This window comes from Ochotona curzoniae, unplaced genomic scaffold, assembly GCF_017591425.1.
Source record: "Ochotona curzoniae isolate NIBS_2020 unplaced genomic scaffold, NIBS_Ocur_1.0 scaffold_2453, whole genome shotgun sequence".
NCBI classification, from domain to species: domain Eukaryota; kingdom Metazoa; phylum Chordata; class Mammalia; order Lagomorpha; family Ochotonidae; genus Ochotona; species Ochotona curzoniae.
Window position 1 is genome coordinate 31,271,072 of NW_024467094.1, and position 284,472 is coordinate 31,555,543.

The following is a 284,472-nucleotide window of genomic DNA, read 5'->3' on the forward strand; positions in this document are numbered from 1 at the left end:
GATGGGAAATGAACCAGCGTCTATATGGGATGTTGGTGCTTGCAGGTGAAGGATTAGCCAGTTGAACTATCATACCAGTTCCACAATCCACTGTTTTATAGTTCTGGTTGGATGGAGTGACTGCCCCAAGGTCCTAAGGAGAACAAGCAGGACCTGAACCTGCTGCCTCCTCCTTGATAAATGGTCTTCCGATGATGGGGGACGATGGGGGCCCAGTGCACTCCGGTCTGGCAGCCTGGGCAATCCAGCTGACTCTGGCCTTCAACCCATGAACTTGGTTTCTGTAACTCTTGTTTTTGAAAATGGATGCAGTAGTAATACAAGTAACTGTCACTTTGAAAGGAGTGAGTCCTACAAAAGGCCCTCAGTCAATGGGCTGGCCTTTTCCTGGTTCAGGAAGTCTCTGAAGGCAAATTTGCAAAGAACACATGCACACCATCTCCCAGGGAACTGGACAGATCCGGGGAGGGGCTGCCCTGCTGGAGGGGCTGGTGGACACAGGTGCCGCAAGACGGTGGACTGGACTGCTTTCTGTTCCCGACCCTCTAGTTCATCCTGCTGTTTGCCAAATGCCACTTTTTTTCCCTGCTCCCTGGCATCAGTGGGATGCCTTCTAGAGCTGCTCGAGGAGCCAGCCCAGACGCCAGCCCCTTACACTGCCCGGCACTATGGGGCCTCGCGGTACCAATCTGTTGACTCTAAAGAGCTTCTGCATGATCCTGCTGAGAGTCACCCAAGACCCTCAATCTGTACCTGCTCTGAGTGCATGGAGACTTGAGCTCTGCTCTTAGTCACCAACACCTGGGCAGCACTTGACATGCTGCCAGCACTCCATAAAGGTGCACTGAGCTTTAGAACAAAGACTTGCTTATCCGTGGGTCCAAATGTTTTTCTCAAACTTTGTTACATTTGAGAAGTTCCATCTGCAGCGTTGGTGTAAATGTGCTGTGTTGGCAGGAGCATTAGCTGCGTCACCTTTCCTTGGGGAGGTAATTTGGTAAATGTTCCAGAAAAGTCTTAGAATTTTATACACCATGTGACCTAATTTCTTTTTTATCCTAAGGCCCCATGGAATGGTTTGTAACAATTATATTCGCATCAATGCTTAATGGATAGCTGAAATTTGGAGAATATGAATATGGATAAATAGAGATGTATGTGTGTGATAGAATAGCCACTTCAGTGATGTAAGAATATTTGCCAAGGGCTAAGCCACTGTTTGTGATGCTGGCTTCACTTTTCAGAATGCTGGTTCAAAGCTCTGACTGCTCCACTTCCAATCCAGCTTCCTGCTAATGTACCTGGGAAGGATGACCTAGGTCCTTGGGCCGCTGCCACCCAAATACGAGATCAGGATGGAGTTCTAGACTTCTGGCTTCAACTTGGTCCAACCCTAGCTGTTGCTCCCACTTGGAGAGTAAATCACTGGATTTCTCTCTCAAATAAGGAAAAAAAGTTTATTTTGGTGCAACATTTTTGAAATCTATTCAGTCTTTTTTATGCTACTCATTTTCTATGTACATTTGGACAACCCTCTGTAGAACAATAACATGTGCCTAGAAAGTTCCTTGTACTTCCCCACGTCTGCCCCTCCTCCCTTTGTGCCCAGGATGGCTGTGTGCTGTGTGTTTGTGTTCAAGGGTTCTGCTGGCCCAGGCTCGTCCCCCCTGTGCAGTCTGGGAGGGCACCAGGTGAGCTGTTGACACATTCCCAGTGTTCAGTGGAGAAGAGCAAAGGGTTGTGTGTTTTCCACAGCTGCTGAGAAAGATGAGTGAGCCAAGGCAGAATAACAAAAAGCCACTTCAAAAACACCCCGAAAAAGTCACAAAGTAGAGACAATCTAAGACTTGACACACACACACCCCAAAAACCCTGACAAGAGAGCAAAAACAAGTTCACGAGGAAGCTTCTAGCCCTGAAGGTTTCGAGATTGTCGCGGTTGCTGACTTGAGAACGGGCCCGTCCCAACAGTTCTGAGAGAAGCCGGGAGCTGAGGCTGTGGGGGCTCAGAAACCTCACCTGAGTTCTGAGAACCGTGGGGCCTGGGAAGGGGGACAGCCCCTGAGTGCCCTGGGAAGACCCTGGGGACGGTGGAATGGCAAGGTTGGGCTGGCTGGGTGATGGTTCTTGCCACTTGGCCCCCGGACTTTTGTCCACCCAGAGGGACAGGTCTCCATGGACCCCCATCAGGCAATCCAAAGGGGTGATGTCCTCCTGCCTCCAGAGTTCCTCTTTTGAGACCTGAAACTGAGGGCGCAAGCATGAAAAAAAAAACTCCACTAAGCCCCATAGGGATGTGTGTGGGCTGTCCTAACCCCCACCCCCAAGCCGTGTCCCCCTCCACTGCTGTAGGGCAGGTGCGTGCAGTGAAGGCTGTGGAGCAGCATTGTCACTGGCCATGGGGCCTTGAGTAGGTCAGCTGACCCCTCTGGGCTCAGTTGCCTGACCTGGAAAGTGAGTGCAGTGTTGGTCTAAGCTAATAGGCTTACAACCCCAGCGACACCTGGGGATTGCCTGAACTTGCTCCCTGGGGGTTCTGGAACACTGTCCAGGCACGGTGGGGTTTGTAGAGATCTTCTGGAGATTCCATGTGCAGCTGAGGCTGAGAACCAATGGATGGGCTGTCCCCATGTCCTGAAGCTGAGCAATGACAGGGGCACCTGGGATCTTGTGAACATTCAGGTTCGGATTCGGGGTCACGGGGCTGGGGCTGTGAGTCTGTGTTTCACAAGTATGCACTTGAAGTCTCTGGACTGTGCCCTGAGTTGCAGCAAGCCCGCCTCCGAGGGCACTCTCCACTGCAGCCCGCAGGCTCCATTCCCAGCCCTGTCATCTCCAACCACCTTGTCCCTGCGCTGGCAGCTGATAGCTGGGACCCCTTCCCCTCACTGTTGTTGTTAGCTCTAAATGAGACCTCCCTCCTAAGACTTCCTCGAATCTTCCCTCGCCCATTGAGCTCAAGCCAGATGCTGTAGATAGGATTCCATAGCGCTCTTAAATTCATGGGCAGACAGGGAAAGTCAGAGCTGGCCACAGCTGAGGTCAGGGCAGTGGGGGGCGGTTTTCCCATGGGGTATGGGCCTGACTCTGCACCCCCACTAACAGCTGAGCAGCTCATGCCATTTATCTTGTTTTACCCTCCCCCCTCCGCTGCCAAGTGCTGATGACGCCCTTCAGTTTATGCACGGGGGGAAATTGAAACTCAGAGGGAGCAAGGTTCAGTGCTGGGATCCAGGTTTCTGATGCCTCCTAGTCCCAGAGGTGTGGGTGATATTTGAGCTCTGAGGGTCTGACCCTCAGAAGTCAGATTTACAAAGAAAAGGAGAGACAAAGATCTTCTACCAACTAATTTACTCCCCAAGCTCAACTGGAGCTGAGCTGACCTGAAGCCAGGAACTTCTTCTGGGTCTCCCCCACAGGTACAGGGTCCCAATGCTTTGGGACATCCTCTGCTGCTTTTGCAGGCTACAGGATGGAGCTGGATGGGAAGTGGAGCAGGTAGGACACGAACTGGCTCCCTTACTGGAGGCTGATGCTTGCAGGCAGAGGATTAGCCAATTGAGCCATTGTGTCGGTACCTTCTGCATGAGTTTGATGGATTTAACCAAACTTCCACTCACCTCCTCCAAACAGCAGAGGATAGTCACTTAAGTTTTCCAATTCCGGCCCTTGGCCCAGGCCTCAGGACCCTTGCCCAGAGCCTGGGTCTGAGGTCACACTTGTCCCCATCTGTCCTGGTATAATCCTGCTGCCTGCATCTACTTCCATTTGTATCATTTTCTCTTCTCCAGGGAAGCAGGTGTGTGTCCATTTTTTTTTTTTTCACTAGGCTTGTCCCCTTCCTAGAAGCATGACCTTGAACAGTGACTGCATAGATTTGGCTTGAGGTTCCCAAGCTTGGGAAGATTCTGAACATCCCAGAGTCCACTAGGCTCTCGGCTAACAGGGCAGTCGGCTGCCCAACATGTGTTTTTCCCATGTTGAGTCAATACAACTTGTCTCACGTTCTGACACTGGGGTGACATGGCTGAGATAGAAGAACAGGGTGTGAGAAAGGAGGGAGTGAAGACCTCCTTATTTCCCTCCACCCTACAACACTAGAACTTGGTTTCTGGAAGACAAGGACTTCATCTTCCATCTTTGAATGCCAGTGCACAATGCGGTGCGAAGCAGATGCGCCACACTGGGAGTTAGGGGAGTGAGCAACAGCGGCCAGGGTGCAGGGCAGTGTGGGCAGCTTGTCCTGCTTGGGCCTCATGCAGGAGGTTCCCCTGCCCAGCCTGTAGCTTGTGAAGGCCCAGGGGAATGCAGGCACCATTACTAGGAAATCTTTCTCTCTCTCATCCCACCTTCTTGGGATGTGGCACTCAGGAAGGTGGTCCTGGCCCCTTGAGGTGCTGGGGGAGCTGTACAGTGCCAACTTGGTGAGCAGCAGGGGAGGCCCTGGCGTCTTGGGCAGCTGGTGGAGGGTGGGCATGGAAGGAGGAGGCCCCTCTCTCTATTAATTTCCTGAGAAGGGATCCTATTGTAGAGAACATTTATTTTAAGACTTGTTTGTTTGAAAGGTAGAGTGACAGAGGGACAGAGAGAAAAGAGAGAGATTTCATTTGCTGGTTTACTCCCCAAATGGCCACAGAGGTCATAGCTGGACCATGCTGAAGCCAGTCACCTAGAACTCCATATGGGTCTCCCACGTGAACACAGGGGCTCTAGCACTTGGGCTATAATCTGTTGCCTTTGCAGGAGCATTAGCAGGGAGCTGAATTGGAAGCAGAGCAGCCGGGACTTGAACCAGCAATCATATGGGATACAGGTGTCACAGGTATCAGCTTATTAACCGACCTCACCACAAAGCAGTTCCTTAAAGGACATTGCTAAAAACTGTGACTGGAAGTCTAATCTTGAAAGCTGGGATTAAAAAGGTGAAGGGTTCAATTTACACAGAAGAATTTTCTTCACATGTGTTTTTTTTTCCCCGTTAGTTAAAAATTGTATGAAGTGGCGGGGCATGTGAAACTCCTGTCTGTGACACTAACAGGCCGTATCAGAGCGCTAGTCCTGACTGCTTTGTTTCTACTCCAGCTTGCTGTGATGTGTCTGACAAAGCAGCAGAGGATGGCTCAAATGCTCGGGTCCCTGCCACCCATAGTGGAGTCCCAGGTGGAGGTCAGAGGTTGGGAGAGGCCCACACAGCCCCAGCTCTGGATTTGGAGTTAGGAGGCTGCTGTTAGTACCAGCACTGCACATTTGTTATTGCTCCAACTCTTGTGAGCCTCCCGGTAAGGAGGGTTGCTGTGATCTTGCTGGGTCTCTGAGCCCCACCAGGGATGGCAGCACCAGGAACAGGCTGGTCCTTGCCGCCACCTTACCTTGCTTCCATAGTTGAACAGCACTTCTTCATTTCAGTCGGCAGGGTTAGAGGTTCTGATGATAACGCAACCATGGGTGGGACTGTGAGAAAGGCAGGTGGGTGTCGGTAACGGAAGTGGCCCATGGAAGACATTCTCCAACACTGAATCAGTGACCCCCTTTTCAGGTGTGGGAGCCAAGGCCACGGATGGGGTGTAAGTGACCTAAAACCACATGGAAAGTTAGCGGCAGAGCTGGCACCAGGGCTTTCTGCCCTGAGCTCCGGACAAACCAGGTGCTGACGGCAGTGTAATTCATGTACATCTTCCAGGGTCACTGTTATTACCAGCCTGCCTTCCCTAGCTCACCAGGGAGAGAGACCTCCACCGCCTCCTCTCTGAACCCCACCCCCACCCGTCCCACACACCTCCCAGTCCAGGGCCTTGCACAGAGTGTGTCCATGAGTGGCATGGAAAGTGGAACTGGGTGATTAAACCCAATTTACCAGGCACCTGTCCATCAATGGCCCCGAGTGAGGGTGGCCCCACCCCACCCCCTACAGTGCATCTGAAAAGGTTTTGCTCACTTCTCACCTGATGCGGTTGGTCAAGACCAGCACGGTGGCCTCCCAGCTTTGGAGCAATGCCTGTTTGCTGCTCAAACTCTCCTACTGCCTCGTAGCCCTGCTGTGTGCAGGGAGCTGGCAGCATGGCACATAGATTCAAAGGATACAGATCCACGAACCTGACATTTAAGTCCCCACCTCCCTGCTTTTTTCTAGCTGCATGATCTCAGGCAATCCCTCCAAACCTTGATTTCCTTATCTGTAGAATGATTCCAGAAATGATTCTCTCTGCCCGCATCATGGGCTCCTGGTGAGCGGGGAAGGGGGCAAGGCGTGCAGTGGTTAGTGGCGCCTTCTTGCTGTCATGGTTACCAGATGTTTTGTTCGTCACCTTCTCTGAGGCTGGCTAACCCACCTGAGAACCGGAGGAAATCATAGGTAGCCTTGGCGGTGGATTGTTACAGCAACCACAGGAGTCGGCACCTGTAAAAATGCTTAGATCCTTAAGGCTTGGGTGTGAGATGTGAGTGCCCCCACTGTAAGAGGTGGCTCCCTCCTGGAACAGCCACACCCTCCCCTCACACACACACACACACACACACACACGCATGCAAAGACACCTGTATGCTTACACTACACACAGGCTTGTTACTTGCACTCCCTTCCCCATCATGGTCAGTTTCAAGACAAGGCGCAAGCTAACATCTAGCTGGTCTGACCCCTACTGGCTTCCTCAGGAAGTGGCTCTTTGGGTTTCATAGCCTCTCCTATTGGCTTGAAAGGCGCCTGGATCTGGGGAGAGAAATGATGAGAGTGAATCTAAACACCTGGGACAGGGACTGAGGTGGCGAGGAGTCAGGACTGGGGTTGGCAGGCCTGGCTGGACTCTGGGAGGCTGGATACAGTCTCAGTGGGCCTGGGTTGCTTTCACAGAACGCTGCAGACTCCCGAGTGGCCCGGAGGGCAGCAGCCCACTTCTTGAGAGTCCCAGGGAGCTGGATGGGAAGTGGAGCTGCCGGGATTAAAATGGCACCCATATGGGATCCCGGCGCGTTCAAGGCGAGGACTTCAGCTGCTAGGCCACGCCACCGGGCCTTCTTGAGAGTCCCAGAAGCTGGAGGTCCAGGCTCGGGGTGTTGCCCACCTTGGTAGCTGCGGAGGGCTTTCTCCCTGGCTGGTATATGCCATCTTTCTGCAGGGTCCTCACCCGGTCTGTGTCAGCTGGGTCCCAGTCTCCTCTTTTTAAAAGAACACCAGCCACATGGATTAGACTCATGTACAGGAACTTCTTTTGCCTTTGACGCCTTCTCAAAGACCCTGTCTCCAAATACAGTCCTGGGGGCTGGGACTCCAGCACGAGAGCCTAGAGTGGAGGAGGAAGGAGGTCATGGTCAGACTGCTACAGCCTTCCTTACATGTCTTCTTTTCACTTCTCTTCAGTGGTGGAGGCTCCCAGTGCGCAGGGCTGTGGCATGTCACACAGTGCAAGAAAAGGGATAAAGAAGTCCAAACTTTCTTTCCCAAAGCAAATGTATGTTTTAATGATGGTTGATGTGACGTAACACCTGCTGAACTGGCACCTGCTATTTTAACCTAACAGACACCATCATAAACTTTGTCATTCATCTTGCCCAATATTCCTTTGAACCGCTGCAGCGTGGTCCAAGGTAAAGCCTATGGGAGTGTATTTAACCAAGAGCTGTTGGGGTTTGGCTTAGCCAAGCTGGGGTGGCAGAGCAGGGATGGCTTTAGGTAGCAGGGAGTGATGTGTGCTCCAAGGGCACCACTGTCAGTTACACTTCAGCCAACTGGAACCAACCAAGAGACTTCTCAGAATTTGGCAGGTTACACCTGCAAGAATGCATATTATTTTGGGGGGACCGTTGGAGGAGAAGTGGAGAAGGGGGTAGGTGGTAGACACATGGGTGCTGTTGTTTCTGAGAAGTCCTAAAGGGTCCTAAGAATGAGCTCGCAGCATAATTCATGTCGAGCAGAGTCCCCAGGATGGGCAGAGCCCCCAGGCTGGCCAAAAGCCTCGAATCAGACTCTATAGGCAGAGGCTGACCTTGATGTAGGCTACCTACGTTGTTCCCATTGACATGCTGCCTTCTAGTGATCACTGCCTGTCCCAGCCTTCACTCCCTGCTGCCACCTCCACTATTCATTCTTGATGAAGCATTTGATAAAGCAAGGCAGAGACAGGGCCCCGTTGGTGCTAAGGATCTGTTCTGGGTCACACTGGAGACTTCAAATGACACAAAGAGGTCGCTCCAGCTGAGTCAGGAGGGCTTTCCGCAGAGGCAGAGAGGCAGCAGGGAGAGCAGGGAGGGAGCAAAGCCCCTGAGCGGTTCCCAGGAGTTAGGGGCTTCGCTCGCTTGATGGGATTGCTGGGCCTTTCTGAGAGTGTCTAGGAAGCAGCTGGAACTGGGACTGCAAGGATCCCATAGCCTAGGAATCAGACACGTCAGTGGACCATGTGGGTCCAAGACTGTCCGTTCTGGAGGGAGAAAACCTGGGTGACTCACACGTGGGGCTCTTTGAGGGTTCTTTTCTTAGGATTTAGCGACCGTTTTCAAAGCTTTATGTCTCATTAGAGCCTTTCATTGATTGAGTAGGTCAGGGAATAGAATCATGCAATCAAGACCTGCTGGAGAAGGACTAGTGTTGTGGGGCAGCTGGTTAAGCCACTACTTATAATACCACATGGGAACTGGTTCAAGTCCCAGCTGTTCCACGTCCCATCCAGCTTCCTGCTAATGTGTCCAGCTGGAAAAGCAGTGGAAGGTGGCTCAAATGCTTGGGCCCCTGCCACTGTTAATATCGGCTGTAGTGTCAGGAGACAGTGTCATCAGCTGGTGTCATAAGCAAAAGAACAGGCCCGCTGAGAGGAATGAAGATGCAGGAAGCTCGGTTTGACAACACTTTGCCTTGAAATCCTGGGGCTTGCTGGGTTGCCAGACAGTGTTGCAGGAAGGGATTGAACCTCTGTGCTCCGTGCGACTGTGTGTGCAGGAGGGAGATGCTTTTGGAAGCTGGCAGCCTCTCGGCTTGATCGAGGGTAAAGTCCATCCAGAAAGGACGTGACTTGCTTGCCGTGATGGACAGCTCCCTTCAGAGATCATTCATTCATTGTTAAAAACAAAGGCAGAGAAAGGCTTTATCACTTTTGCAACAAGTCACCGCATGATTTCTTTAAATAGATGGGGGGTTTTGTGGGGGTGCATTTCATATCTTTTTTTTTTTTCAAATAAATGAGTCCTCATTGAAGCTTCGTCATGTACCTGTGGGAAAACCACATTCGCTAGGTCTCTGAGCTGTCATACGCCCCCTCGTTCTGCACAAGAGAGTTTGTCAAAGCTGGTCGTCGGCACCCGCCCCCAGGCCCTGGTGAGACAGTCAGCACCCAGGAAAGAGGGGGTGATGCTGCCGCCCAAGGGCATGTCTGCCTCCCAGGGGACAGGTGTCCTGTAGCCTGGAAGCCCCCACTCCAGATGCCTGGGAAAGGCAGGGGTGAGGGCCAGCAGCAGGCTCCTGGCTGCCAGAGCAGCAAGCCATGCACTGAGGACACCGTGACAAAGATGCACAAAGACCCAGCATTGGCAAGGACACATGGAAGCCAGTTCCATTGAAATCACGTTGATGAAAATGGAAGGTCCTGGTCCCTCCCCGCCCCCCTACCACCATGGCAGGTGCTATCAATCAGTGCCGAGTGAGGCTTGAGGACTAAGGAGCAAAAGGTGCCCCTTCCTTCCTTCTGCCCCTGCTGACTTGAAATCTGCCATCTATCTTTTAGCGGCCCACCGTGTGGCACTAGTCTTTTGTCTTTCCTGGAGAAGGCAGCTTTCCTTGGAAAGGAGAGGGGTGTTCCAGCATCCCCAAGTGCTGGAACCAGGAGCCTGGGGTGGATGAGGAGGAGGTGGAAGGAAAAAATATGTGTACATGACAGGAAACACTCAGGGACCTCATTCTCCCTGGGAAGTGTTTTTAGCACTGATGGGTCCCCAGCACCTGGGATGGGGTCCCGCCCACCACTGGAGTTCAGGAAGTACTTGTTGAGCCACTGGTTCAAAAACACTGTGTGGAGTTGATCCTCCTGGGGTGGTGGTGGTGTGACCTGGGAATGGTGGGGGGACAAAAGAAGTGGTGTCAAACAGGACACCTGTCTTCGAATCTGGCCATGTGCTAGCTCTGGAACCCCTTGTCTACCCACCCATTCATTCATGGAATGTTGGCTAGCTCCTAGTCTGTATCCTGTGTGTATCTGTTCTGGGCATGCAAATATCAAAGTCAGGTTTATTCAACACCCATGATGAGCCCTACTCTGGGGAGACCATGAGAAGTTGAGATGGGGCCATATCCTCAGGCAGAAAGCCTGGCTGGGGGTTATGTGTCCTGTCCTGAGGTGGACCTGCTGGTGAAGGCGGCCTGCTGTGGCTGCCTTTTTTGGATGGCAGGATTGGGGTCCTGGGCTGAACTGGGGGTGGAGCGAGTAGCCAGTATGACACAAGGAACTAGGGCCACCTGTTAGCCATATCCCCTCACTCACTGTGGTCCATATGCTATGCACCTGTCCCTCCTTTGTTGCAGGGACTGGCAATGTAGTGAGCGAGCCACACGGATATTTGTTGTTACTAACAACACCAGCAAGCCTGGGGAGCTGTTTCCAGTGCTTGGCAGCCACAACCTTACGGGGGGTTGATTTTGGTTGGAGACCAAGTGCAGCTTTTTTTTTTTTTTAAAGATTTATTTATTTTTATTGGAAAGTTAAATTTACAAAAGAGAATGAGATACGGAGAGAAAGATCTTCCATCTGCTGGATTGCTCCCCAAGTAGCCAAAATGGCTGGGAGCTGAGCTGATCTGAAGCCAGCAGCCAGGAGCTGCTTCTGGGTCTCCCACGAGGGTACAAGATCCGAAGGCTTTGGGCCATCCTTGACTGTTGTCCCAGGCCACAAGCAAGGAGCTGGAAGGGAAGTAGAGCAGCTGGGATATGATCTGACGCCCATATGGAACCCCCATCTCCTGCACATGCAAGATGAGGACTTTAGACATCAGGCTACCACGCTAGGCACCCAGTTGTGACTTTTGAGTTTCCTGTCACTGCTCTGACATCTACTGGCTTCTAGTCTATGCCTTGGTCTGACTTCCTGGGGAGCTTGTGATGGGCAGGGGAGTGAGCTGGGCAAGGATTTGAACTTTCCTGGGTGAAGACCAAAGGGGCTGGGCATGAGAGAGTCAGTGTGATGAGCAAGGTGGCTCTGTTATGGCAGTACTCATTGTTTCACCGGGAGCATCTCTGTCCCTCTGATAGGGCGATGTAGTGGCACCTTGTGCTGGAGGACCAGCCAGATCTCTTCTGACCACACAGTTTGCGCTCATCCAGTGCTGCTGCCTGGCCTTGAGTCAGAACCTGCAGAAACCCCGCTGGTGGCGGCTGCCCTCTGAGGCTGTGGGCATGCATCCAGGAGCTATTGTTTTGGTCCCTTGAGCATCATCTAATCTTTGAGCATCATCTAATCTTTGTAGGATTTTCCCCTTCCCAGGGCTGAGAGAGAGTGAAGAGGAAGTGAAAATAGAAGGGGAGACTTCTTTAATAACCCCACTGGCCCTGCAGCAACAGCCAAAAACCCCCTGGAGCTGCGAGCTGTGTGTTGGGAGACTGGTTTCCAGTCCCAAGCTGCCTCACACGGTTCTCACAGCTCCCTGAGGTGGGAAGCAGAACTCCGATCTGTTTCCCCCAATGCCACCCTTCCATGCACATGGAGCTGTTCTTGGGGCAGAAGCAAGGGCCGGGGACCCTCCATTCTGGGAGTAGGAAGTGATCCTCTAAAAGTCAGTCTGAAGGGCGTTGTGGTTTCTGAGTCTCTTTAGGACAGCCTTGTGAGGTGCCCCTGCAGCTGGCAGAGAAGGGTCTGTGTGGACAGGTCCCCTCTCAAGATGCAGCCCCTAGGCTGTGGAAGGTGGCAGAGGTGGACTTCCCAGACCTGAGTCACTGCTGAGGTCTCCCAGCTGTGGGATTCTCCTGGCTAGTGAGGATCCCCACCCCAAAAGCTGGAGGCTTCTGATTGTGTGAGAGCTGTGGGAGCTTGCATGTCCTGGTGCCCCAAATCCGGGATGTGTGTTTCCAACCTCAAATGTTGCTTCAGTAGAGTCTGTGTATATATACAGCAGGCCAGGTGGTGGGGAGAAGCAGGGACAGCGGGTGGTGTTCCTATGAACCTGAAGTTGGCAAACTCCTAGTGTAGCAGAGAATGGATGCCAATGCAGTGTAGCGCAAGGGCTGGGCCACAGGGAGGGGCTCATGGACTTGGAGCTTGCAGCTGCCCAGGAGCACTCAGAGGATAAGTCCCAGAGCAGGTGTCTCCAGCTGTGTCTCCAGCTGTAGGTATGAGGGTCCCAGGTGTCCAGGGCCCATGAGTTTGGAAATGGGGTGGTCCCAAGTATTCATGTCACCCTTCCTATTGCCCTCTAGGAAAGACTATGGTGTGGCTTGGGTGGCCCAAGGATTGGGGACTGGTACGCGGAAGGGCAGACAGGAGGTTGGCAGTGGAAAGGACACCATGGTGGCCCTCTCCTACTTCCCAAACCAAGGATTTAGGGCTTGGTTGGGGTTGGGAAGTTGGGGCTGGAGAAATTGGGGATCAGGATCACTAGGAGAGAAGGGATGCTCCTCATTTTGCTTGTCAGAGATCCAGGGCCGTAGGCGAGCCAGCAAGGCTGAAAGCCTGTAGGGTAGCGGTACCCAGTGCTCTTGCCGTTCCTCCCAGACAGGGCGGCTGTGCTGTGAATGAGATACACTCTTGGCTAGGAATCAGAACCCACATACTCCTCTGTGTTGGCCTTTCCGGGTTCCGGTTTTTGCTCTGTACTTTCCCCTCCACGATCTCTCTGTCCCCTTCCCATAATGCCCTTCCCTCCGTTTGTCCTCCTTCCTCCTTTTGGGCTGGTTCACACTCACTGGTCTTACCTCCTCCGAGGCTCCCTGCCTCGTGGGACCACTCACAAGACACCTGCCCAGGGACTTAAGCACCCCTGCTTCTTCTGTCTCCCAGAGTCTGACTCCTGGGGATGGGCCTCATGACTCTCTCACCTCTGGGTCTCCCCCACCACCTGCTTCTTCCTGAGGCCTCCAACAAGGCTTGGGTCTACACAGGAGCTGTTCTGGCTCTAGGGCTCCAAGGATGCCACTTATTCTGGGGGAAAGGTTGTATGCAGGGTGGGGGTTGGGAGGGTAGAAACAGTGTATCAACCTCCAACCCCCAAACCCAAAGGTCTGGGAGGGCAGAGTTCCAGGAAGGTCAGAATTGCTGGCTAAGGGCACCATGAGTAGGCTGCTCAGTTTGTTGGACTGGGCAAAAGAAAAGGGCTGAAGAGTTGGAAAATAGGGTCCTGGTCTTAGAGGAAGTGGCCCAGCCTGCAGGCTTTAGATGGAGTCACTTTTTAATTTTTCTTTTTAAATTTGAAAGGCAGATCTACAGAGAGAAGGAGAGACAAAGACTTTCCATCCACTGGTTCACTTCCCAATTGGCCATAATGGCCGGAGCCAAGCTGATCCAAAGCCAGAAGCCTGGAACCTCTTCTGGGTCTCCCATGTGAGTGCAGGGTTCCAATGCTTTGGGCAATCCTTGACTGTTTTCCCAGGCCAGAAGCAGGGAGCTGCCAGAAGTGGAGCAGCTGGGATATGAACCAGCGCTCATATAGGATCTTGGTGGTGCTAGGAGAGGATTTAACCATTAGCCTACTGCGCTGGGCCCATGGGGTGTAGTTACTTTTAGGGTGAGCCAGAAGGGTGCTGTACAGAGAGATTCTGGCCCCTTCTATCTTTATGGGGGTACAGCTGGAGGTAAATGACAAGGAGCCGAGGGGTAAGACAGCCACCTCTGACCTCAGACTGTTCCCCAATGGACGAAGCTTGCTGCCCAGTGGACATAGCAACTACTCAAACTTCCTCCAAGTTCATTGCTACTTCCTTCTGTTCCAAGGCTGGGCTTCCTGGGGGAGCCCTTGGGGCACTAGGACAGGCTCTGGGTAGGAAACTTCATGTGCTGTGATTTCACTGGCATTGCTAGAGTTGCTGGACAGACAGAAAGTATTCCGTTGCTTGAACAACTCTCTGACATTCACTAGAGCATTATGACAGGGGTCTGAGGTGCTGCGGGCTGAGGGGCTGGTGGATTGTTTGTCACCCCCTGACTCCAGAAGCTGGGTCGTCCATAGGTAGAACCCTGCCCTTGCTCAGTCACCTGCTCACAGGTGTGTGCTGTGGAAGCCATCGCTGGGCCCTTGCTGGGCTGGGGACTCAGGCTCCGTCCTCTGCTGTCCATGGCAGCCTGGATTTGCTCTTCTGTGAAGATCATCTCTGGCCAGGCCACCGGCATGCCCCTTGGCCACAGCTGCCCTGGCATCCTTTGGGTTGTGGAGTCACTCCTGGCCTGGCTGTTCTGATGACCCTGTGGGCACCAGCGTGATGGGAAGAAGGACAGAACCAGGCAAGCTTGTGGGCTGCAAGCAGAACTAACTCCTCCAGAGCAAATTTTCTTTCCTTCTCTTGCTGGGAAGGAAAGCCACATTTTGAATGTGGCTAATCCGGGGCTGTTGCGTTTGAAACAGGTCTAAGTTCTGGCAATGTTTTACGATCATGTTTTAGTCTGTATTGTCATTAGCATTCTGCATACCTGACCTTGATAATATTGATGCATGTGTCCTTATTTATTATGATTTGTTGATTTTAAAACCAGCTGTAAAAAAGGCAGAAAGGAAAGAACATAACCCAAATTCTCACCACTTCTCTGGTTGTGTCTCCCTTCCCAGTCCTTGCCTGACGTGTAGTCCACCGCAGAGGGCCATGACCCCAGTGCACACCAGTGGTGTGAAGAAGCCTCACCTGGCAACATCTGCATTGCCCACGTGACCACTTTTTTTTTTTTTTTTACAATTAATATACCAAATACCGGGTGTATCATCATTTAGTTAACCGACTTCCTGTGGCTAGAAATTTGGTTGCTGCTGTTTTCACACATTAAGCCAAGGTGTTCACCTGTCTCCCCAGGTGTGGGGACCCGCAGAGAAGGGGGTCCGGTTTCAGAGTGGAGTTAAAATGACCCTGGCTTGCCTCTGTGTACTTGCTCTTCCCCCTGGCCCTGGGCTCGAACCCTGCAAATGGTTCCTGCTGTACTGAGCCTTTCAGGGGACAGGGGGCCTTGCTAGGGCATGGTCAGTCCCAGGACGCTTAGCAAATGATGCACTGTGGTCCTGTTACACATTTTATCCGCCACTTAGGAACCATGTCACCTGGAACTTGTACGTATGTTTGAAAAGTCTGGAAAAGGGAGAGATGATAAACTGGTTTTAACACCAAACGTTTTCAAATCCATGCAAGTTTTTTTTTTGTTTGTTTGTTTTTTTTTTTTTTTTGTAATATGGGTTTCCCATGAGTTTGTTGGAGAGCTCTACAAGGCATGGATTTCACATTTTTTCCTATCCCTAAATTGACCAAGGTTTTGTAGTGCACGGTCCCACTCTGACCACCCACATCCAGCTCTAGGTCCGTCTCTGTTCACTGATGTGATGGGGACTTGTCCCGGCAGTGTTGCCGCCTGTACCTCTGGTCACTGGGATGCAGAGTTTTGTCCTGGTGTCCCGCACCAGTTCTTAAGTTCCTGTAAAAGGTGCTAGAGGCAAAGTCCAGAAAGACAAGGTCCTGTTGCACTGGTTCTTCCAGGTGGGAGGCCATCTCTCCTTACAGGGTCACTGGCTGCTTTGGAATCTTTTTTTTTTTTTTTTTTAAGATTTATTTTATTTTTATTGGAAAGGCGGATATACAGAGAGGAGAGACAGAGAGGAAGATCTTCCGTCCGATGATTCACTCCCCAAGTGAGCGCAATAGCCAATGCTATGCCGACCCGAAGCCAGGAGCCTCTTCCGGGTCTCCCACGCGGGTGCAGGGTCCCAAAGCCTTGGGCCATCCTCGACTGCTTTCCCGGGCCACAGGCAGGGAGCTGGATGGGAAGCGGGCCGCCAGATTTAGAACCAGCGCCCATATGGGATCCCGGGCATGCAAGGCGAGGACCTTAACCACTGTGCCATTGCGTACCGGGCCGCTTTGGAATTCTTAATCCCATCTAGAGTGGCTTAGGAAACAGGTTAGTTCCCTAACTACCCCAGGGAATGGATGCTTGTTGGGGCAAAGGGAGAGTGACCGAGTCCCATAAGCCTCATGCTCTCTTTGCTTTTTGAACCTGAGAAAGCCAATGTTAGGCTTCATGCATGGTCCAGTTCTTGCTGCCTTGGCCACAGCACATTCAGAGTGCATGGACTGAGAGCAAGTTAGGCCAGAGCAGAAACAATTGGCTTGATATCCCAGGAGGAAATAGATCATTTCCTTCTATCCATGCAGATTCTTGGCAAGATCTCTGTAACAAAAGGAAAGCATGTAATATAAATAGCATACATTGCAGGGGCTGGTGTTATGGCACAGTGAGTTAAGCTACCGCCTGCAGTCCTGGTATCTCATGTGAATGCCGGTTCAAGGCTGGCTACCTCACTTCTCATCCAGCCCCTTGTTAATGTGCCTGGAAAGGCAGCAGAGGATGGCCCGAGTCCTTGTGCCCCTGCATTCACGTGGGAAACAGGCGACATCCAAGCATCTGTTGCTGTTGGTGTGTTCAACAGAAAATGTCACAACTGGATCCTTCTTCACCCATTCTTCCACTTGCTTACGCCATACCTTGGATGAGAATCGCAGCTCCTTATATGCGCTGTTTTGGAGGGGAGGGGTGAAGACACCCACAGTCCTGGCATTACAACCTGAGTGTGGGCCAGGTGGGTGCTTTCACCTGTGCCAGTGTCGGCTTTTTTTTTTTTTTTAAATGCTGCTAAGAGTTTCGACCTTTTAAGAAGCCAAGTGAAGGTTTACAGGGACTGGGCTGTTGATGCGGAGAAAATGGCCCTGACTAGCAGCTGGAGTTTGTATCTCACATATGGGAAGATCTCCTATCCCCGGCCCTGGAGCCCACAAGACACACCAGAGGTTCACTGTGTGACCTTGAGTGCCGTTGTCTCATCTCACTGCACCTCCGAGATGCCCTGTTCGTAGGTATGGTGCCCAGAAGGTGGTGAGATAATGCAGAGCAAGCGTTCAGCCTACAGTCTGGCACTTCCTAGGAATCCAACAACTCTTGGTTCAAGGGTTGAGCAGCTTCCTTTCTCTTAACTCTCAGCTGCCAGCCTATTCTGTGACCCCCGCATGGCTTCAGCAGGTGTTACACAGCAGTGGCTGCAGTCGTGCCATTGCTGGCAGTATTTAAATACAGCCAATGGGGGGTTTGGTGTTTCCAGTCTCGACAGTTCCTCAGTCTTGAACTCTCAGCCTTATTTTTGTTATCAATAACTCCAGCAATAATTTGAGCTCCGTCTCACTGTGTGTTTACATGTAGCGGGTAATGGACATGCTGCTTGCCACACAATCTTGTTTTCATTTTCCACCACCCTAAGACATTGGCATTCATGTTTTTTTCCTTGCTGTTTTGCAGAGGAGAAAGTTCAAGTGGCAAAAGCAGACTCAAACCCGGAACTGTGCTTCAAGCTTTGTTGTTCTTAACCACAGCTCGCTGCTGCCTCTCTCCACGTGGCTGACTTCATCCTGGATGTGTTGTGTTAGCTTTGCGTTTGGGGAGTATAGCCAGACGTAGGCCCCTGGGAATTGGCTTTGGATATCTGGCACCACTGGTGATGCTCAGACTGCTAACGGTGCTGTCACCTGCAGTGTAGGGAAGAGACTCAGGGGACTTGCATTGTAAGCAGTGCCTGAAGCAGTGAGCGGTACCATGTGTTGATGGATGTCACATTCTTGCCAAGTTTTGGTGCAGTCAGGCTCCCGCACACATGCTGAATGTCCCCAAGGCTCTGTGTGCCCCAGAAGCAGCAGTTAAGAACAATTCTGGTCCTGCCTAGGGGACTGCTGCCTTTCAGGGGAGGTCCTTGCCTCTCTTCTTGGGGCCTCTGTGCCCCCCTTCATAAAATGGAGGTATGGAATCTAGGCCCGGGTCTCAAGCTTTGGGGTGCATGGCTCCTAGGCTCTCCCAGGGTTGCCTCTGAGTCAGGCTGGGATGGGGGATTACAGGCAACCTCACTGGAGGAATTTTGATTTCTAGTTGGAGGACTGGCCACCCAGAGCAGCCTAATATAGGGTAGTTTCATGGAGGTCTTTTTTTAAAGCACATTTATTAATTTTTATTTGAAAGGCAGGTTTAGAGAGAGAGATGGAGATCTTCCATCTGCTGGTTTACTCCCAGTGGCTGCAACAGCCAGAACTGAGCTGGTTCAAGGTCAGGCTCAGGTACAGGTCCTAAATGGCTGCAGCAGCCAGGACTGGGGCAGGGCCAAGTCAGGAACCTGGAACTCCCCCTTAGTCTTCCACATGGGCAACAGGAGCAGGAGTGCTTGAGCCGTCATCTGCTGCCCCCCAGGGCATACCTGAGCTGGGAAGTATGTCTGGAAACAGGGCTGGGCCTGGCCTCCTCACCCCCTTCCAGTTGGTCCTCTGCTAAGTGGTCTTTAACTGCATAGCTACCCCCAGTGCCTGCCTGCTTAACCCAGGGATGGCATTTAGAAGGCTGCCCGCTGCTCTCCTCTCAGATTGACAGGAAACCACAACAGTGTAAAATGCAAACAAGAACCCACTGTGAATCAGCCTGGAGTGGTTTTCCAAGCAGCACAACATCATGCATGTTCACAAATTGTTCTTGTTTTCCATCTCTGTCTCTCTCTCTCTCCCTCTCTGTGTTGTGTGTGTGTGTGTGTGTTTTTTTTTTTTTTTTCATTTTGGCGGTGGAGAGAGAGCTGAGAGTTAGAAAAGACTTCACACCACAGCTCCCTCTACCAGAGCCCCACTCGCCAAGCGGGTTCTGTGTCTGGAGTCTTCTGCAACACTGCTCCCTCTGGAAGGAAAAAAGGAACAACTTAAATCTCCCAGTCATTCCGTGCATTGTGCCACATACTAAGGCTCCCCTAAGAAAATTGGTTTGTAGGAGTTGCTGGGACCACCCAGGCCCAGGGTCATAAGATGCAGAGGTTATTGGTAAAGTGCTTTGTTCTACTATTTGCCTCAGGAGCTAGGGAAGAAGGAAAGAGTTTGAAAAACACTTGAACATAGACTGCTCATGAAATGCTGGCTCTGGTTGTCATTCAGGGATCATGGAATTCTCCAATTTCCCTTTATGTTAGAAGCTGCTGTTGACCCAGGGGTAGTTTCTAAGAGCAAGGCTCATGCCACTTCAGGTAGCAGGGAAGTCCAGCTAGACAGCTCTGTTAGGGTCCTGGAAATGTTTTTAGGTGGAACACCAGCCTTTTGAATCATTTTCTTTAAAATGGTGTGTGTTGAAACATAAACATTAACTACCAACCTATGTGTATAAGATTGCTTTTGTCGGCCTGATATGATGGCTCAATTGGTGAATCCTCCCCTGCAAGCGCCGGGATCCCTTATGGGAACGGGTTTGTGTACTGGCTGTTCCACTTTCCATCCAGCTCCCTGCCTATGGCCTGGGAAAGCAGTCGAGGATGGCCCAAAGCCTTGGGACCCTGCATCCATGTGGGAGACCCGGAAGGAGCTCCTGGTTCCTGGCTTGGGATTGGTTCAACTTGGGGAATGAATCAGCAGATAGATGATCTCTGTAACAGCCTTTCAAATAAAAATAATCTTTAAAAAAAAAAGAGAGAGAGAGAGGAGAGAGAGATTGGTTTCATGACAAAACACAGCAACATTTTCACTGGTCCAGGTTCCTTTTCACATAAATTGGTCAAGTGGAAGAAGCCAATTCAAAGAAAGCTATAAAGTAATGCAGTACAGGCGGTACCCAGAAATGGCGCTGCTTCTGCCGGTGCTATGCAAATGACAGAGCTTTGAGAAGCATGGGGTTAGTGAACCGGGCTTGCTTCCTCCCTGTTTGTTACACAGGAACACGTTTCTCTGCACTCACCTGTTGGAGGGGCAGCCTGGAACACAGTTCTACAGCTTCTGTGCTGTCTGCACCTGGAGAACAACCTTTGTAATTGAGATGCTTGCTTCCTGAATGGCAGAGATGCTGCTCCTGGTTAACATGCCCTAGGATTTTACCCCCGTGCAGAAAACTGTGATTCAATGGCCTGAGGCCTCACACAAGTTGCCTGGACAGAGTCCTTTACCCTGAGCTCACCAAGACACAACAGGAAGATGAGAGTGGAAACTGTTGCGCAAGAGGATGGCAGGGGGCACCTGTGTGGAACCCCTTGAGGACCTTTTCTTGGAAGAGGATGACACTCAGTGACTTGATTGCACGGTATATAAACAAGGGGCTGAGATGTGAGCAAGACAGACTTGGGCTTTGCGAGAAGAAATATTTTGGGGCGGGAATGAGCTATCTTAGAGATCACGGAGTCCCTTGGGCTCACTGCAGAGCCACAATGCCCCAGGTCGCCAGGGGACCCAGTGTGGGTGGGTGCTGGAGTCCCTTGGGCTCACTGCAGAGCCACAATGCCCCAGGTCGCCAGGGGACCCAGTGTGGGTGGGTGCTGGCCCCAGGTCGCCAGGGGACCCAGTGTGGGTGGGTGCTGGGGTGGCTGACCCCAGCTCCCTCCCTTCCCTTCAGCATCCATGAGTTCAAGGTAGCTTGTATTGAAGCATTATCTGCACTTGCTGCTTGCAATGGGAAAAACAATTTATCATTCATGAGTTCCCTTTCCCTATACAATTTTTATTCTTGAACACACTTAAACTTTTTTTGGATGCTAAGTGAAAACTCCTGAACATAAGCCAGCCAGTTTAATGCTGTTTGCTGTTACCGCAGCCTAAAAATTAGGCTGTTAAAATATTTGATAGTTTGGCATTTGCATTTTCACCAGGGTTTTGTTGTACTCTGCAATGAAACTATGAGACAAGTGTTAGTCAATCTGGTAAATGGAAAGTTCCATCATTTCTGCTCAGAAAGCTACCATTGAGAGCTTATTCTTTGAGTACAAGAAGTAGAATGATTAGGCTCAATCCGGTGAAATGATTAATTTACAGATAAAAACTTACATTGGCAATTTCATGTTGTACAAGAAGTCTTATCATGACTAATGCATTTAAACGTTCTTTTCTGTTAAAGTCAGTGTCTTTTCTTACCACACTGATTAAAGAAACATTATCACTGCCAATCGTTCCAATTGTTACCTATGTGCTGCCGAAGCATTATCACTCTCAGTCGAATTGTAGTCCCGTGTGAGCCCAGCAGTGAGGCCAAACTCATGCTCTGGTTGGACGCAGCCAGGAGACGCAGTGGGTGGCAGTACTTGGGGGTCCAGGGGAGGTATTTCTGAACTGGGGATTTAACAATGGATAATCCCAGCTTTGTTGTTGGTTCGCACAAGAAGCCAAAGCTTCCCTTTAGCCACAGGCAACAGGAGCTTCTCGATGTCGGAAATCCCCAACGAGGATTTAAACACGCATTTGGTGCTGTCTGGCTGAACTTCAGGGGAAATGATGCTAGCCTGATTTCCTGCTAAAGACAAGTGGTTGACCTGGAGTGATGGCTCAACTGGCTAATCCTCCACCTCCAAGTGCCCAGATCCCCTACGGATACCAGTTTGTGTCCTGACTGCTCCACTTCCCATCCTGTTCCCTGCTTATAGCCTGGGAAAGCAATAGAGGTTGACCCAAAGCTTTGGGACCCTGTACCTGCGTGGGAGACCCAGAAACTCCTGGCTCCTGGCTTTAGGTCAGCTCAGCTGTGGCCTTTGCAACCATTTGGGGAATGAACCAGCAGATGGAAGTTTGTATCTCCTCCCTGTAAAATCTGTCTTAAAACAAAAGAAGTTTTTTTCCACAGGGCACTTGCACGGCCAGGTTAGAAATTCACTTCTATTAGTTTTCCTGATCTTTGCCCAGCCACACATTGCCTTCTGAGGGGTGACAGGAGAGCCTTATGAGAAATGTACCCCTCAGTGATTTTTTAAAAGATTTATTTATTTTTATTGGAAAGGCGGATACATAGAGAGCAAGAGAGACAGAGAGGAAAATCTTTCATTCGATGGTTCACTCCCCAAGTGACCACAATGGCTGGAGCCTAGCCAATCTGAAGCCAGGAGCCAGGAGTTGTTCAAGGAATAACGTTGGAATCTCAACCAGAGATGATAATTAAAATTATATTACAGCATCTTAACTAGAGTGAAAAAAGTATAGTAAATATATTCTCTGCTCCTACATTTTTTGGTATCCTCTATATCCATAGTTTATGTGTTCTTAACTAAACATAGTTTATACAAGCAAAAGATGAGGGGAAATAAAGCCTTACACACACCCAATGGGAGCTGGGTAAGTAAATCGAGGTGGGTGCTGGACTGGGCTCTTGCTGGCCTGAAATTCTGAATTAGTTCATTTTTGAATGTGAGTTTCCCAAGTGAAGTGCAGAGGAACAATGAGGCCATTGCCTGAGCAGAAGTCATCTGCAGTTGGACATCAGCCTCTCTTACCCTCATTCATACACAGCTCGGGCGTGTCAATTCTGGTGGCCTTGTGATGTCCGACTGTCACCCAGAGCAAGCGCAAGATGAGTGTATTATGTGCATGATTGAGCAGACTCTACACTCACAGCCCAAAGAGACTGCACTTTGCACAGCACCAGAGCTTGGTTCAAACTCAGAAAGAAGGCAGTAGCATCCTAAGAAACAAGACTGTACCATGGGACAGTGCAATGACTCAACTGATTAATCCTCTGCCTGTAAGCACTGGCATCCCATTTGGGCACTGGTTCAAGTCCTGGCTGCTCCACTACCCATTCAGCTCCCTGTTAATGGCCTGCAACAGTGTCCAAGGACAGCCCAAACCTTGGGATCCTGCACCTGCATGGGAGACTTGGAAGAAGCTCCTGGCTTGGGACTGGCTCAGCTCTGGTCGTTGAGGCCATTTGGGAGAGTGAACCAGTGGATGGAAGATCTTTGTCTCCTTTCTATAACTCTGCTGTTTTCAATAACAATAAAAAATCTTTAAAAAAAAAAAAAAAACTTTACCATGTTTTCTCTGACATGGTGGCATGCAAGGGAAAGGAAGCTAAGGCCACCAGTGGCTCCTTGTCCTTTCAGCCTTAGCCCACTTCAGAGTCAGTGAAGGGCACAGAGAGTTGGTGGCAAGTGCAGGGACCAAGAAGCAAAAAGAGGATCGCTATGTTCTCTTTATACAACATTTCCACTGTTCTGTGGAGGGAAAGACATGCATCTGCTAGTGAAACTGCTAAGAGCAATCTGTGTAATTTCAGTGATTCAAGACACAAGTTAAACACTATTTAAGTGTATTGTACAATAGAAAAATATATTGGACCCAGAGCGATAGCGTAGTGGCTATCCATGCTTTGAATGCACCGGGATCCCATATGGTGCCAGTTCTAATCCCAGCAGCCCCACTTCCCATCCAGCTCCCTGCTTGTGGCCTGGGAAAGCAGTCGAGGATGGCCCAAAGCCTTGAGACCCTGCACCCACATGGGAGACAAAGAAGAAGCTCCTGGCTTTGGATTGGCTCAGCTCCAGCTGTTGCAGGCACTTGGGGAGTGAATCATCGGACGGAAGATCTTCCTCTTTGTCTCTCCTCCTCTCTATATATCTGACTTTCCAATAAATAAATTAAAATAAATATATTTAAAAAAAACAAACAGAAAGATACAACTGGAAGGAGAGTTGGAGTAACAAGTTCCAATGGCAAAAGGCATGTTTATAAGGAGGACAAGAAAATCATGTTGCCAGGTTTCACTGTCCCAACAATAGCATTTACATTTTTAAACATTTATTTTATGTGAAAGGCAGAGTTACCAAGAGAAGGAGAAAGATAGTCCATCTGCTGCTTCACTCCCCAAACGGCCAATGGCTGCAGTTGGCTGATTCGAAGCCAGGAGCCAGGAACCTTTTCTGGCTCTCCCATGTGAATGCAGGGCCCAAGGACTTGGGCCAGCCCTCGCTGTTTTCACAGGCCCATTACCAGGCCTGGAAGTGAAGCAGCCAGGACCCAAATCAGTGCTTTAAATGGGATGTCAGCAACGCAGGCAGAGACTTAACCTACTAGACTGCAGTCCTGATGCCAAGTATTTACAGTTTAGGATATAGTGATAGCAGCTCATGTTTACTAATGAAAAGCGGTATGCTCAAGCCTTCATCAAAAAGACCTCTTTCTTTCTTCCTTTCCTCCCTTGTGTTTCTTCTTTCTTTCTTTCTTTCTTTCTTTCTTTCTTTCTTTCTTTCTTTCTTTCTTTCTTTCTTTCTTTCTTTCTTTCTTTCTTTTCTTCTTTTTTTAAAGATTTCATGTATTGAACCTGGCGCAGTGGTTCGGGGACGAAATCCTCACCCTGCATGTACTGGGATCCCATATGGGCACCAGTTCATGTCCGGCTGCTCTACTTCCCATCTAGCTTCCTGGCTTATGGTCTGGGAAAGCAGTCGAGGATGGCCCAAAGCCTGGGAGATGCTAATGTTGCAGGTGGCAGTTTATCCTGTTACATCTTCATGCTAGACCCTAAAATAGTGATGTTTTGAAAATGAAATATTGGAACAGGCGTGGCACAATAGGTCAAGCTGCTGTTTCCGATGCTTACATTTTTTGAGTCCCAATCTTTGTCCTGGGTACTCTGTTTCTGATCCAGCTTCCTGCTAATGCTTCTGGGAAGACAGCAGGTTATAGACAAAGTATTTTTAACCACTAGGCTACCGTACACCAGGCAGGTTATAGACAAAGTACTTTTGTTCCTGCCACCCATGTGGGAGACCCAAGTGGGGTTTCTGGATTCTGGCTTTGGTCAAGCCCATCCTCAGTTGTTGTGGCTATTTGAAAACTAAACCAGAAATTGAAGTTCTGTTTGTATAATTCTCTTTCTCTTTCCAAGCCTTTAAAATAAATAAATACATCTTTAAAAGAATTTTAAAATATGAATTTCTCTACAGTGTGTTAGGTACTGTCAAGGTCCTGAAATGTGAGGAATAGTAAGATGGGGCCCCTGGTGCAGTGGCTCAGTGGCTAAATTCTCACGTTGCATGCATCAAAATCCCATGTCCTGGTTGCTCTACTTCCCATCCAGCTCCCTGCTTGTGGCCTGGGAAAGCACTGGAGGATGGCCCAAAGCCTTGGGACTCTGCATTTGCGTGAGAGAAGTTCCTGGCTCCTGTCTTTGGATCAGCTCAGCTTTGGCTGTTATGGCCACCTGGGGAGTGAGTTCGCAGATGGAAGATATTTCTATATCTCCTTTTTTCTAAATCTGCCTTTCCAATAGAAAGAATGCATCTTTTTAAAAAAATAATAAGATGGGGTGTGCATGGGATGGGAACAGCAGAGTGGATCAAGCAGGCTGTTACAGAGGGATCTTGCTGGGTTAAGGGGAACCTGGGGATGAGGAAGAGCATGAGCCAGCTCCAGAATGCCAGAGACAGCTCTCGCTGTCCACAAAGGCCTAGTCCACATAGCTAAGGAGCTGACTGCCCAGAAACCCAATGATCATTTACCGGGTTCCTTTTCTCCCCCATTAAAGTTTAAATCAATTCTTGCTTTACCCAGGCTGCCAAATCCTCAAAGTATTTTAGTAATGGAATGATTATGTTAGGATTCTTTTTCCTCCAAGATTGCTTTCTTCTTTTGTCAACAGTTTTTGGAAATACCTGAGAGGAGAGGTAAACTAGTTGTAAAGAGAATACTGGTGTGGCCAGCATGGACGCCAGTGTAAGCAGCAGGAGCGGCCCCTCGCCACTGCTGAACGTTGTAGTTTCTCCTCTTCTGGCACTTTGGTCATGGACTTCTCAGCCTCCAGAGCCATGAGAAATAAGAGTCAATAGTTCATCAGTTTTGTCTGTGGCATTTTGTTTCAGCAGCACAAGTGGATTAAACCAGGCTTAGCATTTCAGGCATTTACTTGGGACCCTGCACCAGTGTGAGAGAAAAGGAGGAAGCTCCTGGCTCCTGGGTTTGTATTGGCTCTGCTCTGGCTGTTGCAGCTCCTTGGAAAGTGAGTCAGTGGATGGAAGATCTATCTTCTCTCTGTATATACCTGTGTTTCCAACAAAAATAAAGTAAATCTTTTAAAAAGGCTTTCAGGCATTTAAAAAAGTTTTCTATAAGGGACATGTTGCAGATTCTGTGCATGTGAGAAGTAAGCGTGAGTCGCTGTTGAGCCTAGTGGTAACACACCTCACAGTATCGGGTTTTGATTCCTGACTTCAGCTTCAGGCCAGTGCAGTCCCTGGGGAGCAGATGTGATTGCTCAAGTAGTCAGATCCCTGCTCCTGTGCCCCCCCCTTCCCCAGCAGACCTGGGTGGAGTTCCTGATCCCTAGATCCACTCTCAGCCCAGTTCTGTCTCTCAAAGAATATCTTAAAACAGAGACACAATGGACTAGTGCTGAGCTTTTGAAGCTAGTAGCCATGAGCACTAGCACTGTGGCTAGTCAAAGCAGAGATGTGCCATAAGTATGCGGTCAGCACACACCAGGCTCCAGAGGCACAACATGAAAATATTTACAATGCTCCATTAGCATTTTTATTGATTACATGTTGATCACATATTTTGGGTACTTTGAATATACCTTTACAGAAATGTAGAACCACCTTGTCCAAGGTCACTTTCTTCAGGAGATGGCCCATTATATGTAGTGCACACACCATGGTCTCAGGACCTCAGCTCAGGACAACTTCACAGGACCCAGTGGGACATACAGTGCAGGGTTTTTAAATTTTTTTCAGGTTTCTACAGAGCAGCAGCGAAGGGGGCTGCTCCTTGCTATCAAACTACATCAGCATCCAGGCATAGGAGACAGTCATTTGATGACATCCTAGAGATCCCAGTGTGGGGAAGAGTATTCCAAGGGTGTCACTTGCGCGATTTGGATAGTTCTGAGAAGTCATTGGTTTCATTGTTCTAGGGTTGAGAAAATCTTTCCAAGATCTATTGGGTCCACAAACCCAGAAACATGCTGCAAAGCTTGGCCAGGAGAATTTTCCAGGTTGTTCTGCTTTCCATCCTGTGATGAAGCTGTTGATGTCCACTGCTGGTCTGGATGAACTGGCTGTCATGTTCTTTATGTACATCTGGACATGTTGTCCACTGCACAGGCATTAGCAATTGAGAAAGCCCAATCTTGATACACGCACTCCAAGGTTGGACCACACATCCCGTGATTTTCGCTGTGGCTGGGGTCTGAGTGCAGCAGACTAGTACAAGAGTAGCCCAAAGAACCTCACCTGAGGCAACCTTGGATTTGACTCTTGTGCGTACCAGACAGTACAGGGTCAGGTTCAGTTTGTCATCTGCAGCAGCCAATGCACATACTGGTAGATGCAGCTGCCTGGTCAGTTCCCTCCCAGCTCCATCTCTTATGTGAATCAATGGCTGCTGTGACCCAGCCTATCTAGCCCACCACAGAACCATCCCTCACATGCACTAGTAAGGAAGACACCCAATAATCCTCACCAGCCCTGTCCTCAGCCCTGGATTTTGGGTGCCAACCTCTGCTGCAGCCTAGTCTAGCCCAGCCCAGCACCCATCCAGTTCTTCTGCACACCTGTGGGTGCTGGGGCTTACCTCAGCCCAATCCACTCTCAGACCCAACATTCACATATGCTCACAGGTGCCACCTTGTCCTGCCTGACCCCCCCGCAGCTCTAGCTCTTGTGCTCACCAGCAATAGGTAGGACCCAGCAAGGGAGTGCCTACAGTTTCTTTGTCAGGCATTTTCCCAGTCCCATAACTTGTTCTTGCCAGGAGCTCCTGCAGTCCAATCTCACATGGCTAGCACCCAGTCCCGGTACTTGCCAGCTGGTATTATGGCCCAGCACATCTGGCCCATACCCATTCTGTTTCTCATGCCTGACAGTAGGTACAGCAACTTGACCCAGCATGGTCTGCTCCCAGGCTGGCCTGCCTCATTCCCAACTTTAACACTCATAGTGAAAGCAGTAGCCCAGTAAGGGAGTCCCTAAGATTCCCCTAGCAGTCTCATTCCAAGCCCTGTGTCTTGTGTGTACCAGTAGGTGCTGTGGCCCAATCTAAGATGACCCATGCCTAGTCTTGGTATTCAGAAGCAGGTGTTATAGCCTGGCTCTTCCTGGTCTGCCTCCACTCTCAGTTCTTGCTGGCAGGTGCGGCAGCTTAGCTCAGCCTGCCCACCTCCATGTGAATTTGCAGTATTGCAGTCCAACCCAGCCTGCCAAACACCCTGTTCAGACTCTCACTTATGCCAGAGTGTGCTGTGGAATGATCCAGCCTAGCCCGCACCCAGTGTGGCCCACCCCCCAAACCATCTTACACATGTGTCAACAGGTGCTACATCCCAGCCTGGTCTAGATGCTCACAGCCCTGGCTCGTGCTGTGCCTAGCAGGACAGTTCCCCAAGTTCCCCTACCAGGCCCGATTCCAGCAATGGATCTTGTGTGTACCTATGGGTGCTGCTACTCAGACTGACACAGACAGCCCAGAGCTGGCACCCACCAGCAGGTACTACAGCTTAGCCTGACTGGCACAAACCCATTCCAGCTAACACCAATGGGTCCTACAGCCTAGGCCAGCCTGAACCTCTGCCAGGTCCAGTTCTCACATGATGTGGTAGATGCTGTGACCTAGCTTGGCCTGTTTCACACCCATTTGGGCTCTCATGACCACTGGGGGGTGCTAGAAACTAGCCCAGTCTGGCCCACTCCCGACCCAGCCCACATACATGCTGATGGGTGCTGCAGTCTTGCCCAGCATGGTCCTCCTACAGCTTTCACAATCACTTAGTGGGACTGCAGCCTGGAGTTTCTCTACCATGCCTGTTCCCAGCCCTAGATCTTGCACATGCTGGTGAGTGCCATCAATCCAGCCTGACATGGCCCACCTGCAGTCTCAGCTCTTATTGGCAGGTGTTGCATCCTAGCCCAATTGAGCAAGGCCCACACCTTGGCCTGGCACACCCCCAGCCTTGGCTCTTATGCTCCCCAGCAGGAGCTGGGGCTTAGTAGGTCCCAATGCTTTCTGGTCCCAATGCTCTGGGACCAGAAAGCGGAACCTGAAAGGTATCCTGATGGTCCTGGCCACTGCAAACATGTGAACTGCTTTGAGCAGCTGTCAATCTGGCATCCAGCTCTGATGCTCTCTGGCTCATCTCACTCCCTTGGCTTCTAGTATTAGCACGTCCCTCTTGTTTTACTATTGGGCTATGCCTCCTCTGTTACATATAAGTCTACCGGGATCAAGCTGTAGATTAAACTTTCCCATCCAAAGATGTGTACGTGACTTGACTGGCCAGTCTCCTCATCCTTGACCTATGTCCCAAGAGGTACAATGAGGAGCCCTTAGAGGTCTGCCTTTTCTCAGAGGTATCTCCTCTCTATCAGTATTGAATTTCAATGCTCATCATTGCAGACAAGGGATATGAATCCTCCCAAGATCAAAGCCACCACAGAAAAGCAGAATGGAGAGACAGGTGGGGGAGGATAACCATTCCAGTTATTATTGTTGGGTATCACAGCCCAGTCTAGCCTGGTCCACACATAGACACAGCTCATACCTGGCTCAGCAGCAGCAAAAACCTAGCCTAGCCCATCCTACACCCATCCTACACGTGTGGCAGTGGTTGCTCTGCCCCAGCTTGGCCTAGCCTAGTCCCTCACTTGTTATGACCTTTGCCTTTGGATGCTGTAGCATGGCCTGACCCAGCCTACCCCAAGTCCCACCATTCACTGGCAGGTGCTGGAACCTGGCTCTGCTCCATCTGCTCCCAACCCAGGCTCATGCAACCTGTTAGGTGTGACAGCCTAGCTGAGCTTGACCTGTGCTCCAGCCTGGTTTCTGCTCTTGCCAGTAAGGTAAGGTTGGCTTGATCCTGCCCAGTCTGCCCCCCTCCAAAACCAACCCACATATTAGCCAGCAATTGGAGTTTCCCTACTCGGGCTGTCCAACAGCCAGGCCTGGAACTTGTGCTCACCAGCAGGAGCTGTGACCCCAATAGGGGAGTTCCCCAGGTTCTCCCACTTGGCCCACTCCCTGACCCAGATCTCACATGCTCCAGCAAGTGCTAGGCTCTTGCCCGGCATAGCCTGGCACTCCATCTTGGCCTTTGTATGAGTTGAAGGATATTGCAGCCCAGCTCGCCTCACACCCTGTTTTAGGATGCATGTCCTGGTGCTGCTGCCTGGACTTGCCCAGCCTGTTTTCAGCCCGAGCACCTGTTGAGTGTCAGCAGGGTTCATGGTCACTCCAAGCTCAGGCCATCACTACCCCAACTCTTAAGCTAACCATAGGGTTGGGCCCACTTATCCCTTTCAGAATCTATGGGGTTCAGTTCTTTTCTTTTAACTGGTTCTCCTTTAAAGGACCAGGTTTCCTAGGAAAGACAGCAGTAGTTAAGGTGGCGGGGGCACCCAGGGCTGGTCTAGTGTTTGCCCTGAAGAGGGAGGCTAAGAGAAATTGTGCAGCAGTAGGGAGCTCTGGTGGTGGAGCTCACTGCCTTACCACTGTCCTGACGCCAGGGGCGTCCTGCCTGGGGTTGTGACATTAGACAAGCCTTCCTCTTAGGCTATTTTAAGCAATGATAAGCTTTGGAACTCCCCAGTTTAAAATGGCTTCTAGAGAAATTGCATTAACCAGTTTCAATGTCTGCCTCTTTCTTCTGGAGGTCACAGCATTTGGTGTCAGGTGCATCTGGGTACAGATTTCAGCTGCACATGATACAGTCCTCACAGCATCTGGGGGTGGCTACTTGACACAGTGTGTGGAGCTTCAGGAAGTCAGTCCTTATTGCCCAACTGATCACATGCGGAAATGAAGGAACTGTCTATAATGCACTCAGTAATAGTGCTGAGCCATCCCCGAGGGCAGGGCTGGATGCTGGGCCCTGGGGGAAGAATGTGGGAGCGGTGAGGAGTAGAAGATGGGGTCTTACCCTGTCAGCATTCCAGTTGAACTATCAAAACCTAAGAAAGAACTGGGTTTGAGACAGACACTGACTTTGTAGGCAGCACCTCAAAAAGAGATCCTGGGATAGCTAGGATTGTTGGCTCCATCTGCCCCTGTCTGATCCACACACTGCCCTGATCTCATTGTGGGTGGACCATCCTCTGCTGCCCCCTGGCTTTGGGCTTGCCCATGTAGCCAGTGTTGGCTCATGGAATGAAGAAGCAATTAAAGGGGTCCAGAACGGTAGCCTAGTGCCTGAAGTCCTCAGCTTGCAAGCACTGGGATCCCATATGGGTGCCGGTTCATATCCTAAAGGCCCCACTTCCCATCCAGCTCCCTGCTTGTGGCCTGGGAAACATTGAAGGATGGCCCAAGGGCTTGGGACCCTGCACCCATGTGGGAGACCTGGAAGAGGCTCCAGGCTCCTGGCTTCGGGTTGGTGCAGCTCTGGCTGTTATGGCTGCTTGGGGAGTGAATCAACGCACAGAAGATCTTCTTCTCTGTACATCTGACTTTCTAATAAAAACAAATCTTTAAAACAGCAATGAAAGTTGCTGGTTCTGCCTCTAGTCTTAAAGAGGTCTTGTGAGTTTCTGTTCCCGTATGCACTTCCACCTTCTCTGTGGGTAGCAGCTGGCTCTTCAGCCTGGACCCAGAGTGGACACCCTAGGACCAGCCCCTGCCCTGTCCTTCCAAGTGTGCAGACCTGTAGGAAAAGCAGAGCCAATCTTAGTTGCAGAGCCTTCTGGTATGATGATACCATCCACCTGCAGATCTGTGGAAATCCTGATTGTAATCCACTCTATGTGTTAGTATGGTGGATCACATAGCATTCTTGTGGCCACAGCTAACTTTGATGAGGTGATAAGCTCAGGGGGCTCCAATAGAGGCTCAATACAATAGCAGGTTAAGTTAAAAAGCCGTTTATTGGGCTCTTGTGTAATCTTAGGATATCCGGGGTTAGTCTGATGGCTCAGGTGTCACAAGTAACTTTGTTTCAGTGATTTTTATTTGCTCCATTAGTTTAATATTAATTTTATTTTTGACGATTACATAATTGAGAAGGGTGCATGCCCATGTGCACCACTGATTAGGATGGGAAGGGGTCAAGGAATAGTAGGTAGATGAGACCACTGCTTCCAATTTTGTTTTCCTTCTTCCTGTATCGGGGAAGAAAGGAGAAAACGGGGTGGGGAAGCCACACCCAGCATCCTAACCGTATTAGTACCAGGTAAGGGGGGGATAGCCAATGTCATCCCAGGGTCCTGAATGTGGAGCATGCTCCAAGGGCACTGCTCGAGCAGTTTTGATAGTTCTGAAATGCTTGCTGATTTCATTGCTCCAAGGATGAGAAATCCTTTCAAGGTCCACTGGCTGACATACTCCATCTCAATTTTCATTCACCCATATACTTCCTGGCAAACCTTGGCTGGGAGAGTTGTCCAATTTGTTCTGCCCTCCATCCTCTGCTGTGGTACTAGATGTCCTCTGCAGGCCCCAGTGAATTTCCACATCCTCCATGTACATCTGGGCATGCCGTCGCTGCTCCATCTTCAGCAGCTTAAGGTCAATTCTGACACATGCAGCTCATGATCAGACCGTAGATCCTGTGTTTTTTTTCCCCCATGATTGGTGTTCTCAGTCCAGTGGTCCAGTTGGGGGGGTCCCCAGAGAAACCTCACCAGAAGTGACCTCAGACATGACTTATGGGAAGCCAGGGTGGGGTCTGGTTCAGTCCATCACCCACATCAGCCTACACGCACACTGGTGGTTGCAGTTGTTGGGTCAGTTCTGTCCCCCCCAGACCCATCTCTTACACAAACCAATGGATAGTGTGGCCTAGCCCAACCCTACCCACAACACATTAGGCACTCATGCATACCAGTAGCAATAGCAACCCTGTCAGAGCGACTTCCAATTACCCCCACCAGGCCACCCCCCAGCTATGGTTCCTGTGTAGGCAAGATACGCCAACAGATTGGTCCAGTCTGTCCCATATACCATTTGGCTTTTCTACACACCACTGGGTGCTGCAGGCTAGCTCAGCCTAAACAACCCCACTACCCAGCCCACAGTTATGCTGGTGGGTGCTACTGCCTGTCCAACCAGGTCCACCCCCAGCCCTAATTCTTATTCTTACTGGTGGGAGCTGCAGCACATCAGAGAGGTGCCCAGTTTCCCTACTAGGCCCATTCCAAGCCCTGATCTTACACTTTTCAGGTGGTTCTGTAGTCTAGCTGGACGAGACTTGCCCCTAGTTCCAGCACTTGCCAGCTGATACCGTGGTGAAGCCTGACCAGCTTGCACTTACTCTGGCTCATAAATGCACCAGTGGCTATGTTCACTTAGCCCAACCTGGCTCACATGAACGCCAATGGGTGTTGTAACCCTGCCTATCCTGTTCTGCTCCTGCTGGTCCCAGGTCTCATGCTCAGCAGCAGTAACACTGGCCCAGCAGGGGAGGCCCCACTGGCCCCCTGCCAAGTATATCCCCTCAAGTGTTACTTGTGCTGGTAGGTCCTGCAGCCCAGTCTGGCATACCTGGCTTCAGGTTGGCATTTACCAGTGGATGTTGCAGCCTGGTCCAACCTGGACAACACTCAGTTCTGGCCCTAACGTGAACTGGTTGGTGGTGCAGTCCAACCATACTTGTCCTGCACCCTGTCCTGGTTTTCACATCTGCCAGTGGGTGCTATGAATTGGCCCAGCCTGGCCCAACTCCAGACTTGACCCACATGAATGCCAATGGGTACTGTAACATGGCCTGGGATGGGCTGATCTCTGCCTTGGTTCTTATGCTCATCTGCAGGGACTGAATCCTGACAGAATTTCCCTGAGTTTCTCTATCAGGTCAATTCCCAGTGGTAGATCTCACGTACGCTGGTGGGTCCTTGGCCCAATCTGACTGGGCCCACCTCCTATCCTAGTAGGAATAGTGGCCTTGCCCAAACAGCCCACAGTCAATCTGGCTCTTACTGTTGCATGTTACAGCCCAAGCTCATATGGTCCACCCCAAGATCCAATCAATCTGGCACAACCCAGACCCAATCTACACCCATGCTGAGGTATACTATAGTCATGTCCAGGACAGTTCGCCAACCCATCCCAGTTCTCGTGCTTACCATTTGGAACCATAACCTCCAGGGCATCGCCCTTAGCTCCCCAACCAGACCTGATCCCAACCACAGATCTTGTGTGTGCCATTGATTGTTCTAGCACAGCCTAGCATAGCCCACCCAGTCTTGGCTTTTGCCAATTCATGCTGTAGCCTGACCTGTCTCAGTGCACTCGCAGTTCCAACTCTTGCTGGTGAGTGCTTCATCCTAGCCCTGCCCAACCTCTCACCGTCCCTGGCTTTCACACAAACTGATGATGTAATTAGCCTAGACCAGCATAGCCTGCATTCCACCCTAGCTCCTACACATGCCAATGTGCTAGTTTGGCTCGGCCCTGCCCAAAACCAACCCATACATCTGCTGACAAGTGGAGCACCTTGCCAGGCCTGACCAACACCCAGACCTGAATCATATGCTTACTAATGGGAGCTATGGCCCACCAGGAAGTTCTCCAAGTTCCCCCACCGTGTCTTGGCCTCTAGGTGAGTTGGTGGATGTTGTGGCCAGGCCCACCCAGCTTATTCTTGGGTGTTCTTGTGAGTGGTGCAGCCTGGACCAGCCCAGCCTGTTTCAACCCCAGTGCCCATAAGTGTCAGGGGATTCCACGATCATGCGTAGCTCAGGCCATCACCACCTCCCAGCTCTTGAGCAAACCAGCAGATATTACAGCTCCACAGGAGAAAGCCCATGTATCCCCCACAGAATCTGCCCCCAGACCTGGTTCTCTCATGTGTTGGTTAATGTCATGGCCTAGCCTAACATTACCAGCTCCCTGTTTGGACACTCACTGGTAGGTACTATGATCAAGCCCTGCCAGGAAGAACCACAGTGCTAGCTTTAGTGTGAGCTGGTGTTTGCCGGTTAGCAGTGGTCAAGGTTCACTAGCCCAGCTAGGGTCTCCCACATGGGTAGGTGCATTGGTCTGACCCAGAAAGGTCCTCTAGCTTCCCTCCTCCAACTGCTCAGCCTCAGCTCCCTCACTGAGCCAAGTATAGTGGTGGTCTTGGTTGAGGTCCCCCAGAAGTCATTCCTCACTTGCAACATACTTCCTCAGCATTCCTCCCTCCCACACATCCCCATACCCTCTTCCCTGAGCAATCCACAGTCCCTGCGCCAGGAACACATGGGTTCCCCAGCCCAGTCTTCCAATGGGGTGGTGGTGTGCTGGTGTTGAGCTCTGCCGGCCCACCAGGGACCCAGGCTCCAGGCATGCATACCGGCCTGTTTCCTACTCCTCTGCCCACCCAAGATCCAAGCATGTTCACAGTTCCCCTAGCCCAGTCCACCAGCATGCCACCCCAGCATGCTAACCTAGGGCTCTCCCCTCCACATTCTATACCCCGAGCCCCTGCCTGGGATCAAGTACATGCAGAAATCCTCAGGCTCACTCTGTTTTTCTGGACACAAGTCCCAGGTTCCTGCATTCACCTGCTGGCACCACTCCCAGGCTCCCTGAAATCCCACACCCTGAGGCCCCCAGCCTACCAGTGCTGGCAGAAGCCAGGTGCTCTACCACAGGTAACTTCTATCTTACTGCTAAAGCTTCCCTAAGGTGTGGCCATCCACATGAATTTTCTTATCCTTTACATGTTCAGCTCCTCTTTATATCCTACACTCTCGTTAAAATGAACATCCCCCAGGGATGCAGTGGGAGCTGGCATGGGGAGAGTTGATGTCCTTGTGACTTACTGATGTGACACAACTGTCCAGGATGATACCTGGCCATGCTGGTGTTTAGTAAATAGCAGTGGTCCCTGTCTTTCCATCTGTGTGGCTACCAAGGTTACTGACCTGGATGGCAGCCCTTTCTCCCTGCATCCTAGAGGGGAGGAGCAGAATGGTGTAGGAAACTTGGGAGTCTGACAGCCTTGGGTTAAGTCCTCCCTTGTGGATGTGTGGCCTAGGGCGGGTCACCTCTGTTCCTTGGGCTCTGTTTCCTTCTCTAGGAAATGATGTCTAAAGACCAAACAGAAAACTCTAGTCCATGGATTCCTGGGATAGATACAAGACTGAGAAATGCCTGTTCCAGGGCTAGGCCCCAAGTAAACAAATCAGAAATGGTGGTCCCCATAGCCACCCACTGCCACCACTGCTTAGTCTTGTGTTTCACACTCAGGAATGTTAGCTGGCTCACTGAAGTCAGCGGGCGAGAACAATGTGTTTTTCCTTCTTGGCAAGGAACGTTGTGAGGTAACTTGGGCCAGCATGCAGAGAAAGCCAGACCAGAGAACTTTCCCACTGACTTGTAAGGACAAGTGCCCCTTCCGACAGCATGAGACACATTCACATTTGAGGCTGTGGGCTTGGGGAAAAGGCAGGACAGGTCGCCACAGGGCACGAGGCTTCAACATCCAAATATCCAGGCAACCTGAAAGACCTCAGAGGGGCCAGTGTGGCAGGTCCTCTGTGGTAAATGACTGGTTCTTAATAAGCCAGGGGAGAAGGCACTGGAATGCCCGGTGTTTGACATGTTCATGTCCTAGAACCTGACTGTTGGGGGCATGTGGTGGGACCCCTGTTCGTCCTGTGCCCATGGTGCCGCCAAGGGAGGATTTTTCTACCTCGGAGGCTTCTAGATGCAGACCAGCCTTTCTTGCCTGTGGCCTTGTGGTTTGTATAAAACTTAGACTTTCATTTCTTATCCTCTTGGCTGGGATGGCTTATGAATACCACACACACGAATATTAGAAGGGAAGTGCTTTTATAAATGGAGGCAGCCCCAGCAAAAGGGCTTACTCGGTGAGCACCTCCTCAGGGGCTTCGCCTTCTCCTTCGGCAGTCGACTCAGCGGCCGCCATCTCGCCCGGGCCTTCGCTCATGCTGTGGGGAACAGAACAGGCCACTTTTCCTCTCTGCCCGCCCCGTTTGCTCCCGTTAGGTAACGTGGGGAAGGCAGTCTGTCATTTACCTTGCCCCTCTCACGAAGATTGCTTCCTCGTCAGAGGTTTCATTATACAATCTTTGAGCCAGTTCCTTCTGGCTCATTGCCCGGCGGGGTTTGCGCTCACCCCTCAGCCAGCGCAGCCACCTCACCAAGAAGCCCACCTAGGAAAATGCAGGAGGTTTAGCACCCTTAGGAATGGGGAGGGGAATGCATGTTTTGACCCTACTCCCACCATCCCTCCCTCCAGCGACACACTGTGTCCCCCAGTTTACCTGCTTCTTCTCCCGTCTTCCCTTGAGGGAATCTTTGTAAAGGTCCCTGGGGGAAGGGGAAAACAAATGCCCAAGCCAATCAGTGTGCCCGGGACAAAACGTGTCCCTGTCCCACATATACCACAAAGCAAAATCACCACAGACCTGGGATCTGGGCTTCTGGGAGCTCTCCGATCTGCCTGAAGGTGCCCCAGTGGCTAAGGGCCAACTTGAACCACTGCTTTGTGTGAGGTCGTCAGCCCCAACCACTGCCTTCCCCAAGCGCCCTTGTGCAGTGACAGACCGCACAACCACATGGGGCACGTGCACTGTCTCCCTCCTTTAGCATCTGGCACCAGCCCCACCTGGACTGAGTCTCACATGCCTCCTTCACCTGGGGGTGAGGGAGAAGGTGCCTCTATGTGCACAGTCCTTGACCCCTGTAAACTGAATCACATCAGGCAGGGCCTGAGTCTGACAGCAGTTACCTAGCTCATGCAGCCTCACACTGCAGGTGTCACTGATGGGAGAGTGATTAGTGAAATTAGTTAAAGGATGAGGCTCGCACTGACACCAAGATACCCCTTATGAATCCAGCAGAACAGGAGAGTGCATTGTTTTCAGCAACTGTGCCTGTGTGGTACATGTGTGCTGATTTCTGACAGAAAACGTAGCTCACAGCCCCAAACCCTTACAAGCCAGGGAGGAGCCCCAGCTGGGAAGAGACCCTCCTCTGATGTTAACAGTATGACCCTGGGGCCAAGATGCTGCCTCTTTCTCGTTTCCTTGTCATACAATGAAGAGACAGACTTCTCTTTAGTTTGAAGATCTCTTCCAGTTAAAGCTCTTAGAAGCTTGGTTAGAAGAGAGAAGACATGACCAGTGTGATGGCTCATTGGCTAAATCCTCGACTTGCATTTGCGGGGATTCCAGATGGGTACAAGTTTGTGTCCTGGCAGCTCCATTTCCCATCCAGCTCCCTGCCTGTGGCCTGGGAATGCAGTGGAGGATGACCCAAGGTCTTGGGACCCTGTACCTTCACGGGAGACCCATAAGATCCTTCTCTGTTTCTCCTTCTCTTTGTAAATCTGTCTTTCTAATAAAAATAGAGTAAATCTTAAAGAAAAAAAAAAAGAAAAACAGATTAAAAAAAATAAAGACAAGCAGGATGAGAAGAACTTTTCCTGCCTTCTTTAAGGAGACCAGCTCCTCCCACAGTGCAACACAGACTCCCCTAGCCCTTGCTGGAAGCCTTCAGGAAGCCCTCTGGTATGGTCAAAGTACTGTCAGCTGCAGGGATGGCACAGCTGGAGTCCCTCCCCAGCCCCTGCATCCAAGAAGGACTGGGGACAGCAGAGGTGCCATGGTGGTGCTGTCTACCCCAGCTGTGAAGTATGCTTCCTGTCTGTGGAGATCTCACTAAACAATGAGGTGACTGGAATCCATGTGTTCTCTTCTAGTTCTCGAGTTTCATTTCACACATTACTGGGCTGGTACTTACCTTAGACCTTTTCTTATGTCCTCCTCCTCGGCGTTGGCTCTTGCCCTGTGAGAGTAAATCTGTTTTGGAAGAAGACACAGCCATTATTATGCAACACAGTGACCACAATGTCCAGATCATTTGCATGCCTTTCTTTTTGTATGCATCTGGCGCCTAATACATTTTACTGGCTGTTTAGATAACTTTCAGCAGACAATTCTCCATGAAACCTCTTTGAAGAGGAAAAGATGAAGCATCTTTAATTGGATCAGAAAACTAAACCGAGAAGTCAAGGAGACTAGGCTGCTTAGTAGGATTGCTACTATTTACCACTGTTGAGGAGGCCCTAAAATAGGGACTAGTGCAATGGTGTTTAGGTTTAGTTCTACCTGTAGTGCAGTATCCCATTTGTGCAATGGCTCGAGTCCCAGCTGCTGTACTTCTGATTCAGCTGTCAGCCAACAGCCTGAGTAAAGCAGCAGAGGATGATCCAAGTGCTTGGGCTCCTGTGCCTGTGTGGGAGACCCACAGCAACTCCAGGCTCCTGACTTCAGACTAGCTCTGGCTGTTGCAGACATTTAGAGTGAACCGATGGGTGGAACAGCACTGTCTCTCCAATAAGAATAGGTAAATCTTGAGTATCAATTTTTCAAAAAGACAAATACAGTATTGTGTCACAAAGGAAGACAAAACAGATGTCATCTGAATGTGAAATGATGGACAACTCAGAAAACCCAAGAAAATCAACTACCATTTTTGTGGAAAGTAATATGCGAGTCCCGAAAGTTGGCCAGACACCAGGTCAAGAGATCAACATACATGCTGTGGTAGCTTTCCTGTGTGCTGCCAACAACCAATGGGAAAACGCAAGAAGGGTCCCGTTTGTAACCAACAAAAAGGATTAAAGCTTATCCTGGAATAAGCTCAACAAAAGATGTATAAGATTGTGTAATGAAAACACTAAAGCCCTTTTGAAAGCCATGAGACTTGCATTCCTATAATGTTGTGATTATGTCAATTCTCCTCAAATTAATCAATCAATCAAAATAATTCAATTCAGTTTTATACAAATCTGAAGATACATTTTTACAAAACTGACTGGCTGCCATTCAGTGGGGAATGATGGGCAAGAATAGTGCAAGAAACATGAGAGAGCAGGAGCTCGCTCTAACAAATATAAAACTCAGAACTAAGCCATAAAGTGACTGGAGTTTACCTGTGTGATACAGGTATGGGTGGAAGAAAAGACCACAGAGTCGACGGAAAGAGCAGAGTCCAGATCAGGATATTTTAGATTGGTAAGGAATGAGTGAACTGTTCAAAGAAAAATTATTTTAGAAGATTTAGAAACTCATGTAGAGAAAGATAAGATAGATTCCCTACTTCAATCATATTGAAAAATAACTCGAGGGATTACAAAATAGAAATTAGAACAAAATGTTACAAGAGTCCTAGAAGAAAATATGCTACTACTCTATCAGTTTCAAGAACCTAACAAAACTCAGATCCCATCAGCAAAATGTGAGACTGGCAGGTGCAGGGATGTGTGCTAGCAACTCCCTATCCATCCCAGAGTGCGCCCCCTTCTGTTGGGATGTTAGCTTTTATTTTGCTGTTGTTGGTTTAGAAACCTTTTTTTTTTTTTTTAATACAATAAATATATTAATCTCTTTGGTGGCCTTTTTCTTGTTCAAGTGTTTCCAGTATTTCTCAGTGTGTTTGTAAGGAAGGGAAAGAGAACAAAGGGAATGAGGAATGCATTCTTTGCAGTCAAGAGATCTGGGTCTGACGTTGGCTTTGTCATTTGGGCCCATAGCTTGATTGCCATGACCTGTGAAAGGGGAACTGCTGCAAGGGCTAAGTTGAGAACACAGGGGAGACTCTGCCCCAAGCCTGACCTCCCCAAGTGCTGAGTCAGCTAGCAGTGTCACACACAGGCAGACAAATCTTTCAAAGGTTTCTCCTATGCCACTGGGCTTAGAAAGCTCTTTTCCATCCCAAGACTGAAAAATACTGCTTGAAAATTATTCTCAGTATCTTTTTGTCCTTTTTTTTAAAGACATTAACTGAAATACATTTAGGATGAGAAGTATCCATCTATCACTGTCTGCCATTCACCCTAAGTTCTTAGGCAGCTAGGCAGCGTTTTCTCAAACTGATTAGGCTAGAGGCAACACTGCAGAAGTTTTAGGAACACACATGTCTATGTATTACTGAACTCTCAACTCTGTATGCTGCTTCAAATGAATATTATATTGCATTCTTCTTCACCGTAAACTTGACATTGTACCTAACTCTGATCCTTTGAACACTGACTATCTTTCTAATACAGGCAAAACTCTGCATACTCCCTGACCTCACAAACCTTCTCATCTAACTGGGGAGAGGAACTCAGGAAAACATGAATGAATACAAAGAGAAGTAAGCCAGAACTAAACATACACATTAAAATAACGCAGGACTTGATCAAAATTTCAGCCATTTCCCCGAAGGCAAAGACCAGGGGCCACCTGGAGATATCCAGGATACTGTCTCCACCGACCCCTTGGCAGTTGACCCCATGTGGCTCCCAGCTCCAGGGCTCAGAAATCAGACTGTTTTCACAAACAGCAAACTCACTGGAAACAACCTCACCTGATCAGCAGCACAGCCTGAGTGAAAAGACAGAACAGCTGTGACTGCATGACCAGGGAGCTGCCTCTGCAGGGGCAGGCCTCCATGGCACACTCAAGCACCATCAGAAGGCAACTTGGGAAGGACAAAGATGCAAAGGAATCAGCTGAACCCAGCATTTAATGGAAAGGTCTGGAGTGGCCAGATTTGTCCCTCTCCTGCAGAGGCGCAGCCTCACCAGGGGGCTGCCTCCACATCTGCCTGGGGCTGTCCCTCTGCCCTAGTGCAATGTCAGGATGGCCACTAGCATGCTGGTGGGCTCTCATCTTTCTGTGCTCCTGTCACCATCCCCTGCTGTGGCTGGCATGTCTGCCTTTAGAAACAGTGATACACTAGGCGGGTGTTACCGGAGGCCAATAGACCTGGGAAGCTCTTTAGTCCTTATATACCTTTGCTGTACTCCCTCGCGTGTTGACCTTGGCACTTCCCTTTGTGAAAACTGCCACATTTTTAAAGTTCTCAGGGGAGAGGAAATACCTCCCTGGGGTTTCACAGAAACGATGATCCATCTCACAGAAGGTTTAGTCCCAAGAGAGTTGGAGGAGTCAAGGCATGCCATGAAGTGAGGGAATTTTAGGTAGAAAAGGCACAGGTGAAAGTAGGAATGGCCATGGTGTGGCTGGGGTATGGTAAGGGGCCACTCAGGCAGGAACACAGACAGGGCTGACATGACAGGAAGAGTGTCAGTGAAGTAAACTGGGTTGGACTGCTAGGGTAGAGTCAAGACTGTCAGATCTTTCAATGACTTCATATTGAAGCCCTTTCCTGTTGGGAAAAGTAATGCACTTTATGTAACTGAACAATAGGTGAACAGAGTCAGGCTCCAGGAATGGGATAGGATAAATACAGCACACCTCAGGGTTCAGCTTAGGAAGCAGGATTCAGTTACATTCAGGTACATAAACAACCTGTCTTTAGACCTGCCTTATGTATTAGAACAGGTAGAATCTTTAACATGTTTTCTGGTAGTGTCCTGAGGACAGTAACCATTCTGTGAGGTGAGGGTGCTGATACAGCGCTCATCATTTCAACAACGAGAAGAGAGACCAACAGGAGCAGAGAGGGAAGTGGTAAGCACATCAAACAGTTGACATAGCTGTGGGGAAATCTTGTTATCTATGAAGTCTGGTCTTCCACCTCTCACAATAGCCAGTGGCTTGGCTTGCTACCTAGTTTCCAGTTGCACTGAGATTTCCTGGGAGTAGGGTCTATTCAAAATCTCAAGCATATGCTTTTCAGGAGAGTATGTCTTTGTGACCATAGAAGAACGTCAACTGGCAGTATGTGGGCAAGTGGCTTTGATGTTCACTCTGCATTCAAATCTGTTGTAAAAAAAAAAAAAAGGATGTTCTAGAAACCTAAGTGAATCGTTGTCCTTACCCCAACGAGACAGGCTCCCGTTATTAATATTATCACTGCCACAGTGACAGATATTGCCATGATGAGTATTTTGTATCTTGGGACTTCTTTGAGCTAAAAGAAAAAGAGCAATGAAAAGAGATCAAATAAAGAGATAGCATGAACACTTAACTATTCCAGCCCGTATTCTTCCAGGTGAGTGGCTTATAGGATCTTCAAGACCACATAAGATCCAAAGTTACATGATCTAATTATCACACGGGTACTCTACAGTTCATCTAGCTTGCCGGGTCTGCTTCATTCTCTAAAGGAGCAAAGTGGGAAATTGCCACCTTGGCCAAAGTTATGTGCCCAATGCAAGATATGGACTGGGAGTCCCTGTTCTTCCTCCTTGGTGCTTTAATGACACTTCCTGAGCGAAGGGAAAGGGCAGCTCTCCTGTCTCGTGGCCGTCCTCACCTCACTTGGCTCGATCATTCCTGCATCAGTCTGGCCTCCTGGGCTCTCGCTGATGTAGTCCTCTTCTTTCCAGCGGGCTGTGTCCCATTCTGCCTTGGCCTTCACTTGCTGCTGCTCACTGAGGAGCTTCATGAGGAAGCCCGTTCTGGAGATGAGCTTGGCACAGGACAGCTGCACCTGGGGGTCCGCACAGTCCATCTGCAGAGTCCTGATAACTTCTGAGATGAATTTTCTCACGTCATTATTGGGGATGAGGGACCGAAGCTGCTGGTTCAGTTGGTCCCCTGGGGATGGCTGCAAGGGGTAAGTACTGCCTGTAGGCATGGAGGGGATGTCCCTGCCCATGTTAGGGTTCCCCCATTGCATTTTCTCAGTGGGGGCAATCTCAGGGGAACCAGTGGCCAATGGATGCCCCTGGGCTGTGCTGGCAGGGGGAGATTCTTCTGGCACAGTGTTTCCAAAGTTATTTGCTGCAGCAAGGCTGGCTTCAAGAATATCTTCTGCATGTGGTACTGGAAGAGCCATCGCTTTCGGAGAAGGAAATTCCTGAGAACTCGAGTCTCCAGAAGAGGGAGAAGGCTCTTGGGGAGGGGAATCGATGAGACTTTGTAGGGCAAGGAACGCAGGCCTCTTTACAGAGCTCCATGTGTTGATGGGATTTTTCCTTTTCATCTTCAGTCTCCGTTTGGCTTTGGGGGTTTTGAACACGGGAGCAAGATCAATGTTATTGAAATGGCAATCTGTGTTTGGTTCTGCTGTCTCTGCCTTTTTTGTCCTCATTTTTGCCAGTTTTAAAATATTCAATGTTTTTTCCGGTTCAGAGAGAGACTTTGCACGGGCTGCAGCAGATGGCCTGCCCACGATGTACCTCTCCAGGGAAGAGGCGTCCCTGGCATTGTGCTCCTCTGTGAGTGGGGGCTCTGGGTAGAAGGAGTTGGCCACCAGGTGCCAGGGCCTCTGGGCCACATGAAGCTCCTCCTGCTCCCTGGCTCCTGCGCTCCCCAGCCGGCCTTGCACGGTGCCCTCCACAAGGGGGCGCGCGTTCTCTCTCCTCCTGATTGTCTCCTGCTGCATCAGCATGGCAGCTTTTTGTGTTTTTTTAATGTCATCCATTTTTTGTTGAATTTTGTAGTTTATCAAATTTTTCAGAAAGTGGATCTTTCTCATTTTACGTTCAGTAGATTTTAAAGACAAGTCTTTTGCTTTGGTTTTCAACTGATCCACAGATCTATCTTCTTGTGGACTGGAAAAGAACAATTTAATGTAGGGTAGTAACACCGACTCTATGTCTTCTACACTGCTGCCTGAGAAATAAGGCAATACGTAATTTAGTGAACTGATAACATCTTTTTCATTTAAGTCTAGTCGCTCACTTGTAGAGTCTAGAATGCCAAACTTATGTTTCTTTGAACTCTCTGTTTCAATAATTAATTTCGTGCTAGTGTTCCTCTTCCGGGCCTGCAGTATCTTCAGGAATTCCGCTTTGGGATTCCCCGTCGTTGGTTCTGGTACTGTCAGAAAGGAAGAGGATGCTTTCGTTACCAGGAAACTGAGTGTCAGTGTACAGATATACATCCCCAGCAGTTTAGGCTCGGAATCACCAAGATTTGGTTACCACATAGGAAGAAAAATTAACCCAAGCTTAAGTCTATGAAATGGCAGCAACAGAAAGGAAGAAAAAAGTGATTTTTAAAAAGAGTGTAATCAGAAGAGTCCTGAGTATGAAAAAGCAGTCACTGTTTAGGGTTGTTCCTTGTCTCCCCAGTGGCCAACTGCCCAGCACCCAGTAAAAGCCCATGGCCGGGAGACAGTCTCCATGCAGCTGGCCCCTGTGGAAGTGCCTGCCTCACAGACACATCCTGCACCGTCCTGCCTCAGACACCCAGGGGGCACAAGGCTTCCTCTCTCCCCCTCTCCAGCGACCTTGCCTTCTTGCTGCTGTCAACAGGTGACCATGGCCAGACACATTCACATGAGGGGAGTGAAGGCACAGATGCTAAAACAGGGGCCTACTCCTCCTCTGGATGTGTCCTTTTCCACCAAGGCAACAGTTACTTGGTCTCTGCTCAATGTTTCCTAGCCCTTATCACGGAAGGTTCCTCATACAGAAAACCACCGCATCAACCCTTGGTCTTTAAATATGGCCAGGGGTCTGGGATGTAGGTGGAGTGGTCTGTGGGTTGCTAGGTGGTACGTATGCACAGATTGTTCTGTGAGCTCTCTGGGATGGTAGCAGTGTCTGGGTAAATGTTGCTCAATGCCCTAAAATGTAAAAGGGAAAGAGGCTGGAGCCCTGGTGTGGTAGCCTAGTGGCTAAAGTCCTCACCCGGTATGCACCAGGATCCCATATGGGCACCAGCTTGTATCCCAGGTGTTCCACTTCTCATTGAGCTCCCTGATTGTTGCCTGGGAATGTAATCAAGGATAGCCCAAACCCTTGGGACCCTGTACCCAGGTGGGAGACTAGAAACTCATGGCTCCTGGCTTCAGATCAACTCAGTTCTGGCCATGGCTTCCACTTGGGGAGTGATCCAGTGGATAGAAGTTTTTCTCTCTGTCTCCCTTTCTCATTGTAAATTTGAGTTTCCAATAAAAATAAATAAGTCTTTAAAAAAAGGGGGGGGGGAAGAAGCTGCTTTTGCAAATGCCAGTTTTTGCTTTTATTTCTAGTATTTCCAGCTTGACTTGCGGAAGCCTTCAAACTTCCAAGTGCAGGAAGGTCAAGTGTGCTGTTGTGTGGCTGGGCTTCTCTCCCAGGCCCTGCTGTGAGAGTGAGAGGAGGAGGTGAGCGTCATGACAAAGAAGGAACATGAGTGCGTGGAGAGTCAACGGTGGACAGAAGACCGGGTGTCTGGCTTCATCCCTTCATGCCTCCATCTTGTTTCTCCTCTCTGTGAGTCCATTAAATTGTTTGTTCTGCCCCCTCTTGGAGAGAAGGGGTTAATAGGTGGAAAAGTGTGCTCGACAACAAACAGCACTGTTTGGCATTCACTAGTATGCTGAAGTCCTGGATCCTGACAGAGATGTGTATCCAAGCTCTAGGGAGAATAGAGCAGTCTTGTCTGGAATCCCAACATTAGTGGGACTTCAAGTTAGTTGGTGGAGTTTAGTTACTTACTTAGTGGGACTCCAGATATCCGGAAAACCACAGCAAAGTCCCTGGGTGACTGCCCAATGAGAAGCCTGAGCCTCGGAGCAGGTTCAGAGCTGGGCTGTCTACTGGTGGATGGCATTCCACTCCATCAGAGGAGCCAGGCAGCCACGCCTGTCTTGGAACCACCAACTCCCAGGCTCAGAATAAAGCAGTGTCACTTATACTCTTCTCCACAATTGCAAAAACAAGCCAACAACAATGTTCTACACCTGTTCTCTAGGGCAGAGGCACTGGAGGCCTACTGTGTATAAAAGCAGGCTACACACTGTGGTGCAGTGCACAAATGAGTGCTCATGGAAGCAAAGCACCAAGCTGAGAGCACAGTGCACCATGTGGCCCTCAGCGTTAATTCCTTCCCTTCCATTTCTTTCCTGTGATTCTTTATGCACAAGGAACAGTTAGAGCATCAAATTTCCTATCAGTCACTGGGAGCCTGATGTTCATTGAGAGAGTAGTTCAGAAATTGAGAGTTTTACTCTGAAGGAATGAACTAAAATAATTACATAATAGCTTTAAGCGTTTATCCCTAATTTACAAATAAGAAATTAAAATCACCAGGCATTTGAGACTCACCACAAGATTGAGTGTTTGTCAGACACTCACTGCAACAGTGCAGCTTGACTGTCTTGCAGACAGCCTCAATATCCTTTTTAAATTGGCAGAGGCAGCAGGCCATGGAGTTCGGTAAGATCCTGTTAAAAGGAAACACAGAAAATTCAGCTAATAATTAAAGGATTATCTGAGTAGGTCAAGAGGCAGGCCAAGGCTGTGAAAAAGGTAATCTTGAGATGTGGCATCAGGCTATGTGGCTGGGAACCTGATGACCAAGTGCTGCTCTTAAATGTTGCAAATATGGGAAGGATGCAGAGGTGCCCAACAGAAAGGTAAGCAAGGCAGGGGGTGTGGTATGCTCGGGATAAAGGTGACAGGGGCTGGAAGCGAGTGCCACTGGTCAGTACTGTCACTCAGGAGTATCTCCTCCCAGCTCACAAGTCTCACTCTGGGATAATGTCAGACTTGTGAGAAGGAGTCAGAGCCCCCAGCCTTGGGAGTGCCTTTCTCATCTGCTGTTCGAAGGATCTAATATTAGAAATTACTCTAGCTGCAGAAAAGACTGACTCTAGCAATTGCTGAAGAAAGATACAGAGTAAAAGGATCTCTCAGTCAATGTTGGGGTTTACAAAAAGTTTGCCAGGGGTAGGCATTTAGCCCAATGGTGAATATGTTGCTTAGCAACCCACATTCCATGCACCTGGGTTTGAATCCTGTCTCCCCTTCCTCCAGTGAACACCCTGGGAGGTGTCAGGTAAAGCTTAATAAATACTCAGAAGTAGAATAGCTGGAACATATGGTAGGTCTTAAAGTTTTTATGAATACTCTGAAACTAATTTGATTAAAAGCTTTTCTTGAGACATATTTTTAAAAATTATTTGAAAGGTGGAGAGAAAAACAGAAACGTTCCATCAGCTGGTTCACTCCAAATATCTACCACAGTCAGGGCTGGCCAGGCTGACGTTGGGAGCCCAGAACCCAACTTGGGTCTCCCCCCCATAGGAGGCAAGAACCCAATAAATTGGGCCATCAGCTACTGCCTCCCAGGGTGCACATTAGCAGGAAGCCAGAGTTGGAAATGAATCCGGCACTTGAATTCAATCACTTTGATGTGAGTATGAGTGTCCCAGGTGGTGGCTTACTGCTGCTCTTGTAACAGCTTCATTTGGGATAGCCAAAAATGGAAAGAACCCAAGTGTCTGGCCACAGATGAGTGGATAAATGATACTGAGTTCACATAATGAGATGTTGTTCCACTAGAAAAAGAAATGAGCTATTTCAACAGACAACAGTCGTGTCTTAATCGTATTACATAAATAAAGATGATTAGAAAGAGTGCATAGCATATAATTCCATTCATATAAAATTCTAGAAAATGCATATGATAGTAACAGAAAGATGCTGAGACTTACACAGGCACCGGGGAGAGCAAGAGTGATGGAACAGAGGGTTCCAAAGAGATATAAGGACCTGTTGATGTGGTAGACATTTGGAGTTGGGTGATGACTTCATTGTATATACATATGTCTATACCTTATTTATGGTCTCAATTATGCTTTCATCTCTGGCATTATTGTGAAACTGTCTGAAGGAAGAAGGAAGGGAAGGCGGGAAGAAGAGAATAAGGAAGGGAAGAAGACAGGCTACTCCAAATCTATGTGACAGGTATATGGGCAACCATTATATTCTGTCTAGTAAGTTTGAATTTGTAAAAATATTTACTTGAGGGTGCCGCTGAGTGTGTGGAGAGATAGGGACAGAATTAAGCAGAAGAGAGAGCAGGAAGTGCAGAATTGCAGGAAAAGATGTCCGAAGCTCCCTGGAGTCGGCGAAACTGAGGCAACTTTCACACAGGCAAGAGAGAACCGGGAAGAACTCTCAGGATGGCAACCTGCCGCTTGAGCTTGTGGAGACGGATACCAGGATACCATCCGGGACAGGCAAGGACTCAAAACCTGGTGAGTCATGAATCGCTGCAGGGAAGACACCAGCAGGAGCCTTAGCCTGCCCATAAGAGACAGAGGGAGTCAGAAGGACTCTCAGATCAGGACACTGGTGGGATTTAAAAAAATGGCCCAATGAGGAAGCTATAGGCACAGATATGAGCAGCCTCTCCCAGAGGAGGGAACGGCATTGGAGAAAGGATAGTTGGGAAGTGAAGGGTGCAGTTTGGAGATACAGTAGGCAAGACCTGAGACCATCCCCACCCAAGGTTTCTCAGACTTGGGCCACCCAGAGGGATGCCAGAATCCCCCAACACAGAGATGTGGGAGCCCCAGGGTCAGAGGTTTCTCTCAGTGACCCAGCAGCGTAAGAGCAGACTCCAAAAGTGCATGAGGGTAGGTCAGTGCCAATACCCAGCAGACCGCAGGAGAACCCAGCGGTGCAGGTACAAATTCCAGGGCAAACCAAAGCCACATAACCCCGAGCCGGCGCTTGCCCATTGGAGATGAGGCGTGGTGCACCCCAGAGTGCGGAGATCCCAGCCACTGGTTGCACACTGTGTAGCAGAGGCTGGGTCATTTCCACTCTCGGCAACTGCACAGCGGGCAGAGGCTGTGAAGGCGCCGGGCAGCAGGGGCTTGCACACAGAACTGCAATTTGCAGGCTTTCCGTCGCAAAGCTCCACACCCTGCCTGAAACTGGGAAACGCAAATGATGAGGAGAGTGAAAGCACTGGTCGCCCACAAGGTGGCAGCAGCTGACAAACATCCTAGTTACCTGGCTGGCTGAGAGGCCTCACAACCCACAGAGCAGCTGACAGATTCAGTGCTCCCAGAAGCCCCCAAAGCACACCAGAGCTAAAATCGCAAAACGACAAGAAAGCACAAAACAATGGGAAGAAGTACCAGAAAAACTATTCAGATGAAAGAGCCAGTACTCCCCCCAAAAATGACCAAAAAATAACCTGTCTCAGAGTTGCAAGAAAAAGACATTGAGGAACTACCGGAAAAGGAATATTAAAAAATTAACATGAAACTCTTCATAGACAATGAGAAGTATTGGGAAGAGCTCAAAGAGTTCTCACAGAAATTAAACGGGTCCAAAATGAAATTTCAGAACTGAAAAATATGGCAGCAAGCTTGACAACAGATTCAGTGCTGCAGAGGAAAGAATTTCAGAATAGAAGGTAACCAAAATGAGAATACACAACAGAGAAGAAAATGAAACACCTGGGAATAAACTTAACAAAGGATGTGGAAGATCTCCATGAGGAAAACTACAAAACGTTAAGAGAAGAAATAGAAGACTTCAAAAAAGTGGAGATAAATACCATGTTCCTGGATGGGCAAAGTCAACATCATCAAAATGCCCACATTCCCAAAAGCAAAATATGCATTCAATGTGATTCCAATCAAAATACCAATAACATTCTTCACAGAGCTGGAAAAGATGACACAAAGGTTCATTTGGAAACACAAAAAAACACGACTAGCCAGAACCATCCTGAAGAATAAGAGCCTAGCGGGAGGGATCACAATCCCAGATCTTTGGACATATTATAGGGTGGTAGTTATCACAACAGCCTGGTACCGGTACAGAAACAGAGTGGTAGTTCAATGGAGCAGAATAGAAAATCCAGAAGGGAAGCCACACATGCACAACTATCTAATCTTCAGCAAGAAAACAGAAAACAATCTGGGAAAAAGGAAGGTCTCTTCAATAGATGCTGTTGGGATAACTGGTAATAGTCTGCAAGACCCACACCTTTCACCACACACAAAGATCAAACCTAAATGGATAAAATCTAAATCTACACCCAGAAACCATCAAACGTTTGGAAGAAAAAGTTGGAAATACTCTACAAGATATAGGTGTATGTACTGACTTCCTGGAAAAATCATCAAAAGCAAAGGAAGCCAAGACCAAAATAAACGAATGGGACCTTCATTAAGCTAAGAAGCTTCTGCACAGCAAAGGAAACAGAAGGCAAAGTAAAAAGGCAATCAACAGAATGGGAGAAGATCTCTGCACACTACATGGGAGACAAAGGGAGAACTCCAGAACAATAATACAAACCAACCAGTCAAGAAATGGGCAGGGGTAAATGGGCAGACCTTTACAAAGGAACAAATTCAAATGGCTAACAGACACATGAAGAAATGCTCAAGCTCTCTGGCAATAGGGGAAATTCCAATTAAAAACAACACTGAGGTTCCACTTAACACCGGAAAGAATTGCCCACATGCAGAAAACTACCAACACCACCTGCTGGCAAGGTTGCGGAGAAAAAGGAACCCTACTTCCACTGCTGGTGGGAATGCAGGCTGGTGCAGCCACTGTGGAAGTCAGTATGGAGAACACTTAGGCAATTAAAAATCCACCTACCATATGACCCAGCAATACCACTACTACTAGGAATATATCCAAAAGACTTGTTACATGAGAAAGCAACACACACGCCAATGTTCACTGCAGCACAATCTACTATTGCAAGAACATGGAAACAACCTAAATGCCCACCAACAGTGGACTGGATAAAAAAACTGTGGTTCATCTACACTATGCAATACTACTTGGGTGTTAAAAAATGAAATACAATATTTATTGGACAAATGGGCCAAACTAGAGACCATTATGCTAAGGGAAATGAGTTAATCCCAAAAGGTCAGGTATCATATATTTGCTCTAATATAGTATGATGTCAAATCTAGGGATATTATATGTGAATCTTACTCTATGTCACTTCATACTTACCTGTACTTTGAGTAATAAGATCTTCACTCAATCTTAGACAAAAGGTGGAGAAGCGATTGTGTAATAAGATCTTGTGATGTAATCCATTAATCAAACATCCATAAGAGACTGATTATTTATAATTAAAAAAATACAGTGGTAAAAATATTTACTTGACAAGTAGAGTGTTAGAGACAGACACACACATACCACAAGAGAGAGTGGAAGAGAGTTAATCTTCCATCCTCCGATGGGGCTGGGCCAGGCTGAAGCCAGGAGCCAGGAGCTCCATCTGAGTCTCCTACCCCCGGCACTTTGGTCTTCTTCTGTTGCCTTCCCAATCACATTAGTAGAAAACTGGGTTAGAAGCAGAGAAGCCAGGATTTAAACCAGCACTCCTAAGCTGCTGTGCCACAACCCTGGGCCCCATGTAGGTATGAATTTTCTCACAACAAAATCTTGCAGTGAAAGATAGCCAAGCTGATTGTCTTATGAGTTAAGGCTTCCTGCAGACAGTTTCAGGGAGAGAACAGCCATCTCTAACTGCTGTGCCACACTGCCCACTCACTATAAAATAAATTGAAATGGAAACACACAGATTGCAACCAGAAGAGGAGCAATCACAACTCCCATAACCTGCTGGTGACAATGCAAATAGCACTGTCACTTTAGGAAACAGTTGAATGGTTTCTTAAGGAGGAAAAAATGCAGTTAGTAGTTGCTGCAGCGACCCTAGCCTTGTGTTTATCACCTAGGAAGGGAAAACATGTTTACACAAAGGTCTGCCTAGGAGTGCTTTTAGCAGCTTTATTCATTATTGCAAAAATTGAGAAAGTCCAGATATGCAAACTGATGAGTGACTGAAACAAACTGGCCTATTCACACAACTGGGATATTGCTCAGCAACAGCACTGCTGCTGGAGCCAATGGCAGGGCAATAGCGTAATCTCACAAAGATTGTGCTCAGTTAAACAAGCCCAACACCAAAGCCTACTACATACACTGCATGACTTAAAAGACACTGACGAGGGCCTATCACAACGGCTCAATTGCCTAATTCGCCTCCTCCAAGCACCAGTTGCTCTATGGGTGCCATTTCATGTCCTGGCTGCTCCACTTCCCATCCATCTCCCTGTTTACAGCCTGGGAAGACAGCAGAGGATGGCACAAAGTCTTGGGATCCTGCACCCACATGGGAGACTCAGAAGAAGCTCCTGGCTCTTGTCTTCAGATTGGCTCAGTTCTGATCACTGCAGCCACTTCAGGAGTGAACCATTAAATAGATTTTTGTCTCTCCTTCTCTGTATATCTGCTATTAAATAAAAATAAATCTTTCTAACATTAAAAAAAAAAAAAACAGCAATGTTGAAAAGGCAAAAGCAACAGGTGTCTGGGTTGGAAAGGGTTGACTGCAAAGGGTCCAGAGGGCCCATTTTGGCATGTCAGAAGCAATCTAGGAATTTAGTGGTGGTTTTATAATGATACAATGATGAAAGTTATCACACTGCATACTTAAGTTTTATTATGTGCAAATTATTCCTGAATAACTCTGATGCAAGAAAGCAATGAAATCTTCAAAATGACAAAAACATAAGCCTAAGAGAACAACTTACAGTTTTTCCAGTTCGAGAGACTTCATGAGAATGTTCTCAACTGTGCTGATTGACACCAGTGTTCTTCCGAGGTCTCTGAGGGAGAAAGCCCAAACAGTCATGATGTGACCCCCCAAGAAAAAGTTCTGTCCTTAAAAAGATGATTTCAAGGAACAAAATCTAATAAAATTGAAATGAAACAAAAAACTAGGATATTTTAAAAAGTAAAAAGAGTTAAGAGCATGCAGTTGCATTAACTTTTGGCTACTCTATAAAACAAGACAGCTTAAGAGTCTGTCAGGGCAGATCCTTCCAGGAAGTTCTCATGGAAGAAATTTAAGTTACTCTGCACTGTCAAGTCAGTGACCTTGGCACTGAGGGACAGAACCTGTACCGTTTGGTTTGTTGCCATTATCTTCCTTTTCATTTGCCTATTTCACTCCTTGGTTACTTGATATCTTTTCATCTGCTTTGTATATCTACATGTATCTGAATATGCTCAACAACACTGTCTGCTGGGGCTGTTTTACACATTGTACATCTTTTCTTAATCCAGGAGCCCAGTTCAACTTAAAATTGCAACTTTTTAGCCTCAATGCAAAATACTTAAATTTTGATCAAAGTAAAAACAAGGAGTATAAATCACCCCATGATTCATGCGGTTTATTTTTCATACTTACAGATATTTTAATGCTGGCAAATTAAAAAGATAGGGATCTTCGACAGTTGTCAATGGATTCTGATCAAGATTTCTGAAAAATGCAATGGGATAAAAATTATACACCTCTTCTCTATGTATAAACATGTGCAAAAGTTTATATACATATACATATATATGACAGAGAATTTATAAATTAACAAAAATAATTTAATGGGCCTTCCCAGTAGCCCGGTAACTGAAGTCCTTGGCTTGATCATGCTGGGATCCCATACGGACACTGGTTCTAATCCTGGCAGCCCTGCTTCCCATCCGGCTCCATGCTCGTGGCCTGAGAGGGCAGTGAAGGATGGCCCAAGGCTTGGGACCCTGCACCACATGAATGGAGGGAGGGAGGAGGCCATACAGCCAGGATCTGCAACAAGAATTGGTCCATTCACTCCCAGCACATCTTAAACCCCTCCCTCGAATGCAAATGGAACTGTGAAATCATGAACCACAGGACAGGTGGCTATCTTGTCCAAGGTCAGGCTTGGAAGAAAATCTCTATCTCAAATCTCAATTCCCCTGGCCGTGGACCATCACAGAATTGTTAAGCAGGGAGGGAATAAAACTGCAACATTTCATTCAAGTGTGCCCTGGATGTACACAAAATCAGGCTAGAGCAATGCTTTCCTATTACTTTTCAAATCATAGCTTAAAATAAACACCACCTTTGCTACTTCAAAAGTTCCCTTGCCCACAGATGGTTTATAACTTCACTTGTCAAAACACACCATGAGCTGGGTGACTGTGTTGAATTTTCAGTTGTTCTTTCTGCTTTATCATTTAGAAGAAAGTGACCCTGAGAAAGCACCAGCACCTCGGCTCCCCAGACTGAGCAGCAATCCCAGTTAAATTCGGGCTGGAATCTCAAGGAGCACTGGGAATCCGAGCAGCACTGTGGGGACTCTGGCAGCAGTGCTAACTGGAGTAGTACTTGCTAGCTATGCTCTCTTGCCCAAGGCCAAGATCAGCACTAGGAAAAGCAGAGCATGTCAGCTGTCACACAAAGTCCTGAGCCTCAATGCACCTTGGTGTCCTCATTTGAAAAAAAAAAAAAAGAGTGGAACTTAAGCCATACTTTGCAGAATTTGTTCATGACTTACACTCAGCTAAAGATAACTATATAGATTTTACATATACACAGCTCTTTAATATGTGTTTATCTTGTATTTCACTTACATCACATGCAAAAAATGCATTCCATGCCATGCCTGAAATGTGCCAAAACTCACTTCTGTGAGTAAATTGCAACCAAGATTTCTGTGAAAAGACACAAATTAAGAAGAAAGTTACTCTTTTAGAACATTCATCTTTCAGCAGTGATCCTAATTTGTACAGGTGAAACATCGCCTCCACACACTCAAGACTTCCCAGTTGGAAGACTCTGGCTTCTGACTTAACACTTTCACATCTACACAGGCGGTGCATTAGGTACACCAAACCACACACGACAAATACTTGTGCTCAGTGATTTTCATTTCCTCTCTCTGGAACAAGGTTTCACAACTTGAGCACTTTGAGTTTTGAGCTGGGTAATTCTTCTTTGTGGAGGTCTGTCCTGTACATGGCAGTTGTTCTAGAACAATTCATGGCAGGTGATTTCGCAGCACCCTGACATTGGCCCAAAATATCTCTGGAGATTAGAAAGATTTGCTACATAATTCTAGCTAACTTTCTACAAGTAAGAATTATAATGATATTGCGAAATATGATTGACTACCAAGGGGGGTTACAATTAAGACTTACTGTAATTCCAAAGATGACATTATAACTTACATAGATGTCAAAAAGGGGAGTGACTCAAACGTCCTCCGTTCAATAAATTTTAATTTGTTACAGGATAAGTCCCTGGGAAAAGAAAAAAGAAAATGTCTATTAGATCTCTAGTGAGTAGGAATGAACAGAATTTGTATTTCTTAATGTTGAATATGCAGTTTTTGTCTAAACTACACCTTTGGGCATCTGTCTGAACATTCCAGAGCTCCTAATCAAACTTATAACCTCTCCTAACAGTCTCACCTTCTGGGTCTTTATAAATAAAATATACAGCATGGCTATAGCTCTTGATAAGACTCTGAAGGGAAAATTTCCTGGCAGCAAGAGATATGATCAGATGACCTTTAGTAGTCTCATCAAATTCAAGATAATGAGATCAAAGTTTGTACCTCTATCTGTAATTTCTAATATTCAGACGAATATTCTACTTTTATACCTGCCTGGTGTGGTTCTCTTTTTGGAACTAGTTCAGTTCCAGAATAAACCAGAGAACCTTTCAAATCATTTGAAGGGAAGCTACTCCTCAGATGAACTCATCATTTTGAATTAATTCAGAATTATATTATCCTTAGTAGGAATTCTTTTCTGATTTCACGTCATCTTGACATTGCGTAAAAGCAGATTTGTTTCAGCTGCGCAGTGGCAGCAGAACAGAAAACAGCATGAACTGGATTCTTGTTGGAAAACACTCACTTGTGACCATAGTAACATGGATCCCAGCTTGCCTCACTTTTCACCCGCATGGCTGCCAACTGCCCGCTGTGGCTGTCTCCATCTCTAGTCTCTCTTCTGGAACTCTCCAGAAGTGGTTCTCAAACACTGGCTTCACTTAGGCACCGAAGATGCAAATTCTCGGCCCGGATCTAGAACTCAATCAGGAACTCGGCAGGGCTGGGGTGGTAGAGACAGAACCTAGTTCTGCAAGCACCTGGATGACGTTGATGCAGGCTCGGTTTTGCTTCAGACCGCTGCCAGGAACACGTGGCTCTCCTGGCTGGTGACTTTTGCATGACAGTCAAAGCCCTGGAGGCTGTGGCCCCACACTCCTTACGGCTTTCCTCCGTGGACTCCACAGGTACTCATGGCGTTCCTCAGACACTCTCCCGTGTTTTGCCCTTCTCTCACTTTCCTTCTGTGGTCTGAGGGTATCGCCCCACACTGTCCTCCCAATGATGCCCACTGGCTCTACACAGTGTCCTTCCAATGATGCCCTGTTTAACCAATATCACTCTCGCTACAGCCCCCGATCCAACTTGGAGTCTCTTTTCCCTGTTCGGTTCTCCAGAAGCAATTTGCACATCATGTCTGTGCCCTTTTCTTTTTCACATTGTTACCCTTGCCTCTCCCCTTCCTTCAAAGCATAAACACCTTGAAAGCATGGACTTGGCCTTGCTCATGCGCACTGCTTACCATGTTTCCACCTGGCTCATGGAAACAAAGCAAACTCAGATACTTAGGAAATAAAGGAATAGCTAAGGAGTGAGTGAACGGAAGGAGGAACAAGTTACTAGTTTTTTTTTCTTTTAATTTTTTTTTCTAAATCACTAGTGTTTAAGGAATGTGGTTGCATTACTCCACTGACCCTCTGCAGTGAGTTGTCATCGACCTGTTTGTTGGATCATGTTTGATTTCTGTGCGTGTTTCCCCTGCAAGCGATCTTGCAGCTCCTAGGAGCGTAGGAAGCCTGCCTTACACATTTTAGAGCCTCAAACTAGACTACGTGCTTAGCATTCTCTTTCAGTTATGAAAAATGATGGCATTTTAAAAAGGGATGACAGGATAGATGCCGACAGAGAATAACTAGCTTGCAAAGGACTTCCCACTAAAAGCAAGGAAGGGCCTGTTGTACTGGATAGTTATTATCTCTTCTGTTTTTCTCCAGATCAGGTCTATAAGGTTTGGGAGTCCAGAAGAAAAAGATGGAAGCAATTGTCCCCTTCAGGCCTAGAGAGCTTGGTCATTCAAAGGATTATTGTTAGTGTCAGATAAGGCTGTTTCTACCCACTGTCCTTCAGCTGTATAAATTGGAAAGAAGAATCTATTTCCTAAGAGTAGCAATAATCGGCCTAATAAAGATGCATGGCATTCGGAGTCCATTGTGGTATAGTAGGTAAAACAGCCCTGCCATGCCAACATCCCATATGGGCCCTGGTTTGAGTTCACTGCTCCACTTTCCATCTACATTCCTGCTCTATGCCTGGAAAGGCAGTGGAAGATGGCCAAATCCTTGGCATTCCTCCCCCTGACCAACCCCTCCAAATACCCAGCTATTACGCTTGAAGAATTCAAAATGAATAGTATGGATTCAATGCATGAGACCCTATACATACTTACAGAATTGTTATTTTAATACTAGAAGAAACTTTAGAGATTATTGAAACACCTTATTCATTTGATAGAAAACAACTAAAATCTCAGAAATAAATGTGCTTAACTAACTTACAAGTGCTGCAGGAATAGCAAGCCTTCAAATGAATCCTTATGTAATTCAGTCAAAGAATTTCCACTGAGAATCCTGGATCAAAATGAAGAATAACAACAATTTTTATTCAGGAATAACTCTGATGTGGAGGAACCCTCAGTAGGGTGCCACTTAAATGCAAGTTAGATCTTTCTCCCTTTCTCTGTAACTCTAATGAGTTTCAAGTAAAACAATTACATCTTAAAAAAAAAAAAAGCCCACATATCACACTAGTTTTCCTGTGTCTAAATGATGTGCAGAAAAACATAAGAGAAGGTCTGGAGCGATGTATATCACAGTCACAGCAGCTTACTTCAGGGATGGAATGTTACACTACAAGAAGATTTTTAGTGTATCAGTTTTTAGTCTCTTAAGAACGTAATCATGGAGCCCAGCATGAAAGCTCAATGGCTAAATCCTCATCTTGCAAGAGCTGGGATCCAATGTGGGCACCAGTGCACGTCCCGGCTGCTCCACTTTCCATCCAACTCCCTACCTTAGGGCCTGGAAGAGCAGTAGAAGATGGCCTAAAGCCTTAGGACCCTGAACCCATAAGAGAGAGCCAGCAGAGGCTCTTGGCTCCTGGCTTCACCTCGGCTCAGCTCTGCCTGTGGAGGCCACTTGGAAAGTGAGCCAACAGATACAGAATCTTTCTGTCTCTCCTCTTTGTAAGAATAATTTGTCCAACAAAAGCAAAGAAATCTTAAATAAAAAATAATATAATCATGTATTACTTACAAGATGAAAAATAAACTTCAGTGGTCTCATTGCAAATACTGTGTTTTAGAACTGTAATAAGTAGAGGTTGATTTGTTAACATGAAGGGGTAAATACCTTTTCCAAGACATTCTGACCTCTAATACTGGACCAAAGAGTTTAAGATGCAGTTACTTTTTTTTGTATCCATATTTAGAGAGAACATACTCACAAAGTCTCAGCCCAGCGATATGCTTTCCATACATTTTTCTCTATGGAGGCTATAGCGTTCCCTTTAAAATTTCTGTAAAGAAACACAGTTCATATCCTTGAATAGATAGGAACACAATGAACAGAACAAGGAAAACACTCGTAGCAACTTCATGGGGATATTGAATATGGATATTACTACCAGCTTTCTAGTTTCTAGAGCTTCACCTGATGGCAGGCACAATTAAGAAAGAAGAACATGGGGTCCTGGCACAAACGTTGAGGTGTCCCTTCAGAAGCTTAACTTCCTCTTTGTGCAATCTCTTTGATAGATAATGCCAATCAGTTGCATTTGAGGGACATACTGCCTCCAAAATTCCCTGGGTGTCTAAACTGGTCCTTTTGCAAATCAGTAAGAAAATAATTCAGCTGAGAACAATGGATCAATTTATCTTCAGCAGCAAATAAGAATAAAGAAACTCCAACGTACAGTAATTCTAACACTTTGGCCAAGTACCTTCTACTGCAATTATTCTACCTACGTGAATGGACATGGACAATGCAAAATCAGATGGACTAATGTGTTGACACAAATGGGTCACTGGCCATAGCCATGGTGAGGGATGGAAAAATCAAATGACTGAGCCAGGAGCAAAACATCACCTCCCTCAGGGAAAAGTGCAAGGGAGAGAAACTGGGAGGAGGGACACATATCCTCATGGAGATGGGAGTGTCTTATGGATAGTGGAGTAGAGAGGATAGGATGATAAAGGGTGTGGGGGTGTAGATTCTGATATTTTTTTCTCTTTGTTCCATGATCCTTTGGCAAAGTAAGAATGTACCCATGAATCATCCACATTCCAAAGCAATCTTAAATACTGTAAGTTTCAAGTCTGGGTAACTTTGAGTCTTTACCTGTGCTTCTGTCTTCACTCCATCATCAACAGTGCACCTGCATGGCTTATGTACACGGTTGTACCTGCGTGTTCTGCCTGGTGGACATTCCCATTCAACCAGAAGGCTTTGTGTGCATTATGTTCACCAACATAAAGTATTAAAACTGAACACACCTCCCTCAGATTGTCTCTCCTTTCTGATTGCTGTCTGCATCTGTGAGGCCACTCACTCTCACCAGCACCCAGGACAAAGCTTGCAGTCATATTTTTTCTTCTGTGCATACATCCACCCACCAGCCTTTGATCAGTTTCTAGGTCCATCCGGCCTTTTTCATCTCAGGGACTTTCTTTTCATTCCTATCATAGCTGGTGACTTGGTCTCATTCTCATTTTATTCCTTGATTTTACTAGAGGTCTTTTTTTTTAATGTCCCTGAAGTAAGCTTTCCTCTCTAGATGACTCTCCATATAGTGTCTAAAATCATATTTCTGAAACAGGCTTTTGGCCTAGTAACTAAAACACATCTCACGTCAGAGTGCCTGGGCTCCTACCCGGCTCCAGTTACTGACTTCAGCTTTCTGCCCACACACACCCAGAAGGTAGTGGAGCTGGCTCCAATAGCTGCCCTCCTGCCACCCTCATGGCAGACCTGGGTTGGGTTCTTAGCCCACTTTGACCAACCCAGTGCCTGTTGTTCAGGCATTTAGAGAATGAACTAGCAAATGGAAACTCTCTGAATCTGTCTCTCTGCCTTTTGAATAAATGCATAGAAAAAAATTAAGACAATGATCAATTTCTTTTAAAATTTTTAAAAATAATCTTTCTGTTGGGCCCGGCGCCGTGGTGCAGTGGTTAAGGTCCTCGTCTTGCATGCCCGGGATCCCATATGGGCGCCGGTTCTAATCCTGGCAGCCCCGCTTCCCTTCCAGCTCCCTGTTTGTGGCCCGGGAAAGCAGTAGAGGATGGCCCAAAGCTTTGGGACCCTGCACCCGTGTGGGAGACCCAGAAGAGGCTCCTGGCTTCGGATCGGCATAGCATCGGCCATTGCGCTCACTTGGGGAGTGAATCATCAGACGGAAGATCTTCCTCTCTGTCTCTCCTCTCTGTATATCTGCCTTTCCAATAAAAAATAATAATAATAAATCTTTAAAAAAATAATCTTTCTGTTTTGATCACCCCTCTCTTGCTTGAAAACTTTCAGGGTTTTCTGCAGCTCATGGTATAACTCTGAAACCCCTGTAGCTGATATTCAAGGTTGTTCATTTAATATCTTTCATTGCTTTGCAAGTCAGTTCTTGGCAGACAAGCTGTCTACTAAGCCTTGCTGATTCCAATAGTCAAGGGTAACAGGTCAGGCTGTCAGGATGCTGGCATCCCATACATATGTGGGTACCGGTTTGATGACCAGCTTCTCCACTTCCTATCCAGCTCCCCACTAATGTGCCTGGGAATACAGTGGAAAATGGCTCAAGTGCTTGGGCCCCTGAACCCACACAGGAGACCCAGAAGAAGCTCTTGCTCCTTACCTTTGGCCTGGCCCAGCCCCAGCCATTGTGGCAATATGAGGAGTAAAGCAGCAGAAGTAAGATCACTTTTTCTAGATCTCTCTTCTTGCTGTAATTCTGCCTTTCCAGTAAATCTAATAGTTTTTTTTTTTTAAGAGAAGGAGAAGGAAAGGTGACAAGAAAAATGTCACAATAGGAAGTCAGGAAATACAGGTTGAGTCAGGAGGAAGGCCCAGCAAGGTACTGAGCAAAAGGCTACCATGACAGACAAGATCTAGAGAACTCTGAGGAAGGGTAGTTCTTACAAGATGGTGAAGGTGTCATTGTGGGCACTGAAGGATCCTGGCACAGGCACTTGGTGGAGCTTCTGCCACGGGCTGAGATTGGTACATGACAGCATTCCATTTTTGCAGGTACAGAGCTCGCAGATGTCCATGCTGTTGGGGGTGCTTTCTTTTGACTCAATGAAAGTAGTTAGCTGGGTAGCATACTCAGCAGCCTTGACTTCAGGATACAAAGTTGGAAACTGCCCTGGAGGTGGAGCTGTAGTCTTCAGGATTTTAGAAGGGCCAACCTCTGGAGCAGGGACTGGAGCTTTGATAGGCTCCAACTCTGAAGGCAGACCAGTGACTCGGGAATCTGAAGGCTGACCCGTGACTCGGGAATCTGAAGGCTGACCCGTGACTCGGGAATCTGAAGGCTGACCCGTGACTCGGGAATCTGAAGGTTGACCCGTGACTCGGGAATCTGAAGGCTGACCCGTGACTCGGGAATCTGAAGGCTGACCCGTGACTCGGGAATCTGAAGGTTGACCCGTGACTTGGGTTGATGTTGCTACAGTTACTATATCACTAGTTGGCTCTGGTGGCCGAGTTAGAGTAACCGAAATAGTTGTAGGCTTGACCTCTGTAGATAAATTGAGAGGATTGCCTGTGACTTGCTGAGTCTGGCTCTGGTCTGTATATGTAGGTGGCACCTCAGAATGCCTTGGAGGTGCTGCTGATGTAGTCTCCAGGGCTGTAGACTGTTCAGCCAACGTGGTGGGTTCTGGGATTTTGAAAATTTCTGTCTTCACAGCTTCAACTGTGACACTGACTGGCACTATATGCTGAATTGGAGCTACAACCTCCAATGGAGGCTCTGGAGGCTGAGCTGAGGTCTTCTGCAGGGCTGGAGATGATTCAACTTCCGCAATTCTGGATTGAAAAGCCAGCTGAATATCAAACGCCTGAACTGTGACTTCAGTCAGGTTTGGATGCTGCGCCTGAACCAGCTCTGCCTGTGGAAGTGTCACCTCAGGGACACCTGGAGGTGGTGTTTTGGCACTCCTCGGGGCTGTAGAATGTTCGACCTCCACAGCAGGACTCGGGTTTAGATGCTGAGTCAGAATTGCATCTGGACTCGTTCCTGTAGGTTCTTTCAGGGCGGTTTCGTGCTCAGCCTCTGCAGTGGGTTCTGGACCATTGGTAGGTGTAGGTGGTAGGTTCAAGGTCTGATCTGTGACACTGGGTGTCACTGGAGGTTGAGGTGGAGCTTGCGTTGGAACGGCCACCTCTTGCAACACTAGAGGTTGAGCTCCCACCTCTGTAGATGGCTCTGTAAGCTGCACAGGGGTCTCCTGAGTGGTTGGAGCCTGGTCAACCTCTATATTGAGTTCTGGAGTTGGGGTATTTCCCAGGTCCCAGTGTGCAACTGTGACCTTGGGCAGGGCTGCATGGTGAGTCTGGACCTGGTCTGGATGTGAAATCTCAGAGTCCAGAGTTGTTGTGGTCTTCAGGGCTGTAGGATGTTCAGCCTCCACACTGGGTCCTGGAGTTATAGTCAGCTGCAGCTTCAAAGGCTGAAAGGTGACCCTGGGTGGTAATAGATACGGAGCCTGTTCCTGAGCTGGTTTGGGGACTACTGCCTCCTCATCTACAGATTCTTGAAGTGGCTCTGGAGGTTGGGTTAGGGGCTCCGAAGAAATGACACCCTCTGTAGTAGGAGATGGAGTCAGGTAATATACTTGGGGTTGGGTTTTGGAACCCACAGTCATTTCTGGATGTTGAGCGGACACTTTCAGCCGTGGTGGAGATGGAAGGGTGATCGGAAGGGCCTCCAGGGGTTCAGCTGGAGATTCCCATTCTGTAGGGATAGGCTCTATCTCCTTAGGGGAAGCTGCAGTCTCATCCATGGCCTTTGGCTCAGCTAAAGAAGGTAAGGCTGGGTAAGGCTCAACCTCTGAAGGTGAAGTGAAGGTGACCTCAGGATCTCCTGACTCATCAATACTTGTGGAAACTGTTGAGTGGTCACCTCGTTTCAGGAGTGTCAGGTCCAGCTCAGTGTTCCCCGAGGCCTGAGCTGCAACTTCCTGTTGGCTTGAAGTTATAGCCTCGGTCATGGTCTCTACAGGGTTAACCGACACACTCGGCAATGTTGGAGACTGACCTTCAGGAGGAACTGCCGCCTCATGAGACTCTGCGGGTGGAGATTTCACTTCTTCGGTCTCTGACACCGGAGCTGGAGCTTCCTGCTGGGCTGGAGACAGTCTGATTTCCTCAGATGAGGGTTCCTCTTCCTGAGGTATTTCTGGCGAAGATATAGACTCAACCTCTTCAACAGCTTTCTGTTCCTGCTGGCCTGGAGAAGGTTCTGCCTCCAACGAAGGCTCAGCATCCTGAGTTGGCTGTTCCAGCTGGGTGGGAGGAGATGTGACCTCCACAGAAGGACGTGCACTCTGAGCTGGGGTCACCTGGTGGCCTGGAAGAGATTCTGTTCCCACAGATGGGCCTGGAGCAGGAGGAATTGGGGCCACCTGCTGGCCTAGAGGTTCCACCTCCACTGAAGGCTCAGCATACTGAGCAGACTCCTCTTGATTACTCGGGAAAGGCTCTTGGTCTACAGAAGGGCCTGGAGTCTGAGCTGGAGCCTCTTGTGGGATTGAGGGAGGGGATTCCCCTTGCGAGATCCCTGCAGGCTGAACTGGGGCCTGCAGCTGGCCCAGAGTACTTTGAACTTCACCACCTGGCTGTAGCGTAATTGTGAGCATCACATCCGCTGGCCTCCCTGTGATGCTTGGCAAAGTAGATTGCAGCGGTGGACGTGGAACACTGATCTTGTTTTGAACAAGCTGCCGGACAGCTTCTTCAGCAGCAGAGATCTGAATTGGAGACCCCTGCAGCATTGGAGAAGGTGTAGTCTCCTTGAGAGGCTGTGGAACCTGGGCTAAGCCTTCTTTTTGGAGCAACGAAGGCTGGCCCTCCTCAAGAGTCTCGGGGCTTTGAGGTATGTCCTCCGGCTGAAGTTCAGATGGTTCTGCCCCATCAAAGGTCTCCAGGAGCTCACCTGGGTGTTCCTCTAATTCCATCGGGAAGCCACCAGGATAGACGACATTGTCATCTAGAACATTTGTAGACCCCAGGTCATCAAAGCCACTGGGGTCTGTTTCAGTTGTCAGCGCACTGAGCAACTCATCTAGTCTACCCATAGATTGGGTAGACCAGGCCTCAGGAGTCAGCTGGACCAAGTTCTGGTCCCACTCCTGAGGAGGTGGTGCCTGTACTAACTGCAGCAGCAGTATAAGCCAAAGGCTCATTTTGGTAGCGGGCAGGGAGGGGTCAGGGTTTTTTGTAAGAGGTAGATCAAACTACCAAGGGAAAAGCAATCCACCTTATTCAAAGGTGTGAAGCATATGTGAGTCCCTTGGCACCTGTTCCTTAGTAACCTTGCCTTCTGCCCCGCCCTTTATTGATGACATCTTCATTACACAGCCTTTGTTGGTCTCTGCTGCTCTGAACTTGGGCAGCTTTTTCTCACAGTCACTGCTGCCCTTCTCCTGCAGGAAAGACAGCTGTTCCCACCAGATCCCCTCTATCTGCAAGGCAGGCTGAGGATCACAACCCCAGGTGGCCCCAGGACACTAGCAGACCATTGTAGTGGGGGGAAGGGAGGCAGAGCTTCCCAAGGAAGTCACAAGGCCTGGCTTCTTGGAGTATTCAGAATGGCTAGTCGGAATCTGGTAGCCAGAACTCTGCCTCCTCTTGAGTTGAAATCCAAGAGATGCTCTTTCTCTCACCAGAGCCAGCTAGGAAAGGGGCAGAATGCTTCTTATGGCTACTTACTTAAAAGTGTGTCCACTTTCTCTAGAGCCTCAGTATCCTTTCTGTCCATGTTTGATCATTCATTCACTCTATTTGGTAGGAATTACCATGAAATCAGGGACGACTCCAAGATTTTTGTAGGAGGGATTTGGGGTGAATAGGCAATGTAGAAGAGAGAGTATAAATGATTCACCCTTTAAATTGGCTTAGGAGTATTTGCCCCATCCCACCCTGAAAAAGTACCACTTTTCAGAGGCCTAGCTCATGTGACACTCAGAGAAGACACCTGCGGTGTTAAATTGGCAAGTTTAAGAAGTTTCTTAAAATTCTGGTGGATGAGGACCCACTGACTTCTTCCAGACCCTTCCTATATGGCATACACTGTTTATTGTCTGGCACAGCCCCTAGCACAGAACCTCCAGGGTGAGGGCTTCATCTTCCTCCCAATGCCAAGCATGTGGTTTGGCACATACTGATTTCTAAATTGGTTTCTCTTTTGAAATTGAAAATACTACCTAGGGCCCGGCACGGTGGCGCAAGTGGTTAAGGTCCTCGCCTTGAACGCCCGGGATCCCATATGGGCGCTGGTTCTATCCCGGCAGCCCCGCTTCCCTTCCAGCTCCCTGCTTGTGGCCCGGGAAAGCAGTCGAGGACGGCCCAAAGCTTTGGGACCCTGCACCCGCGTAAGAGACCCGGAAGAGGCTCCTGGCTTCGCATAGGCATAGCATCGGCCATTGCGCTCACTTGGGGAGTGAATCATCGGACAGAAGATCTTCCTCTCTGTCTCTCCTCTCTGTATATCCGCCTTTCCAATGAAAAAAATAATAAAAATAAATCTTTAAAAAAAAAAAAAGAAACTACTACTTATTTGGGAGGAAGAGAGAGCTCCCACTCATTGGTTCAGTTTCCACATGCCCACTGTGGCTGACACAAGGCCCCACTAAGCCGGGAGCCACAAAGGCAACCCAGGTCTTCCGTGTAGGTGGTAGAAACCCAACTACCCGAGTTCTCACTTCCACCTCCAAGGGTCTACATTAGCAAGCAGCTAGATTCAGGAGCAGAGCTGGGCATTGAAACCAGGCACTTGAACATGGGAAGTGGGCATCTCAGCCAGCATTTTAACTGCTGGGGTAAATGCCTCACTCCATAGTTTTATTTGTTTCAATTTGTTTTTGTTTTTGTTTTGAGAGAGATAAACACAGAGGGAAACAGATCAAGACCTCCATCTAATTTTTTTGAGTTCTAATTCCCCCACATTGTTAGCAACAATCCCTCCCTTTTTTATTTTTAATTTTTTAATGCATTTCATTTTTTTATCAATTACATTGTATTATGTGACACAGTTTTATAGGTACTGGGACTCCCCCCACCCACCCCTAACCCTCCCGCCATGGTGGATTCCTCCTCCTTGTTGCATAACCACAGTTCAAGTTCAATTGAGATTCCCCCCCTTTTTCAAAATAATAATCTATAGGCCCCGGAGCAATTGTCTAGTAGCTAAAGTTCTTGCCTTGCATATAAAAGCATCTCATTTAGGCACTGCTTTGTATCCTGGCTGCTTCACTACCCATCCAGCTCCCTGCTAGTGGCCTGGGAAAGCAGTTGAGGACGGCCCAAAGCCCTGGGACCCTGGAAGAGGCTCATGGCTCCTGGCTTCAGATTGGCTTAGCTCTAGCCATTGAGGCCGCCTGGGGAGTGATCCAGTAGATGGAAGATCATTCTCTGTGTCTCTCCTTCTCTCTGTAGATCTGGATTTCCAATAAAAATCAATGAAATCTTAAAAACAAAATAAATAGCCTATAAAAATAAAAAAATATGAAAAAAATTAATACCATAGAGGCTATGAAATACTATGTCTTTCTGACTTTGTTCTACATTTTCTCAGTGAGAAATGCCATTTTACTGACATTGAACATCTCATGTGCTTCTTTGGTCCTTTCTGTTCAAATTTTTTGCTCAGTTTTGAGATCATTCTGACCTGCTGAGTGTTGATATGACTAGTTTCAGAAATAAAAATTACTTCCTTGCTTGAAGACAAGGTCCTCCGAGCTTCCTCTCCTGTAACAATCCCAGCTTCCTGTTAATGAACACCCTGGGAGGCCGCAGGTGAGGATCCAGCACTTGGCTTCCTGCCGTCCCTGCAGGAAACCTCCACTGAGTTTTGGACCCCTAGTTTGACTTGGCCCAGACCTGGCTGTTGAGGCGTTTGGTGAATGAATGAACCAATGAGTGGAAGGGTGTTTCCCTCTTGCTCTGTGTATGACTATCTTATCTCTCAAACAAAATACAAGTAAATGAAAATTTTTAAATGAATTTTTTAAAAGATTTATTTATTTTTATTGGAAAGGCAGATGTACAGTTAGGAGGAGAGACAGAGAGGAAGATCTTCCGTCCAATGATTCACTCCCCAAGTGGCCGCAACAGCCAGCGCTGCGCCGATCCAAAGCCAGAAGCCAGGAACTTCTTTCTGGGTCTCCCACACAGGTGCAGAGTCCCAAGGCTCTGGGCCATCCTCAACCGCCTTCCCAGGCCACAAGCAGGTAGCTAGATGGGAAGCGGGGCTGCCAGGATTAGGACCGGTGGCCATATGAGATCCCGGTACATTCAAGGCGAGGACTTTAGCCACTAGGCCACATCGCCGGGCCTGACAATCTTCTTTTAAAAGTCTGATGCTCTTAATAATCTTCGGCTATTGACCATGAGTCAGTAATGAAATGGTAGGTCTCAAGACAACTGTCATCACACTGGCTGCAGCTACTGCACAGTAACACAGAATTAGGATCTTGACTTGGGTCCACCTCCTTCAGACCCAGCATCTGATGAAGCCCAGGTCCTCTACCTACATCACTCGTGGCTAGTGCTCACACACTAAGCCTCTAGACTTGCCCAACATCAGGCATAATGGACCCAGTGTGGCACATATTGCCACCAGTCTCAAGCAGGTGTCACCAAGACATCAAGGTACCCAGTGGTTTGAAAAATATTCTAACACAACAAAGACAAATTGGCACCTCATTCAAGCAAGTCCCTTATAAAAATTAAAATTCCAAGTCACTCATAAATCCTATCACAGTGTTAATTACTTTTTGATCCCCTCATTTTCATTAGTATTATTGTCCATAGTGATGCTGCTGTACAGGTAACATTTTTTCAGTTTGTAAAAACAAGATGAAAACCCTATGAGACAATTAAGTTACCTATTCTTATCCCAAAAAAGCAAAATTTTAAAGCTGGCCCCTGACTTGCCTGAGAGTCAGAGATTCTAAACATCAGTTCTAAGGCAAGCCTAGTTCTGTTGAGCCTAGTTCTTCTCCACGCAACAGTTCTTTCCTCCAAATCATCTTAAGTTGAATTTCTTGCCTACAATCATATTAAAGAATACTTGTTCCTTGGAGGCAGTACTCACAAAGTCATCTACCTCACCACTCCATTTTCTATAGAGTTCAGACTACCTACCTGCTGTAATTCTTATATAAAAGGTCAATTCACATTTTAATACAACTATGAATAAAATTATTTGACCCTTCATTCACTTATCCTATTGTTTATCCTTTATATCCTGTGTTCTGAGTCTTTCTAATTTAGATCCATTCATTTCAACAATTAATGAGGATATCTGAGTGGAAAGAACTATGCAAATAAGTGCAACACAGTCTCTGATTTTTCTGTATCTATTACTGGCAAAGAACTGAACTAGGTAATAAGTTCATAATTGACACAGGGAAAAGTAAAGGTGTCCATACAGATGAACCATGAAAAAGTTAGGGAATCTTCAATATCATTTTAAACCTTACGTGACCATGACAATTCTGACAGGCATTGTAAGGGCTCAATAACTTTGTTAGCACTTGCTCCATGAATATATAAGGGCATTTCAAAATGCCTGTGATAATATCAAGCTAAAAGATATTCATATAGAGATTTTAAAATTTGAAATATATACAGTTTTCATAATACCTCCAAATTATTCCTCAGCAAGTTCACATAACTTATTATGAAAAACTAAGCACAAACTGTAAATTTTTTGAACCAAAATCATTTTATCTTTTAATTATAGTTTTTCCATGCATACTTTGAAGTCATCTTATATTTTGATTTAAATACATGTCCTTTCCTATTTATCTTAGTTAAAAATTATTCCCAGATTTTGGGGGTTCATTTGTAATGCTACTCCTAAGACATTATCTTCCCAAAAGGTTACTTCTTTCCTCACTTCAGATGAAATTCTATAGAGATGTTAGTTACTGATAAAACAAATCTTCAATACAAAAACTGCTCCTAGAAACTTAAACTCTACCTTGAATGTAGGCTGGTGACTAGGAAATGCTATTTAACATCTTGATGCCAATAGATTGCTTTGATAACACTAGCTCTAATTCCTCTACATTTTGTACCCTCCAAGTATTTTTTCTTGGATTCTGAGGATATCTGCTTATCACATTCCTGTTAGATATTAGGGTGTTATTACCTGAACCTATTTGCAACTTCACCTATTACCCATCCATCCCACCCTAAAGACACAGCTACAAGTAATGATAAAGAGCCCAACCGTACCAATCCTGACCTGTGAAGCGTGTACCCCTTCCAAGCCAATCCTCTAAGTCAGAGCTCCCACAAATCTCCTTCTACTTAGTTCCATTTTTGTATCTGTTATTCTGAATATTCTCTAGAATGGCCATTTTCTGACCCATTCCAAATTGAGATAAATTACTCTAAAATTGATAGTAAGATGAAAAACTATCTAAATTGATCAGAAAGGTCAACATGATCAGCCGCTCACCATCTCTAGCTGCATCTACTGCATTCTCCTGGGACTTTTCATCAAATAAAGGAACTCCTTTTGAAGGCAATACACGCTGAAGTTCTTTGGCAGCAGTGGAACCCTCTTGGAAGTCACTCATAGGTTCTCAGACATTTCTAAATACACAAAATGAAGAGGGATTGTTAAGCAACACAATTCACATTTTTCCAAAAACACTAGTTGGTACCTAAAATCTTTATCTGGTAACCAGAGGACAAATTTTATCTAATTGATGTTTTCTCTCTTTATAACAATGGCATCTTGCTTTATACTTAACCATTCTCTTAGTGTCCAACACAAAACCATCTTGAAATACTGTAAACTCTATAAATGCACGTTTGGAAGAATAGCCTGTTGTACTGACCCAGACCCAGACAATGTTTTTTGCCTCATTAAAATAAATAACAAGTCCAGAATATCAAATATATTGTTTAAATCCCAGAATTCCAAGAAAAAAGATAACTTCCCTTTCCCATACTTTTTTTTAATTTATTTACTTTTTATTAATTACATTGCATTATGTGGCACAGTTTTATAGGTACTGGGATTCTCTCCACCTCCCCAAACCCTCCCCCCATGGTGGATTCCTCCACCTTGCTGCATTGCCACAGTTAAGTTCAGTTGAGATTCTTTCATTGTAAGCATATACCAAGCATAGAGTCCAGCATCTTATTGTCCACATAAGTTCAACGGCTTCTTGGGGAGACCATTTCTGGTCTGAAGGTAGAGCCGGCAGAGTATCATCCTGATCAATTAAAAGCCCCAACATAATATCAGCAACAATTTATAACATTTTGGAATTAGTGGACATAGTATTGAGTAACCAATATGTTAAAAAAAAAATGCAAGTTCTTAACCACATCCTGTGACTTCTTCATTAACATTTCGATTTTAGTTTATATACAACCAGGTTCTATACACCTTAAAACGGTTATAGATTACTGTTCAACTGTCTCGTCCCATATATTTATTCCACCATGATTTCAGTTTACAAACTCCAAAAGAAAAGAAAAGAAAAGAAAGAAAATCCAGAGAAATATACTTGGACTTCTTCAGCTTCTTAACATGATATACGCATAATAATTACTTTGTGGTGTTTTGGCAAAAAAACACATAGCCTCAACTTATCCATGAAAAAATATAAGGGAAGACCAGTATAGTGGCACAGTGGGTTGAACCATTGCCCATAATTCAAACATCTCAGATTGGCACCAGCTCAAGTCCCACCTGCTCCACTTCCAATCAAGCTCCCTGCTAACACACCTGGAAACAGCAGTGAAAGGTGGTTCTAGTGTTTGGGCCCCTGCCATTCATGAAGGAGATCCAGGTGGAATTCTAGCTTCCTGGCTTCAGTCTGGCACAACCCTGGCCATTGAAAGCATTTCGGGAATGAACAAGCAGATGGAAGATGTTTCTGTCTCCCTCTCTACCTCTCTCATTCTCTAAATGCCTTTCAAGTAAATAGATACATCTTTATGTTTACATACATGTATATGTGTAAATAGATAATACTTGTACACACATACAGAAAATGAAAAGAGGGATATTACACAAAATAATTTGAGGATGGTGACAAGGCATAAGGAGGTTAAGCCTCCACCCGAGGTGCTAATGTTCCACACAGGTTCCAATTATAGCTACAGGAGTTAGGATCAATAAACTTAGTACTGGGGTGAGGCTTCACACCTCATTTGCATGATCAAGATCCCACAGAATAGATAAACTGAGAGGGAAAAAAAAGTGCTTTACAACAATTTTAAAAACACCAAGAATATAGGAACATGATGACATTAAGAAAGTTTTAGACCTGGCAGCCAGGGTTTGAGGCTCAGGCGTGGCCCTGACATGACTTGTTGCATCATCTCATTCCTCTGACTTAACTTCCCTGATTTCCTCATCTTTTAAATGGACACACCGTTTCCTGTCCACAGGACTCGGGCTGCTGCTCAGGGGCAGAACTAGTTTATTCATCTTGGGAGCTTCAATATTTGGCATCGTGCTGAACACTCAAATTACTCATGAAATGGGAAACAAACACATCAGAAAATGTCTGTCAGTAGTCTGGAAGTAGAGTCTAACAGCTGTTTAATCCTAATTTTAAATATCTCAAATTCATCTAACTGTTTGGAAAAGGCTGAAAAGGGATCACAAAAACTGACTTAAATGGTTCAGAGAAAGATTGCAAGTTTTCTACTCTCATCACCCCTAATAGATACTGTGTATTAGGGGTTGCCATGAGCTGGGAGAGGGAGCTTGAGAGTGACTGTGGTCACCAATCTACTTTGTTTTTATGGATCTGTTCATTCTGGATATCTCACTTGAACAGAAAATACATGTAATTTTTGTTTCTGGTTTCATTCATACCTTGTAATATTCTTAAGGTTCATATACATTTACTAGTACTCCATTCCTTTTTGTTTTTAAGTACTTAAGAGGCAAACAGATGGAGAAAGAGGGAAAGATACACAAGGGTGGAAGGTCTCTCACCTACTGGTTAACTCACCCAAAGGCCTGCAAAAGCCAGCAGTCCAAAGCCAGGAGCCAGGAGCTCACTCTATGTCTCTCATGTGGTAACAGGAACTGAACTACCTGAGTCATTACTGCAGCCTCTCAGGGCCACATCAGCATAAAGCTGGAATCAGGAGCTGGGGTTGGCATTGACCCCACATAATACTCTACTCCAAAGATATATTTATCTATTCATCAGTGAATAGACATTTAGGCTGTTTCCATTTCTTGGTTACAAGAGGGCCTGGCATGATGGCTAAAGCCTTGCCTTGCATGTGACAGGATCCAGGGTACTAGTTCAAGTCTCAGCTGCTCCACTTCCAATCCAGCTCCCTGCTTGTGGCTTGGGAAAGCAGTGGAGGACAGCCCAAGGCCTTTGGATCCCGCACCTGTATAGGCGACCTGGAAGAGGCTCCTGGCTCCACGCTGGCTCAGCACTGGCCACTGTGGTCACTTGGGGATTGAACCATTGGACGGAATATCTTTCTGTCTCTTTTTATCTCTAAATCAAAAGTTTCTGTGCAGGCATGTTTGCAGTTCTCTTGGGTATATACCTAAAAGTGGAATTTCTGGGCCACATAAAAACTCTATTTTAACTGATAAATTGGGAAATTATTTGCCAAAGTGACCACACTGTTTTACATTCTGGCCAGAAATGGCCATATTCTTGATTATAGCCATCCTGACTGGTGATGCTGATTTGCATTCCTGAATGTTTAATGACAACATCCTTGTAGGCCCTTATGGGTCATTTGCATATCTGCTTTGGAAAATACACATTCAAATCTTTTATTGTTTTTACAACTGGATTGTCTGTCTTTTTACTGTGGAGTTGTGGGAGTTCTTTTTTAAAAAAGACTCATAAAAGGCAGAATGACAGAGAGATCTTCCACCTGATACTGCACTGTCCAACCTGAACATCTCTAACAGCTGTGGCTGAGCTTGGCCAAAGCCAGGGGGCTACAACTACATTTAAGCCTCCTCTGTGGAGGGCAGGGACTTCGTATTCGAGACAGTATTTGCTGCTTTCCAGGAGCTTCAGCAGGAAGTTGGCTAGCAAGCAGGTATCCCAAGCAGCAGCTGAACCTATGGTGCCACAATTCCACCCTGAGTTCCTCATGAATTCTGCACACTAGATTCTCAACACATACCTGAATGCAAATCATTCACTCTGTGAGTTATCTTTGCACTTTCTTGATAGCATCTTTGAAGCACAAAATTTCTCATCTTCAACAGGTCCCAATTTTAAATGTTATTTTAGAGGTAGGCAAATGGTACAGCACATTAAATTGCCAAACAGAACACCCACATCCATATCTGAGTGCCAGTTCATGCTCTGGTACCTCCACCACTGATCCAACTTCCTGCTAGTGTATCCTGAGAGGCAATAGATGATGGCTCAAGTCCTTGGGTCCCTCAACTCATCTGGAAGGAGCTCTAGGCTCCTGGCTGTAGTTTGTACCAGCCCTGGCTGTTGAGAGCATTTAAGCAAAGATTCAGCAGATACAAAATATTTCTCTGTTGCCCTGCCTTTTATTAAAAAACAAACATTAAAAGTTTTTTACAAGCCAGAGTTACTAGTATGTTACATATAAAGTATAATGCTTCATTTAGCTCAGGGCCTAAACTAGATGCTGGATGAGGTGATGTAGATATTACATAAATCTTACCCCAAGAAACTCATACCTTTGAGGTCAGTGCTGTGGCACTGTGCATTAAGCCACCACATGTGAAGCCAGCATTCTTTCTGGAGCACAGGTTCAAGTCCCAGCTGCTCCATTTCCAATCCAGCTTACTGTGAATGTTCTTGGAAAAGTGGAAGATAATGACCCAAGACATTGCAAAATGGCCAAAGGATTTGGAAACACCCACATGACAGAATGATGAAGTTCTTAGCGTCTAGCTTCAGCCAGGGCCTGCTGCAACTGCTTCAGCCATCTGGGGGGTGTGTGTGTATAACTGCTCTTCAAATTAAAAAAAAAAAAAAAAAAGCCCTTACCAAAAAATAATTCATCTTCAAAATTGGTTTAAGTAAAAACATGAAAAAATACTAGTTGTAAAAAGAGCAATTTTTTAATCTATATAGATTTATATAATGGTACTTCAAAAGTTTGTGGAAAACATAATGTACCTCTCATAAAATTTGAACTTTTTAGTCTCCTAAACTTACCAAGGCACCTACTGCCCACCAAAATACTCTCATTATATACCACAGAAAATTCTTTATGCAGTATTTCAGGGGTTTCTAGACTAACAGCCTACTGCATGTCCACTAAAGGAGTTCAGAAGTCATCTCAGTTATTAATTAGGCAGGTTCCTTATATCTGCATTGCTCTACAAATGGACTCACTGATTACAGACATAACATAATCCAAAACAATAAAAGCAAATATTTAAAACACATTTTTTAATAAATACCTGGTAGAATAAATGCAGTTTAGCTTCCATCTTTCTGTTTAGAGGCAAATTTGGCCCTTGAGGACTCAAAGGCCTTGATGAATAGCATAAATAAGCAACAGGATGACATAATTTCCTACCACAAAAACAAACAAACAAACAAAAACAAAAACCAAGGGAAAAGCAGGTCATGTTTAGAAGATTTAAGTAATTTCATTTACTTATCTAACATTCTCTCTTTAATGTAACACTCAGGACTATAATACTTAACAAACTTTAGCAATACAACTACTGGGTTTAAGCAAAAACAAACAGTAGATCATAAATCACAGGAAATCATCTAGACCCTTAACTTTACTTTTTATGGTATAAGAAGTAGAAAAAAATGCAATTTCAAATAATATAAAAGGAAAAATTAAACATTTATTCAAATAAACACTAAAAGCAGAGCTGCTGAAACAACAGTAATTCTCATGTGACTGAATGCTCACTGCATGCTGAACGTCACAATACTCTGACATGAGCGATTTGTATTCTTTGTAACGATCCTTTAAGGAATTATCACTATCTCTATTTGTTAGATGAGCAAAATAAAGACTTAAAGAGATCAAGCCTCCCAAGATCGGTACAGACAGCAAATAGCAGTCAGACCTTGAATTCAGGTACCCAAATTCTAAAAGCCCACCATCTTCACATTTACCTACAACACTGCCTCTCAGAAAAACAGAATTGCAAACAAAAGATGTTTTACCTTCATTTTAAACCAAACTTTCACATTCTACAAACAGAATAACCATCACTCTCAGAAATTCCTAAAATTCATTTACATTTTATTGCATTACTAGTTATATATGCCACACTGCATGGCTAGTGATCAGTGTCATAATTATCAATCTTTCATAATGTGAAGTGTAACTAAGTAGTAATATGCTTATTAAGTAGTTTTATTTGAAAATTATTTGTTCTTAGTTATGAAATATGAGTACTTTGAACAGAGGCCCACCACTCTGGAATTCAAAATATCTTAAAAATAAAAAGAATTCACATTAAAAAAGAGTCTCAGGAGACATTAGAAATCTATATATGCCTCTCACACGACCCACTCTGTAGCCTGTCTAAACCTTCTCTAATCAAGTCAATCTTTCTAGCTAAACTACTCAACATCACACTACTGTCTTCACTAGCCTTAGTGTTGTGCTTCAGCTGACATTAATTGTTTGCCTTGTATCTTAAGTTTTACACATATTACTCTTACATATACTACAGCCTAAATTTCTGAGACTGGTAACTTGCCATTCTGAAAATTATTTCTTATATTATCAGGTAAAAATGGTACATACATATGATGGAAGGGAAAAAAGGAAAGGAGAAAAGGAATGTGTATGGGGGGAGAGAAGACGATAAACTACTTATCTAAAGTTCTAAAATCATTAAGATAATTAAGCAGACTAGGCATGACTCGGGATAAATCTTGACAGGAAAACCTAACTTCATAATTTAATGATCTGAATATCAGAAAGTCAGTAGGCCTTAACTTCTTGGATGAATCATACATCGCACAAGCTTCTCCAGAGGAGGAAGCAACGTGAGAAGTCTTTTACCCTTAACTGACGATAGAAGTGTTTTTTTAACTCTTTCAATCAATATGATACATTTGTGAACTTGTATGAATAAACCAAGGGAAATAAAAGGAACTATGAAATTGGGCTGTCCCCTCATCCTCCAACCATAATTTTTTTTTATCTGTGTATTGCACGGTTACTGGGCAGTATAGGATAAAAAAATGCACGGCGGGGAAGAAAAGTCATGCCGTCTTGCAGCTTACATTTTAGTCTGAGACAGACAATAAAATAGAAAAACAAGGGTCAAGAGTCGTGGTACTCAGAGTTCAGGTAACACATCCCACACTGGAGTGTGAGGCACTGAGTTCCACCTTCACTTTCAATCCAGCTTCCTACTCCACACTTGGGAAACAGCAGAGGATGGCTCAGGAACTTGAGTCCCTGCCACCCACGTGGGGTACTTGGATGGACCTCTTGACTGTTGGCTTTGATCTGGCCCAACGCCCACTATGGCAGGCGTTTGCGGAGTGAACCAGCACACAGATGATATCTCTCTCTCCCCTTCTCTGTCACTTTTAAACAAACAAACAAACAAAAAGATTAGAAAGAAAGGGGCTGGCATGTTGGTTTATCAGGCTAATCCTCCACTTGTTAGTGCAGCATCCCATATGTGTACAGGTTCAAGTTCCAGCTGCTCCACTTCTGATCCAGCTCCCTGATAATGTGCCTGGGAAAGCAGTGGAGGATGGCTCTAGTGCTTGGGCCCCTGCATCCACATGGAAAACCAGGAAGAAGCCCCTGAATCCCAGCTTCAGATCAGCCCAGCTCTGGCCACTGTGCTCGTTCTGGGACTGAGCCAGTGTATGGAATACTTCTCCCTCCTTCCATTTCTAGCCTCTCTGTAAAATATGCCTTTGAAACAAAAATATTTTTTAAAAAAAGAAAAAGTTGTATATTATGTGTGACAAGTAGTGAAGTGAAAAAAAAAAAAAACAACAGAAGGGAAATATGAAGTGTGGGCTCAGAAAAGAGATGCTGGGAATAAAAAGTTTGGCCAAGGAAGACATATCTGAGGAGACTTTTGAGGACAGATTTTAAGGAACTGAAATAGGACTGATGAATATCGTCCGGAAAAAGCATTTCAACCAGCAAGAAGAGCAAAACAAAGATACTGAACCACTGTGGTTACTGTGAAGAGGCAAATCAGATGCCAGGTGAAGCAAGTGTTCATAAATGTGTTAAGTCCAGAAGGTAAGTACCAACTCCTGAGGCTCTGCCACAAGGACAGCACTGGATACTTTGTGAGAAGTCCTGTGGGCAGTAAGGAAAGAAGAAAATGTCCTTGGAGTGGATTTAAGAGGAAGGAACTAAAATCGGAAACAGTCTGGGTGGTATTGTGGCATAACAATAAAGCCATGCTTGCAAGGCAGGCATCTCAGAAGGGGCCCTGGCAGGACTGCTGCCCTTCCATTCCAGCTCCCTGCTAATGTGTGTGGGAAACTAGCAGACCATGGTCCAATTCTTGGGTCCCTGGGAGACCCAGAAGATCCTGGCTCCAACGAGTGCCACCATTTAGGGAATGGAAAACCAGCAGATGGATCTCTCTCTCTCTCTCTCTTCACTCTGTACACTCTGCCTTTCAAACAAATTAACTTTTTCTAAAAACCAGAAACAGAGTAGACTTTCAAGGAATTCCGCTCAAAGGAAAACAAAGAAATATGATAGTGATTGGATGGGGCCTTGGAGGGCTATGATGAGAAAAAGTCTTCGTGGAGGGTGATCATGTGTGACATCCCTCGGAAGAGAACTTCTCTCTCTCGGGGTACCCCACTCCCAAGCTACACACTTCTCCCAATAGGGGCCACAGATGCCCATCAACCGCTCTGTTGCCATTCATTAATGTTCATCAAGTACGAACCACTGCCATGTGCACTGCTTAGAAAATAGAGACAACGTCCACCCAAGAAAGAACTCTCGAGGCGAGGAGAAGTCCCACAGGTCCCCCTTGATGAAGCCAACAACTTAATAAGGAACAAAGTAGCTGGACAGGGAAACAGCAGCTGCCCCACAAGAGGGAAATACTCGGAGTGACAGATGCTTTAGTTGAGGGGGCTGCGAAGTCACCTCTGTTCCTTTCTGGAACCTTCCTACACGGACTCTCTTACAGCACGTTCCATTTTCCGCCCCTGGCCCAGACACTCTTCCCTCTCGTTGCTTCAGCAGGTCTCGCCTCCCCAGCGCTGTCCCCTAAAGGTCCCACTTCTTGCCTCCTGAATCCCTTGAGCAGTCTGTGGGTCCTCAGAGTTCACCGGTCCCTGGCGGCCTGCGCCCCTCAGTCCTGAAGGGCTCGCTAGGCCGGGGCTCCGCGCCGCGTGGCCCCGCCCCACGGTCACATGACCTGGCCCGACGCTCCGCCCACTGGCGCGGCGGCCGCCCCGGCCGGCTCTGGGCCGCAGGCAGGGCCCGAACTCAGCGCGGTCTCCATGCCCACTGGGCTGCGCTGCGGCCGCGCATCATGAGGGTCTGTCACCTCACGCGGCCGGCACGGGGTGCCCTAGGCATGGGCTTCTCCACCGCTGCAGCTGCTGGCTTCACTCCTGGGTCCGCTTCAACTTTGTCTTCCGCAGCTCCAAGACTGGCCCACTACTTTTCCAACTGTTCCCTTTGAAAAAGATACTCGGTTTTTGTTTCTTCGGTTATTTTCTCACCTGCACCCTGCAGTTAGATGATCTTGGCAAGAGAACAGAACCCTCGTAATTTTCTCCCGGCCTTCCCCAGATAGCGTGTCCCCCAAACGTTATATAAATCCGATTCCGGTGCGGCTGAGTTCAGAGGCTCTGTAGCTCTGGCAAGTGAAGACGCTTGTCAATGTGTAGATGCTCTGGCAAGTGAAGAATGTTTTGAAAATATTTTCCCCGTGGCCTAGCAGCTAAAGCCCTCGCCTTGCATGCGCGGAACCCGCCCGCTCCGGGTCCCCGCTCCCAGGGCGCAGAGCTGGCAGCAGAGCGTCTCTGGGGCCGGCTGGATCCTCAGTCACCCGGAGGGTGGCGATGCCCGATGCCTGCCAGGGCTGCGCCAGCACCGGCGCCCGCGGCCGCTTTTCCCGCAGCCAGAGGGGAGGGGAGGGCACGCGGCCTCGAGCTTCCTCTCCCGGGATCCTTCTATGGACCCAGCGCGCGAGGGTTGACCTGAGCGAGGAAGGGCGCCTTGGCCGAATCCCCAGGTCTCGCGCCCGGGTTCCGCTCACCTACTTCCGGGAGTTGGCGCAAGGAGAGCCGTTGGCGGCTCGGGTTCCTTGGGCCGTTAGGCGCCGAGGGCGTCAGTTGGGAGCCGAGGAGCACCGCGGCCGAAAGTGCTCCCTGCTATTGTGCCTGCTCCCCTAGGTGAGTCGGCACCGGGAGCAAGGAGCGCAGTGCAGGAGCTGCAGTTTGCCGGGCCTGCAGCCCTCCCCGTGATTCTGCAGCGCTGGTGCTGGAGTGAGTCTGTCGCCCTCGGAGCCCTCACCCGTCCTTGCCCGCGCCTCAGCTCTGCCCCTCAGCTTGCTCCCACCCCACCGCTGCTGGCCTAGACAGCTGCTCCCACTCGTGACCCTCTCTCTGCCTTATCCCATCACCATGCCAGCGGTCATGAGTGAAGACTGCTGCTCTCATGACCCTATCTTAGTCTCCTGGCAACCTTACCCTTGCCACTCATTGCTCTGGCAACCTGAAAGCCTTATGCAGGATGTGCCCAAGATCCCCCATTTCTGGTGTCCCTGTCTCTGGCTTGGCCTTGTTATCCCTGCCCAGCTCCCCACAGTTTGATCCCAAACTCCCTACCTCTCCCCAACTCCTTCATTGTGACCCATTACAATGACCACCCCTTTCTTAGTAACTTAGTAGTCTTACCCCAAGTCTTGGAAAACATCTACCTCCCAGCCCTTACATACTTTATCTGAGCATCACTGTGCTCCATTAGAGTCGGACCCTGTGGACTGGGGCGAGGATCCCTGTGGACGCAGGAGGGGCGAGGACATGGCAGAAGGCACTGCGCGGAGTGCCCTTGAAGTTCTGCCCCTCGCTCCAAGTGTCTCCTGATGGCGCCCACTTGTGCCTGCCCCAGACGTCCTACTGGGAAGTGCCCAGCTGGGCGGCGCACTGGCACCAGGGTCAGGGCCAGGAGCTGGGGCCTCCAGCACGCAGCCAGACAGGGTGGTAGTGCTGCGCTTGTGTCTAGGGTTCATGCGTTTAGTGGTTTGCCCCTTTTTTGTTGGACAGCATGTTGCAGTTTTCATGTTTTGCTTTTTTAACTCATAATTTTGGTTTCCCAGGGGTTGAGATGGAAGAAGAGCTTTTATAAATTTCGTGGCTGCCCACTTTCCTGCCTTCACTTTGCATAGATAAATCCGGTTTGGATTCTTGTATTATTAAAAGGTTGTGGGTCCCTTGGCCCAAGGAGAGAGAAACCCTCTCCCAGAAGTCGTTGTAGGAGTTTTACCAGCCATTGTGTGTGCTCCCAGATTTATTCTTTTTTTAATTTCCTGGTTTGGTTTAGATTTATAATTTAAAGGTAACTGGCAATGCACTTGATAAGGTTGTACACATATCTGGGTGATGGAGCTGGATTCCTTTATGCTGGTGAGTGGTGAGTGCAGGGGGAGGGAGAGTGGTCGAGTGTGTGTGTGTGCGTGTGTGTACCGCACAGTGTGCCCACTTCCCCTTCTGGTTTAGCTGTGGGAAGGTCTGAGTGTGGGGCCATTGGAAAGCAAAAACCAACCACTGTCTTTACTTCTGAGACGGGAATCAGTAACTACCTTTTCTGTCCCACAAGATATGCAAAAACAATGCGATAATATTCATTTTAAAAGTAAAATCGTGAGTTGTGTTGGCATTAAAACTGTATCTAAAAAAAAAAATACCACAGAGAAATTGAAGGGAAAAACTCAGGAAGACATTTTGCTTCAATATATTCCGTGCAATATTTCATTGCATTGACAATGTTTCTGTTGAAGAAACGGTTATACTTGTATTAGTTTTCAGTATTTCTCAAATATTTTTTTTAAGATTTATTTTTATTATTTTTTTATTGGAAAGGCAGATATACAGAGAGGAGAGACAGAGAGGAAGATTTTCCGTCCGATGATTCACTACCCAAGTGACGTCAACGGATGCTATGCCGATCCGAAGCCAGGAGCCTCTTCTGGGTCTCCCACACGGGTGCAGGGTCCCAAAGCTTTGGGCCGTCCTCAACTGCTTTTCCGGGCCACAGGCAGGGAGCTGGAAGGGAAGTGGGGCCGCCGGGATAGAACCGGCGCCCATATGGGATCCTGGGCATGCAAGGCGAGGACCTTAACCACTGTGCCACCGCGCCAGGCCCTCTCAAATATTTTTTAAAAAATATTTGAATAAGGCCCTGAGCACTTCTGGGCCCTAAGTGTTTGCTCAGCTGCCCCCTAACTCTTGCAGCTTGAGTTCCTGGTATGCTCACCCAATCTGATTAAAAGTGAGGCCTCCCGGGTATCCTCTGCCTTCAGTGCCAGCCAAGCACCCCGGGCCACAGTAACCCCCACCTGTGTTTGCCTTCAGTGAGAGAAGGCTCTGGGGGAGGCCTTATCTCAGTGACCTGTGCCCCACCTCAACTTGGACAGGAAGGAGCTAGGATTGCTCTGTTGCTTCTGGGGCTGACCAGGGCACAGAGCAGAGGAGCGCAGTGAGCTGAGCTTTGAGGTGGGATGCAGCAGCGAAAAGCAGAAAAGCCTCCCCAGGCACGGGAGGGGGCTGGTCCCCAGTTGCATTGCTCTCCAGGGCGCTGCCTGTTGAAGCTTACTGCTTTTGTGCGACTTTGAGGTATGTTCAGGTGCCCTCTGAGAAAGTTCTGACTTCATGTGGGTCTGCCTATAGGGTGGAAGTACCAGTGTGAAGCTTGTGGGCCCTGCACTTCATTGGTTTTTGTTATTGATAAACTGACTTTGTGTGTCCAATTCAGGCTCGGACTGTTTGGATTGTTTGAGTCTGGTCACTTACAGAGGCTTCCTCGGTCTGAAAAGCAGACAGTGGCTGCAGGGACCAGCACCCAACTAGAAGTGTACCAACAGGCCTGTGGACTGTGGAGTGTGACGTAGAATCAGTGTGTGACGTCACCACCTCTCTGGTTGCTCTTGGCTTCAAAACCACTGGTAGGTGTTTTCATTTTGCTACAACACTCCTGATGCTTTGCCGGCAACTAAGAGCGATGGCTGCTATACTTCCTTGCTGGTAGACAGGTGTAATAACAGGGACACGTGGTGCTGGGCCCAGAGGACTGTTGGCTCTCACCATCTTGTCCTCCCTTTGCCTCAGCCCTGAGCTGTTGTGTCTCTTGCGCTTCTTGCACACACTCTGCCTCCTGCTGTCCTGTGGGGTCAAGTTGTTGTGATGCCTCTTTTGTTTGCTTGTTTCTAAGATTTATTTTTATTGGAAAGTCTGACCCACAGAGAGAAACAGAAAGATCTTCCATCCAACAGTTCATTCTCCAAGTGGCCACAATGGCCAGAGCTGAGCTGATTTTCTTTTTAAAATCCTGATCTTGCCATTAAGTATTAGTATTATTAGTAATTATTCTTATTTTCTTTTATTTTAGATGATGTTTACATAGTCAGTCAGGGTGGGAAGGATCTAGAGTTAGGGAGAAGTAGGTGTGATCATTGTTTCCAAGCTTTTTATTTCTTCTTCCCATTTCTGGGGAGAGGGGAGAGATAAGGGGATAGGCCATACTCAGCCTCCCTACCACCCCAGCACCCAAGGATGGGGAAGGGCCACCTGATAACCCAAGGTCACAATGTGGTGCACGCTCTGAAGGCTCTGCCCAGGTGGATGCAATAGTTCAGAAATACTGCCAATCTTGCCAATCTATGGATGAGAAAACCCTTCCAATGGCTGACATAATCAACCTTATAGTCTCTTTCTCCCAGATATTTGCTGTCATCATTTGGCTGGGGTAATTGTCCATATGATCTGTTCTCCATTCTCTGCTGTGGTACCAGATGTCCTTTGCAGGCCCTAATGAGCAACCAAGTCCTCCATGTGTACCATGGTCTGCCATCCAACACTGCATCCTCTGTACTGAGGAGGACCAGTTTTCCTAGATGGGCTCATGAACTTGAGTCAGATGACTTGGGTCAAGCCAGAACCCCCAACCACTGGGGCTCATGGATCCAGCGCCCACCACCAAGCGGGCCCAAGGCCACAAGCCATGCAACCCAAGCCCCTTCCCCATCCCAAGCCTCTGCTCCTCTGGAGTTGGAGCAGAGCCCTGAGCCGGCTCAGTCTTCCAGCAAGGGCTGCATGGACTGACTGCTCAAGGGTATAGATTTTTTTGGTTTGCTTCTTTCAAGATTTATTTATGTAAAAAGCTAAGTGATAGAGAGCTTCCATTCACTGGTTTACTCCCCTAGAGGCCACCATGGCTGGGGCTGGTCCAGATAGAAGCCAGGAACCTAGAACTCTCTCCAGATCTCCCAAATGGTGTCATGGACAAATGTTCTGGGCCATTATCCACTACTTTTCCAAGTACATTAACAGAATCTGGATTGGAAATGGAGCAGCTGGGACTTGAACCTGTGTTCCGAAAAGAATGCTGGCTTCACAAGCAGCGGCTTAATGCACTGTGCCACAACACTGACCCCAAAGGTATGAGTCTCTTGGGGTAAGCTTTATATAGCCCCTGCCTTTAACATCTAGTTAATGCCCTGAGCTAAAGGAAGGCTTGTACTTTATATGTAATATACTAATAACTCTGGTATGTAAAATAATTTTTAATATTTGTTCATTGAGAAGCAGAGCAACAGAGACAGATCTTGCATCCGCTGGTTCATTCTGCAAATGCCCTCAACAGCCAGGGCTGGTACAAACTGCAGCCAGGATTTGAGCTGGGCTGGCAAGGCTGCAGTAACTGCTGGCTAATGTTGAGAACAGAAGTGAGCCAAATCAGGCTGAACCAAACACCCACCAATGTGCATAAGATCTGTGACTGAGTGTTGGTCTGACTGGGGAACTAGGGGAACTCCCCTATTAAGATGCAGTCCCGGCTGCTGGGCATGAGGACCATGGTTGGGAGCAGGCCAGGCCAGGCCAGAGTAGGATACAGTGCCTGTCAGTAGACAAGTGGGTCAGGTCTTGGGGTTGGCCACTAGGGAACCAATGGAATAAACCTAAACAGCGACTGCTTTTTCATACTCGGGACTCCTCTGAGGACACTCTTAAAAGATTACTTTTTCCTCTCTTGTGTTGCTGCCATTTCATAAGCTTAAGTCTGGGTTAATTTTTCTTCCTATTTGGTATCCGTATATTGGTGACTCCTAACTTAACTGCTGGCAATACATGATTGTACAAAGACTGTCAGTTTCCTGTTAACAAAAGCATTCTCTTCCTTTCTGACAGTTGAAGAAGCATCTGTGGGGAATCCCAAAGGGACATTGCTGAGATGTTGCAGGCCTGGAAGTGGAACACCAGCACAGAGTTAATTATTGATCCAGAGATGGACACTTCAGAGAGATGCAACCTTGATATTCCAGACTCTACAAATGAGCAAGTAGACTTGAATGAGAAAAGCGATGTTATCAGTGCACTAAGTTAACCACTGCCTTAATTCTCAGGGAGCAATCTAGATGACTCAGTGTTATCATTCATTAAACTGCTCTTTTCAAGTCCACAAGGAGATAGATCCTTGGTTACTTAAAAAGCAATCCAAGGGATTTCTCTATAAAACCTTACAAAAGGAAATGGAGAAAGATCCTCTTTCTGGAAAGTATGTTAAATATAAACATTCAAGAAAAATTGGATGAGCTTAAAAGAAAAATAGAAGCTCCCATGTTGATGCAGAGTCTGTTAGGTCTCAAAGCAAAACGACAAATCTTCCTAAAGAAGCTAGACAGGGCCCAATCGCAGCACATCAGCTGGCGCCTACCCCAAGCACAAGACAAAGATTATAGAGTGAAAAACATCTTCAAGGGGCCAAAGGGCTTAAGGAAAAGGCAGCAGCAGGAGACAATCAGGAGGAGACAGAGTGCACGCCCCCTTGTGGATGGCACCATGCAAGGCAGGCCGGGGAGCGCAGGAGCCAAGGAGCAGGAGGAGCTTCGTGTGGCCCAGAGACCCTGGCACCTGGTGGCCAACTCCTTCTACCTGGAGCCCCCACTCACAGAGGAAGGTGAAGCCAAGCCGCCTCTTCCTTGAAGAAGCACATCACGGATGGGTCACCTACTGCAGCCCTTGCAAAGTACCCTCCCTGAGCTCAAAAACAAATGGTTAAAAGACACCATGCTTACATTAGAAAACCCAAAGGTAGAGTCAAAAAGAGGCAACAGAACCAAGCTCATATTCCAGAGTGAATTCCTGCTTACGTAAAATTGATCCTCATCCTGTCTTCATAACCGTCAAAGTCAAACTGAGATTAACATGCAGGAGAAAAATTCCCTGAGCACAAAAATGTCAGTAAGGGGCCTCAATTCCTTGTACTACAAAGTCTCATTGACTTACCTCCCTAAGCCTCTCTCTCTGCTGCAAAGTTTTCCTCCCAAGGTCTGAGGAAAGTGCTTCTTCAGAAGTGGTTGCTCTTCCAGAACCTGATAAATAAGATGTTTCTAAAACAGCAGTGCTGCAGGAAACAATTTAGGAACCTCTGGTAGACAGCAGGGCTCTGCAAGTGGAAATACTCCTTGGCTAGGTGAGCGGGTGTAGATCAGTGTTATTTGGCTTGTTTTTGCAAGCAACACTGCTTTATTCTGAGCCTGGGAGTTTGTGGTTTCAAAGCCGGGGATGGCTGCCTGGCTCCTCTGATGGAGTAGAAGGCTCTTCCACTCATAGAAAGTCCAGCTCTGAACCTGCTCTGAGACTTGAGCTTCTCCATGGGCAAAACCCAGGGGCTTTGAAGTGGTGTTCTGTGCATGAGGGTTATAACCACGGACATTGCAGCTATGGCTGCTCTCTTCCCTGGAGAGCTTGCATACACATCTGTGTCAGGATCGGGGGTATTAGCACACTGCTCTGTGAGTACATACAGTATTGTTTATTGTCCAGAACAGTTTTCCACCTGTTTTATTACCCCTTCTCCCCAACAGGTGGGAAGAACAAACACTTTTAATGGGCTTTCACAGAGGAGAAACATGACAGGGGTGTGAAAGGGTGAAGCCAGACACCCGGTCTTCCACCCACCGCTGACTCTCCACGCACTCATGTTCCTTCTTTGTCATGACGCTCACCTCCTCCTCTCACTCTCACAGCAGGGCCTGGGAGAGAAGCCCAGCCACACAACAGCACACTTGACCTTCCTGCACTTGGAAGCTTTAGGACTTGCATAAGTCAAGCTGGAAATACTAGAGATGAATGCAAAGATAGTATCTGCAAAGGCAGTTTTTTTTGCTACCACCCCCAGAGAGCTCTCAAAACATTCTGTGTATGCATAACACCTGGCAATCTATGAATCACTCCACCTGCATCCCAGACCCCTGCCCAGATATAAAGAACCAGGGTGGATGTGGTGCAGCAGAGACCAATAAAGGCTGTGTAAATGAAGGTGTCATAAGGACGGGGCAGAGGGAAGGGTACTAAGGAACAGGTGCCAAGGGACTGCCAGAATGCTTTGGCTCTTTGTAAGGGTGCATTTCATGTTTCTCTTTGTGGCTTAACTAATTGGGTCCCAAAAGCAACCCCCCTAAGACCCCCAAATGATAAACCTATATTCCTTGTATGGCAACTCTTACAGTTGGCAGTGCAGGTAACTTTCTCTTAGGAGTAGGCTTAGGACCTCATCTAACTCCTGAGTTTTGGTCTTCCCACTCCCTTAAAATGTCATGTGAGCTGTCCAATGCACTCACAACCCTAGCAGAGCCTGGCATACTCTGGAATATGGGTTAGGTTTTTCTGCCTTTGAAGAAAGGATGCTGGCCCAAGCTCAAGATCTTCTCCTTATGAACCAGTGTCAAGAGCAAATTCTGCTCAAGAGCTTCCCCCACAGCCAGATGAGCTGGATAGGGATGAGAATGTTTTTCTACAATCAATTGGAAAGTAAGCATCTCCAGTGATTTCCAGTATTTGTGCCACCTTTGGAGCCTCAGAGTTCAAGGTCAACCAAATTTGTTTCACCTCCCAACCTGGAGCAGGATTGCACAATATGAAAAACTTGCCCATCTGGCTGTCAGGACTCCAGAACAAGTCCTGAATATTCTAAATGACTGTATTGTCTATCCTGAATCGTTACCTGTGGAATTAGAGGAGCACAACCAGGTGAGCTCCTGGAGACCTTTGATGGGGCAGAACCATCTGCACTGCAGCCAGAGGACATACCTCAAAGCCCCGAGACTCTTGAGGAGGGCCAGCCTTCGTTGCTCCAAAAAGAAGGCCTAGCCCAGGTTCCACAGCCTCTCAAGGAGACTACACCTTCTCCAATGCTGCAGGGATCTCCAGATCTCTGCTGCTGAAGAAGCTGTCCGGCAGCTTGTTCAAAATGAGATCAGTGTTCCACGTCCACTGCTGCCTTCAACCTTGTCCAGTATCACAGGGAGACCTACAGATGTGACGCTTACAATCACGCTACAGCCAGGCAGTGAAGCGCAAAGTACTCTGGGCCAGCTGCAGGCCCCAGTTCAGCCTGCAGGGATTTGGAAGGGGAATCCCCTCCCTCAATCCCACAAGAGGCTCCAGCTCAGACTCCAGGCCCTTCTGTAGACCTAGAGCCTTTCCCGAGTAATCAAGAGGAGTCTGCTCAGTATGCTGAGCCTTCAGTGGAGGTGAAACCTTCTCTAGGCCAGCAGGTGGCCCCAATTCCTCCTGCTCCAGGCCCATCTGTGGGAACAGAATCTTTTCCAGGCCACCAGGTGACCCCAGCAAGAAGAGAGATCTAGAAAAAGTGATCTTACTTCTGCTGCTTTACTCCTCATATTGCCACAATGGCTGGGGCTGGGCCAGGCCAAAGGTAAGGAGCAAGAGCTTCTTCTGGGTCTCCTGTGTGGGTTCAGGGGCCCAAGCACTTGAGCCATTTTCCACTGTATTCCCAGGCACATTAGTGGGGAGCTGGATAGGAAGTGGAGAAGCTGGTCATCAAACTGGTACCCACATATGTATGGGATGCCAGCATCCTGACAGCCTGACCTGTTACCCTTGACTATTGGAATCAGCAAGGCTTAGTAGACAGCTTGTCTGCCAAGAACTGACTTGCAAAGCAATGAAAGATATTAAATGAACAACCTTGAATATCAGCTACAGGGGTTTCAGAGTTATACTATGAGCTGCAGAAAACCCTGAAAGTTTTCAAGCAAGAGAGAGGTGATCAAAACAGAAAGATTATTTTTTTTTAAAGATTTATTATTATTATTTTTTATTGGAAAGGCGGATATACAGAGAGGAGAGACAGAGAGGAAGATCTTCCGTCCGATGATTCACTCCCCAAGTGAGCGCAATGGCCGATGCTATGCCGATCCGAAGCCAGGAGCCTCTTCTGGGTCTCCCACACGGGTGCAGGGTCCCAAAGCTTTGGGCCATCCTCCACTGCATTCCCAGGCCACAGGCAGCGAGCTGGATGGGAAGTGGAGCTGCCAGGATACAAACTTGACCCATCTGGAATCCCCGCAAATGCAAGTCGAGGATTTAGCCAATGAGCCATCACACTGGTCATGTCTTCTCTCTTCTAACCAAGCTTCTAAGAGCTTTAACTGGAAGAGATCTTCTTCAAACTAAAGAGAAGTCTGTCTCTTCATTGTATGACAAGGAAACGAGAAAGAGGCAGCATCTTGGCCCCAGGGTCATACTGTTAACATCAGAGGAGGGTCTCTTCCCAGCTGGGGCTCCTCCCTGGCTTGTAAGGGTTTGGGGCTGTGAGCTACGTTTTCTGTCAGAAATCAGCACACATGTACCACACAGGCACAGTTGCTGAAAACAATGCACTCTCCTGTTCTGCTGGATTCATAAGGGGTATCTTGGTGTCAGTGTGAGCCTCATCCTTTAACTAATTTCACTAATCACTCTCCCATCAGTGACACCTGCAGTGTGAGGCTGCATGAGCTAGGTAACTGCTGTCAGACTCAGGCCCTGCCTGATGTGATTCAGTTTACAGGGGTCAAGGACTGTGCACATAGAGGCACCTTCTCCCTCACCCCCAGGTGAAGGAGGCATGTGAGACTCAGTCCAGGTGGGGCTGGTGCCAGATGCTAAAGGAGGGAGACAGTGCACGTGCCCCATGTGGTTGTGCGGTCTGTCACTGCACAAGGGCGCTTGGGGAAGGCAGTGGTTGGGGCTGACGACCTCACACAAAGCAGTGGTTCAAGTTGGCCCTTAGCCACTGGGGCACCTTCAGGCAGATCGGAGAGCTCCCAGAAGCCCAGATCCCAGGTCTGTGGTGATTTTGCTTTGTGGTATATGTGGGACAGGGACACGTTTTGACCCGGGCACACCAGAGATGTGCGGGCCATGGAGAGTGACACCAGTCTCTGATTGGCTTGGGCATTTGTTTTCCCCCTGGGACCTTTACGAAGATTCCCTCAAGGGAAGACGGGAGAAGAAGCAGGTAAACTGAGGGACACAGTGTGTCGCTGGAGGGAGGGATGGTGGGAGTAGGGTCAAAACATGCATTCCCCTCCCCATTCCTAAGGGTGCTAAACCTCCTGCATTTTCCTAGGTGGGCTTCTTGGTGAGGTGGCTGCGCTGGCTGAGGGGTGAGCGCAAACCCCGCCGGGCAATGAGCCAGAATGAATTTGGTAAAAAATTATTCAATGAAACCTCTGACGAGGAAGCAATCTTCATGAGGGGGCAAGGTAAATGACAGACTGCCTTCCCCACGTTACCTAACGGGAGCAAACGGGGCGGGCAGAGAGGAAAAGTGGCCTGTTCTGTTCCCCACAGCATGAGCGAAGGCCCGGGCGAGATGGCGGCCGCTGAGTCGACTGCCGAAGGAGAAAGCGAAGCCCCTTAGGAGGTGCTCACCGAGTAAGCCCTTTTGCTGGGGCTGCCTCCATTTATAAAAGCACTTCCCTTCTAATATTCGTGTGTGTGGTATTCATAAGCCATCCCAGCCAAGATGATAAGAAATGAAAGTCTAAGTTTTATACAAATCACAAGGCCTCACCAAGAAGCCCACCTAGGAAAATGCAGGAGGTTTAGCACTGTTGGCAACGCCTGCGTCGCCACGTACTTCCAGCCCCGAGTTGAGCGGAGGGACTAGGGTTATGAGACAGACAAGACAGACAAGACACACAACACACTGAGGCTCATTCTTGTGAAGTGAGGCCTTTATTCAAAGTCGAACTCTCTTATATAGTCTGCTTGGCCCCTCCCAGGATCTTCCCAATGGTTAAGCAACACCTAAACTCCCCCAAGGATGTGCAAAAAGGGGAAGCAGGAAGGAGGGAAATTGCAGTCAAGCCACGGGCTAAATGTATCAGGCCATGATTGCCCTTCCTGTTACACCTTTGAGAAACAGCTGAGCTGTGGAGTTAACCCTTTGGAGACCGGGGCCTACATGTCCCCCCTTTTTGTTTTTTAATGGATGCCTGTCTTAGGTTGTGCAGCAGTCAGTTGAAGCCTTACCCGTCATGGGGAGCCCCACCTGGTGCACGTGGGATCCCTGTCTTAGGCTGGTCATCAGCTCTGCCAGATCTTACCCGTCTCTGGCTGCCCATCACATATCATGCTCAACTGGACTTGAACTCTAGGGTTTTCCACAGCTAAAGTCATCATAGTTTGTCAAATGATGACCTGCTCCCAGGCTTGCCTGTGTACTCTACAGTTCATCTAGCTTGTCAGGTCTCTTCATTCTCTAAAGGAGCAAAGTGGGAAATTGCCACCTTGGCCAAAGTTATGTGCCCAAATACAAGATATGGACTGGGAGTCCCTGTTCTTCCTCTGTGGTGCTTTAATGACACTTCCTAAACGACAGGAAAGGGCAGCTCTCCTGTCTCGTGGCCGTCCTCACCTCACTTGGCTCGATCATTCCTGCATCAGTCTGGCCTCCTGGGCTCTCGCTGATGTAGTCCTCTTCTTCCCAGTGGTCTGTGTCCCACTCTGCCGTGGCCAACTCTACTTGTTGCTGCTCACTGAGGAGCTTCATGAGGAAGCCCGTTCTGGAGATGAGCTTGGCACAGGACAGCTGCACCTGGGGGTCCGCACAGTCCATCTGCAGAGTCCTGATAACTTGTGAAATGAAGTTTCTCACGTCATTATTGGGGATGAGGGACCGAAGCTGCTGGTATAGTTGCCTTTCCAATTGGTGCACTGGGGATGACTGCAAGGGGTAGGTACTGCCTGTGGGCATGGAGGGGATGTCCCTGCCCATTAGGGTTCCCCCATTGCATTTTCTCAATGACCACTACTCAATCTCAGGGGAACAAGCGGCCAATGGATGCCCCTGGGCTGTGCTGGCAGGGGGAGATTCTTCTGGCACAGCTATGCTGTGTTTCAAAGTGTTTAAATTTGCTGCAGCAAGGATGGTTTCAAGAATGTCTTCCAGTAGGAGATTCTGGAAGAGCCATCGCTTCCAGGGAAGGCAAATCCTGAGAACTCAGGTCTCCAGAAGAGGGAGAAGGCTCTCGGGGAGGGGAATCTCTGTAGGGCAAGGAACGCAGGCCTCTTTCCATGTGTTGAGGGAATTCTGACTTCTCAACTTCAGTCTCTGGCTTTGGGGGTTTTGAACACTGCATCCAGGCATGAGACCCCTGTCCTGAGACAGCCACTTTTTTCCAAAGGTAACATAAAGCCTGTGATTTTTAATATTCCTCAAATATTGATCCTCTTTACTTTTTGGGCCAGACCAACCTTTTTAAGTGGACATGACCATAAAAGAAAGGACTGTTTTCCCATGTGTCTTGGTTGAGCAAACTTACTACCACAGCTATCTACATACTTGGGAGAGATAAGGGCCCTTAGTAAGCTATTGAGTGGGCATTTCATATTGTCATTACAGTGTTGTAGATCCAATGTTGCATGCTAGACTTACATATAAACATTTTGTGCATTAAAAGCACTTGAGACCTTTTTTCATGTTTTTATTACATTTGGACCTTTAAGAAACATATCATCAGATAATCCACTATTCAGTAAAAGTCTATTTTAGTTTTCTGAAGTAGATGTGTCACAAACTACCTTGCTTCTAGTCTCCACGACACCGCGTTTCACACAATGGCAGGCTCTACGCAATGGAATCCTGAGTCTTGAGGTTTAGACAATTTTCAAGTGGATAAACGTGATTCTGAGCTGTTTTTATTTTGGGATGTGCTGACATAATTTTAAACTTGTCTAGTTTGCTACATCACTCAACTCCTGAAGCTTTGTAATGTATTGTCTTTGGAAAACCTGGTAAAAAAAAAAAGGTAATATTTTCCCTCTATACAATAAAGACAAATTTACCACAACATATCCAGTACCAGTTGTATCAAAAAGTAGTACAGATTATGTGTATATGCTATGTTCCCTTGAATGACTAGTTCATGAGCTAAGAGCTGCTCTAACCCTGGGGACTTCTCCTGAATCAACATGATCCAAGTGTTGTGAGCTGCACACTACACTCAACTCCCTAACACCAGAGTGAGCAACAAACACTGATTAAATATAGAAACAGGTAAGCGAACACATACTGATCCATGATTATATCTTAAAGAAGGGAAGGAACTTTTGGAGGCTGCTGACAGGGACTGGGGGGAAGGTGGGTGGTTGGGGAGGAGGGGTTTAAAGCTATGGCTTTGGTAAGCACCCAAGTGAGCTGTAGGAAGGCATTTGAAAGAGTAGATTCTGCAGCATCGAAAGATATTTCCTAAAGGAGGTGAATGTCTTAGTTGTATCTAGATTCAGAGGCTTTCAGCACTTGAGGGCTGGAAACGAGATCCAAAGAAAAGAGCCACCTTCACAGCGGTTAAGAAAGGCTGACTGTGCCATGAGGCTCATGATGCTAAATGGTCCAAAAGCCTTTGGTGGTGTGACAAGGACAAGGAAAAAAAAATACACAAACCACATAACACCATTAAAACCAAAAAAACTTTTTTTCATTTAAAAAAGTATTCTGAACACATAAAACAAGGCAACATCTATTCTTTCTTCTCCTCCTCTGGGATGGGGTCTGCCGGCGGTTCTTCCACCGTGGCACTGTTGCTGTCCGAGCCGGTGTTACTGTCACTGGTTCCTTCCTCGGCCATGCTGTCGACCCCCTCCTGCCCGCTCTCCTTGTCCTCAGGAGTAGACGTGTCTTCTTCGCCATTCTGCTGGCTCTCTGTTGTTTCTTCCAGTTGTGTCTCCTCTGTAATCACACACGGTCACTGTCAGTTCCAGGACAGAGCTCTGCTCTAGCTATGCTGACAGTAGACAGCTGTGCTGTCCACACGGTGGCTACGAGCCACTGCAATGAGCCAGTGCTAGGGGGGAATTTCTCAGCATGCTTACAATGATTTCGGTTGTGAAAATTCACTTCCTAGCCATAATCTTACGACATTTATCTACAGATTAAATACTTTTGAAGAAAATTCAGCTGCTAGATAGAGATATGCTCTAAGTATGAAATGTACACAGGATTTCAAAGTGCATGTGTAACTCCTCTATTTCCAGTGGACAGAGCTACTCTACCTGGCTTTGCACTGAATGAGGAATGAGCAAGTGTGGAAAGAATATGAGGCTGCAATTTCAGACACTTTGTTCAAAGTCATGTGGGGCTGTTTTCTGCAAGAAATTAATAGCACAAGGCTTGATCTAAGAGTCCCAAATAATTTTCCTCAATTTTCTTTCTTGAGCTCAGAGGGCAGAATCTGAGTAAACTGTTGGAGGCCAGATGACAGATGCCTCATGTACAGAAGAGAACACAGAGTGAGGGGACAAAGTTCCTCTCCGGCTGCAAAAAGTGCAGAGAACTGACTTTGATCCTCAACTCATGCTTTCACCACAAAAAAATGTGCTCATGTTCCAGATCTGTTAAGATTTACAAAGTGTCCTACAGAACAGAGGGTTAAATAATAAAACTTGACATTCATCCGTCTAAGGTCTACCTAGAGCAGGTGCTGTGGCGTATCAGGCTGAGCCATTGCTTGGGATGGCACTCCGTGTGCCACGGCCTGGGGTCATCCAGTTCTGCCTCTGTCCCCCTTGCTAGTGCACAACCTGGCACCAGCAGCTCAGGGCTCACACGAGTGCCTGAGCCGCTGCTGTGGGAAAGGCAGACGGAGTCCCTGGCTCCTGTCTGCCCCAGAGACAGAACAGACTCTCTTTACTTTTCAAGTGAATAAAGACGAAGAAATATTAAAACAAACACAAAACAAAAACAGAAACCTAAAATATTTAATCTGCTCAATGAAGCCACTTGGAATGATCTTGTGAGAACATCTATGCTCCATTAAGTGTCCCACTGTCCATCATCTGAGTGCCAAGTACAGCCACTATCCCTTCTGCTGGCAGAGACTGTGCAGTGTGCGTCTGGATACTCCCTGCGCCTTCTCTCAGCTCAGCCCTGCTGACCTGGTGTACCAGGCAGGGTTAAAACTGACAAAAGGCAAGCTGATCACAGAACTTCAAGTAATAATTCATCTGATTAGTACCTGACTGAAGATTTCCATGTTTTTCACAATGGGGGATCTTTTAATCAGGACGACTGGTATACCGGAAGTGTGGTTTTCTAGGACTGGGAGGCCTACCTGTAAAAGTGTGAGGCTTTGTGAGCCAGAGAGGCTCTGCTAGAACTACCCCAGATGCACCACTGTGGACCCTAAGAAGCCACAGAAAAACAGCATGACTGTCCCAGTAAAACCTCACTGGCAAAGTAATGGGGTATTGGCCTGCAGGTTCTACTTTGCCAAAGGTGGTCCTAGACACCAAAGACCATCTGAAGAATAGTGTTGTTGTTAGCAGTTAATCAGGTTAACAGTAAGGGCTAAAATCATGGCTCCACATGAACTCCAGGAACAGGTGTCTGAGTGGCAGGTACTAGAGTACATCAAGGGAGGAGACTGCAGTGAAATCGTTCATCAGAGAGGTGGAGCTAGCAAGCAGCGATGCAGTTCCAGATTCAGGCTTGATTCCAGAGCTGGTACCACGCCACTTGACATTCTCAAGCCAGAGAATGATGGCAACCAGCTTGGGCACAGGAGAGCCCTTGGCTCCCAGACTGAGGACAGCTGCTCAACCTTCCGGTGAAGGCACCAGAGAGGGTGCTGTGTGAGGGACTGACTAGGTCATACAGAGTGGCCTGTGATCGGCTTTTCCGTGGTGGTGCTGCTGGCTCACCTGTCTCCATTGGAATGTTCTCGTCGTCTTTCTTATCCTCGGCCTTGTTGGCCACTTGCTCTTCCTCAGGAACGACGCTGCTCTGAGTGCGCTCGGCCTGCTCTGCCACCTCCTTCTCCCTCTCCTCCTGCCGCTTGCGGGCCTGCTCCTCTGCCTGTGCAATTTCAGCTGCAATTTTCTCCATATCCACTTCTACCTTCAAACCGCACAACTAGTAGTTAGAAAAAAAAAAAAAGAAAACTTTCAGTAATGTCTTTTAAGTTTCTATTCTAGAGAAATCATTTCAGAAATGGGTCTTCTTGCCTACAAAATCACATAAGGGTACTTTTGCAAAGTTCATGGAAAAATGAAATGAAACAATGAATTTTCCATGTACTTTAAAAATTTATTTATTTGAAAGGTAGAGTGTCAGAAAGAGAGGGGGAGAAGCAGGGGGTGAGAAATAGAGAGCCATCTCTGGTTCGCTCCACAAATGGCCCGACAGCTGCAATTCTCAGGGACACAGCCACGCGACATCACACAGCACGCACAGTGAGGCAAGGCCGAGGGTGTCGCGTCACACATCGTGCTTGCATTCTTTTAGGTTATAAAACTGGGTTTATTTGTCTTAATACAAAATATAAGCTGTGAGCTTTAACTAATGAAAGCATTTTGATGGATAAATTTTCTTAAGATGACAACAATTCATAACTTCATGGCTGTTAAAACGTAAGAGGGCTCTTGTACTCACAAGTCTGGCAAAATAGTGTATACTGTATGATACTTCACACTTATACAGTCATGCCAGAAAATGGAATTAATTTTTATAGGGTGAAATTCTTAAGACTCTATAGCAAAATGAACTGTTTTAAAGTGAATAAGCTTCACGAACATTATTTTGGAAAAAGGAAAAAACTCAGCGACAAAGTAGCATATTACATCGATACCCTTTTGAGTTCATTGTTGAATGAATCTGTGCTTTCCAGGAATTTCCTCTTCTTCTCCTGGTGTCGCTCCTCTATTTGAAGAAGTTCAGCTTCCAGCTTTCGCTGCAAGACACACAGCAGGCCTTGGAATCGCTCTCGAGGGCAGAGGTCAGCACACACGCCTCATTTTCTGATGGCCCACACTTTCCAACGTTGGACAAGAAGGGCATTTTCATCTTAAAGTAATTATTATACAAGTCCAGCAAAGATTTTGAAGATATAAAATGTAGCATAGAGGAAGGACTATGGTTAATAAGTGAATGCTAAACAACACTGTTCTATACCTCGGCAATTTTGTGGGAAAAAGAATACTAAGTAAAGCATTAAAGGGAATCTCAAAAGTCCTAAAGTTTATGCATATTACTTGGCAGAAGTATTTTCCAAGGCTCTCTGCTACCACTTTATGAAAAATACAAACTTAATCAAACTCAAGAAAGGTCAACTCCCTTAGCCTCTTTCTGGAATGAGGAGCTGTTTGCTCAGACTGTAGTATTTCACACTACATTCATGCACAGATGGAAGCGCCACGGGTCCTGGGACCGGGGGCACAGGCCTGTTCTACTGTAACGATGCACTGTGAGCTTACCTGATGAACCATGAGGGACTGGACCTGTCGTTTAAGCACCTGCATTCGAGCTGTTGTAACGACGGACCGCACATCTGGCACCACACTCTCACTCAGGATCTCACTAATGAGGCGGTGGTTTCTTTGGAAACGGGCAGTGGCTGTATGCTTCATTGAAAAGCCATCATCATAATCTGGAGGGAACAAGACATTCTGGAAATTAGGTCCCCAGCAGCCGTTAAACAATGTGAACATTGAACTCCTAAGGAAGCCTGGCTCTCATTGGCCCACCATGTGGGCCTGACAGTCTGGGAGTGCTTGGGCACCTACCTGACAGAAACCGCAAAGGACGAAACATGCTCTCTGGCCACGGCACTGGCTTGTCTCACAAAGCCCCTCACTGCTGGTGTCTGAGAAGCATTTGGCTGAAGCACAGGGAGAGCTAACCAGTCATCCCTCAGCCCAGGAGTGGAACTGAAGGCTGTGTGGGATACCAGGAACTGGAGTTCTCTGTTTCACTCTCGTGGACATAACTTAAGGCATTTAACAACTGCTGGACAACATATGGACTGAGTGGTGTCTTTCACCTTGCAGCTCCGTAATATTAAGGTGATGACAATGGCCCATTTGTAAAATCCCCTTAGCCCTACTGAGGAAACACTGTTTCTAACAATAATCAGTTTTCCAGATAGCATTTGTATCTTACTGGAGCATTTTGTAGGAAAAATTAATACGCGACTTTAAATTTCCCTTTTCTCTTTCCACACAGCTCACCCAGCTGTGGGGGTGTAAGGGCAACACCCAGATGTGCACCCCCAGGGTACTGGTCTGGTTTCTGGGCTTATTTTGAATGCTGCACGCAGGTGGGTCCCTAGCTTCAGCCTCTGCTTGTTGTTTCGTTTTCTATGTTATTTGCCTGCTTGGATCAGGCAGCGCTTTCTCTTCAGCAACACATATTGCCACAAAAGCCTCTCAGCTCCCTGCTCCTCTGTGTGCCCCCACACTTCAGGAAACCCTGCTGCGCAGGCAGAGCCCAGCACCCCCTTACCAGGCATGCCTTCCTAAAATTCATCCTCATTAACTTTAGAGCTTAAAGAAAACCAAAAACAATAAAAAAAAAACCAAATCTTTCTGTTCACTTTGAATTATTTCTTCAGATGATGTATTAGCAGGGTAAGAGCCAGAGTTTTTACAAAACGGAATGAAAATCAGCTTTTCACATGTAAGTTATATATAGCACATGCTGCATTTACCTGGGCAATCCTTTTGTTGATATTTCTTTGCTTTTGTTTTTCACCTGCAAGGTCCCAGGCTGAGCAGCGGCAGGGGAAATGAAGTCGGACTTCTGGACCTGCCCTTCCTTGTCCTTCAGTTTTCTGCTTTTGGTGGGGGGCAGGGCTTGCCTTTGCTAGTTATCACCCCACTCAGCAGCTGCTCACTCACTTGCAGTCTCCACAATGTCTTCTAGGAGGCCTGGGCTGCCTACCATCCCGTGTGACTCGGAGGTCCCTGACAAGTCTTCCTCTGCCCAATGTCTTGCAAGAGAGTGTCCCAATAATATTAATATTAATACTAATACTAACAATAACATACCAATGTCATTATTATTACCTGTCCTTCCTTCCTAACAGCTTTCAGGGTCTGGCCTATACCTCAACAAGGGAAGTTTGAGACAGCTCCTTAATGAATCTCTGCAGTCCTCATGTCCATGCTGCTACCTCCCACTTGACGGAACTATTTTTAAGAAAGGTTTATTTAATTATTTATTGCAAGACAGAGTTACAGGGAGAGGGGTAGAGAGTGTTCTTCCATCCACTGGTTTACCACAATGGCCAGGGTTTGGGCAAGGCTGAATCCAGGAGTCTGGAGCTTCCTTTTGGTCTCCCACTTGGGTGCAGTGGCCCAAGCGCTTGGGTAACCAGCGTGGGATGGCCCAAGGACTTGGACCCCTGCACAATGGGAGACTCAGTGTAAATTCCTGGCTCCTGGCTCAGCTCCAGTTATTGAGGTTGCTGTTTGGAAAGTGAACCAGCGGATGGAAAATGCTGTCTCTTTGAATATCTGCCTTCCAAATTAAAAAAAAAAAATCTTCTTTAAAAAATAAGTGATCTTCTTGATGTTTTTGTGGCTTTCTCCTTGTGCCTTCGACCTTTCCCAAGTAACGGCAGCACAAAGAGAGCATTCCAGTGTGGCTCCAGCATGCCGGGCATGCAGCTATCTCCAGTACTATACAGTGGAGGAACCTGCCCAGCTAAAGGCACAGGAGAACGGGTTGAAACTCTGCTGCCTGTCTGGGTGTGAAGTCTGCGTAGCTGTGCCCTCAAAAGCTCATCATGCCCAGTCCCGCTGGGCTTCTGAGCAACTGGAAAGGGGATTTCATGCTTCTACCCATTCAGTAACGCTCTCCCTTTGGAGCCTTTAGCTCAGATGTAGGACATCAACAAGAAAGCAGGACATAAGTAAGTATAAGGCACTTAGACTTTAAAAGACAGTTGAGTGACAGTGACTCATAAAACCTTTTACATATTCTGAGAAAAAGCATTTTGATAAACACGCAGTGGGTTTTGCTATCTTCTGCACTGAAATGGCTATTTTCTTTTCTTGTGGAAAACTTACACAGGTCTTGCCCAAAATAATCAAGATACTGAAGTGACACTTAAATAATGCTTTGTCTTTTGTTTAGATCAAGAATTAAAAAGTTGGGAGATTTCTCCTATTTTAATTCCCAGAGAAAGCACAGATACAGCCTCCCTTTCTTTACCGTCCGGGTCTTCTGCGGGCTGGATGCTCATGTAGGGCTCCCCTTTCTCCATGCGAGACTGTCTCTGTCGGCTTTCCTCCTCCAGGGCGGCCTCGGCACGACTTTTGGCGTTGATGTAAGCAAGGTATGCGGGGGAATTGTGATAGGCCTTCATGGACTCATTGTACTCGATCTGAAATGTAAATGGTCCCCGGTCTTAACAACTCTGCAGGTTACACTCTATGCCTGTGCTGTCATGCCTGAATATCAAAAGAGCTGATAAAAACAGGGTGCTTTTATAGATGATGGATGTGAGGCCTAGAGACATTAGGTGACTTAGATGAGGCTCACCGGATCACATGGCTGCCTCCGCTTTCTTCTGGGATCTGAGGCTAATTTTTCTTTCTTTTAACATAAATAACAGGCCAACGTTCTTAAATTGCATCTATGACTCTGAACTCGCCCACCTTACCTTCTCTGCTTCGTACTCGTTTAAATACTCTTGTTTCTCTTCATCGGTGAGATCTCGCCACATGCCACCAATAATCTTTCCAATCTCCCACAACTTTAGGTCAGGGTTGGAAGCCTTTACTTGGTCCCAGACCTTAAAAAGTAAACAGCAAATTTCAATATTTGTGCCTAAGTTCATGGCTCTCTGAATACTTTTAAACGTGGACACTTTCAAACACAAACAAAAGCAGCAGGGAAAATATCAAATTCCTATGTACACATCAGCCTGCTTCACAATTATCAAAAGTTGGTTAATCATGCTTCATTTTTATTCCACTAAAATTTTCTTTAAAAATGAATTCTACTTATTTGAGAAACAGGGACAGAGACCTTCTACTTGCACCTTTGCTCCCCAAAGGCCTGCTGGGGCCAGGGCAGGGAACCCCGATGGGGTCTCCCTGAGGTGGCAATCACCACCTGCTGTCTCCAATAGGGAGCATTTGCAGGAAGTTGGCATCAACAGCAGAGATGGGACTGGAACCCAGTCTCCCTGGTGTGAGATATCCAGCCAGGCCAAATGCTTGCCCCTTGCTGGATTATTTTAAAGATGATGTCAATTTCATTTACATATTCTTTAATTTAAAAAAAAGCTATTTTTATTGGAAGGGCAGATTTAGAGAGAGAAGGAGAGAGAGAAAGAGTCTGCATCTGCTAGCTCATCTCCCAAAGACCGCAACAGCTGAGCCCATCTGAAGCCAGGAGCCAGGAGCCAGGAGCTTCTTCCGGGTCTCCAACATGGGTGCAGGGTCCCAAGGCTTTGGATCATCCTCCTCTGCTTTCTCAGTTCATAAGCAGGGAGCTGGATGGGAAGAGAAGCAGCCGGGATAAGAACCCGTGCTCATATGTGATGCTGACACTTGCAGGTGCAGGATTAGCCAGTGGAACCATTGTGCTCAGCCCCAAATCCTATAATTTCATAGGCCAAGAATATCTCCAGTCACTGCAGACTCTTAAGATAAATGTACTCAGTAACACAGCTGATGTTTCTAAAAGTTCATGTGCCTTTTAAAAGGGAATTTAATTTTCAGAATACAGATAATAATAATAATAAAACAACAGGTTAAGTATGGTCTCAAATTCTTACATTCCTAATTAGCAGCTAAAATATTCTTTAATAATGAAACTGGCTATATATGTATATTTTAATTAGAGAGTAATGCAGGTTCATCATCAAAACATTAGAAAACTGGGGCCAGTGTGGTGGCTTAACAGGTAAGTACTGTTATCCCAAATGTATGCCAATTTGTACCCGAGCTGCTCCACTTTCCATCCAGCTCCCCGTCTGTGGCCTGGGAAAGCAACAGAGGATGGTTCAGGTCCTTGGGACCAACCCTGCACACACGTGGGAGACCCAGAGGAGCTCCTGGCTTCAGATTAGCTCAATTTAGGTTAAGCTATCACAGCCATTTGGGGACTAAACCAGCAGATGGAAGAACCTTTTCTGTGAAATTCACCTTTTAAATAAAATTAGATCTTTAAGAAAAAAATAATTTGAAAGTCTGAGGAAAAAAGTAAAGGTGTCAATAAGCTTATTATTGCTTAAATAACCACCGTCTTCCAGGCTTTTCTCCCCACTTAAAAGTAACAAGTGGTTGCTACTATTTTTATTTTAAAAATAAGGTATTAATACACTTAGTACTGCATTTCTTCTATCTCTTAACATTTTTCTCATGCCATTAAATAATATTCTCTGAAGAAAACATTTTTCTATCTACAGAACATTCTATTGTAAGGATCTTAAAAGCTGACTTCATCATGCTCCTCTAGCGTTAGAGTTCTGAAATTTCAAATTACAATAAGCTCCTTAGCAGCTATGTTTTTACCCTTGCCCCTTACTCTGTGCATACATGCCAGCTCGGTCTGGCTGCAGCCGGCCTAAGGCAAAGGGACGGCACTGGCTGCCCTTCCTCCGGCCCCGGTCCCGGGTGCCTACCTTTCTGCTGTACCTCATGTAGGGCATCAGCGGCTTATCTGGTGGCTTTGGGGGTTTTGGAATCGTAATACCAGAGGACGCCTATAAAAGAGTTAAAACACATTCATTATTCGACTGCAGGGAGTTCACCGGCAAGCTGAGTGTCCCTTAAAAAATTCTAATCCGCCTTTCTTCTACTCGTCCATCGATAAAGATTCCTATATTCTCTCCACTGAAAACACCTAGCACTGCAAATTCAGAAATGTTCACATCAAAGAGAAGTAACTTTAAGCACGTAATGTTTAAGGTTTTACTTGGCAATTGAGTGCCACTGTTTTGACAACCTGCTGTAAGAACAAATGATGTATTACATAATAATCCATACATGGAAAAATACGGTTATGTATCAAGCATCTCACATTGAGGACATTACCTGGCACCCTTCTATTTTGCTCAATGACCATGATACATACAGTCAACGCTTGATTATCTGTAGCAGGCTCTGAACCCTTAGCACTTAGCACACACACACTGCCTAGGGGACCCTGGATCTCCAGGTGCTACCCCACAACTGTGCATGTCATACAAGCAATAGCAACATAAAGACTACACTCCAAATTCAAATACCAAAAAGGAAGGGGAGGGAAAAAAGAAAAAAGAAAACACCTTATTTCCCTTGCTGTGACCACAAGTTTCATTTCTCTTAAGATTCTATGTCTGTGATCTAGCAGTTTTCTTAGAAAGGAGATAAGAAAGTACTAGCTGCAATCACCGTCTCTGTCCTTAGTCCCAATCACAGGGCCCACAGCATGCAAGTCTCCCAGCCTGGGGGTGGGTTATGCTATTTCTGCACTCTTGTGTCAAAAAGCTCCATGCCATTAAATGATTTCTGGTTTGGCAGAAAAAAAAAAAAAACAAAAAAAACAGGAGAAGGGAGGACATGATGCACAGGAGGAAATAGCAGAGAAGAGAAGGAGATGGAGGGGAGTTATTGTCTAAAAAGTTAAAAAGTGAGAGAAAAAAATTTATGAAGGAAGGGAATGGAAAAAGATGAGCAGAGCTGTAGGTTAGGCAAGGGTGTGCCAGACTGTCTCTGGTGAGCTGGGACCTGGCCTCCCAAGGGGGCCTATTTCTGAACTTCTTGGTCTTAACACACACGACCACAACTGATTAAGGACCCGGAATAAGAAAAATTAATGCCTAGTTATATTTACTGTCTAAATTTTGGGGAGACCCTGGGAACTGACTCTACATGCCAGGGTGGGGAAAAAAAAACACTGGCTTTCTTTAATTACCAAAAGACAGGGTTGGTCCGTCCGAGAAAACTTCAGGGAACATCGGTTTTTTGCCCCTCTGTGGGTGCTGTGATGAAACCCTGAGGACACTGGGACCCCTTCAGAACCACAGCTCTCACCGCCTCTTGTCACTGCCACCAAGACAAGCTGCCTCGTCCATTGGAGCCTGGCTCTGTCCCAGATGCTCCCTAGTAACGCCTCTTGGCACTCACACATGAGCTGTTAGCAACCCCCTTGAGGCAGCATTCTTTCTTCCTGTGTATCAGCACACCTCATGCTGCTGTCCGCACAGCCCGACCCTGAGTTCAGCCAGTAGTGGTCCATGCAGTGAGGCGAGTTCTGGGAGACTGGAACTGCTCAGTAGGGCTGTGTGAGCACCCACTCAAAGGAGGAGACCTCCTTCAGGGTTTGCAAGAGTTCTTTCAAGGGGAAGAGGAGGAGCCCTTCCTCTAAGGCTAACCCTCATGTCATGGATGCAGACAGAGGCATACTCAAGCTGGCCTCTCCACAGAAGACATATCCAGCTGCTTGCTACATAAACCTTTTTGGGATGAGTTACAGATCACGTAGGGCTCATGGCCCATCAATGTAAAGAACACTACCACACCTATACTTACAAGTTTAAGAATGAGTTAAAAGTGAAACCCCTTGGCTGCCTGTTCACAAAGGAAGGTATATGGTAATCTACACATTGAGACCATGTTCTCATGACACTGATCAACTTACAATCACACAAAACCCAACAACTGGCTGCCCCAGGAACCTCAACAGATTCACACAGCTGCACACGGCCAATTTATTTAACATCCCAGACAGCTTTTTGCAGTATCTGAAGACACTTCTTCAGTCTTCTAAAAGGAAGCAGTTTCCACTGAACACAGTTTAACCTTTTCTTGTAAAGAGCTAATTGGAAACCACCACCACTGACTGTCCTGCTGGAGAGGTGAGAGCTGGGTCTGGTTCTGACCTAGTGGCCCAGGGCTTATGCTTTTGGAGTTCCAGTTTCCTTTTTGAATCTTTCTCTGTTGCCATTAGGAAACCCACCTCTAGTAGCAAGTTTCTCTCTAGAAATTTCTGTTTCTGACTCAGGTATGGGGAAAAACAAGTTAATTAAACTTGTGAGAATATTGTTTCCCTAGGAATAAGGTTCTAGGGTGTCTCTTGTGAATAAAGTCTACAGTCGAATAGAATTTGTCTTGGCTGTCTAGGTACTGGCGCTCTTTCAGAACATTTAGCTGTCTCTCTGCTGAGGTCTCATTTATGGGTTCTCTGTTAGCGTAGAAATCCCAAGTAGTAGAGAAATATGCTATTTATGATGTTTTGCCTTAATCTTTTTACATCTGTACTTACAGAAAATGCTGTTTATCATCTGAATGGAAAATTGACTAGAAATGAATTCCAGCTCACTGTTATCACCAGGAAGGTTTCTGCCTGCTGCGGAAAGCTCTTGGTTTGAGACAATTCCCCACCTATGCTGGAGTCTCCAGGGAAAGCCACTGTTCTGTACACACGAAGCCCACACAAGCTTCCCCACAGGGCGCCACAGACTCACGCCTCAGGTTACCCATGAAGGCCATCTGCAAACATCCAACAGAAGCCTGCTGCCCAAAATAAGGTGTAACTGGGGTCATCCTAAGATGCTTTTCTGTCGAGATCAGTTGACAGGACAATCACACACATACCACACACACACGGCCAGCAGCTCTCCTATACTTATTTACCCTGAAACTAGTGCCACTTGATAAGCTGGGTTCCTCACAGGGAACAGGAGCAAGAGGATGGCCAGGGTCCAGGGCCAGGCTCTACCCTCTCCCTCCTGTCTCTACTGCATGATCTTACTCTACTTACATAAAACCCCCACCACTACAGCTAAACCAACAATTCTGAGAGACCAAAAGGTAAATTTTCTAATATAGTGAACATTTCTATTCCATTAACACAGATAATCAAGAGCTGACTGTATAGAATTTAACCATTCTCTGGTTATTACATTAACATGAATGATCTAAAACAGATTCTGCTTGTTGGTCAAAGTAAAACGTTCTTTGTCATTTGATAACCTTGTCTCCCCTTACATTTGTGAAAATACATTTAGGTCAAGGAAAACATGTACTGATGCAGATAAAGATGGTATGCATTGTCAAATGCATACATACACACACTCGTCAGAATTACTTTCAGATACCATGAAATATCCATGGCACATAAAACTTGATATGAAGCACAAATTACACAGAAACAATGAAAATATTTAGACAACCAAACCCTATCAAGCTAAGCAATATGCTTACCAAGACAGACATAATATTTGATAGTTACAAGCTTTAGCTTGGCTGCTTGCAGAGTAAGAGGGCTGTTGTGATATCAACTGAAGGCACTTAACTATTATTTGTGAACACAGAAGTTGAAAGCCAGGTATTAAATTTTACAGCCATTCTGGGTTGTATAAATTCTTACAAACATCACATTCGGGTGTATATTTGACTTTTGGATTTATGTGTATTCATTTATTTTTCAACAAGTCACTCTTACATTCTTTTCAGTATTTAAGATAATTTTAAGATTGAAAACTCAGCCTCTTCATTCAATTTTACATTTTAAATTTATCACTTACATAAATGCCCTAAGCAGGAGAAAGCACACTCCTGTGTACTCCTGTACTTCCCTGTATAATCACGTGGTCTGATACCTGAGACCAATTCACTCAAACTCCACTCGGCAATTCTTCGAGGCAGCATGAAAGTCTTCTCTTTTGAATTACAGAAATGAATCTCACATGGTCCATTTTAAATCCAAAAGACAAATAATTATGTGTAGCAATTCAACTTGGTAGGTCAGCCAAAAGCTTTCTAGTCCTCAAAAGCCAGGTCTGAAAGCCTGGCTAATACTAAGAAACCGAGTCCTTCAGAGTAAAGCTAATTACCTGAGAAAAATGAAAGACACGCATCATTTCACAAAGACTATTTCAACCATAAGAAATTCCCAGTTTGTCTACATACAGCGTAAGCATTAAGAGCTCAAGATGTAACCCTACCGACCATCAAACAGAATGAATTTTTCTTTTCTTTCATATACATATCCAGGTATCATTTTTTTTTTTTCCAGTGTAAGGCCGTACAATGAATGTTGAAAAGCCAGGTTAGATTTTTTTGTTTTTAATGGCTGTGCTTTTGATTAACAAGGACCTAACTGAAGGCATTTCTGATCAACTCCAGTTGTCTGCCGGATGCTGTAATAGTTGATTCTCCTACCGTGACCCGGCTGTTGGTGCCCGGGTTCCCTCCCAGCCTGTAGTTGTTGTAGGCGAGATGACTGTATGGATTGTATCCCACAAACCCTGGTGTGCTGGGCATTTGCTGATGGAAACAAATGAGACAAAAACACGAATGAGAAATGAGCTCAAACGAGGGAAACACAGAAATGAAAAATGATCTGCATATGGCATGCAAAAGCAACCTGAATTTAAAACAAGCAATGATGTGTTGTCATTGTCTTTTTCTTTCACTGAGGAGATTAAATCTTTCACTAGGAGACCGGTCTGTGTTTGTTCTGTCCTTTTGGCTGGGTTTTGGGGTGTCTGCTTTGAGACAAGCAACAGACTCCAGTGTTTCCAATTTCTAGGGCTATGTCATGCTCACAGTGTGATGTTAACAACTCGGTGACATGCGATGTCTGAGTAAGGCCTCAAGTGTGATAAACACTACATGCAAAACAGAACACGGTTTGTTTGACACTATGTGGATGCCACCAATGTATCCATCTACCAGAACAAGTAAAAACAAGAAATGGATCTGCTTTCAGACAGTTTTAAATCATTTTATATAAAGTGTGAAATGTGAAGAGACTTGAATCAGGAAGCCAGGAGTTGTCAATTGTGGGGGAGGGGAACATGTTGAATTCAATGGATGTCACATACATGATTTCAAAACAAAGACTTGTAAGAAATGCATGGATTTCATTCTTGGGTACTAGCTCATCTTTTAACCCACTCTGTCATGAGCTTTCTCTTCCATATCTTCTTTGCTTCATCTTCCATAAATCAACCATGAACATTTTCTGCAATTAGCGTTATTGTGAACTACTTCCTTTTGGCTGACAGACTTGAACTTTTCATCTAGTTTTCTGATAGTGCTCATCCTTTTTAAAACACAGCTGCTCACTGTGTCAAGAGTTCATGTCTTTCTCTGAACTTTATGTTGATGTAATCAAAGATGGTCTCCAGTATAGCAGAGACCTCAAGGTTAATACAATGACATTCAATGTTCATGAAAATCAAGGCATAAAAACAATGTAGCAAGTAGAGACCCAAGTGTTTTTACCCAATGAAACTCAATTAAAAACAACTGACATTAATCTCAATTGTATATGCAATGAGCAATATCAGTCCTGAATTGTGTAACAAAACATGTGTAATACCTCCCAACTAAGCTACAGTTCTTAGGAAGTAAAATACAATCTCCCCAAACATGCCACTGAACATATCCTTAGTGTTCCAAAGACATTCAAGCAATTCTCACATTTGATACAACGGAATAATCTCTAGTCTACACAGTTAAGAGAAGACGCAAACTAAGCATATTTAAGCAGGCAAAAACACAGATGAAGTATCAAAGGCATAAAGAAGTGGTATAATTGGGTGGATGGTAGAAGCAGTGGGGGTGATGATGGTGACAGCAGTAATGAGGGAAAAAGGAAGGAAAAGAATTCATTCAGCATTCATTCTTTTTGGATGTTCTTATTCCTAATCTTCTACATGTTGTGTGTCAATGTGAAATTATAACGGTAAAGCAATATTAGCAGAGAGAGGCTTAAAGAAATTCCTTTCTACCTGCAAGGAGTCTTAAGGAGACATTTGGTTTCTGAAATATTTTCATCTCAAAAAATCAGGTTTGTCCTCAAGATACTACACAGTGCTAGAAGCAGTGTTCATGTGGAAACACCACCATCCTAGGCTGCATGATGAGAATCGCTGTTCCACGTTATTAAGCAATAATGGTAGAAAATAAAGTAATTAAAAAAAAAACCATGGAAACTACAGCATAATTGTACCATTTCCAAAGCCGAATCACAAGATTCATTCTTTGATGTTAGAATCTCAATTGTTCAACTTCCACCTGGACAGCCACTAGCAGAGTGCCATGCAGATGGACATTAGGAGTGTTCTTTGGTTTAGGAAAGAAAACGAAGCAAGAGCAGGACTCTCCCGGCTCCTGGCATTCAGTTCAGGGAGCCTTATGCTGAACTAAGAAGATAGGATACAGTATCTCCTTTGGAAAGCACCTCACTAAGGAGAGACAGACTGTTGATAAACATAACTGAAACGTGTGTGTCTGAGTGTTTAAAAAAACCTAGTGGAGAAAACAAAATCACAAGAGAACCTAACAGGCAGTGAGAAGCAGAGTAGCTTGAACTTCAGATAAAGGGAATGAAGCAAGGACTAACATCTGATCATGTCAGCAATGTTTCTTCAAAAACAAGCAACACCTCTGTCTCCTAAAAAAAAAAAAAGTCAACAAGGAAGTCATCTCAAGGAGGCCTTGGTAAAGTCTATTTTGTGGGGTGGATGATTATTTTCCATGCTGACCAAGCTGGGTCAGAGCTTGCTGGGTGAAAAAGCTAGTTCATGAAGATTATGTAGAACTTTTGAAATAAAACAATCCCCAGGCCAATCACAAACTACGGAGCGGAGTAAAATCCAATCGCAAAATCTGACCCACAGATAATGAGATCCTCACTTGGAACAGCTTGAAAATAAAGGTTTACAATGAGACAGTCTGTAGGACTAGAAGCTTTATTGTTTGATTCAGTATGGAAATTCTAGATATAGAGACAAGAAAGGAGAGAAAAATGTAACCAGTTGAAGGTTAGGTTTAAAAAAAAAAAAACAAAAAAGAAAAAAGCCAGAATGAGCATTCACTCAGTATCAACTTAAAACTCTTACTAGAGAAGATTCGGAAAGAAGTGTCAAACCTGTCACCTAACTGTCATTAAGAAAAATAAGTGAATAAATAAACAAAGCAAGTAAATCTTAGGCTAGGAGGTAGGAATTTCACAGTATGTTTCTTTAAGTGTTGGGGCTGGTTCAAGGTCAGAGAGTTATTTTATTTCGTAGGAAATCTGTTTTTTTTTTTTTAGCTGAATTTCTCATCCTGCTGCTGTGATGACTGAGTGCCTGTCACTGGAAGACATCTGGGTGTTTGTATCAAGGCCAGACTTGGCTATTACATTAACAAGAAAATTAAAACTTACTGTTGCAGGAGCTGGGGTGGGAGGTGGGGCATAAGATGGTCTTTCTGTTTGAAAGAAAATAAATAACTTCTTGTAAACAACTGAGATATAATACTATGCAACAAAACTACCAATGGTCCTGTTTTGAAGAAAAAAAAAATGAGAGTATTTTGGAATTCCCACTTGCTAGGGCATTAAGTCTCTTATTAACATAGATTGACAAATATAAAAATTGAAACTTACTTGACATTTTGGAAGGTTAAGTTCTCAGTTCCTTAAGAATGAATCTGACTGAGACACTAAAATAAAAAAAAGGAAAAAAAGGAAAAAAAAAAAAAAGAGAATCAAAACTCGGCAAGCACGAGAGAAATGTTTCCCCTAAAGAAAAGGGCAGCTGAACTGGCACGTTTGAGTAAAATTACATTATTTCTCAGGACTCAAGCCTTTCGCAAATTAGTTCTTGTAGGTCCTCTGCTTAGAATTAAATGACTAAGGTAAGTGACTGGGGATATTTAAATATCAAATGTACTTTCGGGTTTTAGCTTGCTAGTGAGCCACCTCTGCATGGTCACCACCATGCTGATTTCATGCACACATGCCATCAGACCGGCGAGACGACAATGATGGCAGAAGGTGGAGGAGCGTTGTTTCCACACCGACAAGGCCCGCCAGATGCTGCCAGCTTCCTCATCGCGGTTCTGCCTTGCTTTTGGGCTAATGACTTGTGTTCCCACAGGTCAGCATTTTACTCCTGAAGGCACTTGCAAAAGCTAGCTGGCTTCATAAAGGTTTCCCATCCATTTAAAGTGTCAACAACTTCAGAATGGCTGGACATGAGCTTAGGGAGACTACCTGCAAAACTCTTATTCAACCTTCAAGTCCCATTTCTTGTCTACTCCCATCTAATTTACATAAATCTGTGACACTGTAAGTTTTTTTTTAAACCTGCCAATTCGGCTGGGTGGGAAGAGGCATTATCTAATTTAGCACACCATTCCCAGATTCCAGTGCCATTCTTGATAAATTTTGTCATAGTCTGACCGGGCTGACAACACACCCAGACTCACATTAGTTCCTGTCATCAATATACATCACTGATAGTAGGAACAAAGGGACCCCCCCCAAAACAGGCACGTTTTAGAAGACAAACTTCCAAGACTCCAGGAGCACTTTCACCTAACATGATGTAAAACAAACATGATTTTCTGTTCTTACTTTGCACACTGGGCAACTGACCTGAAGGAAAAGGATGAAGAGCCATGAGTGGCTTTATAAAGTCCAGGCAAAAAAAAAAATCTCTGACTTTGTAAGCCAATTTTCTTTCTACTGCTAGCAGTGGAGGAACTGTCAGCATCCAGTTAGGCTTGGCGGTGTGGAACCCTGATGGAATCAGCCACCAGCTCCCTGCTTCATTATAAACACTTTCAAAGCCCCTGTTCTCCCGCGCTAGCATCTAGGTTCTAAGCCTGGGCTCGGCCACCTGCCCACCACTGACCCCATTCCTGCAGTCAGGGAGCTCTTGGTGCTGTCCCATTTTACATATCCTAAAAGGGAAGCTGCCAGAGTTCAAGTAAGTCGACCAAAGCCAAAGAGGCAGAGCCGGGTTTCAAACCCGGGCCCAGGAGCTCCGCGCTCTGCCTCTTCAAGCCACCCCCACATTGTGGGGCGCTGCCTGAACCCCGGGTTCCCCTTCCGGGGGTGAGGGCCCCGAGCCACCTCGGAGGTCGCTTCCTTTACGTCTGTCGGGGGGGGGGGTGGGGAGGGCGCCTCTTTAACCACCACCCCAAAGCGGGGGCTTACAGCGGGAGGTGTGCATGGGACCAATTTCGGGGTGAGCGGAAGGGACCAGCCTGGCCCGTAGAAGGGCCCCCCAGTGAGCTCTCCCTCCCTACGCACGCACCGCTAGGCCTCAAGGAGGCCTCACCGGCCCCCGGCTCCGGCCCCGCAGGCAAGCCTGACCCCCAACAATCCCCGGGAACTCGGGGTTCCGCCAGACAGAGGCACCGGGACTCGCCACCCTCTCGACCAGGTCGGACCCACTCGGAAACACTCACCCGCGGGCAGAAAAAGCGCCCGCAGCTCCGGCTTCGCTTCCCTTTGTCCCGCGCACGCCCCGCCCCTCGCGTCCGGAGCTTCCGCACTCGCACTTTCCACACTTTTCGTAATTTCTTTCTGGGCTCCACAGACTCGCTTAAAAAAAAAAAATAAACCTGCTTCCGAGTTCGCGGCGATGTTTAGTGGCGTCCAGGATATATATTTTTTTCAGGCCTGGTACGTTCCGCAAAGCTCCATGAATCAGGACCTTTAGCCCACCGGGCGCCGATTCGTCACGCCGAAGAAGGCGGAGGCGGCCGGATCCTGAGATAGGCCGGGCTCCGGCGGGCCGTGAGGGACCGGGGCGGGAGGAGGCGAGTGCTTCCCCGGGGCGCAGGCGACCGCAGCTTCGGCTTCCGACGCAGGAGTCGCTCTAGGGTGAGGCCGCGCGGACTCTGGCTCCGACCGCGGCCGCCCCCGCCGGGGCTTCCGGCTGTGTCGGCGTCGGTGTGAGCCGGAGGACCTCGGCTCGCGGCGCTTCTGGGGTCTCTGGGGTGCCTTGTGGGCTTAGCAGCCGCAGGTTTCCGAGTCGAGGGTGCTCGCGGGTCCTTGCCTCCCCTGAGCCGCCTTCGCCTCTGCGCCCCCCCACGTGCCGCCTCGGCTCCTCTGCCCTTTGGGATCTGGCTCAGCCGTGTCCTTGTGAGGCCCTGCAGGGTGTCCCCCGCCGCCTCAGTGCTCCACCTGCCTCTTACTAGTCCAGGGGACCTAAGCCCGTCTGTCCATCTGTGTGTGTCACCTCCAGTGGAGGTAGGAGGTATTGGGAATGAAGGTTCCGTGGCCTGCACTGGTCAGTCTTGCCAGTGGCCCGTGCCTGCTAAAAGGCCTTGACCCCTGACCAGATGCACAAAATACGAGGCAGCTTTCTGGTCTACTCCAGCTAGGGTTCCGATCTACCAAATAATGAGGATGTTTGTTTCCTGGAGCAGGTAGCTGAGGTGTTAGGGCCTCGCCCAGTTGGTGAGCCGTATTGCTAGCTGGTGACCCAGCAGGGACAACTGGAATCACTGTCTACCCCTCCTGTATGAAAGAGAGTCAAGACAGTATGGGGGTGGGGGTGGGGTAGGGGAGACCAAAGAAGTCTGTAGGGGCTAAGGGACAGTCTGAGAGGTGTTTTAGATGATGTCACGTTTGCACAGGAAAGCATTAAAAGATGGATGGAAATTGCTGGAAGGGCCTAATCGGGGCTCCAGCTTTGGCTGTTTGGGCCTGGTTTCACCCCTGCCTTTGAGGTTTCCTGGGGAGGACTGGACCAGGGCAGTTGGAACATGCTTGGTTGTGGCATCTCTAGATGCAGGAGGCCTCTGAGGAAAAGCTGCAGTCTTGCCTGCTGGGAACCATACTTCCTGCAGGGGGCAGAGGGTGGTGGTAGCAGGGGGCAGGCAGGGAGGGAGGGCTTGAAGGGGAGCTGTGATATTGGTGCTCTAGCTCACCTGGGTTTTACTCGAAGGTCACCTTTTTACAAGGTGTCTCAGACCCACTTGAAGTGCCAGCCCATTCTTGGACCAACCCTCCACTCTCTGTTCACGGCCATGCTGTTTGTGTAGCTCTTGGTCCCGCCCAGCACCCCATTCATTTTGCCTTCATATGTGGTTTGCTGTCTGCACAGCATGCATGCTGCTAGAGGCAGGGACTTTCAGCATCATCAGTGGTGCAGGTTCCTTTGTGTGCCCTTTATTTACACAATCAATACGTGTATGACTCGTTCCTGGCTTAGGTCTTCAAGTCCTACAAATGTAAAACCTTAAGAAAGGAATCAAGTAGGCAGCAGAGACTAGCTGATCCTGAAGATTTTAAAACTGAAGAATGAAGTACCCAGCACACCAAACTCTTACCTATACTGAGTTTTTTTCTCCTTAAAATGCCAGATTGGGGCCGGGCATGATAGCCTAGTAGTTAAAGTCCTCACCTTGAACGTGCTGGGATCCCATATGGGTGCTGGTTCTACTTCCCATCCAGCTCCCTGCTTGTGGCCTGGGAATGCAGTCGAGGACGGCCCAAAGCCTTGGGATCCTGCACCCATGTGGGAGATCTGGAAGAAGCTCCTGGCTCCTGGCTACAGATTGGCTCAGCTCCAGCCATTGCAGCCGCTTGGGGAGTTAACCATCAGACGGAAGACAGAAGATCTTCCTCTCTGTTTCTTCTCCTCTCTGTATATCTGCCTTTCCAAGAAAAATAAATTTTAAAAATCTAAAAAAAAAAAAAAAGCCAGATCGAACAATCTTCCTGTCCAAGGGTGTTTGTGGAGCCCAGGAGACAGACTTGGGGAATCGTGGTTATTCCTAGACAATAACGATGGCAGTATTTATATAGCTGTTTAAAGTAAGGTAACTATGGTTACCATTGCCTTTCACACCGACCCAGTGGTAAACCCCAGAGAGTCGTGGGCCATAGGATTTGGATTTTCTTTCTGGCAATGCGATCCAGAGAACTGATGTGAGCTGTTTGTGTCCTTGACACTACTACTTACACATGCTTGGGGTTCTCCTCTCAGGACCGGAAGCCAGGGGCCTGCCTTATAACATGGCAGGTTAAGCTGCAGCATGTCCTGCTGGCATCCCATGTAAGCATTGGTTCAGGTCTCTGTTGCTCCACTTCTGATCCAGTTTCCTGCTGGTGTGCCAGGAAAGGCCATGAAAGATGGCGCATGTGCTTGGATCCCTGTTGCCCACTTGGGAGACTTATATGGAGTTTCTGCCTGGTCCAGTCCCAGTCATTGTGGGCATTTGGGGAGTGGACCAATGGATGGAACATATCTTTGTATCACTCCCTCTCGCTGACTCTGAATTTCAAATAAATAGATAAATCTTATCCAGAGAGACAAAGAAAGAGAAAGAGAGAAGCAAAGGCTAATAAGAGATTAAACTAGATTTCAAGCCCAGGTTTCTTGTGGTTGTTGTCTTGGTACTATGGGAAGAAACTGGTGAGCGGGACAGAATTAGGGGCAGAAAGAACTATGGAAAAGGAGAAGCAACATGGAGAAGATAGAGAAAAAGGAAAAACCTGAAGTTCTTGGACACCTGCTATTCCAGGAATTGGCTCTAGGAAGTCTGTAAGCCCTTTTCAGATTATATACAATTTTTATGTGCTTTTCTTTCCACATGGAGAGTTAGTAGTGGCATTAGATTTTCACAGGTCTATGATTCAGATTTTGAATAAATCATTAAGTCATTATGGCTTGTGTTTGTAGTATCTTTGAAGTTTTTTTTTTTTTTTTGCAAAAACTTACTTAATATTTAAAAGAGAAAGCACTTGTATCTGTTGGTTCATTTCCCAAATGGCTGCAGCAGCCAGGTTTTGTCAAGACAGATCTGGGTCAGGAACTCTATCTTGGTCTCCCAGGGAAGTGTTCAGGACTCAAGTACTTGGACCAGCACCTGCCAGGGTGCATATTAGCAGGAAGCTGGATCAAAAACAGAGCTTGGACTTGGAAGAAACCACTGGGATGCTGATGTCCAAGTGTAGGCTTAATGTGCTGCACCACCGTGGCCTCTTTGGATGTGGGTTTTTATATGGATTTCTCCCATTTTTGACAGGAAAAGGGAAAAGAGCTCTACCAAAGCCAATTAGGTCTAAAAGTCTGATTATAAGTAAAATGGTGATTTCTTTTTTTTGCATTTCGAAATTAGACAAATGTTTTCCCCATTTCTTGCGGCGGGGTTGAGGGGAGGGTATTCAGCTTTTATCGCCAGAAGTGGTTGTGCAATGCTGGAGCCCTGTGGTTCAGAGTGTTCTGTAGAATCCGAGAAATCCTGGAGGACTTGGTCTTATGGAATGGTTTGCTTCTTGCCATCCTCTCGGTTGCCCTCCAAATGACCTTGAGGATTTGTGAGATGAGTTCTGACCCAGGGTCTGGGGAGGGATGAATGTGCATGAATACGGCATGAACTGGAGAATACTAGATTTGTTACCCAGTGAGAGCATCAGGGGACTGGGCCAGCCTGGGCAAATCTGCGCCACCTCCTGTTCTTGTAAATAGGTTCTATCTGGATGTAGCCACACCCTTTCACTTATACATCACCATGGTTACTTGCAGCTACTTGGGCAGAGTTGCACACCCTAATTGCCTGAAATATTTGCCATCTGAACTTCTACAGAAAAATCTTGCCATTGTGGTCTACAGTAAGTATGTGATGGACACCTGGAAAGCCTGGTAGGTGTTTCACAACTTTTATTTGTAGTGATGTCTATGAACATTGGTAATCCATGTGTAGGCTGGCTTTAACTGACCAATTTAGGATTCTCTGTGAACAGGCTTTCGTTTGATTTCATGAGCTGACAAATTGAATAATGTAAATATGGCTATTAGTTAGCCAAAGTTTGACTTTGACCTAGATCATAGTAAATTTTCATGTACAATTTTCAAATCTAGGTGATTTTTTAAAAACTTATGATATTTAAGAATATTTAAAATAGCCTGTATTATTAAAAACAAATGAAAAGACAAATGATAAAACTTTTTAGTGAACCAATTCAAAATGCTTACATTTAGTATTAGTTGTATATTACCAAAAAATAAATTATCACAAAACTTAGTGCCTTAAATAGTATTTTTTATTAAGAGGACATTTTTGTACTTTAAAAACTACCAGAGTAGAACAAGTCACATTGGGTAACTTACTGGTAAAGAATAATTTTGGAGGACCACAAACTGAAGAATTAAACATTTTATCACCTGTTGTATTTAAAATTCTTTATCCTTGTCAACTATAAGTTTTGCAAATTTTTCATTCTCAGTGATAGTTTTCTCTCAAATAGTACTCTGTATTTGAGTATATGAATATTATTTCAAATGATTTTTAAGATAGGCATAGTCAGGAATCATTAGCAATCATCACCTTACCTTTTGTTTTTGAGTGTGAAAAATGAGTTCAGTCTATTTAAAGTGATTCTGTGTGGTGAAGGTTAATCTGTGACAGAGCCAGGCCTTGGATCTGGTTATTAGCAATTGGAATGAATCATTGGTTTTATGTTTGATTTGGGAAGCATGCATTGGAAATAATTTAGAGAGACTGAAGGATATTACTTTTTATCTTCAAAGAAAACAAAAATAATGCTATTCATTTTGTAAGATTACGTGGATTAGCGATTATACATAAGCCTGCTGAGCCCAGAGCCCAGAGCTTGAAGTGGCACTCTGAATGGTGGCTTCCTTATGGCTTCCTCAAATTATGGGATGATGTTGATTTTTAAAATTAGAATAAAATATCAACATACCACTCTTAATGAATGTTTCTTTTGTAAAACAAATTAAATACTATTACCTACCTACCATTATTATAGTTTTCTTTATTCCCCAAGAGAGCCAACCATATTGGAACAATTAATAATTTGTTTTGCTTAGCTATGCAGAGGTATCAGAACTGAAACATCTACATATCAAACTCAAATACAATATAGTTTTCGGTTCATGTTTCAATCTTTAAAATTGTAGCAGTATCATTTACTGTGGTAAATTCATATCCTAATTTTAAATGCCCCAAAGCAAATAAAACTTTGTTATAAATTCAAGTACTGTATTTTAAAGTATACATGTTAGACACACAGTAGCCACAGGCGGAATTACTGTAACAAGCAGGTGCATACACACATTCATGATGCCCAGCACTGCAGCGGGTGGCATTAGACACATTGCTCCTGTGGTCACCGATGAGGAGTACAGTTGCTTTAGTACAACAGCAATACAACTGCATTTCTAATGCTTCAGTAAGGTCAGTAACCTCTAACTGATATTGACTAAGATGTATTTATGTATAGAGTGTATTTTAGGGTCAGACGCTTATGCAAGAATAAGCACTTAACATGCTGTTGACAAAACAAAATCATCCCTTTTCACAAAATAGAATAAGTCAAACCAAAAGGAATCTGAAGTAATTAAAAGAAAATTTAAAACTGTGTATCTGTGTTAAACATGATTTAATATAGTTTGCCTCTGTTTAAAACAAGTTATTTTCCTGACATATCTGATATAGATATAGATACAGATATATCAGAGGGCGAGAGACAGGGAGATTTTAAAGGCTGTACACTAATGCCAACACAGCAGTAGCCCTTAGATGATACTTAAGCTGGAAAAAAGTTTGGTGAGTTATGCTCAAGCATTTTTTTCTTCTGCTTAGAAAAAAATCAGTAGCCTACAATTACCTATTTTTTTTCAAACAGGTATCTTTTAAGGTCTTAAATTATTGTTTAAAAAACTGGAACAGTATCTCCATTTATGCACAAATATATTTTCCATCCATATTGATTACAGTTCTAACAACTGAAAACCAATCTGGTATATACTTTTAGCTTAGATAACAATATTGTTATCTTAATGACATAAATGATTGTAAGGGATATTTATATAATACTTCACATAGTACCTTATCTGAAGCTCTTAGGAAATAACCTAGTCACATGTGACTTTACACATGGAAGAATGGGGATGCTAGGAGATCGGGGACCCTGTGGCTGTCGTAACTAGGGGTCCAGTTTATTTTCATGTTGGAGTTGTGCGTGTGTGTGCAGGTGCAGCAGGCCTGATTTCCTTTATCTTTCCTTCCTCCTTTTCCTCCCTCCTTCTCCTCTGTTTCTTTCCCAAGGTTCTCTGAATAAAGCAGTCATTCTGGAAATCAGATACTGATTACAAAAATCTTTTGAGATACAGCTGAACTTCATCTTGTTGGATCATCATGTCATGGGTTCGGTGGCTTATTCAGCATTGCTCAGGGAAAAGAATTCCTCCTCTGTTTCTCCTCATTCAAGGAAGAAGCCTGAGTGAGTGAATAGTGAGTCTCTCTTCTAAAGGTGGGTGTCCAATTACCCCCCGTTTTCGTTTTTCAGGTAGAACACATTTTTAAAACTTGCATCAGTCGTGGATCATGATAACTCATTGTGAATCTTAACATAATACAGTTCTATCCCAATCATTCTTTTCCTCACGTCAGTCAACTACTGAGTGTGGTTACAAGGATGTAATTAAGGTAGCATCCTACTAAAGTCCCTGATAAAATTTCAAGGGGGAAAAAAAACTATTTAGAGAATAAATAAAAATAGAAAATAAAGTGATATCTGGTTTTATTTTTAGGCTTCCCCTCTCAAGAAAAAAATCCATAAATGGATTCAGAGAATGTCCCTTACTGTATATATATTTTTCTCCTCTGAAGAGACCCACACATGGGGTAACATCACCCACATGTACTTAGTGGCTTACCATTTGGGACAGAAGGAGTTCAGCAGTGCCCACCTTGGTCCATGTGAATGTCACGTTCGAAGTGAGCCCCTGTGGTCTTGGGGTTAAGTGGTTGCGGACGGAGGCTTGATGGAGGGGATGCTGCAGGATCTCCTCATGATGAGCCTGACCTCGATATCCGGCAGGTTATCCTGCTGAGTCTGGAAGCAACCTTCATCTGTGGCTGCTAAGTGAAGATCAAATCGAAGAGAAACGGATTTTTTCCTTAACCGAGGGTTATCTTTAAAGAAAGAGCCTTCCCACTCTTTGATCATTTCGTCTACCTTCTCGGTCCTGAAATGAGAAAACAGGTTTTTCAATATGACAAATCAATTAAAAAAAAAAAAAGACCGGATGCATGCCCGGCAGAGTTATGAAAAAGAAACTGAAAAATTTACGAGATTTGTAGCTTACATACTTTAGGAATTGTGTGATTATAGTTTCTAAGGAATGCTATAGGACTCCTATCACATTCTCACATTTTGGTTAGGATTTTTAGAAAATTGGTGAACTGAGGATTGTTTCTGCTTTGGTTTGCATTTTACCTATGTGTTTATGTTGTCAGAATAAAACTCCTATAAAAGCAAAATTTGGAAATGATCTGATTGCAGTTAACTTCATTCTGTGGGTTTTCGGGGACTTGCGGGTCACAGTCGCTTCACTTACTGAATAGTGCCGTGCGCTTCCGTGCTCTCCTTCACGACATTTCCATCTAATGTCGCCTGTTTGCTCATGGTTTCCACATTTTCACTCTCATACTTTTGTGGGAGTTTTGTTGAGAAAGAGATTTCATTTATGATGGCTGTGAAATGTTATTAATAATATATTACATCATTGATGTACCGCTCCCAGAGAAGTTGTATGTCAAACTTTTATTCAGCTACTGCGAGGTGTTTCTATTTTAAAGCACTTATTTTACTTAAAATCCCAGAAATAGCAATTGAATGTTTTGGGTAAGTTTTTTTTTTTTTAATTTTATTTGTTTCTCTCTCTCTCTCTCTTTTGGTCAAGTGTTACTTCAGTCACTCACCTGAAGGTAAAACAAACCCCACTCTGCTTGTGCCAGGTTTTTGGTCTTTTTTCTCACCTTGGATACAACCATAATATCTGAAATCAGAGAGAATGTTATAGGAGTAACATTTCGGTGGACAAATAATTGAAACAAACAAGCACAGATAGATTGTATATGATGCAAGGAAATACCCTTTGACAATGCAAAGAAACAGTGCTACTGTGTTCCTTTGTGGAAGAATCTCCCGGGATAACATGGAGTGATAAAGAAAGTGACAGCTACTTTTACAAAGGTTGAAGGAACACAAAAACTTCATCCATTGCTTATAGGTACCTATTGCTGACTAGCAAAGAATCGAAGAATGAGCATCAAATTCAGGAGTCAGGTCAAGTAGGTGAAAGACTGGATTATGGGAAGTGGTCTAGCTGTTTGTGGAGTTTCAGTGACACTGGAAATATTTTACTTCTCAGTCTAGGGTAGTAGATACATGAGTTACTTGCTATAATTTGGTGGCTTCCTGTATAAGTTTAACAGAGCATTATAAAACATTTCAGGTTGTTAATTATAAGAATATCAAAGACTGATTCATCAATATATTGCTTGATTAGAAGTTAAAATTTACAGCTGATTATTTGTTTTAAATATATTTTTATGTGCATCATGAATGCTTAGCAATTAAAAAAGATTCAGAAACATATTTTATTTAGTTATATATGGTTCCATATATGCTATATCTAACTGTAACTATATGTTTACAAAGGACTTATGAGTGTGCATGGATTTCACAAGTTTTTTAACTAAAACATCTTTTGATGTCACTTTCCACATTTTCTAAAGTGCCCTGAGCTCAAATGCCAGATGTTGCTTTAAGCACTGTGTCAACACTAGCGGCTCGTCCCATCCTCACAGGAACCCTATGAAGGAGGCATAATTACTGTTCGCATTTTCCAGGTGAGAGTGTACAGACCTAGGGAAGTGAACGAGCTCGAGATCACTCAGTGAGGAAGGAGCATACTTTCTCTTTTTGCTTGTTTTTAAATTTTTTGAAGTGTTAGTGTATGCGAGGACTTTCTGCAGGCTTGTGTCACAGAATTCAAGGGAAAGCAAAGGTTTCTTGTTATGGAAACCAGGGGACTTGGTAGGTGCCTTGAGAGGACCTAGTCAGCGATTAGGGTACTGTGTGAACCAATACCTTTTCTTATCAGAACATTTGGAAGTCAAACCATGACTCCAAACAGTATCACTTTCCAGTGTGATACATTCATGTGATAATAATCATTGTGCTATCTGCTATATAATAGAGGGAGCTCGTGGTGCTGGCATGAGGGGTCCCAGGATAGTCCTTCAAGAAAGTGAGAAAGTCAAGCAAGGTCCAATCTGGTGGCAATTCAGTGCTCTCTGTGCTTAGTTCTGGCTGACTTTGGCCATGTGGTCCCAATCTTAGAAGGGTGGAAAGAGTGTCTGCCACGTTCTTGGCAACACACACACACACACACACACACACACACCCTGAGAGGGGCTGCACACACACCCACACCCACCCACCTGACAGTGCTGGGCCAGGACACCTCGGCGATGATGGATGTTTAATCTTCCCATTTGCATGGGCAAATGTCACTGCTCCCTCCACCCTAGCCACTAACTCTTAAGTAGGTACCTGATTTCCTCCCCTTCCAGGAGGCGGCGGTAGGTGGCAATCTCCTGTTCCAGCCTCATCTTGGTGTTGAGAAGCAGCTCGTGTGCCTGCAGCTGCCTCTCCACACCACGCCGGACCTCCTGCAGCTCTTTTTCCAGGCCTCCGATCACAGCCTCCAGGTCCTGCAGCTGCGTCTGGTGGTGCTGCTCACTGGCCTGCAGGGAGTTCTCAAGGCCCCGTTCCTGTTTGGTAGGGAACCTCATCAGTGACTCAGGGCATGAAATCTGACCTGCAGTGTCTCCCTCCAGTCTGTTGTGTGCTACTTTTCTTGCTGTCTAGCAGTTGGGACGCTGGTTAAGATGCTCTAGTTCCACATCAGTGTGCCTGGGTTTGATCCCTGGTTCTGGCTTTTGACTCGAGCAGTTCCTGGGAGGCAGCAGTGTTGGTTCACATGGTTGGGCTCCCACCAACCATGCGGGAGAACTGGTTTGGGTTCCTAGCCTCTTGCTTTGGCCTGGACCAGCCCTCTGCTATTGTGGGCATTTGGGAATGGACCACCAATGGAAGCTTTGTCTACATCTGCCTCTCAAATAAGTGCATTTTTAGAAATATCACAATAATGGATCTCACCTAGGCAAGAAATGTTCCCCAACAGCTTTACTTATGATCCGGTTAAGTACATAGATTTAAAAAAATCTGTATGTACTTAACCAGAAAGTTTGTTATAAATTTTTTCATTTTATTTAAAAAAAACCTTTAGTTTTTAACAGATTCATTATAGTTCATAGACACAATTCTATGAATCTAATTATATTTTCTTCCTCCGCCTCTCCTCCTGTCTCCCTTCTATCTTACCTCCATCTCTCCTTTGTTGTGTCTTTAATATTTGAAATCATATATTTTAAATTTACATTATAGTAAAAGGCTTACTGTTTCATCAAATAAGAAGTAGAGCAAGCAAAAGGCAAAAATAACAATTGGGAATATAGGAAATGACTATAAACAATAATTGAATGGAAAAAACCATCATTTGCCCATATACATTATAATTACTAACATTTTAAAGGAACCCGGTATTAATTCCTCTATAGTATGATTAACTTACTATCACTCTGATTTTTTTTTAAACATGGAAAATATAGTAGATTAGCTATCAGAGCCAGAGAAAGCTGCTTATAAGAGGTATTTTAGGGAAGTGCTTATAACTTTTTAAAAACGCTCAATAGCTTTAGTGAAGGATCCTCCTTCTGTTAAGCATTGAAATCCTGAACAAACTCTTTTTCCACCTCAGATGATCAGGGAAGCCCTGGGACATGCCAGCCAAACCCTGTGTGTTGGTCACACACAGGCACTGGACAGGAAACAGGGATGGGACCCAGCGGCCTTGGCTGTCAGCCTCTCATGGTGGGTGAATGGACACCATCCCTTTCCTGTTGCCAAGCAACACCTGGAGGGTGCAGGGCCAGCTGCTCGGAGAGGGCACTTACCACCGCGTGGAGAGACTCGATTTCCACCTGCAGGTGGTGCCACTGGCGTCGGGCTTCCTTGAGTTCTGCTTGAGCTGCCCTCAAGGCCTCCTCATCTTTGTCCATTTTCTTGTTTAGGTCTTCTTCTAACTGTAAGAGAGCCAACAGCAATGACAAGCAAAAGCAAGAGCGCTCTTGAAAATGAGATGTTTCAGAGCAATTACAAAGAGCAGAGGAATGAAATCATCTTTTCTTTGAATTGTTGGATTACAAGTGAGTATTCTGAGGCTTGATCACTGATGGTTGAACATGGGAGAAAGTCAGCTGGGTTCTCAACTTGGTTCCCCCATGTAAGATGATTTCATAGTCCTTCCCAGCAAGGACAACACATGAAATATGGAAAAGTATCTATTTTAGTGAAACCATTTGTAGTACTGGAATTTGTGATCTCTGCTTCTTAAGTTTCCATTATTTGTGGATCATTAAGGAGGAAAGATTGGATATTTACTCCCTGTTTTTTTAAAGGTCACTTTAAAATATATATATATATATATTTTATTTAGTTGAAAGGCAGAAGGACAGAGAGAGAGGGACAGATAGACCTAGAGACAGAGATTAGCCTTCTGTCTGTTGAGTCGCTCCCCAGATAGCTGCAATGGAGTAACCCTGGGAGCCAGAAACAGTCCAAGTGTCTCATGTGGCTGGCAGTAATCTAAACACCTGAGTCATCCTCTATTGCATGCCAGGGGGTGCGTGACCATGAAGCTACATCAGAAGTGAAGGTGGGATTCAACCTCAGGTGCCCTGATGTGGGATGTGGGATGACAGCAGGAGCACTGTGCCACAGCATCTACCCTCCCTGCCCCCACAGGTTCCTGTAGACAGGAGCAGGTAAATAGCTACATGTGTCAGGTTGATCAAGTCTGTGGGCAGGTGTGTGAACAGGGTGCAAATAGTGCTGGGAATTGCATTATTACAGCTTCTCACAGCGGTCTGAAGCTGAAGCTGTTGTTTTTCCAAAGTATGCCTGTGTTAATTAGAGAATGAAGTGATCACAGGCATTAAAGTTCTAAAATTGACTGTATTAAGACAATCCACTGTTGATTAGCCATTTTAGAAAGCACATTACTATTGTGTATCTGGGGTAGTAAGAAAAAAATGGCTTCATCTTAAGAAATGAGAATATTGGACAGCCACCACGTGCACGTGGTGAGCTGTCCCTGGGTCTGACTGGGCCCCGGGGGCTGCTCCCTTCGGGGTGAGTACACTGAGGGGTGAGGTCTCCATGACTGGGAAGGTCGGGGACCCAACTTCTGCCTTCATTGGGCGGTGAATGAGATTGGGGAGAGGCGCGACCTTGGGCCTGGGAGTTTAAACTTCCAGGAGCCTCCCGGCTGCTGGTGGGTCTCAGGATTGGGTGTCTCATGCCTGGATCCCAGACGACAGCCACCATGTGCACGTGGTGAACTGTCAGTGTACCATTTGGTGCCAGGCTCCGCCTGCTGGCCGCCTGGCCAGGGAGCTCTGGGGTTTTGTTTCTTTGAGTCACTGCTTAGTTAGCTCCAGGTTGAACTCACTGTGCTTCTAGGACGTGAAGCATTCGTAAAGATTCCCATTGGCAGTAACTCTTCCTTTGTAAAACTTATAATCACTAAACAGTGCTGACCACCAAATACCAGTCCATGCAAAAGCTAAGGCTTGGGGCTTGTCCTGCAGAATTATATCATGTTACCTGATATGATGATGGATCAGGAGAAGTGTCACATTAAGCAAGCCATTACATTAACTAGCACTCAAGAACCATAACCGGGGGTAAATTCTGTGGGATGTGTGGGCCAAACCCTGTGGAAATTCTAGCCCCACTGGTTAGCTTAAGAGTTGGGGTGGTGATGGACTAAGCTAGGTGTGACCAAGGAGCCTGCCATCAATCACAGGTAAAGGAACCGCCAATAGTCTGGACTGGTCAAGGCAGCAGCACCCGAATGTGCATCCTGAATAGGAAGTGGGGTAGGCCGGGCTGCAATACTCACCAGCTCATACAAGGCCAAATGGAAGGCCAGAATGTGCCGGGCACTGGTCTATACCCAATGGCATGTATGAGAACTGGGTCTGGGAGTGGATCAAGTGGAGGAACTTGGGAAACTCCCATAGAGAGTCATAGCTCCAACTGGTGAACATGTGGTCCAGACCTGGGGGTTTGAAAGGCTGGGCAAAGTAGCTCCAACAGCTGGCAAATGTGTCAACTGGTAATGGTACGGGGTAGATCAGGCAGGATTGAGCAAACCTTAGCCCACAAGCAAAACTAGAGACCAGGATGGAGCACAGGTCATGCCGAGCTAGGTTGTTACACCTACTGATCTGCGTGAGTCAGGGACGCTAAGACACAGTGTCTAAGGCAGAGGTCAGAACAGGTGAGGGGATGTGCCAAGCTGAGTCAGAGCAACCACTGGCATGCGCATGATCTATGGCTGGGAACAGGCCCGGTTGGGGAGCAAAGGGGACAACTCTAGCTGGGTTGAGGTTCCCACCAAGAACGTGTGACCTGGAATGGAGGCTGTGTTCTGATCTGGATACAGTTGTAGTCTCCCTTGGCACAAGTGTGGACTGAGATTGGATGGACCAAGCTGGGACAGATCCCAACACCCTCTGGTGTCCTTGAGGACTGGGATAGATGTGCGATGGACTAGGCTAGGTCTCAAACCCCTACTGAGCCATGTGTGAGCCATATGTGGATATGGACAAACCATGGCTGGGCTGAAACATCCAACAGCAAGAACCAGCTTGGGTTGAAGGCCAGTCAGGAAAAGCCACTGTTCCTGCTAGGACAGGAGGTGGACTGAGTAGGGCTGGCTCATGGACCCACTGGTAAGCGTGAAACCTGGCATTGGGAGAGGTTCTGATGGAGGAGCCTGGGCAACTCCTCTGGCAGGACACAGACCCTGCAGGTCAGTGCAAGAAACAGCCCAGAACAGGCCATGGAAAGTTTCCCACTTGCATACAATTGGCAGGGGTCGGAGGAAGACTGGGCTGAATCTGTCCACATCATCCACTGGCAAATCCAGGCACCAGAACAGTGTGGGTTGAGCCAGGTTCGGTCTCAACAAAGACTAGTACACAATACGGAATGCCAGGGTGAGGTTGCCTGTACCGGAAGGGACCACAGCACCCATCCAGCAAGCGTGAGAACAAGGAAGGGAGGGGTCAGAGCCAGCAGGGGAATAAGGGAGGGTTCCTTTGCTGGACAGCTACTCCCACTGGAGAGCATGAGCTGGGATGGGGGCAGACCAGACTAGGCAGGGCTACAACACCTGTGTGCCTCATGTGGATTAGATCAGGGAAAAGCCAGGTTGGGCTGATTATTCCTACTGGCGCAAACAAAATTAGAGTGGGTGAGGGTTGTTTGGGCTTAGCTGCAGCATCAGCTGGCAGAAGCTGGCACTGGGGGCTAGTTCTGTCAAGTCAAACCACAGAACTATCTGGAGAGTGCATAATCTGGGAGTGGGAGAGGCCTGGGAGGGAAATAGTGGGCTCCTCTCTCTTGGGTTACCACTTCCACGTGAGGGCATGAAAACTAGGACAGCGCCTGGGGTGGAATGGGGTGTGGGACAGAGTGGACTACTGCTGCACATACTGGCAAACCAGGGAAGGGGATGGGCCTGGTGGGGGTTTTTGCGGGTCGCTCTAACTAGGCTGCAGGTCCCACTGGTTCATGCGAGGGCTGAGTATGTGCTGGGCAGCACCAGGCTGGACTGCAACACCCATTGGTTCCAGTGGAAGTCAGGAGTGAAAACAGAACCAACTCAGCAATTGCAACCACCAGCTGATTGGGGCGATGGATTGTGCCAGGCCCTGTACTTGCTAGCACATACAAGAATCAGGTCCGAGAACACCTCAGACAAAGTTTCTTTGGGGATCTCCCCAATTGAAATTGCAGACTCAGAACCCTAACCAAGAAAAGATGGAAGACAGAACAGGTAAACCAACCATCTCAGCTATATCTTGGCAGTGAAAAACGGGGCAAACAGAAACTCTATGATGGACTGTGTCAATCAGTGGAATCCTCAAAGACCTCATAGTGCTTGGAGTGGCAAGATTGGCAGCGGTTCATAACTGTTGGAATGTCAAAACCACTTGAGCAAGAACCTCAGAGCATACCCTACATCCGGGACCTGGGGTGGGTGGGAAATTGGGTGGGCCATCTCCCTTAATACCCCCCTTTTAACATGAAGGAAACAATATGGAAAAAATAATTGTCTTACCCATTTTCCTGTAGCCCTTGAACCTTTTTACCCTAATTAACTATGGAAAGATTGTCAAAATAAAAAAAAAAAGAAATGAGAATATTTTAAAATGATTATCAAGTGTGTTTTTAATATTTATTTCTTTTTATTTGAAAGCAGGTTTTATAGGAAGAGGAGAGAGAGAGAGAGATTGTCCATACATTGGTTCATTCCCCAAATGGCTGTGCTGCTCTGAGCTAGGCCAGTTTGAAGCCAGGAGCCAGGAGCTTCTGGATTTCTCAAATGGGTACAGGGGCCCAAGACATAGAACCATCCTCCACTGCTTTCCCAGGCCACAGGCAAGTAGATGGCTTGGAAGTGAATCAGCCAGGACTTGAGCCAGTACTCATATGGGATGCTGGCGTTGCACACAGAGGACTCGTGTGCTATGCCACAGTGCTGAGTCCCCACCATTAAATGTTTTAATGCTGATGCAGGAATTAAAAGAATGTACTTGCAGGCAAAATTTTTGACATTTTGCCCCAAGAATAGCTGGACCAATACATACAGCTGATCAGTATTTTGAAACAAAAATAATATAACTTTTCTCAATGTGCTTATAAAAAGACATTAAAAAGTTATAAATTTAATTTGATCATATAGTATTTTTTTCTAGAAGGAAACTAGAACCAATGAAAATCTATGAATAAAATTAGGGACGAGATATTATAGGAAAAAAATTCATTTACTTGGGAGACCTGGGAAAAGCTCCTGGCTCCTGCCTTTGGTCAGGCCTTTATCTGGCAATGGTGGTCTTGTGGGGAGCGAACCATCAGATGGATGATCTTTCTGTCTTTCTTTCTCTCCTCCGCAGTTCTCTCAAATCAATAGATGAATCTTAAAAAAAAAAAATAAAATTTATACATGTCTTTTGGATTTCTTGTCACTTGGCAGCAAGCAACAGGTGCCAAGGAAGTTACAAGAGAATGCAGAAATTTTGAAACACTCTAACATGAATATGCTGGCATCTATTGAGCTTTTGGATTTGAGAATGAGATTAGCAGTTAGGCCCTGTGTAGTAGCTGGACTTCCAGGGTGACATCCCCCCACTCCCCGCAAGTGAATCACAGCTGCCCAAGCGCCTGTTCCTGTGTGGTTCCTCTCTGGGATCACCCTGGACTCACCTGTGTCTTGCTGTAACAGGTTAGCATGTGGCTGAAATGATACTGTGCCAGGGCTGTGCCTGGGTCTCAGGAAGTCCTGAAAACTTCCTTTCTATGCTTTTGTGGGCACTGGGACAACATGTAAAGAAGTTTGGATATTGGGGATGGTGTCATGATATAGTAGTCTAAACCTCTGCCTGTGGCATGGGCATCCCATATGGACACTGGTTTGAATCCCAGCTGTTCCAATTTCAGTCCAGATGCCTGCTGATGGCATGGGAGAGCAGCAGAGGATGGCCCAAGTCCTTGGGCCTCTGTACACACATGGGCGACCTGGAAGAAGCACCTGGCTCCTGGCTTCTTAAAGGCACTGTTCTGGCTGTTGCAACCATTTGTGGAATGAACCAGCAAATAGAAGGTATCTCTGTCTCTCTTTCCTTCTTCTCTCCTTCTCTCTACCTTTCAAATAAATAAAGATAAATAAATATTAAAGAAAAAGAAGGAGAAGAAGAAGGAGGAGGAGGAAAAGAAGGAGAAAAAGCAGCAGCAGCAGCTGGGATATCCTGATGGGGAAATAGGGCAGATGGGAGCAGGCCCCGGAGTGAGAGAGAAACAGGCCCAGCTATCTCTCCCATCCAAGCCAGTCTCCCAGCAGTTCCCCTATCTAGGGCCAATCACGAGTGAACCCCCTTGGCTCTTTCAGCCCAGTCATGGCCTAAGGTGACTGTGCTTCAGCCAGCATCACAGGTAGCGGGAGAGCCTGGTCAACCTGCTGAATCATGGGAGAGAATACAGAGGGTTATTTTAGTTCACTGTAGGGTATCTGTTAGGAGGGCAGTCGGTAACTGAAACTAATAATCTGATAGACTTTTAGTGAATTTATGCCAAATGACATTCTGTATTATGCATAAAAGATCACTAATGTAGTCTTTTGTTACAAAACACTCTAAACAAACCTGACTATAGCCTTACTCTTTCATTTGCATTTTTTCATTTCAGCATTGTGATTTACAAACTAAACTTGTATTTCTTCTATTGCAAAATAAAACGCTTATGTGGTTTCTCATTTTCAGAAATTGCCATCTGTTCTACGTCCTTCTCTTTGTAAAAGATGAGTCAACCATTCCGATACCTCAGTAAGACAACCCAGTGACTTTGCTTAATCTAGAATTCTTTATGAGGACTGAAGTGTTACCCAGAGCCAAAAGGTACAATATTCTTAAAAAGGAGCTGCTAATGGAATAAAGATCTATGATTTCCTAGCAATAAATATATATGTATACGTATATATATATACACATACACATACGCATATATGTAGATACATATATACACACATATATATATTTGACAAAGTTCTTAAGTAAACTTTTTGCTAGGTTTGGGTGCTTGAAATAAAGTTCAACTCAAATTTGACAAGTAGACCCATAATAACACCTTCAATTTCAGAATCTTTGCTTCTCAAATATTTGTGAATTTGTTTCTAAAGGCTTGAGACCTCAATTAATTGCTAATGGTGATGTTTGTCACTGTGAAAGTCTGTATGCTAGAATTTAGTTCGTCTGTAAACTGGCTTTCCTTTGCTTTAAAAATACTTCAATATTGCAAGCTTGTCATTGGAAGTAAATACTAATGCAAAAGGAAAAGCCTGTAAACTGAGGGGAGGGTCGTCACCAATTTCTGTTACCGTTTCTGAATGCCACATCCACACACTTGGTTGGCTTCTATTTGTAACAATCTAGGATAAAGCTGAACTCTTCAGAAAGATGATTAAAAAAAAAAAAACCTTTGAAATGTTCCTTAGCTTTATCTCCAGGAAACTGTGCATGCCCATCATGCTTTCTGTCTGTCATTGAAATCATCCCTATAAATAACCACATCCGATCACTCCCTGAAGGGTACCCGAGATGCTCCCTTGCTGGGGAACATCTTAGAAGAGGTTCCAGTAGGCACCATTTTGCTCTAGGCTGACCCCAGGTTTTATGGATGATAACAACCTCATCACTTAAATACAAATCGAATGCACCACTCAGCACCTCCTTCCGGACCATCAAACAGAACCGGCACAGCAGCTCCCCCCTGTCCCCTGGCCACACACACAGTGAGGCCGGAATCCCTTCCCCAGTAGGCGCTGCACTGAAAAGGAAATACTGTACCTCCGAGGGGCTGGGGCAGCAATGGGGCAGGCACTGCCTGTCTCCTGAGGTTGCAGGGTGCCTGTCTGTGAGAGGTCATTACCTGGATCCTGGTGGCCAGCACGGTCTCTATCTGATTGCTGGTGAGGAGCTTTTCATAGTTTGCCCTGATCTCATTGAGGAGCTGGGACAGTTCCATTCTTTTCCCATCCTCCACCTGGGCTAACTGAACCTCGCGGAGGGGCTGAGTCGCTGCGGCAGAGCCAGCCCTGCCTGCGTCTTTGGCGTCGTCGTCCTCAGCGGCGTCCGGAGAAGCCCCGAGCTCCACGGAGCCTTAAAGAGGCAGCGCTCCGTTTTCAGAGGCCCTGGGGGAAATTTCTGTGCTTTGAATCCATTCTTGAAACAGATGGTAAACTCCTTGCTCCTATCGTCGTGGAAATAAGAAGAGACAGATGCTCCAGGAAGGAAAAGAAAAAAAAAATCCAGCATTTCTGACAATAGTCTGTGAAAGGGAGCCCTTTAGGTAAAAGAAAAAAAAAAAAGGCTAATTCATTTTGTAAAAAGAAAATGGGGGCATAAAATAGAGAAAATTATGTTTCACTTCTCCCAAGATAACTGTGAGAATTTCTTTCACAGCTATTTTCACCATTTGGGTTCTTTAAAAACAAAGAGGGAGGTAGGTCATTAGATCATGCCATAAATCCTGACTATTGTGACAGTCATTAGAAAAAGTTCTTGTCTGATTAAGTGGGCCATTGTCATGAACTGCAGCCCTTTTCTCTCAAAAGCTCCTGGCAGGCTGACGGCCTGACAGCAGAGCTGGATGTGACTCTGAAGTTGTAGCACAGAGGAGGCTATGGCGACAGAGCCTGAGTGTATCCAGTTAATGCTTACAGTGCTTTTTTTTTTGTTGTTGTTGTTAACATTGTATTATGTGATACAGTTTTATAGGCACTGGGGATTCCCCCCACCCCTCCCATACCCCTCCCCCCATGGTGGATTCCTCCACCTTGTTGCATAACCACAGTTCAAGTTCAGTTGAGATTCGTTCCTTGCAAACACATATCTAGCATAAAGTCCTTTGAAAAACGGAAATAGGGGCTGGCATTGCGATACATAAGGTCAAGCCTCTGCTTGCATCACCAGCATCCCAAATTGCATTTCGACTTCTGGCTGCTCTACTTCCAAATCCAAGTCACTGCTAATGGCCTAGGAAAGCAGTGGAGGATTGCCCAAGTCCTTGGGCCCCTGCTCCTGCATGGGAGATCCAGAAGAAGCGCCTGGCTCCTGGCTTCATAATGGTACAACCTCGGCAGTTGTAGCTATCTGGGAAGTGGACCAGTGGATGGAAGAGTTCTCTCTCCATCTTGCTCATATAGTATATATATAAAACTGTATATACATAACTATATAACTATATATATATAAATCTTAGAAAAAGTAGAAGAAATTGAACCACATTGTCCTAGTGGAGCAGGGGTCCCTTCTTTGTGGAGCTATTTCTTCATTAAACATGCAGTCTATGTGACAACTCCCACTTGGGGTGACACTTATGCCACTGCTAACTTAAGAAAGGCACCTTGGAGGCCTGATACGGTGACCTAGCAGCTGAATCCTCACCTTGCAACCACCAGCGTCTCACATGAGCCCCAGTTCATGTTCTGGCTGCTCCACTTCCCATTCAGCCTCCTGCTTCTGGCAGAGGATGGCCCAAAGTCTTGGAACCTTGCACCTGTGCAGGAGACCCAGAAGAAGCTCCAGGCTCCTGGCCTTGGATCAGCCTAGCCCAGGCTGTTGTGGCTACTTGGGGAGTGAACCAGTAGATGGAAGCTCTTTCTGTCTCTCCTTCTCTCTGTAAATCTGCCTTATTTATTTATAAATAAATAAATAAATAAATAAATAAATATTTCAATAAAGAAAGGCACCTGGGCCCCTGTTGTCCTATCTGACCTCCACAACCCCCTGCCATTTTGTAGCCTGTAGAGATGAGAAGACACAGGCTAGTAGTTACACAAGGCTCACCACCTTCTGAGCAATGAGATGCAATGAGATGATGGTGTGATGGGGGTGGGGCAGAGCTCTGCCTGGTTCTAAGCACATCAGAGGAAGGGCACTGACTCTGAGGAGAGGTGATGGAGAAGAAGACTATGGAATCATTTCTTGGACTAGATAGTGAAGTTGTAGGGAGGCAGTGATGAGCTAGAGTGTCTGTGGCCATGGCCCAAGTGGAATTGTCCTGGTACAGAGGATTAATAGCTTTCTCTGGACAACCTGGATACATCTCTGTAGTGACCCCACTTGACATGTTGTAAGCTTTGTAGGGGCAGTCTGTCCTCAGTGCTCTCTTTAATAAACAGTACTGGGAAAGCTGAATTTGAATGCGAAAGAGAATGAAATCAGATCTTTGTCTTACCCCAGGAGCAAAAATCAATGCAGAATGGATAAGATCTGAAACCACAAGCCTCCGAGAAGACGTAGAGGAGGAAGAGCTCCTGGACATTTGCCTTGGCAATGATGGCTTTGGATACCATGCCAAAAGTCCTGGCTGCAAAAGCAGATAAAGTGTAAGACCACATCAAGCTCAGAAGCTTCTGCCCAGCAAAGAGATCCAAGAACGTGAAAAGGCAACCTACTGTCAGCAAAGAAAGATTCACAAAGCATGGATCTGATAAGGGACTAATACCTAGCACATAAACAAAGTCTTCCCACTCAGTAGCAGAAAACCAAATAAGTCATACTCCAAATTAAGAAATGGGAAAAGGATCTAAACAGACAAAAAAATGACCAGCACATATTGGGAAAAGTGCTCAGCACCACTTGAGATTGCCAGGGCAATGTCACCTCAGCTTTTAGGATGGTTCTTATCCAAACAATAAGAGACGGCAAGTGTTGACAATGAGCAAAGGGAAGACTGGAACACCGCGGATGGGAATGGGCAGCCATCGGGGAAAACAGTGTGGAGGTTCCTACAGAAATTAAAAACAGAACCACTAGGACAGGCCTTTGGGCCAAATGACTAAAATGTCACCATCCCCTCTCAGAGCACTGGGGTTCAATTTCTGGCTTCCTGAAAATGTGCACCCTGGGAAGTAGCAGTGGTGGCTCAAGTTGCTGGGTTCCTGCCAGCCACTTGGGAGGTTTGGATTGAGGTCTTGGCTGCTGGTTTTGATCTGACCCAGCCCCAACTATTGAGGTGAACCAGCTTCCTCTCAAAGTAAGTAAATAGATAAACCAAAAACTTACTGTGTGACTTAGAAAGTTTTCTTTTGTGTTTAGACCCAAGGGAGATGAAGTCAGCATCTTGTGAAGATTTCTGCATTCCTGTGTTCACGGCTGCATGGAGTCACAACAGCCAGGGAACTTACCTTCCTGTCAGAGTGGACAAATGAATAAAAGAAACGTGAGATATCATCATAGAAGTGAGTGCACTCTTTTTTTTAAGGTTATTTATTTATTTATTTATTTAATTACATATTGCATTATGTGACACAGTTTTATAGGCACTGGGATTCCCCCCACCCCTCCCCTAATCCTCCCCCCATGGTGGATTCCTCCATCTTGTTGCATTGCCACAGTGCAAGTTCAGTTGAGATTCCTTCATTGCAAACATATACTAAGTATAGAGTCCAGCATCTTATTGTCCAGATAAGTTTAACAGCTTCTTAGGGAGACCTTCTCTGGTCTGAAGGTAGAGCCGGCAGAGTATCATCCCGATCAATTAAAAGCTCCAACGTAACATCAGCAACAATTTATAATGTTATGGAATTAATTGACATAGTATTGAGTAACCAATATGTTAAAAATAAATGCAAGTTCTTAACCACATCCTGTGACTACTTCATTGACATTTCAATTTTAGTTTATATACAATGGGTTCTATACATCTTAAAATGGCTATAGATTACTATTCAGCTGACTTGTGTCTATTTTCATTATAATATTTAGCCTTTTATAGCATTGAAGCATAATTTTGCTGAACCTGGCTATTTTTTCGGGTAGTCTAGACTGGCTTATAACTCCAACAAGACATATGTCAACAGTTTAGTTGCAGAACAGTTTTAGGAAGGGTGTGCAGAGAAATCCTCAATGCCCTAGTGAGGAGTAACTAATATTTCATGTTTTCCTCACACCTTCTAGGGTGATGGAAGATTTCTCCCCTCTCCCACCCCATTACAGAATAGGGAATTAAAAGTATATTAGGTTTTACAATTCTTTGAAGTAGATCATAAGCAGTCTGACTCACTTTGATTGTTGGTTTGTTGGGTACTTCACAATATTTGATTGCATATGAAATAGGTTGTTTGAGATTGAGATAATATTACATTTTACAAGTGCTATTTTTCATATTGACATCATTTCATCTTAAATTAAGGCAAACGTATGGTATCTAACCTTTTGGGATTGGCTCATTTCCCTTAGCATTATGGTTTCCAGTTGGGCCCATTTTGCCACAAAGAACTACATTTTTTTTTTTTTAATAGCTGAGTAGTATTCCAAGGAGTAGATGATCCATAGCTTTCTTATCCAGTCTTCTGCTGATGAGCATTTTGGTTGCTTCCATGTTTTTGCAATTACTGATTGTGCTGCTATGAACATAGGGGTGCATGTTGGTTTCTTGTGTAACAGGTGTTTTGGATATATTCCTAGGAGTGCTATTGCTGCATCATATGGTATGCAGATTTTGAGATGTTTGAGTGTTCTCCATACTGATTTCCATAGAGGCTGTACCAACCTGCAGCCCCACCAGCAATGGAGTAGGATTCCCTTTTCCCCACATCCAGAAATGAGTGCACTCTTAAGAAGAAGCACCTGCCGTGTGCTACAGCATGGATGGACCTGGATCACACCATGCCATGTCAGAGAGAGCAGACCCAGGAATTAACATAGTGCATTTTATCACTACATGTGAAATCAAATACCAGGGCCAGGGCCAGAGGAGGGCCCGAGGGAGAGGACTCCCCAGTATAGCCTGCTCCAGACACAGGGAACTAGTATTTAGGAGGATGGGGTCTTGCTTCCCAAACTGTAACTTTGGGAAAGAGAAGAGAGCCCAGTAGGTTCTGGCTGCCTACTGAGCCTACTGGGATAGAGAATTAACAAGTGGACACCAGGGGGTAGTGATGAGCAGGCAATGGGCACAGGAAGGAGACCCAGGTTGGGTTCCTGGCTCATTGTTTCATCCTGGCCCATTGGCTTTTGTGGGCATTTGGGGTTAGCTAATAGATGGAAGATTTCTCTCTGTATCTTTCTGCTATTCAAGTAAAACAGAAATAAATAATGAGCAGAATTTTAAAAAAGAATTGATGTTTTGCCTTGAAGAAGAGAAATATTGAAAGGAAAGCAATGCATTAATTTGTATGTAATGTATTTGGGCATTTGACCATTTAAAATACTTAATCTTGTATACAGTGATGAAAAGCCTTAATTCATGAATGCACTCTCAATGTGGTGAGCCGTTTTTACTGATGGCACCACAAATTTAGATTTAAATGACTTTGTTTCTGGGTTGTAATGGACCTAAATCTCTTCTTTTGGCAGAAAAAATCCATCCAACTGATCTTCTAATTTTAGACAGTCATCTCATAGAGAATGGATGCTATTTAGTTTGCAAAATGCAGTTTGTATAGCAGCTTAGAATATTGTGACTCTTTTAATTGAGCATTCACTTTAATACGACTGTAGATGCATACTTAGCAAATAAAGGATTTTTTTTAACTTAAAAAAATTGATACGTGAGAAGTCTTTAATGAATTGGTCCCTTTTTTCTATATCATTGAATTTTTTTTTTATTTATGAGAGTATGTCTCTATATGATGTCTAATTTTGTATTTCAGGCATCACACAAGAGTACAATTGGACAAAGGTCTTTGAGTTTTGGGTTGGGATGCTTGTCAGCAGTTTTCAGCTTGTGTTTGGTGCTTGTGAGGAAAGCTTACACCCATCTCCATTTGTGCTGCTCATGCCTTTTGCATGGTGTGATTAAGCAAGGCACATCACACATGCAGTTTTGACCCTGGCAGGTACTGAATGCATTCTTAGCTGTAACTGAAGGATAAAAAGTGAGGCTACTTCGCTGATGAAAAATTTTGACTTTGGGTTCTGTGTTATTATTTTTTTTTTCTGGCATCATTCATGGTACTGCCACTTCCTCTCTGGTTTCCTGCAGTCCAACAGGCACAGATGCTTATGGTTGGAAAGGGCTCTGGCTAGAGGGTGAAGCTATATAGAATGGCAATTGCACATGGCTCCTATGTGTTACATAGCTCACATTATCTCATTAACTTTGCAAGCTATACGCATCTAACAAAATTGCTCAGAATTCAATTTCCTTTCTCTGGAGGATTAAAAAAAAGACTTTATTTTATTTGAAAGTCAGAGTTATAGATAGAGAGGGAAAAAACACGGAGAGATCTATTGTCTGTTTACTCCTCGAATGGCTGTTATGGCTGGTACTGGATTAGGCCAAAATTAGTAGGCAGGAGCTTCCTTTGGGCTTCCTACGATGATTATCCTCTGCTGCTTTTCCCAGAGCATTAACCGGAAACTGCATGGAAATCAAAGTAGCCAAGACAGGAACTGGTGCCTACATAGGATGTTGGCTTTACTCGCTATGCCACAGCCACAACACTGGCTCCTTGGAGGATTTTAATTAAGTCTCAGTCTTTGACATTATTGTACCTATGTAGAAACTGTGCCCCTGTCTACTAGTGCACTTGGGATACAGTGTTTATTCATCTTTTCTGATCTCTGGAGGAGAGATCTTTGTTGGGTCCTAAGAACCTTACCCCCCCTAACCTGACAGGTCTTTCATTAGCTCTTCCTGTCTCTGAAACACTCCACTGGTCCCCAAACCTACTCTTATTATGACATCGATCCTGGTGTCTTCTATTATTTGTTCCAGACCTGGTCTCAGCCACCGCCACCATCTTAGTTCATTCCAGAAAGTCTGAGCCTTTGCACATTTATTGATCCTATCTTCAATCCTATCTTGAACTTTCTGCCCTGCACACCAATTCTTAGCCTCCTGACACTGCTTAATATTGCCCAAACTGTCCCCTGAATGCCCTTGGAGTTCTTTCCTCCTGGGTTGTCTTTTTCCTTATGTTGTTTTGTAACCATGATTCATGCCTTCTAGCACACACATATCATTGGTTGAAGAGCCTTTCTCATTTGTTACTAAGCTTGCTGTTTTGAGATGACTGGCTATTCTGTCCTAAGAAATAGTACAGGGAACTCCCTCCAAATCCTGTCTCTACTTTCCCTAATGGTAACATTTGTAAAACTATGTTACAATTGGGGTGCAGGCATTGACACAGAGGAGGGACAGGAAATGCTATTGCCACACCCATCCCTCCTGTAGAGGGTCCTTTCTGAGTGTTGGCTGTGGGCGGTGGGCTGGGATTCCTGAGGGAGGTCAAAATGAGCCAGGCACTGACCTGCTGCAGCTGCTGCCATTCCAGGCAGAGAGTGGGCAGTGCCACAAGGGAGGTGTTCTTGAAGAGGACTTAGTGTTTTCACATAAAAGGGGAGATTATCCAGCCTTGGCAAGCAGTGATGTATTGATACATGCATGATGTACAGGTGCCTTGACTAGGTCACATAAGCCAAACAAGCCAGACACAAAAGATCCCACCTTAAGTGCTTTGATTTCTATGAAGCTTCCAGAGTAGGTTAACAAGTATTTGTACAGTGTATATGTGTGGATCCCTTTTCCTCTTTTTATTTCTTACTTATTTGAAAAGCAGAGTCTTACAGAGAAAGGTAACATGCAGAGGTCTTCCATGTACTGGTTTGCTCCTCAGTTGGCTGCAATAGCCAGGGATGGGTCAGTCAGAAGAAATGAAGCCAAGAACTCCATCTGGGTCTTCCATGTGTGTGGCAGGAGTGCAGATATGTGGGCCATCTTCAGCTGCTCTCTCAGAGGCACGAGCAGTGAGCTGGATCAGAGAAGAAGCAGCTGGTGCTGCAATCAGTGCTTAGGTATGGATTCCCAGTGTCATGGCTGTAGTCTGCTCTGCCATAGCACAAGACCAAGATAACTTTCTTTAAAAATGATTTATTTATATTTATTTTGGAAGAAGAGAGAAGAGCTCTTACATTTCTGGGTTCACTCCCCAAATGCCCACAATGGCCAGGCCTGGGTCGAGCCAAAGCAAGGAGCCAAGATCTCAGACCGGGTTTTCCACAGGGTGGCAGAGGTCCTAGTACTTGAGGATCTGCTTCTGGGTTTCCCTCATGGAAGGCAATAGCCCAAGTGCCCGGGTTATCTTCCATTGCTTTATCAGGGCCTTAATAGGGAGCTGAATGGGCAGTGGAGCAACCAGGACTTGAACTGGTGCCAATATGGATGGCCAGAACTTCAGGTTGTGGCTTAATCGCTATACCACAAAGAATGCACATGTTCTATTTCTTTAGACACTGCTTTTAAGTCATCTTTCCACCAATTTCTTATGCCTCCCTAAGGCTTTTGAACAAATAAATGAGTGTCAAAGTAGACAATCTTTAATTCACTTTATGTCCATCTTAAAATGAGATTGAATATGGTTCAATGTCTCTTTAAAATCGGTTTGAACACTAGAAATGTCTACTGCAAGGTTCAAGTTTGCTTTGATCTTGTAGAGATGTGATTAGGAGAGGAGTTGCTTTCCCTGGGATTACGCTGCACAATTAGGGTGGAACCATTGCCTTTCCTCTCGGGTGTGGGCCTGGGTTTGCTTGAAGATGCTCTTATGGTATACCAGCAATGATTTGATTTAAGGTAACTTAATTACAACTTGACTGTATATCTTTTTTACATGGAGACAGTCTTTTTATGTCTACTAAATTACTTTGAATACTTAGGAAAAATACTCAGGTCTGTAGTTCTTAGTTTAAAAGATCATCATCATCCATCATCATCTTGGAAGCCTTGCTAAGGTGTCACAGGACTAGAGGCACATTCTGTAAGATGGTCACTGAAGCCAACACTACATCCTCAGTCTTAGTTTGTGAGAGTGAGTGGGACAGAGTCTATCCATCCATTTTTCATTTGCATGATTTGGTATGGTTCCTTTGATAGTCGAGCTATATTACCTTTGGATGGTTGGCAATTATTGAGTTTCAAACTAGCTCTGAAAAGTAATCTGGTAGCAAGATATAACTGTGCATAATTCATCTTCTGGCCCAGGATTTCACAGTTCCTGATTTCTTACACACTACAGTCTGTAACATTGTGCTCTTTGGTGATAAAAAGAATTACAAAATTTAATCTGAAATTTTGAAATTTATTGAATTCTTAAATTTTCTTGTAATGTTTCTGGCACTTCAGTTTGACTTTTGTTTCTTTTTGGCTTCTTACACCATCATCACCATCATTCCATTCATTTTTTTAAAAATTGTTGATTTTAGGGTGGATTTTGGCTTAAAAGTACAACCAATTTCATTTGGAAATTAATAAGCTTTCTGAAATTTAGTCCAGCCTAGATTAAGGGAAAACAAAACAAAACAAAAAAAGCAAGACTCTTGGCAGGTCAAGAAGAGCTGATGAATGATTCTACATTTGGCCGCACCTTGTACAAATATTTTTCACACTGTTGCCTTCAGAAGAACTCATTACACTAATCCATCAGCTTTGGCTCCTTCTTAATTGTTTTTGCAAATATCTCGACTCATCGGCGGCTTGGTGCCATCCATCACTGCTGACTCCAGAAATGAAATGTGAGGGTATGTTGACATACAGGAACCACAAGCTTGGTTACCCTCAAAAATCATGCTTGAAACTTCTGCAAGCACCCACAAAACCAGTGACTCACAGCTTGAAAGATGCAGTCATTGAAGTCAGCACTGTTTTCGAATTAGGGAAACCTGCTCTATTCTCCATGAGAGATCCACAGTGTTATTTTAGAGACTGTGCTCAACAGAATCCACCCTGCTTCAGCTTTGTGTGACTCTGTACGATACCTGCCACGGCTCCACCTTCCTCTCCTAGAGTATATTTGTCTGACTTATCTATTGGAAGCAGTGAGATGAGTATTGAAAGAAGCAGAGCATTTGTAAGACCAACCTGTGTGCATAATTTTTTTTTTGTGAACGTGGCATGTGGATATTCTGGTGTGTGCATGTATATCTGATTTACTTCTGGAAATGCCCTCTGTGTTGTGGTTCTTGGGTTAAGATAATTGTAGCGTAACATACCGTATCTACTTCTGAATTTCTAGTACTTAACGATTTCCTTTGAAATTTTGAATTTTTGTCAGGACTTTTGCCATGTAGTATATATTTTCAAAGATACAAGACATGTTTTGTATTTTTTGCCATGTAGTATGTATTTTCAAAGATACGAGATATGTTTCTCAGGTTACCCACATGTATCTTAGTATAGTTTGCAGGCAGTTGTCCATTTGTGTTTCTGGCTTTCTGCTGGATATTTCCAGCTGAAATTTGTCTTGTTACATCAAACCCAGCATGCTTACAACTCACCATATATTCTTTTCTTCTAATACTCTCTTGGCCAATTTTCTGATTTTTTATTCTACGTTGAAGTTTTAGAATTGTTTTTTATCCCATCTTAGCCCCTTTTATTTAAATATTTACATATTTTACTTGAGAGAGTTTCAGAGAGAGTTTCAGAAAGAGAGAGAGAGAGAGATATCTTTCATCTATGGATCACTTCCCAAATGGCCACAGTGGTGAGAAATGGGCTGATTCAAAGCAGGAGCTTCTTTCAGGTCTCCCGTGTGAGTATAGGAGCCCAAGGCCTTGGACCATCCTCTGCTGTTTTCCCAGGCCATTAGCAGATAACTGGATCAGAAGTGGAGCAGCTGGAACCTTGCATGCACTGGGATCCCGTATGGGTGCTGGTTTATGTTCTGGCTGCCCAATTTCCTTTCCAGCTTCTTGCTTGTGTCCTGGGAAAGTAGTAGAGAATTGCCCAAAAGCCTTGGGACCCTATGCCTACGTGGGAGACCTAGAGGGGGCTCTTGGTTCCTGGCTTTGGAAGGGCTCAGCTCCGGCCACTATGGAGTGAACCAGCAGATGGAAGATCTTTCTCTCTATCTCTCCTTCTCTCTGTAAAATCTGACTTTCCAATAAAAAAATAAAGAAATCTTTGAAAAAAAAAAGTGGAGCAACTGGGACTAGAACTGGCACTTATATGGGATGCCGGTGCTACAGGCAGAATACTAGCTTGATAACCCCACCACACATGCCTCTGTCTTAGCTTTTAAAGTCTAATAATGAACCAAATCTGGCCTCCCAGATCTTCCTCCTCCTTCTTCTCCCTTCTCTTCCCCTCCCCTTTCTCCTTCTCCAAACACATAGTGATTGACGGAAAGCTACTAGCCAAGAGTTCACCCTGCTCCACCCTGTCACTTACCCCAACAGCAGGGCTGGGCAAGGTTTGAAGCCAGAACAGGAAACTCAGTATGGGTTTCCCACATAGGTGTCAGGGGCCCAAGTACTTTAGGTGCCACTTGCTGACTGTTGGGGTGTGCACTAACAGGGAACTGGAATAGGAATCAGAGTTGGGGCTTGAACTTGTGGGTATCCCATGGAATAGCTTTGTACTTGTCCTGTCTCTCGACTTTGCATTTTTTTCTAGGATTATTTCAGTCTAGAAACATTTCAATGTATCCTTCAATGTCTGCAGTAACCTACTTGCTTTCTCTCCAGCTTCTATTCACAGTACTCCAGTGCATCTTGCATACATGTGTATATCAGTTTCCTTACGCAACCCTGGATCGATTATTCCATAGCTCAAGACATCAAGAACCCCGCGGTTCTTGATTTCAACTGATCTCATTAGAAAAGCTCTCCTGAGTCTACAAGATGTGATTGTGTATTTGGTCTCTAGTCACATACCTGTCACTCTCCAGTGTGAATTCTTTGCTAGATTTGGTGTAACAGTTCCCTATTGTTATGATTAAGTCTCACATTTCTTTCATTTGTATCAGTTTCTTTTTATGCCTAGTCAAACCTCACCTTCATAATTTAAGCTGTGTCACATTATTCAACTTAAAAGTGTTACTGAGTAGATGCAAAAGGATATAAATATTTAACAGATATTAAGAAAAACAATATAGCAAGTTTCCAGTTTTGGAACCAAACATCATTACCAGAATCATTGAGTGGTCAGTGTGCCTCTATCCCAAATCCTTTATTTCGATCATTGAATCTTGTATTTCTGGTTTGCTTATGTACTAATATGGCTAGGGATTGTTTTGTTCATCTTATTGGTAATGGCTCTTTCTTGTTTCAATTTGCAGTTTTTTTAGTGTCAAAGCTAATTATTTTTGCTGTAAATCTTATATTTTCACACTTCCTAGTTATTTGAATCTCTCCAAATAAGTTCTTGTGTTTAAACTAATCATCCATAAGAGATGGAGTGCTTGTAAACACTTGAGACTATAAATGTCCATTTCAACACTGTTTTGCTACCTACCATAAGTAATGAAATTCCTTCAGTGCCACAAGAGTCATGCACTAGCATCTATTCGTACAAGAAGGTTTTTGATTCCTGTCTTCACCATTCTTGTGATGCATTTTAATTTTTGTAGCATGTTTGTTAACTTCATGTGGGTGAAAATTTGTTATTTTCATCCTGTTGTGGACTGTGCTCACTGGTTCTGTATTTTAAGGAATATATAATGGAAGTGTAGTGGGGACCGATATGTCAGATATGGAGATAAAGTGCTGTATGTCTCTGTGCATACAGACAATAGATGGACTCCCAGGGAAAGAACTGAATACATCCCTATAGTAAGATGATGAACTCTGACAATGTCCATGCCTACACTTTCAGGAAACACTTCAATAACAGCATGATGGATTTGTGACTGTTCATGAAGGACATCCATTGTAAAACTAGAGGGGAAATCAATGGCAGTGGGGGGGGGGGAACCTTGAGGAAGGGGATGGGCAACCCTACAGCCTGTGGAACTATATCCTGAAACAAAAATAAAATATGTTTAAAAAATAATAACTTATCAATGGGCTGAAGCAATGGCTCAATTGGCTAATCCTGTGCCTGCGAATACTGGCATCCCATATGGGCACTGGTTCCTGTCCTGGCTACTTCTTTTCTGATCCAAGGTTGTAGCCTGGGAAGATAGTGAATGAGGGCTCAAAACCTTGGGATCCTGCATCCGTAGGGGAGGCCCAGAAGGAGCTGCTGCCTTTAGATTGTCTCAGCTCCAGCTGTTGCAGCCATGCAGTAGATGGAAGATACGTCTCTCTCTCTCCTCTCTCCTTCACTCTGTAACTCTGCCTTTCCAATAAAAATAAAATAAATTTTTTTTAGGAACTCATAAAAAAGTTTTGTTTATTTTATTTGAAAGACAGAGCTAACAGGAAGGAGAGAGGGGGAGAGAGATCTTTTACCTGCTGATTCACTCTTTAAATGGCTGAAACAGCTGTGGCTGGGCCAGGCTGAAAGCAGGAGCTTCTTCCTGGTCTCCCACATGGGCGCAGGGACCCAAGCACTTGGGCCATCCTCTGCTGCTTTCTCAGGTGCATTAGCTGGAGCTGGATCAGTAAACTTTAGAACCCAGGACTCTAACAGGTACTCATACAGGATGCTGGTGCTGCAGGCACCACTGTCTGATGCTGAGACCAAGGCTGATGCTGTGAGACTCACTGAGTTTTTGGGACCAGACCAAAGCAAGGGGAAGGCTTAGGATGCCCCCCCATCATATGAGATCCTGTACAGGTTCTCAGCACTAAATACTCATTCATCAAGCTGATGAGTTTGTCAACATTTTTTTCACTTATTATTATTATTTTAAATATTTGTTTTTATTGGAAAGGTAGATCAGAGAGAAAGATCTTCCATCTGATAGCTCGTTCACTAAATGGTTGCAACAGTTTGAACTGAGTCAATCTGAAGCCAGGGGCCAGGAGCTTCCTCCAGGTCTCCCATGTGGGTGCAGGGTCCCAAGACCCTGGGCCATCCTCTGCTGCTTTCCAAGGCCACAAGCAGGGAACTGGAAGGAAAGTGGTGCCGCTGGGACATGAACTGGTGTCCATGTGGGATCCTGGTGCTTGCAAGATCAGGATTTAGCCATTGAGCCATTGTGCTGGGCCCTTTTCGTTCATTATTTTAAAAATTTTATCATATAAAATGAATAGACTTCACCTTTTTCATGATATGGATTTAGACGCATAGAAGTTCCTTGCTCACTCCTCCCCCCATCCTTTCTATCTCCTCTCCCCTTATTATTTTTTTCCCAAGTTGTTGTAATAGCATATTCATTTGCCTCACAATAAGAAGCTTAACTTTCTGATATTTAAAGATACTATGACAGCAAGCAGAGGAAAAAGAAGAAAAACCACAATATAATCAAAGGAAACTAAAAAAGAAATGAAAATCCTATCATTGCTCAGGAGTATAGATACTCGCCGTTAATTCCAGGATGCTACTGTCACTTTTTAGAGCTTGTGTCTTGTTGTGCCCCGTGTATAGCCGTCATAGATCAGAGCGAACATACGACTGGATAGTTACACCCTGAGACCTCATAGCTGTCTGCGCAGAAGACAAAACCCCTGTTGATTTGAGATTACAAGAGGATTACGGTTTTAGCTGCTACTTCTTTGCAACTGTTACTGCTGAGCACATGAGTGCATGAAGAGCTTCATATGACAGAATTGCTTCCAGAGGCCAGATCCTTTGGCTGCAGTGCTGGCATCCCATAAGGGAGCCGGTTCATGTTCCAGCTGCTCCACTTACAGTCCAGCTGCCTTGCGGATGGCATGGAACAGTAGAGCAGCACAGCCCAAGTCTTTGCGCCCCCACATACATATGGGAGACCTGGCAGAAGCTCTTGGCTCTTGACTTTAGAATAACTCAGCTCCGACCATTGCCTTTCAATTACAAATAAAATTGAGAAAAGAGAATCGCCTCTAGATTGTGAAAATTGTAATCAGGGGCCCAGTGCGATGGTGCAGTGCTAAATCCTCACCTCGCAGTGCTGGGATCCCATGTGGACGCATGTTCATGTTCTAGCTGCTCCACTTCCCTTCCAGCTCTCCGCTTGTGGCCTAGAAGAGCAGTAAAGAATGGTCAGGAGCCTTGGGTCCCTGTACCCACGTGGGGGGCCCAGAGGAAGTTCCTGGCTTCTGGCTTCAGATTGACTCAGCTCTGGCCATTACCGCTGCTAGGGAAGTGAGTTGGTGGATAGAAGATCTTTCTCTCTTTCTCTCTGTAAATCTGCCTTTCCAGTACATATAAACAATTAAAAAAAAAAAAGAGTTGCAATAAGGAGAATTGCTGAGAAAGATCTCAAAATACTGGATTTTACAATGCTAAAGTGGCTTCATTCTATAGCTGAATTACCTTTGGAATAAATAAATACTACTACTGAAGACTTCACACTGAAGAGCCCTACTTGACAGCTTTTTCAGTTCCTCCTGGAAATCCTTGTTGTGCTGACCACAAATATGTTCCTGCCACCTGCAGAAATTTAACTTGAATTCACCAGGCAAAGTAATGTGTTTTAGTGATTCCCGAGTTGCATTCTTTTAAGGGAGAAATGTCTTTATGAAAGATGAAAAAAGAAAGTAGTGCAGAGCATACACTGTGTATTCAATGGGTATGGACTGAATGAAGGAATTCCTCGGAGGCCTTGCTGGCTGGCAGCTCTTCTACGGGAGGTGGTGTTAGGGCAGCTGTGTTGGTTAGCACTCCCATCATGCCTGGACGTGAGCGCCAGTAGCTTCACATCCTGGTCAATCCCGGATGTTGCCTTTTTTGATCTTTGCTGGCTGGTGAGTGGGAAGTGCTGCGTTCTTGTAGCTTTAAAGTCTGGGTTCTTGTTTCTCACTGGCCTCCTGTCCCGTGCAGAGCTCTCAGCTGTGTGAGTTTCCCTGGTGCTTCTCTGTGCTGCCAGCTTTGGTGCTCCGTGATGTTTTGGTGCCACTGAACTGTGCCGTGAGTCTCCAGCTGGGCTCGAACTCCCGGAAGAGAGCGCTTCCCACGGATCGTCTACTGTCTGCACTGGAAACGTCAAGGTTAGACCTCATGAATTAGAAATAAATATCGATAAATTCACAAAAATTAAAAAGCTCCCAAATGCCAATGGGGGTGTTTATATGACACTCTGCTGGAGTAAAAACACTCCCTACACATTTTGTTCATTAAAAGCTCATTCTTGTTGAAGTATATTATGTTTTCTTTTTTAAGCTTTGTTTACTATTTTATCTGTTACAAGGAGAGACTGCTCCCACCTGCTAGTTCATCTTCTTAAATGTCCCCAACAGCTGGAGACTGGTCTGAACCAAAGCCAGGAGCCAGGAACTCAATGCAGGTGCCCCCCCCCAATAGATGAAAGAGCCCCAACTTCTTGAACTTTCATGACTGCTTCCCAGGGCTTGCAGTAGCAGGGTGTTGGAGTCGGAAACCAGAACCAGGCATTGAATTCACCTGATGCTTTCTTGATTAAAAAAAATTTTTTTTTAATTCCACAGTCATAGATTCTAGAACTCCAAGGCACATTAGGAATCACCAACTGCTTTGCTCGTTGTTAATGAAAATGAAAGGCCTAGAGATGGATACTTTTAGAAGAGTAACATATCAAAGGTTGCAGAGTGGATTTCAAGACAGCCTAGGACCAAAGCTCAGCCCTACCCGATGAATGCAGAGACAGAGCAGTTTGCTGCGCCTGAGTTGGTTTGCTAACAGTTTCCCAGTGGTTAGCATGGACCTCACAGAAGACAAAGGTCCTGCTGCTCTCATGGTTCCCTCCTCACTGTTCTGAAGCACTGAGCCCCAAGTGCTTCTCAAGGGCCATAGTGATTTTAACAGGGAAGCGTTGTTCAAGTGCAGTAAGTCTTCCCGATTAAAGAGGAGCATACACGTGCTGAGCCTGGGAGGAAGCTGTGATGGTTCACATCCTTGAGTCCCTGCCACCCTCATGGGGAGACAGAGACAGAGTTCCTGGCTCCTGGCTGTGGTCTGGTCACCACTGGGAATATCTGGCGATGGCGGGAGTTGGGGGGGCAGGTCGGGGGAGCGGCAAACCGCAGGCAGCAGTTCGCTCTCTGTTGCTCTCTGCTTCTCAACTAAATAAAATGTAAGGACATATTTGCATCTAGGTATTTAATGGAATTCTAGCTGACCTACTCCCAGGTGCTCTATCTAGATGAACTCTCATAAGCTGGAAGACAAGAGCCCTGTCTTACCAGCTACCTGAAGCCAGAAGGAGTGATCTCATCCTGAATAGGAGCCAACATGTCTAACAGCGATCCCATGCTGGCCTTCGCCACATGCTTAATTCGCAGCCATGGCCTTTTGCAGAACAGGGCCTGATATGTGCTATTAATAACGTTGCTTTCAGATGTTTTTCATGAATGTCATGGACCATTTCCTGTCCCGGTTACTAATCGAAGAAGCCTAAGATCTTGGATTTTTCTTAAGAGCCTTAGAAAATAAGCTTTATTAGGGAATACAGTATTTTGGAGACAGGTTGCTGAGAATTCACGGGAAATTATAAAACCGGACAATTGGTTATGATGTACTCACTTTGGAAGGGATTTTTTAAAAAGATTTATTTATTTATATTGAAAGGCAGATTTATAGAGAGAAGGAGAAACAGAGAAAAAGATCTTTCATCTGCTGGTTGACTCCCCAAGGGGCTGCAGCTGATTTGAAGCCAGGAACCAGGAGCTTCTTCCAAGTCTCCCACATGAGTACATGGTCCCAAGGTTTTGGGCCATCCTCTATGGATTTCTCAGGCTACAAGCAGGAAGCTGAATGGGAAGTGGAGCAGCCAGGACATGAACTAGCACTGACGTGGAGTACCAGCAGATGCAAGGTGAAGATTTAGCTACTAGGCTATTGCGCTGGGCCCCCCAGAAGAGATTTTTGTATATCAAGGCTGTCACAGGCTCTCATTTGGAACACAGGATCTAAAAAGTCTGACTCAGTTGCGTGGTCTCCATCTTAGTAGAGTTGGATGCATCCCCATCATCCTCACCATCTTTGTCTCTTTTCTATTATCTATCTATCTATCTATCTATCTATCTATCTATCTATCTATCTATCTATCTTTTTCTCTCTAACAAAAGCTGTCACACAGAAAGAGAATGTTTTCTGGTAAATAAACTTGGTGTCAGCTCTTGTTCTCCCCCTTTGTATGGTCTTGGTTTTATTTTATTTTAAGGGCAAACTGAATTTACTTCTCTGTTTTCAAGTGCCCTCTTCCTTAAACAAGCATGTCTTAACACTTTTTGCTAAAAATGAGTCAACTAAACATATTCTTAGAATAAGATAAGCGAATGATATGAAGGAGACATTGCCAAGGCAATCTTGGTATTCTTGGCAGGTGTTTGGCTGCTGGGGTGATGCCACAAGTATTTTAGTTATTGTTGATTCCCTCCCTTTTTTAGTAGCACAAAATCGATTTCATGGATTGAATGAGAGAATTCAAAATACTCAAAAGGGTCTTTCAGAGTGAAATGATGAGCCACACAAGTAACAATTTACAAAACAAGCAGCATTTAAAAAATGAAGTTTTTGTGAGTCCACGAACAAACCCCACATCAAAGGAAAGGTAGGGTTTCCTAGTCAACAGAGTGAGGCATGTGGCATGACTGCCGTTGGTAGACTCTTCAAAGATTTGCCAAGGTGGAGGGTGTCCTTCTGCTGCTGTCAATCCCGATGTCTGATTCTGGGTGCTGTATTTTGGGGGGACATTTGATTGCAGATGCTCATTTCTCTGAACATGGGGCCTAGATAGTGAAGGACATGGACATTGTCAGATAAGGTGTGGCTAGAGAAGTTAGACTTTTCACCTACAAAAGAGAAGGAGCCTTTTAAGTAGCTCCAAAGGCCTGAAGCAGGATCAAAGAGCTGGGAGTTGCGCAGGGAGTCAAACTTGGCTCCAGGGAAAGAAAACATTGTGAACCTAACACCTGGTCTTACCCTGAATGGGTGGCTTTGCAAACTCCTGGAATGCATCAGGAGGTGCAGAACAGTCTTTCAGAAGGAATTTGTCTTTGGAGTGAGCAGTTGGAGGGAAGTCCACCACCCATTCTTGAACCCCTGGCATGTATTACGGTGCTGGAGCTATGGAAGAAAGCGTCATCCCTGGCGTTGGAGCTTCATGGAAACTTGGGTGTGGAACGCCCAATGGAGGGAGCAGGATTACCTCACCTTGGAAAGGCACAACAAAGTCCTCATTTACATAAAACTTGATGGGGGGGGGGGTTTCACAATCTGGCTTCTTGGTTGTAGGAAGTCTAATTAAGAAAAGAAACCTCATGTGATGTGATTTTATGCAGTAAGAGAATGAGAGAGAAAGAGAGAGAGAGAACTACAAGCAATGAGGAGAGCCCAAAGTAGTGTGTTTCTAAAGGTGTTGGCGTTCGTCGACAGGGCTTGTAATGGCTAAGAAAAAGCTTCCACAGCTCAGCAAACTCTGGGCATTAATCATCTCGGTCAGGAGCTAGAGGTTTTTCAAGGTTTCAAGAGGATGCTTGGGAACTGTAATTACGCTTTGCAAACAACAGGTACTTTCACAATATCCTTTGTAGAATATCTCACCACCATATTGGGCTAACATTGTGGAGCAGCTCTTGCTGACGCTGCACATCGGGGTACTTCCTGCACATTAGGATTTCGTTTTCAGGGAAATATTGACCTCTTTACTTCAAGGTGCTTCACTCTGTCAGGACCCAGCCCCCATCCCATTGAGAATGCTGGGGGTCACTGTCGTTGCTGTCCTTGACTCAGAAGCTGGCTTCATTTGCGCAGCCCTGCCAGGGACTAGGGGTAACCCTGCTTTGTGTCCTGACCTCAGACGAAGGGGAATCTGGTTGGCCCTGAGCCTCTGCCAGCAGAGGGAAGACTCTTCTAGGAGCTGGCAGGGCGAGGATGTGGAGCTTGGCTTGGCAAAGTGGAAAGAACTGCAGAGCTGGGGAGAATGCATTTGACTTCTACTTCTTTCCCTTGCCTGCTATGTGACTTTGAATAAATGGGTTGACTTCATTTTTATTATGAGTGAACTAGGAAGAGCAATTTCTACATCCTAGGATTTGTGGGCTAAAGTGAAATAAAGTATAGAGACACATGGTACTTAGACACATAGTAAGGGTTTCCGGAGAAAAATAGTTCCTCTCCTCCTAACTTTTCTCCTTCTCTTCCTTTTGTTTGTTCAATAATTGTTACTTATTATACAAATATCTATTTTGATTAGGTATGGACATTCGACTTACTGTAATGCTTTTTGTCATAAGTGGATCTGCACAAAGCTGCACTTTCTTTTTTTTCATTTTTAAATAACAAAGGCAATGTCCACTCCCTAGACCAAGCCAATCCATTGCAGATGTGTTTGGGACAAAGTCAAGAGGCTTGTTCCCTTCCTCATTTGGCCTGCCAGGCAGTCACTGCCAGCCTTTTAAGATGGGTACATTTTTCTATGCTCATATAAATGCAGACAAGCATGTAAAGTTTCTCCTCTCTCCTGGCATTTTTTTGTTGATACAAGCTTAGTAGATGCACTGACTCAGGGTTTTGCTGTTTTTACTGAACAAAACAGCACAGATGGATGAATGCACAAAGACTTAATGTATCTCTTTTTTTTCATAGCCATATTGTCTCTCACTATCTGGATGCACATAGCTTATTCAATAATTTCTTTGTTGATGAGCATTTGGGCTGGGGTGGGCATTGTGCTACAGTGAATGAAGTCACTGTTGAGGAAGCCTGCAACCCACCTTGGGGTGCTTGGGATGGAGTCCTGCTTATGCTTTGAATCTATGCTTCTGGCTAAGTATCCAGGGAGGCAGCAGATGATGCCCTAAGTGCTTGGACACCTGCCACCCGTAAGGGAGACTTGAATGGAGAGCCTGGCTCCTGCCATTAGTCTGGCCCAATTCTGTCTATTGTAGACATGAGGGGGTGTGAACCAGTGTTTGGAATATCTTGCTCACTCAGAGTCTCCTTTTCCCTTGGTAAAATAAGTAAGATTAAATAAATCTTTAATTTTTTCCTACTATCCAAGTGTTATGTTTGAATCATTTTAGAATGAGCTATGTTCCTGGTAGCCTTCTGTCACTCGGGGAGGTTGCTTGGGTAATGTTTGTATTCATCTCTTTGTCTCCTCTTGTTTGAACACTGTTTAATTGCATGAAGTCATTAGGCAAGTTTAGGCCATTTCCCTGAGAACCTCAAGCCTTGCCCTTATTTTCTCCGTGTTGCCCATTACCAATCTTGCTTTTTGTCCCTCGTCTCAGGGAGGACACTTGATGGGAAGTGGGGTGGGGTGGTGGTGAAAAGCTGTATGCATGTGGGCAGTGGCTCTTCCCTCTGCTGAATGAATCCATGCTCAGAAGAAGCCTTCCTCTGCTTTAGAAACAAGCAGGTATCTGAGCTTTGGAGTTTCCAAAGCAATATAGTCTCCTGCTGTGGTTTTCAATTAGTTTCAGTGGCTGTAATAATATCCGAATATGCTGTCCTTTGTATTTTATTTCATGACCCGAAATGGTTGGGAGGTTCCAGTATAAAAAAATTGAATGTGTTCTGGCAACACACTCTGTTGTGGCTCAGTACCTAGGTTCCTGCACCTTGGCCTTGTCTGTCTCCACCAGCAATCTTTGTGTGTAATCGCAGGGTCTGAGTTCAGGCCAAGCAAACTCCAGTTGAGTTTTGGAGCAGCTCCAGCCTTTTCCTTGACGTGAGGACAGCACTGGTTGTTACCACAGCTTGCTGATGGTCAAATCCAAAGCCAGGAGACGGGATGTGGCTGTGGTGGCCCTAGGGACTGGCGACTGCACTGGACCAGTTTTTGCCTAATAATCCAGGCTGGATGAGCTGGTTGTTTTTTTAAATTTTTCAGGGAAGAGAAGCATTCAGTGTTTTGGTTATTGCATGATTTGATGGAAAACATATGTTTGGAATTAAGATATCATACCACATTTTCTGACTATTTCATGCTCAGTGGTTCATTTTATTCTGTGGTTTGCTATTTAAGCAGAATTCACAGTATGCCTTAGAGGGGTCCTTTTATGCTCTAATGAATGTGCCTAGAAGACAAAAGACAGCATTTCTTTGATTGTTTCGATGATTTAGGTTTAATATTCTCTCATTGCCATTATTAGTTTTAACTGGAAGGTAAACTTTGCAAGAATTGTGTTCATGTTTATACATTGGTGACTTTTTAAAAAAGTAGCCTTGCATACCACATTCTGAGCTCGTGTCTTGTGGGACTGGCTTGTTGAGCTTCTTCCCTGATTGGTGATTTGGTCATGGCCAACGTGCTGATGGAAAAAGCCTGATGTAGAGTTGCATCTGGATCTTTCCAGGACCTATACCTTCTACAGGACTTCAACAAGCTTCAGTGTCTAAAGCAAGAGAAGTGAAGGAAGTGACCACCGTGGAGTGAAAGGGCTCAGCAGTGAGTGGAGACTGGGGAGGAAGCACCAATGTGGCCACAGGACACTGTTGGGCAGGACATGGCTGCTCTTCTCTTTGGGGTTTTCTCAGTTTTAAGCATTCTGGTGTTTTATGCCTTGTACATTCTTATTTCCCAAGGCTATTTGACCTGTATCTTAGGTGTGCTGCAAACACACTCCTTCTGAGTCCAAGGTGAAGACCCTAAGGATATCGAGTCCTCCATTATTAACCCCTTGTTACTATTTGCTATCTCCTTTGTGTTTTGGCTTGTTTTCTGCACCTACAATGTATGTTTCTTGGAGTCAGGGGTGTTTCTCCTGCTGAAACACCCAGTTTAGCGACAAAGAAATAGGCATCAATTGATTGTGCACTGGTTATCCACATAATCTCCTTCTTCCTTGTGGGCTAAGCTATTGGCTTCAGTGTTAGAATCAAAGATGTTTAGTATCAGCTATGGATGACATCATCCGGTTCCTGTGTGACGTTGTGAAAAATGTGCAGATTCAAAACAGCTATGTAATTTCAACTTTCTGTAAAAGGGACCACATAAAGAATTAACACTGACCAAATAATCGTGCAGGTGGATTACAGCTGCTAGAGTCACTCCTGGACTTTCTCAAAAATAAACAAAAACAAACAAACAATCAAGCAAAAAAAAAAAAACCTCAAATACCATTGTGTTACCTTGCAAATGTCAGTTTATTGAAGCAGAGTGATAATCAGTACAAAGCTGACTTTTAGACTGTTTCAAGAGCCTTTGAATAAGAAAGGAGAAGCAGAAAAATCATTGAGCTATCTGTTTTTGGACTAAAGCCTTGCCTTGGAGCTATTCAGAAAGATGAGGAGACAGGAGGTGATTTCTTCACTCGTGTCCTTGAGTTTTCTCTGTTCGGAAGACGCCTTGTTGATCCAAACATGGCTCATTTGATCTTCACCTCGGAAATACTGCTCACTTGGGATGAGACGACTTTGCCATCCACCACCTCCTCTATGATGGTCTTGGTCACTCTCGTCTTGTTGGGATCTGGAAAGCACAGGATCCCAGTGTCAGTCTGAAGACTATGAGACACGGAGCAAAGAAATGCAGTTGCACTCACTGGGCATGCTCTCTCTGGGGAAGAGCTTAGCTTGCAAGCCACAGTGTGTGCTCTTCAGATGGCAAGCCAAGCACGCCTTTCCCTTTAGATTACGAAATCATCATTGCTATTGAAAAGTGATCTACCTCTTCCTTGGCCAGAATTTTCAGAGCTTGAGTCCCTGGATCCTAGGTTTCTATAATCAGAGCCAGAACTGCAGGGAGAGAGAGAAAAAAAAATCGTGTTTCTTTTTGCGGTTTGCAAGGTTGGTAGAAATCAGCCACACTGGGGCTTTATCACGATGGAACTTTAATTCCTTTCAATTAGATTGTGTCTGTAGCTTTATAACTTGGTAAACACCCTGTCCTGACCACATGCCCACCCCACCCCACCCCCTGTCCCAGACCACTTAGGATTCATAGAATAGATTCCTTGGTGCTTGTGGCTTTGATTTACCGTGTCTCTCCATCAAGCAGGCGGCGGTAGGTCTCGATTTCCACCTCCAGGCGCGTCTTGATGTCCAGCAAGCACTCATACTCCGCGTTCTGGCTTTCCGTCTCCACCCGGATCTGGCAGAGCCGTTCCTCCAGGCTGCTGATCTGCCTCTGAACGGCTGACAGCTGAGCCACGTAGCCAGCCTCTGTGTCGGCCAGTGTTCCTTCCAGTGAGCTTTTCTAAAGAAAAAGCAAGCAAATCAAATCATGATAAAAAATAAGCCACTGGGTGATTTAGAAAAATATTTGTGTGGGATACTAGGGGCATACCTTTACCAAGCTGCCATCTGTATTGTTCATTTCCTGGGATGACTTTTTAAACTGGATCTAACTATAGAAATAGCATGCAATATCTTTCACTTTCTAGAGTCACAATTGTAGCTCTCCTTAACACTGCTTTTACTATACCCACCTAGCGAGCGGCTTGGCTAAGACAGGCAGCTGTTTTTTGCAGTCCCTGCTGGAGGGCTTGATAAGTCATTTGCACATACCATGGCCAGCTGGGACTGAAGCTCAATGTCCAGGGCTTGCAGTGTACGTTTGAGTTCAGCTATCTCATTCCTGGCGGAACTGGCCGCTCCAGCATCTGTGGAGATCTGTGCTTGTAGGGACGCGCTCTGGATAAAGACAAGATGCAGCTGTTGTAGTGTGGAGACAGGGGCAGATGTGGCTCACAGACTGATGGCTGCAAGCTTGGGTGCTCAGTGAGGTGGGCTACCTGCTTATTGAACTGCTCCTCCGCTTCGCGACGGTTCTGCTCAGCCAGCTCTTCATACTGTGCCCGCATGTCATTCAGCAAAGCCGTCAGGTCGGTTCTCGGGGCAGCCTTCATTTCTACATTCACGTCTCCTCCAGAGCTGGTTGAGATGTTCCTCATTTCCTAGTACAAATGGAAGAGTGATGAACTTGGGACAGCCATGGCTTTCTATAATGTGCACCACTAATGACAAGTTGCTGCAAGGATGTTAGATTCAAATACAATGTGCTCTCATTTTGCCTTTGTCTGGTCATGGGAAGTGGAGCATTGATTTAGATAAAGTCAGGTATATTGGATTTCTGCAGAAGGGCTATGGAGGGGAGGGCACCCAGCAGGTCAGAGCTGTTCCCTGTGGCACGTGCTCCCACCTCCTCGTGGTTCTTCTTGAGCAAGGCCAGCTCCTCAGTGAGACTCTCTGCCTGCATCTCCAGGTCCGAGCGGCCCAAGGTCAGTTCGCCCAGGACTTGGCGAAGTCCGGTGATGTCGGCTTCCACGCTCTGTCGGACAAACAGCTCGTTCTCATGCCTGCAAGGGGTGGCAGTGAAGGAGTTTGATTAGCCATCCTGGTTGCTGTTTGTCAGCTCCTTCTTCCATTTTCTCTCTGACTCTTTTGATAAATGAAGGTAAATGGGTTTTCTTTTAGAGACTTTTCCCCTCTAAAGAAAAATGTAAGTCAGGTGCTAATTCTAATCAAGTCCAAGAGTTGTTTTAAAACCACATTAAAATTGCGTTTGAAAGATTGATTGATTGGTACAATGAGCTCCCCAGCCCATAGTGCATTCTCCTAATGCTGCCAACAGTTAGAGGGCGGAAGCAGTGGTCACAGGGCTGAAGGCAGGAATGAGGCACTCAACCCAGGTCTCCCACGTGGGGGTCAGGAGCCCAGCTATTTGAGTCATCACTACTGCCTCCAGGATCTGCATGGATGAGAAGCAGGACTCGGCAGTGGAGCCAGGAATTGAACCCACATCCTCTGATATAGGCATGAGTGTCTTCATCTGCTAGGCCAAATACCCGCTTCAGTGTCTAATAATTTATAAAACAAAATTCACATTCTTGATTTGGTTCTTTTCTTCCTTTTCTTCCTCTTCACTTTCTCCATCTTCTGTCTCCTCCTCCTCTTTTTTCTTGTGCAATGATAGTTTCTAAATTTCACTATCAGGACTATTTGTGAATTTAGGTCATTATATCCAGAAATTTTTTTTTAAAGAAAATTCATTTGGGTCTGGCGTTATAACCTAATGGCTAAACCCTCACTTTGTGTGTGCTGGGATCCCAAATGGGTGAGGGTTTGTGTCCTGGCTGCTCCACTTCCCATCCTGCTCTCTGCTTTGTGGCCTAGGAAAGTAGTCGAGGATGGCCCAAGGCCTTGGGACCCTGTACCCATGTGGGAGACTTGGAAGAATTTCCTGCTCCTGGCTTCAGATCAGCTCAATTCTAGCCATTGGCGACCACTTGGGGAGTGAATCAGCAGATGGAAGATCTTTGTCTCTCCTTCTAAGTCTACCTTTCCAATAAAAAGAAAGAAAATTCATTCAATTTAATTTTTGAAACACTTGTTTTTGAGTCTTCCTGCTGCTTACTTCAGTCTGAAGTCATCAGCAGCCAGTTTGGCATTGTCAACCTGCAGAATCCTCGCAGCATTTTCAGCAGTGGTGTTGGCAATCTAGAAAATATGTAGACAGCAGTTTTTAGTGTGTCTGTAGGCCTACTTCTGAGGGTAGGCACCCTTTGTTTATTAGCTATTGAGGGTGATTTGTTTTGCAAGCTTCCTTAGTCATGCCATTTGTATTTCTCTGCAAAAAGGGAAGAGATTGAATGCTTCTTGGATCAGATGTTGAACATTGTTTTACAGACCGCAGCCCTCCGTGGATCACTGCTGCTTCAGAAGATCAGTCATTTCTTATACTCTCAGAACAAAACAGTGGAAAAAATAGATTTCCATACTAGGATAGTCTTTAAAATACATTTTCTATATGACGATAGCTAAATATTTTAGATTCTACTCTATTCCCACACAATATCTGCATTGGATTTTCTAGGAGTAGTTCTTTAGACTACTTGAACTGAAGACACTGATACACATCATCATGATGGAATAGTTAGAGTTAATATCCCTCACTGTCATATGTACATTATTCAGCTGCCTGACATTGTGGACAATTTACCCTTAGGTAGAAATATTCAATCTGAGATGAAAACAGGAAATATATATAGTTGGAGATCACACAGAAATACCATAATTAAGATGGTTTGTTTTGACATCACTAAGAGCAAGTATTTCATAAATTCTTCCACTTCCATTTTCATTATGATAGATGATCTGAATAAACATAAAAGGCACGTAATGGAAACTGTCATGGATCTTGGCTTACCTGGCTCCTGAGCTCCTCAATCACTGGATAGTATTTGCTGTAATCTCTTCCAGATTCGCCATCTCTGGACCCAGGTCCAAACTTGTCATACCACTGCTTGATTTTGCTCTCCAGATCAGTGTTGGCCTCCTCCAGGGCTCTGACCTTGTTCAGGTAGTTGGCCAGGCGATCATTGAGGTTCTGCATGGTTTCCTTTTCACCTCCAGAGAGAAGCCCCCCATGGCCAACACCACCTGCCATGCCGCCACCGTAGCTATAGAAGTCTGCTCCAGCACCGCCACCAAATCCAGAGTCCCCACTAGAGCCAGCTCTGCAACCCGAGGCTCCTCCTAAACTGCTTCCACCAATGCCCCCTCCAAAGCCAGCACTAGACCTTACACCCGGGCCACAGCTGCTGGCTCCCCCTTGCAGGCCCTGGGCGGAGCTGCCCCCCAGACCACAGCGGCTTCCATGTCTGCTGCCTGCAGCCCCAGAAGAAGAGATGCGAGATGAGGAAGGCATGAAGCTGTGGCTGAGCTTGAACTGGTTGAAGGGAATCCGAGGTCGATGGTGGACAGTGTGTTCAAGGCTGCCTGCCTGACCCATATATACCCAAGTCTGAGGGTGTTTCTTGTCTCCATTGCCTCTTAATCCCGGTCACAGTTTTGCAAATCTGTAATTGGATCATTTCTTTCTGGTGAACTCACACACTGGTGGCTTCTTTTTTGAAGCTGGGTCAGAGCCTGGAGGCATTCATCATATCAGGAAGAAAAGAAAAAATAACCAAAAACAACAAGGTGGAGCAAAGGGGGAAAAAAAATTCTGAATTAGAGTTTTAATCTTCCAGGGGTTTTGATGGCTGATAATTGTTTCCTGCAAGAATACTTCTTTTGAATTTGCTTCTTGATTACCCAACTTTGGGGAATATCCTCACATTATCAAATGTAATTAAAATGTTTAAAGTGAGGAGGATGAAAACTTTCCCATTAAACATGTAACTTTTTGTTTGTATTGTTCCCAAATGTGGATGTCAGCTTCCCAACAGCAGGAATTTCAGGTCTAAGGCAACTTCCTTTTCTTAGGTGGCTTGAATCAGCTTATTTCTTTGGTAGTTGATGGTCATTGCATTTGTTTATTCCTTTCTTTGTATTTAGGGAAGATCAAATCATATACTTTCACTATGGATAAGAAAAATGTAAATGAATCCTAATCTATGTGAATATTATGAAAGCCTGTTTTCAAGGCAGGTCTACTCGAGGGCTGATCAGAATTCAATTGTAACTGCAGGGATACCTCAAGTCTACTTCCTTTCTGATTGAATTGTGTGATAGAACAATGGGAATTCTTTAGGATCAAACCTCAAGAGAGATTGTGCTGCCTGTGCCTTGAAGACCAGGAGAGAGAGAGAGAGAGAGAGAGAGAGAGAGAAAGTGAGATCTTCCGTTTGCTGGTTTAGTCCCCAGACATCACATCTGAATGAGGAGCCTGGAACACTCAGGATCCATCCTGGATCTCCCATGTGGGTTTGAGTACGGGAATTGTCTATTGCTGCCTGCCGGGATGCACCTCAGCCAACAGCTGGATTGGAAGTGGAGGCAGGACTGGAATTCAGGCCTTTGATGTGGGATGCTGGTGGGACAGGCTGATGCTGGCTTTCATGTTAAAGCTGAAAAACAGCTTTGCCTAAAAAGCAGGATTGGAACAAACCTCTGATGTCTCTGTGCCTGGAGTCATCTTACAGACGTAGAGATCTGAACTCCTCTTCCTGCCCCTCACGCTTGGTTCTGTTTTTCTGTTTTGGTTTAAACGATATTGAGAAAAGATGACCTGTGGCTACTTCTGATCACTCATGTTATGATGGAGGTTGTTTTTTAGATCCTCAATTCAGGAGCACTCCCAGTGCAATTTTGACTTTGTGTCTTTTTGTATTATAGATGGCTGCCTTTCATCTCTGCTAATAGGTTCTCTGCTTGCAAAGTATCCTTTTAAAAGGCAAATACTGTATGATTCCACTTACCTCAGCTGTGTAGTCAGCACACAGACAGAAGGTAGTGTGGTGGTTGCCAGGGCTGTGGGTTGCGGGGATGGGGCGTTGTTCAGCGGGTGCCGAGTTTCAGTTTTGATGGATGAAAAGAGTCCTGGAGCCTAGTTGCATAACAATGTGAGTGTACTTAGCTGTATACCTAAAAAAATTACGATGGTAAATTTTGTGTTGTGTGTATTTTACCGCAATTTTTTAAAAAGTGCCTTCAAAAAAAGTGTGGATACTTGTCCAAATAGTTCTTGTTCTCTTTAGTTTTATGTTTTTAAAAACTGGCTTTTGTTTATTGAGGCCTTTCTTCCCTTTTTTGGCAGTCTGTTAGACTACGTGCCGAGCTTTGATCTTAGCATTCAACCATTCGTTGTCTAATGTTCAACCTTCCTTCGTTTCCCAACCGTCTTTGGAAGTAAGCCGTGATTCCTTTTACTATGTAGCTATTTAGGTGATTAACTTTTATGCTACTCCTGTGTGTTTTCACAGTGATGTGTTATTGCTGCCTTTCATATTCAGGGTGACAACTTCCAAAAGATACAGGTGTTTAAAAAATGCTTAAATTATTTGGTGGGGGAATAATTTCATTGTCCCCTTCTAAGGTAGGTTGAAAAAATGCACCAGATATAATGTGTAGGATATTTTGCTGGGAGACCTCTGCCCATGACTGTAAGACCAAAGGAGATCCAGGGCTAACAATGAAAAAATATACATATGAGGAGTGGTGTTACATATGAGGAAGGTGGGAGGAAGTTAAATGATGAAGTGTAGCCTTTTTACTTCTGTAAAATCTGGAATTTGGTTAAAAGAAGCTAAGTGAGAAGAAATCTGCTGAAGCTTATGAACCTAAGAGCATGGGTGAAAAGAGTTTGAATTTGAAGGAAAGAAGGAGGTAAGACAAAGCTTTAACAGAGTCTTTGGTTTCTGAACTTTGCCAAGAGTATTCATGGAATTTTTTGGGTTGTTCTTGGAGCTGCGGGAGTTTTCACGGCAGCGGTAGCCTTGTTCGCTTGTGCTTTGGAATTGTTGACCATTTGGGTCTCAACTGAGAAAGTTTGTGATGACTCAGGTGGTCTGTCTTCTTTCATGTCGTTTAGCTGTCTTCTTATAATTTATAAGGCTGGTGTAGGTCTCTTTGTTCTGTAAATTCAGCTTCAAAATAAAGTTCTTAGGGTGGGTGTCTAGCACAGTGCTTGCTCACATCCCATATCCCAATGCCTGGCTTCAAGGTTTCATTGTGTTTTGGATTCCAGCTTCCTGCTAATGCAGCCCCTGGGAGGCAGCAGGTGATGGCCCAAGTACTTGGGTCCTTGCCAATGAGTTCTAGGTTCCGAGTTTCAATATGGCCAAGCTCTGGCTGTTGAGGACATTTGGAAAGTGAACCAGTGCATGGAGGAACTCTTTCTCTGTCTTTTTTGCTTTTCAAATAAATACAATAATGAATAAAAATAAAAGTAACCAAACCGAAATTCTCCTGATATGCTTCTCTGACTCTTAGGAGCTGACTGATGAGAAGGGCATGCCATGAAGAAAGCAACCGTGACTGCCTACGATTCTTTGTGTTGTGAGTCAGTGTGTACACAGATAAACCCAGAGCATTGACTTCCCCTGGTTAGTATTGTCTTAAAGTGTGTTTTCATGCTTGCTTTCTGTTGTGCTTGTGTGACTTTCCATTTACAAGGTGGCTCTATCAGCATAATTTTATCTATGATTGGCAAAAATGGATTAAAGGATTGTGACTGCACATTTAAATCTACTTCTGTTCTTGCCTGAATGTGAAGGTTCTTACTTTACTAAAGTTTACTTTAGTACTCAGTCTCCATATTTGAAATCATGACTTGCCAAAGGTCACAAATCTGTTCTTGATAATTCGTTCCTCTCTGAAATGAAAGCTTCCAGTCTGGAGAGGTGTCCATGAAATGGGATGTTCAGAGGTGCCAGCTTCCGTCCGTGCCTGGTGTCCAGGATTTGCTTACCAGCTGATCCTTCAGAGAAGTGTACTAAATCCCTGGCGTCTGGGCTTCTGGTTCGGTATTCTGTGAGTAGTCTCTGCAGTATCTGACAATTGGAGGTGGACATTAACTATCCCTCGAATGAAGGAAAGACAGCGAGGCTTGGTTTGCTTCAGGCACAACCTGAGTCCTTGGTCACTCTCGTCCCTTACTAGATGTTCTGCTTGTTGAATATTTGCTCTGCACCTTCTGGTATTAGGCAGTAAGAGAGAGCAGGAGTTGTTTGAGGACAGGGAAGGGAGGGTCTGCAAGCATCCTGTGTGGAGAATCCTTGTTGAGGTTGGCATTCTGATGGTGGTGACCTCCAGGCACAACTACTAGAAAGAAAAAACGTTCTGCAATTAATATTTCCTCCGCAGGACCTGACACTATCATTCAATGGATTTCAGTCCTGTACAAATGACAGAGCCAGCTGCATGTGAAAATAAAGCAGAAACCCATGAATTTTGCAACTGTTTCTCTTCCTACACTCTCTCTGTCTTCCCTCCCCCTCATCCTTTGGCCAGGTCAAAGTTAGGAACCCAGAACTTCATCCAGGTCTCTCAATGCAGGTGGCTGGGATACAGGCACTTGAGCCATTATCTGTGCCTCCCAGAATGCACATTTGCAGGAAGGTGGATTGAGAGCAGAGTATCTGGAACTTGAACCAGGTTCTCTAACATGGGATGTGTGTAGTCCATGCTGATGATGGATGCTATTGCTATGATTGCCCAAATGGATCTCGATTTCTTTTATTTCTGATTGAATCTTTACTATTTCCTTTCCTCTACTAATTTGGGGCTTAGTTTGTTCTTTATGTAAAGATTTATGTGAAAGGCAGAGAGAAGGAGAGAAAAGGAGGAATGAAAGAGAGAGAAGAGAGATAGGTCTACCATCTACTTCCATCTGCTGGCTCACTCCTCATATGCCACAGTAGCTGGGGCTGGGCCAGGCTGATCCCTGGAGCCCAGCACTCCATATGCATCTCCTCACTCCTGGGCACTGGGACTCAGGTACTTGAGCCAGTGTCATCTGCTGCCCCTCAGGTGTATTAGCATGAAGCTGGATCATAAGAGGAGATTTAAAGCTCAAACCTGGGCCCTCCAAGGTAAGAGACAGGTGTCCCAAATGGTGGCTTAATCATGGTACTGGAGCTCACCCTTGTGAGCTTATTATTATTTTTATTGCTTCACAGTTTTCATCCTGAAGTGTGTGTGTGTGTGTGTGTGTGTGTGTGTGTGTGTGTGTGTGTGTGTGTGTGTGTTTGACATAGTAGCTTTATGGTCTTAGAGGATTCTGCCTTTGACTGTGTACTGCTTTGTACCAGTGAGTTTTATATATTCAGACATTTCGGTGTTACTCATTAGAGAAAGAGAGAGAGAGAGAGAGAGAAAGAGAGATTAGCTGATTTTATACACACTGATTCACTCTCCAAATGACCACAATGGCCGGAGCTGGACCAAGTTGAAGCCAGGAATCAGGAATTCCTTCCAGGTCTCCCATATGAGCAGTAGGGTCACACAGGCGTTGGCCATATTCTGCTGCTTTCCCAAGTGTATTCATATAGAGCTGGATTGGAACTGGATCAGCCAGGACCTGAATGAGTACTTAAATGAGATTCCAAGTTATAGGCAGTGGCTTCATGTGCTATGCCACAAAGTCTGCCCCATCTATGATTTTTGACACTTTGACTATAATGTCTTAGAGATAATCTTAATTGACTGAAGATCTTTGATCTTCTTGCACCTGGATATTTATGTCTTTTTCTAGGTTTGGAAAGTTTTCTGTTTTAATTTTTTAATTAAGCTTTCTACTCCTTTATCTTTCTTTTCCCCTTTTTGAGCCTCTGTGACTCAAACTTGCGTACTTCTGATCTTATCTCATACATCCTGAAGGCTTTCTTTATTCTTTTTCATTCTGTCTTTCTCCCTTGGCTATATGTACTCAAATTATCTTTTAAGTTTGCAGATTCTTTTTCTGTTTCATCTGTTCTCCTTTTGCTGTACTTTCTTGCATTTTTCATTTTATTCACTGGATTTTTCAATTCTGGAATTTCTATTTGGTTTCTTAAAATCTCTGTTAAGTTTCTCATCTGGCCATGTATTATTTTCCTCATTTCTTTGGATTGTCTCTATATTTTCTTGGTTTGAGAAGCCTTCCTAAAACAATTATTTTGAGCACTTTTATCAGACAGTTCACACATCTCTGTCTTTTTTTTTTGAGTCAGTCACTGGCACTTTGGTCTTTCTGGTGATGTCATGTTTCTCTGATTGTCCTTGGACCTTTTGGTCAAGCACCCATGTCTGTTCATTTGAAGTGGCAGATGCTTATTCTAGTCTTTGTAGACTAAGTTTGTCTGGGAACACCCCATCCATTTTCTTTAAATATTTATTTTATGTCTTTGAAATGCAGAGTTACAGAGATTGAGAGAGAGAATTTCCATCCACTGGTTTGCTCCCAAAATGGCTACAATGAACATGGCTGGGCTTGGATGGGCCAAGCAGAATCGGGAAGCCAGGAGCTAAGAGCCAGGTACTTCATTTGAGTCTCCCACTTGGGTTCACGGGCCCAAGCACTTGCCATCCTCTTCTGCTTTTCTAGGCACATTAATACGGAGCTGGATTGGAAGTGTAGCAGCTGGGACTCAAAACAGTGTCCATGTAGGATACCAGCATTGCAGGCTTTGACTTAGCCCATTACACTACAATACCGGTCCTACTGGGGAAGCCCTTCTAATCAGGACAAGTCAACCTGTCCAGAGATTCTGGGGAGGATGTTTGGTATAGTCCCTACTCCCAGGACTTCTGTAGCTGTTGCAGTGCTTGTGGGGGTCATCCTCAGTCTGGAACCACTGTGGTTGGTATAGTGCTGGGCTGGAATCCCATGGCCACTCTGGCTGGCAGAATGCTGGTGGATGTCTGAAGTCCAGTGATTACTGAGACCTACTTACTACTGAGATATGTCTGAGACTTAAGGCCTCTCTCTGCAACTGCCTAGTGGTGGTATGAACTGTAGACACAATCTGTCTGCAGCAAATATGACTTCTGGTTTTGTGCTGGAGCGTGTCTGGAGACTCAGCTTGCAGGACCTAGCCCAGTGATGAGGCCATGGAAATCTGCTAGGTACTCGGATTACTGTGGCAGGCCAGCATAAGGGTTCAAGGTGAAGTCCTATATTTTCCTCTCTGTTTCCCCAACATGATTGATATCTCTGTGTGATGATGTCTGGAGCTGAAGCAAGGGTGAGACAGACAATGTGCAACTGTCCTTTCACTCATTTCCATGTTATATTTTCTTCTCAAGTTTTGGGTAGGTGTTGCAGTCCTACCTTGTTTCCTCAGCACTTAGGGAGTTATTTTTGTGTTTAAATAATTGCTCAAACTAATGGTTCTGTGTTGGGGTGGTGAAGGTATGGTTGCTGGAATGTGGGGTGGAGGGAGGGCTTCCTATTCTACCACCTTGCACTGTTCTCCATTCTTTCTCTTCATAGCTTCAGTTAATCAGATCTGTTTGAATGCTTCCTCTTCTCCATCAGCAAGGAGTGGGCTCATGTGTACAGTACATCTGTACTGATCCCAGGGCATGCTGGAAAAGAAGGGGTGCAGAGTTTACTCTTTAGGGACAGGACTGTTGAGAAACAATGGAAAAGTTTTGACCTTGGATGAGAAAGACTAAATAGGATGATAGCAATCTGAGCAGAGATGCCAAACCCAGATTTAGGTTGGGTTTAGGAGGATGGGTTGTAGGATTAAGATGCAGGAGAACAACCAACAGAATGACCAGAATTTGAGAGTGTGGAACAAGTGGAAAGACAACCAGATCCTTCCAGAAAGTGAGAAACAGAGAAAGACTCAACTCTGTTGTTGAAGTTGATGCTGTTGGTATTAGCATTGTTGGTGAGTTGTTGCTACTGTTATTGTTGGGTTGATGTTGTTGGTGTTGCTGGTAGACTGGTGGTGTTGGTGGGTTGGTTGGGAGAAAGGAGCAGGTCTCAGCAAGGAATCATTCTATTCCTCTGATGCTTGTCCCTGGAGGAAGACAGAAACCAGGTGCCAGATGAGCCCTGTGTGCTTCCTTTGAACCTGCCTTTGACCTACTGAGGGTAGGGTGGAGATAATGTCTCAGTAAAAGGGCTGAGAGATGATGCTCACATAGTCACCTCTGACCCATTCATTATAGGTAACAGGGTCACAGGTGTCCCCGGCAGTGCTACTGATGTGAGCAATCCCACAGTCAGGCCTGAAGTCTTTCCTGTTCTGTTCTTGCCATGCATGCAAATTTTACTGCCTTTTCAGGGTTGCCTCTCCTAGGACACTTCTTTTGCTCCATGTCAATCTTTAATTCACTATCATCTTCTCTGCCCCCACACATTTTCTTCCTTACTGCTTTTTTCATTTTTACTAGACTACTTATCATTTGCTTATTCTTCATTTTTTTTCACAATGAGGAGAGTTTTCATTATAAAAACATTTAAACATACAGAAGGATTTTCTTTTTTTTTAAACGTATCTTTAAAAAATTTTTTTAAAGATTTATTTTATTTTTATTGCAAAGGCAAATATACAGAGAGGAGAGACAGAAAGGAAGATCTTCCATCTGATGATTTACTCCCCAAGCTGCTGCAACAGCTGGAGCAGAGCCAATCCGAAGCCAGGAACCTCTTCCAGGTCTTCCACGTGGGTGCAGGGTCCCAAAGCCTTGGGCCATCCTCGACTGCTTTCCCAGACCACAAGCAGGGAGCTGGATGGGAAGCGGGGCCGTCGGGATTAAAACCGGCAACCATATGGGATCCCGGCATGTGCAAGGTGAGGACCTTAACCATTACACCATCGCATCAGGCCAGTGAGAAGGATTATCTTTAGATATTTTTATGTTTCACAAATAGTACCTGTTTATTTTAGAAGTACTGGAAACACATGTGAAAATGTGTTACTACCCCCCAAATTGCCACTGGTAGTGGTTTGAATTTTTATGAGCATGTGTGTAGTATTTGCACAGTTTTTTTTTTTAAATAAAAGTGGATCATACTGCATATAGAGACTTGGAAATTCTGCTCTTCATTTATCAGTTGATAACTGATATTGTTTCCAGTCAGTGCATGGACCAGAATATTGTTAATGGATGTAAGATTGTTTGATAGACTGTAATGGCTTAGTTATTGATTTTTCATGGTTGGCTATTTTATCATGGCTAATGTTTCAGGATGCTAAACACAGCCAAGAGAAATAGGCGTATACTAATATTTGATTAGGTAAGGACAGATTCCTAGAAATGGAACTGCTGATTCTAAGAATGTGCTCTTTCTTCAAAGGCCTTTGAAATCTGTTGCTGAATTGCTCTTGTGAAGTTTTTACCAATTTGCACCTCATTCCCCCAGGGATTCATGCCTTTTCCTTACAGACCTGCTGCCATGCTAACATGGGTACTCACTTATTTTACCCAACTGAATTGCTTGACAGCACTTGTGTGTCATCTGTGCATTCGTCAGTGTGGTGATTGTTTCTTGCTTTCAGGTGGGAGATATGGCAGATGAGACAGCTGACAGCAGGTGGCACCAAATGCCGCTGCCACCTGTCTAAAATCAAGAGAGGCTCCTGGGGCTTGTAGAAATTGAAGAATGCGACAATTCTAGAAACTGGCAGTCAGCTTGGTTGGCTTGACCCATCTCAACCTTCCATTTCCCATCCTCTCCTACTCCAACCACTCCCACCTGCTCGTCACCTGCTCTATTTCCCCTCCCCAACCCAGCGGATAAGAACAGTAGTCTACCCTGTTTAAGTGCAAGAAGCAGAGTGGAAGGCGACAGCCTTATGGCTTTATGTCTAGATGGTCAGCAATGCCACAGGCACTTTTATTGCACCTGTCATATATGGCCATCTGAGGACTAGTGTTCCCTGTAGGTAAACCCATGGACAACTCTTAAAGTAAGAAACGACCACTGATGACTGGATACATGAAATACAGGAGTCATGAATGTAATGCAATTATGTGCAGTTGTTATAATAAACAAATTCAGGCAGAAGCATTGGCCTAGGACCCAAGGGTAGGGATGGTTGGTGGCACAGACCCGATGGAAAGTAGTCTGTGGCTCCTTGCAAGGTGTCAACATGGGACCCAGCACTCTAGTCCCAGGAAAATACATGTGTTTACAAAGACTTGGAGCCGAACATTTGTAGTAGCCTAAGTCTTAATAGCAAAAAGTGCAGAATCACCCAGGTGCTTATCATCTAGTGAATGGATAAAGTATAGACTTTCCAGCTTCCAGAATCTCATTTAGTAGTAACAGTGAATGACGTGCTGATCCATGCCCCAACACGGCTGATTACTGAACACAGTATGCTAAGTCAAAGTAGCCAGATACAGAGACCCGCATGTCCTATGACTCCACTGATGTGAACATCTGAAGCAGGTAAATCTGTGGGATTGAAGGTAGATCGCTGGCTGCCCAGAACATTGGGGAGCCTAGGGGGTGACTACTAGTGGAGAGGGATTTCCGTCTGAGGTGGTGGGAATCCCCCAGAACTGGCTATGATGATGGTTGCACAACTTGCTGAAGAGATTAGAAACCATTAAATCGTGCGCTTGAAATGGATGAATTGTACAGAGTGAGAGTTGTATCTCAACAAAACTGGCATGAAATGAGTCAGTGCAGAACAAAATGAGACTCAGGCAGCTGATTTGTAGAATGATCGAGAAGGAAAAGTACATGTTGTGTTTCAGAGCCACACCAACAAAGAGATTGTCAGAATCATGTAAATACGGAGGTGACGTGGAAGCCTTGTCTCCGCCAGCCTCTTGGGATGCTCTGCACACTTCCTGGGTTGTGGCACGGGTGCCAGTTTCTCATTCACCCTCCAGTTTGACACTAGAAACATCGCTGACTTGAGGCCATTTTCTGTTACTCTCGTGGTCTCTCTGTTTTTCCTTGAATCTAAAAAGGAAACAGGAAGAATTTTAGAGTTGGAAATAAAAAAATTGATTCACAAATCTTTAAAAAAATGTTATCGGGGCTGAGAAAAACAATGAGAATGCCAGAGGATATTCCTCACTTTTTTTGCTATTTGACATCTCAAATGCCTGTAACAGCTGGAACTGGGCCAGAGCCAACGCTGGGACATGAGGCTCAATCCAGGTCTCCCACACGGGCGGGAAGAGCCACTACCTGCTGCCTCCCAGATTCTGTATTAGCAGGAATCCATAGTCACAAGTCAGAGCCACGACCTGAATCCCTGAACTCTGCAATAAATGTACAGGCATCCTAACCTTTAGGCTAAATACTTGTCCCATCTCAATTTTTATTCTCTTGTTCAATTCACTGATTATTCATCAATTATTTACTATCATTTATCATTCTATTATTTCATTTACTTTTGCTTCTTCATTTTGTATTTTGCATGCCAGTCATCCATCAACTTTTATCAGTTATTCATTGAGCTTCTGTAAAAAGCATGCTGTTGGATCTGCTGTTGAAGAACATAAGTGAAATTTTTGTTGTACTTTGTGCAATCATGGTGAGTCTTCTCTTACATTTTTCATAGTGTTGAAGAAAGCATCAGAAAAACAATGCATCAGTTTTTTTTTTCCCCCTTGCTGAGAAGCAAGAGAAAGAGAGACAGAGGTCACGTGCTGCCTGGTCGTTGACCTAGATGAGAACTCTGCCTGCAGGTGGTGGGTTGCCCACAGCTGCCCTAGTTACAGACCCAGTTTCCATGGAGCTCAGGCCCAGAAGCTCCCCTTCCTGTCCCACACCTTCTGTCACAGTCACAGCCCCAGCCTGCACCCAGCAAGGGAACCCACACTCTCTTCTGAGTATTGCTACTGAGTTTTGTGTTGCTGCTAAAATCAGGACCTCATCTCTCATCTGGTGTCAAAGACTTTGTGCCACATCCTTAAGACCCAGTTACCCTAGTTCCTTTCTGTGATTGTAATGTTGTTTTACCCTCATGGAAGTGCTGAAGAGGAGAGCGCCCACGTTTCTGCCAGTGTGATGAACTTGGTGGGTGTGGGATGTTTGGGTCCTGCACATAGTGAAGGAAGGTTCAGCCTACACCCAGGTCTTGGCAGATAGCTCCTCCAACTGGAAATATCCTGCCCAAGAGGAATGCCTGTGTTTACCTTGGGTGCTGGACCCTATGAGAGAGCTCATGCTCAGTATGCGCTTTTACTGGGTTCCTCCCGCTTACACTCCATCACTTTAACTCTCCAAGGGGACTGGAGAGTAAGTAGTGCAGAGGAGTTGCATGAGTGCTGCATACTCAGCTGATTGCCCCTAAAGAAGCCCTGATGACCAAGGTTTTGAAATTTAAGACACACACACACTGATATAGATATAGATATAGATATAGATATAGATATAGATATAGATATAGATATAGATATAGATATAGATATATGTAGAGAGAATGTTCCAATCTATTGCTTCGTGCCTGCAGTTGCCAGGGAGCTGAAGCCCGGAGCTGGGAGATCAACCCAGATCTGCTGTGTGTGTTTCAGGAACCCAACCACCTGAGCTTTTATTCACTGTCCTTGTTTTCATAGAAAGCTGGAATCAGGAGCCAGAGCCACCCTGGGACTCAGGTGTTCCAATACAGGCATTTTAACAAGCGTCTTAATGGCTAGAGCAAGTGCCTGCCCCCTGGTTGCTTTGTATTTGCTGATTCTAATCCCTAATGCTATACTGTCTATACTGGCTAGGCTGTAACCGCGTGTAACTGGTTTGCTGAGTTTTGTGAGTCCTTCTAGTGAATCACTGGGACAGAGCATGGTCTTGGGGAACCCTTGCACCCTCATGGAATGGGCCTCAGAGGAAGGATATTTCCTTTCTCCCTTGTTCGGTGACACTTACAATCACCATGGCAACTCATGAGATGTGAGAGTATGGGTGACTCAGGGCCGGGTGTGGGGACTGTGGTGCCGCATGTGGGGACTGCTGTTGTGGGAGAAAACTGCATTTTTATTGGAGTGCTGCCTGAGTCCTGGCTACTAAAGTTCTGATCCAGCCTCCTGCTAATGCATCCTGCCACCCATGTGGGAGACCTAGTGGAGTTCCTGGCTTCTGGTTTTGGTCTAGCTACATTCTGTCTATTGCAGGCATTTGAGGAATGGGTCAGCAGGTAGAAGGTCTCTCTCATGCTTTCGATCACACTCAGCCGTTCAAGTAGATGAAAATAAATGAATACATATTTAAAAAAATTATACTGGACACAGTGGGTGGCTGGAAGTTCTGTATGGACTTTTATAGATGGAGTCTAAGGCACTGGAAGCATTTACATTAGTGTATGAACGTTAATTGACCTGTAAGCCAATGGGGACAGAGGAGCCTTGGTTATATGTCCTGGTTACTGCATCCTCTCAGTGCTGCGTGCAACCTTCTCTGCATCAAGCAGGGAGAAGCCCACCCAGAATCTCCTCTCTGTCTAAAAGCCACTTCCTGCCTTTGCTGCCAGCCCAAACATGTCACCTGCCTGGCAGGAATGTCTTGGCTCTGGTATTCCTGTAGGCATCACCATCCCAAAGAATAGGATTAGAGGCTGTGTTCGCTCCATTTGCTTTGTAGACTTGCCATTTTGGCAACACATTCCTTGGAATTAGGTCATATCCTTTAAATTCTCTTTAGCTTGCTGATTTGGTTAATTCACTTGCTTGAGCCCTGGGCTGAAGCTGGGAGGATTATTGCTCACTTTTAAGAGGGCTGATATGATGATCTCTCCCAGGGATGATTCTGATTGTCAGTTGTGTCATAGGGAAACTTGGGGCAGGCTCTAAGAGCTCTTGCATCTTTCAAGTTTTCTGATAACATGGAATTGACTTTTTAAAGATTTATTTATTATTTTGCTTGGAAAGACAGATCAACTTTACAGAGAGACAGAAAGATTGTCCATCTGCTGGTTTATGCCCCAAACGGCCACAGTGACCAGAGCTGATCTGATCCAGAGCCAGGAGCTTTACCCAGATCTACCATGATATACCCAAAAGGCGTCTAGGCAGAGGAGTGCCAAAGAATCAGATAATCGGTTAGGGCTGGGACTGATTCCATACCAGTGCCGAGACTCAAGGTTTCAGGCCATCCTCCATTGCTTTCCCAGGCTATAAGCAGAGAATTGGATGGAAAGTAGAGCAGCCAGGATATGAACTGAAGCACATGTAGGATCCAAGTGGTTGCAAGGTAGGGATTTAGCCACTAGGACTGTGGTGCGGGTATCAAGGCCACTTCTTACTCTATGTTGTGCTCCATGAGGTTAAGCACCAGCCATGGTGTATGTGTAAGCAGGTTAAGCTTCAGCTTACAGTTCCCACACCCCATTCCAGCATGCCAGTGTGGTCCTCCCACATGTGTGGTAGGAGTCCAAACACATAAGCCATCTCCCACTGCTTTCTCAGGCCATTAGCAGGGAGCATGGTCACAAATGGAGTAGCCTGGATATGACTGGCACTTGTATGGGATGCCGACACTGCAGACAGCAGCTTCACCTGAGCTGATCTGATATCAAGAGTCCAGGAGCTTCCTACGGGTCTCCCCATGTGGGTGTAGGATCCCTAAGTGTTGGACCATTCTCTACCGTTTTCCCAGGCCATAAACAGGAAACTGGATGGAAAGTGGAACAGCGTGGACATGACCTGGCACCTACATGTGATCACGGTGCTTGCAGGTTGAGGATTTAGCCATTGAGCCCAGACACAACATGGAATTAATTTTTACATCTTTATTTCTTCTTTATCATACCAGCTACCTTTACTGAAGGCTTCATATGAACCATCCCTCTCCAGAGTGCACAGACTTGGAATTTGTCAGCACAGCAGTCTCCTGAAGTAGGTGTTTTCATTAGTATCCCCATTTTATAGGCAAGGGCATTGAGGAACAGAGGAAATAACTTCTAGAATCCAGGACGTTCAAAGCCTATTCTCCTGGGCCATTCTCCACTGCTTTCCAAGGAGCATTAGCAGGAAATTATATTGAAAACATAGCAGCTAGAACTTGTGTGGAGCTCTGAGAAAGGATTCCAGCATTGATGTTGGTGGCTTCATCCACTGGGCCACAGCACCAGCCCCAAGAAGTTATTATTTTACTGGAAAGACTTGTAGCCAGACCTCTGTAACCCTTGTAGCTTTGTGTAAATGACGGCAGGAGTGCTTTGTTTCCTGGGCACTCTGACTGAGGAGGGGAGTGTGGGGCAGGGACCCCTGGGGACCCTTGCACCGGGCAGGATCCTTGCAAGCTTGGCAGGCAGTCTTTCCTAACAGGCTTCTCAGGTGCAAGCTGGGAGGGGCGCATGTGTCAGCATTTCTGGCCGACTGTCTCCACGCATCCTGAGGAGCCATGCTTGAGCAGGCTGCAGATCACAGCTCACTCACCTTTGTTGTTTATTTGTTTTGTTTTTTGAGGATTTATTTAATTGAAAGGCAGAATTACAGAAAGAGGGAAACACACACAGAGAGAGATTTCATTCCCTGCTCATTCCCCAAAATGCTCCAGGGTTGGGTTAGGAAGAATTCAGGAGCCAGGAGCTTCATCCAGGTCTCCCATGTGGGTACAGGGACTTGGGTCAAAGATGACTGTTTTCCAACATTCCCAGGGCACTCGCCCTTCTTAGCAGTTGGGCCATGTTACTACAGAATGGCTTCTTGTGACCATATGCATTATGGCCCAAAGTTTTGGCTACACAATTTTAGCAAAACTGGTATGGAATCAGTCCCAGCCCTAACCGATTATCTGATTCTTTGGCACTCCTCTGCCTAGACGCCTTTTGGGTATATCATGGGAATCATGGTATAGGCTGGAGCGAACTGAGCTTATATTGACACTTGGAAACTTTACTGACAAATTATTTAAATTCCTTCTGGCCATGAGATGCAGCTTTGAATCATTTTTGGTACAAGACTGGATCATGTCATGTTTTTGTTCAGAGGGTGTCACTTATTGTTGGTGAATCACCCCATTGCTGACAGGGAAACCTTTAGGGGATTTGAATTGTTTTGGGAGGCTTGAGTTGACCCCCTCTGTCCATTTCCTGAGAGTGGTTGGCCTTGTAAATCAAATTTTGAATAGCATTCGTTTGACCAGTGACATAGTCTGGCAGGTTTTTCTGGTTATTTCCTTCATTATTACCAATTTTTCCAATTTTTTGACAATTTTTTCTCATTCTTGTTTTAATTCATTAATTAATGCAGCAGCCAATAAAAAACTTTATATCCCTCAGATTCAATATCCATGCATGTATCAAGATAAGCAGTTAGAGAGCCTTCTGTAGCCTTAATGGGATGCAGAGCTTGCTGCCAATTAGCATTTGTATTCTTTTGGCTCTTGTGGGTCCCAGGGTAGTAATCAACAGATAAGCTTTCTGTCTCCTTCTTTCTGTTTTTCAAGTAAAATGAAAATAAATAAAAATAAAAGTAAAACAGAATGAGTATTTTTGAGTGCTTATCCCATAAGGGTAATTTAGAATGAGTTATTTATTATTATTATAATTTTAGTGTTTTTTTTTCATATGTTTAAGAGGGAGAGACTTTGCCCACTAAGTGACTCCACTAACACTTGTAACAGCCAGAGAAGGGCCAAAATGAAGCCAGGAGTTCAGAAACACTGTCTTGGTTTCCAATATGGATGGCAGGGCTCAAGTGCCTGAGCCATTATCAGCTGTTCCCAGGATGCATTGCTAGAAAGCTGCATGGGAGGCAGAGGTGATGGGACCCAGTCGGGCACTCTGACCTGGGACGCAGCTGTCCCAAGCAGTGACTTACACTTACCTTTCTGCCAACTTATTAATATTTATAATACTCATTTCTAAAAAGCACTTTTATTATTCCCATTTCTAGATGAAGAATCTGAGATGTATGTATTTTAGCTATTAGGAAGTATACCTTATTATATCAAGGTATGTCAAATTGGTGATTTAAGTCTCATTCTGAATTATTGGGAAAATGTCATGAAAATCTAGGAAGAGATCTATTAAGTATTTTTAAGGCTTAGTAGAAATAATACTTGGTACTTGCTTCTATATCTACACTATAAACATGAAGATTTTAGAGATAAGACAATAGCACACATAATAACTTGCCAAAGGAAGAAGCTTTATTGAATGTGAAGAATTAAATTTCTGTAGAGTAATCCAGTGGATCACAGTAATTGCATGTGATATTCTTCTAGATGAATGGGAAAATTTGATGAATTGATTTCCCAGAAAGAGGAAGGATCAGAAAGATAGAAAGAGGGATAGTTTTCTTGAAGTGCTCATTTTTCTAGAGATATACGAGGCCTTTTTTTCTTCCATGGGTGTCAGGCAGATGGTCTGTTGTGACTGACATTAATTGCTTGGAGATTTCTCCTCCAGTGAGTGGAGCCGGGTGGTAAGAATCTTGCTGCGTTGATCTACCTCTTCCAGAACTTTCTTCACCACAATGGCTTTTGTCGAATCTGAAAATTTAAATTGAAGAGGAAATTTTAGAGAGTTCATAGAAGATGAGTAAGAAATATCAGTGAAAAAAATCAGGATTTTTATGTATGATAAGCTATGCAATAAACACAAATATTTCGACTCAGTTTGGTGACTGTTGACCATGTTGGTTGGTTTATGCTGTACATATATGTCTAAATATTGCATTGGACCCCATAAAAGTGTGCAAGTATTATGTACTAATAAACATACACACAAAACCTGCCATTTTAAGGAACAAGAACTTGGTGACATGCTGCTTTATTTAAAATCCGCTCACACCTTTGAAATTGGACATCTAGCACATAGTTCTCATTGCAGTCTTTATTATATTGATTCTTACTAAGCCGTGGTAATAGTAAAAACAAAATGTGTATAGAAGTGTAAATATGGTATGCAATAGTGCATAGGATAGAATGACAACAAAATCCCATTATTATTACCTTTGATTTGATTTACCACATTTCCGGAGCCATAATCTTTAGACTTGTAACTCCCAGATTTACAAGCTCTGCAGAAAAAAAAACCCACAAAAAACAGTTAATGTGGTAACACAGAAGACGACAGTAAATCTTCAAATTCCAGCTGCACCACGAGGTTTTTCTTTAACTTTTCGAGGAGAGCTATTTAAAAGGCTGTGAAGTTGAATCTACTCTGCTTTGAATGAAGTAGGGATACTTTTTACTTTCCATGCCTTATACTCAGGTTCGTTACATTTTGATTTTGCAAGGTGTTGCTTATTTTCATCTGGGGAACAGAAAGTCGTGTTTAACTCTAGCATTCTGGGTAACAGGTGCTGTCACATTCACTCAGGTTCATTTTCCAACGATGGAAGTTTCAGGTACATTTCAGTCCAGTTCTCCCTCAGCATCTGCAGGAAATTGGCTCCAGGGCCCCCACGGGTACCTGATTCTATAGATGCCCAAGTCCTTTACATAAATGGCAGAGTAGTTGCATGCAACACATGCATGTCCTCTCATATATTACCACACCTACTCACAATACCCAAGACAATTAAATTACGTGCAAATAACTGTTATATCATATTGTTTAGGGAACAATGACAAGAAAAAGAGTCTGCATGTTCTGTTTTTTTTTGTCCCCCATGATCCTCTGTCTGAGCTGGCAGAAACTCCAGGTGCAGAGCACTCACTGCATGTTATGTCTTCCTGCAGATCATTTTGCCTACCCTTCATCTCCTCCGATGAGGAGGCAGTAGGTGTCAATTTCCTTCTCCAGGTGGACCTTGACGTCCAGGAGCTGCTCGTACTCGAGTTTCTGGCCCTCGGTCTCAGTGCGGACCTGGTGCAGCTGCTCCTCCAGGGCCCCGATCTGCGCCTGGATCTGTGCGAGCTGTGTGCAGTAGTTGCCCTCCGTCTCCGTCAGGGAGCACTCCAGCGAATGTTTCTGTCAGGGATCAAACAGAGAAGTTGAGGCACATATGTGGATAGCAAAAGTTTCTCTACTGTATGATTTTCTCCTCTTCACCTGTAGTCTTTTTTCGAGTTCACATCAACACCTAGTTGAGACAACTGAAACGCCTTAAAAAGGAGCAAAACTTTGCAGTACCATGAATGCAAAGACATTGGCACTGTTGCTAGGGCTGCAGTGTATGTAACTCTGCATAAAATGAAAAATTTATGAGTGGGGTAGGGTCGCAGACAGAGATCTCATTCGCTGGTTTGTTGAAAGCCAGAAGCTGGGAACTCACTCCTGGTCTCCCACGTGGGAGGCAGGAATCCGACCACTGGAGTCATCACTGCAGCCTGCCAAGGTCTGCATTAGGAGGAAAGCTGGAACCAGGAGCTGGAACTGGGATTTGCAGCCAGGTGCTTTGAGGTGTGACCCAGGCTTCTTAACCATCAGGCCAATAGAAGCAACCTGCATAGATTTCAGCTGGTAACGTAGGAGGCGGCAGGACATCCTTCTCTCCTTACCGTGGCCAGGAGAGACTGCAGCTCGATCTCCAGGGTCTGCAGGGTCCGTTTCATCTCCGTCAGCTCGTTGCGTGCTGAGGTCGTGGCGCCCACGTCCTCAGAGATCTGCTGCTGCAGCGATGCGCTCTGAGGAGACAAGGGCAGGGACGCGCGTCTCAGCGCCGGGACCATGCCTCACGTGCAGGAGGGCTATGCTCCGCGCTGGACCCACCTTCTCATTGAACCAGGCCTCGGCGTCTCTGCGGTTCTGCTCGGCCAGGGCTTCGTACTCGGAGCGCATGTTGTTCAGCAGCAAGGTGAGGTCCACGCCGGGGGCCGCGTTCATCTCCACGTTCACGTTGCCTCCAGCGGCGCACTGCAGAACTTGCATTTCCTAGAGGCAGACAGAGTTTGGTTCAGAAAGGCCGGAGTCAAACACAAAAATCTATCAATTTGACTATGAGAAGATTCCTAGAGCTCGCAGGGTTTTGTAGTGATCCCTGCCAGACACAGGTGGCATTTCCAGGACGGTGAGCTCACTATCTCACTGCTCTGTGTGATTTTTTTTTTTTTCCTGGGGAATTTTGATGCATGCGTCTAGAACTGCAATTCATAGGCTTTATTGCTGCTATCTCAGAACAAGCCTTGAAAATTTCTATTCCAAATCAAAGTTCTTCCGACACTGAAAGAGTGTGGTCTTGGCTCTTGGGAAAATTGCTTAATCTCTTTAAGTCTCCAGGCACTTAGCTGCAAGGTGAGGCATATTCAGAGCCCTTCCGTAGCGCGTGAGATAGAACTGAAAGATCTCAGAATCAGAATCAGTTCCACTGCCTGGTGTGGAAGTGCGGTTATTGGGACTGCCATCCTGCTCCTCACCGTCAGGCGGTGCTGAAAGCCGCTGGCTGGGAGGCGCGGCGCCTTGGCTCTCCGGTGCTGGCGGCAGGCAGCTTTGGAGGGGACTGTGCGAACTGCAACCCCATCAGGTCAGCTCGCAGACCCCGCGCCCCGCCAGTGGAGGGGTCCCTGTGCTGATGCCTGAGCCGTTTTTGCCAGACCGTTTCTGGTGAATCCCTGTGGCTGGTCCTGCCTCCCTGATGGATGGGATACCTTCTCCATCTCCAGATGGGGCGCTAGTGAATCCAGTCAGAGGTGGGGTGATGTGTTGGGGGACACAGACTTGCATGGATCTTGCTAAAAGGCTCTGAGAGCATCAAATGCTTTCAGTGTCAGCTTGGAGTGACTCCTTGGGGCTATCACCACACTTGAACCCAGACAGATGAATTCCATTTGAGTGATGATATTTACAAGACAAACTCAAAATGAATGAAGTAGAATTTTTTTAGCTTGATTCTTAAAGCATTTGCCTTGACTGTGGGAAAACATCAAGTTCAACTATTGTCTATAGCTGTTGTCTATATTCTCACAAACCAGGGTCTTTTTGTTTCTTAAACGTATCCAGTGAAATATTAAGTCTTTTTACTGTAATGTAAATTTAAAGTCTGACATTTCAAAAATTAAAAAGAGAATGGGAGGGAGGAGGGGAGCATCATTATATTCTTAGAGTTGTATCTACAAACCATATTGCATCTGTTAAAACCTAATTAAAAATGGAAAAAATAGAACTCTTAGGAAAAAAAAATCAAACTTGGGGATTTGCATTGTGGTACGAGTTAAATCACGTGATGCAACACTCGCAGGTCACAGCTGAGCGCTGATTTGAGTCCCTGCTGTTGTCTGGCTTCCGCTCATGTGCCCAGGAAGGCAGCAGAGGACGGGCCAGGTGCTTGCAGCCTGCCGCCCATGCAGCAGGTTGGAATGGGGTTTCTGGCTAGCGGCTTCAGCCTAGCTCAAACACAGCTGTGGTGGCCATTTGGTGGAATTGAACCAGTGGGTCTCTCTGCCTTGTGAATAAATGAATCTTTAAATAACATCAAGTCCATTTCCGAAGGTTAAAGCTTTGTCGTGCTTTGTTTAAGACGACAGTCTTGCAAACAATCCCCCCAAATCCAATTTGGAATCTAGCTTCTGTAGCAATCTTGCTGGAAGTATAGTGTTTACTTGAGTGTGTAAATTCTGACCTAAGAATCTAATTTCAATGTCATTCTTTTTATAACTAAATTTGCTAAGAATGTGTATTAGTGATACATAGGTACATTTAATGTGTGTGAAGCAGGGCTTTAAAGCTGGCATTGCTAGACAGAAACTTCCATCGAGGTTTCTCGGGATGTCTTTAAAAGATATTTGTTTGATTTCCTGAGCTGTAATCTTCTAAGTAGATCTCCTTATCTTAGCTATAATTACATAGTCAAACCTGGCTCTTAAAATCCTCACAGGTTTGGAAACCATGATTGCTTTTGTTCCCACGGGACCGACGAGCTAGCAAGCAAAAATCTGGCCAGATCATCTGACTATCTACATGGACGACTCAGCACTCAGGCCCAGGTGACTGTCAGCACCAAATTCTTCTGGGAGAGATCAAGTGTATGATCTCTGGCCTGGTGGCCCTTGTCTGCCATGGGATGGCCAAAGGCACAGGGTCTGCCCTTACCTCCTTGTGGTTCTTCTTGAGGTAGGTCATCTCCTCGCTGAGGGTTTCATACTGAATCTCCAGGTCAGTTCTGCACAGGGTGATCTCATCCAGGACCCTCCGCAGCCCGTTGACATCCGCCTCCACGCTCTGGTGCAGAGCCAGCTCATTTTCATACCTGCGAAAGAGCCAGCAGTTTGCCACATGGTTGGGAGACAGAACCTTGGCTTCCCTACCACCCCCGTCACCCCCAGTCAGCAAAAAATGCTTTGGCTTCTGAAGTGGCAGCTCTGGCTATAAGACAGTTCCCAAACTTATTGCCTATTAGTACTTATTTCTTCGCCATTATTATTGGCGATGTCTGGGTACCAGTTTCATAGCAGTTGATGCTGTAGAGTTTGTAATCAAAGTATAAAAAAGTAGGTCCACATTGCTTATTTTAAGTGTTCTGTAGTTTTGGAATAAGAGTCGATAATGTTTAATAGAGGGATGAAAAATACATTAGAATTAGTTGCTTATTCCACCAATCTTATTTTACTGGTTAGTTTTATTTGCCATGAATTCTCTGTGTGCTGTGAGTCTGCTTACTTGAGTCTGAAGTCGTCAGCCGTAAGCCGGGCATTGTCGATCTGCAGCACGGCATTGGCATTGCTGGTGGTGGCAGCGATGATCTGAAAACAGGGGTTAGACTTTTTGAAGGCAGCTTGTCACAGTGAGAAAAAAACCAAAAAACAAAAAAACCAAGAAACTCTTTTCTTGATCAATTAGCAAACAGAAAGCATCATGATTCATTCCATTACTAGATAGTCAATGACATTTGCATCATGGAATTTTCAATGGACTCTACTCCAAGCTTATTTCCAATGTTAAATAGAAAGTCCCTTGAAGAAATGATAAGTGATGAGGATAAAGGACAAAGTGTGTAGAATTCCATGTAAAGAAACCAGAGTGTATCAAGTGTTTGTGAAGGGTAGTTCCTTACCTGGGCTTTAAGGTCATCGATGATTGGGAGGTATCTGCTGTAGTCATGATCCAGACCACGGCAGGAACCAGGCCCATACTTCTCATACCAGCCCTTGATCTTCACCTCCAGCTCAGCGTTGGCCTCCTCTAGGGCTCGCACGTTGTCCAGGTAGGAGGCCAGGCGGTCGTTGAGGTTCTGCATGGTCACCTTCTCATTGCCTGAGAGGAGGCCACCCTCATTCAGGGCGAAGCTGGCACAGGAGCTGCCTGCCCCGGCATTTCCCCCCAGGGAGCTGCTGCCAAAGGCACAGGAGAAGCCGCTTCCAATTCCAGGGACGCCGCAAGTGTTGCTAGCCCCATAGCTGGCTGCCCCGCTTGAGAGCCTGAGCGATCCCGCACTGGGGCGGGTACCGGACCTCCTGGATCCGCTGGAAAGTCGCAGAGACATGGTATCAGGCAAGCGTTGTCACAGAAATGCTGTCTTGAGATTTTGGAGGGAGGACCTTCTCGTAACCACTGTATTGGTAGCCTTTTTATAGACATTCCCTGGAGTGTCTTGGATGAAATTCTGCCTACATGAAGTAAATATGCTTGCCATCCTCAGCAGGTTGGCATAATTGGATGATTTTTCCTAATTAGTAACTAACTCTGCTGGACTCATTGCTGTAGGAGGGGACTTGCCCCCAGGTTGGTGGTTATCTGAGAAATGGGTCTGGGTGGAGCAATGTCAAGTTCATGATTACATTTTCAAATTGCAGGTGAGTCATTCTTCACATCCATGCTTAGGAAGATAAAGCTCATCGGTCCATTAGCAGAACAAAAAGTTAGCATCATAGTTTTGCACTATTATGCCAAGACAGGTTTTGAAGTTTCTGAGACATTTGCTACTTTTATTTTCACTATATCTGTCCACCCAAGTGGCGCACAGAACTGTAATCATTGTTGTTTCCCCAACTAAGTCCTTGAATTACTAGTTGTTAGTGGTGGTGGTGTTTTAAAACCCCTCTTGCCACAGCTCCCCATGGGAAGTTGACCTCCATTTTGGCTGACAGGTGTGTCATCCTTTGTTGACACTTAGCACTGGGCTGGCTGTCTTTCTTATCCATTTTGGTAATGAAGAACACACCCGTAATTGCTGTTATGCTTTCTGGGAGTTTGGAAGGAACTTACGTATTTCCTGAGCCTGCGAGATGTCAGGAAAATCTGGAAAGAAACTATTTCATCTGTCTTTGTTTCATGTGGCTTCGGTTAGGTGCAAGTTACCAGGAGATTTACAATGTATTGGGTAGGGGTTCATGTTGATTTATTGAAAGCTCTAAAATAGTAAGGAATTTTCAAAATCAACAAGTAAAATTTATATATATTTATGGCATAGTTGGTGCTTTGATTTTTGGATATATTATGTAGTAATTAAATCGAGATAATTAATGTATATTACTTTTTATAGTGAGTGTATTTAACATCTACTTTGTAACAATTTTCAGGTATTCAATTCATTGCTATTATGGAAACTATTATTCATTGAAACTATGGCAAGCATCCTAAATTTATCCCAACTCCTTTACTGATTTGTATCATTGGACCAACCTCTCTCCAGTTTATTGCCCCAAATAGTGATGTTGAATGATTTTTCAGATAATTTTGGGCCATTTGTATAACTTCTTTTCAGAAACATTTCCTGTTTATTGAATTGCTTGAGTTTCTTATATATTTTGGATATTAACCCTTTTTCAAAAAGTTATATGGTTCACAGTATTTTCTCCTACTCTGTACACTGTCTCTTTTCTCTGGTGTTCCTTTTGCTGTGCAAAAGCTTTTGCTTGATGCATTTCCATTTGTCAGCTTTTTTTTTGTGTTGGCTGTTTTGGGGGTCCTAAATTTTTTTTTTTGCCTGCATCAATGTCAAGAAGTGTTTCCCCTGTGTTTTCTGTTAGTAGTTCTCACCATTTCAAAAGTTATGCTTAAGTGTTCAATCTATTTTGAGTTTATCTTTGTATAGGGGGTGACCTAAGGGTCAACGTTCATTATTCCGGTTTTCTGTAGATAGCCAGTCTTCTCAAAGCCATTTGTTGAAGGTACTATCCTTTTTCCATTGTGTTTTCTTGGTGCTTTTATTTTCTTGATGTAAATGCATGGAACTACTTCTGGCCTCTTCCTTCTGTTCTGTTGGTCTATGGATTTTCATGCCAGTCCCCTGATGTCCAGATTATACTTTAACTTTGAAGATTTTGAGATCAGGTAGAGTGATACTTCTAACTCTCCCTCCCCACCTTACCAAGGTTGCTTTGGCCATTTGTAACAGGCCCTTTGTGATTTCCAATTCTGTGTAAAACATTATTGGAATTTTGATAGGATTTTTGCTGAATCAATAGGTCACTTTGAGTAGTGTGGATAGTCTTAACAGTTTAATTATTTCAGTTCATGTACATGGGACATGGGATGTTCCAACATTTATTTGTCTTAAATTTCTTTCATCATTATTTTATAGTGTATGTTTTCAGTGGGCATATCATTAAACTCTGATTAGGTTTATGATTTTTTCATGCTATGGCAAATGGAATGGTTTTCTTGATTTATTTTTCAGATAACATGTTGTTACTATTAAAAGCATGCTGCTGATTTTTGTTTGTTGACTGTATATCTTGAAGCTTACAGTGCAATCAGTTTAAAAAAATGTTTAAGATTTTCTTTACATCAGATCATGTTATTGTCCAAGAAGCTTTTTTTATCACTCATTTTACAGGACATCGTTTCTGAATATTGTACTCATGATTGGAAGCTTTAAAAGAAATTCAAGGGGTTTTTATTGTGGTTATAGCAGGTAAAGCTGCTGCCTGTGACCCAACATCACATAGGAGTGCTGGTTTGGGTCCTGGCTGATCTGTCTCTGACCCAGCCCCTTGCTAATGGCCTGAAAAAAGCAGCAGAAGATAGTACCTGTGTCCCATCTACCCCCATAGGAGGTCTGGAAGAAGCTCCTGGCTTCTGTGGCCATTTGGGAATGAATGAGCAGGTGGAAGATCTCTCTGTCTCTGTGTAACTCTGACTTTCACTGTACTTCCATTTTGGTTACAAAGTTTTGGTGAGAAGTCTCTCCTCTGCTGCTGCTTTCAAAACTTTGTCTTTGACAACAACCGGATCATAGTGTATCTTGAAGTATTCTTTGTATTGATCTTGCTTGGTTTCCATTGAATTCTGTGAATGTATATGTACATATTCCTCTCAAGATTTGGGAAGCTTTCCAGTAGCATTGATTTAGATTGGCTTTCTATTCCTTTCTGTATCTTCTCCTTCTGAAACTTTAACAAATTTTATTTTTAATGTTTACATAATTGAGAGATGCTCGCCCTTGTGGGCCTCTGATTAGGGTGGGGCGGGTCAAGATATGAAAGAAGGTGGGAGGAACAAATGTCTCAGTTTTTTTTCTCCTCTATCTGCAATGGTGGGAAGAAGAAGGAGGTACTCCTTATTCTCAAACTACATCAACACCTGGGGATGGGGGACAGCCATGGTGATGCCTTAGAGGCTTGTATGTGAGGAAGAGTCACTGGAGTGGTGTTGATAGTTCTGAGATGGTGTCAGCTTCATTGCACCAGGGTTGAGAGAATCTTTCCAAGGTCTATTGGCTGACCAGGCCCACCTTAGTGCATGTGCAGACCCAGGAGCATGCTGCAAAGCTTGGTCAGGAGAGTTGTACAGCCTGTTCTGCTTTCCATCCTCTGATGAGAGAGCTCTATGTCCTCTACTAGACTAGATGAACTAGTTGTCATGATCCCATGTGCATCTGGACATGCTGTCCACTGCACAGGCATCAGCAACTGAGGAGGCCCTGTCCTAGTACATATACACCAAGGTCAGACCACATATTTTGTGACTTGTTTCCTGTGGCTGGGGTTTGAGTCCAGTGATCCAGTTGGGTAGACCCCCAAGAAACCTCACCTGAGGTGACCTCAGAATTGACTTGTGTGTGCACCAACCTGTGGGGGTCACGTTTGGTGTCTCACCTGTACCAGCCAATGCATATGCTTGTGAATGCAACTGCCTGATCAACTTCACCTCTAACCTCATCTCTCAAGTGAACTGATGGGTGCTATAGCCTAGGCCAGCCCAGTCCATCACAGGCTTGGTTTTCATACACACCAGCATGTTTTGTGGCCTAGTAGGGGTGACCCCAATAGCCCCAAGAGGCCCACCTCCAGTCCAGGTTTTTGCATGTGCCAACATGTGCTGTGGACTAGCCCATTCCACCCTGCAGCCCATTTGGCTCTTGTGCACACCCATAGGTGCTGCCGCTTAGCTTGGCCCAACCCATTCTAGACCTGGCCCACATGAATGCTGATATGTGCTGCTGTCTTGATTAGCTTGGCTCTCATGCTCACCAGTGGGAGTTGCAGTCCAGTGCTCACAGTTTCCCTACCAGGCCTGCTCCCAGTCCTAGATCTTGTGCCTGCTAAGGGGTACTACAGTCTAACCTGTTGTGATTCACATCCAGTCCCAGCACTTGCCAGCAGGTACTATGGCATAGCCTGGCTGACCTGCACCCATTCTGAACTCTCATTCCAGAGGGTATGGCTTCCTAGTCCAGATTGATCTGTCCCTAGACCCAGCCCACTTGCTATGATGGGTGCTACAGTCCTGCCTGGACTGCCTGCCCCCAGTCCCAGCTCTTATGCTCACTAGCAGAAGTATTGCCCAAAGTTGGAGTCCTTGAAGTTTGCCTATCAGACTGTACCCAGCCTTGGGTCTTGTGTTATCCAGGGGGTGCTTTGGCACATTCTGAGATGGCCTGCCTCTACTCTCAGCATTTGACAGCAGGTACTGCAGCCTGGCTCAGCCTGGCCCACCCACTGCTTGATGTGAACTGGTGGGTGTTGTGGTCCAACCTAGCCTGGCCTTGCACCCCATTCTGGCTTGTGCCAGCTTGTGCTGTGGACTGGCCTAGCCTGACCTGCCCCCAGCCCTAGCATTTACCAGATGGAACTGCAGCCTAAGTAGGGGAATTTCCCAAGTTCCCCTATCAGGCCCATTCCCAGCTCTGGGTTTTGTGTGCCAGTGGGCACTGCAGCCCAATCTGACATAGCTTGCCCCCAGTCTGGTACTCACTGGTAGGCACTGTGACTCAGCCCAACTGGCCCACACCCATTTTGGCTCTCTCTTTGTGGGTGCTCCAGTCTAGTGCAGCCTGTCCCATCCCCAGACCTGGCTCTCATATGACCCAGAGAGTGTCACAGACTGGCTTGGCCTGTCCCACTCCCAGCAGATATTGGAGCCTAGCCCGGTACTCCCCAATCCCCCAAGACACAGCCTGCATGTATACCAACAAGTGCTGCAGCTTTGTCCAGCATGGTCTGCCCACAACCCTAGCTTTTGCACTTACCAATAGGAGCTGCAGCCAAGCAGGGAGTCCTTGAAATTCCCCTGTTTCAGGGATCTTGCATGTGCTGGTGGTACTTCAACCTAACTTGGCATGATCTGCCCACAGCCTCTGTTCTCACTGGTGAGTGTTGCAGCTTAGTCCAGCCATGTGTGGCCCATACTTTGACATGGCTCTCTTGCATACCAGTGGGTACTGAGGTCTGATCTGGCCTGGCCTGCCCCCATACTTGGCTCACACAAATGCTGACAAGTGCTGCAGTCTTGCCTATTTTGGTCTGCTCCCAGCCCTGGGTATTGTGTTCTCCAGTGGAAGCAACAACCTAGCAGAAGAGTTCCCCAAGATCCCTTACCAAGCCCATTCCCAGCCCTGGATCCCACATGTTTCGGTGAGTCCTGGTTGGCATGGCCTGCTCTCAGTCCTGGCCTTCACACGTGCTGGCAGGTGCTACAGCCTGGCCCAGCCTTACCTTCTCCCAGCTCCAGCTCCCATGGGTGATAGGTGAGTTCTGTGATCCATCCTTGACCCATCACCACCCCAAGCTCTCCGCATAAACCAGTGGGTGCTAGGGTCCTACAGTGGTAAGTCTACAGGTTCCCTACAGAATCTGCCTCCAGATCCAGTTTTCTCAAGTTGTAGTGGGTGCTGTAGCCCAGTCTGACATGGCCCACCCCCTGCTCCAACCCTCGTGGGTAGGTACTGCAGCTTAGTTCAGCCAGGCATGCCCCCCAGCCCCAGTGGTGCTACTTAGCCTAGCCCAAGTCTCCCATATGGATCCTTTGGCCTGATACAGACATGCCCCCCAGCTTCTCCCTCTGAACAATCCCCTCTCAGTTCTCTCAGCTTCCTGTATGTGCAGTGACCTGGTTTGTGGAAGCTTCCAGAAGTCATTCCTCCCTTCTCAAACATGCTCTCAGCTGCTCCAACTGTAATATGTCCCTAGACTCCCTTTCCTGGACAATTTATAGCTCTAATCTGGGGGCCAGCATAGCACATTGATATAGTTAAAACAAATTTGGTATTAACCAGGGCCAGATTGTCCACCAGCTGTTGGCTGGTTTTCTCCCAGCAGTGTAACACTTGCTTAGGTATAACACAACCTAGGCAGTTGCCTACAGCTGGAGAAAAAAATTGTGATTTGTATATTTGTATGCTTGGTATAATCCCATAGGTATCTTATGCTGTCTTCATTCTTTTATTGATTTTTTTGAAATTTGAACTTAATTTTTTAAGTTTATAAAGGTGAGAGAGAGGAGGGAGGGCAAGTTGCCTGTCCTCTGTTGGTTCATTTCCCAGATAACTACAACAACTGGGCAATCGGGGCTGGGTAAAGTGAAAGCAAGGAGCTAGGAACTCCATCTGTGTCTTCCATGTGGGTGGTAGGGATCCAAGCACTTGGGTCATCTTTCGCTGCCTTCTCAGGCACAGTCAGTGGGAGCAGATGGGATTTGAACTGGTGCTCTGTCTGATACAGAATGCCAATGATGCCGACGGCAGCAAAATCTGCTGTGGCACAGTACCAGCTCCTGATTGGCCTGTCTTTGAGGTCACTGCATTTTTCTTCCACATGACTGAAGCTACTGTTGAAATTCTCTGCTAAATTTTCAGTCCTGTCTTTGTATTCTCTTTTTATTGATCCGATTTATTACATATCTGACTTTGTTCAGGCTTTGTTTACCCAAATTTCATTTAGTTGCTATTGTGGTTTTTCTTTTTTTCCTTTTCTTTTCTTTTTTTTTTCTTTTTTTTGCATCTCATGGTGTTAAATAAATCTTTTGAAAAAATGATCATTTTGAACTCTTTTTCTAAAAATTGGAGTTTAGCTAGTTTTCTGTGGCGATGTCATGTTTACCCGATTCATCATTATCAATAGTCTTACATTGGAAGAACTTGGAGAAACAAACACCTCTCCCAACCTTTATGGACTAGTTCTGGCAGTTACCAATCTGTTCCTGAAAGGTTCCTGAGCTCATGGGATTGCTTCTGGGACTGTGGTCAATGGCAGTTGAACCTGAAGCCCTTGTCTGATTCTGGGCCCATGATGGGGTCCAGGCTGGGAGGAATGTCTCTAGGGTCAGGGTTTCTAGGGCTGGCACTAGGATATGAGCCTACTTTAGGGTTATTATACAGTAGACGTTGGGGCTGTTCCTGGGTATATTCCTATGTGGGGTTTCCTCTGGGTTCCTGGAGAGGCTCCCTCTGGCTTCCCAGGTGGGTGTGTAGTACTTCCCGTCTGTAGTTGAGAGGAGCTGGGGCTGAGTTCCAGAGATGCTTCCTGGCCTAAAGTTGAGACTGAGATCTTTTTTTTTTTTTTTTTTTATTGTTGCTTACATTGTATTATGTAGTACAGTTTTATAGGCGCTGGGGATTCCCCCCACCCCTCCCATACCCCTCCCCCCATGGTGGATTCCTCCACCTTGTTGCATAACCATAGTTCAAGTTCAGTTGAGATTCATTGCTTGCAAACACATGCCTAGCATAAAGTTCAGCGTCTTATTGTCCAGATAAGTTCAGTGGCCTCTTGGGGAGACCTTCTATGGTCTGAAGATCGGTCTAACAGAGTAAAGATCCGGTCAGTTAAAAGCCCCAACAAGGCCTCAGTATCAATATACAACATTATGGAATTAATTGACATAGTAATGGGTAAACAATATGTTAAAAATAATGCAAGTTCGATTCTTCGAAACATCTGGGTTGAGACAGTATCAATGACAGGTTCAAAAAAATAACAAACAACCAAACAAAAAATTACAGGTTAAATCAAGGCAAACATGTGGTATCTAATCTTTTGGGATTCACTCATTTCCCTTAGCATTATAGTTTCCAGTTGTGCCCATTTAGCCACAAAGAACTGCATTTTGTTTTTAGTCTTGTCTTAGAGATCACAGCTGGATGTATCTTGGAAAGTTCCCAAGGCAGGCAGGCGGGCAGGCAGGGCTACTCTGTGACCACAGGTGAAAGAGGTGGAGATGGATGACAGCCCTTCTCACCTGACGGCAGTGGGCCAGTCTCTGTGGACTCTGGATGAGTTTGTCTCCAGGTTCCAGAGTGGGCGGCACTGACCTCAAGCTACAGCTAATGGGGCTGGGCTTGCTGTTTCAGGACTGTTTCTGAAGCTCTTGGGAGGGCCAGGTCAGCTGGCCTATCTGCAGGGTGTGGAGGGCTGGTCCTCCTTCCGAAACCCTGAGTGAGCAGAATTGCTCTCAGGCCACTTAGATGAGAAGGGCTGGGACCACATTTGAGTGCTGTTGTGGAACTGAGGTCAGCAAGCTTGCCCAAGGGGCATAAGAGGGTGTGATCTCCGACAGGTCCCTCGCCTGGGAGATCTGTGTGGCCCGTAGTGGAGAGGGGCAAGGGCTGGGGTTCAGGACCATCCCAGGATCTGTGGTGGGACCACGTTTGGCAAACATTCTTTTTGGGACTCAGACGGATGTGTCTACCTCTGGGTCTCTGAGTAGGACTTATCTCAGATTGTGACAGAGAGGATCAGGGGCCGGGTTAGAGGGTCCTTCCAGGGTTAGGGCCCATTGCTGAGGAGGAGGTGAGGGGGTCTGTATTGTGAGGCACTGCTGTGTGTGATTATTCCCTGGGCTTCTTTTTTTTTTTTTTTAAGATTTATTTTTATTATGTTTTTATTGGAAAGGTGGATATACAGAGAGGAGAGACAGAGAGGAAGAACTTCCGTCCAATGATTCACTCTCAAAGTGAGCGCAACGGCCAATGCTATGCCTGTCCGAAGCCAGGAGCCTCTTCCGGGTCTCCCACACGGGTGCAGGGTCCCAAAGCCTTGGGCCGTCCTCGACTGCTTTCCCGGGCCACAGGCAGGGAGCTGGAAGGGAAGCAGGGCTGCCGGGATAGAACCGGCGCCCATATGGGATCCCAGGCGTGCAAGGCGAGGACTTAACCACTTGCGCCACCGCGCCGGGCCCTCCCTGGGCTTCTTAATGGATGGTTTTGATAGCCGGATCAAGGCCAAGGGGGTTGGAGCCTTGCCTGCAGTGGGACAGGGTCACTTTTGGGTCTGGAGTCAGGAGCATGATCTACTTCTCAGATGTGAGTTTACTCTTGATAAATGAACTTTCTAGACTATGGACTACACTGGAGTTTCACAACCTCCTATCCCAATCCCAAGGCTTCCACAAAGAAACATTTTCCCTGTGGATGGAGGAAAAATTATTGTTGCTATGGGGGAGGGGAGGTCTGTGTGAGAGACCCCCTTACACTGGAACTTTGCTGATGTTGCTCTATTTTATGAATGATTTGTTTATGTATTCAAAGATTTATATATTTATTCAAAAGGCAGAGTGACACATCATCATCATCATCATCAACATCATCATCATCTCCTGATTGACTCCACAGCATCTGGGGCTGGTCCAGGCACACTGGTAGCCAGGAATACTGTCTAGGTCTTCTTCCTGGATAGCAGGAACCTAAGTGTTGAATCACCTTCTACTGCCTCCTGCGAACACTGGGAGAATGCTGCATCAGAGAAGTGGAGTAGCCAGGGCTCCAACCAGGCAATCTAGTGTGGAATGTGGGTGTCCCTTGAGGTGACTCAGTCTCCTAAGACACAACGTCCACCCCTTATAATTTTTAAGACTGCCTATGACCATGGATTATTTATAAGTGTCATTTAATTTTGAAGTGATTGGACATTTTCTCTCTATCTTTTCTCATTTGCATTATGTTGAGAGAATATTTTCAATCTAATTTTAATCGGGAAAATTTTAAGACTTCTGATATGATCTGAGATGTGGTCTGTAAGCATAAGAAGAGTGTGTGGGGCCTGTAGGCGTGGCCTAGCGGCTAAAGTCCTTGCCTTGAACGTGCCAGGATCCCATATGGGCGCCGGTTCTAATCCCGGCAGCTCCACTTCCCATCCAGCTCCCTGCTTGTGGCCTGGGAAAGCAGTCAAGGATGGCCCAATGCTTTGGGACCCTGCACCCGCGTGGAATACCCGGAAGAAGTTCCTGGCTCCTGGCTTCGGATCAGCATAGCACCAGCCATTGCGCTCACTTTGGGAGTGAATCATTGGACGGAAGAGCTTCCTCTCTGTCTCTCCTCCTGTCTGTATATCTGACTTTCCAATAAATAAATAAATCTTAAAAAAAGAAAAAAAGAGCTTGCTGGGGAATGCAAGTCTTAAAAAAAAAAAGAAGAGTATGTGCTCTGTTGCTATTGAGTGGAGTGTTCTGTAACTCAGGTAGATTCATTGCTTGAGTTTATTAACATTTGCTACACTCCCACCGACTTTCTATCAGTTTGACAGTGTTACACTGTGGGTGCAATTTGTCCACCAATGTTTCATGTATTGGAATCATGGTTCTCCACATGAGGGGATTTGTAAAGGGTGGGAACCCCTGAGAGGCTCTTAGGTCAGTGGAAGACAGGAGCTTGGAAGGGACTGTGGGACATCAGTCTCTGGTGTCCTGTTTGAGGTGTGCTCTCTCGCTCTAGAGTTTGCTCCTGCCATTGCCACTTGCCTTGATGTTTGTCAGAGCTGAGCTGATGCTGGCAACATGCCCTTGATCCTCTAACACCAAGCTAAATTGACCTCTTTTCTTCATAAAGCTAACCTGCTTCAGGTATTTCAAAGTGATGAAAAATAGACTAATAAAGTGGAATATTGAAATCACAACTATAATTTTGTCTATAAATTTGTTATAAATTTGTAAATTTATAAATTTATAAATTTGTTTCTCCTTTCACTATGTCAGTTTTTCATCAAGTGTTTTGAAGTTTTTTGTTTGATGTATTTCAAGCTCCTATATGTTCTTAGAGGATTAATCATTTTATTGTTATATACTGTTCACCCTTGTTTTTAGAAATTTTATTTATTGATTTATTTATTTTTAGAAATTTTATTTATTATTTCAATGTCTATTTGACATTGTTTTAGCCATTGATAATTTTATCAGTGTTTGTATAGTATGTATTTTAAAAATCCTTTTTACTTCCAATTTGTCATTATCACTATAAATAGTGACAATGTTATCTTATGGATAGCATATAGTTGATGTCTTCCTCTACTTTCTGTTGTTATAATAATACTTTCTGTTGTAATAATAATACTTTCTGTTGTTATATCACAGTCTGGATAATTAGTAAAGGAAAGAAGTGTTCTGTGGATCACAATTTTGGAAACTAGGAAGTTCCAGAATGTGGAACTGGGATTTGCTCAGCTTCTGCTTAGGGGTTCTTGGCTATGTTCACAACATGCCAGGAAGTGGAAGGACACGTGAGAATGATCCAAAGAGACAATATGGGAGTCAGCCCTACTTCACAACAACCTGCATCCTGGCTAACTAATCTAGTCCTATGAGAGTGAGAACTTTCTTACGCCTGCAAAAGCTAACTTAAACCCCTGAGGATGGCCTGAGTCCTTTCATGATGTTAGAGCTTCTTCAAGGTTCCAACACTGTCAGTACTATTATTACATTGGGGACCAACTCTTAACATGAGTTTTAGAGGGAACAAACCAGACCTAACTCATAGCAGTTGGGTTATATCCTAGAGAAATCCACATACATGCTACTTGCAACACAGTAGTAGTATTTGTAATAGTTCTACATATGAAAACAATCCAACAATAGAATGCATAAACTGTGGTGAAATGCCATGTGGATGTGTGACGGTATCATATATGGTTCTAATCTAGTAATTCTCTAGTTATTATTGGGGTTGATCACTTTCTATTAAGCTGCTGCTGATTTCAAATTTCTCTGAGTTCTTTGATTCTCCTGCCATCTGGGAGGTGGGTGTGAACTCAGCACTCTCATTCCCTTGAACATAATATAATTTTTTCTCCTTTGGCTGATGTTTGGAGACCTTATTTTTAGATTTTACATTTTTGTTATAATTCATATACATGTGGATTTCTTTTTACCTCCTCTTTGGTTTTTATCATTGATAACTCATAATTAAAGATGTCTGATAGACATTTTTGAAATTTGCCAATCATTGGTGGTAATCTTCAGTTTTTAGATTTTGATATACAGATTTTGGCGAAACAAAGAAAAATGTGTAAGTTTTATAGCTTTAAGGAGTAAAGTTTTTATTGAAAGCTCATTTTTTTGAGTCATGATTTGTGCTTGCATTAAGGCAGATAGGCAAGTTCTGTTATCTGTTTAAGTAGGAATGGGTAGCTCCAGATAAACAGAATTTAGCTGGATTGTTCTTGGAAAGAGTAGGAACTCAACTGGAAACAAGAACTGATAAGTATTTGTGGTCACGAGGGAAAGGAGGGCCAGCACTACGTGTGTAGGCTGACGAGTCAGCCATGAGTCTTCAGTGAACTGATGTAGCATTGATCCTCCAATTCCTGAGAGACAGAACCTGGGGGAGACCCTGCTAGTCAGAATGAGAGAGTAAGGAAGCAGAGTGACAGAAGCCATAGACTGAAGAGAAAGACATCCAGTAACCAGCAATCGTATTCGGTTCTAAACTGACTTAGAAACTCCACGCCATTGAAACTCTACCTCCATGGTTGCAGCCATTCATCACAAGAAGACCCTGTCTTTCAGCTCTATCTACCATCTCTAGCAATTGTTTCTGGGCTGAGATCAACTACCTTACTGACGAGCAGAAAGCAATGGCAATCAAGGCTATTTTTGAGAGTTGGAGATGCAATTACAGTGGCCCAGTTTTGTGTGTACAGGCCGTTTTGAATCCCAAATTCTCTATGTACCAGTTAGTTAAAACCCTTCGGTGATGCCCTGCTGGGTGAGTTGGAGATCAAGGAGATAGCAGAGCTTCCAGCCTCATTCCACCCCAAATGAAAAACCCCCTACTAGCCTAGAACTTGTTTCACCAAATAGCTCAGCAAGGATACCAGGTAGACTATGAGCAAGACTGAAAATGCACCTGCACTTGAGGGATGAAGGTCCACATCCACTTGGTCATGACCATGACGGAGGCCAAGAGATGCATGTGATGCTGCAATGAGAGAGAGAGAGAGCAGCTATGCAGATTCAGCTTCAGTCCAGCAGGGTTGCTGGTCATCTACCCAGACTGGGCATTGTGAAGGTGAACAAATCCTGATAATCAACAGCTAGCCTCTTCTTCTTTTACCACCCTAGCAGCCCAAGATCAAGTCACTTGCAAAGTCCATCAGTAGAGCTTTAGGATGAGAAATTAGGGCCCTTGCAATGAATTCTGTTGTGAAGTGAGATAAATGTAACTGCAGAGTGGAACATATTATTTTGTGAGCACATCCTGAGAATTGTCCCTATGAGCTAGAGCTGCAGAACAGAAGAAAGAACCAGATGGATAAAAAATAACTTCAAGCAGAAGATTGTTAATGAAATGGCAAAGAAAAGTCCCCGAAAAGAAAGTAGACTCTGAGAAGAGATCAGAGTTCCTTCTCTTGAAAGGATTCCAGGGCAAGAACATGGCAGAAATGAATGATTTCCTTGGGTTATTTGACGAATGGGATTTTTGCAAAGACAGGGTTTCTTTCATTCTCTTTTTAAAAATCATGACCTTTTCTTCATTATGGTGTTTTAGAAGGTACCCGTTGCTCCACTGTAATGTTGCTGATCTTAGAGGATTTTTCTTCAACTGAATGAACGATTAGGGAAAGGACATTGCCAAGTTGATCTAGTTCTTCAACCACTGTTTTGACGACTGTTTCTTCTGCCGTGTCTGAAAGAAAATAAACGAAAGGTAGTGCTCATTTGTAGCAGGCTAAAGGGATTAAATCTTGACCTGTATGTTTCTGGAACATAGTTTTCATAAGTTCACAGCATACTGAGAGAGTACCGTGTTTGGTGTCAACAGGTAGCAAGGCTCTGAAGTAGCTTCTGTACAGGAAGTTTAAAAATGTCCATGGAAAATGGAATTTAAGAATAAGTTTATTTTGATGCAAAAAATTTTGAAATCCATGAGGCTCTTCGGAAATTCCTTGAATTCCTTGTATGTTGTGAAAAAGCTATGCATGAATTTCAAAACAATTTTAAGATTCATCTTTTAATTCAATTTTTCTGCAAACTTTTGGATTACCGTTATATTAAACAGTGATTTTAGAAAGTATGAATGAAACACAAATTAAACCAACTTTATTAGGTAAATGTAAACCTAGAGCAAGGCATGCTGTCTTTTTTTGAAACATCAAAGCTTGCCCTATTTTTGTGGTTTCAAATAAAGGAGCTATTTTATGAAGGCGTTGCAACTGGAAAAAATTCTATGATCCAGGGCACAAAGATGTTGGGGAGGATTCACTTTTCATTCGACTCATTTCCATGATTCCCTGTCTGTTTTATAGGAATATGATATTAGTAATTATTGTAATGAACACTCGTTGTTTCATTCATTAGAACTAAACTTAGAAACAAACTCAATTCGATGTAAACGAAAGTGACTTCTTTACCAAGACTAAAGGACTTTAAAAGAGTTGAGTCAAATGAAAAGCCTTCTGTACCTTTTACAGCATTTCCAGAGTTTCCGGGCTTGGGTCCATCTGATCGAGGACACACGGATATGCTTTTCCTGGGAAGAAAAGGGTAAATTCTTGCATTTTTTCCCCCTTTTTTAGTTAGGAGCGCATCAGTGTTGATGGATTGGGAATAAGAGGTCTAGAGTTCTAGCTTTAGTAAGATTCAATTTCCTCTTAACACTCAGGGACACGAGGAAGCTTTTAATGACTTGAACACAGTGAAAGAAGCTATTAAATGGGCTTTTGTGAACAGAAAGTTCCTTGTGTTCAGATATCATCTCTTTCATGTAGCAATGTAGGCACATCATCACGTTCTCATTCTAATGTTTCAGTCAACTGGCTGCTGGTGCATGGAGTGTGCCCATTACGTGGAAATCCTGGGCTAAGTGCTCTAAAAACACAGAGCTTGGTCTGGGCATTGGGATCAGTGATTAGGATGCCACTGGAAATGCCTGCATGGGTTGAAGTCGTGGCTCTGCTTCCAAGTCACCTTCCTGCTAATGCACATTCTGAGAGGTCACAGAAAAAGGTGCAAGTGCGTGGGTCTCTGCCACTCATTTGGGAGACACAGATGGACTTCCAGGTTCCTGGGTTCAGCCTGGCCCAGCCCGGTCATTGTGGGCATTTGGGGAATAAACTGACAGAATTCTGCCTCTCTGTCTTTTACATCAATAAAATAAATTTTAAATATGGAGCCAAGAAGCAAACAATTTACAGTGTTGGAAAGAAAGTATATTTATGTAAGAAGTTGTCTGTAGAGGCAAGTGCCATGGTGTATCAGCTAGTCCTATACTTGTGGTGTTTGCATCCCATTTGGGCACCAGTTCCTATCCTGGCTGCTCTACTTCTGATCCAGTGTCTTGCTAAAGCACTTGGAAAGACAGCAGAGAAGGGTTCAAGTCCTTAAATCCCTGTACCCAAGTAGGAGACCCAGAAGAAGCCCCTTGTTCCTAGCTTCAGACCAGTCTGCCTCTGACTATAGCAGTCATTTTGGGAGCAAACCAGTGAATACAAGTTTGATCTCTTTCTGTGACTTTCAAGTAAAATAAACCAATCCTTTAGGAAGAAGTTATTGCTACCATGGCAAGAAAGGTGCTGTCATGGAAGGGAAAAATGAGTGGGATAATAGGTGATGTATTCTGAGGAGGGCTGACCTTGGCCTTGGAGGATGCCCAAGGCATAGCTTAGTCATGGCGTGACCATGGCTAAACAGTAATAGTTACTGATTACTGGGTGTCTTTGGCATGCAAGCCACCATCACAAGCACTCTACCCTTACGGTGAGGCTCGGCAGCCAAGAGTGGGTAAGAGGCTGGTTTCGGTGTCATCACAGTTTTACCAACGAGGAAACTAGGGGTTCAAGAGGTGAAGCAATGTGCTCAGATTCACTCAGCAGGTGACTCATGCTACAATTCTGGGTCTGTTGCTCTTGGCCGCCAAACTGTGTCCCCTCCCCCACTGAAATCATCCTAATCTTCATTCCTCATCTTTGACTTGGTATGCAAGTAGGGGTAGCATGAAGTCATAGCAACACGGAATTATTCTAAGAAGCGTGCTTAAACGCTAAGCCACAGAAGGCCATGCTTCCGTGCTAAATATTTTATCTTTATGTTGATGTCCTATGTATCACTATGCATGTACTTCCTATATGGTCTTGTCTCTGTTTTTGCTTCACTTGGGAACCCTGCAGGACATGACGGGGGGTATCTCTTGGTGTGATCCTCTGAATAGGAAATTCCAGGATGTTTTATTACCAAACTGTGAAAACCTCATTGGTGGGCTCCCAGGTTAATACTCACCTCTCCTCCCCATCTAGTAATTTGCAGTACGTCTCAATTTCCTTTTCTAAGAAGATCTTGATGTCGAGCAGCTGCTCGTGCTCCAACTTCTGGCCTTCAGTTTCCGTCCGAATCTGCTGCAGCTGCTCCTCTAGGGCCCCAATCTGGTCCTGGATCTGCTGGAGCTGGAGGCAGTAGTTTCCTTCCATCTCTGCCAAGGAGCACTCATAGGACTCTTTCTAGAAGAGAAGCGAAGGAAGGGAGGTTTGAACATGCAAAGGAAACCAGCAGGTTAGGCTTTTACCAATCTCATGCCGGGGCTGTCAGGCGGAACAGCACATTAAGCTGCAATCGGCTTCGCCACATCCCATGTCAAAGTTGCGGCTTGCTGGCTGCTCTGCTTCCAATCCAGTGTCCTGCTAATGTGTTTGTGAAGGTGGGGCCCTGCCATCCACCTGGGAGACCTGGAAGAAGCTCCTGGTTCCTGGCTTCAGCTTGGCTCAGCCTTGGCTGTTGTGGTCATTTGGGGAGTGAGCCAGTGAATGCAAGATCTTAAACTGTTTCTCCCTCTCTGAAGTTCTTCCTTCCGAATCAATCATCAATAAATCTCTGAGGGAGAAACAAAAACAGTCTCAAGGTGAAAAGAAATATTTGTACAGGTTTAGATATTCTTCGTCAAAAATGATCATTCTGAAGATTAGAAAAACACTCGCCATTGAGAAAAGTCCTTTTTGAAGTTTTTCTGTTGATGACTCAGAAGTGGTGTTTTTGGAGAGATTTGTAATGTATTTTAATAGTCTTTCTAGTTTTAGATACACATAGTTACATAATGTAGTCACTGTATTTATTACATCTATTTGCTTATACACATGCATTTATTACATACCTACTGTTTACTGTGACCACACATCCACGTGGCTGAAGTTTGGATGCGGTTTAAGTGTACCCCAGGGGTTCATGTGCTGCAAGTTAGGGCCTCAGTGTGGCAAGAGGAGGGAGCTGATGAGCAGTAAACGGGCACTGAGGGTGCTGCTCTCAGGGTTTTTATATGGGGGTCTGCCAGCGGCTCGTGATAAAGGCCTGATTCTGGTCCCCTAGCCCCACTGCCACTCCTTGGCTCTCTGTCTTGCCAGGTGAGCTCTCTTTCTCGCTCGCACTCCTGCCATGCTGTCATCTACGTCATCTGTGTTGTGAAGCTGTCAATGGGACCCTCGCCAAAGCTAGCGCCACGCAGTTTGGACTGTCAGTCTCCCAAAGTGTGAACTAAATAAACCTCTAAATACCCAGAGTCAGGCAGACACGTGCACACGCTCCCACACGGGTACATATACAGTCTCACACATACATACATACACATGCATACATATACATACACTCACATGCATAAGTCACTCACATACCCATACACACATATTTACAAACTCACACATATATACATATTCACATACATATATATAAACTCACACATAAACACACCACACACATTCACATATACACACAGATCCACATATACATGTACTCACATTTACACAGGCACACACACACACTCTCACACCCAGACACATGCAATTCAACAGACATTCCATCCTACCACTGCCAGGAGGGACTGCAGTTCTATCTCCAGGGTTTGCAGACTGCGTTTCAGCTCCGTCAGCTCGTTTCTGGCTGCTGTGGCTGCTCCCGCATCATCCGAAATCTGCTGTTGCAGCGATGCGCTCTGAAGGGTCGTTTTCCACAGGGTTAGTGACCTGCGTGACTGTCTACCGAACCCACCATCCGTGGGCGATCCGCCGCGGAAGTACCTTCTCGTTAAACCTGGCCTCAGCGTCTCTGCGGTTCTCCTCCGCCAGCTCCTCGTACTCGGCCCTCATGTTGTTCAGCAGGAGGGTCAGATCCACGCCGGGGGCTGCGTTTATCTCCACGTGCACGTTCCCTCCGGATGCACTCTGCAGGACTTGCATTTCCTGTAAAAGCGATTCGTGTTCCTACCCACAGCTGGGGACTGTCTTTGATTGTGGCGGCCTGTCATAGAGTGTGGAAGCAAGCTGGAAATAGGGAATCAGACATGGGTGAAGCCAGAACTACAGGCTTCCTTACCTCCTGGTGGTTTGCTTTGAGATAGGCCAGCTCCTCCCCCAGAGCCTCATACTGGATCTCCAGGTCTGTGGTGGTCAAGGTCAACTCGTCCAGCACTCGACGGAGACCATTGATGTCGGCGTCCACGCTCTGGTGCAGCGCAAGCTCGTTTTCGTACCTAGAAGTGATGAAGGTGCTTGAGAGTTGTAACCGTAGGCAGCAGCGAAGTGCAACTTTAAAAGGCATTTCATGTGCGGAAAGGCATGTGCTGTCCACCATTTTGAAGTTTTAGGCAATTGGAAACTGTTCAAACAGTTTGAGACACCTGTTGGTTTTGGACTATTATGCTGGGATATTGTGTCTTTAGTTGATGTTTGCCATCCAGCATGCTCAAAAGATGAATAAAATGCTGGGAGTTTTTAACTCCTCCTCCTCCTCCTTCTTATTCTCTCTCTGTCTCTCTTTCTCTCTGTCTCTCTCTGCTATATGCTTCATACATTATGAGTGAACAGGTCTCACCACATTGTCCTGTGGAGCACTCCTCTCTAACTGTGTTTTGATTCCCTTTCTTCAACCCCCTTTTTGATCCCTCTCAATCCTTTCCAGGTTTTAGTCAACATTGTATGTACGTTCAAGTAAACCTTTAAAAACTTGCAGGTGTGGCTAGCTATTTTTATAAGATCATTGGAATTCAATTTCTTCATTGATCTAGGCTAGCCTTACTGAAACATTTTGACTTAAAGGTAAATCATATATATTCCCTAATCCAACTATGAACATAATCAATCACCGTATTTTTCACCTACTTCAGTCTGAAGTCATCGGCGGTCAATCTGGCGTTGTCATTTTCTAGAATAATGCTGGCATTATTAGTGGTTGCAGCAATGATCTAAAGGGTGGATTGTGCAAAATGTTAAATACCAAAAGTCAAAGGTGCTTACAGATTTAATGTGATTCTATTTTTATCCCATTAAGCATTCTTAAACTACCCCCTCTTTTTTTCTACATGGAAAGTGCCTGTATTTTCTTCAATAATAAGAAATATCTGAGCTTAAGAGTCAGGTGGATACTTTTATCATCTTGACCAAAAGGCATGGCATAGTCAATCCTCTGCACCATGGATTCCCCACCCACAAATTCAACCAACCATGGGTGCAAAATATTTTTTAAAAAAATGCCTTTTAAAAAAAAGCCTTTGCAGACTTTTCTTGTCTATATTTCATAAGCAATATAGTATAACGACCAAGTGTGTAGCTTTTACTTTGCATCAGACATCGTAAGCAATTTAGAGACGATTCAAAGACTATAGCGGGATTTATGTAGGATTTATACAAATGCCAGGCCATCTTTTATAAAGGACCTGGGTAGCCACGGATTTTGTTATCTGCAGGAAGATTCTGGAGTCAATCCCCTATGAACACTTGGGAAGTGTCTGCATCTCTTTGGAGACTACTTATCTCCTATTACTTCTATAGATTTTTCAGTGCCAGGCACTGCCTTCAGCACTGGAAATAGTGTCAACAAATTTTATGTCACATATTTTTTGACTGCATTTTATATTTTCTCCACTTTTTTTGTGTATGCGCATCTCAAAATTGCCGATAAAGGATACAGAGCTGTATTTCTTACCTGACTTTTCAGATCTTCAATGACTGGAAAGTACCTGCTGTAGTCATGATCAAGTCCCCGGGAAGAGCCTGGTCCATATTTCTCATACCAGCCATTAATCTTTTGCTCTAGGTATGTATTTTCCTCCTCCAGAGCACGCACATGGTCCAGGTAAGAGGCTAGGCGGTCGTTGAGGTTCTGCATGGCTACCTTTCCATTCCCAGAGAGGAGGCCAAACTCATTGGCCAGAAAGCCAGCAGACATGCCGCTTCTTGACCCTCCACCAACACTGCAGGAATTTCCCCCAGAAGAAATGCCCCCAAAGGCACTAGAAAAGCTGCTGTCTGCCCCTGACCCAACACACAGGTTTGCAGGTGCAAAGCCGGTCCCTGCACTGGACAGCCTTACAGATCCAGCTCGGGAGCAGATCCGCCTGGACCCAGCAGAAAGTCGGAATGACATAGCGACAGTAAAGCCGAGTGTCTTCTTCCTGGGGAGAAGCAAAGTCCAAGAAAGCCTTTCACAGAGGCTGGTGCCACAGGCCTTTTATAGTATTCAGTGCTCATTTTGGTCTCATCTGTACTGATCTGTAATGAAATATTACTTGTACCCTAATTGTTGTTTTTCATAATTGAGTGATCTTTAATAGTGTCCCATTTGTAGGCGGCATAGTGGCTCCAAGGATATTTTTTATATGTGAAAAAGGTGCCAGGTGGAATGTGAAATCATAGCCTCAAAGGTCAGCATTAAATATGAGTAAATGTGTAGTTTATCTCTTTGACCTCTGGAGTAGGGTCAAGTTTTCCCCTTCTCCTAACAGAGAATGAGTAAGTCCAATGAGAAGTGTCTTTTGCTACAAATTTGAATGGAATATTTTTATTGTGCTGAGTATTTTTTTAATATATTTGTTGATTTTAAAGGCAGAGTTACAGAGACAGAAGGACACAGAGAGAAAGATCTTCCATCTGCTGGTTTACTTTGCAAATGGCTGCAATGGCTGTAGCTGAGCCAGGCCAGAGCTGGGGGCCTGGAATGTCAGCTAGGTCTCTCCCATGGGTGCAGAAGTCCAGTCACTTGAGCCATCCTCTGCTGCCTTTTCCAGGTATGTTAGCAGGGAGTTGGATCACACGTGGAGTGGTTAGGACTCAAGCTGGTACTTGTATTGGATGTTGGCATCTTAGGCAGTGGCTTGATTCTGTGCCACAATATTGGCATTGCTCTCTACCCGGTGAGCTCAAATGTTTCCTAATAAAATCAGAGATTCTCATTATCTATCTTTTTAAAGTTGAAAACTGAAGTCATAGAGGTCCTATGTAACTTTCCTATCAATCTCACTAAAATTTATAAATAAGTGATGTTGAAGGAGAAGTATTTTTGTTGCAAAATGTGGTTTGGTCTGGAAGCAGACCACCAATTCACATAACTGAACCTCCAAATTATTGACTGTTTTACTCGAAGATGTTGTTGTCGGTTGTTAACTTTAAATGTATGTATTGAAGGCAGTATTTTGAGAAGTGAGCCTCATATTGTATCCTGTGGAGTGAAACAGGTGAAGGAAAGGGGTGTTGTCACTACCGCTTATGGTAGACCAGATGAATGATTAGTTGTCATCCCGAGACTATTCCCGAGCCTTGGGAATTTCCCCTGGCTTGTTGTGTTTCGTTTCCCTACTAGGCAAATGAAAATAATATCAGCAAACAGTCTCAAATGAATGTTGAGCAGCACCAATAATGAAGGAGTGTAAGACAGTCTGAAGGGCTCAAACATTTTGTAAATGTTAATTATTTAAATCATTATAATAACGTGGACATGCCAGACAGGGTAAGGTCTCTATCGTTGAAAATGGAATGAATTACTATGTCAATTAATTCCATGACAAAAAAAAAAAAGGAAATGGAATGAATTGATTGGTGAACTGATTATAAGTTTGGATTTGAAATGGTAATGACTTTTCTGAATGAGGTGTGTGTGTGTGTATATATTCTCTCTCTTTTTTGAGAAAGAGAGAGCGAGGAGCGAGAAACTCCTATTCATTTGGTTCGTTTCCAAGTTGTCCACAATGGCCTCTGGCTGAAGCTGAGGCCAGGATCTTGATCCAGGTCTTCTGTACAGGCAGCAGAAACCCTGAGTACTTGAACCATCACTGCACCAGCAGGAAGCTGGAGTCAGGAACTAGAGCTGAGAATCAATACTCGAACGTGGGATGCGGCATTTTAACATCCCATCCGATTGTTCAGTGTTATGGACATGAAATACTTTGGACAACACCCAGTATTATTGTCATGAAAATATCTAGAATATTTTTGGACCAAAAAATGTTTAAAAATAATAAATCCAAAACCAGAATTTGGAAGAGTGTATGGTAAGTTAAGAGGCATGCTCATAGGCAGGAACTTAATACTGATGTTGTCATGACTTGGTCAAATCCTTTTCTCATGTTTCCCATGGGTAGAACAAGAAAACAGTACATTGTTAGTGCAATAGACAATAGGCTTGAGTTTCTGAGATAAAAGATGTTATGAAGCTGCAGAGTATTATTAGTGTAATCTATGTATCTCTTGGGGGTTTACAAATACTAATTAACAGTCTTTTGTGAACTGAGTTAAGCACATGTTATTCTTGAGATGAGTTGACTTGGAGGCTAAGCAGTGACACAGATTGTAGGGCATTTCTGTATCAGAGCCTGGAGTGCACGGCACATAACTGCGAAATGTCACCACTTACCTGCTTATCAATTGGTTTCTTTTTTCTTTTTTTTTTTTTAAGATTTATTTATTTTTATTGGAAAGTCAGACATACAGAGAAGAGACAGAGAGGAAGATCTTCTGTCCGCTGATTCACTCCCAAAGTGGCTGCAATGGCTGGAGCTGTGCCAATCCAAAGCCAGGAGCCAGGAGTTTCTTCTAGGTCTCCCATGTGGGTGCAGGGTCCCAAGGCTTTGGGCCGTCCTCGACTGCTTTCCCAGGCCACAAGCAGGGAGCTGGATGTGAAGCAGAGCTGCTGGAATGCGAACTGGCACCCATTTGGGATCCTAGTGTGTGCAAGGCAAGGACTTTAGCCATTAGACTACCACGCCAGGCCCCTGTTGGATTCTTTTAATCACAGATTTCTCTCAGCCTAACAGTTGGTATAAAAGTTTAAGTATGCTTTAGTTCTTTCTAGAAGTGGGGGCTAGATTTGACAAATTCTCTTATCACTTTTATCCATATATGTCTTCTCCTAGATGATCATTCTACTCATTGTGTAAATTGGTGTTCAGTATGGAATTATTATTTCTTGAGTTCGATGAGGATATTAGCATGCTATATAGTAAGTACAGCTAAGTATTTAACACAACTGAACTGAACTTTAAGTTAAACAGTGTTGATGTCTCCTTATTTTGGGATAATTTTTCTCAAACCTTATGATTTAGTCTAATAATTGTATGCTAATCCCCCCCCAATTTCTTGTTTAGTTTCAAATAGGTCATTGTTTAAAATTCACATTCTACATTTCTTTTAGCAGAATAGAGAGGGACACTTTTCTTGAACATAAGTGAAGTTTATTTTATCACTGGATCGTACTGTATTTGGGAACTGGATTCTGACTGTCCTGTTTCCTTCCCCATGTGGCTGGGAAGGACATTCAGAATGCTGCCAATCTCAGGGTGACTAGGTTCAGCATACATTTGGTCTCCTTACTTTTCTTTTGCCAGAAGGTGGTGGTAAAGGGTTCTCAGCACCATGGGAGAGCACATAGACCCTAAGCCAGACCATCTGGTCAGCATCCCAGCACCTCCAGTTATTGGCTGTGTGACCTTGGCAAATTTTTCAGCTGCTTTCTGCCTTGGTTTCTAAATAATGACATTTGCACCTATCCTACAGGCTGTTGTGCAAGTTAAATGATGCTTACAACAAACTCCAGCACACACTAAATGCTGGTTGTCAAGTAGTAAGGATTCTCTCCTGGAAGTTCTGTTAAAGAGTCCTGAATACAACCACCCATCCTCTTAATCCTGTTCTTTTTGAAGGTGAGGCATCTCAAGTGCCAATAAATCTGGGATGTTCAAACATTTTTGAAAAAGTGTAACTTGGTTTTTAGAGCAGTGTTAGGCTCACAGAGTCACTGGGAGGTAAGTAGAAATTTCCCATTTCTCAGTCTATACATTTACTCTCTGTATAGCTTCTCCCATCATCTACATCCTTTATTAGAACAATGCGCTTGCTTGACTTGATAACTCTACATCATTGTCGTTCTGAGTCCATGGTTGATACTAGAGGTTTAGTCTCAGTACTCTGCATTCTATGGGAGTCACATGTGTAATGATGTACCTTTATGGTGTCATGCAACATTTTCACTTCCCTAAAAATCCTCTTGGCCCCCCTTAACTCATCCCTCCCTACCAGCCCTTGCTAAGCACTGATTTTGGTACTGTCTCTGTAATTTTGCCTTTTCTAGAATTTCATGTCGGTGGAGAATTAGAGTATGAAGGCTTTCCAGATTTGCCTCTTTCATTTAGTGATACACATTAGAGATTCCTTACTCATGGCTTTTCATGCATGGTGGCAGATCTGCATGGTCCCTTGTCCATCACAATCTGTCCCCTCACCTACTCAAGGACATCTTGGTGGCTTTCACATTTGGACAGTTATGAAGGAAGTGACTGTGGACATTTCTGTGCACAGAATACATTTCCAACTTCTGTTGGTAAACTTCTCGTATGGTAAGAGAATGTGTACTTTTGGAAGAAATTGTTCCATTGTCTTCCAAGAAAAAGCAAAGTACGTTTGATGAAGGACCCACAAAGGCGGATGTTTTCTCCTGATTTTGATGAATGGGGGGTGGCGTATGATGTGGGGGCTGGTTAATCAGGAGGTTAAGTCTTTGGAGTAGGTTCATCTGGACAACATTACACATGATTGGGAAGGAGAGGAGGAAGACAGCTTGCAGGTGGGTGTGATTCAGCTGTTCAGGCTAGCTCAGTGGAGAGCAGGAACATGGGACCAGGTCGGGGAAAAGCAAGCTGTCGTGAGTTTGGTGTGTGGGACCCAGACTGTCTCATCTTCAAGTAAGTTTCTATCCCTGTGAAGTCTTAAACCATGGATTAAAGTAAGACTCTTTCCCTTAAAGTTATGTTTGATTTGAAGACACCTTGCTCCGTGTCCTTGGGTGACAAAAAATCTGGGGGGGTGCTGGTGAAGCCTGACATTCATGATGAAATGAATTTGGAATTATCCTCTCATCCTAGTCCCCACATCTCTCTTTTCCCTTCAAATGTCACTTTTCATTTAGCTTTAAGATATTCCAGGCCTGGCGTGATGGCTCAGAGGTTAAATCCTTGTATTGCAAACACCATGATCCCATATGTGTACTAGTTTTGTGTCCCAGCTGTTCCACTTCCCATCCAGCTCCCTGTGTGTGGCCTATATTATCTCTGTATATACTTCTGTCAGTAAATCTGCCTTTCCAATAAAAAGAAATAAATCTTAAAAAAAAAAAAAAGATACTTCTGACTCTGATTTCTTATCCCCCACTTCCATGAGCATGTTGAACTCAGGAGTTGGATTTTATTAACTCTTTCTGTTTTTATTACCTAGTGCCTGTGATCAATAAACATTTACTGAAGATGGAAGGGAGAAAAATATCTCAGTGTAGAGAAAAAGAGACTCCAGTTCGTTTGCCTGATAAATTTGCTCTTCATTTTGGAAGACTATTAAATTAATTGGAAGAAATTAAAGGCACCAGAGAGTATACTTAAAATGCAAAGATGGATGCTGGTATTTAAGCTAGAGGTTAACAGGCTGGTTAGGGTGTCTACACCCCGTATCAGAGTGATAGGATTTGATATCCAGCTCTGAAGATCTTGTGTCTGACGATTCAGTCTGCAAGTGAGCACAAGGGCCAGTGCTATGCTGATCCGAAGCCAGGATCGAGGAACTTCTTACGGGTCTCCCACGTGGGCGCAGGGTCCCAAAGCTTTGGGCCATCTTCGACTGCTTTCCCAGACCACAAGCAGGGTGCTGGATGGGAAGTAGAACTGCTGGCATTAGAACCGGGGTCCGTATGGGATCCTGGTGCGTTCAAGGTGAGGACTTTAGCTGCTAGGCCATGGCGCCGGGCCCGGCTCTGACTTCTGTTAATGTGCACCCTAGGAAGTGGCAATGATGGCCCATATAGTTGGATTCCTGCCACTCACATGGGAGACCCAAATGGAGTTCCTGGCTCCCAGCTTTGGTCAGTTCAGCCCTAGCCATTGGCTCTGCTTCTCAAATAAACACAAATGTTAAAATCTTTGGTGCAAAGAAGGATCAGAACCAGGTAAGATGACTTGCAAACAGGAGAAGTTTTATTGAGATACCACAAGGAGAGAAAATCAAGGAAGTATTACTATTCTAAAATAGTGCTGGAAGGAAAGCAGAAAAATAAAAGGGCTGGTTTTGATTTGGTGTTCGACTTCAGGAGCTGTTCCTTTCAGGGGACTGGAGCTCAGGAAGACACTCGTGGTTCGCTCTTGCTGTTGACTTTGGGGGACTTCTCTTCCACTGTATGAACTCTAGATGAGATGACTTTGCCACGAGGATCTATCTCTTCCACGACGGTCTTCACAATGCTGCTTTTCGGTGTGTCTAAAGGGACATGCATGAGCCATTTGAATTGACCAGTTTCTTAAGGGAGAAACCATTCATCACTTAATAGATAAGCAAGAAACCTTGAATGTTTAACATTGTTTCTGCCTACCTTTGATCTGACTTCCTGGTTCTCTGTAACCTTTTGATCTGGAACAAGAACTGTGAAAACACAGCACACATGAATGATTCCCCTTTGCTTCATTGACAAAACTGAGAGGCAGTGATTTAAGCAACTGCACTTATGAGACAACTGAAGGTATACTGGATTTCAGATCATCTTTAATAGCCTTACACCAGGTTGTTCTCTCAGCGGAGGAGATCCTTACCCATCCTCTCCATCGATCAGGCGGCAGTAGGTGTCAATTTCCTTCTCCAGGTGGACCTTGACGTCCAGGAGCTGCTCGTACTCGAGTTTCTGGCCCTCGGTCTCAGTGCGGACCTGGTGCAGCTGCTCCTCCAGGGCCCCGATCTGCGCCTGGATCTGTGCGAGCTGCGTGCAGTAGTTGCCCTCGGTCTCTGTGAGCGAGCACTCCAGCGAGTGTTTCTGTGGTTTGGTGAGGACGCCATGTATTAGAAAATGTCCCAGCATCATTATTTCAGAAGCCCAAACAATGAAGAGAACAGTGTCACCCTTACACAACGCAAGTTACATGTGCCCTGAGGATCCACTTGCTCGGTGTCTATCACCACTTTCATTAGATGCTATACAAGTTTTCTGAGTTGGTGACAAATGTTGCCCGGTCGCCCAAAACTGCTAGAGAAGATGAAGTCATCTTGTCCTAGGGTAGAGTCTAAAGATGCTGCTTTCTGCACTAAAACAGCCCGTCCTCAAAGTGTCTGCCACAATTTGCCATTCTCCCTGGGAGTTAACACCCTTCCTACACTTTGCTACCTCATTTCTACTCCTGTAAAGGCTTTTGCTCATGCAGACTAGCTCTTCCACAAGAAACAAAACAACAAAACAAACAAACAAAAAAACAATCTAGAAGCTAAGTGAAACTTGGCATGAGCAGACTGGGCTAAGGAAATCAATGATCTTTTCACACTCCAGAAAGATGTGCTGGCTTGTGACTCCAAGTGGCTTTACGTAGATCCACAGAAGGAGCAGTTGCTGTCACTTTACACGAATAGAGGAAACAGACTCTTACTCCCTGTAAAAACACCTGCTAGTGGGTTTTTTTTTTTTTGACAATTATGCTAGATTTCTGCTAGTGTTTTTATAGAATGTGCTAACTTTAGATACATTCCCAACTTCTCCTGTAAATAAACTCTCAGTATTTCCCAGCCATGGTAATGGGTAAGATAAAGACTTGGACATTAGGAAAACTCAAAGCCAAACTCTACTTCTTTGTGAAACTGGGGGAACTACATACCTTCTTGGAATTTCAGATTCTTCTTTTGGAAATAATGACACGAGTTACAAAGTCTGCCCCGCCCATGGCCCAGGATTGCTGTGAACTAACCTGCACTGGGCCAACCTTCACAGAAGCTAGCGATTCTTATCATTATTGCTGGTTAGCTTTATACTCAGCCTCACAGCTCTACTTTGCTGTTTGTTTGTGCCACTTAAAAACCGGTTAAGTGGTTTAAAAAAATTTTTTTTTGAAGTGTTCTTAATTAAGTGGCCAAAAGGAATGCTAGATGAAGAAGCTAGGAGGGGCAGTTTTTTTTTCCCCCTAGACAGTTCTTTTGATCTTTTGACGTGGGAAAGAAGAGTCAAAGCAAAAACTATTTTCTTTCTCAAAGCTTTCAAAATAATAGTATTTGCTGATTTTTAATGTATCACCATCAGCATGTAGCTCCGCAAAACAGGAGTCTCCCCTGCCAAATACAAATGGGTCTTACATCAACACAGTAATTCATGCACGAAACCTAAAATAAGTAACTTTCTTTGGGAAAAAAATGACTGCCCCCCCCCCCCCGCGTCCCCTCCATTTCTAAAGTAAATCTGTTTTGTGCTTGCTGCTTACTGTGGCCAGAAGAGACTGCAGTTCAATCTCCAGGGTCTGTAGGGTCCGCTTCATCTCCGTCAGCTCGTTGCGTGCCGAGGTGGTGGCGCCCGCATCGTCGGAGATCTGCTGCTGCAGCGATGCGCTCTGCAAGGGCAGGAGCTGGTGAGCACGCGTCCAGCACGTCCACACCTGGGCTGCCAGCATCGCGCGTCCTAAGGTAGCCTCCCTCACCTTCTCATTGAACCAGGCCTCGGCGTCCCTGCGGTTGTTCTCGGCCAGCGCTTCGTACTCGGCTCGCATGTTGTTTAGCATCAATGTGAGGTCCACACCAGGGGCCGCGTTCATCTCCACGTTCACGTTGCCTCCGGCCGCGCACTGCAGCGCCTTCATTTCCTGCAAGAGATGTGTTACAGCTGGTGAGGCATGTATGTGCGTTTGTAAACACTGCATTGAAATGCAATATGTAGTCTAAGAAATGTACACAAGTATAGAGATGAATGCGTTTTTGATCCTCTGATCACAGTCATAACCAACTCCCAGATTAAAGACAAACATGACTGCTAGGACCTGACCGTTTTTAAAGGAGCTGCAGGTGCAGGAGGTACATTTAGAATCTCATTGTGGGATTTATCTCTTGAGAGGAATGGATAGAAGCATTTCAGAGCAAGTCACACAGAGAAAAGCTCCTCCTTGACCTGTTAGGATCTGGGAGGAGGAGGAGTGCCTACCTCCTCATGATTCTTCTTGAGGTAGGCCAGCTCCTCAGTCAGGGTCTCCAGCTGGATCTCCAGGTCTGTCCGGCACAATGTCAGCTCATCCAAGACCCTGCGAAGCCCGTTGATGTCCGCCTCCACGCTCTGATGGAGGGCCAGCTCATTCTCATACCTTTGCAAAGTATTTAGAAGGTCCATGGTCAGTCATTTGCTCTTATGCTATATGCCTTTGAGATCATGATACTCAAACTAAGCTTTATGTTAAAAATTTTTTGAAAAACTATTTGAAGATAAAGACACACACACATACACATCTTCCATTTGCTGGTCCAATCCTCAGATGCCTGCAGTAGTCAGAGCCAGACCACGCCAAAGCCATGGGCCAGGAACTCTTATCCTGGTTTCCCACATGGATGGAAGGACCCAACTCCTTAGTCATCAGCTGCTGTTTCTTAGGGTGCTCCTTAATGGGAAGCTGGAGCTGGGAGCAGAGCCAGCACTCCCAGGCATGATGCGACAGGATGCAGGCATCCCAAGCAGTGTTTAAGCCACTAGGCCAAACATCCACATCCCAAAACAGAGCTCGGTAACTGGATTACCTGCCTACTGCCGTAAGTGCGTTTCTTGGACAAGGATGGAAACACCAACAAGCTCCATAGTCGCTTGTGTTAGCCCTCAAATCTCCCAAGTATGTTAAGCAACTAGTTATATTAATATACCTGTGGCTTAACATAACTCATGAATAAGCAGAAATAAAGAGTTGAGCCCACCTCAAGGAGATGATGAAAAATAAAAGAGGGGGTGAGGGTTGTGGTTGCCATTTGAGATACTGGAACTCCTGGTTCAAGTCCTGGTTCCTTTGTTTCTGATTCAACTTCCTGTTCATGTGTCTGAGAGCTTGCACATGATGGCCTTAGTCCTGGGGTTACTGCCACTCACATGGGAGACCCAGATGGAGTTACTCACTTGTAGCTCTGGCCTGGGCTAACACTGGCTGTTGTGGGCATTTGGAAAGGTAAACTATTCTCTGTCTCTCTCTGTCATACAACCTTTCGAAAGTATAAGCAAACAAACTTTTTAAAAAGAAAAGCAATTGAAACATTTTTTATGTACCTCTTCTATTGTACTTACTTCAGTCGGAAGTCATCAGCAGTCAGTCTGGCGTTGTCATTTTGTAGAACCACATTGGCATTGCCTGTGGTTGCAGAAATGATCTGACAGATGGAGAGTTAGTGCAGAGTGAGGAGTGAGAGAATATTCAAAATGTCAACTTTCCCTGAAATAAAGTTACCCAGGAAATGACAGGAATAGCTCCGGCATTTGTCTCTAGTAATAGCTGACTCTTATGAAATAAGAAATGTCATGATCTCTTCTAATCCCCACCCCATTTATACAAATTGCTTCTATGAAAAAGCCTACAAGGAGATTTATAGTGGACACATTGGGCGAGTTTTGATATTTTAATATTAGTAAGAATATAATGTACCCTAACATCACATGATGGGTGGTCAACACTCAAAGATTTTAATAGAAGTGTTTAAAAAAATATCAATAATGAACTCTTGATATTTGAAAACTGAGGTCAAAACCCTGCAGTCCATGATAGCTTTTATGAGGGGATTTCAAGAAGTCCATGGAAAAAAGGCAATTCAAAGGTGAGCTTATCTGGGCACAAAGATTTTTTTGGTATAATACACAGTTTTTGAAATCGGTTTCTGTAGGATATATATGCACCACAAACTTTTTCAAAGGCCCCTCCCATGTCTGCGTGCACATGTGTGGCTAACTTGGTGTTCACGGTGTTAACACTCCCGTGGCAGTGTGCCTTACCTGGTTCCCGAGGTCATCAATGATGGAGAAGTACCGGCTGTAGTCATGATCCAGACCACGGCAGGAGCCAGGGCCAAACTTCTCATACCAGCCCTTGATCTTCACCTCCAGCTCAGCGTTGGCCTCCTCCAGAGCTCGCACGTTGTCCAGGTAGGAGGCCAGGCGGTCGTTGAGGTTCTGCATGGTCACCTTTCCGTTGCCAGAGAGGAGGCCATTTTCACTGCTGGCATAAGTGACGCAAGAAGCACTGCTCCCACCCAGGCCTCCGCCATAGCTTCCCACAGCTGAGCTGCCTCCAAAGGCGCAGGAGAAGCCACTGCCAAAGCCTGGCACACTAGAGCCCGCTCCGCCACAGGAGCCCAGGCGTCGGGATGCGGAAGAGAAGCGCATGGACATCGTGTCTAGTCTGGGTAGTTGATGCGTGTGGATGTGTCCTGCTCAGCACCGGCTGCCTTTATATGCACATCACTGGGGTGTTCCTTGGTGGACCATGCCACTCAGAGCAAAGGGATGTTTGCCAGCTCATTCTGAATTGCCTGTAATTGGATGATTCTTTTCTTTAATGAATGTCTTCACCTTACTGTGTCCATTTTTTTTTTTTTGCAGGTAGATACTTACCTTGGGGTAATTTGTTATCTTTGGAATGGGGCAGGGAGGGGTAGTATCAAGATTATTATAGGGATGCGTTTCAGATTCAGTGTGACTAACCCTTCCTGTCTCCCAGCCTTCAGGAATAGAAGATTCCGATGGGAATAAAAAGATGTGATGGACGAATTTCCCTTTACTTGGCCCAAACCATCAGCATTTTATGTTCTCCAGTAGGTGGAACAGATCAGTCACCACCTCCTATTAATATGGTGAAAATGATGTCAAGACCAGGGGCCCATGGAGCCAGTAGGAAGAGGCCAGGTCCTAAGTGAAAACTGGAGAATTAACTGGAACCTTCTTTGGAGACAGACAGTCTTCCCTGATCCTTATCTATCTGAAGTCACTGTTTCATCTTGACCAGTTTTCTGTATCCGTGATGGTGCTAGCCACGTTTGACTAAGACAGTCTGTTGGGTTCTCTGGGTCTTGGTTTGCTTCCCTGTAAAACAGAAGGATTTGACTCTGCTGCTCAGTTCGCCTTCTGTGTCTAGTTTTCTCACATCTCTCCATTTTTCTCATTCATGGTCAATTCCTAGAACCTTTTCAGCATTTATTTCCTCCTCTTTTCACCTTCCTACTCTTTCTTGAATTGCGTCCCTCCACTTGTCTGAGATTCCGGTCTCTGATCAGCACACATCTCCCAGCTAGTCATTGTATCTTCTATTTGTTCTTCTATGTCTTCTTGGTTAGGTCTGGTTCTGTCCAGCCATGTCTCATTGAATCTTGGACCTCTGGTTTCTGAGAATTCTTTGTCTCTGGTGTCTTCCCCCACTGCCTTTTCTTCCAGTTCTTGCCGTTGCTCCCCACATCCTACCTTTGGCCATAGTTTGGAATTGGCAGTTAAGACTCTTACTGGTGAAGGTCTTACCCAGCTGCTTGGCCATTCTTCTCTTTAATTTCTTCTTTTCCCTCCATCTCTTTGCCAGTGTTCAACCTGATTTATTTTCTTCTTAAAGTTTAAAATGATAAGAAATTATTTGAGATCTTGGCATTTGCCAAGAATGAAGAACATCAGTCTCAATGATATAGACTGATACTGACACTGCTAAAAACATACGTTTTTGTGAATTTTCAGGCAAAGATGGCAAGAAAATTTTGTCAATCAAGAAACAATGTTATTAAATGTTATTGCAATGTTTACTATCACATAAAATTATGACACAAAATCATTTTTTATGGTTCCAAAGATATATGTATGTTCACCTCTATTACTTGTTATAAATACTATGATATTTGAAAGTTAAGTTTTACTCTCTCCAACTGAACTCTTTCCTCACCCTTGAAACAAGAACACCCACATTCCACATTTTCATTTTGCACTGGGACCCATAAATTATGTAGCCAGTCTTGCTGGTTGAGTCTTTTCTTTTGGATAAACTGAAGAACTCTAGAGGAAAGATTTCTGGATGCATACACTAGAATATTCTTCAGAAATGACCATTCTGAGAGAAATACACACATGCACACACACACGCACACACACACATACAGGGTCTCCATGTGCTCATGGTTTCACTCTTGAGCAGAACCTCAAGGATCATCTTTACTGGAGAACACTGCCGTGTGAAAGGCAGAGGCTGATGAAGCAAGCTTCTGTGCTTGGTCACCATTTACAGTTTTTGTTTTTGTTTTTATTTTATCTGTTATAGCTTGCTTTATCTTCTTTTGAATTCAGCAATGAAGCTGGAAAGACACTTATTGTAATTGGCTCAGCATTAGGGTATTTTGCTGTTTCTGGTCAAGCATTTATTTATTTATTTAAAAGAATAACAGAGAGAGGAAGACATACATGCACATACACATACAGAGAGAGACAGAGAGAGAGAGAGAGAGAGAGAGAGAGAGAGAGAGAGAGAGAGAGATCTTTCATCTGCTGGTTCATTCCTTAAATGACCTTGACAGCCACCAGGAGGCCTGGGCCAGGCTGCAGCCAGGAGCCTGGCACAGCATCCGGGTCCTCCATGTGGGCAGCAGAGGTCCTGGCACTTAGAGCATCTTTCATCACTTTCTCAGGTGCATTAATAGGAAGCTGGATCGAAAACAGAACTGCTGGGACTCAAACTAACATCCTAACGTGGGATGGCGGCTCTGTAAGTAGAGACTTTACAGCTGCACTGCAACACTGGCTCATGCATTAGTATGTTTTGTAGTGGAGGGACATTTTAAAGTGTCTCATCTTGTTTAATTACTAGTTAGAAAAAAAATTACTAGTTAGGGAGCTAGCAGAACGCCTTTTTTGAAGATGGATTTTTCTGTCGGCATTTTATGTACATTTTACAATGAAAGCCCTGATAATCACCTTTTGATTATTTTAAAAATTATTTTTTTTACACAGTATTAGTATAACAAATCTTCTTTAAAAGCCAACAGCAAACTCTTGCTGCTTGTCTGGTTGCACTTCAAGTCTTGCTTTCCATAGGCACTTAAAACTATTGTTCTGATCTCTCTCTTCCCATTTTTACGTTTGCTTACTTTAGATGTTGTATGTTGTCCTCTTAAAAAGAAGTTGAAAATGTGGCATTCACCACCTTTTCCTTCCTTCCAGGTATAGCTATGCCACTGTGTTTAGTGTAACCCATGTTTCAGAGTTTCTGAGTGAGAGATTGTGTGGGTTTCCAACCTGGCAGGCATTCCTGCTCTTAGACCATTCTGTTGCTAACAGAGATGGGATAGAGTGCAACCACATTAATGTTATTGGTGTTTGATAATTGCTTATAGTTGTGGCTTTACTCTTGGAAAATTTGAATTTACACACCTTATAAATCTTACAAATTGAATGTACACACCTGCTTCCAGTCTGGGAAACTCAGTCCAATAATTTCATATATGATATTTTCCATTAGTGTTATTCCATGTTCCCTAGAAGAAATCCTCCTGCCCTCACCCTGTAGACTCTTCAAATACAGTTCCACCCAAACGCAAGCTGGAAATACTTGCACAAAAGCAAAAACGACCTATGGCTCAGCATCCACAGTGTTCACAGTCTCTCAAATAGGACTCAGGGTTTCGTATTCAGCAGGGCTCCATTCTTGTTTTAATGTGCTCTGTTGCCACCTTACAACTCCCAGTGATTTTTATCTTTGGATTTGTGTCTTATCAGTGGATTCCAATGAGCTCCTAGGGCACAAGAGTGAGCCAAGGAGCATGTGAGTTTATGGTCTGCACGTGTTCTTGGCTGCTTACATAGCAGGTGATGAATGCAATGCACTCTGGTAGGTCCAGGATGTGCAAATGTTTAGTGTGATTCGGTCAGTATCAAGTAAGTACGTCCAGCATTGAGTAGGTTGAGGATGCCAGGATGCTCATTCAAACCAGAACATGCCTCAAATGCACAAAGATGACATTCATGCCCAAAGAAACGTGCCTGGCCAAAGAGCCCTTGTGTGCACTTATATGCACTTCCTTCCTCTTTTTGCCAACCATGTATGCTGAAAAACATGGTATGGAGAGATAAAGCAACATCAATTCCTTTCTTCTCATTTTTCTTTTTTATTTATCAATAAACCGTCAGCAAAATGCATGTACAGAGAGAAGTACAGTTAAAAGCATTTGTTTTAGGTTTTGGTAAGAACAAAGTAGCTAAGCACATGTGAGTTATAAAATACAAATTGAGTAAGTCATGTTTATTATTCTTATGCTTGAATTTAAAACTGACAATGCAAAGCATAAAAAGCAATAGCTTTAACTTGACTTAGTATAGCATTAACTACCAAATCCAAGACAGCCTCCCCAAGACAAAGTAGCAAAAAGCCAAGACTAGTGGAAATGCAGCAGTAGAAGAACACAGGTTATGTTCTAACACTCCTAGGATGTGCTTTCACTGATTTTAGAACAGGGGACCCCACAGATCCTGCAAATTATGCAGCTGGATCTCTGTCCAAACACGTTTTGGGAGTCACTTCCTCAGGAACTTTCAGCATTCACCTTGTTTGAAGGCTTTTGAAGATTTGTGACTATTCCATCTCTCACTGCTTCTTTGAACTTCCAAACACCTGTACGGTTGTTGAGTTTAATAGTTTAGAATTATAGCATGATTGATCAATATGTGATCTTCAGCTTGGGAAAGTAGAGCAACACAAGCAGCCACAGTGTCCCTCACCCTCAAGAGTTTTCAAGTTTTAGAACAGGTGTTGGTGAATTACATCTGTCCTGCCATGTGTTTCTGTTCAGCCAATGAATGAAGAACAGCTTCTATTCTTTATGAAAACAGCAGTATTTCACTTGGCTTGAAAGGCAGACTCTCTCTCATCTACCAGTTCAGTTTTCAAATGCCCAAATGCTCAGATCCCAGACTGGCTCTTGGTGCTGGGGCTCAAATACTTGAATTCTTGTCTGTTGCTTCCCAGGCACATTAGTAGGGAGCTGGATTGGCAGCGGAGCTGGGATTCACTCTTTTCAATATGGGATGTGGATGTCCTAAAACAATGTCTTTACTGTTGAGCCAAATGCTCACTATCACTCTTAAATTGTTGAGGGACTGGCATGATAGCCTAGTGGCTATGGTCCTTGCCTTGCAGGCCCCAGTTTGTGTCCCAATTGCTCCACTTCTCATACAGCTCCTGCTCGTGGCCTTGGAAAGTAGTCGAGGACAGCCCAGGGCCTTGGGACCCTGAACCCACTTGGGAGGCCTGGAAGAAGCTCCTGGCTCCTGCTTTCAGATCAACTCAGACTGGCTGTTCCAGCCACTTGGGGAGGATGGAGGATCTTTCTGTTTCTCCTCTTTGTAAATCTGCCTTTCCAATAAAAATAAATGTTAAAAAAAAACTTGAAAAAAGATCAAAAGACTAGTATTTCATGACACATAAAGTTATTTGAAATTAAAAATTTGATGGCCATTAATAAGGTTTTATCAGAATATGCTCATGTTTATTTGTTCGTCTGTTGTGTGTGCTTGCTTTCTGCTTTGAAGGCTGTGTTGAGTTGGACTAGGTTGCTATCCAGGCCCTCACAGAAAAAGGTTGGATCTCTGCTCCAGAAAGAAAGTGCTGAACGGAAGGCCCATGCCTGTGGGTCTTTCAGGAGATTGTCCTGTTAAGATGAGTTACCCCACAGGAAGTATTTAGAAGTCCAGAGGAGTTCACCAGCAGCCCTTGGTCAAATGGCAGAAAGGTGCCCTCTACTGGTACAGATTTCCAGTCACAGGAGACTTCCTCAAATTTGTGGGATATGATGGAATTTTAAAGATTATGGATATTGAACATTTAAATGTGATACAGTGGTATTGCTGCGACGTACAGGCACAGTGCAAGGCAACTAAGACGTATTTCAAAAATGCCTGTATGAGTTAGATACAAAATATCACAAATGATGATTTATGAGTCATCAGGGATTAGGAATGAGGGTACATCAAGCTTATTTTATTTATTTGAAAACTAGCACCCAACATCCTGTGTAAATTAAGAAAACAGGTATCTTTGCTAAGTGACTTAAGCATAGAAAGTGTTTTGATTCTCGCCGCCCTTTAGAACAATGTCTAGATCTTTTGCCAAGTGATGCTTCTCTCTATAGTGACAGCTAGAAAGGAACCCTTTGTTCTGTCTTGCCATTGGCCACTTTAGATGCCTTTTCTTCAATGGTATGAATCCTTGATGAAAGCACCTTGCCACGCTGATCTATCTCTTCAACCACTGTCTTGACCAGGGTGGTTTTGGTTACATCTAGAAACAAAACATAGATGAATAAACATAATTAACTTAAAAAAATACATGGCAGTAATACCATTCTTGTCTGAAATAGAATATATAATGTACATTTTTGGTAAAGGTATCAGTAGAGATTTATAATAGCAGTGTGGGTTTTATCTACTCAAAGTAATATTTTTCAAGTCAGAACCCTTTAGTTACAGTTCCATACAGATTATCATCACAGTGTTGTATGAATGGCATTAATGGAAAACATTTGTTGAGACAGAAATAGAACTAGACTGCTTTACCCTTAGTTGAATTCCCCGAGCTTCCAGATCCAAAGCTCCTTGATTTGGAGCACAAACTGTAATAAAGAAACACATAAAGTTTATTCTTTTATTATTTATAGTTCTGTTTACTATGGTCTAAAACAAAACAAAACAAAACACTCATAGAGTCAATGGAACTTGAGTGAAATCTGCATGCCAAAACCAAACCTTTGGCTTCTGTAAAGGAAATAATCAAAGTAGGAGAACAGATTAAATAATATCTAGGAACAGAATATAGAAAGTCCTTGTTTCCAGAAGGACTTGCATGGATCTGGCTAGGGTCCCACGCATTCATGGATGCTAGAGATCTATATGAAGTGCTTTGATTTGGGCAGCAAAGAGGTTAGGGAACTGAAAATAGGGTAAGGACTGCAGTTGGGGGAGAGAGAATCCTGAAACCCAGAGTGGTTTCCATGGGGGGAATGTGAGAACTTGATAGCAACAGACAAGTGGACTCATCCATGCACACAAGGAGGACACTGTGAGGTAGCAGACAAGGAAGGGATGAGTCCAGCAAGAATGAGAGAGAAAAGGCTTGAAGGCTAATGAGCGGGACACAGTCATAGTTTTTTTTAAAAAGTTTTATGTAAGAGAAGAGAGAAGTTTCCATTCGCTGGTTTACTCCCTATGTCCCTGCAGTGGCTGGGCTGGGCTGGCTGGGCTTGATTGATGCTAGAAGCCAGGAATGCAGTGTACATCTCCTTCCTCCTCATGTGAGTTGCAGAGACCAGATTACCTGAGCCATAGCCACTGCCTCCCAAGTCCTATGTTAGCAGGAACTTGGAGTCAGGTGCTGCCATTGCTTAGAGAACTCCGGGCACTCTGATGTGGTACCCAGGCTGGTGGTCCCCGAGAGGTAACACATCAAATGCTCAGGTGGTTTGACTTACTCTCCATCACCATCGATCAGGCGGCAGTAGGTGTCAATTTCCTTCTCCAGGTGGACCTTGACGTCCAGGAGCTGCTCGTACTCGAGTTTCTGGCCCTCGGTCTCAGTGCGGACCTGGTGCAGCTGCTCCTCCAGGGCCCCGATCTGCGCCTGGATCTGTGCGAGCTGCGTGCAGTAGTTGCCCTCGGTCTCTGTGAGTGAGCACTCCAGCGAGTGTTTCTGTGGACATCAAAGATCCATAGCAAATGATGAGACTACTTTGTGGGCTAGGTAGACCAGTACTCCTCAGCAGCCAGCAAGCCTGCAAGCCTGCTCCCTAGGCAAATTTTGGAAACTCGTTGGAAAGTGGGGGAAGTGGGGAGGAAAGAAAGAAGCTGATATTTACTGGGTAAGGGCCAGATGGGCAAGATGACCTGGCATGGGACAACTGAGCCTTTTCTCATAAGATGTTTGACTGTTCCATTGTTCATTCATAATATTTAAGTAATATTTTTGGGAAGGTGCTATGTTTAGAAGTGCCTTTATGGGGAGTTAGCAGGCAAAAAGAAAAAAAAAATGGACGTGGGAAAACTCATACTTTTGACTTACCTATTTGCTCTTGGATTGCCTGTTGTTTTATAACATTTCTCTGCCATGGGTTTACACCATCCCTGACTACTCTAAGGTCTTTTATGGTGCTGTTTCTCTCATGCACTGTTGATTTCTGAAATTTACCAAAGGCTCTTTATTAAAGTGCTTGAGATTAAATGGATGGTGTCTTGACACGGGTGGGATTTCAACACGAGATCTCTCTTGTCAGATGGGACAGGTCATTATGTTGATGCCACTCTTATTAACCTTACACTTCCTTTTTTCTGTGCTCCTAGCCTGTAATTTGTCTTGGCCTGTGGTCTTTGCTTCAATTAAGGTAATTTTCCTCTCTTCCTTATCATAGGAAAAGATGTCGGGGGGCAGTTATTACTTCTTCTGATATCAGTTATCTGAGTGTCCATCTGCACGTCCACTCTTTCATTTTCTTTTTCTTGTGTTGAGTGACTCTTGATCTTCCAGCACGGAAGATCAAAACATTTATTAAAGGAACATGCAAGCTCCTATCTCTTCCCTTATGTTTTACCGTCATTGGGCTTAAGTACTTACACAGCAAAGACATCATACTTTCAAATTCTCTCTTTTTATGGTGGTTATTGCATCCTGCTTTAAAATTGTTTACTGCTAAGTAAGTGTATTGTTTATTTACTCAGACTAGGATTGCAAAGAAATTTATGCATAAAATACTCATCATCATAGCAGACATTGGCTTAGACTAGTGGGCTGACTCGTGCATTATGTGGGTTATGTTGACTCTGAGCATTTAGAGGAACATGATCAAGATGGTAGTGGGGAAGGTGAGGGAACAGGTGGAAAGAGTCCAGGAGGATGTGTGTCCAGTGGTTCACAGTCTGACGTCTAGTTGATGAGGAAGGAGACCAGGACAGGCTTGGAAGTTTGTAGGCTCCATGAAGCAGAGGTGCCCATTTATATAGAGAGACTGCCCCAAATTTTCACATGCCTTTTTAACTATGAGAAACTGAGCTTATCGGAAGACAGAAGAAATTCAGGTATGAAAGTCAAGCTCTATGTCCCCATTATTCTAGTAATAATTCTAGCATATCGTGAACTGAATGGGCTTTTTTTTTTTTTTTGCTTGGTGGAAAGCACGTGGAATCTTTTGATACTGTCTTCCTGGATATTTGGAGATGCTGGAGTGGCAGCAGCTCTGCCCTGTGGGACTGCATGATCCTGTACCTGCCACTGAGCTCTCCAACATGAGACCCCTCCTCACAGCTCCCCAAGGAAGGAAGCGTGTGAAATGCTGGTTTTGAGTGTGAATTTAGAGCACTGACTGGGGAAGGAATCCGCAGTGGTGGTGGAGAGGAAGACACTGCTTTTTCCCTTTGGGTCTCTGGGAGCTGTGTTCAGCTCTCCTCCTCTCTGGGCTAACACTTTGTAGGTAAGGCTATGAAAGGAAGGTGTCCTGGGAACTTTTTGGGACCATAAATATTCAGGTTGGCCTGGTTCGCACCTACCGTAGCCAGAAGAGACTGCAGCTCGATCTCCAGGGTCTGCAGGGTCCGCTTCATCTCAGTCAGCTCGTTCCTGGCCGAGGTGGCTGCACCTGCGTCGTCGGAGATCTGCTGCTGCAGGGTGGCACTCTGGAAGGCAGGGGCAAAGGGTCAAGTGGGGGCTGTACCTGCTGGGCGTGCGGGTGTGGGGTGAGGGTGGGATGGCAGAGCTGGACGGGAGCCGGGCTAACCTTACCTTCTCATTGAACCAGGCCTCGGCGTCCCTGCGGTTGTTCTCGGCCAGCGCTTCGTACTCGGCTCGCATGTTGTTCAGCATCAACGTGAGGTCCACACCAGGGGCCGCGTTCATCTCCACGTTCACGTTGCCTCCAGCCGCGCACTGCAGCGCCTTCATTTCCTGCAAGGGAGCCGGAGTGTGACCTGGGGGCCTTGGATGTCCACACACTGTCATGAGAAGGGTCTTCCTGAAGTGTGACTGTGTCTGCAGGTTTGTGCCTGTGTAACTTTTCAGTGGATTCATTCAACCATTGCATTCGTTATTTGTTCGTTAAAACGATCACAAACACCACCTCCACCAAGCAAACTTTTTTTTTTACTCTTATCCATGAGAAGGGCATCCAAAAGCCAGAGAAGTATTCAACGCATAATTATTGAGTGGTTAATGGAAACAGAGCAGTGTGGGAAAACACTTCCACCCCAAATCCCAGCTGTCAGGAAACTTCCATCTTTGGGACAACAGCTCTAGTTTGTTGGGTGGTTTAGTGTGTCAGGCACTGCTGGAAGCACTGAACCCTGGCAACATGCTGGTGTGAGTGGTACTACTGTCATACTGAGTTTACAGACGAGGAGACCTTGGAGCAGAGAAGCAGCAAAGCCACGCGACTTGGTGCTGCCAAGGGCTGGGGTCTGGACACCTTAGGAAGTGAGTATGGTGCCCTAGCTCCAGAGTGGCTGTTCTGAGCTCTCCTGGACAGCCTGCTTGTCCCAGAATACATCCTGGTTGGGGTCATCAATCTGACCCAGTGAGGGAATGCAGTTCCAGAGAGACAAGTTAAGCTCACTGGTCCTTTTCGTCTTGGCTATTTTTGAGGGAGCAGCAGCTATACTCTTCACAGGGCCCTGCTCCTGTGGCTTAGCAGTGTCCACTCGGAGCTAACCATTGACATGACCCAAGGAAACCAAGATTCATCGATTCCCATGTTGGGGATTTTGTATATGATTCCATGTGATGAAAATTCCTGGCTTGAAAACTGAATTTCTTGAAGGTGGCCTAGGGCACTGGTAACAGGGGAAGTGGTGACTGTGCTGTTCTTAAAGCTGTTGAGCCAGAAGTGGCTTTTCACCCCTGTGCTCAAGTTCCCTCTTCCCATGGATGCTCCTTTAAGGGGGCTGTGAGTTCTGCGGTGACCCCTGTCTTCCTCTGGGCACGCTCAGTTGTTGGCTTTCTTTCCTGAAGTTTCTTTTCTTGGCTCATGGTCCATCATCTGTGGTTTCTGCCATTTACACTCCCAGGGCTTTGCTCTGTGGCTCTTCCTGTTCTTGTTTCTTTTTAAATTTTTTATTCCCTAATTTATCCTCTCTTTCTCTCCCATCATTTTCTGATTTTTTGACATTTTGAGCCATTAATAACCAATTCTGGGGCACTTTCTGTCTTGGGGTGTTTTCTGCAAAATTTATCGTCCATTGTTTTTGGAGACTTGCCATTAACCTTTGGAGCAACTGTTTGTGGAAGGGAGTGAAAATGGCTGGCATTATGTGCCAAATAATGCATCTCTTATCATGCAGGGTTCAGTGTTAAAGTAAATCCAGGCTCAGTATGTGGAGAAAATATTAATATCAGAGAGGCTTTTTTAATGAGAAGGCTGACCGCAAGATAGGGTCTGTATGAAAGAAGTAATCTTGTGGAAGGAAAGACAGATGTATTCATGAAAAGGTACTGTGTTGCTTTTAAGTGGTTAGAATATTATCTCAACTTGGAAAGTTATCCCCCTCCCTCCCCTGAAGTACTTAAAAAGCACAGGGTTGCAATTGGATTAAGAACACAGCTTTTCCTACCTCTTCGTGGTTCTTCTTGAGGTAGGTCATCTCCTCGGTCAGGGATTCGAACTGTACCTCCTGGTCGGTCCTACAGAGCGTCAGCTCATCCAGGACCCTCCGCAGCCCATTGATGTCGGCCTCCACATTCTGGTGAAGGGCCAGCTCATTCTCGTATCTGGCAGGTGGTGGTTGGAAAGGGAGTGTGGGGAGGGGTGGAGTGGGGAGGTGGAGGACAGTGGGGAGGGGTGGAGGAGGAGGTGGGGGACAGTGGGGAGGGGTGGAGTGGGGAGGTGGGGGACAGTGGGGAGGGGTGGAGGAGGAGGTGGGGGACAGTGGGGAGGAGGGCAATGGAGATAGGAGGGGAGAGGGAGTGGGGTTTTGAGACAAATTTCAGTTCAAATAAACTCCATTAAGAAACAGAAAAATCAAACCTCAGGTGTCACCTTGAACATGAGAAATTAAATTCGAACTCTAAAATAATTATAAGCTTATACAAAAGAAACCCTCCTGATCCCCCCATCAATTCTAAGCACGATAATTAGCACTTATTTAATTACCCTGGTTCCAACAACATATTTCCATGAAATGAAAATGCCCCACTTTTGAGCTTGGTCTTAGCTGTTGGAAGTGTTCACTGAGTAGCTGTGTTTGTGCTGAGCCCTATTGTAGGTAGCCAGAGAACTGTATTGGCATTTCCCCCAAGAATGTAAGAATTACAAATGTAAGACATACATTAAATTGTATGTAGTTAATAATTAGAGTAATACAACGTAAATCCCTTGCTACCTTCTGTCTTTTAGGTTATAGTTTATTCTCCTTGAGCTGAAATGGAAATTCTAATTGTTGAGTCGCTGATAGGAAGGAACCCTTTTCTGACACTGGAGGGCGCTCTGTCACTTACTTCAGCCGGAAATCGTCGGCGGCCAGTCTGGCATTATCAATTTGCAGAATGACATTTGCATTCGCAGCGGTGGAAGTGATAACCTAGGGGGAAAAAAAAAAAAAGCAAGCACATAGCCAGTAAGTTCATTCTTACGATTTGTTATCTCAGAAAAGTAAAACCATGTTTTACAACGAAGCTTTTGTATAAATCTTGCTTCTTTGTGTAATGAGCAAAAAGTAGAAGGCTTCATTGAAAACATGAGATGTATGAGTTTTGCTTATTCTCCTATACTCATGTATTCAGAATACAATCTTTTATTATCTCCCAATCCATCCAAAATCAACAATGAAATCAATCACGTTCTACTTACATTAAACTTTATGAAACAAAGTGCTGATTTTTTTAAAATAATAAAAGTATTTATGGAAATAAAAGAGCAACTTAATATAACTTAATAAAAGAGCAATTATATTAAAGTTTTTTTCTGTTGCAGTGCTATGTCTTCTGTGAGCTAGTTCTTAGTTTTAAATTTTCTGAGTTAGCTTCCCAGTTGGGATTTCTTACCTTGCTCTTCAGGTCCTCGATTGTCAGGTGATATCGGCTGTAGTCATGATCAAGTCCACGGCAAGACCCAGGCCCATATTTTTCATACCAGCCTTTGATTTTTCTCTCTAATTCAGCGTTGGCCTCCTCCAGAGCGCGCACGTTGTCCAGGTAGGAGGCCAGGCGGTCGTTGAGGTTCTGCATGGTGACCTTCTCGTTGCCAGAGAAGAGTCCCCCTTCGTTTCCAGCGAAGCCAGTGAAAACAGCATTTCCCAGGGCGCTGCCGGGAGCACTGCCCAAGCCCCCTCCCAAGGAGGACAGAAAAGTGTTTCCAGCTGCGGAGCCGCCTCCCGCATTGCTGCCCGCGAAGCTGCCGCCTCCGCTGGGCGCTCTCACAGATCCAGTCCCCGACCTCAGGCAAGTGTGCCGGGATCCACCAGAAAATCGGAGAGACATGATGTCGGGAAAAATTCCCCCTGGCCTGCGGGACGCGGGAAAGCCAACAGCAGCAGCTCTCCTGCTGGCGGCTTCTTTGGGCTTTTATAGGCAATTATCGGGGGTGTTTCTGCATGAGTTATATACACCTAAAGAAAAATGGCACCACTTAAATTAGCATGAAATTATGTATAATGGGGTGATTTGAAAAATAATTAATGTCTAACGTCCCTGGGTGCTGCTTTGGGATATTTGTTATCTTGACTATAATGAGGTTGGTTCTATATTAAGTTCATTAGTTTAACTTCTAATTTTGCATGAGTAATCCTTTACTTTCATCTAGACCCTAGAACATACCGTCATTAGCTGGTGCAGGATAGTATCACATTTTAGGAGTTAAGTAACATTGGACTAGGGTATCATCAGCTGCTGCAGGGTCTCATTTACCACGGAAGAACACAGGGTACTCTTAACTACAGAAATGGATTTTTTAAAAAAGAGATTTATTTATTCGTTTAATTGGAAAGGTAGATTTACAGAGAGAAGGAGAGACAGAAAGATTTTCCATCTGTTGGTTCACCCACCAAATGGCCTCCGTGGCGGGAACTGAGCTGAAACGAAACCAAGACTCCGAAGCATCTACTTGGTCTCCCCTGTGGGTGCAGGATCCCAAGGCTTTGCACTATCCTCCTCTGCTTTCCCAGGACACAAGCAGGGAGCTGGATCAGAAGTGGAGCAGCCGGGACGTGAACCGGTGCCCATACGGGTTGCTGGTGCCTCAGACAGAGCCTTACCTTACTATACCACGGCATCAGCCACCCGCCTCTGCCTCCAGCTCTCATTTGTAATGACTTCAACTGCATATTTGTCAGTCATCCTGGGGTAGGAATGGAGAGGATGCTGATCTAACTAATGTGGACTTGGAGACTTGGAGACAGGTTCAAGATGAGGTAAGTGTGGCAAAAAGCATCTGTAGCTATCGAGATGATTGAGATCATGAACTGGATGATCACACAGAAAGAAGAAAATCAACGCAGAGTGCCAGGTAGATGGAGGATAAGGATGGTCACGGGACGGACTGAATGTGACTGGGACACAGAGGCAGGTACCGAGAGGTTCAAGCTGGACACAGGAAGCTAGAGCTGAGAACTGGAAAGTAGGCACAACCTGGGTGTCACCAAAGTTGAGCCACAGGGCCTGGGCCTAAAGGTCATTGGTCAGAAGTGGATTGTGCCCGAAGAGAGAGTCAGGAGCTGTTAGACTTGGACCTTAAATGGTCATCTTCATAGGTATGATGGCAGGAGAAGGAAGAAAAGCTGGCACAAGAAGCCAGGTGCCAAAGTCCCTGCATGGTGAAAGGGGAGAATGTGTGTGACGAGGGGTCACTAAACTTAGTGGCATTTGCCTGGAAGAGGGAGTTCCAGAATAAGATTCAAGTGGTGCCAAGTCAGACATGAACTTCAGGCTCTGCCTTGAAGTTCAGGTATGTGGTGCGTGGGAGGGGAGATGGATGGCAAGGTGGGAGGAGGGAAAGGATGTTGAGAGAGAGACAGGAATAGAGGCCTGGAATGAAGCAGACTCTTCTGCTAGAAAATGTTGCTAGGACAATTCAGCAGAAAGGTGCATTGAAGTGATGTATGCTAGAAAAGAAAAATAAATCTGTAGACAGTCCTGCAAAAAGGGATTAGGGAACTGCTCAAGTACCACCGGGAGTGTCTACTTCATCCGTGTGTTGGGAAACTAAGTAAGATCATGCTTAGCACAGTGGCTGGGAGATGGAGAACTTGGAATGCATGGCAGCAGCTGTCATTCTCCTTGGGGGCTGCGTGTGCAGGGGACCCGCTGGGGGATCAAGGGGAAAGGGCTGAGCGAGGAGGAGGGACCCAAATCTCCTCGTTGAGGGAGTGGCAGGGGGCGTGTGTGTGAAGGGTTGGACACAGAAGGGACTTCGGTAGACTCAGTTGGGTTTAGATCTTGTGGGGATGACAGGTGTGAAGATGCTTGGCCACACTTTGTTCAGAGTCACAGGTGCAGGAGAGGGAAAACATGGTGTATGTTCCCAATACCATGAGCCCATGTCAGACGCAAGCTCCATGAGTCTGGGCTGCATGTTAATACAAAGGCCTGCTCTACAGATGACCACCCGTGGTCTTAACATGCTGTGTAAAATGATCCTTTCAGTTGAGTTGTGGAAATTGAAATGTAAGAAATTAGAATATTAGAATAGAGATAGAACTACGATTCTTTTCAGTGTCTGCTTATGGCTTAACCTCTAAAGTATTTAGAGAAGTAACGGGTGAACAGTGTTGGCATCCATCCAATGTAAAGCAAGGCTTCCCGAAAGAACATTTTACAACATGAAAGAGAAGAACGGTACATGAGGTACCTGAGCATTGCTGACAGTAACTTTTAAAAGTATCTCACCACACAAAACATAAACATGTGTGATAATGCATATGCTAATTAGCTAGAATTAAATGTTTTACAATGTACACGTATTTCAGAACATCAAGGCTCATGCCATAAGCACATTTTTTAGTTAAAAGTAATGAGAAAAGGAAAGAACACTGCTTCTGTTAAAAGCCTTAATGAGTCAAATCTTGGCAGTGACCCCTGATGATAGCTGGATCTTGACACACCTGTCCACCAGGGGGCAGGCTTCATCTTCAAATGGATGGTGTGGCTCAGGTGCTTGGGGCAAAGCCTGGTCTCCAGCCCTAGTTCTGCCACGTCCACAGCGGCAAATAGTTAAACTCTGCGTGAGATGCTAAGGCAGCATTCTTTTTAAAAAATATTTGTTTACTTTTATTTGAAAGACAATTACAGAGACCAAGAGAGACAGAGAGTTCTTCCATCTGCTGGTTTACTCCCCAAATGACTGCAATGGGCAGAGGTGGGCCAAACCAAAGCCAGGAGCCAGGAGCTTCTTCTGGGTCTCCCACATGGGTGCAGGGACCCAAGCACTTGGGCCACCCTCTGCTGCTTTTCCAGGCCACAAGCAAGAACTGGATGGGAAGTGAAACAGCTGAGAGTTGAACTGGTGCCTTTAAAAGCTCCCGTAGCAACCCCAGGCTCATTTCTTTGTGGTGCTTTCATTGTTGTCTATGTCTACTACTTAGTGGCTCTTCAAAGGCAAGCATTGTGTTTGTTCATTATTGTATCCCCACTGGCTGGCACAGGAGCTAATGCTACTGAATGAATGAACAACCACAATATTTCCATGCATCCTGGGAGCCAAGGTTTGTGACAGGTAGTGGCTTGACTTCTATCTATTCCAGTTATTGAATCAAGGTAATAGGACAATGGATGGTTGGGTAAAGTAGGTGAATTGAAACAACATTGTTATTCCTTTTTCTGAAGGGATGGGCAGGAAGACAGACTTCTGATGGGAGAAGGACCTTCACGGGGCGATCACCTCGGAGATCAGCAGGACAAGAGCCACGGGAGAAGGGATGTGACTGTAAGTCTGTCGCTTCTGGCTCACTATCAAGTAGCAACTACCTACCAAGTTCCTTTCTCTCTCACTTCTCACGCACCCTATCGCCCACCAAGCCACCCAGTCGTCCAAACATTGCTCATCCACGTTCACAAACCAAAATGAAATCCCAGGGAGCCTGGAGGAGTTGTTAAAGGCGCTGTGCTACACACATCCAGTTCTTCTTCCTAATAACAGGTTACACAATGTGAACTGGCCTGATTACAGACAGGCCACAGTTAAACCCAGGTTCTTTGAAATGTGACTCACGAGACAGGCTCGTTTAGAAAGTCCACAGTGAGGACTGATTGGCCTGTGATCTGTTCCTTAATATAAAGAAAATCTCACATTCCACAGTTCTCAGAGTACAAGCTTTGCTTTATTTATTTGTTTTTATTTTTTTGGAGCCAAAGGTATAAGGGGTAAGTCCCTGATGTTCCACAGCGCAGTGGGGGAGACCACAGCGCACAATGAGCTAGTGTCTGTTGTAGAGAGAAAGAAGCGCCAAGCCTCCAATCAGTAAGCAACTTCCAAGAGCGAGAAATGCTGATTGCCGTATCCTGATTAGTACATGTTATCAATGTGTATTGAGTTATCTCATTGTAGTCCATGAATATGTAGTGTTTCATCAGTAAAAAACAATTCAAAAAGTGCAGGAGAAACTGATCATTTGACACACTAGAAAGATAAAACCATAAATGTTCAGTCACCGTTTAATTTTTTTAAAATCAGGTTTATTGATAGTTAATATATAGTTAATATATATAAAATAGAATGTTTTTGTGCTTGTCCATGTGGTATGCAGTAGGGTCCCTTTTCTACACATTTCTTTAGCTCTGTAGTTCCAGTTACCTACAGTTAACCATGGTCCAAAAGTATGTCATGGAAAATTCCAGAAATAAACAGTTCTTAAGTATTTTGAAAAAGATATATTTATTTTCACTGGAAAGGCAGATTTACAGAAAGCAAAAGAGACAGAGAGAACCATCTTCCATCTGTTGGTTCATACCCTAAGTACCATAATGGCCAAAGCTGAGGTGATCCGAAGCCAGGGGCAGAAGTTTCTTCTTTAAGGAAGTTTGGGGAGGGAAAGGTAAGAAGACAGGACCACTGAGCAATCAGATTGTTCAGGAATGACAGCTTGGGTCACCACTCAACCAGACACCTCTGATTGGCTGAGACCGTCCAGGGGATGACAGAGCGGGTAGAAGCTTGGTAGAAACACAACCACATCGCCATGACATTGGTAGTATGTCAGTGTTACTTAATTCAAAAGCGTTTATTTCTTCTGAATAAGAATGGGCATCTCCGATTATGAATAATACAGCAGGTCCCAGGAACTAGGACACCTGTTTTAGAATGAACATTTTAATGTTTTTCAACAGCAGCCGGTCCAGCACTGTAGGAACAGCAGGATCTCAGATTCTTTACCCAGCAACACCTGTAACAGGACTTAACAGCATGGCATGCTGGGACTCCAACAGTGGGTCTCAGAAAACTGTCTTCCACAAAGCATGGCCAACACCAAAACCCACTAAAAGAAGCACGTGAGCCAAAGCGGAGAGCCCTTGGGCCGTGGCAATGTTTGGTATGAGTAGGTTATGATGTCCGGGCTATGCCCCCATTGACACAGGACTTTCACCATCATCGTGGAGCAGAGAGGGTAGGGTCTGTCCAGCAGGGGGAGTGCCAGCCAGACCTAAGGATCAGAGTTCAGGTCTGGGGCAAACGGGAGTGCCAATCAAGGTTATTACTTGGGGGACATGGGTAGTCCAGGAACCCACCAGGCAAGACAAGAGTCTTCGGGGCACGTGGTCCCCTCTCCTATGACCCTCTCGCAGAGTACTGTCAGTTCAGCTGGGTTCTTATCCGCCAAGGGATGGAAGGATTGACCCTGGGAAGTCCTAGACCTTTCGTACTAGTTACTGAGTGGGGTTGGGGAAGGCAGGACCCTACAAGTTCCCCTTTGCCCATGTGGGCATCACCGGAGAAACACCAGATAATTTTGTTGCGGGTGATATTTTATGAGGCAGATGGATATTGAAATTTTCAATCAGTTTAACTTGGGAGGAATGTATTTGCATTTTTTTCAAACTTTCAGGACGGAAATGATTCCCAGCCAAGACCTGGAACCTGTCTATCCACGGCGTATCAAAAGAACGACGGGGAGTCACAGACTTTTACACGCTTTGAGATCCACGATTGGTCTGAACCCACCGACCGTGTTAAAGAAACGCGATTTCTGACAAATCTAGATCATTTGCATCAGTGAGAAAGTTTATTGAAATTCATCAGTGAATGAGAACAGAAGATTTTTTTTTTCATTAAAGAATACTTTCTGGTAAAGGGAAAAGAAGAAATCCAGAAACCACCAAGCACCTCGAAGACATCTTATTGTCAAGGAGTGACCCTGCTGCCCAGGCTGTGCAGACTGGTGTGCGGTCCTGGGAATTCTGCTTCCGGGACATCCGTGTGCATTGGCCTGTGCAAGGGGAGGCTTTCACAACAGATGCAACTTAAAAGTAGTATTTCTTGGTTTCTGATTCAACCATGGATGAAAGGACTCTCCCATCAGGTGTCACTTCCTCAATAATTGTCTTGATCACTCTGGTTTTATTAGTATCTGTGGGGATGAGGAGGGGAAAAAAAATTCAGAATGGTTGACAGACAACTATGTTTAAAGGGCAGATTTTTTTTTGCAAATGCACTGCCTGAAATTCTCATTGACACAGTTGTAGAACTTTACAGACAACAAAACCAGCGCAGAAACTCAAAACTAAGGATTACCCCAGCTAGTTTCTGCTGACCTTGGTCCCTTGGACGAGGAGGAGGTCTCCCCAGCGGATCCGGAGGAGGATTTGAAGCCTCCGCCTCCGCTCTGGCCGCCGCTGGAGCTGCTGCCGCCGCCGGAGCTGCTACCTCCCCCGTAGCCGCCGCCGTGGCCCCCGGAGCTGCTGCCGCCCCCGTAGCCGCCGCCGTGACCCCCGGAGCTGCTGCCGCCCCCGTAGCCGCCGCCGTGGCCCCCGGAGCTGCCGCCTCCGCGCCCGCCGCCGTAGGATCCACCTCCGGAGCTAGACGAGATCAAGGAAGCAAGTTATATTGCACCCTGAGCCACCGTGGGTCGGCTCACCTTTTAGGTCATTGTTAATTTCAGAAAATAACACGTGTTCTGAGAAGATACAGCCCTGCCAGGCAGGTGTTTGAGAGCTTATCTCTTGCGCGCGCGCGCGCGCGCACACACACACACACCCACACACCCACCCAGTATTCATCCTGGAGCTGTTACTGAGATGATGGGTGAGCTTGCAGGTCCCTGCCCATCCCTCCTTACGCTCCGAGTGCCTCGACAAGCCCTGCCCTCCCGTCCCCTGGGCCGCTTGCCCCACTCACCTGCCCTCTCCCTCCAGCAGGCTGCGGTAGGTTTGGATTTCGTTCTCTAGGCGGATCTTGATGTCCAGCAGCTGCTGGTACTCGGCGTTCTGGCACTCGGTCTCAGCCCGGATCTGCTGCAGTTGCTCCTCCAGCGAGGAGATCTGGCCCTGGATCTGTGAGAGCTGCACGCAGTAGCGGCCTTCTGTCTCCGCCAAGGAGCCTTCCAGGGATTGTTTCTGCAAAAGGGGGAGCGTGCTGCGGCTCAGAGCGCTGCTCGTTTTATGCTTTCATCCGAGTGTAGGCCCTGAGCAGGTGCATACTAACGCCTCCTATGAAGGAAGGGATGTGAGCCGGTTCTGCCTTTGCTCACAGCATTTCAGACAAATGAAAATAGTACTATTCCTTGGCTCACGTGTTCTAGTTTTATTTAAACTTGGGTATGGGGTAGAACTCAGTTCAAGAGCAGTAACCTACCAGGGCCAGCTGGGACTGCAGTTCGATTTCCAGACCTTGGACGGTGCGTCTCAATTCAGTAATTTCTGTTTTATGGCTGGACATTTGTTCAATGTTGCTGTCAATTTCTGTGGTCAGTTCCCTGCTCTAGAGGATGAACAACAGGGGCGAAATCAGAAAATTCTGGAATGCTAACCCTCCCCTGCCCTCTGAGTGAGCCTTGCTGTGTGCCGGGTGGCTGACTGACCTTCTCATTGAACCAGGCTTCGGCATCTTTGCGGTTCTTCTCGGCGAGCTGTTCATATTGGCTTCTCATGTTGTTGAGAAGTTCAGTCAGGTCCACTCCTGGAGCGGCGTTCATTTCCACGTTCACGTCACCAGTGGACACGTTTTGAAGGTCTTTCATTTCCTGTTGGAGGAACAGGAAGATTCAGCAACTGCACTAGAACCAGAAGGGATCCTTTCCCTGGGTGGGGGTGATGGGTCTTTGGCCTCACCTCCTCATGGTTCTTCCTCAGATAGGCCAGCTCTTCCTTGAGGCTCTCGATCTGCATCTCCAGGTCGGCCTTGGTCAGGGTCAGCTCGTCCAGCACCCTGCGCAGCCCGTTGATGTCGGCCTCCACGCTCTGGCGCAGGGTCAGCTCATTCTCATATCTGAAACAAGCGTGGTGCACACGTGGAATGTTAGCGGGGCACCGGGGAAGGGGTTGTTTAGCAAGCGACAAGAGAACTGAGTTCACACCATGGCAGCATTCATCCCGTACTAAGAACAGGAGCGGTTTGATGCCAAGAAGCCCAACGGTTATTTTAAGCTTCACTTTCTTTACGATTGCCCAAAAGATAGTACTGAAACAGAATATTTTCTCAAAGAATGCCAATGCTGTTTAACTTTGAATTCATGTAAAGGCAAAGGCTACTGTGGGCATGCCAAGTTGCTGTTAAAGATCGTCTGATCTGTGGTAAAGGTGGTGTACCACATCCCCCGAGCTTACTTCATCCTGAAGTCATCGGCTGCCAGCCTGGCATTATCAATCTGAAGCAGGACGTTGGCATTGTCCGTTGTGAGGCTGAGGATCTGGAAGGAGAGACATAGATGAATCGCATGATCAGGTTATTCTTGTGCAGAATCTTGGGGAAAGTTGTACTTTTAAAGATGAAATGGTGCACATTGTACCCACATGACTGAATCTGAGTTTGTTCTTTTGAGGTTCCTATGCTTCTTTGTATCATTCCTGGTAGAACATTTTACAGGTGTACGCCTACAATCGTGGCCTCCTCTTTTATTCTGAGAGTTCTCTGTATTCCAGCTAACTTTCCCCTGACTCACACATGTGCTTGTTTAACTGGTTATAAATACTCCTGTACTCAGAACTGGTACCCTGGAGGTAGAGGACACACAATCCCTCGGGGCAAACCATGTCCCACTTCCGTTTCAGAGCATCCATGTTTCTCGTGGTGTTGGTGCTACATGTGGCTTCTTGGTATCAGTCTGGATACTGTTTCATTCTGATTCATCTCTTTCGTTCATGCAGTTAGAAATGATCTAGCATACTTTAACAATAGACTCATTACGTGCTCAGGAAAACCTAAACAATTCTCCATAACCTGCCATTCTATAAGACAAACAACACATCTATTGGATGTAGACTGCTGTGCCCATGACTTCACAAAAAAGAAATTTATCTTTAATGACTTTGGGTTATTTTTTTTTTTTTGGTGGGGTTGGGGGAGGAGGCAAGAAAGTAACATAGAAAAACACAGTGAACAGCTCCATGTTCTTAAGATTCATCTGCCTGGATTACTTGACCAATAGGTTCAAAGTTGGATTTAAAATGGACTTACCTGATTCTTCAGGTCTTCAATGGTTTGGTAGTATTTGCTGTAGTCGCGAGGTTCCCGCTGGCTCGAGTTGCCATGCTTTTCATACCACTCCTTGATTTTACCCTCCAGCTCATAATTTGATTCTTCCAGAGCCCGGACTTTATCCAAGTAAGAAGCCAGGCGGTCGTTCAGATTTTGCATGGTGACTTTCTCATTTCCGGAAAGGAGGCCACCATCTCCTCCAAACCCACCACCAAAGCCACCTCCGAAGCCACCTCCACCGAAGCCACCTCCACCGAAGCCACCTCCACCGTAGCTGCCACCGCCGAAGCTGCCCCCTCCGAAGCTGCCTCCGCCATAGCCCCCACCAAAGCTGCTGCTCCCATAGCCTCCGCCGAAGCCACCTCCGCCATAGCCTCCTCCTAGTCCTCCTCCGTAGCCACCGGAGGAGCCCCCAAAGCAACCTCCGCTTGAGCTCCCACGGCTAAAAGAGCCCCCGCTGAAGCCTCCCCCAAGAGAGCCTTTGCTGCTCGAAATTCTGAGGGATGATCCTCCTCCCCCTCCCCCTCCACTCCGGGAGGAAGAGTATTGCTTGCTTGAGCTGTATCGGACAGACATGGTGATGCTGTGAGCTCAGGGAGCGCTTGCTACCGAGGACAGGACAGGGACAAGCCCTTATATACTGAGAGGGCGTGGCCCTCTGTGTGCCGGGTTTGCTTACTTGGATGGTTTTCGTTTTGTCAACTTGGCATCTTTGGCTTACGATTGCATAAATTATCTCAAGGAGCAACCAATATCACCATGTATGCTTTTGAATTTGCCCTACAAACAAACAGCAGGTTTGCAGTGTTGAAACTGAAAACGGGTGGAGCTTGTGCTTTCTGATGCTCTCCACCTTTCGGAGAGCATTGAGCAATTGTTTCCACTCAGTTCTGTTTCCAGCACTAAGGTGAAACGGAGTGAGAAGTTTGGAGCAAAGCTCGAGCTAAAAATTGTGGTTAGAATATTTTTCAAATTCATATTTAAATAATCTGAATTAAGAGAGTACAAATTGCATAAAACCTACCAGAAATATGCCATCATAACGATTTCATAGGAAGGCATAAGCATCCAAAAACATGCTAAGCAATTTCACGAATGCTCAAAAGTTACCACATATAGAAAGATTTTAAAATATGGTTCAGGGAGTTGTGTATGAATATATGTTGTTGCAAAGACATGTTGCTAATATTTTAACTAATTGAGAGAATGAGAGTGTGATCATATTTTGTCTAGGAAATTGTAATTTTGTCTAGGAAATTGTAATCCTAGATGGATCTTGTAATTTTAGGATGCCACTTAAAATGTTTACTTTTATTTATTTGAAAGGCGGGAAGAGAAAAAGAGAGAGAGAGAGAAAGAGAGAGAGGGAGAGAGAGAGAGAGAGGGAGAGAGAGAGAGAGAGAAAATCTTACATCTGATGGTTTACTCCCCAAATAGAGAAAATGGCCATGTTTGGGCCAGGCTAGAGCCAGGAACCTGGAGCTTACTCCAGGTCTCCCATCTGGATGCAGGGGCCCAAGCACTTGGGCCATTCTCCACTGCTTTCCCAGTTGTATTAACAGGGAGCTGGATTGGAAGTGGAGCAGCCAGGTCTTGAACTAATGCCCATGTGGGATACTGGTGTTACAGGTGGTATCCTAACCCAGTATGCCTCAACACCAGCTCCCATCTGTCACAATTTTTAATAATTAAAAAAAAAATCTGAAGTCACAACACTCCTGGATGGATTGTTTGTACCTTAAAATTGCACCTTAAAAGTCTTCACAGTTAAGGTTTATGTTATGTGAAGACTCCAATGTAAAAATAGTTCCTATGAGATACAAAGAAATAACCTGTTGTACTTTATACTATGTTCTAACTAAAAAGGGGGAATTTAGATATTCTATTAAAAATTAAAATTTAACTGCAAGTATGTAAATCCAAATAAGGAATGGTACTTGCTACAAAAATTATTATCTAGACTGTGCACATGTTATAAAACTAGATTCTATTTTTCCTTGGATATACCTTGCAGTTGTATCTAGTGAAGCATTTTAATATATGCTATAAAACTATTTTATATCCACCCATAGGCCATGGCTTTGCTATTGTTCATATGTATATATGTACATAAAGTTGCATATGTCATAGGTGGTTGCATAATGATTAGAATTGGCCTTTAGTTCTGGGCTTTTAGCTTTTTCTTATATACTAATGTGCAGATTTATATTCTCTGCTGTGGTGGATTTTATCTTATGGAACTGAATGCCCTCAATTGCTACCACAGAACAAGAATAATGTGGAAGAATGAAGCTACTGAAAAGGCAAGGATCCAACACACGTTCTCCCATTAGTAATTGCTTTTTAAAAAAATTAAACTCACAGTTGCACATCCAGTTTGAAAAAGACTAAAGCAGCCTCTGCAGGAAGCAGGAATGTAAGTGAGAGAAGCAAGGAAGGGCTGGTTGTGAGAGCTGCAGCTCTTCCAACTTGTTAGTGCATGCAAGTGGGGCAGTGATTAAATAAAACAGAAAAAGAAAAGGAAACTTAGCCGTGGGAATTGATCCTTGAAAAAGATAACATATGATGCAGGAAGGCTGTGATAAATCAAGATGGAAATGAAAGATTCCAGTAAAATTCAGAGAAGATGTTCAAGTCTTGATTGTTTACAAAATGTCTCAGAAGGGAGACGAATTAAGGAGAGATTATGATCGATTTTATGCATAAGTTGCACACATTTCAGATCTGGATCTTGCCATTTTCCCCCTTAGTATTACCCTTTCATTTTTTTTTTCCTAGCCTAAAATATGAAAATTGCAATCTAGTTTCAGTTAGTTAACAAGTAGTCTGATGAGATCTCTGTTTTGATCATTACAATGTGTGTAAGGAAACCTGTGCATGGGAACCAATTGAGGTGTGGAGGGCATCCTAAAGCTGTAACATCTAACTGAAGCTCCCTTCAGTGTGCTAATACCTCTTAACTGTGCGCTTTAGAGAAGGGCTTGCCTTTATTCATAGTCTTCGATTGATATCAGTCTTTGGCGTGAGTGAAATTGTAGAAGAGCTTTACAGCTAAATTGGATGGAGATTCTAGCCTTGGCACCATTTATTCTTGCTTGCCATCACCTACAACTGTTATATCATTATGCTTGATTTTTATTTTGTGCATTGGTACATTGGCAGATGTTTAAGACGTGAAAAGATGAATGAAATTCAGCTCCTGTCCTTAAGGATCTTACCAGCTGTTAAAATTGGGGGGTTGGGAGGGCAACTTCAGGTCTATAAATAGTAAATGATTATGGGCAGGGGGGTGCAGGGAGAGGGTTCGACACCTGCTGGATTGTAAATGGTTTACTTGCCTTCAGGCCTATCCAGATTCTCTAAGATAACTATTATTTACTTCTTTTCACATCAGAGAAAAATAAGCCATAGGAAGTTCCAAATGGAATGTAAACTCCTTAAGAGGCAAGAACTGTAAGGTAGTCACTTATGCAAATCCAGGTCAAAAAAGCCTGCTGGAAAAGTGAACAGATTAGCACATATGGTTAATCTGTTTCCCCCAAACTGGTCCATTTGGAGTCTCCACCTGCTTGGCATTTCCACTTCCCAAAGAGTTCTCTCTCTCTCTCCTAATTGCACACACAGAAAACACTATCCATTCTTCACAAGATTCAGCTTAAATCCCATCTGCACCATGATGTTTTGCCCAAGACAATTCCACACTCATTCGTTTTCTGGTACCAGTTCATTGTCATGAAAACTATCATCTTCATAGGTGCATTAAGTGACTCAAAACCAGGCTTTTGCCCAAACCAGCTGTACTAGTGTGAACAAAGGCCTACACCTTCCTATGTCTTAGAGAGAGAGGGAGAGAGAGAGAGAGAGAGAGAGAGAACTCTTTGGGAAGTGGAAATGCCAAGCAGGTGGAGACTCCAAATGGACCAGTTTGGCTGGAACAGATTAACCATATGTGCTAATCTGTTCACTTTCCCAGCAGGCTTTTTGACCTGGATTTGCATAAGTGATTACCCTACAGTTTTTGCCTGTTAAGGAGTTCACACTCCATTTGGAAGGGGCAAGGCAATCCCTGGCAAAGGGATTAGGATTCAGGCAAAGCTGGGCCACATTTGAGGCATGAATGTGCTGAGGTAGTGCTGGTTTTAATCCTCTGGTGAGAAAGTGTGTGTGTGTGCGTGTGTGTGGTGGGAAACATGACAGCAAAGTGAAATAGTGAAGTCCAGTTTTGAGAAGAGGGCGAATCTGATGTGACATGTGTACATTTCAGGTAATGCCCAATGTATACACGTAGAAATGTCTGTTATCAGGTGGTTTAGGAGAGCCATCAAAGCAGCAGACTTTGAGTGATGAAGAGCCTTAGGGGAGTGAATTTGAAGAGAAGGGACAAGAAGGCCTAATCCTGAGCTTTTAGGGACAGACACAGGAAGTCTGGGAGAGAATGATACTGAGAAGAAGGACACCTGGGGCCAGGGGAAGGAGGAACGTGGATCACTGAAGCCGGGGGAGGAGAGAACCCATGTGAGCCTGAGGGCCTGCTCCCTGCAGAGGGTGTAACAGAGTCATGGTGATGTGCAGGTCTCCCATTGCAGCTGATGGCTTGACCTATGGTCTTCTTTTCAAATGGTTCAGTTTATCAGTTTCTTCTCTAAATTACTTCTGAATTTTTGGTGGCCAGTAGGACCGGTGCTCTTCTCCAGGGGCTAGTTATGCTGGTGCTCAGGAAGCATGTTGATTGAACTTTGCTACCAACTTGACTTGTTCACCATTAGGACTTGGATCTTTCCTATTTTTCCCATATTTTGCTGCTAGTAAAACCTAAATCTGAAATTTCTGGTTGAAAATTCTTCTTTAAAAAAAAGATGTATTTATTTTTATGTGAAAGGTAGAGTTAGAGAGAGAGTGAGAGAGATCAATTTTCCACCTGCTGGTTTACTGCACAATTGGGTACCCACAGAGGCTGCCAACCTTATAGCCGATGGCTTAACTTGCTGGCCCCTCTAGCTGAAAATTCTATTTGCAAGTTTCTTTCTTTGAGTAGTTTTCTTGAAGAAATATATCTATTTTATTTGTAAAGCAGACTTATAGAGAGAAGGAGAAGGAGAGAGAGAGCTCTTCCATCTACTGTTTGATTCCTTGAATGGTTGCAATGACTGGAGATGAGTCAATCTGAAGGAAGGAGCTAGGCGCTTCTTCTGATATAGGGGCCAAGGACTTGAACCATTCTCCACTGCTTTCCCAAGTCATAAACCGAGAGCTGATGGGAAATGGAGCAGCTGGGAGTAGACTGGTGCCCATTTGGGATGCCAGTGCTGCAGGTGGAGGATGAGCCAATTGAGCCACCACACCAGCCCCACTTTAAGTTGTCATTACAGAAGGATGAACCTGATGTCTCAGTGGGTTATGGGTTTATAATTTTCTATTGTGTATTGTCTTTAATGTCTGTGGTTTTGTGCAAGCTGTTTAACGTGCCTCTGTGATTGCAAATGACGGACAAGGTGGAAAGATGCATAATTGCTGGGCTTGGTGCTCTCTTCACTGACAATTGAGTAATTAGGACAACCTGGGCATTGGTATGGCTCATGTCTTCTCATTGATGAACTTCTGCAATTCAAGGATCTCCCATCTGTAGACATCCTTGTATTGCACAGATTTTCTGGGACTTTCCTGTGATAGAAGAAACAAAAATATGGAAACTGAGTATTTTTGAATGTAGTTTAGCAGAGTGATGAAGTGCATGAAGTCTGGAGTCAGATTACTTGGGCTCTACCACTTATAATCTGAGGGGATTTATCTCAGTTTTCTCATCTGGAAAACAGGAATACAAATTTTGCCTACACTATGGAGGTGTGATGGGAGTCAAATAACTTTATGAACACTGTTGTAAGCTATTTAAAAGAGTGGTTGGCATAGGTAGAATAAGCACTAAGTACAAGTTTTTGTTGTTATTCTTGTAATCTCTGTTTCTCTGTTTCCTTTCCCACTGTTTAACCCACAGTAGGTCTGCAAAGTATGAATGAGTTCAAGAGGCTAGGGTTCCAAGCCAGAAACAGCCAGGGAAGAGGCAAGCCTGGCTGGAGTCGGGGGGCAGGTGCCCACACTGCTCTCTGTGGGGTGAATTCTGCTGCCTGTTCTTATCGGGATGACATTTGCTTTCATGTTTAACCTCATTCTTTTGTTTATTGCCTATCTCCACCAGGTTGCCACTCTTTGGCACAAACGATGCATTTGCGTCTGTCTAATGTCATCTGTAAACGCCCTCATCCAGCTTCCACCACTTCTCTTGGGGATTACTTTATAGGATTCTGAAGCGATTTCTTGACTCACCATTCTGCCAGTTAAGAACTGCTTCATGATTAATGTCCCTGCAGCAGTATTGGCCTCGCTTCATCTTAATCCTCAAGCCTCTTGCTGTGGCATTAAGTCTTTTCAATAATCTGTCCAACTTAATGCTGTTTGTGCTGAGCCACAATGGTAGACTGGAAGGAGAGCTGCATTTTCCTCATGAAGTAATTCTATGGCCTTGGGCAACACGCCTGTGTCTCAGTTGAATACCCTCTAACTTATGGATAATGGTAATATTAGATATTAAAATGCATGTGTTAATAACAATAGCATATGATCCAATGGAAAATATATACTAGCATTCATTAAGAAATCATATTAGCATTCATTAAGAATTCATATTAGCATTTCACTAAGGTCTTTAATTATGAGCTGAGCAGGTCCTTTTTTTCTTTTTTTTTTCACTCTGGCCAAGGAACCATGCTTTGTTCCATTTCAGAGGCCTCTATTACTGTTGGCTCGGAGTACTTTGCTTCCATTTAGTGGCTTGTTCAAATAATTCTAACTCCACTCCAAATTCTGAAATCATTCTACCTCTAGGATTAAATGCCATCTCCTTCATGAGGTCATTCTTCTAGTTCATGGCCACCTGTCCCTTCTCCATTCCCCAGCTGTATAACCAAGTATTTTATAATGTATTACAACATATTGCCTTCCTAGTGTAGTTCCCGCTGAGATGAAGCATCTAAGTCATACAAGAAGGTGCCTTATGCTCTTGCTGCACCAAGTAGATTTTTGATCCTTGAATGTTTTTCTTTTTCTTTTTGAATGTTTTTCTATTCTCACATTCTTTTGTTTACCTGTATTTTGTTTCCTAAACTCAGGGACCACATGTTTTGACATCAGTATGTGTCAAAAAGAACAAATAATTTAATTTTATTTCAAAAGGGAATTGGAGAATGTTGTTGAAGAAAAATAAGAGACCCAAGATTATATACAGTTTTTTTTTACACAGGAATTTTTTAAAAAGATTTATTTATTTATTTTTATTGGAAAGGTAGACACACAGAGAGAAAGAGAGACAGAGAAAAATATCTTCTGTCCACTGGTTCACTCCCCAAGTGACCGCCACAGCCACAGCTGAGCCGATCTGAAGCCAGGAGCCAGGAGCTTCTTCTAGTCTCCCGTATGGGTGCAGGGTCCCAAGGCTTGGGCTGTCCTCTTTCTCAGGCCACAAGCAGGGAGCTGAATGGGAAGTGGGGCTGCTGGGACATGAACCAGCACCTATATGGAATCCCAGTGAGTGCAAGGTGAGGACTTTAGCCAGTAGGCTACCACACCGGACCCTACACAGAGATTTAAGGAATGTCAAAATATATAAAGATATTATCTTAGAATAAACACACTTTATATACGTTAAGAAAACATGTTGACTGTCATATTTTATTCTTTATTGGAAGTGTTTTTTTGGGGCACAGGCCTGCTGAGATGATCTTAATAAGTTCTTAAACCGTTATCAATAGTTCTATTCTGAAAGTTGACTTTTTTTTTTTTAATATCAGGAGAACTGACAATTTTAGTTTTTTCTAGTTTTTTTTTTTTGTTTTTCTAGTTGTCTAGCCTATAAGTAGAGTGTCATTTAAGGCTGTAAGTTAGGTAATGTAGCCTTAAATTTTTTTAGTGTATCATAGGTTTCTTGTTTTGGTCAAGTTCACTCATTCTTCAACTCAGTATGAACTGCACCAGGAAGAGAGCCCATTAACCTAGAACAGAGTAGAGACACATCCATTTTAGTCTTATGGCAAAATACTAAAACACAAAGTGTAAGATGTACCAACCAAACTGCACACATCCCAATATTGAACGTGAACCTTATAAACAAAGTTCAGTTGGTATTTTTTTTCCCTTCTCATACATTTAAGAAAGATCTTTGTTTCAGTTGTGGTTGCTCACCCAAGTTAGTCATTTCAAGGATGGCTACATATGTAAGAAAATAGCATGCCCCACATCAGGGGCATGCTATTATTATTTTGCATATAACTTCTTATGTTTACTTTCTGACTTTGGAAAGTTAGACCTAAATGGAGTAGAGGAAATTTTGAGCTAGAAGTGGTATACTCGCAGGTTAAATTATATTGTGAGTGGTAATCTCCACTCTAATGTGAAGCAAATGTATCGAATGCCCTTAACTCCAAAGGGAAAAGCATGTGCAGTTAAATTTCTCTCTCAATTTTATTGTTTAGAGCTTTATAAAATATTTGACTTAGAAAAAAACAAACAGCTAACCTGTTTCATAATAAGTGGAGCTCTTCTCTAGACTTCTTTTCTGAAGGAAGTGGTAAGAATGGCAGAGGAACATGTGTAAATAATAATTTAGATGTGGGTTTCGTACAATGGCTCAATGGCTAAATCTTTACCTTGCAAGCACCAGGATCCCATATGGGTGCCAGTTCATAGCCCTGTTGCTCCGTTTGCAGTCCAGCTCCCTGATTGTGGCTTGGGAAAGCACTGGGACCCTGTACCTGCGTGGGAGATCTGGAAGAAGTTCCTGGTTTCTCAGTTCAGATTAGATCAGCTCTGACCATTGCAGCCATATGGGGAGTGAACCAGCAGATGGAAGATCTTTCTCTCTGCCACTCCTTCTCTCTGTAAATCTGATTTCTCTTTTCAATAAAAATACCTAAATCTTTAAAAAAAATTTACGTTTAACACAATAGCAACAGAGAAAATTAGCCATATCTCATTTGTGGGTCCCTTCTCCAACACTTCAGTGTTGATAACACTCAAAAAACATTTAATTTCTTGTTTTTTTCAACCTGTTAAAGGAATATTCAGCTAACATTCGCAAAGCCAGTTCTAAGACAGGGTTTACAGAGCTAAGTGAGGTAGGCACTTTACCTGCATTTTTGCATTGTCACTCCTGACAGCAATTTTATAAGGTAGATTTATTTTAACCAAAAAATTAAGAAGCAGGCCAGAAATCATTCAATGAAGGGATTTTCCTGGAATTTGAATCCAGATATATTTTCACAAATTTTGCTATAACACAATGAGTAAATCTTAAAATTCTGTTGAAGTGGCCTAAAATTTTATTTTCCAGCATTATGGCTTAGAAAATTAGCAAGTTGTTCAGAGATTTTATTTCTTTCTCACTCTGGACACATCTTCCTTATTATCATTACCTGTTTGATGAAAACAGTAATCTGAAAAGAATTAAGAATCAGGAATTTCTGTGAGGTCAAGGCCACACTTTGGCTATCTGTCCCCCATCTAGACTTTTTTCTTGTTTAATTGTATAAGTTTTAGTTTTGATAATTTTTACATGTTTGATTAGGATACGAAGGGTCCAGGGCTAAAGGAAAATGGGTGAGACCATTGTTTACACATTCTATTTTTTCCTTCCTGTATCTGGTGGGAGGGGGGAGATAAGGGGAGAAGCCACACCCAGCCTCCCAACCATCCCATGGTCCCTGATGTGGGGCATGCGTGAGGTTCCTGCTCAAATGGTTTTGATAGTTCAGCAGTTCTGTATTGCCACTCCAACTGCGATGAAATCTCTCCCAGACTCCACTGGCTGACATAGTCCACCTTAGACTCTCCGTTTGCCCAGGTATCCACTGCCAGCTCTTGGCTAGGGTAGTTGATCGAGTTGTTCTGTCCTCTCTTATGGTACCAGGTGTCCTCTGCAGGCTCCAGAGTACTGCCATATTCTCCATGTGCCTCTGGATTTGCTGTCCACTGTTTCGTCTAAGCCGCTGAAGAGGCCCAGCTCTGACACATGCATTCCATGGTCAGATCATTGAATCTGCAATTTTCTCCATGGTTGGAATTTCGAGTCCAGTGGTTCGTTGGGAGGATTCTCATAGAAATTTCATCTGAAGTGATCCAAGATCTAGTTCTTGTGTGTGCATGCCAATACAGGGTCTGGTACAGTCTGTCTCCCAAATCTACCTACACGCACACTGGTAATTGCAATTGCTGAGTCAGTTGTTTCCAGTCTGTCTTCTATGCAAACTAATGGGTGTTGCAGTCCAGCCAGATCCCACCATCAGCTGGAGTGACAAGGGAAGGGGAAGGAGGGAGTCAATATTCTAAACTATTTCATTTAAAAAATAAATAGGGACTGATGTTGTGGCATAGTGGGTAAAGTTGCCACCTACAAGGCCAGCATCTCATATGGGTGCTGATTTATGTCCTGGCTGCTCCACTTCCGACCCTGGCTGATAGTGGGGTTAAATTGTATTGCATCAACCTATCAACCTGATAGTCATCAATGTGTTTGTAAGAATAGCAGGGAGAACAAGAGCTCATGCTGCCTTTCGTTGCCAACATTTATTCAGCCTTTATCTATGCCAGACACTGTGTTAAGGCCTTTATGTGTGTTTTCTCATGCAATGCTCTGAACAACCCTATTATCAGCCTTGGTGTACAGAGGAGTAAATGGGCGCTTGGAGTGGTTACATATTACACACAGGCTGATACAGCTAATGAATTGGTAGCCAGGCCAGATTTGAAACCAAGTCTGTCTCTGAATCTTAATGTTTCTAATCACAACCCTTCACTGCCAAATACTCAGTTAAACTTTGCTTTGTGATTTCAAAGACTCTCCCAGAAATGTCAATTACAGTGGTAAGGATGGAACCTGATGAGGAGAGCTCTGTTTTAGGAGAGGCTTCCAATTCCTGTATGTGAATGAGCTAAGTGGGATTTTTAAGGCAAACAGGTTTGCACAATCCCTTTTTGTTTAGCTGATTTAAAAGATTATTTTCCAAGGTGTTGTGCAAACACATTGTGATATAGATATGTTTCGAGAAAAACAGTGGGTGTGGGGGGAGCGGGTTTTGGGGAGGGGAGGGGGGGAATCCAAGTGCCTGTAAAACTGTGTCTCATGATGCAATGTAATAAAAAAAAAAGTGGGTGTGATTGAGTGAGGGATGGTTCAATCAAGTGGCTCAATTTTTTCTGTGGTATACATGATTTGGCTTGGCAGTTCTGGCTAGACAAAGTGCACTTGGTCAGTTTAAAGACTGAACATTTAGTAGAAGGGTGGAGATTTTAATTACTTATTTTATCACGTAGACTCTATTCATTAGTTTAAAATACTTTATTCATAATCCCAATCTTTATGCTCCTGAGATTTTTTTTAAAAGTCGTTAACTTGCATACTTTGAGAGGAAGAAAACGGATCCACGTGTCACTCCTCAGATGCTCACAGTGAGTGGAAGCCAGGGGCCAGGAACTCAATTCAGATTTCTCATGTGGATGTCAGGGACCCAAGTACCAGAATAGCTACTGCCACCTCCCTGGGCGTACATGAGCAGGAAGCTGGAGTCGGGAGCTCGAACCCAGGCACTCGGGTGTGGGATGCAGGGGTCCTAACTGCCCGGCCCAACACCTGCCCCTCCAAGGAGTTGCTTGCATTCCATGTTCTGAATTTCTACTTGTGTCCTGACTGGTTAAACTCAAACTTCCAGATTGCTGGTCTCTTCTTGCCTTGTTGAAAGTTGAACATAGTAGTGACTTCCAGGTGCTGTCAAACTAGATTTAAAAAGGATTGTTTCTAAGTAAATCGAAAATGAAAGTGCTACAATGATTCCTCAGCAATTACAATGCAGAAAAACAGAGCAGGGTGGCATCATCTTAACTACTACCACATAGAAATGAATTGGTAATTCTGAGGTCACAACGGCAAGCCGTTTATATACTTTTATTTTAGTGTTCCTCTAGTGTCTGACCTCAAACAGATGCTTTCCACAACAGAGGTTATACTGTGAGAACCTTTGAGAAGTCTGTGACTGGTCATGCCACTGTCCTGTGTGTAAACTATTTGGGCATTCAAAGCCACATGCTGAAGCTCTCTAGTGGAACCACTGATTCCTAGGCTCTGGTACCAGTGTCTAGAGAGCCCACCACAGCTCGGCAGTATCCTGTTGGAACTTGGCTTCAGAAGCTGGTAATTGCCGTGTTAGTTCTTCACTTGGAGAGATCAGTGGAATAAAATATAAGTAATTTGTACTAGCCATCATGAGCTCTGCTTAACACTGGGTGATTTAAAAAATACTTATTTTTATTGGAAAGGTAGATACACAGAGAGAAGGAGAGACAAAGATATTCTATCTGCTGGTTCACTCCCCTAAAGGGCCTTAGTGGCTAGAGCTAGGCAGATCTGAAGCCAGGAGCCAGGAGCTTCTTTTAGGTCTCCCACATAGGTGCAGGGTCCCAAGATTTTGGGCCATCCTCAACTGCTCTCCCAGGTCACAAGCGGGAAGCTGGATGGGAAATGGAGCAGCTGGGACATAAACCCATTTGGGATTCTGGCACTTACTAAGTGAGGATTTAGCTACTGAGCCATCTCACTGGGCCCATCCTCTACACAGTTTAAAAAACCATTTTTAAAAAGATCTGTAAGGCCTGGCATTGTGGATCTGTGGCAGGATGTTGGCCTTTCCAACGTAATGTTTGTGACTTATAAGGGAGGAAGAGGGACCCTGTCATTGAGTGCCATCAGGACTGGATTATAACTTCATGGACATCAGTATCTGTCATTATGTTAATCAACACTATTTGAGTAAGTTAGGTAAGCAATACATTCATCAATTTTTGGAACTGTTAGAAATATTTTTAGCTATACATACTTTAAGAGCTTCTGAAAGATAGAAGATTAAAATAGTCCCCTTTCAAACGAATGTCAAGCCATTTCATGTTAATTTTACTGCACATTATTTTTATTTTTATATGCATTCATTAATGTGATATAAAGTAAGTTGGCCAGGAGAAAAATATAGACTTTCTATGTGTGATGACTCACCTGAGTTTTAAGGTATTTAGTAGTGTTGTAATAGTTCTTGTAGTCTTGAGGTTAACAATCAGTGTTTCCTTTTTCAAAATTCTCATACCGTGTTTTAATTCTGAGTTCAGACAGGCATTGCCATCTCTCAGGTGATGCACTCTGTCCAGGCAGGAGCTCAGGTGACTGTTTAAATTCTGTATAGTTCCCTTCCTTCTACTGAAAAGGGGTCACAGTCAGCAGAGCCAGCAGCATTTCCAAGGTCCTTTTTGGTCTAGATCTCATGCTGCTTGGTCTTGAGACAGTGGCCAATGCACCCTCCACATCGTAAACTCCACTGAAGATTCTGCACATTCTCCCTATGCATGGAGTATCCTAAAATGACTTAGCGTCCCTGGAAAGCTATAACAGATCTACAGCCGCTTTCAACATGCTGCACAACTCAAACCCGGAGGAAGAAGCTGTGGTATGGAAGTGTAGCAGAGATCTAAAGTTGACACACAGCCCCAAAGTGAATGCGCCAGGGAGACCATTGCAAAGCTTTTTATATAGGCCTCTGTGTACAGTTACATCATCTTTAATGAGCGGTTTTCAAAATGTGGGTTTTATGTTTAACTTAATCTCTTTGCGCTTTATTTTAGCAATTGATGAGCCACATCAGTCGCACAATGTTGCCTCATCAGGGTGTTGAGTACATTTGACAGGAAATCATGTATGTAAAGGAAAAAATAGAACATTTGTTGACTGTCTTTTGAACCATGATAAATGGTCATTTTTTTGGTAAGATTGACATTCCTACAATAGAAGGCCTTTGTCCCTTTCTGATCCTGTATTAATATCATCTTCATGAGCCAGTTTAGATCTTTTTTCCTTCCATGAAACTTTCCAAGCCAACTCCTGGCCCAGCCCGAGAAAAGCTGTGTGGAATAACTCATACAGTGTAGAGTCCAACAGGTCTTTGACTGGGCGCTGGCCTTATGGATGGGTAAATTTTGGCCAGTCTATATAAAATCATTAGTCTTTTCCGAGTCTCAGTGTCCTCATTTCAAAAAGATGTTTAGAGTACCAATAAGGAACAAATAATAGTTCTTGGCACATAGTAGGTAGTCTGCAAATGTTTGGGCTTTCCTTTTCCCCTGTCTCCACTGCCTTCCTCACTCTAGCCCACATGGCCTGCAAAACCCCTGAGCTTAATGATGTCGCAAACCACTTGAGAAATATTTACTGAGTGCTTAGTGAGTGCCAGGCAGTCCTATAGACCCTGGTTTTATACAGTTGTCACATGTACCTCTTGAATGAAATTCCTCCTAAACTCAGTGCCTGTCGATGCATTGGTTCCAGATATCTATGCATTCCTGGAACTGGGCAGTGTCCTGGACAAAATTGGAACATTTTAAAAAGTTTCCCATTGGCATCTCAACCTCTACTTTCTTTCTCCTTCCTTGTGTATGTTGAAAATTCTCTCTGCACTTCTGAAGACATGGGCTTTCCTATGTTTCAACTCATTTTTTTATGTATAGAGAAAAGCTATGATAGTGTTCATTTATGGTAATTGAAAGATAGTATTATTCACAGTGTATTATTCCAAGAACTGAGATATTTTTATTTTGAACCTTTTGTCCAGTTGTTACGTGAGAGATTGTTACCTGCGATAGAAATTTTAGTTCTTGATGGGAAAGAGGAAAGTAGTTGGGATTACAGGCTGTTCATGTCTCCTTTCCAACAGTGTCATTGCAGCTGCAGAGCAGAGCTCAGCACTGTGCTAAGGCAGGCTCTGTATAAAAGGGTAGGAAAAAATGGAAGGTGGAGTTGAGTGACTATTCCAGCAAGGACCAAGTGGGCTTCACAGTGTAGTTAGTTAAGATGGTCAGAAATAGGCTCTGCTTGCATATGAAAAGGTATATACTGGAAGGATATAAGTGGCTTCTAGAAGAAAAGTAGAGTTTGGAAGATAAGTTGGAGCTAATGTGCTTTGGAAGGCTGATCTGCAGAAATCACAGCAAAAGTCACATTCAATATGACCTCCAATTCATGTTCCACATTCTTGGCAGGCGAGAATTCTACCACTGAACCACCCATGCCATGTTCCACATTCTTGGTCTCTTTTTTACAAGTATCAGTGTCCTGATTGGCTGAGTCTAAGTAGTGGGAGGAGCTGTTATCTCAGTACTGCTGTGGGCCACAGAGATGTGCCTAAAGGGCAGTGCAGGTGCACTCTACTTCAGGTGATCTTTACTGCATGGTTTCAGGACTTTATGCACAGTCTACAGTGGATAGAGAAGCATTCTAATAACTTAGGCAAAGGGACACTTCTAAATAACCTCAACTCTCCTTTCATGCTGTTTGATTTTAGTGTAATGTCAGGTGATGTTCACTGTATTCCCTGTTTATTGCGTCTTCTTCTGGGACAGCATTTATTGTTAGTTGCAAATGTTGACATGGTGGAATTTCCACTGTTATTGCTGGAAGGGATCACAAAGATATTCTTTTTTTTTTTTTTTCAATTACCTCATTGTAAACAGAAGGGAATTAAGGTCACAAAGCTGGAAGTAAATTGTCTAAGTCCACATCTTAGGATGCTTGCAATTCTTGTGGCTGTGTTGATATTTGAAGTTGTGCTTGAGATACAGTGGGGTTGATAGAGAAAGTGGATCCTAGAGCCGATTGTCAGTTGCCTTTCAGGCTAATTGAAGCCAGAAACATCACCATTTTCCAAATTAACATAGATGACACACGTACCCTGAGATGCAGAATCTGTCCCCTCCCACTGCCAGGCACTGCAGCAGGTGAATTATTGCTATTGAGGATACTTTGTGTCCTTTAGCTGCTTTGAGAAAGAACATCATGTTGAGAACCATAGATCAGGCAATGTGGAGCTGTTGATTATTTTCGAGTTAAGCACTGCTGAGCGAAGACTAACCTGATGTTAATGTTCTCATTGTTTTGGCTGAAGTACACAAGGCCAAGAGAAGGTGGTCTACTGGCAGAATAGGAAAGTCAGTAGAAAGGGGGTCTAGCAATGAAGATCTGCATTATGTTCTTGGGGGTGATGGTCCTGTATCCCCATGCACAGCCCTTGGCTTCTGTTCCTTTTGGGTGTCACAGTGCAAGTTTTATAGGAGGAAAGTGTTCCGGGATGCATGTTAGTGTTTTCGGGAACTTCCCAAACTTCTTGCTTCCAGTCCTCTCAGGAAACCTGCTCAACTCTGCAGTGGTGGTAGAAGGAAGGGAAAGATCTCAGGGGTTTCAGGTGACAGAGTAAGATGGGTTCTAATCCTCTTTGGCAGCTTTATGACTTGGGTACTGCAGAAATCAGCGCACCCCTCTCTTCCTTGCCCTCTCACTTGATGAAAGGAAGAGTAATGGGACAGTCCATGGAAACAATCATTAGGTTATGAGAGGGAGCAGGAGTTAAGTAACAGTGGATAACAGATTTTCCCTTAAAGAGCCACACCCAGGTGTGGAGGTGGGGCTGCTCTGCCAAGTGTGAGTGAGGGCGTTTGCCTCATCTTTGGAGAGAAGTCAAGGAATCAGTATCTACTGAAGTTTCCATCACTGAATTGGGGTCTTTGCTCTGTTGTCTTTTTCCTGTCTACTATGCCGGGATTAAAACCTGGTGCCCATATGGGATCCTGGTCCATGCAAGGCAATTATTTTGTCTGCTATGCTATCACACGAGGCCCAGGGGATGCTTGAACCTTATATTGGAGTGCCACTCTGAGTCCCTCTGTCTCCCAGAAGCAGGGGCCTCCTCTGCTTCTGTCCGACTTTCTTACTAATGCATCCCGGGAGTATGATGGCAAAAGTGTTTGGGTCCCTGAAGCCAATCTGAGCTCTTGACTTTGGCCTGGCTGAACCCTGGCTGTTGTGGGCATTTGGAAGATTTGTTTTTCTGTTTCTTTGTTGTTCTGCATTTCAAGTAGATAACAGTAAATAAACATCTTTTGAGAAAACAAAGGAAAACCAGTCTCCAGAAGATTTCAGGAGATGCCCGTTTGAATGTGTCTTAACAATGAGAATTTATTGCATGGAAACAAAAGTAGGCAGAGGAATCAACATGTATAAAAGAGATGTAGAAACATACATGACATACTTGAAAAGCTGTGAAAAGTTTGGTTTGGCTGGGACATGCCTATTAGATGAGTTAGTGCTAAGAGATAAGATTGGAGAATAGATTTGGACCAGATGGGGGAGGACCTTTTGTTTTTCTAATGAATTTGGCCTTGGTCCCATAGTCAGAGCAGACCATTGATGACTATGGAATAGGAGAAGACATGATCATACTTTTTAGAAAGATGAACCTTTGACAGTAAACTAGGTATACTGGAGCACAATTGGAGGCCAAGCGATGCAACAGGAGAACTTGCAAGCGTGTGGGGGAGGGAACAATGAGAACTTCAAGAAAACAGTAGTGGGATGGAAATGGTGTTTGACTGTTGGTTGGGTACTGGTTAATCTGGGAAAGACTGAGATGAGAGGTTTCTAGACTTGGACTTTGACGAATGCTATTAACTGATCTATGGATGCGAAGAAGAGGCAAGTGTTGTAAGAGAGATAATGCATTCAGGAAGGGGAAGGTCGGAGATGAGGCACCTGTCAGCATTCAGGTATAGATATATCATAGGCAGGTACAATATGGGTTTGGGATTCAGGAGAGAAATCGTGACTAGGTATGAAAGTGACAAACAAAGTCACTTTCAAAACCATGAACCGTGTGAGATTTACACAGACAAGTGGGTAGGAGGCAGACTAAGTCTAAAATGTTGAGGAACTGAGTCTTCTAATGAGAAACAAATGAGCTTGAGAGAAGCTCAAAGAAGAAAGAACCAGGAGACAGAAGTAAAGGAAGTGAACAAAGAATGATGTGGAAGATTGGGAAAAACTCAGGACATCACACCCTCGGTATAATCTTCAGAAAGAGATTCCTTCAGGTTTTGATTTTTAAATTAAGGAATTGAACACATATAAAGATTACACATGTTATGGAGCACTCTGATGTTTCCTAAGAAATAAACATTGTGTAGTGTCCAAAGCAGAGCAAGCATATTTATTCTTTCAAGCATTTAACAGATCTAAAATTCCATCTTCCAGCTTTTTCAGGAGAGAAATAAAATAGTACATTAACATCATCTATGGTTACACCACTGTGCAATAGAACCCCTTTCTACGTCTTGAGTTTCAGATTCTGCAAGGAGTCCATGGAGAATGATACCCAGGATCGTGCCTCCAGATCCTGTAGAATCTGGGAGCGAGAATGTTCCGGACAATTTAGTGCACATAATCTAGACAATTTGTCATGGGGAAAGGGAAGGATGGAGATAGAGTTAAACCCGAGTCTTGTGTTACTGCAGCAAACTAATTCAAAGCAAAAGACAAAATAATGGTGTGGAGGGAGGAGAGAGGACAGGAAAGTGTAGGAGTAGAGCATACTAAAAAACAGAAACAATTGAATTTTGGAGCTCTTTTGGAAAATTTTCTCCTGGGAAGCAAAGAGAAGATCATATGGGGAACCAAGAAGTGAGGTAGCACCTAGTAAGAGAGAAATCAGAAGGGATAGTGACCTAAGAAATAGTGAACCTATAATCGAGTGATGTTGGAATCCACCTGTTGGATTAACAGCTTAAATTTCATCAAGGAGCACTGATAAAGAACAAACACATGGTATCTTTTTTTTTTTTAAATGAAAGAATTCTATGTTGTTGGACATCACTGTGACAAACGTACAGGGAAGTGAGTACTCAGGAAAGTAGCCTGGCACACCTGACAAGGTGTTACTCATTGTTGTTCAGCAGGCATTTTGATCTATCCGTCATCACTGTGGATACAGTAATTTAAAATCTGTCATCAAGTGTTGAGTTACCTCTGGGTATGATAAACTTCAGCCTTCAGATCATGGTGTTTTCAGAAATAATTTGAAGTTTACAAGTTTATTTATTTGAATGGCAGAGACACAGAGAAAGGAATTAGGAAAAAGAGTGAGACAGAATGAGAGAGCCCGCTTCCCTATGCTGATTCATTCCCTGATGTCTGCAACAGTAAGAACTTGGCCAGGCCAAAATCAGGAGGTGGAAACTTAGCTTTGGTTTCTCATAAGGGTAACAGAGACCCAACTACTAGAGGCTACCTATTGTGTCCCAGGGTGCACACTCAAGAAACTGGAGTTGGAACTCAAATCCAATCACTCTTATGGGCAAGGGAGGCATTGCATGTAGTGTCTTATAATCTGCCCTCTTGATTATATATATATATATATATATTCCCCAAATCTCATGATAATCAGTTTAATCTTACTGCCTTTCATTTCCCTCTTAATGTATTTCTATGCTGTCACAGATTTCAGGAATAATAGTAGTAAGCATTCCCTCTAACCATTAGTTGTTAGGATGCAACTATTACCACTCAGGAGCTGATGATGAACCATTGTTTTAGGGAATGTGTGGAGATGAACAACGCACGGTGTCCTTGCAGCCAGTCTCTTGCTCTGTACAGACACTACTGATTGATGAAGACACACCCTCTTACTGAACCTGGGCTAACCGCAGAATAATTCTTCATCACCTGAATCCAAAGGTTTACACCTGCTTTCCCAGATCGGATCCCAGTTAAAGCATCCCCAGTCCATTCAGCTTTTCTAGCTACAGCAGTTTTCCCTTACTATCAAGTGGGTTGTTCCTACTTGGATCACTTCTGGATCTGTGGGATTAAGCCGACCTCTGTTTCTGGCATCGGCTCAGGTCATGTTATATTAAGAATGCATGCTATCTGTGTTTTATCCTATTGAATCAATCTCCAGGGCATCACTGCTTCTGAGATAAAATGCCACACAGAATTTCTTGTCTTCCTAATGAAAACAAACGACTTAAATCTAGTGGTTAGTTATTCATAAAGTCAACGCTCCCCCACCCCACCTCCAGTTTCAGGGCGTGCTTTCGGGTGGCTCTGGAGACTTGAGAACACATCTGTATTGGAAGCTTGTTTTTCTCACTGTTTGGGTTCACTCTTTGCTTGGGCGTGGAGACAAGGCTTGTCACTCAGATATTTCTGATTGGGTGTTGATCAACTGGTTGGCTCCTAAGCTGTAATTATCTTCCCTTTTTGATTCAAATCTCATTTCTTTATTGCAACATGAAGGTGTTACAAAATCTAGCCTTGAATATTGGATTTTTACTTCCCTCTAAAGAAACTTTCCCTGACTAGTCCTATCTTCTTCTTCTGGGTTGCATTATTCTGTGGCCGAGTAGGATATTCTTCCTCACGAAGACTGATCAGTGGAACTTTAGGATGCTGTTGATTTTCTTGTCCTCTGTCTTGTTTGCTATCGTTTACAACACAACATGTTAAGAACTCTGCATTTTGGAGTTTGAGGTTACCCATGTACTAGAGGAATAACTGTGTGATAGTACAATTGGTTCTATAATGAAAAATTCAAAGAATGCATACTTTTACATTACATTGTGCCAAATGGCAGGCTCACATAATAGTTTTTAGCAATTTGAATGATGTCAGATGAGGGGTTTAATTAATTTCAGCTCGTCTTTTCAGTAAAAATTCCAAGCTTGAGTGAACAATGTATGAACCTAATGTGACATTTCCAAGCATCATTCCAGCAGCACGTATTTGGCAAACCCATGTTCTCATAGATACTGTGTTAGCCACCGGGGATTTGTTTCCAGAAACTTCAAGGAGCCAGACACATAGATCCTCCTTCTAAATATAAAATCGAAATAAATGATCACTGTGAAGGAATCTGAGAGTTCTTTGGAGATGGGCACTCAGTTTGTAGGAAAGCATGCCAGAGGAGATGCCCTCTGGCGTCTCTGTTCCGATGTAACACCCTGTGTTGATGTTTTATGCACTCTTCAAGGGTCTATCCAGGCCGCTTCTGTGCTGGATGGTCTCTCCACACAGCCCTGTTCTCGTTCTCTTCCAAATTTCTGAGATACCCCGTCTGTATTTTCTCTCCCAGGCAGGTCATTTTAAAGCGCAAGGTAAGGGCATTTGCATACTTGTCTACATCTGCTCACAGTTGCTTCCAAACACTTAGTAAGTGGTGGTTAGATCGAGGGAACAGTGTGTGAGAGCATCTGTGTGGACTAGGAGGGAGCAAGTTCTGCTTTGATCTTGTTGGCCGGGAGTTATGTCTTTAAAGTGAATTTTTCCGTATGAAGCCAGTCTTCCATCAGTTACCTTAAGAGAATTCATTTATGCTTCTGTGCTTCATTGATTGATTACTTATAAAAGCACACTCAGATGATGAATTGGCCATTCCGAGGTGTCTAAGTGAATAGCTAGGAACACTTTCCTTTCTTCCTTACAAGTACTGCATAGAAACCAAGTTCATCTGTTTTGTGAAAACAACTTCTAGTATCCTTTAGCTATATGGGAAAATGTCTGCAGGTTAATTTCCTTAAAAAAAAAAAAAAGCTTCACAAATTAAAAGATTATATGTTGAAACCGAAGACAATTTTCTATTGAGTCACCAGATATTGAGCAAGTGATTTCTATCAATACATCTTGTGAAGCTGCCAAGATTTGTGTGTTTTAGACATATTTTATGTCCCCATAGATTGTCAAGTACCTGGCAGGATTTCTTCAAGTATTAATAGAGTTCAACAAATTCCTTAGTAAAATGCAAACAGCTTCTTAGCGTTTTTTTTTTTTAAACTTTCTGAAAATCTCTTTGAAGTTCTAAAGAGAAGAAAGTAAGTGAAATTCATTTCCATATGACTCAAGTGTGTTTAAAATACAGTAACAAAACAATTGGACTCAGATGAAATATATCCAAAGCATCTTCTTAACACCTCCTTTGCGCTGTAGCTGCTGAGCCACCAAACCCCGATAAAGTAGTTTGTCAGACTTGACCTATGATGAATGATGAAAAATTCAGTTAATAAATCAACAGAAAAATAGCTGATGCATGTTGCAGGAAAGTACTACAAGATATTTACTAGTACCATTGGAAATGTTTATGGAGTACTTTTATTTTTGCCAGGTGTTTGTTGTTTGTTGAAGGCCTCTGACACGGTAGACTCTACTATGCTGGCACTGCCCAGTGAGTAATCACAGACATTGCTCCAGCTTGCATTAAAGGATTAATCTGGCACTACAGCTTGTGGAATGATGGATTTAAAATATTAATTTGGCACAAAATATCTTGAACCCCATGCACACAAAAAAGCCTTACATGGAAATGTGCATTATAAAAAAAAGTGTGTAGGGACTTAAAAAAAAGTTTCACTAAAATAAATTTATTTAGCTGTATTTCCTTTTTTTAATATATAAAAGATTTATCTATTTTTATTGCAAAGTGAGATACACAGAGAGGAGGAGAGACAGAGAGGAACATCTTCCGTTCGCTGATTTACTGCCCCCACCGCAGGGGTCACAATGGCTAGAGCTGAGCCAATCTGAAGCCAGGAGCCAGGATCCTCCACTGTGTTTCCCATGCTGGTGCAGGGTCCCAAGGCTTTGGGCTGTCCTCGGCTGCTTTCCCAGGCCACAGACAGGGAGCTGGATGGGAAGTGGGGCTGCCAGGATTAGAACTGGCTCCTATATGGGAATCCTGGTGCATACAAGCAGGGACCCAGAGGCTAGGCCCCCTGCCCGCTGGGCCCAGTTCCATTCTCTTTGCACTCTTTGAAGTGCCCTGGTATGTTCCCCAAATGTTGATCATCTCATGTGTACTGAACTTTACCCCAGGGCTCTGCAGAGACCAAAACAAAGCTTACAGGGAGAGAAGCAGAAGTTTTTCAATAGCTATGCTGAGACACCTACCACAGCAAATTGTGCTGGGAACTATGAAGGAAAACTAGAGTGTACACTGTGAAAACAGTTACTAGGAGTACCTGAACCAGGGGAGATGGAGAAGGAGGCACAGGCCAATCAGGGCTTCTCAGAGGAGGTGCTGTTTGAGACATTTAAGACCTGACTAGTGAGTAGGAGCTAGCTCAGCCAAAATGGTAAAGGAAGGGGATTCCAGGTGAAGGAGAAAGTCTGTGCAAAGGTGCTGGAGTGGAAGAAGCAGGGTGTTAGGATACACTTGATGGAAGCCATCACTTCCCCATCTAGATCACAGGCCGGCAGAGTTGGTAAAGGTAGAAGGAAATGAGGGCAGGAGAGAGGGGGTCCTGGCCAGATGTTTGTGGAGTCTGGTCTTTCTTTTGTGGACAGCTGAAGCCTTCTGAGGGCTTTAAACCCATATGAATGGAAGGGCCAATTTTGGATGGAGAAAATTAGAAGCTGGTTAGTTAGTCAGGTGGCAGCTGACGAATTGTGGGAAGCAGAATGATGCTGGTGGTGGTGATGGATAGCACCGCTTATCTTGGAGACAAAATGCTAGATGTGTGTGGCTAGGATGTACTTAGAGGGTTTGTTGGATTGAGAAATGAATAAACGGACAGTTTTTGGAGAAATGGAGCTTGATCTAGTTAAAAATGAACAGTTGAAGAGTTTTTAGACCACTGTTGTTGGAGGAATAATTTTTCTGGATTGTGTAACTGAAATTGCATTTGACTGAAGTGTAAAATATTGTGAAAATAACAAAGTCTTTTGTTTTTCTTTCTTCCCGACAAGCCAATCGTTAACCCTACAAAGATGTATGGTGCAGAAATAAATAAGGATGGTAAGTATTTAAATATGTGTGTATATTGTAAGTGTTTTATGATTCATATTACATGTTTCTAGAACATAACTTTTATAGGATTATGTTTTCAGGGTGTAAATTGGAATTTGGAAAATATAACTAAAGAAATCTCCCTCTGTATAAATCAGCATCTAATTGTGTAACCTGCTGCTTTAGTTTTGTCTCTTGGGAAACATAGTGTTGTACAGGTTGTCCCTGAACTCCTCAGAAATCATCGCTGTCATGCCACTGTTCGCCGTGTACCCTGGAGGTGACAGATAATCATGAGCATGATGACTGCGTACATTTGGTTCTCCTCCCTGCCGAGTCCTACCTTTCCCTCCAGCGAGAGTCTCATCCTTCCACGGCCAGCAAGCTGTTCTTTAAACTTACAACACCTTCTAGGGACGCATTGGGGCGGGAGGGCTGCCCCTGAAGTCATCTGGTGGGGAACCGAGCCCAGTGCTCCCAGCTTCACATCACCCCACCGTGGGAGTTTGCTGTACCTCCAGCCCCTGCATAATGAGAAAGGAGCTTGCCTTTATTGTTCTGCTTTATCTGGGACACTGCTGATTAGTGTTTGATTGGTTTGGATCTGTTTCCCTGGTTTTTGTTCCAAGATGAAATTATCTCTGCATGGGAGGCTGATTGTGCATGTTTATTTTTTTTTTTTTAAAAAAGCAATAATAAAATTTATCTTATTAGTTATCAGCTGACTCAGTGACTTGTTGGACAGCCTAGGGAGTTCAGCATTAAAATGACGTTGCCATCCAGAATTGGCATATAGGCTTGTTTAAAATGAATGTCCAGTGAAAATATCATAAGGCACTGCAGAGATGAATTAGTATAATTTAAAGTATTTCTAAATATTTTAGAGTGTCTGAACATTAATTATGTGCCCTGGCCTTATTCAACAATATGAGTTGCTCTCTCTAAAAGTATAAAAATGAGTGAGGAAATGTCATATCTTCCCCCAAAAGGTGCATCATCCTCACCCTATATGTAACCAGTGTGCTCTGTGTGTGAAATAGTGGGACTAATACCAGTCAAAAATGGTGATCTACCTTATCCCATTTGCAACAATTCAATAAAGAAAAAATATGAGGGTCCAGCATGGTAGCCTCGCAGCTAAAGTCCTTGCCTTGCATGGACTCCCATATAGGCGCCAGTTCGTGTCCCGGTGCCCGGTGGCTTCACTTCCCATCCAGCTCCCTGTCTGTGGCCTGGGAAAGCAATGGAGGACAGCTCAAAGCATTGGGACCCTGCACTTGTGTGGGAGACCAGGAAAGAAGCTCCTGGCTCTTGGCTTCTGATTGGCTCAGCTCTGGTCGTTGTGGCCACTTGGGGAGTGAATCATCAGAAGGAAGATATTTCTCTCTGTCTTTCTTCCTCTCTGTAAATCTGACTTTCAATAAAAATAAATAAATATTTTTTTTAAAGAAAAATATGAAACTTTATCACATTTTGCCTCTCCTTCATAAAAAATTGAGATTTTTTTCAATAAATGAGGTACAGACTCATATGTAGCTGGTGCTAAATGAATTTACTGGAAGAATCCATGCATAAATAAATGCACTTATTTATGCATAATGACTGGGCATTGTTTAGAAAATTAAAAATTATATTTTACTTGATTTAAATAGTTGTGTTTATACTTCTATTTGTTTGAAATGTGAAATTGTAGGCTTGGGTAGTTTTTAAAAGACACCACGGTACTTGAAAATACATGAAATATTTCAAAAACAGATACACTTTTCTCAGCAGAGACTTCATGTAGATATAACTTCAGGAAGACAATAAGTAATTGTTAGGATGAATATATTCTGGTCAGTCAAGGTCACTGACCTGTGTATGTTGTTCACCAATTCAAAATTCTGAGCTCATGTGTTGTGATGTGGCATTATTATTGTCATTTTGTGAAAGGTGAATCATCTCAGATTGAGTAACTTGTTCTGAGTAAGACAGTGACTCACTGAGCAGAGCCTGAAGTGTCATCTCCTTTCTGCCTATGAGATCCCACTGCTTTCTTGGGCTTCCCCCCCATGTGTCTTATAATAAAGTTCTATTTATAAATTGTGTATTTTCCCCATGAGTTTGAAGAAAGGCTGCATTTCAGTAATACATGCATAGCCAAACATTAACAATGATATCTTTCAACAACTTAGATACACAATCCTATTTTTCTGAAAGGCTTGATGTGTTCCATAAAGCTTAGATACTTATTCTGCTTTTTTGCAATCTGTTGCATGTATGAAATGTGTTGCATTTATCCGTAATTTGGCTCCAAGTCACACTCTGCTAGTTACACACACACACACGCACATGCACGCACACAGACACATACTCTAGGGGAGCGTATTCGATGTGGACGTTATGAGGTTGCTTGGAACTCTTGCATCCTGTGTTGGGTTTAAGTTTCAGCTCCATTTCTGATTCCAGCTTTGTGCTAATGCGCATCCTGGGAGGCAGATCATCCCCGTCACTCATGAAGGAGGCCTGCGTGGAGTTCTTGGCTCCTGGCTTTGGCATGGCCCAAGCCTGACTGTCGTGGGAACCAGTGAATATGAATTTTTCTGTTTGTCTTGCTCTTTCTGACTTTGAAAACCAAAACCCAAAATGTGGATGATGGTCTCCGAGAGTGCAAAGGGTTTCCTCTGTTTGCTGTTCTGTACGTAGAATTGTCAAATCTTGTCCTTCAACTTGAGCAGCCACTTAGTGTCCCTGATTTACAAGATCATATCATAGCCTTGGCTTATTTTGTGCTCACAACAGTCTGTGATACAGAGAGGGTAAAAGTTGTTGCCTCTCTTCCCATAGGTCAGTTGAGTTGCTTGACCCCTTAGCAGCCAGCGAAGGAGAAAGGTGCTTCAGGAAATGAATAACTGCAGGAAACATGCAGATTAGTTAATTTCTTAAGTTGTAGAGTAACTTTGTTTTCTCTTTTGGTCTTAGTAAGCTCACGTTTAGTATTTACTCTGTGCCTTGCCTCAACTGAACCATACCAATAGTGTGACATCAATATTATTTTACCTTAATTCTACAGAGAGACAAAATTCAGCGGCTTAAATAAAGCCACCGGACAGTCAGCCTCTGTATCTGTCTACTGTTTTTTTCCTTTAATTCCTTTTATTTGAAAAGGAGAGAGACAGAGATGCAGAGGCAGACAGGAGAGCTCTTTCACCTGCTGGTTCACTCTCCAGATGCCCCAGGTAAGCTGGGTTAGGATTCACTGAGCCCCTTCCTTGTTGCCTAAATCCCCAGTCCTCCACCCCAGGTGACCACTTTACCTGTGTTTTTACTTTGTCCAGATGAGGCTTGTTAAAAATTTCATGTGAATGGTTTCTTTAGCTCAGTGTCCTGATTTTGAAATGTATCCACAGTGCTTGAATGTCACTAGTTTTGTATTGATAATTGGCAGGTTGTATTCTATTGCATAGATTTGACAGTTTTTTTCACTGCCTATTTACTTTTCAACCATGGGGTTATTCTTTATAGATAGGTTGTTGAATATTGGAGTTACAACTTCTATAAAAAGCGGTAGTGTTGAAGAGAATGCATTCAATGAGTACACTGATTTTTTTTTTTTAGTTTTATTTTTAGTTTATGACATTATTAACCAATAGTGTGTGACTCTTGGGTTCAAGTCCAGGATTTAATGCACAATTCCAGAGAAGGCCATTTTCATTTATAGTAATATATTTTTAGCTTCTATTGGTGTTTGTACTGAGCAATTTTGATCTTCAAAACTCTAAATAAAAATTTTATATGTCAGAACTTTCTGGAAAGAAAGGATTAGTTTAAAATAACATTTTAGTTTCTTATTTGCTACTTTTAAAAAGGTTTGCTCTTTTTCTCTTATTTCTTAAAAAGACTTGTTGGTGTTCAGCACATCTCAAGTAGCTTGAACAAAGCAGGATTATTATTTTTCTTTATGTTTGACAATCTTTACATAGTTAATTGGGACACAAAGGTTCAAGGGCTACAGGAGAGTGGGTAAGACTATTATTTCCACGTTCTTCTTCTTTTTTTTTTTTTTTTTTTCCTGTATCTGAGGTAAAGGGGGAGATAAAGGGAGAAGCCCCACCCATCCCAGATTGATTTTTTAGCTTCGATTTCCTGCAATTCCAGCAGGTGGCATTGTTACAAAGGCTAAGAAAATACTCTTTGACTGTGATGATTTTCCTAGGTGGTTCCTTTCCTACTGTGACCTACTTGAAAATCCATTGGTCTTGGATTACTAATATTCATCTTTCCTGACTATCATACAGGCTGTTTGTCAAAGATTTTAAGAAAAGTATTCTTCAACTCCCTTGCTAATCCCTGAGAGATTATTATCACATCTTAGTATTACCAGTATTTTCTAGAATTTCCTAAAACTTCAAGATACAACTAGCAGCAATAGCTGAGACTTGATCAGAAGGGGGTGTTATTTGGAACTTTCTGGTTCCATGAAGTCTCATTGGGAAACATAGCAAAATCATAGCAAGTCTCATTGGGAAACATAGCAAAATCACTAATTTTTTTTTAAAAAGGTATTTTCCCTTCATCCTGAAGAAATTGGTGCAGAGCTGCAATGCTTTGATGACCTTCTTAGAAGTCATACACACTGCCCCTTCCTCTTTAGGTCTGCCCTCTCTCTATAGGTCTGCCCTTTATCCACTGTGGGGGAGGGCAACCACAGGAACCCTTGGGGCTGAGGATCAGTGGGACTGCAAGTCATCAAGACTGCTTGAAGAGTGAGTGTGGGGAGGAGAGAAGGGAGGGAGCCATGGGGAGAAGCTTGTGGAGAAGCTTCTGGTGAAGGGGTGTCCTGTAGAGCCCATGGGAAAAGCTGCTTCTCATGAGGGCGTGCTGAGAGATGAAGGCAGCTGAGGGACAACCATTGGATTTGTCACACACTGTTCAGGTGTAACTGTGGGGAAAACCAATGCTACTTGAGACAGTGACTGCTTGCAGACGCCTTTGAGTGTTGGGAAGAGGCACCTTTTATTACTCGCAGACTGTGTCTTTGGGCCTGGACGGTACAGTTCTGTTAGAAGGTGTGCTGGAGCATGAGAGCCAGACAGGAAGAGCCGAATGCGTAATTCCAAGAGGTGAGTGCATCACTGATGCTGTGGTCTTAGACTAACTCAGGGTCACCAGCTTGGAAGTGACGCCTGCCCCACTGACGTCCTTTCTGTGGATAAGATGATGCTCACCTATCATCGCCTGGAACCTGGGTGGGGTGGGGGAGTGGAGGACGTTATTGCGTTGTGACGTAATCACTCCTCCCTTAAGCCCCCAGAAAGACCGATGATAAGGAGGAGCTCACTTTCTTGGTTGTGTTCGATAGTAACTCTTGCACTCTGACTCTTGGCCTCCCCAGTACCTGCTTGCTCTCTGGCTTCTCAAAGACATTTTCTGAGGACAGGTAGCCCCTGAATATGGCCCCTGTATGTCTGCATTCCTCATGCTTTGTTCACTACTTGGGTGAGTCAGTGAAAATGCAAATGCTAAGATGCTTTACATTTCTAATTTGTGTACTTTCAAGTGTTCCAGGAGAGATGAGACCTAGCAATAATGGAATGTGGGCAGAGAATCCAGGAAATGGTGACTGCAGCTTTGTAAGTGTGCCCAGGTTGCTCGCTGCATGTCTCTTAGGATAATTTAAATCTCTGGGGAAGCTGGAACATAGGTAGGTCTTCAATGTAGCAGATGGGTTTCACGGTAATGGCCGTTTGTTCCTCTCAGGGTTTTGATTCAGACTGGATTACCCTAGTGATTTTTCATTTGCTAATTTCTAGTGGGCACTGCCATCACCAAGCTTGGTTAATAAGACTCCTTAAAACATTCTAGACTTGTCTGGCATGATCTATCTTGCACTCTGCAACATGGCAGCCATTCAGAAAGTGGCAGGAACGATGGCTTTGAAAGCCACAGACAAGTCTGCTGAGAATGGTGTCCTGGCCTCTTCCAGGCTTCGTGCTCAGATGTCCATTTCCTGCAGGCTTGCCCAGCTCCTCCTCTGTCCTATCAATGCTTGCTCATCAGTTTCCCTGCTTTCTTCATCCTTTCATTCTGATTCCATGCAGTAAAAATAATAGTGATTTTTTTTAGTTATCAGTTTTTTTTAGGTTCCCAATGCTTTATGTATATCAACTTATATACTATTATTTTAAAATCTTGTTTGAAAGGAAGAAAGAGAGACAGAAAGTTCCCATTTACTCTCAAATGCCTTTATAGGCATTTGTAACAGCCAGGGGCTGGACCAAGCCAAAACCTGGAGCTGAAAGCTCCATCCATGTCTTCTGCATAGGTGACAGGAAACCAGATGCTTGAACTATTACCACCTGTTGTCACTCAAGATATGTGTTAGCAGGAAGATGGAACCAGGAACGAAAGCCAGGCAGTCCTTGTGTGGTGTGGGTAGCCAGCCTAAGCAGCATCTTAACTACCAGGCCTGACGTCTTCCTCATGTTACCTTCCTTAATCTTCACAAAGCCCACCCTACGAAGCATGTACTGCAACTACTGTCATTTCCACTTTAAAGATCAGGAAAATGAGGCACACAGAGATTGCTATGAAGTAATAAAGCTGAGATCTGAAGCCATGCTGCCTTGGGATCCCAGCCTCTTAGTGATTGATCTTGCTATTGTTTTCAGCATTTTGAATATGGCAGCTCGGATTGAAGCACCAACTTCTCACTCAGGCCTGGACTGCCTTCTCCCTCACCCCGAAACTTAGCTTCTGAATCTGACCCATCTACATAGAACCTTGACCCTGGGCCTCGCTGCTGCCAGAAGTGGAAAGAATAAGCCATTGTTCACACTCCTCTATCTTGTCACATGTATTTGCCCTGTTCCCTCTCTCCCACCTCTGCTGGGCACCTTTCTGAATGGATGTTAACCTGCCACCTGCGACTACTTCTACCTCCAGGAGTCCTTTGTGCTTCTCTTTGACCTGACCCTGGTGTCGCCCTTCCCGGTTGGTGTCCACCTCTGCCTGCAGCTCTGAGCTTCTCTGGACAAGGACCACAGCTGATATAACATCAAGTCGCCAACATGGCACACTCCAGTCCTGACATCTTTGTCTCAGTGTCTGTGGACTTCCTTGTTAGTATTCCATAGCCCTCTCTTTATACCCTTGACATTGTTGTTGGAATAATGAAAGCACACATTTCACCTATTACATCTATCCCTTTATTATTATTATTATTAGCACTTTTAAAGCAAATACTACTTGACTAAAGCTCCATGATTAGAAAATAAAGAACTGTTCTGGAACAACAGAAGAAAGTTCCTTAAGGGCTACTCCAAATCCAGAAAGATATCAAATAGTTTTGGTTTGTTATAGATACCAAACATGACCACAGTGACTTAGAATTAAAATTGTTTCCAAGGGGCAAAGGGGATTCAACATGAATAGGGAATCTGAAGGAAATAAGTTTTAAGAAAAAAGTGATTGAGCTAAAATGCCATCTTACTCTGAAAGGAATATTTTCCCTTTGCAAATTTCTCATTCCTAAGCAAGGGATCATCAGTAGGTCTTCTGAAATTTCACATTAGTTCTTCTATTTCCTTCACTTGGGACGACACCACCTCACCGTTCACCACCTCCTGCACAATTGTCTTGATTTTCCGGGATTTGGATGGGTCTAAAAAAATGGAAGACAGAGAACAAAAATGTTTCATTTATTTAAAACTGACTCTAGTTTAAAGTGAGCGTCTAAGTATAGTGTTGGTGGACACAACCCACCCGTTGTAACTTCCAAAAATGACTTTTACCTTCTAAACAAAGATTCTGCCTAGTGACAATGAAGTATATTTGTTATTGTCCACAAGGGAGACTATTTATCTTTTTTAGGTATTTAAGTTATGCTAGTCCTGGTTCTTGTTTATGGAGTAAGCTTCCATCCCTCCTGGGTTTGCCAAAGGTTTTAACAAGGTACCGAGTACTCATTTTACTGTGGGGATACGTAAATTTTTTTTCCTTGGTTCAAAATATAAATATACTTAAATTGGAATGATTACATGTAAGTTATGCTGCAGGATTCCGTGATGTCTTACAGCGCTAATCACTAACAAATGTCAGTCTGATGTCAAGGAGTCTCCCCTGCTTACCTTTAGAGGAATCGATGGACTGTGCTTGAGACTTGGTGCCTGACACAGATGAAGTCTCATCTAAGCCGTCCCTGCAAAGGAGACAAGATGGATGATGGCTGATGCTCTTTGGGAGAATAAGAAGCAATTGGGAAATTTTGCCATGGGAGCCCCATGTCAGAAAGGTACCCAGAACTATGGCCAAATGAAGAATCCCAAATATCCTGGTTTAGAGGATTGCATGAGCCACCTCGAGAAACCTCAGCAAGTACAGGGCACCTCTACCTCCACACTGGCCCTAAAATAGGTTCGCAGAGCAGCCAGGAAGTCGATGGGAGATCTGCTCTCAGGAACCAAACTTTCTGATTCACAATCCTGGGTCTTTCCTACCAGAGCACTGCTATTACTTTCAGAAAACTCAGCTCCATTGGGTCTGAGGGCATTCCTAGCATTGGACATCAATGTCAGACATTGTATGGGTGATTTTCTAGTACATGTGGTTACATGTTTACAGGATGCCTGCCTCTGCAGTGCCTTTGTGCATCGCAGCACTTTTATTCAGTAAGATAATGAGTGAAGATGCTTTACAGGTGCATTTGGTAAACCCCAGGCACATCTTTACTAGCTTTGCTGTTTTCTGTTCATTAAAGGACCCTTCTTTGATTGCCTCTCACACCTGATGGCTCGTGCCCTCAGTCGGGCTGTCTCTGCAGACACCTTCACTCACCCTTGGGCCTCCCCGTCCAGCAGGCGGCGGTAGGTCTCGATCTCCAGCTCCAAACGGGCCTTGACGTTGAGCAGTCGCTGGTAGTCAGCGTTCTGGTGCTCCGTGTCAGCGCGCACCTGTTGCAGCTGCGCCTCCAGGTTACCAACCATCTCCTGCACCTGGGACAGCTGGCTGCAGTAATCGCCTTCGGTTTCAGCCAACGAGTCCTCCAGGGACTTCTTCTGCACGCGGGAGGAACAGGATAGAGTCAAAATGATTGGAGGAGGCTGGGAAGAGGAGGGCGTCCAGGGGGTGAAGCAGTGTTTCCGCGGGAGCTTACCATGGCGAGCTGGGACTGGAGCTCAATCTCCAGGTTCTGAAGTGCGCGTCGCAGGTCGGTGATCTCGCTCTTGCTGGACTGAAGCTGCTCCGTGTTGGTGCTGATCTCCTTCCTCAGCTCCCCGCTCTGCAAAAGCAAAGAGGGCCAAGGGGCAGGGCTGCTCGCTAGTGGATCGTTCTGCCAGTGTGTGGAAGCCTGTGGCTTTTGGTTGTGTTACCTTTTCCATGAACCAAGCCTCCGCATCCTTCCGGTTCTGCTCGGCAATGATCTCATACTGTGCTCTCATGTCATTGAGGAGCCTGGTCAGGTCCACTCCGGGGGCGGCGTCCATTTCCACACTGACCTCACCTGGGCCACCTGCCCGGCAGCTTTGCAGTTCCTGGAGACACAGAGCAAGTGAGGGAGAGGGGCACAGGGGCCCGCAATGACTTTTGTGACCCAGGCTACTCTTGCCTTGGCGAGCCTCTTTCTTCCTCCACAAATACGTATTAAAAATTATACTTTTTTTTGACTGCTTGATAGGAACACAACTCTAATAATAAAACTTCATTTCAAAAATTTCACATTTTTCTTTTGTTTGTAAAAGAACTTAAGGTCCCAGGTGCTGTGCCTGTGTGCCTGACAGGTGTTTGATTCTCCTGCTGGGGAGGGGAGGATTCTTTCCAGGTAGGGGAGGCCTGGTGCAGGGGCCGGGGGATTTCAGCTACAGCGGTGGAACCCAGGGCTAAGCACAGCACCTGGGTGCGTGCTCTGTCTGCACCTTGAGAAGTCCTTGTGAAGCGAGCAGTGTGGAGAAGGCTGGCTGCTGTGAGCATCTTAACACACCAGTTTGTGAAACACGGGGGCACATCAAATTTTCTCTGTCGAGAACACTGGGTGGAACCAGCGTCTCACGCATGCGTAATTTCACATGGCATTGCACGGCTTCTGTTTTCAACTTTCAAAGTACTAAATCTCAAACAAAAACCCTGGGGCTGGTGTTGAGGTGTAGCTGGTGAAGCTGCTACGTGTAAAACCAGCATCCGAGATGGGCACTGGTTCCGGTCCCAGCTGCCTGCTCCTTGCTAATGCACCTAGGAGAGCAGGCAAAGGTGACATGAATGCTTGGGCCCCTGCTTTCACATGGGAGACCTGGATGGAACTCCTGCTGTTGGCATGGCTCAGCATGGCCAATACAGCCATTTAGGAATGAGCCAGTTGATAGGAGACCTCTCTCTCTCTTCTCTGTAACTCTGCCTTTCAAAAAAAAGAAAACCTTAAATCAGGATCATGAAATTCTTATTGTAATAACCTATTGATGAAAGTGACAAAATCAGAAAGTATTTCTAATTTGTTACACCTTGCACTCACACACACATGCACACTCATAAGTACTTTCATACACACACATACTCCAAAACTCAAAACAAATGACCATTTTAACCGGGGAGATACTGTGCCCTGTGTATCTAACTGCAGACTTGTGGGCTTGAAATAGTAGGGTTTTTTGAGTCTGAGAGAGGAAAACCAGCTTCTGACCTCCTCGTGGTTCTTCCTCATGTAGACCAGCTCCTCGTTCAGACCTTCGATCTGCATCTCCAGGTCGCTCCTAGCCAGGGTCAGCTCATCCAGCACCCTGCGCAGCCCGTTGATGTCGGCCTCCACTGTCTGGTGCAGGGCAGCCTCGTTCTCAAACCTGAAGAGCCAAGTAGGCAACAGTTTAGGGAACTGACACTAGGATGTAAACAAGGCTCCTGCACCTTCGCAGCCACCTTGTGCATTGCGACCTGTGTGGCTATTTCAAAACAGCACAGCAGCATACAATGACTGCAGTTTTGCCTTTTGTAAATCTTTTTTTTCCCTTTCCTGGTTTTTCTTCTTCTTCTTCTTTTTTCCCCTTCTCATCATAATGCACTACTCAGTTGGAGAGGAGAAGAAAGTTGAAAAAGTTAGCAAGGCATTACATGTTTACAGCAGAGAGCTCTACTGGCACTGCCTGTGGTTGCCATGACTACAAAGAGCCGTGGGCTCCTTGTTCCGGCGGAGTTTCTAAGGGCATCCACAAAACTGTTGAATATAAAACAACAGTTGCTCGTTTGCTTAACTTTATTCTTGACTTAATTTAAAACATTGATATTTCTTTAGGAGCTTTCTCTATGATTTTATACCTTTACGACCATTGCCACTGCAACTTCTGCTTAGAAATTTGTAAGACAAAACAAAAATTAGGAAGGGCAAAGTGTGGGAAAGGAAGAGGGATATAAAAATCCATACATCTTTTAGTTGTATATGTCATTGAGAAAACCATCATTTCATTTAACCCTTTGGGGAAGCCCTAACAATTCATTGTGATCCACTTGTAATAAATTTAGGAAGGCCAACATTGGATCTTCTGGCAACAGCTAATGACCAGTTTGGAGATCCACAGTGCCAGGTTTAAGCAGCTTACATGGAATGAGAATTGAATTTGATTCCAATTACTTTCTAGAAGGTCCTGGGCAGGCAGACCCTAAGAATGTGGAGCATGTGAACTTAAGAAGATTAGAAATATCTCAAAGAGGAAAACGGGATAGACAGAAGTCATGGGAAGAGTTCATTATCCCTGGTCTGTTCCACTCACTTCATTCTGAAGTCGTCAGCAGCCAGTCGTGCATTGTCAATCTGCAGGATGAGCTGGGCATTCCCAATGCTGGCAGAAATGACCTGGCAACACAGGCAGAGACACACAAAATGCAGTCCTACTTTGCTAATGCCCTGCAGGTGGGTTTCACTTACTGTCATCGGACAATATGCTTATAAAACAATATGGAAAAGTTAATACATTTTCTTTTCCTCCAAAAAGGCAAAACATATGAATTTTATGATAAATGAGAAAATGGAGCTAAAAATATCCTGAGATAAGAATAATGCTGCCAAAATCTAATTTGTAGAAAAAAAAAAGTAATCATAAAAAAGAAAAATGATTCCTAAAGCCTCTTCAGAGCGTGCTCTCACCTTATTCCTGAGGTCTTCGATTAGTGGGTAGTATTTGCTGTAATCAGCCTGCAGTCCTGCATCTCCGGGCCTGGAGCCTCGCGCTTCGTACCACTCTCGAATTTTGTTTTCAAGCTCTGTGTTAGCCTCTTCCAGGGCTCGAACCTTGTCCAGGTAGGAAGCTAATCTATCGTTCAGATTTTGCATGGTTTCTTTCTCAGATCCAGAGAGAAGGCCTCCATCACCAACAGAGGGAATATAGAGAGAGCCACCTGCAGTGCTTCCCCCGAGGCCCATTCCCAGCCCTCCAAAGCCACCTCCCAGGCAACCTCCATAGCCAGAGCCCAGTCCTCCTGCGAAGGGGCTTCCAGAGCCACCCCCAAAGGCAGCACCAGCACCAAGCATGGATGCAGCAGAAAAGCCTCCTCCATAGCTGGCCCCAAAGCCAAAGGCACTCCCCGCAAGGTTGCTTCCTGTGCTGGAAGCCGACATGCCCTTGGGTCTGCCCATAGCCCCACCCTGGGTGGACAGGCGCCGGGACAGGGCAGAGGTGCGCACTGAGAGTGACATGGTAGCAAGCACAGGCCAAGGAGTGTGGGAGAGCTGGGAAGGTCCGCTTTTATAGGCTGTGAGATGGGTGTTGCCATTGAAAAGTTTGTGTGTCTCCCCCCAACCTTCTTTTTTGTGGCCAGCTTAGCAAGTAAGTGATTTATGTAAAATGAAAATTCATTGATATAGAAGTAATTGAGCAGTCATTTCCATGAAACATTTATTACGTAAAAAAGAAAGCTGGGTGGAGTAGAACTGGGTTGTCATAAGGAATCTTTCTTGTCTAGATTGCTGTCTGTATTGTCAGTGCTGCCATGAAGACAGCCAAAGGTGATTGTTGAATGGATAAGTTCATGATCACTTTTTACTAAACTCTAAGCTTTTGAAAGTTCTTTATTCCTCTTTCCTATGTGTTTCCTTTAAAAAACCTGAAGCGAATTAAATTATGGTTTAGTGAAGAAGGCAGTTTCAGAAGTGGTTGTGAAGTGCATGGATGGAGGGTGGGGAATAAATGCATTTTTTGGGTTGATGCTGGAGTTTTTTTTTCAAGGATTTTAAGACTTTTCCATTAGCCTGTTGCATGATTCCTTTTTCCTGAATCAAGAAAGCACATCTCTGAAACATTGGCAAGGGCTGTTTTTGAGACAAATGTTATAGTTGTTTCAGCTGCTTTTCCTCCACGAGAGACCCGAATTTCTTAGTGAACAATTGTGAAATCAGGGCCTTGTCTAATTGTTCAATACTTTACACTGAGCACTTTCTGTGCTTATTCTTTTAACAGATGGTGCCTGTAATTGTGGCTGCATAAACGCATAGCTGGTTGAATGGACTGTGTGTTTAGCCTCATGGTGAAGATGCCCATTCCACATCTCAGGGTACCAGGGATGTGTTCCTGGCTCTGATTCTGCTAATGCAGGCTGACTTTGGGAAGCAGCAGTGATGGCCCACATAACTGGGTTTCTACCACTCACCTGGGAGACCTGGATTCCATTCCTGGCTCCTGACTCCAACCAGTCTCAGCCCTGGCAATTGCAGGCATTTAGGGAGTGTACTTGTTGATGGCAAAGCAATCTCTTTCTCTCTCTCTCTCTCACTGTCTCTCTTTGTCTGCCTGTGTCCTGACCTTGTTTATCTCTCAAAAAAAATTTTTTACAGAGAACTTAAGGTCTTATTGCTGTTATCAATAAAGAGAAAAGGGAAGCATCGTTCAAGCTTAATAAACAATTAAAAACCTAATTTTAGGAAGATAGTGATTGCTATGATGAAGAGAAATGGATTTTTGTCATTTAGAACAAATAATGAATCTTAAAAAAGAGTTGTTTGAAAGGCAGAATTAGAGAGACAGAGAGAGAGAGAGAATGAGGGGGGATAGAGGGAAAGAGAGAGGGGAAGAAAGAGAGGAAGACAGAGAGATATCCCATGAATTCATTCCCCAAATGGCTGCAATATACAGGACTTTGCTAGGCTGAAGGACTTGGACCGTTTTCCACTGCTTTCCCAGGCACACTAGCAGGGAGCTGGATGGGAAGTGGAGAGGTTGTGTCTTGAACCAGTGCTCTTATGGAATATAGGTGTTTCAGGCATTGAGTTTACGCACCATAACACAATGCCAGCCCCCAAACAATGAATCTTAAATTTTTGAAAGGCTTTGCAAAGCATGCTTGAAGGAATGGTTTTCTGAGTCTTATTTAATTTCAAGAATAAAGATCTTACTATATTTTCTTCTTAGTTATATTATTTTCCTATGAGATTGTCACGGAGAATGCTGTGTAGTGGGTGTGACAACAATAGTGTCCAATTGTGATAGAAAGTGCATTTACCTGAAGGAAGAACTGTCTCTGCTTTCAAAGTTTGAGATATCAGGAAACCTATCAGCGGAATTCCAGGGTAGTAGAATTTTGTAAAATGTGACATTTTAAATGCATGATAAAGAATAAAAGAAAGAATACTTCTTTTTCTGGTCTTTTTTTCCCTGGGGTTAGCCTCCTGAGCATCAGCTCATGTTTAGTCTTTGCAGAGGATGCACTGAAGAGAATTCTCTAGAATCTCCTGGATTCTTCAGAATTCAACATCCCCTCCTGTCCACACAAACATCCAGATATTTCCCACCCCAATTCCAGTCTCCTGGAAAATGAGATGCTTCAGTTGTAAATATTTCTGAGCCAGCGCCACTAGAGCCCACTGGGGTGTTGGGAACAGATGCGGGGGGGGGGGCACTCAAAGCCTATGTCAACCTTCCATGGAATATTCAGATCAGTTCTGGCAAATGGCAGGCCTGATTCGATCTATTTTTTAGAATCATTTTCCCAGGGGCAGAAGTGATGACTGTGTGGTAAAATCCAATGACAGCTTCCTTTTACCGTGTTACATAAGGGACTTGTGAAGGTGCATGTGTTCTCACAGCCTGTGCATGCTTCAAGGAGCAAGCATGTAGAATTTTGCAGGAAAGGGGTTTGAAGCAAGAGACTCTAGGAATTGCATTTTTACCATGGAAGTGAGATGAGTGCAACAACCAAAGGCAGATACTGCTTAGTGAGAGTGGCTGCTGGAAATTAGATGGAAATGCCAGTAACTTCAGCTCCATGTAGAGTTTTGCTTATCTTTGTTAAGGACTCTCTTTTTTTTTTTTTACATTTTTAATTATCATTATTATTTTATAATATAGCTCCATAGGCTCTGGGATTTCCTTTCTGCCTCCACAATCCCCTTCTCCCACCACTAGTATAGTTCTTCCTAAATAGACATAAGTCCATCATTGTGGGCATGGAAAATGGCAGAGTCCAGCATCCTATTGTCCAGATATATTGAACAGTTTCATTGGGAGTCCATCTTTGATCTGGAAGTAGACATGCATACTGCATTGTATCCTCACATCTGGATATGATGGAATCCTTCTAACTGTCATCTTGGCTTCTTTCACTTATTGGACTTGCTGTTGGTTATTGTGTCCTTGCTGCTTTCCAGACTATGCGACAGGGGAATGACAGCCATTTTTTAACCTTGTGGTAACCTCTAAAGGGAGAGCTCCTCTCTCTCTTACTGTACAGATGAGCAATCTGGACCTTTGTGTCAGTTGGTGGGCTCATTCAGACCCTAGAGCCTGCAGGTAGCAGGGTTAGGCCATGAGCCTCCAGGACCTCCTGTGGACAGCACACTCTGCTGCTACGCGTGGAAGTAGTGGACAGGGTGACTCTGACCCCTTTGTGCGAGAATGCGCTTCTGCCTTGCAAATCACTCTCTCTGGCTTCTCCCTCTTTTTTTATTTTTGTGTTTTTAGACATTTTTTTGTTAAAGATTTATTTTTATTTGAAAGTCAGCTATACAGAGAGGAGGTGAGACAGAGAGGAAAATCTTGTGTCTGATGTTTCACTCTCCAAGTGACCACAATGGCCAGTGCTGTGCTGATCTGAAACCAGGAGCCAAAAACTTCTTCCAGGTCTCTCATGCGGGGTGTAGGGTCCCAAGGTTTTGGACCGTCCTCCACTGCTTTCCCAGGCAACAAGCAGGGAGTTGGATGGGAAGCAGGGTGGCCCGGATTAGGACTGGTGCCCATATGGGATCCTGGCAAGTTCAAAGCAGGGAATTTAGCTGCTAGGCTACTGCATTCTGGGCCCTGGCTTCTCCCTCTTAAACAAAATTTTCTGCTTGGATTTCTCAAGATGTGGACTGAGGCCCAGAGACTAATTTTTTTGTTGTTCGTTTGTTTGAAAGAACATCATCTAAAATGAGATTTCTGCAAACGCATGGGCAAAATAATTTTTACTTATAGTTTGACCTGTAGTTACATCTTCAGAGATCTGATGAAACACAAGTTAAGGGACTGGTGCAGTGGTCTAGGGAAATTATCCTTTGCCTGTGGCACGGACATTCCATATGAAGGCCTGCTGATGACCGGGCTGCTCCATTTCCTGTCCAGCTCACTGATAATGGCCTGGGAAAGCAGAGGAGGATATTCCCAGGCCTTGGGACCCTGCACCCACATGGAAGTTCTGAAAGAAGCTCCTGGCTCCTGGCTTTCGAAAGGCTCAACTCCAGCTGTTGTGGCTATTTGGGGAGGGAAGCAGCAGATGCAAGATCTCTTGCTCTCTTTCTAAAACTAAAAACAAACACAAAAGCACAAATTGCACATATACTCCCCACGTGGGAACTTGACATTAGAGTTGTTAATTGTTACTCATTTACATCACTCTCAAAATTGTAACTTAATGTTAGGATCACATAATATGCAAATATAATAACCCTGTGTTTTTTGAATTTGGAATTGATTTTGTCTGATGAATGCTTCTCACTTTTTGAAGATTTATTTATTCATTTTTAATTGGAGAAGCAGGTTTACAGAGAGAAGCAGAGACAGAAAGATCTTTCTCTGCTGGTTTACTCTCCAAATGACTGCAATGGCCAGGGATGAGCTGGTCCAGAGCCAAGAGCCAGGAACTTCTTCCGGGTCTCCCACGTCAGTGTAGGGTCCCAAGGCTTTGGGCTATTCTTTGTTGCTTTCTCAAGCTATAAGCATGGAGCTGGATGGGAAGTGAAGTAGTTAGGACATGAACTGGTGCCTCTACAGGATGCCAACACTTGGGAGGATTATTAAATTGAGCCATCATGCCAAGCTCTAAATGTATACTTCCCATCTCTATTGTTTTTATGAAAATTTGAAATAATTTTGTTCAGTATCCATACATTATGTTTACATATTACACTTTCATGTTTCCCTCAATAAGCAGGTTTTAGCTAGACCATAAATTTCTGAGTTAGGGACTCTATTGCATTTTCGTTTTATCCTGAGTCCTAGCCTAATGTTTGTCTAATCTACATCATTGCATTCCTGAAGTTATTTCACTCAAAAGGAGTTAATTCTTTTTTTTTTTTTTTTTTTTTTTTTAAAGATTTATTTTTTTTTTTTTATTATTTTTTTTTTCATTGGAAAGGCGGATATACAGAGAGGAGAGACAGAGAGGAAGATCTTCCGTCCGATGATTCACTCCCCAAGTGAGCGCAACGGGCCGATACTATGCCGATCCGAAGCCAGGAGCCTCTTCCGGGTCTCCCACGCAGGTGCAGGTTCCCAAAGCACTGGGCCGTCCTCGACTGCTTTCCCAGGCCACAGGCAGGGAGCTGGAAGGGAAGCGGGGCTGCCGGGATTAGAACCGGCGCCCATATGGGATCCCGGGCGTGCAAGGCGAGGACCTTTAACCACTTGCGCCACTGCGCCGGGCCCAAAAGGATTTAATTCTTAACATGTTCAGATGTGTCATTTAAAACTCATTTCATTTGCACATGGCTGCTCTAATTTGCTGGTTTGCTCTGGCCAAGATCTTTCTGAATCTTGTCATGAATGGGAGTACTTTTGCTACTTTTACCGCCTTTTGGGGGTGAGGGATGTGAGGAGGGAGACACTAAGTTAAGCCTCTGCTTTAGATAATTTTTAGAAGTGATGGTAAATTTCTTTGACAGCTGTGTTATCGTACAGGAAGCCGAGTTTTTGGGTTTGTTGGCAAAGTGACTGGAAGTTGAGGCAGGGAGGGATAGGACCAGAGCCTAGAATCCTGGCCACTGTTTTTATAGCTCAGGGAATGATCCCAGTGGAGAAAATGATTTGTGTAGCGTTTGTAAATCCTTCGCTTTTTACTGAGTGTGATGTGCACATTTTTTTTTATGTTAGCTTAGTTTTTTTTTTTTTTTAACTTTGATTGCAAAATTTCCCACCTAAATGATTTTCTTTAAAAACAGATCTGCTTCTAGGGCCAGACATTGTAGTGCATTGGGTTAAGCTGCGAGCTGAGGTGCCAGCATACGGTAATGAGCACAGGTTTGAGTCCTGGCTGCTCCACTTTCAGTCTGACTGCCTGTTAATGGGCCTTGGAAAGCAGTGGAATTTGGCCCTTGTGCTTCAGTCCTTATACTCACATGGAAGACCTAGATGAAATTTCCGGTGACGGACTTCAGCCTGGCCCCGCCCTAGCTGTTACACCTGTTAGTTATTTAAAACATTAGGGTTCTTAGAGTTCTTACATTATTATGTCAGCTAATTCCCGCAACCTGGTTCTTTTACTGTGAGCCGAAAACACCAGACGCAACGAGGCACTTTAGGAGGTTTGTTCCAAGGGGCAGAAACGGGATGGGGGTGGTGGGAGGAGCAATGAGGGAAAGCGAACATGGAGGCACCTTCAGCGGGGCAGAAGCAGTACTGAGGTGGTAGCAGGACTGTGGTGGTGGTAGGACCGCAAGGGTAAGGCCAGATATAGGTACCTGGGGCTCATTACGTTCAGGTTAGCTAACAAGGTGCAGGGGGGCGGGATTGGAAGGGATTGAAGGCAGGCCCCAGGGGATTGGTGCAGGCAAACAAATGCCTGAGGATAACTGGTAAGTGGGCAGGGTTGAAGAAGGGACTGGGAAATGTGGGATGAGATTCTCTGGTGGTGCCGGATTGTCTGATTAATGAGCAGGTGGAATGACTCCGGGTCCAGGTGGCAGGGTCTCCACGATGACCTTCAAATTGCTCCTTACAACACTTATTTGGGAAGTGTACCAACAGATGAGTCTCTCTCTCTCTCTGCATTTCAAATACATAAATAATCTAAAAAAATAGATGTGCTTCTTTCTGAAGCTCACTCATGCTTGGGCCATCATATATTTTATTACTCTGTAACAATTAATTAAGAGGAAGAACAGATGCGTGTGTGCTTTTGCATACATGGAAGTTGTGTTTTTGAGATGAGGGATGAATGAAGACCTGCAGGGAACTGCAAGAAAGGCTGAGTTCCATGCTCAAAGGTAAAAGGAGTTCATTTCTACGAGTTTTTTTTTTAAGGTTTTAATTTTATTTTTATTGTAAAGGCAGGATTCCAAGGCTTTGGGCCATCCTTGACTGCTTTCCCAGGCCACAAGCAGGGAGCTGGATGGGAAGCGGGGCCACTGGGATTAGAACCAGTACCCATATGGGATCCCGATGTGTGCAAAATGAGAACCTTAGATGCTAGGATACCACACCATCCAAGTTTTATGTTTTTTTAGCATGCTTGAAAACAGTTTGCTGATTGGAGTGACTTGAGATCAATTCATAGAGCGTTTTGTTTCAGTCTTCTGCAAATCTTCTGAATAGGCAAATTTTCTGAGCAGTTTATTGAAGGGGTTATTTTTCTCCAGGGCGTATTTTGAGGGCCTTTGTTAAAGATAGGTTGTATTCATTTCTTGGATTTCTGTTCTGTTTCACTGGTCTGTACACCTGTTTCTATGCCCGTAGCAGGCTGGCTGGTTGCAGCAGCTCTGTGTCTACGGCTATGCCACCCTGAACGTGTCAGGTCTTATCTGTGACAATTCAGCCTCATGTTTTGCAGTCTGGTATTGAGATGTCTCTACATTTGTTCCTTTTGTTCAAGATTGCTTTGGCTATTTCCATCTGAATTTTAGCATTGTTTTTTTTTTTTCCCCTGTGGAAGATGTTCTTGTTATTTTGATGAGGATTGCATTGAAACTATAAGTAGTGTTATGGGTAAAGAAATTGTGGTATGGAATGTTATTTTGTCATAGAAATAATGGAATTCTGACATTTACAGCAAATAGGTGGAAATAGAAGTCATTATATTAAATTGGGTAAGCCAGACACAGAAACAAATCTGGAGTGTTTTCTTTCATACACAATATGAATGTAAAATAGTGATTATTGGAGTCTGGGAAGCAAAGGGAGAGTGCAATAAGGGGAGATTGGATATTGGGTACCAAAGCACAGTCAACTGGAAGTCATAGGTTTGGGTGTTCCACAGCACAGTGTGGCACCTGTTCATGTGTTGTGTTCTATTCTGTGTAACGGCAAAGGAGAGCTGAATAGAAGAGGTAATTGCCTGTAAGAACAGCTTATCCTGTGTGTGCGTTTGTGTATATTGCATTGTACCCCATAGAAGCATAGTGTTAATCTAAAAAAAGAATATTTATTTATTTATTTGAAAGGCATAGTATACTGAGAGAGGGAGAGACAGAGAGATCTTCCATCCACTGGTTCACCCCTCAAATGTTCAAGGCTGGGTCATGCTGAAGCCAGGAGTCAGAAGCCTTCTGCATGTCTCCCATGTGAGTGGCAGGGGTCAAGCACCCAGGCTATCCTCTGTTATCTTCCCAGGTACATCAACTGAGAGCTGAATCAGAAGTGGACCAGTTGGGACTCAAACTGGTACCCATGTGGGATGCTAGCTTCACAGGCAATGGCTCCCCAAGCTATGCCACAGCACAGGCCCCAATCCAAAATTTAAGGAGGAAGGAAGGAAGAGAAAAAGAAAAGATAGAAAAGAGAGGAAATATTTGAAAAGAGGATATTTTGGCTTTAAATAAACAACCCTGAGTTCTATTCTTGTTCTCCTATGTGTTAACTGTGTGACTTAGGGATGAATTTTTGTCACCCGTTTTCATATATGACTCATTTAACTTCATAGGTAAAGTGAGGGTAACAGAATAAGGGCAAACCATAGGAAATGGCTATCTTCAGCTGTCAAATATTTTCATATCTTGGTAAGTTCACAGGATTCAATAACTTGAACCTCGTAGGATTATAATGAGAATGAAAAAGAAGCAAATGAAGTGCTTGGCACACGGTCAGCTCTTCGTGCTGAACAAATATTAGATATGATGAAAGGAATCATTTAGGAATCATCATGAATTTAAGGAATCATAAAGGAAAATTGTTATTTTCCATATAGTAGTCAAACTCAAAATTCTACTTATTTACAAACTTCTACATTAAAACTTATGTCTATTTACTAGAATGTAACAATACAGGGCAAATTTATTTTTCCCATCAGCATTTATAGGTGGTTATGCTCACTAAAATGCAAAAAGAATAAAAATACAATATGCATTACCCCCCCAGGCATTATATATTTTTAAAAGATTTATTTATTTTTATTAGAAAGGCAGATATACAAAGAGAAGGAGATACAGAGAGAAAGAGTGTCCTCCTGTGATTCACACCCCAACTGGTTGCAATGGCTGGAACTGAGCTGAACTGAAACCAGGACCCAGGAACCTCTTCCAGGTCTCCCACAAGAGTGCAGGGTCCCAATGTGCCGGGCCATCCTCCACTGCCTTCCCAGGCTACAGATAGGGACCTGGATGGGAAGTGGAGCAGCTGGGACGTGAACCGGCAGCCATATGTGATCTCGATGCATACAAAGCAAGGACTTGAGTGATTATGCTATCACGCTGCCACCACCCCCTCAGGCATAATATTTTTAAGGTCAACTATGTAATAACACCTATCAGCATAAATGTCTCCTTTCTTTTACTGCTGAATAATTTCCAATGGCACAGATGTACCACTTTTGTTTATCCATTCGTCAGTGGCTAACCTCTTGTTTGTTTATGAAAGGGTGGAATTTATGATTCTTTTTCTATGAACTATCCAGACAGAAAAATCCAGAGAGGAGGGAACTGGATGGCGAGCAAGTGCTTGGGATGATTGCTGACAGTGAAGGGCTCTTCTGGTGGTGGGGTGGGGACGATGAGAGTGTTCTACAAGTAGATAGTGGTGATGGCTGCAAGCTCCATGGATGTCCTGAAGAACCCTTGAATGATACACATTACATCTTGATAGGACTGTTAGAAAAAAAGGCAATAAATGTTTCATAGTATGTGCTCACAGTTTAAAGAAAGAGAGCACCTGGCGGTTTACCCAATGTATTATCAAAAGGAGATGCATTCTGCCTTGACAAGTGTTCCAGTAGTTTCGAGTCTACTTGCATTCAAGCATGTCATTCTTTTTTTTTTTTTTTTTTTTTATTGTTGCTTACACTGTATTATGTAGTACAGTTTTATAGGCGCTGGGGATTCCCCCCACCCCTCCCCATTCTTAATCCACTCAGCATTTGTGATTGGGATTTGACTCAAGTTATTCAAAGAGCTAAGTTGAGTTTTATTTTGTATTTTATTTTTTTAATATTTATTTGTTTTTATTTAACAGGCAGATTTACAGAGAGAAGGAGAGACAAAAAAGATCTTCCATCCGCTGTTCACTCCCCAAGTAGCTGCAACAGCTGGAGCCAAACTGATCCAAAGCCAGGAGTCAACATCTTCTTCTGGGTCTCCCACATGGGTACAGGATCCTAAGGTGATGGACCATCCTCTACTGCTTTCCCAGGGCACAAGCAGAGAGCTGTGTGGGAGCGGAGCAGCTGGGACATGAATTGGTGTCCATATGGGATCCTGGCACATGCAAGGTGAGGATCTAGCCACTAGGCTATCATGTTGTACCCCAAATTGAGTTTTAAAAGGAGTTGAGACAATGGGGCAGAAAGCAGACAGGATTTGAACGCTGCGGAATTGTACTGATGCTGTAACTTTTGTGAGGCTGACCAGGAGCTGAGCTCCTGAATCCAGGGGCTCCCATGGGGAGGTCTTACAGTTTATAAGCACAAAAGCAGTAGAGAGACATTTATTCCCCATTGGCACCAATTCCTTGGCTAGGTTAGATTTAATATAATTGCCATGTGCTGTAATTTCAGGACTATTATCTGCATATTGATTGGGGGAAGAGGTTGTGTCTTGTAATGAATGCATTTCATGATTAAGACGACCCTAACGACATTTTAAAGATTCTAGTGCTCAATGAATCTCATGTTCGCAGGCAATTTTTAGATCCTCTGAGTAAAACATTTATATTTGATTACAGAGATTTCCTTCTTTCTAATTATTATAAGGAATTAGTAGTGCTTTGGGCTGGCCATTTTATTGTCAAGAGAAAAATATTACAGCTATATTTCTTTTAAGACCTCAGCAGGCTCTGCTTCTGCAAGCTCTTCAGACGGGTTCTTCTATCTCCCTGATTTCACTTGACACGACCTTGCCGTCCACGACTTCTTCCACGACTGTCTTAATCTTCCTGGTTTTCTTTACATCTGAATGCGTATTAAGCATTAAGTGTTAATGTAGGGACATGACTGCTGATTTATAATGTGCAGTTCTAAATTGTTATTTTTGTCCTTATCCCATTCTAAAACACATTGGATTTCTTTTTTTTTTTTTTTAATAAAAAAACATCTTAAGTCCCTTTTATAATATGTGCAGCCAATGTGCTTCTCTTCTTTCACTTAGGGATTTTCTACCCTTACACAGAAATATGCTGTCTTGCATTAAGCAGAAATTCCCATGGTGGTTTTGTTTTGTTTTTCCTTTTTTAATATCTCAGGAAGTCTCAGGACAGCGATAATGTAGGCCGATAGACTTGCCCTGCAAAGGGGAGCGTGTCAAAATTCCCACGCAGAATTGTAACACTGTCTGTGGGACTTTCAGAATCCCTAGTGTCCCACCCGCTCCCTTGAGAGCTGACCATTTTATATTTTCCACCAGGGATGGTTCATGGAAAGCCACTTGAGATTCCAGTGATACAGAAAATGTGTAAACATTTGGGCCACTTACCTCTCTCTTCCACTATGCTGTTTAAAAAAAGAAAAAGAAAAAGAAAAGCGTTATGGCTTGTTATAGTTTGAACAAGATTTGCTTTCCTCAAACGAATGCATGCTTTCAAACCCCAAAGGCTTATGTTAATGGTGAGTGACTTTGTTGATAAGTTAGGGCAAAGGTGGGGCCTGTGGGAAATCATTGGATTGGATTGAGTTGCTGTCTATGATGGCCTGTGTTGGAATCATGATGGAGAGAGAGACCACAGGGGCAGGTGACATGTGTGGTCCCTCTTTGGGCTTTCTGGATCTGAATACAGTCATCCCTTTGTCATCCTCCAGCCTTCCCAGATGCCTAAGCCAACGGGGCCACTTGGTCTTGGCCTGAGAACTTCCAAGTCCTCTTCCTTCTTAAGACACCCCTCTCACGGGGTTTGGTTAGTGTGACAAACAGCTGACACACACTGCCATTTGGTGTTTCAAAGCAAAGTCTGAGTGATGTTTGCCTGAATGCTGTTTTTATGTGCTTTCCTTTTGGTAATGTGTTAGTTTCAACTTGAATGTCTTACCTTTTTTTTTTCAATAAATCTATTTTTTGGTGTGTGTATTTAAAAGACAAACACAGAGAGATAGGGACAAAGAAAGCTTCAATTCTTTGGTTCATTTCCCAGATATCTCAATAGCTGAGGCTGGGCCAGGCTGAAGCCAGGAGCTCAGAATTCAATGGAGGTCTCCCAGGTGTCTGCCCAGGACCCAAATATTCCAACCTGCTGGGTACACGTTAGCAGGAAGCTTCTGAAATCAGAAGCAGAGCTGGCACTCAGACCGCTGCATTCCAACGTGTTGTGACATAGGTAATCTTCGTGCTGTCTCAACTGCTGTGTTAAATAACTGCTCCCTCCCACTGAAACGAAAACTTGAGTGTCGTTTTAACTTGGAAAATGAATAACTTCCAAAATTAACCCAGTTGATAGATGTTAGATTTTTTTTGTAATTAAAATAGCAAACTCCTATGGGAAGTTCAATTTCATTTTCTCTTGTTGATGTTTTGGGTGTGATCTTGACAAGACAGCTTCTTCCGAAACACTGATGTTTCTCCAGCTGCCTCCTACAGACCTCAGTGGCTTCTTGTTTAACATGTGAATTTTGGGTTAGAGTCTCTCTTTCTTTCTTTCTTTCTTTCTTTCTTTCTTTCTTTCTTTCTTTCTTTCTTTCTTTCTTTCTTTCTTTCTTTCTTTCTTTCTTTCTCTTTCTTTCTTTCTTTCTTTCTCTTTCTTCCTTCCTTCCTTCCTCCTTCCTTCCTTTCTTTCTTTCTCTCTCTCTCCCTCCCTCCCCCCTTCCTTCCTTCCTTCCTTTCTTCCCTCCTTTTTTAGTAATAACTTGGCTTTCAATTACACTTAATCATAAAAATCAAGTTAATACTAATCTGTATTGCTTGGATGACTATCTTCCAATTTAGTCATAACACATGACCTCAACTACAAAGGCTGTATTTGGCATTTTGGGCATGTGTGGGTTCTTTTCGGAATATCTCTTTTTTTTTGTGAGTGGTGGAAGTGTGTGTAATTGCTTTTATGATAGGGATTACACTGGCACAGGATCATGAATGACAAGGACACTCAAATAGGACAGTATGTACCCATTCACTGAGCCTTTAGTCATTGACCCACTGAGCCTTACTTTACATCGTCTCCTTCCAGAAGGCGGCGGTAAGTAGCAATTTCCTGCTCCAGCCGGGTCTTTATGTCCAGAAGGGCGTTGTACTCATTGTTCTGGCGTTCTGTGTCACTCCGCACCTGCATCAGTTGGGCCTCCAGAGAGCTCAGCATGCCCTGGAGAGTGGCCAACTGGTTACTGTAACGAGCTTTGGTCTCTTCCAGGGTGCGCTCCAAAGATTCTTTCTGTGGGCACAAGAAA

The 284,472-nt window shown here is 44.8% G+C and overlaps 11 protein-coding genes and 3 long non-coding RNA genes across 17 annotated transcripts in view; 3 read left to right on the forward strand and 11 right to left on the reverse strand.

Moving 5' to 3' along the window:
* Positions 1–36,626: 36,626 nt before the first annotated feature.
* Positions 36,627–64,852, reverse strand: LOC121169752 (leucine-rich repeat-containing protein 37B-like). The gene is made up of 15 exons (XM_041000431.1): positions 61,576–64,852; positions 58,892–58,963; positions 57,946–58,017; positions 55,503–55,574; positions 54,906–54,986; positions 53,704–53,775; positions 53,045–53,119; positions 46,776–46,894; positions 44,422–44,559; positions 43,049–43,263; positions 42,611–42,703; positions 38,579–38,637; positions 37,099–37,144; positions 36,851–36,987; positions 36,627–36,762 (listed from the first exon to the last, which is right to left on the reverse strand). Exons 1-15 carry the CDS (start codon positions 64,842–64,844, stop codon positions 36,675–36,677), a joined length of 4,608 nt encoding a protein of 1,535 aa, XP_040856365.1. The 5' UTR covers positions 64,845–64,852; the 3' UTR covers positions 36,627–36,674.
* On the forward strand, positions 45,153–92,973 carry LOC121169755. The gene is made up of 2 exons (XR_005885912.1): positions 45,153–45,211; positions 92,074–92,973. It is a non-coding gene; the product is annotated as an uncharacterized LOC121169755 (long non-coding RNA).
* On the forward strand, positions 81,936–85,085 carry LOC121169754. Its single transcript, XR_005885911.1, has 2 exons — positions 81,936–82,771; positions 85,014–85,085. It is a non-coding gene; the product is annotated as an uncharacterized LOC121169754 (long non-coding RNA).
* A 600-nt stretch (positions 92,974–93,573) lies between the features above and the next one.
* SMARCE1 (SWI/SNF related, matrix associated, actin dependent regulator of chromatin, subfamily e, member 1) lies at positions 93,574–112,263 on the reverse strand. Of its 3 annotated transcripts, XM_041000432.1 has the most exons (11): positions 112,089–112,263; positions 110,278–110,333; positions 110,056–110,099; positions 107,058–107,162; positions 102,533–102,613; positions 100,562–100,693; positions 100,111–100,282; positions 97,371–97,543; positions 96,746–96,847; positions 95,820–96,030; positions 93,574–93,849 (listed from the first exon to the last, which is right to left on the reverse strand). In XM_041000432.1, the coding sequence occupies exons 2-11, from the start codon at positions 110,282–110,284 to the stop codon at positions 93,641–93,643; spliced, it is 1,236 nt and encodes a 411-aa protein (XP_040856366.1). In that variant the 5' UTR covers positions 110,285–110,333; positions 112,089–112,263; the 3' UTR covers positions 93,574–93,640. The 3 variants fall into 3 exon arrangements, with proteins under 3 accessions (XP_040856366.1, XP_040856368.1, XP_040856367.1); XM_041000434.1 differs by lacking the exon at positions 107,058–107,162; XM_041000433.1 differs by lacking the exons at positions 110,056–110,099; positions 110,278–110,333 and having other exon boundaries at positions 112,089–112,258.
* A 3,194-nt stretch (positions 112,264–115,457) lies between these two features.
* LOC121170291 lies at positions 115,458–134,442 on the forward strand. 2 transcript variants are annotated; one of them, XR_005885942.1, is made up of 6 exons: positions 115,458–116,278; positions 118,710–118,914; positions 123,591–123,725; positions 129,909–130,043; positions 133,389–133,534; positions 134,247–134,442. It is a non-coding gene; the product is annotated as an uncharacterized LOC121170291 (long non-coding RNA). The 2 variants fall into 2 exon arrangements; XR_005885941.1 differs by lacking the exon at positions 134,247–134,442 and having other exon boundaries at positions 133,389–134,193.
* KRT222 (keratin 222) lies at positions 119,234–131,169 on the reverse strand. The gene is made up of 6 exons (XM_041001361.1): positions 131,074–131,169; positions 123,474–123,602; positions 122,008–122,228; positions 120,369–120,445; positions 120,005–120,140; positions 119,234–119,632 (listed from the first exon to the last, which is right to left on the reverse strand). The coding sequence occupies exons 1-6, from the start codon at positions 131,167–131,169 to the stop codon at positions 119,404–119,406; spliced, it is 888 nt and encodes a 295-aa protein (XP_040857295.1). The 3' UTR covers positions 119,234–119,403.
* A 19,811-nt stretch (positions 134,443–154,253) lies between the features above and the next one.
* Positions 154,254–158,620, reverse strand: KRT24 (keratin 24). The gene is made up of 8 exons (XM_041001510.1): positions 158,036–158,620; positions 157,244–157,326; positions 156,029–156,185; positions 155,622–155,783; positions 155,395–155,520; positions 154,866–155,083; positions 154,556–154,623; positions 154,254–154,357 (listed from the first exon to the last, which is right to left on the reverse strand). Exons 1-8 carry the CDS (start codon positions 158,618–158,620, stop codon positions 154,254–154,256), a joined length of 1,503 nt encoding a protein of 500 aa, XP_040857444.1.
* A 16,717-nt stretch (positions 158,621–175,337) lies between these two features.
* Positions 175,338–181,338, reverse strand: KRT25 (keratin 25). The gene is made up of 8 exons (XM_041000950.1): positions 180,892–181,338; positions 180,498–180,580; positions 179,931–180,087; positions 177,615–177,776; positions 177,404–177,529; positions 176,656–176,873; positions 175,910–175,977; positions 175,338–175,447 (listed from the first exon to the last, which is right to left on the reverse strand). The coding sequence occupies exons 1-8, from the start codon at positions 181,318–181,320 to the stop codon at positions 175,338–175,340; spliced, it is 1,353 nt and encodes a 450-aa protein (XP_040856884.1). The 5' UTR covers positions 181,321–181,338.
* A 13,402-nt stretch (positions 181,339–194,740) lies between these two features.
* LOC121170060 (keratin, type I cytoskeletal 26-like) lies at positions 194,741–201,605 on the reverse strand. The gene is made up of 8 exons (XM_041000951.1): positions 201,165–201,605; positions 200,342–200,424; positions 199,557–199,713; positions 199,262–199,423; positions 199,051–199,176; positions 197,481–197,698; positions 195,668–195,735; positions 194,741–194,892 (listed from the first exon to the last, which is right to left on the reverse strand). The coding sequence occupies exons 1-8, from the start codon at positions 201,603–201,605 to the stop codon at positions 194,741–194,743; spliced, it is 1,407 nt and encodes a 468-aa protein (XP_040856885.1).
* Positions 201,606–207,608: 6,003 nt separating this feature from the next.
* Positions 207,609–212,642, reverse strand: LOC121170062 (keratin, type I cytoskeletal 27). Its single transcript, XM_041000953.1, has 8 exons — positions 212,247–212,642; positions 211,548–211,630; positions 210,432–210,588; positions 209,935–210,096; positions 209,722–209,847; positions 208,078–208,295; positions 207,861–207,910; positions 207,609–207,748 (listed from the first exon to the last, which is right to left on the reverse strand). The coding sequence occupies exons 1-8, from the start codon at positions 212,640–212,642 to the stop codon at positions 207,609–207,611; spliced, it is 1,332 nt and encodes a 443-aa protein (XP_040856887.1).
* A 5,047-nt stretch (positions 212,643–217,689) lies between these two features.
* KRT28 (keratin 28) lies at positions 217,690–225,717 on the reverse strand. The gene is made up of 8 exons (XM_041000952.1): positions 225,283–225,717; positions 224,737–224,819; positions 223,854–224,010; positions 222,034–222,195; positions 221,802–221,927; positions 219,737–219,954; positions 218,826–218,881; positions 217,690–218,550 (listed from the first exon to the last, which is right to left on the reverse strand). Exons 1-8 carry the CDS (start codon positions 225,715–225,717, stop codon positions 218,408–218,410), a joined length of 1,380 nt encoding a protein of 459 aa, XP_040856886.1. The 3' UTR covers positions 217,690–218,407.
* A 5,970-nt stretch (positions 225,718–231,687) lies between these two features.
* Positions 231,688–235,435, reverse strand: KRT10 (keratin 10). Its single transcript, XM_041000611.1, is given in 8 exon segments — positions 231,688–231,794; positions 231,959–232,242; positions 232,514–232,779; positions 233,018–233,143; positions 233,244–233,405; positions 233,494–233,650; positions 233,989–234,071; positions 234,839–235,435. Coding segments are annotated over 8 exon segments (1,782 nt in total).
* A 30,385-nt stretch (positions 235,436–265,820) lies between these two features.
* On the reverse strand, positions 265,821–271,192 carry KRT12 (keratin 12). Its single transcript, XM_041000581.1, has 8 exons — positions 270,644–271,192; positions 270,270–270,352; positions 269,189–269,345; positions 267,888–268,049; positions 267,671–267,796; positions 267,352–267,572; positions 266,646–266,716; positions 265,821–266,179 (listed from the first exon to the last, which is right to left on the reverse strand). The coding sequence occupies exons 1-8, from the start codon at positions 271,190–271,192 to the stop codon at positions 266,082–266,084; spliced, it is 1,467 nt and encodes a 488-aa protein (XP_040856515.1). The 3' UTR covers positions 265,821–266,081.
* A 10,516-nt stretch (positions 271,193–281,708) lies between these two features.
* KRT20 (keratin 20) overlaps positions 281,709–284,472 on the reverse strand; it is an 8,946-nt gene continuing 6,182 nt past the window's right edge. The window contains 2 exon segments of the mRNA XM_041001347.1: positions 281,709–282,119; positions 284,236–284,456. Of these exon segments, the coding sequence (XP_040857281.1) occupies positions 281,957–282,119; positions 284,236–284,456 (384 nt within the window). The 3' untranslated portion in view covers positions 281,709–281,956.

What these genes read in the sequence shown, in the direction of transcription:
- LOC121169752 (XM_041000431.1), bottom strand. Translation starts at nt 64,844, where the DNA reads ATGAGCCTTTGGCTTATACTGCTGCTGCAGTTAGTACAGGCACCACCT. An exon ending in CGGGAGCCTGTCTCGTTGGG is followed by an intron (nt 38,638 to 42,610) that starts GTAAGGACAACG and finishes CTTCCAAAACAG; the next exon opens with ATTTACTCTCACAGGGCAAG. An exon ending in GACATAAGAAAAGGTCTAAG is followed by an intron (nt 37,145 to 38,578) that starts GTAAGTACCAGC and finishes CCCTTCCCCCAG; the next exon opens with GGACCTTTACAAAGATTCCC.
- SMARCE1 (XM_041000432.1), bottom strand. An exon ending in GCCCGCAGAAGACCCGGACG is followed by an intron (nt 97,544 to 100,110) that starts GTAAAGAAAGGG and finishes TGTTCCCTCCAG; the next exon opens with ATTATGATGATGGCTTTTCA. An exon ending in TCAACAATGAACTCAAAAGG is followed by an intron (nt 96,031 to 96,745) that starts GTATCGATGTAA and finishes TCTAACTACTAG; the next exon opens with TTGTGCGGTTTGAAGGTAGA.
- KRT222 (XM_041001361.1), bottom strand. Translation starts at nt 131,169, where the DNA reads ATGGAACTGTCCCAGCTCCTCAATGAGATCAGGGCAAACTATGAAAAG. An exon ending in GGGGTTTGTTTTACCTTCAG is followed by an intron (nt 120,141 to 120,368) that starts GTGAGTGACTGA and finishes AACATTTCACAG; the next exon opens with CCATCATAAATGAAATCTCT. An exon ending in GAAGCGCACGGCACTATTCA is followed by an intron (nt 119,633 to 120,004) that starts GTAAGTGAAGCG and finishes TTCTCATTTCAG; the next exon opens with GACCGAGAAGGTAGACGAAA.
- KRT24 (XM_041001510.1), bottom strand. Translation starts at nt 158,620, where the DNA reads ATGGGTCAGGCAGGCAGCCTTGAACACACTGTCCACCATCGACCTCGG. An exon ending in TTCAGTCCCAGCTGGCCATG is followed by an intron (nt 155,084 to 155,394) that starts GTATGTGCAAAT and finishes CTTTTTCTTTAG; the next exon opens with AAAAGCTCACTGGAAGGAAC. An exon ending in AAATTCTGGCCAAGGAAGAG is followed by an intron (nt 154,358 to 154,555) that starts GTAGATCACTTT and finishes TGTGCTTTCCAG; the next exon opens with ATCCCAACAAGACGAGAGTG.
- KRT25 (XM_041000950.1), bottom strand. Translation starts at nt 181,320, where the DNA reads ATGTCTCTGCGACTTTCCAGCGGATCCAGGAGGTCCGGTACCCGCCCC. An exon ending in TCAAGAAGAACCACAAGGAG is followed by an intron (nt 177,777 to 179,930) that starts GTAAGGGCAGAC and finishes GTCTGCCTCTAG; the next exon opens with GAAATGCAAGTTCTGCAGTG. An exon ending in TGTGGTAAATCAAATCAAAG is followed by an intron (nt 175,448 to 175,909) that starts GTAATAATAATG and finishes TTAAATTTTCAG; the next exon opens with ATTCGACAAAAGCCATTGTG.
- LOC121170060 (XM_041000951.1), bottom strand. Translation starts at nt 201,605, where the DNA reads ATGTCATTCCGACTTTCTGCTGGGTCCAGGCGGATCTGCTCCCGAGCT. An exon ending in TCAAAGCAAACCACCAGGAG is followed by an intron (nt 199,424 to 199,556) that starts GTAAGGAAGCCT and finishes TCGCTTTTACAG; the next exon opens with GAAATGCAAGTCCTGCAGAG. An exon ending in TGCAGTCCCTCCTGGCAGTG is followed by an intron (nt 197,699 to 199,050) that starts GTAGGATGGAAT and finishes CTTCTCTTCTAG; the next exon opens with AAAGAGTCCTATGAGTGCTC.
- LOC121170062 (XM_041000953.1), bottom strand. Translation starts at nt 212,642, where the DNA reads ATGTCCATGCGCTTCTCTTCCGCATCCCGACGCCTGGGCTCCTGTGGC. An exon ending in TGCAGTCTCTTCTGGCCACA is followed by an intron (nt 208,296 to 209,721) that starts GTAAGCAGCAAG and finishes ACCAAACCACAG; the next exon opens with AAACACTCGCTGGAGTGCTC. An exon ending in ACCAGGAAGTCAGATCAAAG is followed by an intron (nt 207,749 to 207,860) that starts GTAGGCAGAAAC and finishes ATGTCCCTTTAG; the next exon opens with ACACACCGAAAAGCAGCATT.
- KRT28 (XM_041000952.1), bottom strand. Translation starts at nt 225,717, where the DNA reads ATGTCTCTCCGATTTTCTGGTGGATCCCGGCACACTTGCCTGAGGTCG. An exon ending in TCAAGAAGAACCACGAAGAG is followed by an intron (nt 222,196 to 223,853) that starts GTAGGAAAAGCT and finishes GCTCCCTTGCAG; the next exon opens with GAAATGAAGGCGCTGCAGTG. An exon ending in TGCAGTCTCTTCTGGCTACG is followed by an intron (nt 219,955 to 221,801) that starts GTAGGTGCGAAC and finishes TGATGTCCACAG; the next exon opens with AAACACTCGCTGGAGTGCTC.
- KRT12 (XM_041000581.1), bottom strand. Translation starts at nt 271,192, where the DNA reads ATGTCACTCTCAGTGCGCACCTCTGCCCTGTCCCGGCGCCTGTCCACC. An exon ending in AGGCTTGGTTCATGGAAAAG is followed by an intron (nt 267,797 to 267,887) that starts GTAACACAACCA and finishes TTGCTTTTGCAG; the next exon opens with AGCGGGGAGCTGAGGAAGGA. An exon ending in TCCAGTCCCAGCTCGCCATG is followed by an intron (nt 267,573 to 267,670) that starts GTAAGCTCCCGC and finishes TCCCGCGTGCAG; the next exon opens with AAGAAGTCCCTGGAGGACTC.